Source organism: Coloeus monedula, assembly GCF_965178545.1.
Source record: "Coloeus monedula genome assembly, chromosome: Z".
NCBI lineage: Eukaryota > Metazoa > Chordata > Aves > Passeriformes > Corvidae > Coloeus > Coloeus monedula.
This window is the reverse complement of record NC_138822.1, coordinates 34,422,325-34,659,897: the sequence shown is the minus strand read 5'-3', so window position 1 is coordinate 34,659,897 and position 237,573 is coordinate 34,422,325. Positions and strand designations below refer to the sequence as shown.

General features: G+C 38.6%; 1 protein-coding gene across 1 annotated transcript; it reads left to right on the top strand.

Moving 5' to 3' along the window:
* Positions 1-92,366: 92,366 nt before the first annotated feature.
* Positions 92,367-213,399, top strand: GLIS3 (GLIS family zinc finger 3; the record flags this gene model as incomplete). Its single annotated transcript, XM_082300957.1, has 9 exons — positions 92,367-92,563; positions 96,908-98,024; positions 169,802-169,963; positions 171,342-171,452; positions 188,595-188,736; positions 197,769-197,916; positions 206,315-206,496; positions 211,874-212,056; positions 213,263-213,399. Exons 1-9 carry the CDS (start codon positions 92,433-92,435, stop codon positions 213,397-213,399), a joined length of 2,313 nt encoding a protein of 770 aa, XP_082157083.1. The 5' UTR covers positions 92,367-92,432.
* Between the last annotated feature and the right edge of the window lie 24,174 nt (positions 213,400-237,573).

The following is a 237,573-nucleotide window of genomic DNA, read 5'->3' as shown; positions in this document are numbered from 1 at the left end:
TCAAGAGCTGTCATCAATATCGAGTGTTAAAACCTGGGCCTAGCGGCATAAATTCATACAGAGACACCTAAAAAGTGTCATATTTTTCAGATGTGTAGAGCAACTGCAGTAATTTGTCTGCATCTGTTACCATCAGGAGAATTTAATTTAAAAAATAAGAGGAAAGCTAGTGGTGAAAGGAAGCAGATGAGTAAGTAACCTCTTAGTTTAATTAAGTCATAAAAGGTTTCAGACCACTTAAAAGGAAGGCTGGCATACTACCATGTTACAAGCCACAGCAAAGCAAAACAAAAATAATTAATGCAAATAAATGGTAAGAAATACCATGACTATGCCTAGACTTTGGTATGGAAATGTCACAAAGTGTGACTGGCACTAAAGAGATACACAAAGAAAAAGGCACACCACGCTTCAGGGTGGGCAAGGTCAGGCATACCTTGTGCAGAAGAGCTCTGACTCGGGATCCCATTGCCACAGAGTGTTGTTTTGTTTTTTTTTTCATTTCCTCTCACATACTTGTAGTCTCAGATGCTGCTTTCAGTAAGTCAAATGTCTGATCTGCCCTAGGAGGTGGTGAAGTGGTGCCTCTCTAGACAGCAGGAACAAAATTATTTGCAAGACATCTTCAGAATGTAGCCCTTCCTTTAATTATCTCTCTATTCACCTTCTCAGGTACTCCTTGTTACAACTTACTCTGCTTCTTTTTTGAGCTGTTTTGGTGAACTAGGGGAAATAATTCCAATTCACTGGCTTCCGAAGACTAGCTAAAATGAGGTTAGAGTTTACTTCTTTCTCTATGAAGTATTTCTCTTAATACTGAAGTATTAAGTATCCTTTTTTTTCACTTTAAGGATTTCATTGTACCTTCTTGGTAGATCTAGAATTACCTGCAGCACTCTTAGGAGAGAAAAATGCCATTCTGCAGGTATAAAACAATGTGATTGTAGCTGATATGTTTCTTCCTGGAGGTTGCAATACCTTAAAGGAGTTGCACAACCTTAGAAAAAACATGATACAATTATGCTTTACAACTTATGAAGGCTGGATACAGATCTCATTTTTGTGTCCTGAAACACCAAGAAAATATATCATAATATTGAAGACCTCTATATACCTTTTTTTTCTGTTACAGTACAATGTTACTGTTCTTTTCCGCTAGTGTTTTGTCCCTAAAAATACTTAGGAAGAAAAGCATGCCAAAGTTCTAGGCTTTTTTTCTTAATAATTAGTCTTTTGTTTTCCTAACTTCACCAAATGTAATTCCATGGCCATGACCTCAAAAGAAAAAAAAAACCAACAAACAAATAAACAAGAAGTTCATAACACAACACCTATAGAAAATTAAAGAAGTGTTCTAAAAAAAATATTTAGGTAAGTGAAATAGGAATGTTTTAAACATCCTGATGAGCAAGCTCTTTTTAATTTCATTTTCCTATTGTAAAATGATGGACATTGGCTTTGATCCTGGATGTAGAGTCAAGCTGGCAGTTTCTATACAGGGAGCTCTATATAAAAAACCCCAACATCATAAAAAGAGTATCCTAATAAAATGGAAAAGAAATGTAGCCCAAGCCCATGGATCACTCTTGAAATGCTGAAATTATTCTAAAACTTAATTCAGCTATAGAAAAGGACTAAAAGACATAATACTTTGAAAGACTACCTGTGTGTACACCTACTAAGCACAGCTACTGAGCAAACATAAATCTAAATTCTATTTAAAACATTTTTATCTTTGTCTGATTTTGAGATATCCTGGATTCATTATGAAATAAATGAATAGAACGTATTTGTGAAAAAATGTCGATACAATTTATCTGTAAAGATAATACAAACACATTCTTTAGCTATATTGATCAGTGTTACAGAGTTCTCAGAGAAGATCATGGTTAAGATTGTATGCATGAAAAAATGCTTTGATTTTTTGTGTTTGATTTTTTGTGTTAGGTTTTTTTTAATGTCCATTAAACATATGGACGCATCAGTCTTGAAAATGTGAACACTATCCTGGGAAACAATGGTATACATTGATCACGTTTGTTTTATTTTTCCTGAAGGCTAAAATAATTTGGATTACTTTGTTGTAGAATTAGGATCGTACATAAATACAAAAATAACTATTCTATTGACAAATTTTTGCCACATGATGACCTGATACTTACATAGCCATGTCTCAACAACAATTTCCAATCTGTAGAATTGTCTTAACCACATTTTAAGTGAATTACTTAAGACCAGGCTAGGAATATTTTCAACATTTTGAGGCATTTGAGTGTTTCAGTGCTGGGAGAGGCAGAGAACATGTACAGTACAGTGCAGTGCACAGTGTAGCAAGTGGAAGCTTGCCCTTTCCTACTTCTTAAAAAGATCTTCAATGATTCTAGTTAAAAGAGGAAAAATTAACTTCAGTTTTACCTATTTAGGTCTTTTTCTGCCTAGGTCAGCTTATTAATATCATTTGTATAAGCTTTGGTGACAGTTGATTTGATCCACAGAAAACTAATGAAGTGCTTTTTCCTCATAGTTTATCTTGAACATAGAAAAGAAACTGCATCACAGGGAATTAATGAAATTTTGAGTATTGTACTTTTAAAATGTTTTGATAAAACAACAGTATTTTAAAAAGATTTCAAAAAATGTGTGCTAATAATCTACATAAAATACAGGTAGAATAATTGAGGTTTTAAATTTTTTTTTTATTTGAGGCCAGTCCACCAGACAGAAACTTTGCAATAGTTTTTCAATAACATAAAGCCATGAGTACATACAAAGTTTGAAAACACAAACTAATCTGTTCCAGTCTAATATCTCTTGTCTTAATGAGAAAATAATCAAATAAAAATTGTAGGCTTTCTAAGTTCAGTGAAGTGACAAAGCATGTGGAAGAAAATGCACAAAGTTTGTCTTATTTCTGTAAATACTTTACTGTTACCAAGCACCCAAAATCGCAGAAGTTTTCCATATAGCCTGGAACATGTGCCTCCAGACATCTGACCTCAAAGTTTAACTTCCAAATGTGCTATATAAAGTAGCATATATGCTAAGAAAAAATATATGATGTGCAAAAAAATTCCTCCACTGAGCCAGACTTGACAAAAGCACTGATTGTCCTCAAGGGCAGAGCTGATGGGTGCTGATTTTATATCTGGGGCCATGATACTGGTTTAATAGCATTAATGTCTTTTCTTTCAGAGATGCTGTTTAATCCAGTGTAGATTTAAACTACCAGAATCCTCATTGGTATATTTAATTAATCCAACCCACTCTTATAACTTTAAAGTCATATCTAGCTCTATTCCAGTAGCTGGTTCTGAATGCACAGAGGGATCCATCTTAACTACTTAGAATTCCCAGAATATTGCCAGTAGATGCTTTATCTTCTGTTTGCACAGGTTTTTCTACAGTCTTACCAAAGACATCCTAAACCTTATCAAATCAGTCATTCCTCTCCATGTGTCCTTCAACTGAGCCTTTTTAGAATTGTTGAATTATGGGTTAAAATACATTAATTGTAGATAAAATGGTCTGGATTTGGTCTAAAATTAACAAAGAGAGGACATTTGGGGGAGGTTGTTTGTTTGGGTTTTGGTTTTTTTGTTTGTTTGTTTTGGGAGGGTGTCGGTGGCTGTTGGGGTTTTGTTTTGGTTTGTTTTTTTCTTAATGAAATGAAATCCTGTGCCAAATCAATGGGATTTTTATTTTTGTTGGAGTAAGTGGGACCACACCTGGGAGGAAGACAACAGATGCAGATGGGATTTTGTTTCCTAGCTTATAGCCCTCTAATGCTGCATAACATTTTTTTCTACCAAAACCCAGTTTTGTTCCACCTCAAGTAAATGTTGCTTTATCAGCCATTTTTCACTGTTGATATCAGAACTCATCTGTGTCAAATTAACATACAAAAATAATTATGAAAACATATCAGAAATCCTTGATAATAGTTTACCTTTTATGCATTTAAAACCTTGGATGTGGAACTCTACGTTCTAGATTTTTTTCTAAATCGTGTTCCTGGCCCCAGTAAAAATAATGCATATATTGTCACTTATTTTAATGAACCTTGGAAGATGTTGTGTCCTCATCCTACTTGGAGGAATTTCTATCAATGAGAAAGTATTTGATTATTTTTTTCTTGTTTTAAGTAGTGTAAATATTACATACTAGGATTGTACATTTTTCTGGCTGCAGATATTTTATGTTGTAAGAAGGTAGGCAAGCAGAGTGGGAAGGTGGCAGAAAATGTGTTTCACAAATTGAGATTTAACTGGTCGTTATGTACTACTCACAGAAGGCTGAAGGAAAGCCAAGCTCTGAAAATCATCACAGGCAGATACATTTTAAAAAAATTTTTTTCCAGAATTTCTCATTTGCTTGGAAAGTACAATGGCATGTCTGTGAAACGATCATTGTCCTGGGTTGCAGTGTATTCTATTACCATCCTCATGAGCTGTCGAAACCAGGTGGGGCAGTGTTTCCTTGCCTCCTCCCTCCAGACTATCTTTCTGTTAATGGCCCATCAATGCCCTGCACATGACTCAGGGATAACTCCCTCCAGACTGTCTTCTGCTTAATGGGCCCATCAACACATGGCCTCATGACTCATCATCCCATTGTGAGATGCTCCACCCAGAGGGAGGAACCAAGCATTCCATCCTGGATATAATCTGAGATTCTGAACACCAGAGACACCCTTCCACTGGATTTCCAGAGGACAGGAGCTACACAGCCACCACTGGACCTTCTGAGGAAGAGCAGACCCTTTTCTACAGGATCACCGCTTCAACAGAACCACATCCACCACTTCAGGAGGACTGCAGCCACCATCTTATCGGACTGTTACCACCACTCTGACTAAGAGGGAGTCAGGTTGTATCCTGACTCTGTCAGTTTAACCCAGTGTTTTCTGCCTTTATTTTTTTTAGATTTCCCTATTACATTGTTATTCTGACTTGGTGCCTCCCACTAGTTTGTTTTCAAACTAGTACAATCATGAGTCAGCAGCTGTATAAATCCAGGTGCATAGCGTGGTAATGATTTTAAAAATGGTTCTTCCTTTTCTTGAATATTCAACCAATTAGGAGTCCATGAAAAAAGCTAGACCAGTATGACTGCTAACAGTTTTCCTTCCTAATTACACAAAATGTCAAGGATAAGTATGAACAACATGTATTTCTTACAGCACCCTTCTTTAGCCTCAGATGAGAAGTTCTGATCGTAATAAAAAATGAATTAAATTTGCACAAAGACTAAAAATGTCTGAGTTTCTGCAAAACATTTAAAAATGTCTGTAAGAGAATATTAGCATAGCAGGGATGAGGTTTGTGTTGAAGGGTGATGTCTTCATGAGCAAAATTGTATTCAGTAACTAACCTTTAAATGCTCATAGAGAAGATAAATACATATACAATCCAGAGTGGAGGCTTACTTTTTTACTTCTGATTTCTGTAATAGCTTTCCACCTGCTGACTCAGAAATGGACACTGCTTAAGGCAAATGACTAAGAGGTATTTGAACTAGACCTGATATATATTTCCAAGATTTTTGAGCTGTGGATCAGGCATTATTGTTTCCAGATGTGACTTGATATTGGGTGTTGCACAGGAAGGAAAGAATTTAATATTGCTCTTTGACACACTAATGGCTACATGGCAATTCCACCTCAGAGCAAGAGTTACTTCACAGTAGCACCAGCATCTGACCTCTAGGACTATGTGAAAAGACTGGATCCTCACTGTACTGGCAATCATGTCTTATCATCTTGGAAAAATTAAGAGGTAAAACTATGTTAAACTAGTACCATTTTATTAGCATAATAGTAATAATTTGTTCTCCAAATGAAGATGATAGTATTTTCTTGCCATGTTGCAGTAATATTGTTTAACCTCCATTCTGCACAAAGTGCATATGTATTAATACAAGGTGGTGGTGAACAAAGCAAAAATTATACGATAACATTCTACTGCTGCTCCAGCAACTCCTCAGGATGCCTCATTATGTGATATATCATACAGGTAGCCACACTAATAAGTATGTAATTATAAAATTATTGATTCTTGCAGACAGTGGCTCTTTACCACTCTTCACAAATGACATAAATGAAACTGAAGGGCACTGTTCACCCACACGCCATTTGGAGATTTATTTTAATGAAGACATAATGAAGCAGAACGTTTTCTTGATAGAAGATAATGATAGCAAATGACAAATTTATTTTGGAACCTGAATGTCTTGGTAGCACATTGAAATGAATGAGTGGGTGAATACTAATTTAGAAGATGTTCAGCAAGTTCGAGGAAATATGTTAACTTAGATAGCCAAAGATCTGAAGAGTGAAGTTGAGAAAAGCATTCAGAATTACTGGCTATGCAATTCAAAAATGAGTTATAGGCATATGATCTGACCTTCTGGGCTATTTCAAGAGCTTGAAAATGCTCAGTCCCCTTGGCATCCTTTCTAAGCAGAACTAAACAATCATTGTATTCCCATTTTGTTCTCAGAAATTTTATCACAGGATTTGGAGCTTTAGCATGGTCTGTGTCTAAGCCTCAGCTTTTTTAGTTGCCTACACACACTAGAATAATATCAAATTTTGAACTAGGATTCTACTCCAAAAGAATGTGACAAAAAAGTTGAAAAATACAATGGTAACGCACTGTAAGTGCTTCCAGGAAAGAGCTCATCTTTTAAAATATTTTAAAATCTCATGATACCTAATATTTAGCCTTCTTTCCAGCACTTGAAAGGAGCCTACAAGAAAGATGGAGACAGATGTTTTACAAGAGCATGTAGTGACCGGACAAGGGGGAATGGCTTCAAACTTCAGGAGAGGAGATTTATATTAGACATTAGGGTTATTTACTATGAGGGTGGGTGGGGAGACACTGGCACAGGTTGTCTAGAGAAACTGTTGATGCCCGATCCCTTGAGGTGTTAAAGGCCAAGCTGAATGGAGATCTGAGCAACGCGGTCCACTGGAAGGTTTCCCTGTCCACGGCAGGGAAATTGGAATCAGATTATCTTTAAGCTCTCTGCCAAGCCAAATCATCCTATGATTCTAAATAAATTCTATGATTCTAAATCTAGTCTCTTCAACCATTCACCCTTGCCCTTTCCCACATGCTCTTGCAAAAAGTCCTTTTTTGTAGATCCCTTTTAGGTACTGTAAGGCTGCTAGAAGGTCTTCCTTGAGCCTTCTCTTTTCCAGGCTGGACAACTCCAACTGTCTCAGCCTGTCTTCATAAGAGAGGTGTTCCAGCCCTCTGGTCACCATTGTGGTGACTCACTCCAACATGTCCATGTCCTTCTTATGCTGGGGACCCCCAAGCTGGATCCAGTACTACAGGCTGAGTCTCACAAGAGTGGAATAGAGGGGCAGAATCATCTCCCTCAACCTGCTGATCACAATTCTTGTGATGCAGCCCAGGATATGGTTGGCCTTCTGGGCTGCAAGCTCACTCTGCTAGGTCATGTCAAGCTTCTTACCAAACAACAGCCCTTGTCCGCAGGGCAGCTCTCCATTCACTCATTACTCAGCCCCTATCCATGTTTGGGACTGACCCAACAGAGAGGTGGGCCCTTGTATCTGACCTTGTTGAACTTCCAGAGGTTTGCACAGGCCCACCTATCCAGCCTGTCCAGGTCCCTCTGGATGGCATCCCTGCCCTCCAGTGCATTGGCTGCACACAGACTGGTGTCACCAATAAACTTGCTGTGGGTGCTCCCCCTGTATGCGTCACTGACATGGATATTAAATAGTGCTGGTGCCCTGAGGAATGCTGTTCATCACTGGTCTCCACCTAGACATCAAGCTGTTCCCACAACTCTCTGAGTGCTACCATCCAGCCAAATCCACATAGTGTTCCACCCACCAAATTTGTGTCTCTCCAGTTTAGAGACAAGGATGCCATGTGGGACAGTGTCAAATGCTTTGCACAAGTCCAGGTAGATGATGTCAGTCGTTCCTCCCTCGTCCACCAATGCTATAACCCAGTCATAGAAAGCCTCCAAATTTGTCAGGCAAAATTTGTCCTTAGTAAAGCCATGTTGGCTGTCACCAATCACCTCCCTGTACCTCCATTCCAGGAGGATCTGCTACATGACCTTGCCAGGCACTGAGGTGAGACTGACTGGCCTTAGTTCCCTGGGTCTTCCTTATTTTCCTTTCTAAAAATGGAGATTATATTTCTGATTTACCAGTCAGTGGATTGCCACAACTCCTCAAATATGATGGATACCTTAGTCACTTCTCCCATCAATTTCCTCAGGGTCTGCAGCTGTATCTCATCAGGTTTACTTCAAGATAAACCTGACTCTTGGAGCTTTCATTCTGTGTATTCTTTCTCCTTTGAAACTACTTCTGAGAGAGACAGAATTTCTGCAAGAGCTGGGGAAGAAAAGCAGTCAAAGGATATATTAACCCAGGAAGAACAGGGTGAACATCAGTGGGTTGCCATATCTCAACAAATATAGATGAAGGGCTGGCTTACAAATTACAGCCCTCCCTGAACAGCAATGAAATGTATGCCAAAAATTTTAGCTGCAAGAAAAAAGCTGGTGTTTGAAAAATGCCCATGGCAATACTATTTTGAGACTTGAAGTTTGGCCTTTGGGCTTTGGTTCAAGCTTCACTGGAAGTCATAGACCAAATTTTCATGGTGGCAGGAAAGCCTCAAACAGCCAAGCATCTGTCTCAGTGCATTAACTGAAGAAAAAGCCTGCTCGGACCTAGGAGGGGAAATGAAAGCAGTGCAGTGCAGAGGAGCCAGGTGAATGCTCAGTCAGTGTGGTAAGTAAATCTCATACACAGCTGTTAGTATACAAGAGACTATATTTTAGTGCAAATTATGGAAGAAGTTTGTACAGTTATATGGTCATTGTTTCAGTATATCTTGTGAAGGATGTTGCTGACAGTTCATAGGACACATAGTGCTTACCATCATTTTTAGTGCCTTCTTTTCTACCTCTTAATTTAGTCCTATTTATGCCTTTCAGTGCTTCGGTTTATGCTGGTTTAAAACCCCACTGAAAAATTAAACCTGTTGCAGCTATCTCCCTTTCCCCCTGCCCCTTCTGATAATGGGGGAACCCTAGGAGAAATTATAATTGGAATCACAGTTAACTGAAAAAATTGCAATAATCACAACGATATTAATAACAAAGAGTGTACAAGAGGGAGAGAGAGGAGGAGAGAGTTTTACCCACAAAAGGGTATTCACCACCGAACATCCCCCTGGGCAGCAATCAGCACGATCTCTAAACACAGGTGAAATGGTTACCATCACCACATGGCACCCAGCAAAACAGAGGCAGCATGCCAGGAAGGTTCTCGTGGCTCAATCTCCCCCTCCCCAGCCCAGAAACAGTGGGAAACAGGAACAAAACAAAACCTGGGAAGCCAGTTTTTCCAAATAAGGAGTTGTGGTGCGGAGATGCTCGCTCTGGTGGTGGTAGCAGCACCGGTGCAGTCGCTCTCTCTCTCTCTCTCCCTCTCTCTCTCTCTCTCTTTCTGCTGCCACAGTGGCGGCAGTGGTGTGGGTGCAGGGGCTCTCTCTCCACAGCAGCAGTGGCATCAGCAGAGTGGCAGCCAGCAGCTCCAGGGCGGTGGCTCCGATGGCTACAACAGCTGTGATAGCTCTATCCTGGTGCCCAGTGGCAGTGCAGTCCTGACTCTGGTCCGGCACACACCCTTCTGTGCGCCCTGGCTAAAGATGGTGCCACTTCTGTTTCTGCCCGTAGTATTTTTCCTTTCGAGGCCATGCCCTTCCAGCAGTGACGTGGGTGGTATGGAATAGACCACACTGAAAGCTCCATCCCCTAGTCCCTGTACCCACGACACAGTTCTTAGGCCTTAGGGTGATCATGCTTACTTCTCACCAGGAGTGAATCTAGCACTGGTGAGGGAACTGTGCTGTAGATGCAGTAAGGATTTCTAGTTTATTAATTGCCATAGGCAAAGGAGAAGACTCAAGGCTTTACTTTAGGGCTTTAGTCTTCCTGGTAATTAGCTTCTTAGAAATCCTTTAGGTAGAGATCAGTAAACTGCATAGTAGGAAACAGAATTAAAAACATAAGAAATTGCCTTATAGTTTTTTTTAGGTTTAAAGGGGGTTTTTTAAACACAGTGTTGTTGTGGAAATGCTGCTGGGCTTGGAGCACCTGACTTTTCCAGCCTCAGAAAGTTGTAGTCACCAGCAGCAAGCAGGACTTCAACTTGTTCTTTTAGCAAATTTTATAATTAAGTTTCTGCGGGGCAGTTTAAGCACAATTTCACTGTTCTGATAGAAATGTCCTATTAGAACAAGCAAATAAATCCTTCTGAAAATAACCTTTGGAGAGACAAAATCTTCTGAGAAACGTCAGTAGAAACTCTTTGTCATTCAAAAGGACATAAAGTCCCTCCACGCATCAGGACTTAACTGCGGTACAGTAAATTTGCATAGTAAGGTTTTTGACTTATGAAATATAAAAGTATTCTAACTAAGTGAGCGGTTTATTTTGTCCCGTGCTAACAAAAGGACTATATGAAAATGACCCCGCACTGCTGGTCAGTATCAGACACCAGCAGAAGGCAACTCTTTCCCATGGCAGTAGCAGAAAGTATTCAAGAAGCAATCTGCACATAAATTCAGATGGATCAGAGCATGTGTGTGTATACATCCCCTTACTTGTGTACTCTTTTCACCTGCTAAAAAACAGAGAGGAGCTGGGGTCAAATGTGTAGCAGAATACTGTATTTCAAGCAAATACATTCAGTTGTAGGTTCACTTTAGAATTTCCAGAGATATCTCCAGCTCTCCAGGTTCTCTCTGTCTGGAGACCATGTAAAGATACAAATGTGGTGGTTCTCATGCAATCAACCAGCAGGAAGGAGTCAAACGTTCTTCGTCAAAGCAGGAGTCACATCACAGGAAATCACGTTGTATAATCTTCACAGTGTCAGCTGATATTGGGGTACTTCTTTTTGTCTAATGTTTCTGTAGGTTATTCCATTTGTGTCAACTGCAGTCAAAAGAAATCCTGATTACATTTAAATGCTGTTACTTTCAGATTGCGACGACATGTTTTCTTGAAAATAAAAGTACATTCTACGTTGAAAAGGAAAATTTAATGTCAGGGATAGTCTGTTGTAGCATTGATTTTCCTAGTCTTGAATTTCGTGAATGTAAAAGTCAACAGTAGTTAAAGTTACTGTGACACCATCCCAAGCCAGTGAATAATGTAAGATTTTTTTTTTTGGTATGCTTTGTATGTTGAAAATAATCATATAAAAGTTTCTTCCTTTGAAGTGAAAGAGTATGTGGATAATTTGGGGCTGCTAATCCTTTCTACTGGCTTCTTACATTGCCTTTACAGGATGGTAAGGAGATACATACAGGGAGATATTTGCCTGGTAAAATTATTTTCAGTGGTGAGTTGGTCACTTAGTGTTCAGATCTAATGGCATTACATGTCTTCATGAGTTGCAGAAAACAGCAAAGAATTCAACCTGGACAGCTCAAGGCACAAAATCTCAGAACATGGGATTTCTGAGTGTATGTGCTAGGAAATACAGAATCACAGAATCAACTAGGTTGGAAAAGACCTTTGAGATCATTGAATCCAACCTATGACCAAACACCACCTTGTCAACCACACCACGGCACTGAGTGCCACATCCAGTCTTTCCTTAAACACCTCCAGGGACAGTGACTCTCCCACATCCCCAGGCAGCTCATTCCAGTGCCCAATCACCCCTTCTGTGAAGAAATACCTCCTAACGTCCAACCTAAGCATCCCTTAGAGAAGCTTAAGATTATGTCCTCTTATACTGTTCATAGCTGCCTGGGAGAAAAGGCTGCCTCACACCTGGGTACAGTCTCCTTTCACCACTATGTGATGAGACACAATATGCTGAACAAAAGAAATCAGTTAAATTCTGAAGATTTGTATAGTGAAATTGCCCTAATTGGGCAGTTTGAAAGACCTCTTTTTCTAATGAAATATTTACTGAATGGAGTAAACAGTCACAATTCCCTTCCTCTTCCTCTTTCCCTTTCTTTTTTTTCCTATTTTTTATCAGTTTGAAAAAGAACAACAGAAAACTAAACCAACATATTAATTATCCTGTAGAAGCCATTTTTTGGCAACGTGGTTTGCAATTCACAGTTTGAAGTGTTATCCCAATTACCATTATATGTCACTTTAGCTATGAGTTTGATGCTGAAAGTTTGTTGTTTGAAGTTTTCCTGAATTCTACAAAATATATATCATATCATATCATGTCATATCAATGTATGTGCGTATTAGGCCACTTTTTTTTGTTGAAATTTAAATCTGGACAAAACCCCACTATAATAACAGCAAGAATAACCCTTAAATAGTTAGGTTTTTCTATGTTAATTTATTTCTTGTCATTTCCTTAAAATCACTTTGCTTGTAAAATTTATTTTGCTGAATTAACATAATCACAATAACTAGTAAAGTAACTTCAATGCTTTTGTGCAAACAGGAGATTTGTATAATTTTTTTAGGAGCTGTCATGTTAAAATAACGTGACTTCTTCTGATTGCTTACATTACCCCATATCATTTAATAGACTCCTTATTGCTGAACGGGACTCTAATAATTCATTTTCTTGGAATTGTAAGTAGTTGGAAAATAGGCGCTCAACTGGAAATAGTTAAAAATTCCTTGTGCTCTCAGCAGTAAGTAGATTGATTTGGTTTTTGTCATGCTATGTTTGCCTTTGAATTGCTCATCTTCAGCAGTTTAACTGAAAACTCAGATTCAGTATATCCAGATGGATGCTCCACACCACTTCACACTTTGAAAATGTTAGCCTGATAATTATGTCTTGACTTGTTTCTGAAAGCAGTAAGGATCATCTTTAATGCTCTACTTTCCTCATTTCATCCACCCATGCCTATCCACTGTGCTTTCATTTGTTGTTTTTCGTTGCATCTGTGGTAGTTTTTCAGCATGCTTTGCTTTGTGCACTGAGATCTGCAGGCTAAGTGTGATGTATTTGTCATACTCTCTCTTTGTGCCCAGTGGAAGTGTCCTTTTATCATCAAGCACTTGTTTCATCTCGCTGCACTGCAACAGAGCTTACATAAGCAATTATAATACTAATGCTGTTCTACAAAATAATTGCTGAGGCACTCATCTTTAAAAAGATATTTTCATCCAAATGTCTTAGAGACAAGGTAGTCCTACTCTTAATTTTGTCAACGACCCTATGAAGTCTCTGACTTCAGCAAGCTGGATCATGGTCTACTATTATTCTGATCTCGTTTTGTGCCTGAGTGAGACACTTAACTTTTCAAAGGTCTAGAAAACCTTCAGCGATACAGTGTAAAATTCTTTATTCAGGGAGACATGAGAAAGATCTCTGATATTCATCTATGTTATAAGCCATGTCTAAATTTACTTAAGGTGATAGTGGCATTTGGCAAGGTAGGAACATTACAGAGAAACTGAATTATGTAGGAGTTTATTTTCACAGAATGGTGCTTTCTTGCCCTTTTTATTAATTTTTGATCTGTGTTGTTTTGGAAAGAGAGAGAATCTGATGGTAAACTATCTCTGGGTTCAGTTCCAAAGTACTTGAAAACGGCATCTGATTTTGGTAGAAGGTCTGATGTCCTTTGTACGTGCTCCAGACTTGAAAAAGGAGGACAACTGAGAGGGAATTGTGTTGTGACTAATAAGTCAGTCATGCTAATCTTGTCAGATATATGAACTGTCAGCCTTCTTACAAGACCTTGGCAATCAGGCTGACATTAACTGTGAAGTCATTACTGTATCTGTAATCTCTATGTATTTCAACTGAGCTCATTGCACAATCTGTGTACCATCCATAAGAAACTTCCATATTTTCCATGTATGGGAATGTTCCCAGATTTCAGGAATAGGTCTCTTTGTAGAAATACACAGTCCACACCTAAGAGAAAAAAACACCCTCTTTGTCTCATTCAGGTTTTCCTTCCCACATTCCTCCACACAGTGAGTAAATACCAGGTTCAGTCCAAGCTAGCTATTTTCCAAGTAAGTCCAAGTTATCCTATACTGCCCTGAACCACATTTTTCCTTGAAACTCTGTTAGGGAAGAGTGATCCTGAAAGTGTACCCAGAGACCATGATCCATGTGCACAGAGTAAGGAAGGTAGGTTGTAATCAGGTATGCAGCCATTGCACTTCAAACTTCCATGGAATTCTAGATGATGTCCCTAAAAAAAGGGCTAATTTTTATGTACGTGCAATCACCATAAGTAAGAACAGCCTTGGAAAAACAGCAAAAAAGATTTTGTTGTTTTTTTCAGATTACTCACAAATTCCTTCTCACAATTTAGTAAAAAGACTCCACATGTACATTTTTATATCGATGTGTCTCTTTGTTAAGATGCAAATTGACAAGAAGAACAGGTATTACAACCTCCTGAGTACATTTTTACTGAATGGTTTTATTTGTTTGAAAAAAAACCCAAAGACTTTCTATTCATTACTTAGAGAAGTCAACAACACTCCAAACAAGGGTGAAAGAGTTATAATGAAAGGTAGGTTATGATTAACAGAGTTGTCTTTGATTAACGTGTATTATGTTTTCTCTTGGACATAATATACAGAACAACACTGACAGATTTTACAGCAGTGGACAACATTATTTTATGGAGATGGTGGGAAAGGAAAGGGGAGGGAACAATCACTAAAGAAGCTTTTGAGAGTTTTCCTCATGCATCCTCTTAATACAAATGGACTGTAATACATATAATTTTATGACTACGTCAAATGCTTGCTGTGGAGAGAAGGAACTGTTTCTTGAAAAGGCAGATTGCCATTGGCCTTCTTGGCCACCTGGGCACACCCTGGCTCATGTTCAGCTGCTGGCACCAGCACCCCCAGGTCCTTTTCCTGTGGGCAGCTTTGCAGCCACTCTGCCCCAGCCTGTGGCACTGCCTGGGGTTGTTGTGGCCCAAGGGCAGGACCCGGCACTGGACCTTGTACAACCCCACACCACTGGCCCTGGCCCATAATCCAGCCTGTCCAGATCCCTCTGCAGAGCCTTCCTACCCTCCAGGAGATCAGCACTCCCACTCAACTTGCCTGCAAATTGCCTGATGCAGCACTCAACCTCTTTGTCCAGGCTGTCAATAAAGAAATTAAACAGAACTGGCCTGTAGTGGTTTGGTCTAAAATACTCATTACTGTTTATCTTCTGTGAGATAAGAATTAGGAGAAATGCAAAGCAGGCACCAAACTTGAAAGAATATAAAGAAGTTTATTAACAGACCTAAAAGAGGGGAAAAAAAAATTATACCACCTTCAGAACTCTCCTCCTCCCCCACCTTCCTCCCGTCTCCCACTGACAATGTAAAAAGACAGCCCTTAAGATGTTCAGTCTGTTTACCACTTCCATAATAACCTTGTTCAGTCCATTTAGAAAGAGAAGTCTCTTCTTGCTCATGCTATGAAAACATTATCACAACGAGACAGCCGCCCGGGTTGGTTCTCTGCTCGCATGTGAATCCCTTCCCCCAACTTGCAGCTTTTCCCGCAACTGCTTTCGAGGGTCCACTCTTGAAGGTTTTTGGGGTACAATTTTAAGGTTGAGCCATTCAGAAACAAAAACAGAGGCCCTTTTCCCTCCCTGGGAGCAAAGGGTCTTCCTCATCTTCATTGTTAGGACTATCTCTGGGAGCATCTCTAGGAACTGAGGTTTTCTCCTTTCCCATTTGGAGCAGAAGTCCTCATCTGGTCCATCTCTCCCTGTCCAAACTTCTCATGAAATTACAGCTGCGTCAGCATCTGCCTATCTCAGTGCAGGTGCTTTTGCTTGCAAGTTGAACACTCCACCCCCCATATCTTCATGAAATTACAACGGGATACTCTGATATATCATAGCTTCACAACAGACCTTCAGCTTTAAGCATCTCCTTTCTCTCTTCCCTCAGGTTTTCAGCTCTTCACAGCAATAAAAGGGTTAATCTCACCTCAGCCTTGCAGCTGTGTGGCTTATTGCTGTTGGTCACCTGGCCTCTGTGGGACAGAGGTGCTGCTTTGCTGAAATCTTGGCTGCAGTGGAGGGGGGGGAGGTTCCGAGCCGCTCTGGCTGCCCACAGCCCTGCTGGGGGGGTCATCCTGGAGCCGTGGCCTGGCCCAGCCTGGCCCGAGCAGGGCCTGGCCGGGCCCGCTGGCCCCCACACGGGCCCCGCAGCCACCTGTCCCAGCTCCGGAAACGAGAGAGAGCTTGGGGGGGAGTTTGCCTATTCTTAAATGTGGATCACAGAGGTGTTCACAACTTTAAGTGGCTTAGAGAATTGTCCATATTCAAACAGGCCAGCTGATAGGTTCTGTCAGGTCCCAGAGGAAGCTGTAAGCACCCCTTAGCAAGGACATCCCTTCCGGGACTATGCTTGCTAACCTATGACATGGCCCCAGTACTGAGCCCTGGAGAATCCCACTTGTGACCAAACATCAACAGGATTTAACTTCATTCACCACCACTCACTGGGCCTGGCCATCCAGATGGTTTTTTACTCAGTGAAGAGTGACAGTAAAGTATAACTGCATAAAGCAAAAGAATAAGGTGTTTCAAAAGAAAGATACAGGAAGGACACAATAAATGTATTTCTGGGCACATACAACTGAAGGAACCAAAATATATAAACTCTTAATTAACTGTGAGTAAATTACAAGCAAGCTCCTTTTTTTCCCCCTGAATGCTGTGATCTAGTAAGGAATTCTTGTGCTATGGAAACAAAGTTACATTTGTACACTGTGTTTAACAAATAATTAGGATTCAGGCAGAAATCCCTGAACCCAAATCGTCTCATAGGACACCATTAAACAGCTAGTATCATAGAGTGGATACCTCACAAACAAGATGTGGCAAAACATGCTTATCCAGGCATGAATTCAGGCTCTGAGTACGTAAGGCAAAGGAATGACAATTGAAAGACCACTGTGTTGTGAAGTATATGGAAGGGTGGTTCTGGGATAAGGATCTTTTATTGCTACTTATGCTTTTAAGTAGGATTATAAAAGAAATATGTGTGCTTATCACTAACAAGAAAAGCCACAGTTTCTACAGATTCAGTTAGTTTACATATCTCTATCTTCAAATGTAGTAAATAGTGTACTTCTAAAATTGTCAATTATAGTTATGCCATGCAACCTGACAAGAGTCTTATTACAGTGGCTAAATCAAATTTAAAAGGCCAGTAACTTCCAGGATTAGTTTTCACTGGACTTTGATTCCGCATATATATTTTCCACATATATATTGTCACATACCTTTTAATTAAAATGGCACATGGTATTTTCTTACACAGGAATAGAGCACTGAGTGCACAGGAAAAAGCAGATCCAAAGAGGCACAGGGAATTATGTGATGCTATCTCTGAGCTTTCAGTCAAACATTCAGATAGGCATTGCAAGCACTCACCACTTCCAAACCAGCAGCCTCCTTTTGCTTTTTCTGAATTTGCAGTTGTAATTCATAAAAAGCAGAAAGAGTATCGTGGGAGCACTGGTGTGTGTTAAGAAAGGCTTTAATTTATTGGATGCATTTATTTCCTGTTCTTTTTGTTGGCCATCTTCTACATACTATGGAAGAGAGCATTACCTGTCTTTTGGAGTGGAAGAGGAACCTAAGAAGATGGACTGAAGCAGGGAAGGTTGCTTTTCCTACTGGAGTACTGGTCTAATCTGTGCCTACAGCTTGGTTAAGCTCTTCAGCAGTAGATGTGAGGATGAGAGAAACTCCTGCATCACCACTGTGTGTCATCAGGACTGGGAAACAGACTGACAGTTGTTTTTGTGACCTGTCCTCTCTTCTGATGGCCTTCTACCCACATGTTAACTTTCTACCCAATCTAAGGAGGACTTCAAAGTTTCTCATGGATACATTGCTAGAATTTTGAACTTCAGTAAAGGAATGTATTTCCTATCCCCGTTCTTATAAATAACAGAACACTTCCAATAAAATTTTGTCCACAAAATTAAGAGAAATTACCGGTCCTTGATAGGCAGCTGGCATATACAGTTTCAGCTTGGATGATTAAGTAAAACTAGAAAAGCTGGACAGGCCATCAAAATGGAAAAACACATGCTAATTTAGCAAGCGTACAAGTCCCCAGAATATAGTTTTAGCCACTGTTATTTAATATCTCTACAGCATAAAAAAAAATATATATATATTATGGAACAAGCTTGTAGCAAGAATGACCTCATTAGTTTAGATGTAAAATGCTTTAAGTACAAGGAGTAGCTGGTGAGAGCCATTTAAAGGAGCTGATGATCTGACAGAAAATAATATTGGAACAAATTTGCTTAAAAAAAGCTCAAACCAGATGTGCTGGACTTTACTAAGGTATTTTCTGAAGGTCAGAGGATGTACATTAATCTTTTTCCCTGGCACTGCAGTAGTCTCTGCTCAGTTCTCCATGCCAAGTACTCTTAATCTTGTAAGAAAACACTGTACCAGAGGTTCATGTGCATGGCTGACTTTGGCTCAGGCTGACATAAATTATTATTGCTTTTGCAACTATAGAGGTATTTCTTTGAGATAAACTTTTCTTATATTTATAGGCACCGATCAAAATTCCATGGACTGGAAAGCCAAAGAAAAGGTCAGTACTTGGCAAACTTCAGTCTATTTGTTTCTAAGCCACAGGTAGGTGTGTTGTGTGGAAGCAGTGGAGTGTACAGTTTCCTCTCTGTGTCCCTCAGCTGCCTTTGAATGGATCCCATAAGGTCAAGGCAGAACTGTGGCTCTTTTACTGTAGAAATATAGCTAGTACTCTCTCATGGATATTTGGCTGTTATCTGACATCTGTAATGTTTCGGGGTGGTGGGCAGGCTTATTCTGCACTGGAGCATTTAGAAGAACTCATTGCTTTACAACACGCTGCTTTGTCTGAAGGTTGTAATTTACTTTACATGCTGAGGGAAGTGCCCTAGCTGGATTTTCTGATCCCCTTAACCCAGGTGAATGATAACTTTGGAGTGGGAAGAGATTTGAATATTTTATTGTACATATGATTGCTTCAGTATGATGTTGAAGAGAAAACAGCAGGAAGGGCAAATATTGCACAGCCAAGTCATCTTACCTTTACTGTGAAACACCAGACCTGACTACGTATTCTTTGTCTGCCACCTTCTGTATTGTTTCTTGGGCTTTCTGTAACCACATTAAATGAATGAGGATTACTGGATGATTCTCTGCGTTTTAAATGTCTCTGTGCTTCAGGAGAAGGAAAAAAGAAACAAGGAGTAGCTGTGCTCAATGGAGAGTGACAAATATATTCTCCTACCTGTTGCTGGGTCAGGCGTTCTGAGAAGAAATTGAGTGCATAGACTGAGACAGTATTTTCAGTATGGAAACCATAAGTCTTGGAAAGGGAGTTTTCCACCAACGGCTCCTCTTTTCCACAGATACCGTTATCTTCCTCTTTACTGTTTCTCTAATGTATCACGTATCAAGTATTTTTAGCTGGATTTCCAGGAAAACCAGTTCAGAAATCCTATGCAGATTATTTTGATATTTCCACTAAATAAAATTCCATCATGGTGAATACAAGACCAGCAACAACTCTTTAATTTCTAATTCATTATGTTGAGTTGGTTACCTATATGAGAAGAAATGATGTTGCAAATATTTAAATCCCCAGTTAAATTATTTCAGAAGTTTTGAATTCCACATTGAAACAATGAAAAAAATTCTAGATAACAATATATTTACCCTTCCTCACTGCAGAAGATTGTGCAAAAATATTTGCTTAATAGTTTTAGATTTCTGAGGTGTGTATTCTGAGCAGAAGGAAATACATCCTGTGCTTAGATCATGTTGTAAACACCAGCATGGTCTGCAGTGGGACCAGACTTAGACCTCTGCATATATACCCAGTTTGAGGACACAAAATCTTTGGTGTTGACAAAACTGATGAAGTGATTCAGTGCTCAAGGTCCCTTAGTGTCGCTTGAACATAGTGAAGACAAAGCAAGGAGGAAAGATGTTTATTTTGGTAAAATCTTGGAAGACATTATTCAGTGATTTATTGAAAAAAACCTGAAAGGCAATGCAGTCATTGGTCACAATCAGCATGGATTCATGAGGGGAGAGTTCTGCTTAAAAAAAATTCCTTTTACAACAATGGTACCCACCTAGTTGAATAAGGGAAGCCAGTTAACATAATCTTTTTGGATTTCAGTAGAGATTTTAATGTTGCCTCTCGCAGGATCCTTCTGGACAAAATGTCCAGCACACAGCTGGATAAACACATCATGTGATGGGCGAGCAACTGGCTGATGGGCTGAGCACAAAGGGTTGCAGTGAATGAGGTGGCATCAGGCTGGTGACCTGTCACTGGTGGGGTTCCAGAAGGCTCCTCCTTAGGGCCAGTGCTCTTAAACATCTTCATTAATGACTTGGAGGAAGGACTGGAAGGGATATTATCTAGGTTTGCAGATGATATAAAAATGGGAGGAGCTGTTGACTCCCTTAAAGACAGGGATCCTGACAATTTAAAGGCTGGGCAATCACCAACTGGATGAAGTTGGGTTGAGCAACAAGAGCAAGTCTTGGATTCTGAACTTGGGAAAGAAAGTATGGATGGACTGGGGATTGAGATGCTGGAAAGCAATGCTGCAGAAAGAGACCTGGGGCTCCTAGTCTGTGGCAAGCTGAACATGAGTCAGCAGTGCCCTGCCAGCCAGGAGGGCTACCTGTGCCCTGGGGGGATCAGGCACAGCATCACCAGCCGGGCAAGGGAGGGGATTGTCCTGCTCTGCTCTGCTCTGGGGCAGCCTCACTGCCAGTGCTGGGGGCAGTTTTGAGTGCCACAATATATTACAGAATCACAGAATGGGTCAGGCTGGAAGGCACCACAGGAGGTCATCTGGTCCAGTCTCCCTGCTCAAGCTCTTGTGAGAGCCCCAACTGTAGTACTGTATCCAACTCTGGGGCCACAACATAAGAAGACATCAACCTGTTGGAGCAGGTCCACGGGAGGGTCACAAAGATGATCAGAGCACCTCTCCTCCTGTAAAGACAGGATTAAAGTGTGACTGTTCAGGCTGGAGCAGAGAAGTCTCCAGGGAGCCTTCTAGTACCTAAAGAGGGTCTACATAAATCTGAAAAGAGACTTTTTACAAGGGCATGTAATGATAGAGCAAGGGCTGATGGTGTTAAAATGGCAGAGAGAAGGTTTAGATTACATAATATTAAGAAATTCTTGACTGTGAGTGTGGTGAGGTTGCCCAGAGAAGCTGTGAATACCCTGTCCCTGAAAGTGTTGAAGACCAGCTTGGATGGGTCTCTGAGCAGCCTGGTCTAGTGAATGATGCCTGGCCACGGCAGGGATGGAACTCGATGATCTTTAATGCTGCTTACAACCCAAATCTGTCTATGATTCCATGATTCTGTGTCACAGATTTTTTTAAATAGGAATGTATTGCTCATTCTTAAGAAAAACAGAAGTATCCCAGCTTCTACCTCTGCTTTTCAGATCAGTATCAGACAATTTAGAACCATTTAGTTGCAGCACACTCAGATAGTTCCATTCCTTGAAAGTGTGTTAGACTTTTTTTTCTTCTGATTTTCTGCTTTTAAAGCCACAGAACAATTTACAACAATACAGTAATTTTCAAGTCCTTTTTTGTTTGTTTTTAAAGATTGTTCTGTTGATTTTGTCTGAAGTCAATGTCTAGTAGGCCTCTGTAAGTGAAAACATGCTTGAATCTGGAAATAGAGCTCTCTGGGTGTTTTCCTTTAGAATGCTTTAATTATCATTACATTTTCGACAAAGTGAGAGGAAGTGTCTGTGTTAATTTTGTGCGCAAAACTATTGATCAAGATATTGTAAATTTAAAAAGTAAGAAATTATCTTATTTCAAGTGGATATGACATTAGCATGAATGTCATTATTTTGATGCATTGTCTGAAGGGAATTGGAGTGCAGAGTCCTGACACCTACCATCACTTGAATGTGCCAAAGCCACCTCTGGATGACCTGTGCCTCCCACAGTGCAGCTTGGTCTGCTGCTCGTTCACAGGCCGAAGCAATGCCTCCCTGGCTCAGTGGCAGCTGCACTCTGCAGGATAGAACCCGGAGTCAAAGCAGACATCCCTGTCTATGGAGACAGCCTTTAGAACTGTAAGTGTCTGGGATGCAGGGCTGATCGCAAATACATGTCTCTACAGATCTACTGAAGAACATAAGTTACCTGTAGGTTTTGAATCACACTTTCAGCATTTTACTATGCAAAGAACTAGCTACTTAAAATTTTCATTTCAATTCTTGACAGAACCTAATTTCGATATTTTTAAAGAGGCAGAATTTTAATTTATAATGTTCAGAACAAATGTTTGTTTTACAGCGTCATCCCTTTTACTGCATACAGAAACACAGTAAATGTTCAAAAGCATACTTCCCTGCAGTCAAATTCTTATCTTTGCTATAGTCCTATTGTCCTGAGGATTGTGAGCATACATCTGAAACCAGAAACTGTGGGTCATGCTCACTGTATAATGGCAAATATGGAGTAGCAAACTGCATTGGTCAAATCATTTATGTGGCACATTCCAAATTCCCTGCACTCTCACAGCCTAGAAAGGTCTTAATTTACTCCAATGTGTTGAAAACAGATGCAACTTGAAACAAATTGGTCTAATTAAGTTAATATTAGAATGTATTTATTATTGTCAGGGCAGCAGAGCACGACAAATTCAACTACAACTACAGTGTAACAACTACAGAGTTAAATGGTTTCAAGAAGTTCACAGAACATGATAAAATAGGAAGAGACTCTGAGAAATTTAATCCACTTCCCTTTTCTAGTTACAGTTGCCATGGCTATTGGGATGTCTGTCTAACCTGTTGGTAAAAAGTCTCCAGTAACGCCAAGTGTGCCCTTACATGCAAATACCATAGCTATCCATTCATTTATTGAAGGTTATAACAGTATCGAAAGAGAAATCTGTTGCGGCCAATTATTCTGCCTTCAATGCACATTCTGATCTTGAACTCAGCCATGAGAGGACCTCCTAATGTACACAGATCATCTGTCATGAGAGAGACTTAGCAGGTCGCATGCCAATCTTCATGTTCCATTTTGGAGTGCATGGGAGGGCCAGTTACTGCTTTCTGCTGAAACTTCGTGCCTGATGTCTCTGTCCGAATTTGTATACACCTCTGGCTTTGTTCAGAGTGGTCTACTATTAGCTGAACATAGAAATTACTTCTACTTTTAGGACCTGTACTGCTGGGGTTTTTTTCTGATGTAGCCGAGAATCTGGGCTGCTAAGCTTCTGATTTTTTTCATATGGAGAATGAGTAAATTAAATAAATGTTTTTCTTTCAGCCTTCAAATGCAAGAACATTTAAAATTTTCATCATGTAGCAAAATTCCTTTTGACCTCCGTGAAGCAAGAACACCCATCTAATATGTATAATTAATGATTCTATGGTTAGATTTCCCTGCTGAACTTTTAAAGTACTTGTTTGTGATGGCTCTTGGGTCTCAAAAGGTACAAATTATTTTTATCTCTTACCGTGCATAAAAACTTGATTCTTGCACACATTGGTTTCTTCCCTGCTCAGCAGCTCTCATCTCATCAAGATTTTGTAAGGGATCACATATGTGGGAAAATAAATTCTCTGTTCCCAGGTGGTGTGGCCACCCACCCATATTCATTAGGGCTGTTGTTTTCCTTCTTGTTCTAAATGCATCATCATAGCGATCACCTCCCTGGTCATGGTTTCGTGATTAGTCTTGCTGTGTGTTGTTTCATTCCTTAGGTAGAAATAAATCCTCTCCTGCATCCATCTATCAGTGGTTGCTTTAAAACACAGGTATCACCATTCTGGATCAGAGCTGAGGTCCATTTAGGCTCATATCCTGTCTCTAGTAATGGTCAGTGGAAGCATCATGGAAATAAATTTGCCTCCCACTCCTGTGAACTCCCTCCTGCCCTTAAGCATGCAGTTGCTTTACCTTCCAGTCTCTTGTTTCTATTGTCTTGTTTTTAACTTGTCATCTTTTTTGGTTTTGGTAAAGGTCTTGGTTGGCTGCTTGGTTGACTGCTAGGTTTGCTTTTTTTTGTGTTTTTTTAAAATCCTAATTTGGTCTCATCCATAACAACGTATTTTGATAATGACCTGGCTTCTCAGTAGAAAAATCTGAAACTAGGGGAGTTTTGCATCAATATATGTTGTCTTTGAAAATTAATAAGGTAATTGCACTTGTGCCAGCAATGATCTGCTGGTGTTGAAGATAACAATATGAGAATACAGATAGAAGGAGACATGTTGAGGCAGTCTAAATAAGAATGTAATGTTTTGTCTAGCAGAGCTCATTTTTGAAAGTGCAATTTTAAAAGCATAGATATGCAATGTCTATGGTCACAGGGACTTTCTACGTGTACCAGAGCAGTGCAAGGACAAAGTTTTATTCTGACACACTAGGAAGTACTAATGCAAAGAATGGAAGAGAGAAAATCATGGAAGTAGGAACATCTTTTCTCCCTTTGCTTCTCATATGTTGCTGTTCATTCTTTCTATCTGCTTCTGATCAGATACTGTTTAGATGGTGAGCACTTCATTTTGCTCAACAATGAATGCAGGCTTTTATTTTATTCTGCACCAATTCTAATGGCAGATACAAGGCAGATGGATGTGGGAACTGAAGCCCTCCAACTACAACAAAAAAGCATACATCAACCAATGCAAGCAATCCTGTGCTGCCTGGTGTTGGGACAAAGGGGATCTGAGTTTACACTGCATTAATTTTCAGTTTTCTGTGCCGTTGTTGTTTACAGGATACTATTATAGGTCACCATTCATTAGCAATGGGCTGGAGGCTACTAAACAGTTATCAGATGACAAGTGGACTAGTTTTTGATCAAATCAGGTTAGAAAAGTTCATGTGTTTAATTTATTTGAAAGAGCTTCTGTGGAGCTCATCATCAGAACATTTTTGGTTTCCTAGAGGATGAGGCTTATCTGATCTTGCATTCTTGCCTGTGAATGTGTTTGTGTGTGCCTATGTGTCCGTTTGTTTCCCTCTCTTTTTGGGATGACTTTTGCACCTTGAAAATCGTTAGTTACATGCAAAGACAGTCTCAAGATACAAAATTTCTGCAAGTCACATTAGACAGAAAACATAAAAACCCTGCTGAGGAAACAATGTACAATACATATCCATAAGAAAGAGACTTAATTAGTTATTCAAATAATTGAATTTTTTTGGTTTTTAATGTATTCATTGCATCCTCTTATTTTCTTTGGTTTATGCTATTAAGAGGAGACTCCTTGGTATGTGGCATCACTCTAGTGGTTTACCTTTAGAGAAGGTAATTAGTATGATCCTAGAATTGGGTTGCTTTTTTTCTCCAAGCACCTTGAACATTTTCCTTGACTTTGGGATGATTTTTTCTTTTCACAGAATCACAAAATGTCCTGAGCTGGAAGATATCCACAAGGATCATCAAATCCAACTCCTGGCCTTGCACAGGACACCCCAAGAGTCACACCATGTGCCTGAGAGCATTGTCCAAACTTCTTGAATTCTGTCAGGCTGGTGCTGTGACCACTTCCCTGGGGAACCTGTTCCAGTGCCCAACCACCCTCTGGGTAAAAAACCTTTTCCTGATACTCAGCCTAAACCTCCCCTGACACAACTTCAGGCCATTCCCTTGGGTCCTGTAACCAGTCCTGTCACAGAGAAGAGATCAGTGCCTGCCCCTGCTCTTCCCCTCATGAGGAAGTTGAAACTGCAGTGAGGTCTCCCTTCAGTCTCCTCCATATTGAACAGAACAAGTTCAGCTACTCCTTGTGGCTTCCCCTCTTTTTTATTAAGTAACAATTATTTTGGCTGAAATTATCAACTCAAACCACTTAGACATTCAAAACCCCTTTTTCAGTATAAACATGCAGAACCCTAATTTATAGAAACTTATATTTTAAATGTTTTTCAGTAAAGTAAATAGAGTTCTGTGGGTAGTTTGCAAAAGTAATGGTCAGTAGAGTTCTGCTTCATCATATGTTGCCTCTGTCCTGCCTTGCAAAACAATTTTGTCTCATAAATTTTTCTTTTATGTATGGAGTGTTCATTATAATTCATGTTATTATAATTTAAATAAGATTAAATCATCAACATCTCTAAATCATATTGCAGACATGTAAAGAAATACACCTGTAGGTAAGGTCACTTAGAAATATTTTTTTCTAATTAGTTAATGGACAGGATTTTTCCTGTTGTGTGTATGTGAGGGGGAATGTCACTGGGTTTATCTAATGCCCTCACCTATATTTTATTTTTTTTCCTAGGAGTTGAGTTTACTCTCTGTGATTGGAAAGACTTTCTGCTGCTCAGAGGGGATGCTACCACCCAACACTGGCTCATACAGCTTCCACTGCTATAAAGGACAGATAACAATCATTTTCAACTAATGATACAGAATAGTACAACAAAATTAGTGATTTCTTTTGTGCTGTGAAACTAAGTCACACCTTGGGAATGAGTCTTCTGGTGGGATTTCTCTGAGTGAAGATATATATCATGCTCTCACTCATGGCCCAGAACCACAACCAGCCTTTTTGTGTTTTGTCCTGTTTGACCAGGCAGAGTTGGCAAACCAGGCTGGTCCATGGCACTGACCTTCAAAGCCCCATTTCAGGAAGATGGCTACACCACACCCTTCCACAAAGGGGTGAAATGCAGGGCAGAGAGGCAGGAAACAATACTGCTAGTTTCATGCAAAGCTGTTTAGGTGGGGATTTTCTTAAAGTACAGACTGAATAACTGGGCGTGATGCACAGAGTATAACTCCTGATGCAACTTCAGGAGAATTGTAAAGTGAAGGGGGGAAAACCTGTTTTTTCTGAGCTGGAAAGATGATGACCACATAACATCCCAATGCAATGACAGCAGAGGAATGGTTTGCTGTTAAGTGAGAGTTTGCACTGAGTATGTGCTGGGCTGTAAGGTGGTGGGTGATGAAGTAATAATGAAAGGTGATAAGACTGTATAAGGAAATAAAACAAATGAAGTGAAATGAATACTGTGAGAATACAAAAGAAAAGAATGTAATACCAGATAACAAAAATCAAATTAGCAGCCATTTACTAGATTTAGAATTCAATAAATTGGGTAAGCACTGTATTCCAGATTTGTTGTCAGTAGTTTAATGTTGAATTATTTAAACTTGAATTATTTTTTTCTTTTATCTAACAGTGATTACATACATGCTGTGAATTAAACCTAGGCTATTAAGAACATGCAAACATTGACTGTGTATGATAAATTTGTATCTTTTTCAGAATGGACCATTTTAAATATAGCAGTGTTAAGATGTAAGAGAGTCACGAGCCATAATTTTTAAAGCAATGATTAGATTTTTCTGAATATTTGGTGTAGGAACTGAAAACATTTTTCACTGATTAGAGTTGTTATGCTTCTTAATAAGGGCTTGCTGTCACAGTGACAAGTCTGCACTGCCATCACCAGTCAAATAATTTTATGCTCAGCCTTGTATTCAAACAGGCTCTTACGTGTTTGATTTGCACCAAGAGCAGAGGAAGTTAAGTGTGCCTTTGTGCAAAGAACAGTGCTCCCAGCATACTGTCCTTTAAAAAGACAGAGTTTGCTTTCACAACACAGGGCTGGCAAAGATCCTTTCTATGGTGGTTTAATGTGTCCATCCCTTCTTCTCTACTAGGACATCCTGCATACAGCCAGCAGTCTAGATGGAGAACTCCTCAAAAAAGAGTTGCTGGGAAACAGCCTGCGTCATCTTCTCTGAAAGGCCTGTCGGCACAAAAGCATTTTGAAGTTTCAGAAGTTAAGACTTCCCAGTCTACTAGCACAGTGCCCTTCAAATTCTTAAGGCTTCATATGGCAAGGACAACTTTTTAACAAAATGAGGTAGACACAGAAGGAGCAGACAAGTATAGCTGCACACCTGGAATGTTTACAGATTTGCAGATTTACTTTATTTAGACGCCTAGATGCTGAGATTCTGAGCATGTCCTTGTCATTTTAGCTATGTTCTCAGGATAGAGGTCCGTCCTTCTAAATAAGCAGATGAAACAACTGTTGGAAAACTGAATTGCAGAGATAATTCATCCCTGTCTTTACCATTCCCCTACTTCTAGATAGCTACTAGGGGACCCATTTTACTGGGTAATCAAAGCAGAAAAATTGTACAGTACTACAGCTAGACCTAAAGTGTCCTCTTGCCTGTCACCTCCAATGAAGTGGACCTGCAGAGAGAAAAAACTCAGATTTTAAAGCCAAACTAGCAAATACTGTGTGCAGAGCCTGGTCTGAAATGTTTGGATGCATTTGCCTCTTCCAGTGATGTAGACAAGAAGCATGTGAGGAATCCTGCCTAGTTCTTCCTAGTTTCTTCTGCAGCAGACAACAATCAAGCAGTATTACTATTTGAAGGCAAACTCCAATTTTGTATACACTTCCTACTGTCACAATTCATTGGAAAGTAGCCTTCCATTATAGTTTGGCGGTGCAAAGAGCAAATTAGGTGGTATTATATACAGTTCTCTTGAGATAGGTGTGAATGAAGAGGGTTTGTATGAAGCCCACATTTGCAATATTGTGTTAGTTTTGGCTAGTCTGCCTCCCCTGTGCTTGTTTCCAAACCAAATACAAAAATGGGAGGAGACATAATTGCTGAATAGTTCTGAAGGGCTTTCCCAGGCATGACTGTCATTTCTGGGAACAGAAAACAGCATGGGGTGCTGATTGTTCTGTCAAACTTTTGTATTAAAGCTAAGCATAGATCTGAAGACTTAGCAACTTTTTAACACTAGGATGTTTTGTGTGCTGTTCAGTGTGAAAAAATGCAGTTAATAATCCACAGAGTTCTGCTAAAACTAAAATTTATCTTTATGGGGGGCCACAAAGCCAGTGGTATATACTGTGATTTTAAATGGTGAGTAACTGTTCCTGCATTATAGCCACAACTCTCAGAATATCTACAAACGCAAATAGCTATATTAGAAAAATAAGAGAAAGGTAACTCTGTCAAGGTTTGCTTACTTGTTGAAGTGGCTCATTGTGGATTACTGCACATGGTGCACTGAAAAATGTACAACATATTTGCACATTGGGACACTTCCACACCCACATTCTTGGAGGAGTGCGTGGAATTTGAAAGGAGGCTGCAGCTAGGGGAAAAAAACCTAGGTAATTTTGTGCCTTCAGTCAGTGTAGATGGGGTCCTTTTTGTTGGTGTGGACATCCACAGCAAAGTGAAGCAGGACATATAGATACCTATATTCAGGGCATTTTTTGACTTCTGATTGCCTAAGATTTACCATCAAAACCCTTTTGATGGAGGATTCTGTTGTGTTTTCTGTATTACAGCACTGTGTTGCAGAACTGGTCCTGCATGTCACTCCAAAAGGACATGTGGGACCTGCCTTCAGTGAGAAAACAGAAGAACAACATGCTGCACTGTGTCACTAACACTGCTTTCAAATATTTGTATCAATATCTTTGAAGATATGTTTATTACTGATTGTAGTACAACCCTGTCTGGAACATGAGAGTTTACTAAATTATTTATCTTTGTGTTGATTAGCTCAAAACACGGCAACAGCAAAACACTTAGTCGTGTTCTGTACCCCAGAACTTTTTATTCATAATATTAATATTTCAACTTGCAAAAGACAACCCTCCAAATTACAGCACTGCCGTATTTTCTCATGTATTATTAAAAAATCACTAAGATTTAACTCTGCATATAATCAGTGTATGCTAGGAAGGAGTTAGAGTGGGTGACAAGTCTGTTTGGCTCAATGCATTTACTCATCACTGTTGGAAGCTGCGTTTGAGCAGCCTGGCATCAACAAAGCACCTGGTCTCAAACTTTCCGTTGCTGTTTTCCAGAAACAGCTGCCAGTTGACACCAACCTGAATTTAGTTATTTCCTGGTTTTTGAAGTCTTGATACTATGACCTAACACACTTTGGTTTTTGTAGCTCTATGTAATGTCACACCAGTACAAAACAGTGTCTGAAGGCTGGGGAAAAAAAAAAGCCAACTCTTGTTTAGACAGTTGTTTTTCAAAAAGGTTTGTTGTACAACTGGTCTTCTAAGTAGAATTTTATACAAGCTTGATGTATGTAAGAAAAAAATGTGCTTTCTCAAATTATTATAATAAAATGCTGTACTGCCACTTAATGGTGTACAGCCTCAAAGACTAGTACACTATCTGCATTTCACTTTTCCAGGGTCTTTTACAGAGTCTTTTTTTAACCTGAAATAAATGGGGTGTTGTGTCTTAAGTGAAAGTAGTGAGATGAAAGGTCAAATATGACCGCGGGAATTCCCTTGAGGAATATAGGGGGTATGTGAAACGCCTACTTCTGGTCTGCCTGCATTGTAGAGCTTATTGTCTCCCAGCAGCAAGCTTCTGCCTTTCCTGCCCATCTGATGGAAAGGAAGAGGAATAGCTTTGGTATAAGACACTGAGATGTACTACTATTACCTGGGGACCCTCAGACTCTATGGAAATTATCTGCAGTTTGCCTAGGGCTCACTTCTATAATTTTGTCCAGCAAAGGCACTTGCCTAGTCCCAGAGTTTGTTACAAAGCTGGAGCTCAACCTGTACCAAACCCATGTTGTGATTCCTCTGAAGGCCACACAACCCTTCTTACTCGCTGCAATGAAGTTGATGGTGACCTTTATGAGAATGAGCGCTTTTCATGGAGCACACAGTAAAAAGAAGTGAATAACAATCTTCATAAAGAAATTAGCATTTTAAGCTCCCCAGCGGCAGCAGTTTTATAATAAATTGCAGTGGCTGACTGGGTGCTGCCCAGAAGGTGGTGCAACAGTTTCCTGCCACAATGCACAGCTAAAGATGGAAAGGATAAACAGCCTCATTAGGAAAAACTGGTCACTGACTGAGAAATGTTTGCTGCAGGGATAACTGAGATATTTTCCAAGTACTTGCTTGTACACTTAACCCAGAATAAACACATGAAAAGATTGATCCAGTCTTGGTATTGCACCACCAGACTGGTGGTCTCAGGTCATTTTCCCAGAAGGGACTGTTTAGTCCAGCCTACATTTCTCTTCAGACAGGTGTATGCAGTACTGCACTGCTGAAGAGGGAGAGTGACAATGTTACTCGTCAGGGGAGATGGGGTGTTCATTTTTGTTTAATCTGGTTTTGATTATATGTGTCTCTTCCTGTTTCTCCTGTAATAATAGCTTGACATACCCTGAAAGTAGATCACAACAGCAGCACCTGAAACAGTGTGTGTAACGCAAATGTATAAAAGGGATTTTTGGCCCTTTTGTTCCTCCTTTTTTGCACATCATTTATTGCTGAGAAATCTAGTATTACATTTGGAAAGACAGGAAATACTCTAGACTGAACCTGTACAGTTTGCTACAAGTCCCTGGGTGTGGTAGAATCTGGTTTAGCCTTTTGGGACAGGGACACATCTTCAAATGAGCAGTTTTAAGATGCTGGTGCCAGATATCCACAGGCAGTATGAACACAGAAGTGTCTTAACGCCTTCACTTAGCATGGGACTGATGAAGAAACACTGTGACTTTTTTCTAGGACTATGGACAGAGAGGATGCTTTGAAAGAAACTGTGCTATGAGTTAAGAGAATTTGCGCTCCTTGTCTCAAGTATTTATTATAGAGCACATCTTTGAAGCAGAATTGGAGGTAGATATGAAATGGAGAGTACTGCTGCAGGTGACTTAGAAGTCCCCAGACTCAAACCCTGATTTCTCCCAGCTTGGGAAGTTGACTGGGAGAGGGGGAGAAGAAAGAGCCTTTACATTTGTACTGCTATGATGTCACAACAGGTGTTGAAGGCAGAAAATAAATCACATTCAAAAAGTACTTTTCACTCATTTCGTGACTCAATCATTCATACATGTGTTTCATGGTAGGCCTGGTGTCATGACTACACCCATTTTGGCTATGAAGCCTGCAACAGCCAGCCAGCCCAATGTCTGGGGCTGTTTTACAGTTGCTGGGATGGCTGTGGGTACCTTGTTTCTCCCACTGTCACATATCTTTTCTCCAGAAAACAAATGAAGGAGACACAGCAATCATGGCTATTGGGTGTCCTTTGGCACTGCTGCAAAGAACAGCTGGCACCACTAGTCTGCCTCCCTATTTGTGCTTCTTTCACATACTGAAATACAGGAGATTCCCTCTGGACATGAGGAAATACTTTTTTACTGTGAGGATGCTGGGCCCTCAGCTTACAGTTGTCCTCTGGCAGACCAGTGAGCAGACGCTTTTCTTCCAAGCATTTCTGACAGAGACTTGCATAGGAAATGATGTTTGCTCCAACATGGTCTCATTTCATTGTGTACTAGTTTGAAAACAAACTAGTGGGAGACACCAAGTCAGAATAACAATTTAATAGGGAAATAAAAGAAAAAAAAAATAAAGGCAGAAAACACTGGATTAAACTGACAGGGTCAGGATACAACCTGACTCCCTGCTAGGCAGGGTGGTGGTAGCAGTCTGGTAGAAGGGTGGCTGCAGTCCTCCTGAAGCAGTGATCCTGTAGAAAAGGGTCTGCTCTTCCTCAGAAGGTCCAGTGGTGGCTGTATAGCTCCTGTCCTCTGGAAATCCAGTGGAAAGGTTGTCTCTGGTGTTCAGAATCTCAGATTATATCCAGGATGGAATGCTTGGTTCCTCCCTCTGGGTGGAGCATCTCACAATGGGATGATGAGTCATGAGGCCATGTGTTGATGGGCCCATTAAGCAGAAGACAGTCTGGAGGGAGTCATCTCTGAGTCATGTGGCAGGGCATTGATGGGCCATTAACAGAAAGATAGTCTGGGGGAAGAAGGCAAGGAAACACTGCCCCACCTGGTTTCAACAGCTCATGAGGTTGGTAACAGAATACACTGCAACCCAGGACACCTTGCCAACAGAGGACAGTGGAATCACGGGGCAGTAGCCCACCAACCTGTTCCCCCTGACATGTGAAATAGGAAACTGGACTCCTGAACTTTACTATTCAATTGACAATTGCATTCAAAGGCAAATGAGGATAACAAGGTAGAAGCAGAGCAGAAGTGCCCAAGCTTTCTCTGCACCCACAGTGTGTCAGCTCTGGGATGTATAGTGAGCACCTTAGGAGCTTCCTGAGCCCCAGAAGTGTGAGACAGAAAGGGCCACATGGGTGCTCCAGCGCATCTCCCTCGTGCTGAAGCTCACATTCCACACATCCATAATCTGTATTACTTTTTCTTGCCAGTCATGTACTACATGTGGGATCTCCAGGTAGATATTAAGATTGCTGGTCTGTAGGCTCCTAATTTTTTCAGACACTGTATTTTTGATTCCTATTTCAGTGAAGCTTCTCTGGCTTTTGGCCTTTGATCATCTTCTGTAAGTGGTTCACGTAACTATAAAATTAGGACAAATATATCAAGGCTTAACCACTACATTTGAGGATCAACACAATCATATGATAACAACTAATTTTAAAATCATGTCACACAAATGGCAGGGCAGGGACATCCTCTCTTGGTGTCAGAAATGTGTGTGGTTGAAGCTCTGTTTGAGCTACAGTGTTCAAGTGTCTTTTGAGAACAGTTTTCATGGAAAAAAGTGCATAGCTCCATCAGAAAGTGCTTTGTAAAGTGCTTTTGAAAGAGAACAATGAGAATAAAAACCCTCTAGAGGGAGGAGTATGAAAAGACTGAGGTTTATTGAGAGAACTGTGACTGGATATGGTTAAAGTATGAAAGAAAAGGAGTTTAGAGTCAATGCAGAAAAGCAATATTTGCATTCCTGGCAGCTTTATTGGTTTTGCTTTGCGAAGATACTGGTAGAATAGGAATCCCCTCCCTTCAATCATATGATGAATCAGTGCTCTGGACAGGGTCCAGTTCCTTATCTATCTGGGTTCAAGTTACCCTACTTTCCCTATTTTTGTATGAAAACAATGATAAATGGAGATGTCTGTCACTAAAATGACATCGCTAAGATGGTGATTACACTTCTTAACTAACAACCCTGTAGCTGAAACAAATGGGTACAATTTTGAGCTAACATCTTGAGCTATCACAACCTTACATCTTCATTATGTCTTCTTTTTACTAACACAATGTAGATATAAAACAACAGCAGATTAGAGGGATAATGTATTAAACTGTGCTGATGCAAACTATTTAAAAGGCAAGATGTCAAGCAGTGTCTCCAAACATAGCACACATCATGTAAAAAAACCCCTAAAACAAATCACCATAATACTCTGAAGAAAACTAAAAAAAAAAGAGAAAGTCTTTCCAAGTACAAAATTATCCTGGAAATCCTCCTAACTTAGAATCTTGCACATAACCAATGTAAAAGAAATTAATTCACTGAAAAACCACACAACACACAATGTTCAGGAAAAATATTGGCTACTCAGAGAACATCTATCTCAATATTTCAGTATTTATCTTTGATCCCATACTTTAAAAAGTGTTAAAAATTTAAAATCAAACCAAAGAAACTGGTTTAGATGCAAGCAACAACTACAAACTAAATCCTTGTTTAAACCAATCTAAAAGATTGGTGTACTTGTATTATAAAATTATTTATAATAATATGGTTACTTGTATTATAAAAGTTACTTGTATTATAAAAATTCTTGCTTTAACTGGACAAATTTTTGCAACAGTGGTGATTTTTATAGGACGTGTATTTTGTAAATCAGCTTTGCAAACACTTCCTGAATAATAAGCCTCTGAAATATTTTTTGAACTTTCTTATATTTGACACTGGTGACATCTTGTGGTAATTTTAGTCAAGGTAAATAGCACCTGTTGCTTTTGCCATCCTTACTCTGCAGACTTGCTCACTGCTGAGTGATGGAGTCCTGCAATAGATAAAAGTGCAGTGTATAGCTTCAGGCTGAGGAGATACTAAATATTTTAATAAAATCAAACTAGCCTAAATTAAATGTCAAAAAGAAATCTCACTCTAGCCCCAGACAGGAGAAAACAAAATCCAACCAGTTATAACCGTAATTAGTCTGTACCAGAAAGTTAATGATTCCTTGTGGAAAAGACTAAACTCTTCTTGCTGAAAAGGGCTGGTTAATAAAGCAATGGGACAGATGGGGAAGTGTGTATGTAACTCTGAGATAAAGGGGACTGCAAATGTCACTGTCCTAAGTCTCCCCTCTTGTATGTCCTCTGACTACAACAATATTACATGGATGTTTTGTCATTCCCAAAGTTACAGTGAAAATCCACTATTAAATAAGAACTATCAGTATTAGCACAGTACAAAGAAAACAACTGATGAATCCTGTAAAAATCTGACAGTTTTATTTGCCCTTTTAAACCAAAATGCGTTATCCTGATCATTAACAAGGAAGAAACTGTTACCATATGGCAACTAGTAGGCCAAATTTTCAAGTGAAATAATTTTGTGGCTGCCTAGCATGGTCATAGTGACATGGATAGTTTTATCTGCCCCTGCAGGAAATATGGTTGAGGCTTTTATGTTGTTGTAATTTTCCCTGGAACTCTATATGTTTTTTTTTTAAGAGAGGGGTATGTTGCAGAGCTAGGAAAGGAAACAGGTAGTAAAGGTACAGCTCCCATGAATGCTGGCCAAGGATATCTGCCCCTGTGAACTGCTTTATATAAGGGCAAAAAAAGTGGTTTTGAGAAGGGTTTGTAAGAGTCCCACATATGTGTTACACTTAGAAATGAACTTTAATGCCAGTGACATCAATGTAGTCTTGGATTTCAGTTAGGTGCTGAAACCTTAATGATGAGGACATTGGAAATTCCCCTTCCAAGGCACAGCCCAAGCACCCACAGCAAAACCAATGCAAGTGATCAGTTTTGGTGGAAATCAGCAGTCTGCACTGGTACCAGGAGCATCACAACATTAAGGAAAGCAATGGTGCATCTAGGGCTGAAATTCTATTGCCGTAAGATGGCTATGATATATAGTAACAGTATGATGAAAAAGTACCTCACCCTACTCTGGGAATACCAGAAGGAGTAAGATACACATTTGCACAAGAGCTTTTAGATGATCACAAGAAAAAAAGTTAGAAAAAGCAGGGATTTCATGCCTTAGAGTTTGTGTGTAGAATACTAAATGTCTGAACTGCCCATGTTTTGAACAATCTGGTCTAGGTCTGATAGCAGGAGTAAATTACAAAATAAGGTCTCAGAGACTCATATCTAAAACTGCATTGAAGGCAATGGCAAAAACATCTGATAAGGATCATTAACTGCCTAATTCTGCTCTCTCATATTACACTTCAAACTGGCTAGAAAGATTTACCCTAGTTACTACTAGTATTTCACCACTTTAGAGACATTTTCAGCAGGAGCATTAGGCAACTTATCACTATGTAAGATCAAAATTTGAAAAAGAATTCGAAGTTATTTGTCATTTCTTTTAGTGAGATATACAAATGATAGGCTTTATGAAACACAGAATTATAGAATGACTGAGTTTGGAAGGCACCTCTGGAGATCCTGTGGTCTAACCCCCTGCTGCAGCAGAGCCACCTGGAGCTGGTTGCCCATGACTGTATCCAGATGACTTTTGCAGATCTCCAACGAGGGAGACTCAACAAACTGTATGGGCAACATGTGCCAGTGCCCAGTAACCCTCACAGAAAAAAGTGTTTCCTATTGTTCAGAGAGCACAGCCTGTGTTTCAGTCTGTGCCCATTGTCTCCGGTCCTGTCACTGAACCCCTCTGAAGAGAGTGTGGCTCTCTTTGTTGCACTCTCTTTGGGCATTTTATGTATGGATGAGTTCTTTTTCTTGGGCTGAACCCAACTCAGTCCTTTCTCACAAGAGACGTGGAAATACACACAGCTTTTTACTGGCTAGGCTAATAGTTCAATGCCTTAAAAAGCGTCGTGCAGCCTAGAGAGGTAGCACGGGCAATCCAGCATTCAGTAGCTCTAAAAGCGGCCAATAGGAGCTGCAAATCTAATACCACCAGCAGAAGCAAAGAGGGAGAAATATAGCTCTTAGCTTGCCTATTTCCCACAATTAGAAGCTTTCAAAAGAAACAGAAGCACACAGATGCTCGCAGAAAGAGTTGCAAAGCCAAAAGAGGGCGGGCCCCGCCTTGGTCCTCTCTTTTATTCGGAGAAGGGGAAAGGGGAGGACTGGGGGCGGACCCGGGGTGACCGGCCAATGAGACACTGCTAAAGAGTCTGAGTTACATTTGGCTTTGCCCATGCTTGGAACAAAGGAGTTCAGAGCACATAGCAGAGGCAAGTCCTGGCTTGTCTTGGGGAGGGGGAAGGGAAGCTTGGAACAGGCAGCAACAGAGACACTATCCAGTCTCTTCAACATCTACTGAAGATTATTGAGAATGGTCTCACAGTGGTATGGGCCAGTTAACTCAGCACTCGTATCCCAACAGGGCTCTGGTATGTTCAGATTGCTTAAGTGTTCCCTGACCTAATCCTCTTCCACCAAGCATGTATTTTCCTTTCTCCACATTTTTCATGTGTCTCTGGGTTTTCTGAAGGATGGGATTGCTAGTAAAGACTGAGGCAAAGAAGGCATACCTATATATGTATTCTATAACATTCTATACAGTGTTTTCCTTGTCATAGAATCATGGAACACAGAATGGTTTGAGTTGAAGGAGCCTTAAACATCATCTAGTTTCAACCCCCCCTGCCGTGGGGAGGGACACCTTCCACTAGATCAGATTGCTCAGATCCCCATCCAATCTGGCCTGGGACACTTCCAGGACATTCACAAATTCTCTGGGCAACGTGTTCCAGTGTCTCACCACGCCCACAATAAAGAATATTTCCTGATATCTAATCCAAACCTACTCTCAGCCATTCCCCCTTGTCTTGGCACTACATGCTCTTGTACGAAGTCTCTCTCCACATTTCCTGTAGGCTCCCTTATGGTACTGGAAGGCCACAGTTAGGTCACGCCAAAGCCTTCTCTTTTTCAGGCTGAATAAATCCAATTCTCTCAGTCTTTCCTCATAGGAGAGGTGCTCCAATCCCTCCAATATTCTGGGTGCCCCTCCTCTGGACTCAATCCAACAGTTCCATGTCCTTCCTGTGCTGGGACCCCAGAGCTGGATGCAGCACTGCAGGTGGGGTCTCAGCAGAGCAGAGCAGAGCAGAGGGGCAGAATCCCCTCCCTGGCCCTGCTGCCCACGCTGCTTTGGATGAAGCTCAGGACACGTTTGGCTTTCTGGGCTGTGAGTGCCCATGGCTGGGTCATGTCCAGCCTCTCACCCAGCAGCACCCCCAAATCCTTCTGGGCAGGGCTGCTCTGATCTGTTCATCCCCAGCCTGTGCTGATACTGGGAACTGCCCCGACCCAGGTGCAGCACCTTGCACATGGCCTTGTTAAAACACACGAGATCACCACAGACCCACTTCTCAAGCTTTTCCAGGTGCCTCTGGAAGGCTTTCTTCAGGTCTGATAACTGCACCACTCAGGTTGGTGTCATCTGCAAACTTGCTGAGAGTGCACTTGATCCCTCTGTTTAACTCTAATGAAGATATTAAATAACACTGGTCCCAGTGCAGACCCTTGAGCGACACCACTTGTCCCTGATGTCCATTGGGACTCTGAGCCATTGACCACTACCCTCTGGATGCCATCATCCAACCAATTTCTTATCCATCTAACAGTCCACCCATTGAATCCCTCTCTCCAATTTAAGAGAGAAGGATGTTGTAGGAGACCATGTCAAAGGCTTTACAGAAGTCCAGATAAATGACATCTGTAACCCTTCTCTTGCCCACTAATGCAGTCACCCCACTGTAGAAGGGCACTGAATTGGTCAGGCAGGACCTGCCCATGGTGCAGCTGTGCTGCCTGTCCCGAACCACCGCCCTGTCCTACGTGTGCCTTAGCACAGCTTCTGGGAGGATCTTCCAGTGATCTTCCCAGGCACAGAGGGAAGGCTGACAGATTGGTAGTTCTCAAGGTCCTCCCTTCTACTCTTTTAAAAGATGAGTATGATGTTTTCCTTTTTCCAGTCACCAGGGACTTCACCTGATTGCCATCAGTTTTCAAATATCATGGAGAGTGGCTTGGCAAGTACATCACGCAATTTTCTCAGGGTTCTGGGATGCACCTCATCTGGTCCTTTAGTCTTCTGTATGTACACGCAGGTTCTTTCCCTTTCACCAGCGGGACTGAGAACACTCTCTGGCCCAAAGAGCCCAAGTTTTCCCTAGCAGTATCATTTCCTTTCTCATGGAAGATCAGCAGGGATATTAGTCAATGAATCAGACAAGCTTCTGCAGTCCCTACACATTATCCCGGACAGAGAACCCTGGCAGGCAGCAAACCTCTCTAATTGATATGTCAGGTCAACAGATGATTGCTTCTGTCCCCTGCAGCAAAGAGTCACCCATTGCAATTAATCACTGTTTCCTCCTGGTGGAAATTGCACCGTTTAGGGTCAGGTGGACCAGATAGTTTGCTTGAAGGCGCATGAAGCTCCAACTCAGCTTTGAGGATACTGAACCTATAATGCAGCTGCAAGCCTTTAGCTAAGAGCCTTCCTCTTTGTACTTCCACCTGCTTCCAACTCTTCCATTCTCCAGAGGTTACGCATACCTTCACATTAGGGGTGAACACTGCCAGCTTCTTAGCTGCAGGTGGGGTTGGTGGCTTTTCAAGCTGTTGAGTCTCAGAGAACATCCTGTCTGTCTCCCTTTCTTCTTCCCTTATGCTGTGCAGCCTGATCACTTCCTCTGGCAACTCCTCACCTTTGCAGCAAAGATCCTCCAAGACGTTACAGCTCCTGCAACAAATTAAAACCAAACAACAGATTTCTTATGGAAGCATAACAAATGTCAAAGTAGCTGCTGAAGTATAAATGTGTCTTCAGGCTGAACATCCTACTGTTATCAAAGAACTGTTTCACTTGCCAGAAATATCTTTCCCATATTACATATCTCAAACTTCTGCCACTGCATGCTATCACTATTTGTCCATGCAAGGATCCTCCTTCAGACCACATCTAAGGTGTAGCTCAGTTTCTGTGTAAAGGTAACTTATCATCACCTCTAACACCTTCACACAAAGACAGCCTAGCCTTACAGCCATAAAGTCAGTGCAGGGCTTCCATACAAAATTGAAACTAACAAACAAACAAAAAACCCCACTACAAAAAACCCCCAGTTTAATGCAAGTTACAGAAAGTTTTATATTAAATTTTTGACAAGGTACAAAGATTTTCATGCAGATCTGCTATGAAAATGACCATTAAGTGTAAGTCTGTGTCTGGGAATGATGATGCTCAAGAAAAGTTATCAGCATCTAGAGAAGATTTTACTGTAGTCTCACAGGTAGCTTGAAGCACTTTCTGTGAAAACACTATTTTGAAACAACTACAGATATATGATATAAATATGATCAGGGCATAGATATGATACAGGAACAGGGTTCAGATACTTGCCAAAACAGGGCTTCTGGTTTTTTTCAGGGTTGTAAGCAATGACTCAGAAAGGAGGATGTGAAACAAATGTGAAAAACTGCTGCAGAATCAGGCGAATGGTTATTCCACAGAGGGAACTCTAAGTAAAGCATTGCCCAGTCTCATACCATGATAACTCTAAGCTCTTTGTGAAGTGTTCCCACCTGAAGGTTACTTGAATGCCAAAGGAAGAAAATGTAGTGCCTTCATATTTTTGTGTATGAGCTCTGGTAGAATAATATATTAGTGGATCAGTTGTTGCACTAATGGGAAAAACTATGCTCAGAGATCCAAACTATTTTCTCAATAAATTCTTGACCTGTTCTGTAACTTCACTGATAGGAGCACATTTTACTTTCAAGGAAGTAAAAGGGGCAGCTCTGAGAGGAATGGCTTGTAAGAATCAGTGGTGAAACAAACTGAAGGAATACTTGTGAAAATGACTGGATTTCTAAATTCCACTTCTTATAATTATTATATTAATATACTTTACAGATATTGAGGTTATGGCCCTGCACAAATAGCCTTTTTTCTCTGCATACATTTTTTCCAAATCATACTTCCAGCCTAATGAGAACACTTTATATTGAAATTGGTGTTCACATTTGAAGCTCCTAAAGTCTTCCTGATCTAGTCATGCCATACACGGCATACTGTGTGCCATACAGGGCATGTTGTTTTATGGCACATTGTCCTACCTCTATTTCACTCTTACCACATCCTGGTCATCCAGAGCTTGGCTGTTCCTGAGACATTTTTTCAAACACAACCTGGGACACCCTTCTCCACCGGTCAGCCCTTGTCTGTGAAGTCCTGACTAGTGAGAAACTATGAGGAGGCATGTGCTTGCGTTTTATTCAGATAAAAAGCCCTATTATTTGACTGGCCTAGAGGTCTCCATGTAGGTGAGCTACAGCTGTGTGAAGAGTTTATTGCCTGTTCAGCAGTGGTGCAGTTGGGTGCAGCATCTGCTTCCACTGGGAGAGTAGACAGGAATGTGCTTTGGCTAGGAACTGGACCTCTCTTGTCTTATATAGGAGCTGGAGAGGAACAAATGGCATGAAGCAACTATGTTCATGCAGCACAAGCCATGCAAACGGACTATGTTCAGTGAATGACATTGTGGGCTGCTGCTTTGATGGCTGATTAGGAGGTTGGAGTTGTACGGATGATACAAGTCTTTGAGTTGTGTCAGTCATGCCTAACTGGGCACAAAGGAAAACATGATAGGCTATGAAATCCAGGTTGTTGGATGTACTGTGCTACTGATTGTCTGTGGAGTTATTGAGACAGGGTTTGAGTCAAAAACAGATACATGGTCTTCTCTAACACGATTCAGGCACACAAGGTATAGGAAGTGTTTCTTTCTGGAGTGTTCCCTGTTCCTGGTTTGGTAAGAGGATGACTCAATATTCTATGGTAATAGAAATATATTTTGTGTAGCATGATGATGTGAACTTGTGAGATAAGTGCTGGTGCAAGAAAACACCTTTTTCTGTTCCCACTGATCTTCCAGGTGACTGCTTAAGTGCTTCTCGTTGATAGCACTCAAGGCAAAGACTGCGTTATTAACCTTAAGATTGTTGAGAGAGGCTGTAAATACATCCAGGCTCAGTCAGGCTCTTTATCTGTAAATAGAGAACATCCTTTCACCACCTGCATTGCCATTAATTGATGTGATCTCCACACAGAAAGCACTTAAATACACCTATGAACTGTGGTTTTTTTTCAGCACTGACATGACTTATCTTTCAAGATAAGTATTGTTTGAAGTAAAGACAAGTTTGAAATAGATGTCTCAGTTCAATACCAGTTTCTCAGTTCATTTTATCCTGATGGTATCTTAATGGAAATTGAGTGCTTGCTTATGGTAATTTCAGTTGGAAGAAATATACAACATTTTTCTCTTAGTCATCTATAGAGTTAGAATTTGTACTGCTGTCTGAAGTTTTTGCAATTTAAAATCATGAGCCACATGGTACTTGTCAGTGGAATACTTTTGTTCTGAGACTCTAGACTTAGGAGCCAAGTAGTTACTGCTCTTTGTTAGTTTGAGCTAAACAGCAGCAAATAAAAAATTCAGTGCTGAGTTCCTTGGCAGAGTCTTGTGCAGAAGATAATTCAAAGAATCACAAGTGGCTGAGCCTCATCAGCACCTCTGGAGATCACTCTGTCCATCATCACGGTCAATGACAGCAAGTTAATCACAGCCTTGAACAGGCAGACGGGTTCTAAAACCTCCCTGTAAATAACATTTTAATACTTCTAGTCTGAGCTTCTAGTCTGTGCACTTCTGAATAGAATTTGTCTCTACCTTCCCCGTATCCTCCCATGAGGAACTTGAAGGTCAGAGAAAGTGTAACTCCCTGATGAAAAAAACTGGCAGACATAACAACAGATGAGGGAGGAGAAGGCTGAGGTGCTCAATAGCTTTTTCCCCAGTCTTCACTGGCAATCTGTTCCCACACCTCTGGAGTGGATGGGGAGCAAAGTCCTCCCACTCTAAGAGAAGATCAGGTTTGGGACTACTTGAGAAACCTGGACACACATAAGTCTAAAGAACCTGATGAGATACATCCTAGAGGTGAGTGGAAAAGGAAACATGGTACCCATCCTTTAAAAGGGTAGAAATGAGGACCCTGAGGAGTCCTCTGCTCTGTGCCTGAGTAGAGCATAGGACAGATCTACCTAGAGAAGGTGCTATGGCACATGGAGGATTCAAGATAGCCAGCACAGCTTCACCAAGGGCAAGTCTTGCCTGACCAGCCAAGTGGCCTTCTATGATGGAGGCACCAGATCAGTGTGAAAGGAAGGGATAAAGATGATATTTATTTGGACTTCTGTAAAGCCTTTGTAACAGTTCCCCACAACATCCTTCTCTCTAAATTGGAGAGAGAGGGATTCGATGGGTGGGCTGTTCAGCGGACAAGGCTGCATGGCAGCATCCGGAGAGTAGTGGTCAACAGATCAATGTCTGGCTGGAAATCAGTGATAAACGGTGTCCCTCAGAAGTCCATGTTGGGACTGGTTCTGTTTACTATCTTCTTCTATGATACAGACAAAAGGATCAAGCACCCTCAGGAAGTTTGCAGATGACACCAACCTGAGTGGTGCAGTTGACACACCTGAAGGATGGGATGCCATCCAGAGGGACCTGGATAAGCTCAAGAAGTGGATCCATGGGAATCTCATGAGGTTTAACAAGACCAAGTACAACTTGGGCAACCGCATGTATCAGCACAGGCTGGGGATGAACAGATCAGAGCAGCCCTGCCCAGAAGGACTTGGGGGTGCTGGTGGGTGAGAGGCTGGACATGACCCAGCCATGGGCACTCACAGCCCAGAAAGCCAAACGTGTCCTGGGCTGCATCCAAAGCAGCGTGGGCAGCAGGGCCAGGGAGGGGATTCTGCCCCTCTGCTCTGCTCTGCTGTGGTGAGACCCCACCTGCAGTGCTGCATCCAGCTCTGGCGTCCCAGCACAGGAAGGACAAGGATTTGTTGGGGTGGTCCAGAGAAGGGCACAAAGATGATCTGGAGCCACATAGAGGCTGGAGCACCTCTCCTATGAGGAAAGAGTAAGGGTTGGGTCTCAGCTTGGTGAAAAGAAGACCTTGGGGTGACCTTATTTGCAGCCTTTCAATATTTAAGGGGGCTTATAAGGAAGATTAACACAGACTGTTTTTGGAGGGCCTGAAGCAATAGGGCAAAAGGTAGCACATTTAAAATAAAAGGGTAGATTCAGACTAGATGTAAAGAAAACATTTTTTACAATGAGGTGTTAAAACAATGGAACAGGTTGCCAGAGACCTTGTGCATGCCTCATCCCTGGAAACATTCAAGGTCAGATTGGATGGGGCTCTAAGCAACCTGATCTAGGCGAAAATGTCTCTGCTTATTGCTGGGGAGTTGGACTAGATGGCCTGAAAAGGTCCCTTCCAACACAAAATATTCTATCATTCTATGAAGTTGGAGAAGCAACAGATCTCCCCAAATCTCCTATCCCTTTTTCCAGGTTGACAGAAGGCTGGGGGGCTCTGCTGAACCTAACCCAATATACAAATCTCTTCCCTATTTTATTTGGGATCCAAAACTGGACCCAGCAATTCATAACCACCTCACAAGGGCTGATCATTAAAAGGGAAAGGATAACTTCCCTGGATCTGCTGTATCTGCCTTTACCAGTATAGCCAAGCATTTTGCTGGGTTTCTTTGCTGCAATACTGTTTCCCAGGTAACAGTTACAGAATAACTTAGGTTGGAAAAGATATTCAAGATCATCAAGCCCAAGCACTGATCAAATACCACCATGCCCACCAAACTACAGCACGAAGTGCCACATCTACTTGTTTTCTGAATGCTTCCAAGGATAGTGACTCCACCACTCACTGGGCAGCCTGTTCCAATGCTTAACCACTCTGCCAGTGAAAAAATTTTTCCTAATATCCAACCTGGACCTTCCTTGGCACAACTTGAGACCATTCCCCTTCTCCTATTGTTAACTGCCTGGAAGAAGAGACTGATCATCATTTCTCCACAACCTTTCAGGTAGCTGTTCAGAGTGAGTCTGTCTCCCCTGAGACTTTTTTCTCCTGTCTAAACAAGCCCAACTCCCTTAGCTGTTCCTCACAGGATGTACTCTGGAACCTACACAGCTCTGTTACCTTCTCTGGACATGCTCCAGCATCTCAAAGTCTTTCTTGGAGTAAAAGGCCCAGAACTGAACACAGAATTTGAGGTGTGGCCTCACCAGTGCCGAGTACAGGGGGACAATCCCTGCCCTGGTCCTGCTGGCCACACTGTTGCTGGTACAGGCCTGGATGCCATTGGCCTTCTTGGCCACCTGGGCACACCCTGGCTCATGTTCAGCTGCTGGCACCAGCACGCCCAGGTCCTTTTCCTGTGGGCAGCTTTGCAGCCACTCTGCCCCAGCCTGTGGCACTGCCTGGGGTTGTTGTGACCCAAGGGCAAGACCCGGCATTGGGCCTTGTAGAACCTCACACCACTGGCCCTGGCCCATCAATCCAGCCTGTCCAGATCCTTCTGCAGAGCCTTCCTACCCTCCAGCAGGTCAACACTCCCACCCATCTTGGTGTTATCTGCAAACTGGCTGATGGTGCACTCAATGCCCTCATCCAGGTCATCCATAAAGACATTAAACAGAACTGGCCCCTGTACTGAGCCCTGGGGAACACTGCTGGTGACCGGCCACCAGCTGGATGTAACTCCATCCACCACCACTCTCTGGGCCTGGCCATACAGACAGGTTTTTACCCTGTGAACAGTGTGTCTGTCTAAGCCATGAGCAGAGAGTTTCTCCAGGAGAATGTTGTGGGAAACAGTGTCAAAGGCTTTACTAAAGTTCAAGTAGAGATATCCACAGCCTTTTCCTCATCCTCTAAGGTTGTCACCTGGTCATAGAAGGGATCGGGTTGGTCAAGCAAGACGTGCATTTCACAAACTCTTGATGGCTAGGCCTGATCCCCTGGTTTTCCTGTAAATTGGTGATTAGTCCTAAGGCCTGTATAGGGTAGTAATGAAAAGTAATAATTTACTGCAGTTTTCCTGGATAAGTGAGTAGCGTGAAACTTGAGCTAGCAAAAGAGATTTTGCTTAACAACACATATTGGAATCGATTTTGCCTCTTTGATTCAGAAACTTGGGCTGGGATTGGAAGTCCGTGAAGCCGTAACTCAATGTTTTCACCTTTTGCTTTTTCCCCATTGACTTTTTCCTGAAGGAACAGGTAGATAATGTTGCTCTGTTAAAAGAGGCCAGAGATCAAAATGCTGCACAAACTGTCCCTGTCTTGCAGCAAAGTTACTCAAGAAATAATTCCAATAGTCACACTGAATTGAACATTCTGTAGTTGGTTGTTGTCTCTCCTTATGATAGGTGAGCCAGAGTCTGGTTACTGGGGGATCTCCGCATACCATAAACCTTGAAATCTAGCAAAATGGGTGGTTTCACAGAAATTACTTTTCAGAACTTAATCATATTGACATTCACAAATGGTACTAACATGTCTAAAGGCTATAGGGACTAGTGGGGAGGTCACTACCGCACCGCCACAGCAGAGCTGTCAGGCATTTTGGGTATCAGGGGCTGAAGACCCACAATTTCTTATCTTAGTATGAGTAGGCAGAAAATCTGCACCGTGATTATGTTGAAGCTGCAGCTGTGTCTGATATAACTATGGATTCACAAAAAGTGAGTCTGGATCATGAAGAGACCCTGTCTCAGGTCTGTCCTACAGAGGTCACTGCAAACCCACTTCTGAGACAACTGCAGTGCTGGTTTGCAGTATTATCATGCTAACACTGAATGCAGGCTGAAGTGTCTTTGTCTATGAACATATTTATTTACATCTCTCACCTGTTTGCACAGTGACAAATAAAAATGTCATGTATCCTTCACAGAGAGATTCAGTGTAACTTTGAGAGAAAGACATTAGTAAACATTGTGTTTTGACTTAATATCTCTGAGCCAGGAAAAGGAAAAAATTAGGACTCCAGCTCATTTTGTCTTTCAAAGATGGACACTGAACTCTAACTTAGAATAAAACTTGCAGTTCTTGGACTTCTGATTTTCTCCTACCTTAAGGAGATTTGCAATTTCACAGATGTCTGTGACATTGTTTCTATGAATTTTGGCGAAAGCTTTTTACGGTTTGTTAATATTGAAGAGAGGTGAAATAAAGCTTTTCAAATTAGAAAAAAGCTAATAGTACCTTTGAAAAACCAGTTTCAACACTTGGATTGAACCTCAGACTGCATTTAGGGAAAAGTTATCTTAGATGCTAACCCTCATTTAACGGCAATGTGATTATATTGAATAAAAGGTTTCTTTTTCTGGATGACTGTTCAAGTGTTTATCTACAGTGTCAGAATGCAAGTGGTGAAAGAAGACATATTGATTTTTTTCCCCTGACACTGTTTTAGGAACATGGTTTCCAAACCACTGAAATAAGCTTTAGGAAAAAAGCCCAGTTCATGCTTCTGCCTATATCCTACATTAGTATTTGCAAAGTTTATACTAAAGGAGAACATGCAGGCTCACAGCTGGTATAGGACCTCAAAGTGTTTTATTTAGACCTTGATTCATGAACTTAAGGAAGTTCCAGCTTTGGCTGCAGTGGGGCTCTGCAGCCAGTGCTTGGAGTGACTGTGTGTCCTGTGTTTTTCCATGGCATTAGAGCATCTGCACCTGGGATGGGGCAACCTTGGATGTGTGTACAGACTGGAAAGCAGTGCCACAGAAAGGGACCTGGGGCGGTCTTGGTTGATGACAAGTTGAACATGAGTCAGCAGTGCCTGGCTGCCAGGAGGGCCACTTGTGTCCTGGGGGCATCAGGCACAGCATCACCAGCCGGGCAAGGGAGGGGATTGTCCCGCTCTGCTCTGCTCTGGGGCGGCCTCACCTCCAGTGCTGGGGCAGTTTTGGGTGCCACAGGATAAGAAAGATATAAAGCTATTGGAGAGTGTCCAAAGGAGGGCCACGAGGATGGTGAAGGGTCTGGAGGGGAAGCCGTAGGAGGAGCAGCTGAGGGCACTTGGTCTGTTCAGCCTGGAGCAGAGGAGACTGAGGGGAGACCTCATAGCAGTCAACTTCCCCATGATGGGGAGAGGAGGCAATGGTTTTAAACTGAAAGAGAGTAGATTTTCTTGGATACAAGGATTAAACGTTTTACAATGAGGGTGGTGATACACTGGAACAGGTTGCTCAGGTAAGTTGTGGCTGTCCCATGACTGGAAGTGTCCAAGGTCAGGTTTCACACCCTGATCTAGTGAAGGATGCCCCTGTAGTGAGTCATCATTATCTTTAAATGTCCCGTCTAGCCATAACCATGGTATGATTCTATATTTTGTAGATAATAAACACCACAGAGGATTTTAAAGTTTGCTTTAGAGTATGTAAAAAGCCCTGTATGCATAGTGAAATGCAGAATATTGAAAAAGGATACTTGAATACAGACACTTCATAATAAGAAAAGGTGACTCAGGAGTCAGCCATGCTTGAATATATCCACTTTATGACTGTTACTTGAGTAAAGCTATCAGCATCCTTTGTTGCTAAAACAGTGAAGGAGTATAGTAAGAAACAGAATATTCTGAGAGTGAAACTGTGTTATAATAGCTGCTCTGTCTTGAGCTGAATAATCATAAAAACCTAAAAAAATCACCTAATGATCCTATTATGCCATGTAACAGAAATAATCATACAACTTGTGATTATAACAGGCAATTAAAGACAGAGGTGGCTGGGTTTTTTCCCCCTGCTATTTATATTACTGATTTATTAGTTTAGGCTGAAATGAAAAGATTCACCAAGGAATGTTAAGAGTTGGCCAACATCAAAAAACATCACCCAGAGCAGAAAGGACAGTAAAATTCTATTCTGTTAAGACCTGAGGTGCTTGTGGTCTTTCAAAGTACAGGTTTTGAGGAGCCCAGCAAGATCTGAGTAGAAAAATGTGATGTCAAGCTCTCAGTAAATAAGACTCGGTACCTCTTTCTCATGTTTGGGTGCCCTTTTCTTACTCTTCTCTCTTTCACAGTATATCAGGGCCAATAGGCCAGTCCTGGCAGGTCAAATATATTCCATGGAATGAGGCACTCCAAACAGTATAAATACACCTGCCACAGGAGAGAAGCTGACTGAAGAGGCAGTCTGCAGTTTACCCTCTCCCAGACACTGTAACATCAAAGCTGAGAAGCACCTCTGAATGTATTAATGGTGCAGCAATGAAAGTTAATTAGCATCTACTTTAGAGATCAGGTTTCATTTGTGCCAATACACAAAGGCATATGCTCTGAAAAATCATTAGCTTGGGGAAAGTCCTTCTGTCTATCCATGCTTTTGAGCCAGACAGCATTTCTTTTTGTATATTCCTTCTTTCCTAGTGTCTCTACCTTGTGAGATACCAAACCCCATGTCTGCAGTCCAGCTAATCACTTAAAACTTGTTTAATTTTAAGTTTTTTTTATCTTTCTCTATTGAAAACAAACCAATTCAAGTCTTTGAAATCTTTCCCTGTAATAGTAACATGCAGTGCCGTGAAAATTCCAGAAAAAAAAAAAAAGGGGTCAGTGCAACAAAAATGTTCATAAGTATTGACAGTCATTACTAGCAGGCAGTATTGTTGTATTTTAATGGGTATAGGCTTTCATTAGACATTGATATGATTACTTTTGATTGGATTGTTGAGTTTATATATGTGCATATGTGTGTACATATATCCTCTCTAGAGATATGGTATCTCTTGAAAAAATAGGTGATGCTAAAGTTCTTGGATGTCGACAAGAAAGAAAACAATGACACAATATTTTATAAAGGTTGTTTGTATTTAATTTTCCTGTTTCTCTGTGGTCAGGTTTTTCCACACTTTATGTACCCCCATGTTATGCATGGAGACATTTTATGCATGACAACATTTTATGTTGTCAGAGTTGTCAGGAAAAAAAAGAACCATATTAGCACATATGACACTTTGAATCTAACCCAGCAACAACAAGCAGTCTGAATTCAGCTGCACAAGAAATAATTGATAAGTATTGCTGGAAGTCAGGACTCAGTCTTCATTAGAGGTGTAATCAGGAAGCTAGAAAAGGAAAGGAAGGAGATCTCATTAAGTATTAGAGCACTTCTCTGGAAATCTTGGAAGATTTTTCTTCTACAGCTAAAGCTCACTGGATTTGCTTGTCTAATCCTTATATTGTAGAATTTTACTGACACTGTGATTTTTTTGAGTCAGCTCCATTTAAATCCATAAATGCCAGAGATTTTTGTGGAACTGTAAACCCCTTCATTTACAGAGCACAGAATTAAGTTGCTTTTAATTAAGAGATTTTAAAAGAGAGCTTTAAGTGTCCTTAAAAAATTAATTAAGAATATAAAAAAGTAATATTTTGGGAGGATCAGAATGTGTTTTTAGCAATGTGAAGGAAATAGATAGAAATGTACCTAAATTGCTTATGCTTATGGATAAGTATTGCCAAGCTGACAAAAATTAGTGAAGTGCATAGGCATACCATAGAGTAGAATTTTGAGTAGTATAACAATAAGTAAAATACAGCTTATTAATAAACTTAGGTGCACTTGTGGATTTTTGATCATTTCTGAGACACATTGTATCCCCAGAAAGAGTGGAACCTGTGACTTGGTTTTACTCTTTTCTGTTTAGGGTTCTTTAAACTAGAGCAGAGTAGTATAATAGGGAATTGGCAACAGTTGTAAGGGGTTTTTTGTGCAATGTAGACTCATGCAGCTTAGAATAACAAACTCCAATGATATTTAGTAAAGACTGTAGTATTACATAGATCATCATGGCTGTTTTCATACACTTTACAAATGGATAAAAAGGGAGAAGTTGTTAGCATTGCTTTACATAAATTCAAGGCAAGACTCAGGAGATGAGTTTCCAATCCGCTATTTCCCTGTAGTTCTTACAGAGCTAATTAAATGTGAAGATATGTTGATACAGTTATGTGAACTAGGCTGGGCATATGAGTGAGTACTGTTGTGAGAGCAAAGTCAGGTAAGTCAGTAATTTGACACTTGGCTAGCATATAGACGACTCTCTTATTTCTTACATATGTCTAAACACAAAATTTTGAGAGTACTGTGTGACCAGCCATATATCTGCACTTTGATTTAACTTCAGTAGAGGCTATAGGAGTCCTAATTCCAAGTAGAGAAACACTGTTTTAGGGAGCATATTCAACAATGCAGAAGCAGAAAACATAAGAAATAAATTCTAACAGTAAAATATATGATCCTAGGAAAAAGTTAGATTTCTATCAGAATGAATTGCATGTAAAATTGAACAAAAAAAGAGTAGCATCAAATTGTTTGCATGTTCTTTTTAAATTGCACATCTCCCCATAATGGAAATACACTAAAACAATGAAAAGAAGGGAGTGTGGATGATTTTCTTAAGGACATAGCAGAGAGTACAAAGTCAAGACACCTTTTACCTGGGCTTCATGGAGACGACTGTTGCCTCTTTCCAGGTAATGGGCTTCCCGTGGCAATACTATACATGCAGCACCATAACTTCATCCATGTGCCTCCCCCAGAACCCTTTCTTTGGGAAGAGGCACACTGGCTGCTGGAGATAGCCATGTTTGGGGTGAATTGTTCAATATCTGATTGATCAAGAACCTACTTTTTAGTGTGTTTTCCACCAGTATTTTCTGAACTATTAGTTTCTTTGGTAGAAGTCCAAAGGTACTATAAAGAAGAAAGCTAACTACACACATGACAGTATTTATTACAGGGTATGAAGTAAAATTTAACATTAAAAATCATTGTTGAGGTGAGTAGGCACAGAAACAAGAGTAGGAGAAAAATTGCAGTGGTATGTGCATACCACTGAAGTGATTAATAAAATGCTTACTCTCCCAAACAAGAAAATTGAGTTTCAACATTGTACTTATCTGCTGTTCAATCTAAAATTGCTGGGGCCTACAAAAGAAATCATTATTAGTATCAGAAGATCTTACTGTAGGACAAACAGCAGTTCCACTTTATCACAGCATTTTCTTCTAAGGTTTCTAAGTGGACTGTGGGAAATTTCCTTCTTTTTTTCTTACTTTGCCCTCAATTAGCATCCTACCTATAATGCTATTTCTAGCAATGCCATTCATCAGTGGATATTGGGAAATGGATGTCATGGTAGCCTGAAATCCCTTATAGTCTCTCAATGGAAATTAGACATGTTTGATTTAGAATACTTTGGTCCACATCAAACTCAATTTGACTTCAAATGCAGTTCAGGCATGAAGACAGAGGTTCCCAAGCAAATGTGGTCCCTCTGTTCTCTTCACCTAATTGTCAATGTACATGATATTCCCACTTTGTGACCTGAACCCGATTGTATGAAATATGTAGAAAAAGTGTCAGTTAAGTATTGGTATATGACTGTCCTAGCTAAACTCCACTGCTGATATTATGTCTTTTCACTGATTAATTTATGAGAGTTGGAAAACTTACTCTACTCATCAGTCTCAGTTCCAGCTTCTTCAGGTGCATTGTAGGAATGTAGAACTCCCTTGCAATTAACTTTCATCTAATAATTTTATTTTCTGATCCTAAAGGTACATGGTATCATCACATACTGTCATAGTGACTGCATTCTTCTGCAAAGGTTCTGCATGTGTGTTCATACCATACAAAACTAGACTACAATTTAAATAAACTAATCCTGTCTACCAGCACCAGCTTTGTCTGTATAAGAATGCTGGAGAATCAAACTCAATTTCTTTGGGGAGGTAAATAGAATGCATATATTTTTTTCATATTTATTCCACAGACAGATTTCTTTCTACCTGACCACTTACATGTAAGAGTGGGAATGGAACATGCTTTATACATCTCGTCAATTCACAATGAAGGGAGAGTTGGTGGAGCTGTAAGGAGAGGAACTGATTTGTTATAAGGGTATCTAGATGCTGTAAGGAGCTTTGGAGATCTTAGCAATATGGTCTTTATAGTGTTGGTTTCTTACAGTGTGGAGGAGAAATATATTATCCCATCCTCTGTGTAGCAAGTAAAACCCACTACAAAAGTAATATTTATGAATTGTGGATATGGAAATGGGAAACTGAATTACGCAGAAAAAAGCTTTGTGGCCCTGCTATGTCATGACAGTATCAGACAGCCCTCCTTGATCTCATGTGAGGAGCAGGTAAATGCAACCTGTGACCTGTGATTGGAAAGATGGAGAAAATGGATCAGACCCCAGAACTTACGCCCATAATCCCCTATTTTTTCTACTAAACAGAGGTATCAGCCCTGAGATGCTGGACCATGGATGATGGCAAACAGCCCCCTTGAAGAGCTCCCCCTTGCTAGGAAGTCAGTCTAAGCTAAGATGGGAGAGGTGCAAGACTTGCTTTTGCACCTAAACCAGGAAAAACCGGTTTGATGATATTTTAATATACTTGTGTCAGTAAAAGATTTCTATTATACACTATGTTATCTGAGATGGAATTCAGTGACTGTCTTTATTTTTTGTCATATCACTGTAACTACCAAAAAAATTGTTCTCATTTACACAGCAACTGTGAAAACAGAATAGATATGAAATGGAAAATCTGAGGTAAAATTATAGAATTAGACCAAGAGTGCTAGTTAGCAAGATTTTTTTTTTTACCTGTTGCCACTAAAAAGTTTTTTTTGAAAAAGCTACTGCATATCTGTTTGCATCTGAAAAGTGAATGTTCAAACTTGTGTTCAAATCAGTATGTCCGAGGCATCAAGAGACAAGACCTCCTAATTCAATTAGTGTTCTCTAACCAATTATCATTGTATTCTAGGTACTCTTGAGATTTTTTGTTTTCAAAGGTATCTTGTGCTCACATTAAACTGACTGCCCCAAGTTCGAAGGTGTTTGGGTCAAATATTTTTTTAGTTTTGCTACAGAAATGCAACAAAATTAATTTGTCTAACAGTCCTGCTACATAGTATCTTTTTCCTAAAACTCAGTTCTGCTGCTACCAGTACGCAGAAGAAAGAGATAAGAAAAACTAAAACCAGCTGTATCTTTGGGTCGTCACATTCCTTATTCTCTGTTCCCTCTGCTACAACGGTTTTCCTCTGGACCCTGAAAAAAATAATCTGAGTTTCTATAAATTATGCTTCAATGCCAAGAGAGTAATTTCCTCTCTCAAAAAGGCCTCCAAATATACCAGTAAACAGAATAAATAATCTCATCTTCATTCAATTTCTTTCTCCCCATTAAATGAGCCCTTTTCAGAATCTTTAGTCACTGACCATCTCCTGTCAGGGCTCGCTTATAAAGATGGTCTTTCCCTGGGACAAAGGAGACGAGGATTTATATGAGCATGTGTCTTTTCCTGCACATCTGGGAGTAAAACTCTAGGACAACAAACCCAATGGCATAATACAAGAATCAGGCTAGGAAGAGACTTTGCAAGGACTGGTGGATACTGTGTTATTCCAACAGGCCTTGGGAAAGAGAAAAAGAAGAGAAAGGGCACACTTTTTTCTTAAAAAAAAAAAAAAAAAATTGAAAAATGCTTCTGGTGTTTGACAGTTTGTAAACTGAAGGTTTAATTCAAAGGTTCACTGTACCCTCACATAGCATGTAACTATACATTTCCTTGAGCAGTAACTAAAAGATTTTACTGAACTAAGAAAATTTGAGACTGAAGTGACAAATATCAATTTTTACCCTCAGGTCTTGGATGGGTGGCAGAACGAGTTCACAGATTCAGATATATTTATTGAATTTTGGAATCCACTAGCTCCATTAGATACATGCTTTTAGATAGAAGGGATAAAATTTGCAATAGAGAAAATAAAAAGTAGTAGTTTTCTGAAGGCCTTTTCACAATTGGGATGTGTGCTTTTTGTGAGGAATGAGTACAGGTCCATATCGATGGGTATGAATATGCAATGGTGTATGACAGATATGAACATGCATTTGTGTTACCCACTAAGAAAACTGTGGATGCACTTACTTTTAATACACTTATTAGTCTCACCTGGCTTATTTTACATAAACTTTTCTTGCTGTTTCAGCACATCAAAAAATAAGAATTCTATTTAGTTTCTAATGTTAACTTTGTAAATATGAGGTGTTGATTGTCTTCCTTACTTCATGCTCAGGACTTCTCAGCAGGCTTTGCCCAAGACAACAAAACCTCTTATCCTGCGTGTAGGGGCTGCCTTTATTTAGTGTTTTAGGCCATGTGTTTCTCAAGCTGGTACATTGATAGGATCCATCACTTTTTTTCAGTTGAAAAACTGAGGCAATTTACTTCCCATACGTAGAAATAACTCGATAAAGCAAATAGATCTTTTTAACGGTGGTTAGATTTGGTTTCTGATGTTGTCAGGGTTTATTTAAAGCAATTTATTTTAAGCAAACTCACCATTTATTAGGTAGATTTGAATGACAATAAACCCTTTCATAGTATACGCCTTTTCTTGTTGTTTGTATTACTCATTTTCAGTGTGAGTCTTCCACTATCCTTACCATGGCTATCATGTCAGTTAGGGGATAATCCTTGAACTTTTTAGTGATGACTTTCAATTAAATTATAATTGCATAGAAAATTCTGGCATATAGCACCAGTAAAGAGACAGTAAACAAAAAACTCATTGAGCTTACAAGTAAATCCTCTGCTTTCATGTGGAAAAGACCCCTTCAGTTATCAGTTCTTTTAATATGATTTTTAAAGAGAGACACAGCTTACAAATATTTGTTTTAAATGTGCTATGAATAGTAAATTTATTTACAAGTATCTCAATCCCTAAGGGTCCATACACTTAGAAAAAAACCCAAAACACTGGAAAGCAACAAACCTTAAAAGTAAGACTGAAGCCTCAATATCTCTGCTATATTTTCCAGGTATGCAAAGAACACAATATTGACTTCTTACAAACTTCAGAGTCACATAAATTGGATGCAATATGAATGAATGACAAAGGACGTTTAGCTCAGAGGAGTTTGTTCAGCTAAGGATTAAGGCTGACCTTGAGGAGGCCGGTGATGTGGACACACCAAAACACACCCCCCCTCCTCAACTCTCCTCCAAACAGCTCTTGCAGCACAACAGGGATACAGGCTCCCCTTCTCCTTGGAAGAAGCAATCAGGACTACCACAGTGCCATTCTCATTCTTGGAGAACTGGGATTAAAAAAATTTTTAAAAGCTGGCCTGGCCATGCTTGGCATGAAAGGCCCACACCTGCTGCACTGTTCAATTGCCCATACATGCTAGTGGGCTCCCTTGCTGGGAAACTCCCCTGCTGATAGGGCGCCCTGCCATAAGGTCTGCATGCTTATGCTGGTAGAGTGATAGGGCAATTTTCTGCTCTCTGAGCCTGGCTTTTCAGCTGGTTCATTCTCCTCCAGCTTCAGCTCATTTACACCCTCAATTCCCCAATTACAGCAGAGGGGAATAAAACTGAATCAAACTGAAAGAACCAATGTGTTTCAATTGTTGGGCCATATCCTGCATGTGTAGGAGCCTTTTCCAGAGCAATGGGTGCTCTTCATGGCATTTACCTCTCGGCTGCAACTGTTTCTGTAAGAGCTGATCTTCAGCCTTGGGCCACAACATCCTTGTGCTTTTGCTCCGAGTGGATACTTCCAACTTTATCGCATTGCTAGTCCTATGGTATTTTGAAGTCAGATCTCCTTCTAATTGAGAAAGGCTCCTGCAGGCATGTTGCAGCTTTCTATGCCCGGCGGAAAAGTGCCACCAGGTATTAAGCCCCTTCATCCTCTTTCCCACTTCCAAGGTCCTGTTCCTCTGGTTTACCTACTACCTTGCCCTACCATTACATTTTCTGGTACGCCTCCCAGACAGGTCCCATCCAGGCCCTCTCACAGCCTCCGTGCAATCCCCCACGCATTCCCCATAAAGCCCGTGTGTACCCCCACACTATCCTCCAGGGAGCCTGCAACCTTTAGAGCTTCTAAACCTTCCTCCTTCAGAACTGGTGCAGCCCCGCACCTCCTCCCGGGGCACCCCTGCGTACACCCATCTCCTCCAGCGCCTATGCAGTCCCCCGCCAGCCTCCCCCTCGGCACCTTCCAGCCCCTACACGGCCACCCCACTAAGCCCCCCCTCCACCACCTGCGCGACCGCCGGGTTCCCGGGCCCCTACACAGCCGTGTCCCTCCGCACCCACGCGTCCCTCGGAGCAGGGGGCGCGGCGGGGCCGCTGCCGGCGGGACGCCGCTCCCCCCGCGTGGCGGAGCAGGCGCGGCTCGGCGGGGACAGCCCGGGCCGCGGGAAGGGTTAACGGCGGGGCGGCGGGCACATGACAGCGGGGCACGGGCGGCCGCGCTCGGCGGGAGCTGCGCTGCCGGCGGGGCAGGCGGGAGGTGAGTTTCCCGAGCCCCGCGGCGGCTCCGCGCCCCGCCGCGCCTGCCCGCGCCCGGGGGCGTGCGGCGCGGCCCAGCCCCTCCGCTGCCCCGCTCGCCGGAGCTGCCCCCAGCCCCGCGCCGCCAGCCCCGGCGGGGAGAGGGTGAATCGGCGGCTCGCGGCCTCCGTGTCAGCGCGGGGAGGGCGGAGGAGAGGGGAAAGCAAAACAAACGCTCTTGTGGTGCCGTCAGTTCGCGGTTACTCACCTCGCCGGCCGGTCCGCCGCCGAGATGGGGACGCAGCGCTGTCTGGAAGGACGGGACAGACACACGCCCGGGAGATTTGTCATCCCACTGGTGAATAACCGGAGATAGGTACCCGCGGAGGGAGGCTGCGGAGCGGCGCGGGCGGGAAGCCGGGAGCGGCCGGGGGTGCCGGCCGGAGTGATGTGCATCCCGCGGGGCTGCCGCGCGGAGGCTCGTGGCTCTGATGCCGGGCAGTGTCCCGCCCGGGGCTTCCTCTCATCCAGAGACTGTCCGCGGACGCAAGAGACCAGTCGTGTCGAGCTTGGTGAGGTGACAGCTCTGTTCATCTGCTAGCCTCTATGTTGCTAGCAACTCCAGCCTCTTAAACTTAAAAGATTCGCAATTCATGGCTTTTAGCTGTGCCCTCCTGTCTTACTCGCTTTTGGCCCCGGTTGAAGCTGCTCATGCTTTGGCTGCGGGGTCTGTGGGGTGAGCCGTAGTTGTGATAAGGGTGGCGGTAGCTGTCCCCCGGGCCATCAACCGGGCAGTGTATGGTACCCTCCTGCACTGCCCCACCACGAGTGGTGGTCATAGTGGGGGCACCAGGGCAGGGCAGGTGTCCAATGGCCCCATGTCTCTGCCTCCGCCTTGCCATCTGCTCACATGGGGATATTGTTGGTGGTTTCCTATGTGTTGCATGGACTGAAGATCTCACCATTGCTGACACTGCAGCATTAGGAATTGTGCCTGCACTTCTGGAAACTCCAAAGCCATTACAGGCAAAGTGAACAAGTGGCATTGAGAGTAAAAGGTGCACGAATCAGGGTTTGCAGGAACCTTTGTTTGCTAAGTAAGGATGCTGTGGCCACTGATGGCATGTCAGAAAGCCTGCCTCACACGCCGGTACTCAGTGCTGCCAATTTGTACTTTTTAAGTTCTTCAAGCATCTTGTCTGAAGTTTGTAGCTAGCCCTAATGAGAATAACTTTGCTCCTGGAAATCTCATGCTGTTCTTTTGGAGCAACAAAACAGGGAGTTAGCACAGCCCTGATACTTAAGGTCCTGATAGAGAAGAAGCTTAGGAGATCTTAATTAACATAATAAAATTGAGAAGGTTTCTCGGGCAGAATGGCAAAAACAGTAACTACACTAGGATATACATCATCCTGTCCAGTGATAATGGCTGCCCTTTTGATGGCAGTTGCAGCAGTATCAATGACTGTTCTGCTCTGTGTTTGTACAGTCCCTCGCACAAAGGCATTCCTTTCTGTGACTAATCTTCCTAGGAATTATAGTGATGCAAGTAATAAGTAATTAGTAGATTTCATTATACTAGCTCTGAGAAACTCAATCATGTTTGGGGGCTGGTTGCCTCAAGTGCTGTGGAAGATCTTCTTTAGCTATCATTTGCCTTGCTTGTTCATGCTGTATCAAGAGGGCATTCTGGTGATACTTGAGAATGCAAAACTTTCAGATTGTGTGACCTTTTCTAGTTTTCCTTGGCTGACGACCTGGGCCTTAGAAAAATGTGGTATTATCAGAGTACTGCAGTTTGGAATGAAGCCCCCTGTGGTAGTTCAAGAATACAGCTGTCAAGAAATGGATACAAATGACCAAAACAGTGGATGCTAATATGATGTATTTCTTATTCTCAGTAGTACATGAGTTCTGAGATGCTGGCAGATGTGGAGGGTGGGGAAGAAATTCTATATAAATTGAGACAAAAGCTTGTTTTTTAGCCTCAGTTTTGAAAGCACATTGTCTTCCTTTATTGCAATTGGGATTCTTAATGTACCTATTGTTCCAAGCCTAATTTCAAGCTCTCAGTTATTATTTCTTTCCTAGTTAAATCTCTATGTGATTTTCCTTTTCAAGGAGAATTTATTACTATGCTCTGGTCTGTGAACTAAAGCCAGATAACCGTACAAAAGCTGTAATACTTCCTATGCATGTGTGCTCTATTTAGAAGATGCATGGCAGCTCACACTTGTATTAGGGTGTGTCTTTCTCACAAGCAGTTGTGAGACACAAAAACCTCAGGAGTCAGTAAGGCTAAGGTGAAGCATCCCTACAGCTTTTGGTGCCTGTTTCTTCCCTCTCTCCATCACAGTCTGTCCACCCAGACTGGCTCATCAGGGGTGTGATGTCAATACTTCTGAGTATTTCACTATGGTGCCACTGAGAGGTAATGCTCCAAATACCATGGCCATGTGAAGATGGAAGGGCTGACAGGGGAGAATAGAGCTTTAAGGGTAGGCAGACCCTTTAGGTGGCCATGTGGTTGCTCAGCCCTGGTAGGCAGTAAATTTTTTCCTGGAATTGTGCCAAGGAAATTGTGGAGGGGGACATGGTGAGAGGCTTGGCTGTCCATCATCACGTTTGGGATAAGGGAAGGCACTCACAGTCTTGGAACACACAGTCCCAGAGGAGGGGGTTATGGTTTGTGTTTGCTTTCTGTGGTGTCTGGTAGCTGTTGTAGAGGTGAGATGTCTCCAGTGGAAGAATAGGAAGGAGGTATGGTTCAGTGCCTTGTCTTTCAGTCTTCTCCTTTGGGACAGTGCTTGCTACCCTACGTGCAAAGTGCCAGCATCTGATAAGTACTTTTGTGAAAGCATCTCCTGAGCTGGATTTACTACAATTCCTTAAACTGATCCCTGCAGTGGAGTAATTTAGCTTTTGTTAAAATTTAGAAGTATTTTACCTCTTCTTTTGTGGGTGAAGCAGTAAGCCAACTCCGATTACTTTTCAAAACTGCACTGTAAAAGTAGAGTATATAGCTTACTGTGCTACAGACATAGATTTGTGATTTTTTTTTTTTTTTTCTCTCTTTCTGAAGTATTCATGTTTGGATTTTCCAAGGCTTCAGTTCAGCTTGAATTTAAATTTTATTTTAATGAAATTGAATTTATGAATCATTGCTATGGATTTTGAGCACTTATGTTGTCATAATATTGTTGATGCAGAGTCATAGAGATTTGAGTAAGGTCAGCTTAGGAGAAAAGAGACATAAGGGTTCTTTTGACATCTGTGGGAGCACAAAAAGGCAACTACATTATCTTACTGATGGACAGAAATAGTGCATTAAAAGATAGAAAGTGCTTCTGTTCCTCTGGTAGAACAAAAGAATTTGTCCATACAGCGATTCAGTTTCAGGATATTATTATTTCTGGGGTTTGTTTGTTTGTTTTTGGGGGGATTTTTGTGTGTTTTAACTTGAAGCATTAAGCGTCAACCCTGCTGAGGACTGCAAAACTTATTTCTAAATAAGTAATTGGATTTGGTGCTGTATTCCCACAATTTCCAAAATCACTTTGATTAGAAATGTATGGGGTTTTTCTATTATGGGTAGCTATTTATGGATCTGATGCAAAAGTTAGTTAGATTTTTAGAACAGAATTCATGTCCAATTGGCATTTAGTTGGTTATGCATGCTTTAATGCACCTCTAGATAATCTGATGTTTTGGTCTGATTCAGTTTGGCCACTAATGTGAGAAGGTCCTGATTTCTTAATGGAAATTGATACTAAAATACCACAAAATAATAATTTTTAAGATGAGAGGGCTTACACTCTCCAAGGTGTTTAATATTTTAAAGAAAGAAAATACTCATTTGCATGTCAATGCAATGTTATACATTTTCATAAACAGAATCAGGAAGGAGACTAGAGGAAGAAAATGTAGAAGAATGACTTAACATGTTTCTACTCTCATAGAAAAGTTTGGTTTGTTTCTGCTTGCAGGTCAATTGGTTCAAAAAAGAGTTTGCTAACTTGAGGAAAGAAATTATGGGTCCAGAGGCCTTTCTTCAAGGGTAAAAACCACAGCAGAAGCTAATGAGAAAAGACGATAGTATAGAACACTGTCATTCCTTGTAAGATGTAATATTACTAGAGAAGAATAGCAAGGGACACCAGCATATTAACAACACAGGTTGTATATTGACCTCAGTTTATAGGGTTTGTAGGTCTGTGTAACCTGTGTAGAAAAATTCTGTTGATTAAACTAAAGGTGCTTTTGTTGAGTAAAGGTAATTCATTCATCATGTTAAAATCTTTTCTTGATTATATTTGTACTTTTCTAATGCAGTTAGAATTGCAGACAAGAATTATAGGGAAGAATGATTTTTATTTGTAGCCAGTTTATAGTGACATGGTATAAACCCTTGCCAGCAAAACATGCCTTTTTTTTTTTTTTTAGTATGTCCTTTTCTGAAGACCTAATCACCTGTGTTAAGGCAAAGGACTTTCTGCTTTTAAACGAAACTCTGAGAATTTAAAAACATTCAGCTCTCCCTGTCCTTGGTTGAATTGGAGAGAGTGATTTATGCTTCACCCAGGCATGAAAATAAGTAATACTGATTTTTATTGGTGTGCTTTACAATTTTTATTCCCACAACATAAAAATGTAACAATAAAAAATAGTATGTAGAATAAGTGTGGTTAAGGCATATCTCTCTTAGTTAGGAGTTTTATTCTTGCCTTTGAAGATATCGTGTTTAGGCCTTTCATTTTTAGTGAGTTTTAAATGGAAACTGTGTGTGAATAACTATGCATAGATGTCTTTGTAGACATTTAGATGACTTTCAGCCTAGAAGTGTGCTGTGAATGCAGTTTTGTGAAATAAACAGGGACGCTTTGTGCTTTTTGACAGTTCACAGATGGAGAAAATGGAGACTGCAGAATCATAGTAAGCAAAGGTGTAAGTATGAAGGTTTCATGAAGTCAGTCATGAATGTACTGGTTAAAATCTTACTGGCTTCAGTGTTGAAAATTTTGTGCTGAAGATAAAGTTACCATTCAGCATTTTGCTGCAACAAGACCATAACACTTCATTAAAACCTTAATGCCTATATGAATGAAAACCATGATTGAAGCCATACTTCAGTTTTGTTTCTATCAGCTTAATTTGTTTGTCTGAACAAGTTAATTAGGCACCAAGTCTATGATTGAACAAACTGCTTAAACATGTGCTTAATGTTAAACAGATGAACCTAGTGATGAAAATTGGGCCTGAGCTCTTCAGTTGAATTAGGGCTAAAGTTATACTCCATCTGTATGATATCTTAGCCCAGTGAGTTACACTGACAAGTGCAGCTTTTTTAAAAATCTTTTTTATATCAGGAAATGTTCAGATCTAGTAGATTCTGCCTTGGGGGGTAGGTTGTGGCTGAGATGATCTCTCAAACCCCTTACCAGTCTTGTCTTGTAAGATTAAATAATAGGAAAACATAAATGATGAAAAGTCAGAGTTCAAAAATTACTGGTATAATTGGAAAGATGTCCTTGAGGATTTACTACTATGTGATTACATTTCAATTACGGCATATCTATAGGCTTATAAGCATCTTGTTTTGAAGTGATTGCAGTTGTGTTTATGAATGCTTCTGTGCTGTGCTTTCTTCCAGTACTTCTCTGTGAAGTGCCACAGAGTTTGAAGAACCACAGAGTCTTTTCTGTGGTTTTCGTGTTTTCTCTTCATGTTGTTGTATGTATATCCTTTAGAATGTGTACTGCAATTTTTCCTGTTTTGTCAGTATCTGCATGGTGGCCCCCTACTGCATGTGCTTTTCAGCATAGACTGAGGAGATGGCAGAAAAAAGTGCAGTAGCTGAGTTCATTCTAATGACAACTCCCTATCAGAGGGTCCTTTCAATCCTGGCTGCCTTATTGTACTTGCTCAGCATTCACTTAATGTCATGGCTGATTTAGATACTGTGAAGGCAGTTGACCTTATTGAAACTTCAGCTTTTTGAAGAGTGGAGAATGGGAAAAAAGGTTTTCTTCGTGTTAGAGCTCAAGTCATTGCTTGGCTTTGTTTTTTCTTCCTGAGAGACCATATAGAGCTTGTACTTTGTTTCTTGTAACCAGTGAAGTCCCAAAGTCAGCAGTCATGTACAGTCGTCTTTCATCTATTACTAACTACAATATAATTTATTTCTATTTATGTATTTTTTTAAACAGGCATAATACACAGTAGATTTACTGACTTTGGATTGATATCAGTAATAGCTGTGGGTCTGTAAAAACACACTTTAATTACATTAACTTCTTAAAAAGGAATGGGAGGTCATACAGTATGAGCCATCAGATAGCAGGTATTCTTCATGGACCTAGGATCATCCATGGACAGCAGACCTCACCTATCAGAATTCATGCAGGAACACCCTGCCCATCTTCAAATAGCAGCACCCCAATACCAGTTACTGGAAACTTGTCTGCCAGCCTGCACTTGGAGGAGGGATAGCTCCTCAGAGAAGCGTCATTGATAGTCCTATTCACACCGTTGCCTGAAAGTCCAAGTAACTAGTGGTTACAAAACAGAGCCCTTTATTACAAGTCCCACAGTTTTTAAAGCTAAAACAGCAAGAATTTTCAAATACTTTTTCCCCATGCAGATGTGAAAGTAATATTCATTTTTCTACTGCCATCAGCAATAGTATTTTTTTTCCAATGGCACATATCTAGATGGTATTGGTTTAAGTAAATGGAAGCCAGTCGCTTCTTTACCACTCTTTTCCTACAAAGGAAGAGACACTGCAACAAGATGTCTTGATATTTTCCATGAAAGAAATTAATAATTTGATTATGCTCAGGGACTTTGTATTACACAGCAGTTGCTCAGAATCACTGAGTTGTCCTATGATTCTTTATAAACAGTGTATCTTTGCTTTGCTAACCTAACCTTTTGACTCAACAAATCCAGAGACTAATTTTATGTTCTATGGCACCATAATTTTGTCAGTGCTATCAGGAATACTCCTTGGATGCATGAACACACCTTTCCACTGGTGACTAACAGCTGCTTACTGATGAAAGCAGCAATAGTCATGCTTTTTTAAGGTGTCTAGGCTAGACATGCTGTGGAGTGCTTAGTCTTAACTATAGATTTGCAATTAATTTCTTGAAATCACTGTTTATGCTGTAGAAATTAATGATGCATAACTCTCACAAAATTTGGAGTCTGGTTCTCTGTAAGTGCTTGTGCATCAGATGAGAAAGTTCTTGACCGTTTGCTCTTGGGTCTTAAAAGTCAAAATGGAACATTTAAGTTTGCAATACTTCTTGACTCTGATCATGCTGGAGATGAAGATGTTCCTTTGGAGGAGTTTTTTATCATATTTTCAAAATTTAATGTACGTAGACATGAGAATTTAATGGACAGAAATGAATTAAATGGTTTAAGATTAAATAAGTTAAATAGAAAACGGCTTGGGTTACTATTCAAGTGAAAGTGGAGAAAAGGAGACAGATTTCCCATTTTATTCCAAGTGTGTTGCTTCTCTCCATTTGCTGTTTTTCTTTACTACTTCCCTTTGAAAATTTATGAAGTTCATCCCTCTTTCGCAAGGCTTGCAAACTTGAAACCAGTACCATTCCAGAGCTAGTTGAAAGTTAACTGCACGTTGAGTGCTCTGCTGAGTCAGACCAGTGGTAATGCATATACATATTCATTGCGTGACCTCTGAGATCACCGATCTGGTGCTCGAAGTGCTGGAGATGGTGGGTGTAACCCACAGCATATACAGCGAAAAGAGGTGTGGACTCTCCACATGATCGTTTTGGAGGAACTTTTCTATCTCTCTTTCTCTACAAGTAGAGCCTGATTCTTGCTGTCTTCAAAATTATACGTCTGAAAACTGAGAATCTGTACTGGGGTCTTTAAAATAGCCCTGCGTAATAGCTAATCCACCTACAGTATATGTGGCAGAGCAGCATGGGAAGGTGAAGAGAACATCAGCCAGTTTGGTGTCCCTGGTTTGTGGATTTTGAAATGGGATTTTTATCTGCTGTGCCTGATTGCTCTGTTCCTAGATGCTGTCATTTCTGCCTTTCCTTCTCAGCCTGATTAACTTGCTCATATGTAATATAGTCCACTCTTTTGTGGGATAGCAAGTAGAAAATTCAGCTGAAGGCTGGCATTAGGGAGGATTATGTATAAACCGTGTGATATTCCTAAAATACATGTGGACTTCAGATATCAGCACTGGTCTTCAACATCTCTCATCAACGCAGCTCTTTTGGCAGAAGTTTTGTTATGAAAAATAATACAATTTTTAAAAGCCAGCTTTTTACTGAATGTTCTATTAAGAAAGTAATTTATTTTAAGGTGTGTAAATTTCAAACAGTTCAAATTGGAATAGTAATCTAGTGTCGTGATGTCCAAAAGTTACATATTTGAGGATTTAGTACCAGCATATCTGCACTTTATGCACATCTGAATAGTAATTTTGTTTTCTAGAAAGTCTAGTAGCTGTTCTTACTGCTTCATTCCTATGTGCGGACAGTGGACTTGTGAGTGTGAGCTGGACCACATTCAGGCATACCTTGAGTGTTCTCATGTCTCACGTTGTAATAAAATCCCAACTCTTTCTGAAAACAGCACATACTTTCTGAAAGCATTAGTATGTTCAACACTTCTACTTGGTTCTCATACTCAGTCAATGAAAAGATGTTTTTGAAGTTCATTGAGAACTATTAAACATACCCCTTGCTGGTGTAGGTAGTTGCAGGAGGTAGCTCTGGGAATAATTAGGGAGCTCACTTTCTATTTTTCCCCCGGCATTATTGGTGAACACTATGGGAGGGAGGATCCTGCTGGAGGAGTTGGATCCTTGATCTGAACCACCGAGGTCATACTTAACATGCCTATGACTATTCATTCAAAGTTTAAGAGCACTAATACGATATATTGTAGTCTTAAAGCAGCCTGGATTTGGCTGATGGAGAATTTTTACTGTGAGCAAAATGCCCTGCTGACGTGCTGTTAGTCACATCGCTGCAGCTGCAGCACCTCCAGCCACTGCGCTCATAACCTGGTGGAGAGGTCCAACATGTACAGGGGGAGGGGAGAGGTAACCTGTCAGCCTGGTGTTTGGTCTTACTGAGCTGGTGTGTCTGGCAGGATTTTCAGTAACTGTGAGTGGCTCACAGTCATGAGTGCCTCAGCCATCTCCATACATCCCCCGTTCTCCCTGGAGCAGGTGACACTACATGTGGGGGGAATTCAAGTCAATTGAAACCAGTCTGGCCTTTTGTTCTACCTTGACTGGTCTACTGGAATCAGTGCAGTCAGCATGTGGGTGTGTGATGAGGACTGTGTAACAGTTGTGAAGACTTGACATAAATATACTTGAAATGGAACTTGAGGAAGCAAATCTGGACATCAGCCCCCCAGATGGGGCACTTCAATAAGAAACACAGAAACTTGTGCAGATAGTCATGGACCCCCTTTGTTGTCCTCTTCCAGGCACTGAAAAGACAGCTGTCATCTTCTATTTCTGAAGTTCCTGCAGTGTCGCCTGTTCATTGACGTGAAAGACAATTGTGTATTTTATTTTTTGTTTTCTTGCAAATGTGATTGTAATTTTTTTTCTGGTAAAATGAGTCAATTGGCTCATTTGTTTGCATGTAAGATGAGCTTGTTTTCTGTTAGAAATCATTAAGGCTCTTCCTTATCCTGGAAATAGGTGACAGACTTGGTATTTGATTTGATTTGATTTGATTTGATTTTCCCCCCAGAGACTATGGAAGAAGAAACAGCTCCAGTGCTGCTAAGCTGTGTGAGAACTGTGAACTTGGTCAGGGAGGATAATTTCTCTCCAGTTGCCAAAAAGAGCCTTATTTCACTTTTGAACAATAACCACGCAGGTCTGTGAGCAGTGTTATATGCTGCAGTGTTAATCAGTAAGCAGCTTGAGCCGCACTTGAAATCTCTTTAACATACTTATTTTGCTCTCTAGTACTTTTGTTTTTTATGTGTCAGTTGGCGGAGTCTGAAAAAAAAGACATTCATCAGTATTCTGTGCAGTTCCTTATGCAGAAAGCTTTACTCAAGACTCACTTTCTTTGTTCAGTTGTTTTCTATAATCAATAACCAGGCAGTTTTAAAGCCTGGTTATTGATGATGTTTAAGTATAACAAAGTAAGTGATAGTGATCTTAGTTTTATCCAGTGTGACACATTTTTCAGCTTTGCATGTCTTTTGGTGGCCTTGATATGCTTGAAAAAAAAAACACAGAATCCATCAAGGCAAGAAAATAATTACTTGCAGCTCTGGCAGCTGTTTGGAGAAATTCATTCTGAAGATAATAAGGATGGGCCTTGGTGGATTCTTTTCTCTTGTCTAGGACTTTCCCAAATGGCACAGCTGTGAACATGAGACTCCTTGAGCTTAAATCTGCAATTAGTTTTAGGGGCTGGATGACCAGCAGTCTTGGTTGGGCTTGAGCAGGTTCACTGTTGCTGTTGGTATGCCTCTCCTAGAACGTGCAAGAAGTTTACTTAACTTTTATTTAAAAGGTAGTGCATAGGTTCCTGTTGCAAGACACTCCTTTGAAGTGCTTATTTCAGGCTTATTTATTTTTTCCCGTATCTTTCGTATTTCAGGCATGGTTCAACTCCTGAACATAAATGATGTCTGGGCAACTCTTAAACAGAAATGACAGATGGAAGGCAACGATTTACATTGACTCTGTACTTTTACAATCTTTACCTTAGGATTCAGAATTACGTTTAAGAACAAAATGTTGAAGAAAATAAAAAAAGCTGGTGATGCCAAAATGCATGTTGGACTATGTGTTATAAAGGCCCAGGCAACTTAGAAAAATGCCCTGAAGAGTATTAGGCTTAATGCCAAAAAGGGGCTACTTTACACAAGAACTGTAAATCCACTCAAGAGTATTAGGCATATTGCCAACAGTTACCCATTCTGTGTTAAGAGTGTATTTTAACTTCTCTCATACCGAGTCATATACCCTTTACCCTCCACTTTGTGGACCCGGACAGTGAGATTTAAAATTAATGGCAGCCATCCAAAATGCAGTATAGTGAAGGTGTTGGTTTAAGTAAGGTTCATATTTCTTTAATTTTCCTAAACCAAATATTATTCTTTCTGACTGGGGCAAACCCAATGGAGAGGATGGGGTGTATTTATCAATAGCTTTATGATACCTGTTTTCACTATGATGACAGCTTGTGGTTTTCCTCCATTGTCACTGATGCTTATTTATGTCATCCTAAAATTGGCCAATGACTTTTGTATCCTCCAGGTTTGCAGAGAGGAAAATTTGATGCCTCAGGTCAAGCCATTAAAAACAAGAAAACAAAACCTGATCGAAGTGTTGTATTTTCACTCTACTCTGAGAATCATCAACTCTAGTTTATGATTTTTCAGTTTTGTTTTATCACCAGGAGATGGCACTAACAAAATCTGTTTTCATAAAGAGAGATGTATGTTTCAGCCACATTTTTATAGGGGAAATTTTAGTAAAAATCTGGTTGAAGTATGAAAGTTCCGGAAGTTTTGTACCTGAAAATTCTTGAAAATGGTATTGAGGCCATGTACTCCTCTGGGTGAATTAAGATTTCACTATTTTGGTATGAATATGGGTAAGTCACATAAATTTCCTGTGCCTCTGTTCTTTTTGTTGGCAGTTTTTTGAAACGTTATTTTTGCATTCATAAAGTGATTTGAGATCCCCACATAAAGCACAATTTATTGATGTCAAACACAAAATTAATTTTAGACCTGCACATGCACCTACAGAGAGGGAATAGGTTGTCTATGCCTTTTCATAGAGGAGCGGGCTACCAAAAAGCATAGAAGTGTGCAAATACTAAATTTTGCAGTTGGATTTGGCATTTTGGCATATTTTTATTGTGTTCTTCCAGAAGTATATTGCCTTTCCCAGCAATGCTGTAACATGATCTTCACCATGGTAATGCATTTCTTTATTTGGTTCCTGCTGCTGTAGACTTGTTAGATGGTGCTGAACAGGAAGCAAACCCACTGTTTGCTTTGGTTAACTGCTCTCTCATACCCCTCACCCACAGAAAGCAATGAGAAGAGAAGCTGCTCTTCTGACATCTATTCTGAACATAAAACGCAAAATGGTCTTTCATTTACTTTCAGGGTTCTTGCACAGCTGTAAATGCATGGAGTACTCCTGCAAGGAGCAGGGAGTTGAAGTTGATAATTCGTACGGGTCCATTCCAAGTTGAAACATGCTGTGATTCTATGATTCTACAAGTTGTCTGCAAATAAAACTGGGAATGGTCTGAAGAAATCAGGAATTGTCTGCACCAATGAGATCTTTTTCTTTTCTATTTTACTTACGCCTAGTCTTTCCAAAGCTGAATTTTGTAATTAGTGCCTTCTCAGAGTTCAGGGAAGCTGGGGCAAAAAATATGACTTTTTTAAAGGACCATGCTTCCATGTTTGAACTTTGGCTTTACTTGGACAATTAACCGTCTTAATATGTACCTGACCTGTTTCTAACTAAGTTATAAACAGCTTGCGCGTGCCCCTTTGTCTATGTTTCTGTTCCTCTTATACCTACCTTCCAGGTTAAATTTCATCTCAGGCCACTGAGGTGTTTGCAGGCATTTTACCTTATACTTCAACTAGCGGAGTGTATCTTTCGCTGCTAGTGGTAAAAGTGTACACCATTTTTTCAGCAGACTTGAGATACCAGCTCAATATGCATTGAGTGCAGTAGAAGGGGCACTAGGCAGGGAATACAGAGAGGAAGGTATGTGTTTAACTATCATATTTATGGGCCTAACTCAAATACTGCCATTTTGTACCAATGTTTGTCAAATTCTGCTTGTGATAAGCATGGCCTTCAGTGTTTTCATAGACATTGGTTCTAGAGAGATTTAGAATTATTTAGGTGTCAGAGGGCTACATGTGCTGCTGAAGCTGATTAACTGTTGAATTTTTTCAGAAGTTGGAAATCAGCTCTATAGTCTCCCCAGAATGTGGGGGACCAAAAGTTTCCCCAGAAAGGGATGTAAAGAAGACATCTCACATGAAATGTAGGAGGGCCTGAGGCAGGACTAGGGAATGCGCTTTTTCCTTCTGTGAGCCCTCTCCCTCAGTCTTGTGATACAGGGTACAGCTGAATACATAGGCCCTTGTGAAAAAAAAGAACCAAGCAAACAAACTGCATGTTCAGGCAATATTCTCCAGCTGCAGCTCTAAATACATGACATGGGACTTGAGATAAAAATCTCATTTCGTTGAGATTTCATGTAGTCAGTTCTACAGACACTATGTGTTTGATAAAATCAATAGTTTAAGTGGCTTTTCTTGGGCTTTTTAGAGAAGTCTATCCCTATTTAGTCTAACCATTTGACACATTAATAGTGTGGCTGTGTGGGGGTTTAGTTGCTGGCTGGAGTTAAACCAGGACACTTTGCTAGAGGTTTCAAATGTTAATGAGAGGAGAGCCTGTTTATAGTGGATTATTATGCATTAATAAGCAGGGACCACCACCTCCTCAAGTTTTTGTGTTTAACCCTGAGTCTCGCATTTTTTGCTGAGGACAGTACCAAGCTGAGAAGTCAGTAGAAGAGACGTGCCTTCCCCAGCTTTCATTATTACAAAAAAGCAGTTGCTGCATAATATTTCCCTTGCAAAATTTCTGGAAAGAATTTTGATATGACAGTCAGGTGTTCACATGATAGGCCCATAACGTCCAAGGAACATCTTCAGGGCACGAGTCTGCTGTTGGTGCTTGGCGCGGTTGAACTTCAGCCTGTGAGAAGTATTGGTGTCCTGGCTGACCCACGGTAGCTGTGTGAAATAGTGAGGAAGCTTCTGGCTTTCCCACTGCACTTGCCGCTTGCAAATATGTTCAAAAGCCTAAAAATTTAGTTCCCTGAAATGATAACAAGTCTGGCTCCAGCCAAATTCCTGTTGAAATCAGGGTGTACCCAGAAATTAATATTTGGGCTCTAGCAAGGGATTTCTTTGCACATTGGTGTGATTTATCTGCATTGTCAGAATTGTTCTGTGGCTTTGAGGGCAGCCTGGTAGGGTAAAATGTTATTTTCTTTCTGAAGGCATTCCTTCGTGTCCAGAAAAGGTTGCTTTGTCTGACTCTACCTTGGTTATTTTTTAATGAAATTAAGCCTTAAAATTTAGTAAATTTTATTGGAGATAAATAGGAAGCAGAAAATATGTTTAAACAATTGTGAGTGGATGCAGTACCTGGTAATCACATGCTTTTCCATTTTTACTTCCTTGCAATGTCTGCTCCTTTTTTTCCCCTCAAATCAAACAAACAAAAAGAAAATAAAAAAGAGAGAATGTGCTTGGCCACTGCTATCTGGTCTGTATCTCATCTGCAGGGAAATAAGATCCATCAGATTAAAATCTCTCTCCCACTAAAGAAGCTATATTTGGGTCTGCAGCAGAGCAGTGGGATAATGCTCTTTCCCTGAAGTTTCATGGAACTGCTACCATCTGCAGGAAAATCCAAGTCTTTCTGCTTTTACAAATTTTTTGGGTGATTCCTACCTTGTGTTTAGTAAAAATCCTTTACAGAATTGAGATTTGAAGAATTATTTACTAAAATATTTAACAGTAGATTAAAACTAGTATATTAAAAAGCACCAGTAGATTAAAATTTGCGATGTGGCTAAAAAACCACTATTAAGAGCTTGCAAATTGAAAATGGCAAATGCCAACTGGAAGTGGTAAGCTTCAAAGTCACTTTTACCCCAAAATATTCTCTCCTTTTCCTATTGATCAAAGATAATACTAAAAACGTAAATCATTAAATTTGGCAGATTTGCTTTCTGTGTCGTTGGTCCCTAAGTGGTTTAGCTCTACTGAATAGTACTTTTTTGATTTTGGAAATGGAATTTCCATGTGATGTCTGATCCAGTTCTTCAGCTGCAAGTGGAGGTAACAGCTGTTAATGCTGATGGACAATGCTGGTTGGCCTTTATAAAACAGATATGCCAAGCCTTATGTAAGTTCTCTAAATTAACCTGTTATAAAAAATAGGATAGCTAACATAACTAGAGAAGAGACTAGAGCTAGATGTTAACTAGAGCTAACATAAAAAAGAGTACAAGCAGTAAGAAGAGAAATCAAAATGTTTATTCATAAAGGCCCTATGGTCTTTATATATGGAGTCCTTGCTGGCAGCCAGTGCAGGGGTTTGGGTGCAGTGAGGCACAGTCCTTTCCAGTCCTTTGCAAAGTCTTTGTGCCTGTTCCCCTGAGATGTGACTTTCTGTCCATTCACAGCCGTGCTTCTGCTCCATTCTGGCACTGTGTTGTACCCTGTAGTCTCTCTAGCCCTGTCTCCCTCCACTAGCCCAGCAGCTGCCAAAAGCTGCCCAGCAGCTCCTCTCTTCTCCAGGGGTGACCTTGATGCTGCCCCTTCTAAAAAGAACATACTGCTCCATGCAATCAGGAACATACTGCTCGGGTCAAGCTGTCCCAGCTTCTTTGCATTTTCAGGATCTGTGTGATAGAAGACCTTGAAAGCATGTTGGGAATGTTTGTTTCTTTAAGAAAGAAGAAATATTATCATGTAATTTCCAAAAAAAGGTTCCAAAAAGATATTGAATTCCCCCTCAGAGAGGCAATATTTTGGCTGGATTATGTTTTATTAATATTATAATTTATTCCGGTTTTGTTGGTTATGAGCACCAAGAGTGATGATTTCATATGAACATATGAAATGGTACTGGTTTTTCTGTTAAGGTGGTATTTAGTACTGACTGGACTGAAGATGGATATACAGAAATGAAAAAGTTTTCTGTCTACTTTTCAGTATCCTCAAATCTTGGGGTTTTGATGAAAAATGTTTCTCTATATTTCACCTGAGTGTCTCTTTTGATTATTTTGCCTTTTTTTTTTTAATGTTACTTGAGTACTTTCAACTAGTGTTATATTCTGGCTTTTGCACTAAAAAAAGTTACCTTTACTTTACAGTTAAGCAATACAGTTAGTCTGTCTGTTTCTGAGATGAGTGAGATTTGGCCAGTGTAAAGGCCTTGGGGTTACCAAGAGTTTTACTATGAACGTTTTGGAAACATCCCAAGTAATGTTTTGAGCACCAAGTTTAAAGAAGGAAAAGGAAATCTCTAGATGTGGTTTAGTAATTTTTACGTAGAGAGTTAAAAAGAAAATAGATAATAAAATGGCACTTGGGAAAACCCAGAATAAATTCATAATTCATGCTTTATTCAAATACCAGTATATTATGACAGGCAGTCGTCATCATTGCTGACATGCCACTTTGGCAGGTAAATACAGTTCTTAATTGTATAACATACACTTTAACATGCTTGTTATTTCCTACTGAGCCATTTTTAATGGCTTATTTCAGAGATCAGTTGTAGCATATTTGACCTAGATCGAACTTGCATTTGTTGTATGCTACTCTTGGAACATTTGTTAATAAATCTGCAGCTGGCTGTCAAGTTCCAGCTAACCAAACTATAATTGGCCTGTCAATCAATATTTACAAATAAAAGTTGTTTGTAAAAAAACTACTGACCCAGCATTGATGTCAATTAATTAGTAAAATATATCTTCTAACACAATCAACTGTTTCCTGTGAGTGTTCTGATGCTTTTGGCACTAGAACATGGCTGCTTGGATATTTATTTGCATAAGCAAGTAGCTATAAAATTAGTTGACTTTCGAATAGGAGGAAATGCTTAAAAAATTTTTAGTAATATAAGAGAAATGCTGTTCATCTTGGGATCTCAAGACCTGATGGAAGATAAGTTGGTCACGGTGTGTCATGAGCACTGGGATTGTTAATGCTGCTCCCTGACTCTTTGTCCAGAGAGGTGCAAGGCTGGTGGGTGTCACCTGTTTAAACGATGCTGGGATTCTTGCTAGATTTGCTGCACCACCAGAAGTGGCTTTCTGTATTGACTTCTTACTGTGTATCTTTCCCATCTTGCACGTACTGTCTCAGCTACTTCCCTTTTTTGGTGTGAAATGTGGTTACACATCTTAGTTCCATGTGAAAAGTAATATATTTTTTAATGCATCATGTGTGTTCATAAGAGAACAGAGTATTTGTCTCTGAAATTACTGGGTTCATGTGATGGGAATATTGTTTCTGGCATCTGGATTGGTTGCATAGAATTGTTATTTAACTGCACTTGTTTTGCTGTCAAGATGGAAGAAGGAATAGGGAAGTCATAATGAATTTTTTTTGGTTCATTGAATGGATTTTAAAAATTAATGGATAGAGAAAAGAAATGAGGAAATTAATTTTATTTAGATTTATGTTTTCACAGCCATTCATTCATTTGTAATCACAAAATCTGGGCAGTATTCAAATCCCAGTAAAACTGTCAATTTTTGGTGAATCTATTACTCTTAACTTGAATGGGCATTGAAATAATTTGTTTCACAAAATGGCTTTGTGTAATTAATAGTTAAATTGCTAACTACATCTAGAAACTTGTATAAGACCAAATCTATTAATTAAAATTTTTTTTCCTATGTCTGCTTTGAATTCCTTTCTCACAAAAGAAAAATAATTTTCTTGCTAAATATGGAAACTGCTGAATGCTTTATAACTTTTATTGGCCTCATGACAGTCGTGTGCAGAAATTAGGCAGGGTTGATATCTCACTAGGATGTTAAACTTACTGGGTGTTTGAAATGTGCAGCAGCTTTGAGTCTGCCCAAGGAAATACTTGAGAAACAAATGAGTCAGACCACGTGTCTAGTTAGCTACTGGAAAACTATTCACCCATGCCTTTTCCACAGAGTCTTCTGTGTGATGATTACCAAAGGCCACTGGTCCCTATCAGTTGGGATGTGGGTAAGTGCTGGTGACCTCAGCATCACAATTCTGTCTCCTTTCCCTCTATGACTGCTCTGTCAACCAGCATTTCTAGAAACCAGCACGCTTGTGCAGCATGTGCCTTGGAGCTTCATCCTGTACCTCAGGTAACTCTGTCTTCTCATTTGTATCTTCCTGGCACTCTTACCTTCCTACAGCTCAGCTTCTTCCAGGTGTGTCAGCAGCAGTGATGGGAAAGGAAAACTAGCTACAAAGAGCAAGTACAGTGAGTTGTAATTTTGTGAGGTGGAGAAACTGAAACTTGTGGCTTGCATGAATTCTCTCTTCCACTTGTGTGGGAAAAAAACAACCCCCCCAAGTCCAGTGAAGAGTCTAATATGAAAAATAAATCTAAATAGATACTGATTTTAAATTTTGCCTTTGACAGATGTAAATATTATCTGATACAGGAAACAGATGCTGAAAAACTTTTGCCTCCTAAATACTACACTATATAAGGTTAAGGGCTAATGGAAGTAAAGGATCATCATGTGGACCTCAGGAGATGAAAACCCCGGTATACATAGGGCAACCAGGATTGGAGTTAGAAAGTGTAATTCAAATACATGTATAATTACTTACCAACATTACTCTTGATTCAAGTTTAGCTTGTGATTAGCTTCAGTTCTTCTGTGGGGTTTGTAAGTCTGTTTTTATAGCTTTGGTCTTAATATTCAAAAGACTTATTTAGACTTGTGGATTTTCTTATCACTGTGCACTAGCATTTTTAAGGAGAAAAATTTTTTTTCTTCTATTTTCTTTGAAAGACAAATGGCTGAAGCCTTCAAACCTAAAACGCAGTGTACACATCTTCCTCCTAGTATGAGGAAAAGGATCTTTCTTTGTGTGCATTCTGTAGAAGACTGTTGTGAACATCAATGACTATGGTACTAGAAAAAGTGTACTGAGGAGAAAATATGGCTATCCATGGGGCCTTGAGAGTGGGAAGGTAAGTCCCACTGCTCTCTCAGAGAGTTCTGAAAATACGATCTGGGAGGTTCTTTCTACACAGCTGTGTCTTCTGTTGGCCATGAAAACAGGCATTTTTACATTTTTGTTATCAGCTAATACTGCATAAATGTTCCCTGTCTCCATCAGTAGTTTCTTTTTTAATCTAGAGATTTTTAAAATTAACCTCTTCCATTGAGAGAGGTGGTAGCTCTGTGCAGGTGGAAAGACAATTTCTTTCAGATTGTAACAACTTCTTGCCAAAACGTGAAGTTGAAACTTTGAATGAAAGGTTGCTGGAGCAATTTATTTTTAGCATTTGTGGAGGAGTGATAGAAGTTTTATTAGAAAATGCTGGAGTTCTATAGAATCTAATAGAAAACTATGCTTATGCTGGCTGTTTCTGCAGAAGTGTTGAAGGTATAGAAGAAAATTTTATATTGATTCTGTCCGTTTTAACTGGTTTATTTATTGCATTTTCATTGAATCCTGTAGTATGGAATTCCGCAAAGAACAGATTTTTTGGAAATTAATATGGTAAAATAGTGTTAAAAGAAAGCCAACTGAGTTTGGATTACAAACTGCCAAAGATAAATCACTTACAGATTAATAGTATATTTGAAAGGCTATATAGGATCTTTTTGTCTAGCTGTCTTTTGTAAACTTTCCAAAAGCCTTGAATTGTTCTAGAAAAGGAAAAACAAACTGTTAAAGAAATAACAAAGCGTCTGATTTTCTGACTGCAAACATTTTTTAAAATGTTTTGAATTATTGAAAGAAAACACTGAGCGTCAATATTTTCAGTCATTTATACTTGGTTGTGAAGGGTGCAGTCTGAAGTTCAGGTGACTAGATTGAAATTAGTCAGTTGCTGCTGCTAATGCAGTGTAAGGTTTAAGGTTTGCTTCTAGAGTCTATTCTCATCCATTTTCCTGGTGAATATTCTAATTATTTTCTATTCTAAATATTCTAAGTATTTCTGCTTATTATCTATTTATATAGTAGTTTATGTACTTATCCTAAATTTACATGCTCATTATTAATGCAGCACAAATTCAAAATTCAAAAGATGCAGATGTCCTTTATTCCTACGTACGAGTGAATCAAGCAGAGTAGCTGTCTAACTTGTCACCAGAAAAATAGTGGCCACTGATTACTTCTCAGTGTTTGTGATAATACTCTCACCACCGAAGCAAAAAACCACATCGTCTGCCTTTTTTATATTGCATTAGGACATGATGCCTTGTTTTCCCCCTTATATGAAAAAAAACCCCAGCCTACTGCACAAGAAGGGAAATACCTGCATTGTGATCATGTCTGTTACCTATTGTGGAAAACTGCAATTTCTTTCCCTTAACTACAGTTTTGCTGCCTTCTTACTAGCAATTCCTGTTCAAGGTGCTCTGAGTTGTTGCTAATACTCTGCCAAAATCTATGACTGTTATCACACAAAAAATGTACAGCTGCAAATTACGGAAGTGTCTTAATAGCTGTGCACTGCCTGTGACCATACCTCTGCAGTACCTGTCACTTGCCTTCTGTATGTGTCTTTTTGTCTGAAATGGACCCAGTCTATGAATGCTGATAAACGTTTTCAACATGCTGCTGAGTCCTGTTCAAAATTTTACAACTTGATTCTTTGCATTAAGCCTGTAATTGAATGTGGAAGCTGAATTCCTGGCAATGGTGAGTAGTATAAACTCTAAATTGGTGCTTTTGACAGGCATGATGACTCAGTAAAGACTCAGGGTAGTACTTGTCATTTCCCCAAACAGATAGTGCATGTCAGAAGCACCTTTGGGCCGGTGGTCCTTTAACAGAGGCAGTGAAATCAAATAAGGTGGAGGGCCATAAAAAGTGTAACTTTCGCTTTCCAACTCTCTGACTGTGGTTTTGTTTCCAGTCTATCTTCATCCTTGCGCTCTAGTTATTTCCCCATCATTGCTAACTTCTATTTTTAGTCTTTTTGAAGCAGTGCTCAAATCCCCTCTCAGTGTCCAATTTCTTTATAGAGTGATGAAGAGCTACTGTGACAGCACTCGTGATAAGCAGCAATGTCCTAGTGTTAAAAATACACACTTTATATACAGCTACAGAAAGGCATACATACAGAGCAGATATAGCTGCAGTGTGAAATGTCTGCCATGTGAATGACTGAAGTCTTCTTGCACCAGAAGGTAATATGTTTTGTTGATGCGGATTTCTTTACTTTGACTTTTGGTAAAACCGATACTAATTGAAATTGTGTGTCAGAGCTGAAAGTGTGGGAAGGGATACCTGTGGGAGGAGGAGGGAGAACAAAGTGTATATGCCCCATGTTTACTTAAGCATAGTATAATTCTGCCAGCTGGACAAAGGGACTATGCTGCTAATTGCCCTGCTACAAGCCAAGTGGAACACCAAGGACCAAATCTGTGTAAATGAGATTCAGGTTACTTGAGAAGTTTTGAAAAGCTGTTCTTCCTGAAGGAGAGACCTGGGAAGTATCGCGCCTCAGAGTTCACAGGTTTTACTAGGCAGAAGCAGTTCTGATTTACTTTCTTTTCTTTACTCTTTCGTCACTATTGTCTGCCTTTTTCTAGACCAACACTGTAGGGTCAGCCTTGGGGTGTGCATTGTCTTGTTACTGGCCCCTAAGAGAAGAATAGCTGTGTTAGTCTGGTACTGCTTGTTTTCAAGCCTTCAGAAATGGTTACACTTTGTCTGATCCTGAGATGTTAATGTGGTGAATTAGAAGGTTTGCTGGCACTTTTTGAAAATCTCACTTTACATTTGCGGAAGTAGAGGTGGGGACTGAGTGTGGTGCAGGTGTAACGGGTAGCTGTAGGTTGGGAGCTGCACTGAACAAGTTCCCTGCTGTTGTAGACATCATGGTAACATCTAGTTGGATTCTTGCACTACAGAGGGTAGCTGAAACACCCTGATCTTGGTATTCTTATACTGCCAGCTGATAAACATGAGATCAGTGTCCTTGGTGTTGAGGTGGAGGGCAAGCAGGGTCTTCTCAGTACCCTTGCCAGTCTGTTGTGGTTTGACTGTGAAAAGAAAATGCACGAGTACATTTACAGACAGCTCTGTGGTTAAAAAATGTTGATGAATGTCAAGTCACTAATACCATTTGAGGCATGCAATGCCTTCTATCACTCATTTTATGTGTAATAAGTAACTCAGCAAAAACATCAAGGGAAAAAAACATGTAAAACTATGTATTTTTAGCAGAAGATATGTTTACAACTTAGGGTTTTAATGTGGGGAAAAATATATATAGTGTGATCTTTAACTTTTTTCCTCACAGTTGATTTTTATGAAAGTAAATTTGTCTTTTATTGGGTGGTATTGATTTATAAGTAGGTTTGGGAGTATTCAAGAATACAAGCAAAATACATTCCTATTCTTGACTAATAAAAATCCCCTTTCAAGAGCTCCAGCAATTCACTTACTTTTGTACAGTCATATAGCAAACATCAGGACATCGATTCTGTGCAAACAATAACAATGATATTTTTGGTGACCTTTATTTTGCATTTCTTTGTATATTCAGTTTTGGGGGTTCTGGTTCAAGAAAGGTTGTGAATTCCTTAGTCTCTGAGGAGATTTAAAAAGCTTTGTAGTATGTCAAACCAGAAAGGAATCCACATTGATTGGACTAAAAAAAAAAAGTGCTGCAAAACAAGAACAAATAGTAGTCGTGAGCAGTTTCTTTCCACATGATTGCTCTTGTGAATTCCTTCACCATATACTAACCTATAAGTTCATTAATGGTCAAACTGAATGATTTGAATAGTTCTTTACCCACAGATCTCTAAAATGAGTCTCTTAAATTAGATATTGGAATCTTTTGCAAGGGGTTTGAACATTGAACATAATGATAATAATCTCATTTTTTCCTTTGTGACTACCTAGCATGTTATAACTTGACCAAGATTTCTTTCTTTTAAAAAATTCATAGAGAAAGAAATTATTTTTAAAGACTTGTAAACTAGAAACCAGGGGCTAAGTTATGGTCCTAACAAAAATGCTTCTAATAAGCGACTTTATTGTTTCTTTAAAATAGAAATTTGGGTGTGGCTATTGAGATTTATATGTTTTAGTTGAAATGTATAGGTTTATTCTGATCACAGCTGTGATCCAGTCCCATAAATGAAGAATTTCCACACCTTTACTGATGTGAGATAGCCTATTCCCAAGGATTTACATCACTGCACATGGTCAGGTTGTTGGGTTGTTTATCCATTTGGCCAACCACATTGTACTTTTTCAAACTAATATCACAAAGAACACAGAATCACAGAATTTTTAGGCTTGGAAGGGATCTTGGGAGATAATTTAGTCCAATCCCCCTGACAAGGCAGGGTCACTCAAAGCAAGTTACATAGAAACATGTCCAGGTGAGTTTTGAACATCTCCGGAGTGGGAGACTCCACAACCTCGCTGGGCAGCCTGGTCTAGTGCTCAGCCACCCTCATGTTGAGATGGAACTTTTCGTGTTTTAGTTTATGGCCATTGCTTCTCATCCTGTCGTGTGCACCACTGAAAAGAGTCTGACACCATCCTCTTGGCACCTGCCTTTGAGATATTTATATGTATTGATGAGATCCCCTCTATCTTTTCTTCTCCAGACTAAACATAAGTGGGATGTTCCAGTCCCCCCATGGTCTTTGTTGCCCCTGCTGGACCCTCTTCTTGTCTCTCTTGTACTGACCAGCTCTGTGTCTCTCTTGTCCTGATGAGCACAGAACTGGGCACAGCACTCCAGATGTGGCCTCACTAAGGCTGAGTAGAGGGACAGGATCACCTCCCTGTGATGGCACCAACTGGCAATGCTCTTCCTAATGCACCCTAGGATACGGTTGGCCCTCCTGGCTGCAAGGGTACTGGTGGTTCATGGTCAGCTTGTGATTGTCACTCAGATATCCTGGTCCATCTCTGCAGAGCTGCTTCCCAGCAGGTTAGCCTCCAGCCTGTTACTGGTACTTGGGGTTATTCCTCCCCCGGTGCAGAACCCTACACTTGCCTTTGTTGAACTTGATTCTCTGTGCCCAGTTCTCAACCTATCATGGTCCCACGGGATGGCAGGACAGCCTTCAGGTGTATCAGCCATTTCCCTCGATTTTGTATCATCAGCAAACTTGCTGAGGGTGCCTTTGATCCCTTTGTCCATGTTGTTGATAAACAAGTTGAATAAGACTGGGAACAAGATTGCATAGTATGTTCTGTGAAGCACCCTTCTTTAGCCCATGGATAACCTTTGAAATACTGATGGCTTTTTCCTGTCCCTTAGCTGCAGCCTTTTGAAAGACAAGGTGGCTGTCTCCTTAAAAAATTTGTCATGACCATAACAGGATTAGAGGAGTAGAAAACGTGGAGGAGATCAAAATGTAGTCACAAAAACTTCAGACTTTACAGTTACCTGTTTATGAGTTGTTAATTTGGTGTGCAAGAGGCTGGGAGGGAACACAACCCAGACAGCTGACCCCAGCTGACCAAAGGGATGTTCCATATTGTATGATGTGCTCAGTCATGAAAGCTGAGGGAAAGGAGGAGGATGTAGGGGGCATTTCTGGTGATGGCATTCATCTTACTGAGCAACTGCTGCCTGGACTGAGGAAGTGGCTGGACACCTGCCTGCTGATGGAAAGTAGTGAATACATTTCTTATTTTGCTTTGCTTCTGCACGATGTTTTTGCCTTTTTTATTAAACTGTCCTTATCTTGACCCAGGAGCTTTTCCCATCTTTTCTTCTCCTGTGCTATCTGTGCTATAGTGGGTGCAGGGGGAGAGACCAGCTGGGTGGGCATCTGTCAGCCAGCAACTGACATCTGGGCACGCACTGAAAACTCTCTCAAAACCAGACTGCACACATACTTTTTCTTCACTCGGCCTGCCCATGCAGACTTGATTCTTGAATGTTGCTTGAGGAAGAGAAGCTAGTCATATAAAAGGTAAATTACTATAACAATTGTTTTGGTTATTGTCTTTTCTTCAATTATGAGGACTTTAAGTCTTTTCTGTTAGCCTGGTTTAGCCTTTTGGAAGTGGAATGGGCTTTGCTTTGCATTTTTAGCATGCAGTATACTTCAAACACGTTTTCTAACATAAAATTTCATGAACTGTAGAATAGAGTGTAGACTTCAGAGTTATTGGAATACAATGACATCTGACTGTAAGAGATTTATATCCCATTCACATTGACTTCAGGGAATTGCAGTCCCTGCATTGCAGGGAATCAAATCCTTACAATTTAATGAAAATCACAACAGAATAATAAAATAGTACACACTAAATTGTATGAAAAAATACATGAACACTTGCATATGACAGAAGTTTGAAAAATTACCATAGCAGCTCATAAAGCCAGGTTCTGTTTGTAAAAAATTACTTACATACTTGTGAATTTAACTTCACTGAAATTCACTGGGATGATGTCCTCAAAAATCACATGATCCATTTTGAATATTTTACCTATTTAGCACATTCTCTCTCTCAAACAAATGTAAAGATGGTTATCACTTGAATTTTTTAGAGGTATGGAGGAGAGATATGCTGTTGGGTTGACCAGCTTCTTAAAAAGATTTCAGTGTCCATCAAGACATTTGTGTGGGTTTCTACCCTTTAACAAAGGTGCTCAGCTCAGCAGAGCACGCAAACACTTGCCTTTTTTATGCCTTTGTCTGTGAGCACTTCTTTCCGCCGTTCAGATGGCCCTCACAGACACCATTGCATTGGGATACCACTGTGGTTTCCTGTGTCTTTACCTCAGACCTTAGTCAGTAGCCAACTTTGGCTGCCAAACCCTGCCAACACGGCAGCCTCCTCTTCGCAAAGTAATAGCTGTGGTTAAGACGTCATTCTCTGTAAATCAATTTTGGGAAGGATGACGGCTAAGGGCAGGAGCAGGACTGGTATTCAGGGACCTAAGCCATTCAATTGGCCTTAATCCTCCCTCTTATTAGCCTGGCTTTGTGGAAGGTAGATGGACTCACTTTAAAAAGATGAAACAAGCTTTCTTTTTGTTTTTTTTCTTTTTGGTAACAACAACAAAAGACCTGGGAAACTCCGATTAATTAGTATGCCTTGGGCTGATGAAAAGAATAACGAATAAAGAATAAAATTGAAAGAAAAATGTCTAAAGCTTTGAGAGGAGTGGAAGCATGTAGTGCCAATACAGATTTTAAATACTTCTGGCTGTTTGTATAATTTTCCCAGGGTTTGCCTCTCATTGACATGAAGAGCCAAGGTGGCAAGACAAGTAGAAAGTTTTGTTTGAACCACGAAGATGCTGATAGTGGCCTCCTCTAAAAGTCAGTTGGAGTAATAAGAACCACAGTCATTCTATTATTACTTATTGGCCATATATTTCATAGAATGGTTGCATGTGAAGATAGTAGTGAAAATTTCCAGTGAATTTGTGGTAATCATGCTGGTGGACTTGTAAGGACTAATTTCTCAGTCTAGAAAATGTTCTTCCAAATAGCTCTGATGTACTCCTATCTTCTGAATTGAGAAAATTCATACTATGCATAAGTAAGTAAACCTTTCTGGTAGGACAGATGATCTGGTAACCACATGAGTTTGTTTTATGAATTGCACTTGGCTTTTGGGTTCTACATACTTGTAACTATTAGTTTAATTGATTTTTATGCTTCCTTAAGGACATGATTTTCTGACTTTATGAATTAAGGACTTTTGGCAATATATTTACAGTTACCGAATCCAGGGTATGTTTGAGCTAGTTGTTTTGAAGGCGGAAAAGCAAAAGATCACTGTGGGAACTTTTTAAATGATGAAAATAACCTGTGTCAAAATAATTTTCTTTTCCTTGACAAAGTACTTTTGTTTCAGAAAAAAAAAAAAAAAATTTCCATTGTGTGTGGAAAGAAATGTGCATAATGGCTTGAGATAGTGCTACTGTAGCAATTCAGACTTTGCCGGTGTCTGATAGACATGCTTGAAATGTATATATTAGTTAACAAGATTATCACTTGAAAAGACAATTGTCTTTTTACAGAGAAGTTTTTCTGAGGTGATAAAATATACTGATATTTAATGAAGCATAAAAGTTTTAAATGAACCATGAAAGCAATAGTTAAACTAATTAACTGAGTATAAAGCCTCTTAGAATATGTATGTTATGTGGGCTGTATGCTTGTTATTTCTGCCTGGTTAAACTGACAACTGGAATAACATTCTTATCTTTTAGGAGGAGCAACCTTAAACAGTATCTTGTTTTTAGTGTGAGGAAAGAAAAAAATGTACTGCTCATAAACTCAGGGACAACACTGTTTGAAAAATTATGTCATAGTGTCCTTGAACAATTGACTTTATCTGGGAAACAAAAACATACTGAATGTGACTGCAAGTTATTTAGATTATTGCTTCCATACTGCAGTTTCTGAAGTTCTTTCCATGTTAACATTTGTCACCAGTTTTAAACGGATACAACTATTCAACAGGTTGGCATTTATCTTTTTTTTTTTTTTTCTGCTCCTGGTATGTTTTGGTCTCGTAAAGGAGGAAGGATGCTTTTCTGAGAAACAGCAGTCAAATACCTTTATAATATCTGTAAAGATTTAGAAAAGGAGCCTCACATGGGATTACAGTTTAACATTAAACAACACCTTTATTGCGTGCTTTTTTTGCTGAACTCATGCTATTGCTGCATCATGATGTCCAGCACAGTCTGTCAGTGATGTATTATGCGGCAAAGACTGAGACCTGCCCCATGCTGGAGGTAGAAAGCAGTCTTCTTGCTCGTCTCTCCTCTGCTCAGGACTCCTGCACAGATGGTGGCAGGTTTTACTTGGAGGATGTTGTCACAGAGCACTGGAGTTAAGGCAGCCTTAATCTGCCCCCTTACTCTTGGTGCTCTGCTGCATCCCCGTTTCTAAGTGGGTAAAGGAGACAGAAGATCTTCCCTTTGCCTGGGGCCTGGAGGAAGGGGTCTTGTTCTTCCCACCACTGCCCATGCAGGCAGGCTGACAGGAGAAGCATGTATAAGGTGTGCCACAAGGAAGATAGCAGTCCAGTGAACACAGCAAGAAATCAGAAACTATTATCTGAACAGAGGGTACATGGCTGTGCTGATTTGCTTTGACACGTGGAATGATAAGGTCTTTAGAGTAATGGATCTACATGTGCCCAGAGTTACAGATAGCAAAGCTCCGATGTGGTATGCTCAAAAACACTAAGAACATTCAGATAACAAGTTATCTGAGCATGTTTTAATTAAAACTGAGGAAAAAAAAATCAGGAATTAATGGAAAATATTCCAAGAATGTATTTCTAACATGAAGAAAAGCACAGATGTGCAGTGAAGGTTGAACAGTGCTAGAAGTTGTTGTGGCAGGTGAAGTGTTACATAGTACAGAGAATTAATTTTTCTAGAATGTTTTCTTACTGCCCCTCCATAGGTGGCTGCATTGCAATCAGATGGTATCAACAAAGAAGTATTCCAACAAAATTGCTGGAATCAATTCACTTATTTTGCAGATGACTGCAACACTGTTTAAACACTGGGCAAAGTGTTTCCCTATTGATTTCATTTGAGTTCTATAATTCATAATATAGGAGGAAGTTTTACCAATATTATTTTTTTATCTGCTTCCCAAGTAATGCCACATATAAGTGAAATTGTACTGTGTGCTCTCACGCACATGCTGATATATGTGTGTTTATTTAGGTCAGATTCAGGCAGTAACTGCTCAGTGGCACTGGAGCTGGAAAGTATTATCTCTAATTCCAATACAATTATCTTATGTTCTTTCAAATATCTGTAAAGTTACATTTTGACTGTAATAGTATTTTTCTCTCTGTCTGTATTGTAGTGGTATTTTAAGAAGCTGGACAGTACTGAAACTTAAAACATGAAACTTGTTGGGTTTTTTTCACCTGATATTATTCACCATTAGATTAATATATTGCACGGCTAGTGGAGTTTTTCTTGTTTTATCCCAGTTATTTGATTATGAGGCTTCCACAATGTATTAATATTTCAGAAATACAAACTAAATGGTCAGGCTAAGTTTTGTAAATAGAAACTGGTTAGTAATACTGTGGAGAAGTAATAGTGCAAACCAGAGGTGTAAAGCTGTAAGTTTTCTGCAATAGAAGAGCACATACCATATTATCCTAATAAGGACAAAAGCTGAAGTCATCTAATGTTACTGATAACAAATAGGGAGTTACCCATTGCAGCTAAAACACTTATATTTTAGTTCAGTTAAACATTAACTTGTGTGTGCACTAGTTAACTGATAACTTCTTATGTTTTATGCAAAATAAGAAAACAAAGTCGCTTTCAAAATAACTTTTTAATAAGTGATGGGTTTTCCTGATATAAATAAACTGGATTCAAAATTAGTAAGAGATATTACAGATGTCTGTAGATCTAACTGAAAATCTTTGTTTTACTGTCTCTATTCTTTCCTGGAAGTTTCCTGAACCTGACTCTTTTATAATATAGTCTTAGTTTAGTCATTACAAGACCACTGTTTTCATTTGTTTAAATTTAGTGGTTAAAGTGTTCCATAGAAGTAGGTGATCTCATTGCTGTCTGCTCTAAACCAGCTAAGTTAATCACCTGTGAGGTATTGTTTTTACTGGTCGGTTCTGGATAATTTTTTACCTTGGTTCCAGTTGAAGGGAGACATTGTTTTTCATTGTGCTTTGTCAGTCTCTTGTCTCACAGTAGAGTTGCAGCAAGTACATGCTTGATTACTTCATACAATGATTGCAAAGAACATTGGAAATTAATGCAAGTTAATTTATCAAGCACACTCTTATAGCGAAAAAACTGCCTTTACAAGATTCAAAGTATGAAGAATATTTAAAGTGCATACACAGTACTTTCTCTTAATACCATGCCATCATATAATTCTGTTTAGTGTATTTTCCTGAGACTGTTTTTATTGATTGTAAAGATTAAGTCTCTGTAAACAGTTAAGAACATGGGTATATACAACACTAGTCAGATTAATGGTCTAACTTGGTGTTCAAGGTGGACACTGCCAGAGGATTTGAAGAAAATTTGTCACTAAAAAGTCATTGCTACTTGTGTTAAGAAAACCGTAAGCTATGATCATAACCATGACGTTAAAAACTGAGCTTTTAGGATCTTAATTTCAAAATTTTCTAACTACAAATCCTTGATTTTTTTTTTGTTTGGTTTTTAAAGATAATAAATGCTAAGAATCGCTGTTTCACTATCATGTAGTATCTGTGTGGTGTAGTGCAGTTGAGAAACAACAATATTTTGTAAGACTTATAACACGAATGATAATTCAGCAACTTTTTGAGTGATAGTTTAATAATTTACCTGTACTCTGAAAAAGTCCAGCTTGAATGCCATAAAAAAAGCTCATACCTACTGTACTTGTGACTGAATTTTTGTGTAGTTCACCTAGAAACCTCAAGGTCTTCCAAAAAGATTTGGACTTCAGGGTATGATGCCAATTAGAAGAATCCCAGATTTCCAAATTGCAAAGATTTTGTCTGATCCTATGGTCATGAGAGTCAAATGACAATATTTCCCCTACACTGCCTTTTTTAATATATGTTTGTTCCCCTTTGAAGCTCCAGTTTAACACACTTAAAGAAAATTCAAAGGGGTCTGATATCCACTGCCCTGCAGCTACTGTCTCTGTCTACATAGTTGTGCAGTAGTGCCTCTTAGATGGCTGCAGAAACAATAGAAATCTAGCTGTTTAGTTTAAGGACAAAGGGACAAGGGCTAGCTCTCTAGTAGTCATTAATAATACAACTAAAATTGCTGCAGGGGAAGCTTGAAAACTTTGACAGGCTCAAGGTGAGAGGTACTGAGATACTACCATCAGAAAGCAAGTCTTCTATGCAAACATTTGAGTTTGTTCAGTTACCAGCTACTATGAAGCCCACCCCTTCAAAAAGGGTATCAACAACCCCGGCAGATATGGAGACACACAGAGAAAAAAATGTGTGTGGTAGCTGGGGGCTGCAACATCCAGAAGATTAAATGTGTTGTGAAAAAAGGCCAAATGTGTTTTCAAAAAGCCTTGGTGCCTTTAATCTATAAGAGGAATACATTCACAGAGTCTGCCTTAGTCCTTTGGTCTCTGTCCTCTTCAGTATTTATTGTCTAACAGTATGCTTTTTTTGCTTGTGCCCTTTTCTCCCCATTTTGGTGAATAGAGAGTCCACACGAACAAGACTGGAAGCCCAATAGAAGGGAAACATTGAAACCATCTACCAAATCTCTTAATGTGTACATTTTCTGTGTATGTGGACACAGAAAATCCCCTAGGGAAATTAACTTTTTCTCCTTTGTTGCAATTCTTTTATTTCTACCTGTTACTCTAGCAGTAACAATGGACAGGTTTTCAGATCACTTTAGTAGATTTGTTTCATAGTGATTAGTTCAGTTAACCACAAAATTGATTGATCAAAGAGATGTTTGAATTTGATCTGGTGTTATGCATTAGGTATGTATGTAGTGTGTTTCAGAACACCTAACAATTAAAACTGGTTTTGCTTTTATATGTTTTTGTTGACTGTGATTTATATATGGGAAACATAATTTACAATTTCAAAGGTTTGGTGAAGTAGTTTCATTTTTTAACCTGAGTTACTTGGCAGAATTAACAAGTTACTGCTCTTGACATGGAGAAGTAGACAAAGGAATTGGTTGGTTTTCAATCAATATCTGATGAAAGAAAATGGTTTTTAAATGAAACTAAGCTCGTATCATACTCTGCCTCCAAAAAGTAAGAGAATTATATAATTAAGAAAATCTTATCTAAAATTCTGTGTATCTAAAGTAGTTGTATTGTTCTGCATTCTTTGAATGTTCTTCAGAAGATTACAGTGAAATAATTTTGCATTTCAAGGTTGAGTGAAGCTTAGCTATTAACCAGCTACAGAAAATGAACAGGCAAAATAGGCAGGCTAATGAATGAGGAAGTGAATGGATTAAAATATTTCCATAAAATATTTTCACTGTTTTTACTTGTTAACTATTATTGTTATTTATTGATAAGGAGCAGCTTTGGTTTATGTGTTAATATGTTTATTTGGAATAAAGGACCTGCTCTATTCAGCTGTAACTCTTACTGTGAGCTACTGCGGGACTGATTCCACCTCCGCAGTTGTTGTTGCCTTTACTGGACTGTCTCCCGATTTATATCCTAGTATAAAAGAAAAGAAATTACTTCTCTTGCTTATTTAAAATATTAGCTTCACATATTTTTATTAGAATCTCCAGTGTCATTTAAAACCCACTGATATCCTCCACAGGGTTTCCCATTTATCTCAGCTGATGTGGATTCAAGGCACAAAGGATTTTCTCGTTGTCCTTTCACTGTCTTGAAATTTTCAGGCTTTGGGACAATGATACAGGAAACCTGGACTGAGGGCTCCTCTGGCACATTGGGTATATATGATGTCAAATGCTGATTTTGGACATAGTTATTCTGACAGTTCACATTTTTTCAGAGCTTCTGAACACACATTTGAGGCAGCTTGCCTTTTTGCCACAGGCTCATAACAGGTGAGATGTCCATGTTGCACCTGTTTAACTTTATGCTGGATCAGATGTGGTCTGTACTTTTGTAGTGGTCTTGAAGTCAGCATAAGCTTCTCATCTTGTGCTCAGACTTAGTTCAACGTATGTGGGATTGTATGCTGCTGCCTGATTCAGATCAAATTGATACTGTTCAGTGACCTGCAGGGCACAAACAAGGTATTAATGATGGTCTTTTGACACATTTACGCCTATATGAAGCAGCTGATGAAATTTTATGGCTTTGCTTCTCATAGCAGCAGTCTTTTACTTCGCAGTCTCTTTAAGTGGTGGGAGCTGATGATGTATTCTTCCGTGATAATCTCCCCTGCCTTCTTTTAAGTGGAAGAATTGTTATTTTTCCTTGTAACAGCAAATGTTTGTCAATGGTAAAAAGAACAAAACCTTTTGCTTCTGTTTCCACATCAGAGAAATGTTCAGGCAAATGTTCATGAGGACTAGAGTCTTGCATTACTTTTGTTTATTATTCCAGTAATACAGTCTCTCCAAAGTACTTAATTTCTCATGTTTTCCTTTCAGTGGCTAGCAGCCAGGCCATGTTTGGCCATCATCCTTACCATAACCCAACAAATGGTCTTACCTGCTGTTGGCATGCCTGAGGTACTTTTTATACAGAGAAAATATTAGCAGACCCTGTAATATTAGCAGACCCTTAGAAAAGGAAACCAGGATGCACTGAGGATGCAATTTTCTGTGTTTAACAGTACGCTCTTTTCTGGTTTTGCTGCTAGGATTTGCTTTTTTCTGACATATAAGTTCCAAGCAGCTCAGGTTTAACCATGAATAAATAGCAATTTCACTGTGTCATTGCAGATTGTTATTTGAGATGACCTATGGCCTTTCCCTAGTGGAAATCTGGCAAATGTGCAATCCTTGATTTCCTGATATGATAAAGTAGATACTATTGTTACTGCTGAAATTTGTTAAAAGTGGCTTTTAAGTGAAGGGTGTCATCCAGGAAAGGATCAGTATATATTTGGCACATTTTCTCAATGCTAAATAGTAGGTTTATGTCTTACCAAGATTTTTATATATATATATACACACACTCTGGAAGCATCACAACTGTATTTCAGTGTCAAACCCAGTTGGATTTCCTACATTGTTATAGCACGCTTCTCTTTTATATCATTTGGTGCAGAATGTCTTTGGTTCTACATACTAAAGACACTTTCCTGAAAAATAGCTAACTGAACATTTATGATACACACACACATATAGGCATATTATGTGTTTTTTATAGTGTGAATGGGGCTTGTAAATTTTTTATTTCACCCCATCCAGCTTTTTGCTAAGAGGAGCAGTGTTCATGTTATTATCAGAGGCAATTTACATTTTTTGCCTAATATTTGCTACTGGTTACAATTTAATTCTCTGTAACATTATGAAACCAACTGCTGAGTAGCACACTGATTCCGTTTTAGTGCATTGAAAATATGAATGTTCCTGCTTCACAGGAAAGAAATTAAAATGCCTTTCTTTTTCTTTTGATTTAATTAAACATCTGTAGTGGGAACAGACAGAAATCCTACAAGAGCTTAAATGCTTTGTTCTGGTGTCCACAGTGGAGTTGAGTGCAGAATAAGGAATTCTCTTTATATGTTTGTCCTTGGAACTATTTGATCTAGAGGGGATTGAAGGATTTGGGTTTTCCTGCTTTGACTGGGAGGGCCATAAATGCCTTAATGTACTTCTTCCTGCAGTCCACAACCCATCTGAAGAACCTGGAGAAAAACTTCTATGAGTTGTACAACCATGCCAAAAGTAGATTTAGTTTAGGAAAATAGTTTACATTGAAACACTTTTCACTGCTTGTCCTGATGTTGCTGTCCTGCTTTGTGGAGTATTCTGAACACAGGGAAGCAGCTAGAAATGCAAATTGTCTAATTATTAGTTTCCAGCTGTGATGAGATTTTGCTAGATGTCCAACAACTTCCATATTATGACCTGCATTTTAACTTTCTGCTCTAAATGTGTTTTGATGGAGGCAATCTTGTAAACCACCTCTTGTGACCTAACTCACAACACAAGGTACACTGGGCGTTTTGATGGTATGTCCCAATGGCCAGCTGCCTTTGGCACTACTGTGTATAGCCATCAGTTTGAGTCATGGCAGCAGTGATTAAGAGCAGACTGTGGCATTTAAAGAAAGTCCAGAATGCTTCTCAGTTTTGATTCAGCTCAGATTCTTCTACCTAGCCCTCAGAGGAATGCTGGGTTCCAAGCTGTAACTCTCTCCTGCTGGGGAAACTATGCAGCCAGCACTGCAGTCTGTGTGCATATTGGTGGTGTCCTTGCTTTTTGCATGGCTGGTGGTAGGAATGATGGAAGGGCTTGCAATGGCTTGGAGCTGTGGAGCTCGGGTTATGGCGGTGTTCTGGCAGCCGCCTTGGGTTCTCTCTTCCTGTCTTCTTCACAGAGAGCTGTCCCTCAGCTGAGGGCTGCTGTTTTACCTGGTGTTTTTTCTGATGTTTTTCCATCATGTCTGGTTGTTAGTTTATGTATGTCAGCACATGTTTTACACGTGCAGAATCTATTAATTCCCCTGTAGAATTATTGCTTTTTATGTTCTGCAAAGAAGTTTGCAAAATCCTTGTGTAGGTCCCCTGTTTTGCTCTCATCTTAGGATTCCCATTACTTTCTGGACTTTGCAAAGTGATGTGAGTTCTGTGCCTCATCACAGCTTCATGAGAGATAAATAGTAACCTGCTTTGTTTATTTTAGGAGGTCTTGGTTATGGATGCAAGCACAAGTCCATTGGAAAAGGCAGCGGCAACAATACAGTAGTCACCAGCAATCCCATGACAGTTCAACAGCTGGGACCTCTTTCACCTTTGGCAAATCAGCTTTCAGCAGCATGCAACCAGATCAGCCCTAGCTTACAGAGGTCTATGGATGCTTCCAGCCAGAGCGCTTCTCTGTCAGATACAAGGTGCTCAATTGCCTTTTTATCTTCAGTACTTTGAAAGGAGGGGGTTTAATTCTTCTGTGATTAAAATGTGACATTTCTGATTATTAAAATTAGAAAATCATTCTCTGTTATGCTACAGGAAGCTGAATTCCATGCAATTTAATTCAGATCAGCTATAATTATACTGTTTGGATCATTCAAATAATGGGTGAAATTCGGCCACACAAAATCTGTGGATGGTAGGACTTTTTTATTAGATAAATGCTGTTTTATAGTCATGAACTAGATTTTTGTACTAGGTATAGGAAATGTTACAGAGGATGAAAGTAGAAATAGTCCACATGTTACATCTACATAGTGCTAAGAGTGCCATGTTGGTGCCTGTCAAATAACTCTAAGGACAGACAAAAAAATGGAAGTGCTCTGCACATGTTTCTCTCTCCTCATCAAGTACTTTTGCTTTCAAATGGTTTGTTTACATAATAAAGTTGATCAGATCAATTGTCTCTGACAACGTGTTAATTTTCCTAGTTCTGTTGAGAAGCTAAAGAAAACTATGACCTCTTCCTGTGAATGTTGCCCTTTTGTATCACTACCCCACAGATAAATACTTATTAATTGATTTTAAATGCTTAAATAAGTTTTGAGATTATGAGTATTGTCAACAAACATGAGTTAGAGGAAAACAGGTTTTTGACAACCACCCTACAAATACATTAGGCACATCCCTGGATGTTAAGCATACAAGGAGAAAACATTCTAGTGTGTTATTTTGGAATCTACATTCCCCGTTGCCTACTGAGTTGAAATGTAGTTTCTGATTTATAAAAGACCACAAGAGTCTTTATTCTCAAAGCAGTTTACGTTTTGCTATGTTGCTTTATTACAAGCCAAGGAACATTCTTGAAATAATTAAAGTTTGTTTTGTACAGCTGGAAGAAAACCTTGCTTTACTCTTGGGATAATTTTTAACATTTCTGTCGCTTCAATTGAGAAGACTGCCTCCCCTGTGAAAATTTACAAAATTAATTATGCTTCCTATGTAAACATGTCAGCAAAAACCATTCAGTGCTAGGATGATGACAAATGACAAATCCAAAGACGTGCCTTTCAGATCGAATAAAACTGATGCTAGAAAAATATAATTATATAATTGTTATTTAAGTTTTAGGGGTGCCCGTATGGTTCCAAACACTGAATATGTGGTTGGATGTACTGTGTCAGTACTCAGTTATACAGTTTTTGTTTTATTTCAAAGAAACATTTACTAAGGGCAAACAGAAGCTGAAACTCTGGCAGAACCAAGGCTGTGGTGTCCCTAGAGTATCTTTTAATGATTTATCAATGAAGGTGTTATAGAATAAGTTTGTCTCACAAAGAGTGTCCGTTTCAGCAATCTTGACCTCAAATTATCTGTTTTGTAGGACAAAACAAGTTTAAACTCAGATTTTTAACTCACAGATTGTCAAAACAGTTTGGGGTTTTGTTTGTTTGTGGTTTTTTTTGGGGGGGGGTGTGGTTATTTGTTGTTGGGTTTTGAGCTTTTGTTTTAGTTTTTGATTACATTTCTTCAGCTGTAAACTGCTTTTGCCTAAATGAAATTGACTGATTTTTCCTGGGCAGAGTGCCTTCTCTGGATTTGATCTCTCAGCACTACGAACTGTGTTCTGGCAGCTCAATCCAAACCAGATTATTTGCTGAATTTACCAAAGCCAGAGGGAATTTTCTTGATTTTTACTGTTGGAAGAAAGAAAACAGTTGGCAAAATGAGAGTTTTGCTACAGATAGCATCATATTCTGGTGTATAGACCATGGGGGATAAAACCTTCCCCATCTTTTTTGAGTTTCTGCAGAACTTTCTTGGAGTATTCAGTTGTGTTGCTTGAAACCAGGTGTAATACTGCTATTTGCTTTGACAAAAAAGGACCTGGGAAAGAGCAAAGGGTTCTTAGCTAGTAAATGGAAGACCATGAAGAGAGAAAAAAACCCATAGTTTTCACTCTTCCTTGTTTATGTTTAAGATTCTGGATTATACTCTGACATTGTGGCCTCTGTACAAAGAGGGAGAATACAGTGTAATTGCAAGTAATCTCTTGTAAATGATAATAAAAGATCTGGTCCAAACTCAAGGTGGTTTAGCTTACAATAAAGCAGATGTGTCAGTTAATACCATCTGAGAGTCTGGCACTCTGATAGATCTGGTCCTTCATTTTCATATTAGGTGTATTTATTTTTCCCCACTAGAAAACTACTTACTTAGTCACAGTGTTGGCTGAAGTTTAAATAAATCTTCATTTCTTTGGGAGCTGGAATCTTTATTATTTTTGAATTTAGATGCTGAAGTGGGAACCAAGCTTCTTCAGAATATCTGGCTCTTACATATTGTACACTTGGAATTCTGGGCCAGCTTTTTATTTTTGTCCTATTATGAGACTTTTAAAAGACAGTTTTTCTTCAGATTCACTGATGGATATGTCCCTTTGTGTTAGGCATTAGTAGCTTTTTGTATGACACTGGTCCTACTATGCATCTGATTAAAATTCTTGTCAGTGCAAAAATAGACTTTTTATCGATGCACAATTTCTTTCTCTTTATTCATAAAAGAGAAAATAAAAATTTAAAGAAACAATCTAGCAAAACTCCCCCATCCTCTCCTTATATTTTCTAGGTATGAATATATACAGCATAACCTGGAGAAGTCAAACCTGGCTTACTTGTCTTGCTCTGTTGAAAACTGTGGATCTGTATTTGGGGTCACAGCATACTAGCATGATTTAATCGCTCTATAATGAACTGTGCTTTAACAAAGCCCATTGAAAACAGACCCAGCAGCCTAAATCAACTTTTTCACAAACAGTCATCCCTTTAGATCTAAATGGTATACAAGACTGACCTGACAGAGCAGTCTCATTTTTCTCGTTTCTCTCAATGCAAATGGTAGTCAGCATGCTAACTGTGCTTTTTGTCAGTGGTCTGTTCTGCAAGTGCCGTTTAAACCCTAGTGGAGTAACATAAGGTCCATGACAGTACCCTGCACTGACATAGGATCAGAACAGGATGTTTCTTATCCTGATACAGCAGATCAACGACGCGTTACAAAACAAGTATCTTGTGCAAAGGAGCATTTAACTGTCTCTCCCACTAGTCACCAGAGCAAGGCTTGCTGTTCTTTTAAGCTACATTTTCCCTGCTTGTGAGCTATCTTACAGATACAGCACCTGCAAACTACTTCCTCTCTCTCTCAGCTTGTGCCAAGCTTCCCCTCCTGTGTCCTTGATCAGTCATTGAAATTCTGTGCTTCTTCAAAACTGTGTTGTGAAAATAATAAACTCAAGAATTAATGCTCAAAACATAAGATGTAGAGGCTTCTGTGAGCTGGTCGAGTTTATCTAGCTGCATACCCGATTCTTCCTATTGTTAGAACGCCTTAAACATAGAAATTTATGTACTGATAGCACCACTAGCTGGCAGGAAATCCAAGTCTGCCTGGGCGTGAACTGGAAACAAAGAAATAAATCCACTTGACCTTTAGCCAGCATTTGTACCAGTGAATCAGGGCCCCTGATGTTCTTTTATTTCCTTTCAATACCTTCCTGTGGAAAACAATACTTTTAAGGGCCTATATGTTGGGGGTTTTTAAGCTACCCGAAGAATCTTTGCAGCATAAAGAAGTTTCATAATATCTCTGTCAAAAAATGAATGATAACAGCAAGATTATGCTTCTGTGAAGAATTTTTACTGCTGACTTGGAGGCAGATACATCTTCAAATCAAAGCTAAAAAACCCCTTCAACCAGTTCTCCTCCATTACTCATTTATTTTGTTTGTTTTGTAAAGTTAGATATTATCTATATTTATAAACTTAATATATAAAACTCCTTTAGGGAAGTATTTGTAATATTTGTATGCATTACAAGTGACAAAGTCATTCAGGTTGAATATTTATTCTCTATAAATCAGTTTTCTTCCTGTTCTTTTCAAGCAAAAACAATGGATGACTCAAATCAATGTGAGTTTCATATAAGGCAGGAACATAATGCCTTGGCTTCAGAAGTCCAAACCTATTTATACCACAATTGATGAGAAGAAGTGCGTTAATTTCTGCAGTGGTGTATGAAGAATCTTTACAGCAGCACTTCTTCAAAATCTTGAAGTTTTGAAGTTGGTTTCCTAAGTGACCTTTTTACATGTATATTGCCTTTGTGTAACTACTGGTACATGAACAGAGTGTGCTAAACTTGATTACCTAACATTAGGGAGACCTTTCCTCATACGTAGCCTTTCCTTAATTTCAAGTGTGTGTGTGGAGGTAAAAGAGCTACTTCTGAATTGTCTAACTGCTTACTTTACTGTGCCTTTATTTCAGGTCACTCTTGTCTTGTGAGTCTCTGGCCTCTACAACATTAAGCTTGCCAGAAGGTCACTCCCCTTTGAGTGTTCAACAAGAGTGGTCACACAGGTACAGGACACTTTCTTCTGTTCTTCCTGACCATGGTTTACAAAACGGCAGTGAGTTGGGGGACCTACTAAATTTTTTGCCTGAAACACCTGTGTCCGGTAACTCATTATCATCCTATTTACATGGCATGGAAAATAAGCATTCCCCTTACTCTAGTCTTTGCCAGTCCTCAGTCTGGTCTCAATCATCCCGGTCCAAAAAGAGAGCACTTTCTGTGTCTCCCCTCTCTGACGGCATTGGGATTGAGTTCAATACAATCATCCGTACATCCCCAACTTCTCTGGTGGCCTACATCAACAGCTCCAGGGTATCGCCGGCAAACATCTCCCCACAGCCTGAGGTCTATGGACATTTTTTGGGAGTGAGAGGAAGCTGTATACCCCAAAATTTCTCAGTTCCAGCAGCCCAGAAAGGCCTCCACATGGCGAATGGCAATGTCAGCTTTCCAGGGTATGCTGAAAACGGGGCTGGTGAGTATCAGCAGATGCAACAGCTGGAACAAGCCAGCTTGCAGATGGCTGCCACAAATAACATGGTGATCCAGCAGGGTGTGCCACCTTTGGACAGCCAGGCAGTGGACATCCTGAAAAATGAACAGCTGGATGACTTCTCAGGCCCTACTGCTGACATGCCTCTTCCACCCCTGCTGCTGCCACCAGCTACTCCACAAGGGCCACCCCCACCGTACCACGCTCACCAGCACCGGCAGCCGCACAGCCTGCCCAGCCATGTCCACCCGCAGCAGGTGCTGCCGTCTGCCCCGGGTACCCTGCTGGAGGAAGGTGGCGAGCTGGATGATTTCAATGGCAAGCATGGCTGCTGCTGGGTTGACTGCGGGAAGCTGTACAACCATCAAGAGGAGCTTGTGCGACACATAGAGAAGATCCACATAGACCAGAGGAAGGGAGAGGACTTCACCTGTTTCTGGGCAGGATGCCCTCGAAGGTTTAAGCCATTTAATGCCCGTTACAAACTGCTGATTCACATGAGAGTCCACTCAGGAGAGAAGCCGAACAAATGCACAGTAAGTCTGAGTTCTGTCTTTCTTACCAACTAAAGGACCTCTATTACTTAGGAAAATGTGGTGAAGTTGTAATTCTGCCTTTGGTTCTCCTATTTAATGGTGTGCTTTTTAAACTACTCTGTGAGAATGAAAGACTTCCATCTTCCCACCTACATAGAAAGGAAAGGTGTTCTTTATTTTGATATATGCCATCAGATAAGATTAGACAAAATGTTCTATTTTCTACATTTATAAACTTCTACTGTAGACTGCAACAAGTGATATAGTAAACCTTCATGAAGCAAAACTGAAGCACAATCAGTACTTAGGTACTTGCATGAAGGATACATGCAGGAAAAGTGCTGCAGAATAAATGTCACCATTTATCCTGAAATATTCTTGCATCATGTTACACCTTTTTGACTTTAGGAATTTTCAAGACCTTGCATAATGTTACCACAAGAAACAAGAGAAGAGCTGGACATTTTTAAGGCAGTTGTTTCTTCTACTACTAACAAAAAACAAACCCACTTACCTGTTTCCATGAATACATTAACAACAAATCCCATACTAATTTTTCTGTTCACAGATTCTAGCAGTGAGGATTCAACCCCCAAAGTTATGTTTTTCTTCCTATTTTTCTTAGGGTCACTGCAGGTCAAGCTAGCACATAGGTAGTCACATGGGTTAATAGTCTGGCTGTTAAGAATCAGTTTATGCTTAGTCCCCAGTGCACCATCTATTATCTCTGTAATTCAGATTTTTCAATTGCCTCACATATGGTCTGTATTTTGGACGACAATAAGCTTAACCTTACTAAGTGCTTATTTAGTGTCATCAGAAAGCAGTCTCATCAGGTTTGAGTTTTGAGTCCCCAGCATAAACGAACAAAATGATGAACATATAATTTCTAGGAATAAACACTGATTAAAAAATATACATTTACGTGCTGTGAAATATAAATTGGTGCTTGGAGTCTATATCAGTGTATGCCTTGTTGTACAATTTTTTAGCATGATGTAGATGTTTGCTTGTACAGTAAATAGAAAAGGTTTCTTTCTTTCACTTTTGTTTCTTCACAGGGCTAGTGTTCTTCAGGATAGAGTGCATATCTTTCCAGATTCCTCTCCTGAATTTAAAGGACCTGGTAGAGATTGTGTCATGACACTAGAAAGGTTTCTTTATCCTTCCCTTTTGTCACACCAGAGCCTTAACTCAGGCTCTCTGTTCCCTGAATATTGTTTTAAATTCCATAATATTATTTTTCTGCTCTCCAGATATATTGGGTCAGGGTTTACCATTAATTTTCATTCCTCCTTAAGGATTTCTCATCACCTTTATTGGAAGAGAGAGAATGAGGCAAAAAAAAGAGAATTATTATGAGTCAAGAAAGTGAGTTTTCAAGGGAGTATCACATATAATTAAAGATATGGAGGCAGACATCAGCGGATGAGTATGGACAAACAACAGGATGAAGAAAGACGTCAAGAACAATGGAAGAACACTGAAACAAAGACTAAATCCAAGTACCCAGGGTCTTTCTAATAGAAGAATTATGATGAAGGATCCTGTAATACTGGGGTAAACATTGAGTTTGTAACACTCTAAACTCCCTTCCCTCCTTGTTCAGAAAGGGTGTTTACAGTGACCTCCTGATTATAAAACCTCCTTGAGGAGTCCTTAGCTTTGAAGGAATCATCATTCACTGATGATAAAGAATGTGTAAGTGGATAAGGTATTTCATATGATAAAGTTTTTGAGATTACTAAACCAAAACTGAAGTGCATGCCAAATCCTGCTGTGTCACCAAAAAATAAGAGGTGTCTGTAGCAGCTTCTCAAAGAGTGATCTCTTTTTAAACATTGAATTGGGATTAATTTTACTGAGCTTAAGCAAGCATTGCTGGACAGCACCAGGAAGTTTGCATATCAGAAGCAGCACATACTTATCTTCCTTTCATGTTAAGAATTGTAATGAAATGTAGAAATACTGAGGGTGATATGATAATCCTCATAATGTGAGTGTAAATCTGGAACATAGGCCTGCTTTCTTGGGATGAGAAAACAGAAGTGACATTCTTTAGCATGGTTTGAGTGAAATAACTTGCTGCTTTATTTCTTTACCATTTCACAAATGGTGTGAATGTGGAAAAATGTATTTGGCTTTCTAATGTCCAGCAGCATGGTCTCTGGATATATTTAGAAAATTTACATTAGTCAAACATCATACCTTTTTCATCAAGCAGTGAAATTTGCAATCATATCCATGCCATGTATGGTTTTAAATAGAGATTTTAAGTGAGGAGAGAACATTTGGGAGAACATTTTGGGCAAGATGATAATGGAGAATGATTTCCTAATTAACAAAAAATTATGCAAAAGAAATCTGAAACTCTTCACCAATCTATGAATGTGTGCTTTTAAGTGCAAAATCAAACCAATCCATTTATAATCTTTATTTGTCCATCTAGGGTCTTTTTATAATTTATTTTCTGGTTCTAGGTGTAGCATGCCTCTTTCTCTAAAATTGTTATAAAGTAATAATCTCTATGTCCACTGCAGTTTGCAGACTAGTAAGAGGCAGTCCAGTACACCAAGCAGGAAGAGGGAAGGAAAAATGCCAAATACACATCTATTATATTAATGAACCAGATTTACTGTGAAGAATGTAGCAGAAGTAGTAAGTCATTGGGAGGAACTATCATAATGTAATCTATCAAGACAAGGATGTCTTGATAGATTACATTATCAAAGGCAGGCAGTTACACCAGTCCCCTTAGCACCATCACACACTACTCATAGTGTAAACACTGTGTGTGTTCGTGGTTCCTAACAGTTTGCATGAGACAATCTTCTCATTGAGCGTGAATTGCAGTGGGTGCTAGTCAATATACTTAGCACGTCAGTATGTTTTTTTGTCAGTGTTGCTTATCTCTGTACTGCTACGTATTGAAAGTGTATTATTATATACTGTGCTGTGTGTCCCAGTGGATTGCTGTGGTATGTCAGCGAGCTTTACATCAACGAGCTTTACAAGGTTTCAGTTATTTTTAAGGCGAAGGTTACTTCTAAGTTGTATTGTTGTAACAATAGTAGAGATAATGTGAAATCAGATACACAACTGCATAAGCTGAACTTTGCAACATAATTCTATTCTTCTCTATTATTATTCTGTGATGATGAAATAATAACATTCAGAAGAGACTTGCAGAACAGCTAGGACTGCAGTACTTGATATGCTTATGGTTAAAATCAGAACCATTCTTACAGTTAAAATCAGAGTCAAGTGACCTCAGCATTTGTTTTGCTGCATCTGAATTAGTATCTATTTATCTATGTAACAAAAATTTGGGGCAATAAGCTAAAGCTGCAAGCAATACTCTACTCTTTAGTTCCTGCTCGTTCTGGATGAGCTGTCTTCTCTGATTCTGGAAGATAAAAGTGTTGAAGGGTGATTAGTAATCGAGTATCAGCACATAAAAACATCTGACAATCAGGATAATCAGATCCAAACTTAAAGACAAGTGTTCTTAAGGTCAAAAACTCAGAATGCATTTGGTCCTTCCGTAGTGAGGTAACTAGGGCAAAGTGGAAAATAATTGCATACCAACCCTGATAGATTTATTCCATACTGTTGTTTTTCTGTGAATTGGGCTCTTTTTTTCCATCTTTAACTGAATTTGCTACTGAAGGTGCAGATTAGGTTTTAACACTTTGATTTCATTTACCTTCTCCATGTAATGAAAAATAATAGTGTTTTTTTGGATTCCTGTCTGTTTTAAGAAGACTGGTTTTTGTTCTAAACAACTACCAAAAAACCCCTTTAATTTTAAAAAGCATGAATTTTATGGAGTCCTGCATTTTCTTTTACCAAAGCAGGTGACTATGTTCGGCCTTGCTTTATTGAACGGAAATCTGTGAAGTTGAAGAGAACCTGCATTCAAGAAGTTGATTTGTTTGGAATAGCAATTCTTTAAATAGTTGTTAAAATGCATTGGGCTCCCTTACTGTTCATTAAACATCTTTCATGTTCTATTCCAATTTACATCACCTGGGAAGCATTCTTCTTTTCAGTGACCTGGTTTAGTGGTTTAAGCTATTAATGACCTACTAATACATATTTAGTGTCTGCTCCTAAACTTTATATAAAGTGGGTACAGCATGTTCAAATGTATCTATTAATCTATGCATTAGTTTGTACTTTGTAGGAATAAATCAAATAGGAAAAAATGTGAATGAAAATTCATATTGAAATGGAAGTAGTAAGTACAACAACGGTTGAGATATAATCTGTAATGCTTGCCAGCAGTTACTTCACAATGGCATTTGAGGCTTCCACAGATTTCATTTGGATTTGAAAAAGGCAGAATTCCCAGTAGCTGTTGAAACTTCACAGTAGCAATTGGCAGGTGCTGACCTGTTCTCTTTGTCTCTACCTGTGAGCTTATTTTCTACTCAGGTTCCCTTCTTTTATAATGAACATTTTTACTTTTTAAGTCCAGATGCAACAAGAGGTATTTAATTAGCCTTATTGTCCTTCTATGCAAGCATTAAGCTTAACATATTTATTCTGGTGTAAGCAGCAACATCATGTTGTTAGAGATGAATTCCAAGCTCACACTTAACAGTTTCATTCAGATGCACTAGGAATGCTTCCCCTTTTGAAACTGAAATCAGTCTTGTTTCTTTCTGTAAATTCTGAGCTATGCTTCAGCCCAGTGCCTTTTGTATTAGTATTGATAGTACTACATGACCACACTTTTTTTAGTGCAGCTGTTTGATGCGATATAAACCAATAAAATTGCTAGGATTCCTGTCAGATTCAAAGCAACATTCATTTAACATCTGCTAAATACCTGAAATTATCCCACAACTCATCAGTCTGCAAAGCATGTAAAATGGAAGGTATGTGAAAAAAACCCATGAAACTTAAAACACTTGTCTAATGCTTTTTTTCTTTCTTTTGAGACACAAGCAAGCTTCCTTGGGTGAGCATGAGTATTTAGATGGATGTGTGTATGTGTGTTATTTGAAGAATATGTCCTTGGAAAATGGTGTTCACATTGAAATTTTGATTAAAACCAGAAATGCATTCTGTAAAAATGATTGGGAGGTTTTTACCATCTTCAGGTTTTAGCATTGTATCTTCATATGGTGTCTTACATATGGCATGTGCAAATATTTTATTTACAGTACATGCCATTTTTCTGGATAGGAAAAGATTTTTATCACATCCTGTATTGCACTAAAGACTTGATAAAATAGAAACTATAAAATTTTTTTTTTTTTTTTTTGCTTCTATGCTCGCAGAAGACTTTTTCACTGTGCTAAAGTAGCATTTGAGCACTTTGTCTTAAACAATGTCACAAGAATGGTAATTCAATTGTTGAGTCAAGTTGCTGAAAATTAGAAAGAGCCAAATTTACAGTTGCCTGTTGCCAATTTTTTCACTAACTGAGTAAGCAAACTGAAACAGAAATACCATGGAAAAAGCAGAGATCTATGTTTAATTAGACTATGTCATGGTGTATGGATATAGAAAGTTGCATTTTAGTTTTCAGCTATAAAGCCAAGCCTTCCTAGCTCTCACAAGTTTGTGCAATATTAGTAATCTTCTGGTCATGATTATGATGTCTTAGCTGTTTAAAGAAAAAACAAATTATGAATTCTGGGTGTGCTTCCACGAACAGCTCAAGCTCACGTGGTCACATCTAGTCCAAACTAATGAATTTTGCCTCTCAGCAATGATACTACTGCTCTTTCAATACTATCCTTTCTGCATGAAATATATAGTGTCCATAGTTCAAAATGTACGGATAGGTGCTTTTTCTTTGGCTGCTGAAGATGCACAGCTTCCACTTGAGTACAGTGAGTACAAGAGGGCCTATGGTACCTGGGGTACTGACCCTCAATATCGGAACATCTCTTAATGCATTCAAAAAATGCAGAGCAAGCTCCTTTCTACATGCAGATGTAGAACTGATGATAGTGAAAAATGATAGACAGAGAGCCATATTTCAGGTTACAGAGTAAAACACCTATGAAACATCTAATTTTATTATTTTTCTTCTAATGGATAATTTGTTTTTAAGTATTTGAATAGCTTATTTTTGACTTAGATAATTGAAAAATTTAAAACAGAACTTTAACGAAATTTTGCAAACAGGCGTATTTTTAGTTTCACAGTCATCCAGAACATGAATGTGAATTATCCCAAAATAAAAGTGAACACTCCTAATTGTACAGATACTTATGTTTGTGTGGAAAGGTTCCTAACTTATTACCTCTTTGTGCTTGTGGATTGGCACAAAAATGATATTTTATTTTTATTTCCCAGCATCATAAATGTAATAAAATATATTTTAGATACTTTTCATTGCTATACCAAACTATAAATAAATGGTAAACTTAAAAAATGAAGCACTCTTAAATTTCTTCTATTTGAAGTAAGGAATCCTAAAACATCTGCTAAAATTTCACCTGCAAGAAATTTGGAGGGTATTCTGGTGTTGGGTATTTGGTCAGTTGGTTTTGTATTTGTGTTTTGGGCTTTTGTTTGTTTATTAAACTTAGGTTTTAAACTAGAAAATTACTTGAATTCAAATCTGAGAGGGTGGAGGTTATGGGGCTAATCTTACTGTTGATGGTTTGGAGATTATTTGTGTAAAGATTGGATTACTCTCCAAGTAATGAAATCTTTTTAGATAACTTCAGCTCTTTTCTGCTGATTTTACTATGCATTTTCAGTATCCCTGTTTGGTTGGTGACTGGACCTCTATCAGGAGCAGAGTCAGTACACTTTGAAACTTTCCGTTTAGTGATAGAAAAGGCTAACTGATGAGAAAACAGAAAATACAAGTTATGATACAGGTACAACAGAAACAGACCTTTCCCATAAAACAAGATTTTGTTTTAAAGAAAGAGGGAAGTAGAGGGAACTAGTTAATAGATTTTGCTATTCCGTTGCAATGTTACTCCTTCAGAAAGGAAATACAGTTTTAAGCAAAAGTAAACATGCTGTCGGCTTTATTCAGGTGATTGACACTGATTTCCTAAGGATTAGGGGTTTAATTAGTGTTTCTGGTGTTCTGTGGAAAACTTCCCAGACATCTAAGTCTTATGGTATATCTGTGAACATAGGCTTTCAAAATGAGTGTTGAGCATTAAGCTCTTAGAACAATCATTGGATTATTTGTACTGAGTAGTTAGGAAATGGAAAAATGCCACATTTTTTGCACTAAATATGTTTAGTGTTTTGCACTACGTATATTTAAATATGTTGAAAGCCAAATGCAAGTGTATGCTGAAGCATTTGTACATCCTGAGGTATTCTTTGGCATTTTTTTCAGTATTCAGATTTAGTATAAGATATTATTTCTGACTTAATGCTTAAAGGACTCAAGAGAAGGGACTGGTTCTGTTTTAAAAGGTAGGTTGCAAACCAATAGTTGTGTAGGCTTGAGTGAGATTCATCCAGGCAGAATCACACACAGTTCAGTGATTCCATTGATTTATGATATGTCTGGAATCACAGAACCATTTAGGTTGGAAAAAGCCTTTCAGATCACAAGAGTCCAACTGTTTACCCAGCACCTGGGAGAAGAGAACAACCCCCATTTCATTACAGCTTCCTTTTGCAAGTTGTAGAGAGCAGCAAGGTCTCTCCTGAGCCTCAAGCACAGTAATCCAAACACTGAGAAGACAAGATTCATCTTTATTCACTCTGATCCCTGAAGCTATTCTGTTTTATTGTCATTATAGTCCCAGTTAGCTGGGGTAGCATTTAGCAGATGCTAAAATCTTGTTTGCTTTTACAGATACATACTTGTAGGGTAGGTTTCCAAAGAACTTGGACTGGATAAGGATTAAGCATTGTTCAGAACATGATTGTAGTAGACTCTCCCTATAAGTGGTTGAAATAGGCACCTTGAACAAGGATATTGCCATATATAGCCAGTGTGTTGAGTGCTCTGTCACAGAAACACGGCTGCTGTTCATCTTGGGCTAACAGGGTTTGAATAACTGCTGAACCACCCTTTCTGAACAGGGTGCATGCAAACAGTGTGGTCTTTTTAGAGCTAGTCGCTGAGAAGGTGCAGTCTGTGTCTGTGTGGAGTGCTGGACTAATTAAGAAAAGGAAATTCAGAAAGAGGAGCTAGTGAGGATGCTGTGACTGCTGTGTCTAGAACTGCACATTTAACTGGTCTGTTAAATGCATCAGGGTTTGCTAAATGTTGCTATAGCCACCTGGTGATTGTTTTCTGATACCAATTTTATCCACTCAGAATGCTCATTTTTCATGTCAATTTAAGACTGTTTCAATTTAGGTTTGATATTTTCTCACCATTGTTTTTTTGAATATTTAGCAATTTTATTCCATTTGTACTTAGCTCTTGAGAATTAACTCTCATAGTTACAGAGTTCAAGATCACAAGTGAATCATTTTAGAGAAATGTCACTGTGGTAAGAAATTTTTTTTACGAGTTGTTTCTGCATGAAATGTTGAAATGTAACGTTACTCAGCTGTCCATGAAACAGTATGCTTGATACAGAGAATGGTTACAGATAATTTCCCGCTACCTCTTTTCTCCCTCTTTGAATGCTTTCTATTGGTCATCAACTGGCACAAGCTCAAGGAAAAGACCACAGCATGCCTTTACGGGTACTCTTGGTACAATTCTATAAATACGTTAGAACAAAATTAAATTTCTTTTGCTCTTTACTATATTCTGTACTGTTTAACATTTGCAGAACTGCCTCCAAGGTTAATCAGGTGTTAACATCAAGCAATGCCACTTTTCTTCAAGGCCTGTTGTACTGTCAATGGATGTCTTTTCCTAATAACATTCAGATTTCTGTTTTAAGAAGTGGCAGCTATGCAAACAAGCTTATCTGGGCCAACAATAAAAAATCATTGATTTTAATTAGGAGTTGTCGCATAACAGAAAAATACAAGGCTCCTTTTGTTCTATGAAAAGCCTACTTTGCCTGCTTGCAAAAATGCATGGATTTCTTTCCAGTGGCTTTACATAATTGGTATGACAAAGTTTCAGTCCTGTGATCTTAAAGTTTCCAAGTGATTCAGACATACTTGTCCAACTTTGTTTTAGGTATTTGATGCTAATCTGTTACAGAAGTTGGTAGATGGCATGAACATGAGGTCTGATTTGTTTGTTTAAAGGAGTGGGATAAGCATAAACTGAATTAGAGAATATTTATGTTGAGACTGCTGAAGTTATTGGGACCACATTTTCAAAAATGAGCCACTCTTGAGAAACAAGGTTGCTCAGCTTTGACTGTGTCACAAGGACTCTTGAGTTCTGAATGACTGGATAAATGTGGTCTGAATCCAATTATTAAATTAAAAAATTAACAATGTGAGCTGCTAAGTTGTGGCACTGATTTTACGTCTGCACCAGTGAAGCAGGTCCAGTATCACATATGTTGTCAAGGAGACATACAGATTGAGCAAATCAGTATGTTAATACTCATACTCAGTATACAATACTGTAGAAATCATTGTAATTGATAGCACAGCGACTGAATATATGCGCCATCTCTGCATTTAAACTCAGACTGTTAGTTAAATGAATCTTTGTGAAGCCTGCATTGGGGAACATGGCATTTCAGTGAGTCAGTGGAGAGTTTGGTTCTAAATTAAAAGCAAGCCATCTGAAGGACTGTTGACCTGATGAGAAGTTTCTCAAAAGTCTATCATGCAAATTTGTGAGAGCTGAGCTTTTCTCTGAAGGAAGAGGTTTCCTAGTTCTAGTTCTGATTGTTATAGTAGCTGAAGGGCCACTGAATGCAACACTAGCCTTGAATACTGAGTCGAATCATCACAGATCTTGAAAAATGGTAATGGCCTCTTGGGACACTCATGTCCCATCATTCAGCTATCTACAGTGAAAAGCTTTTAGACAATCTTTGTAAGGCTTAGAAGACAGCAGAAATAAACTCATCATAGCAGGTTCTGTTTACTAACTTCAGTTCTTATACTTTTGTCATTGTAAAAGAAGCTGGGTACTCTATTTTTTTCCATTAGGAAAGAAGAGATGGGTCACTGAATCAATCAGCATAGCTTTTGCAGCTGAATTAAGGTTAAAATGTTAACATTTTGCTATTTCATGCTGTATTTTGCTGGTGTGACAGACCCTGTTACCATCAGGCAAAAATAGTATCTGGTCAGCAAGGAAGTGGTACACCTGGCCACTCTTTGAACCTGAGGGAGACTGAGAAGACAAAGTGACCTGAATAAGGAGAATTCTAGCTTGCTTATATGGAGGTGTTCATCCAGCCCTTGAAGACTTACATGGCTGTGAAGTTCTGATACAATTTTATGTCAAGGATATTAGGAGTATCTAAAGAGGAACAAAAGATGGAAATGAACTGCTTTGGTAATGATAAGTAGCTATGAGAACTTGTTGCAGTAAAAACACAATCTTTATAAAGGAAAGAGAGTAAGACCAAATGATGCTCTATTTCTAGTCCCAGTAAATGACTAGTAGGTTATCCATCTCTCAGGCCTTACCTTGAGACAGTGTTTTTTTCTTCAGTAGTGTGTGTAATATAACTGAGAAGCATGAGGCCTTTAGTGGCTCAGAGAATGCAGAACAATGTTGCAGCAGGGTGAGGGAGCTGCATATTCCATTCAGAGGCAATGGGGGAGTCATGTCTCAGATGTATATATAGAGATCATGTCTAGGGGTGTAGGGAGGTTGAACATTTCTGCAAAAGACTCTGCTGGTGGCAGAGACTGAAAACATATGCTGTGGCATGTCCTCTTAGATAACCTGGTGCTTGCATGTGGTATTTCTTGCAGCTGGCTACTTGTTTCTCCATAGGATGCGATGGAAGGACAGGGTTGAGTAGTTTAACTGACATGTCACAAGGAAGAGGAGAAAATTAGGCTACCAGGCTTTACATCATGTGTGATGAAAACAAAACACAAATTTGAGGCATTTTTGTCTTCTGCGTACTTATAATTTACCCTTTTTTCTCCATTTTTAGCCTTTATATACAGGATTCAGTCACTTTTATTCTAGTTGCAAAGATTCTTCAGTCTTTGTGCAATTCTGTGTAGCGGAAGCAGGCCCCAACACTAATCATGGGTATGTGGTATTTGGATCTATTCTGGCATGTATCCAGCAAGCTCAGAGCTCAGGCAGAGTCAGCTCACTTCGGTCTGTTTAAGACCTATAGGGACAATGTTAGCAGTCCCGAGAGCCTCCCTCAGTGTACTGATGAGCCGTACAAACAGCGTCATCTCTAAAGCTGTGAAGGAAATCAAAACACAGTTATTTTGTTCTACCTCTAGAATGACTCTAGGGAAGATGCAAGATATATTCTGTTGATGTTTTAGAATCCAACTTATTGCTGTGAGTTTGGTAGCTACACCTTATGATGCTGTGTATTCCATCAGTTTTCATTTTTATTGAAAGGCTTTTTTAAAAAAAGCCCTGACAAAAACTAAACAAAACCAAACCCTATTTTTAAAAATCCCTTTGTGTGGGAAGAGGGGGCTGAATTAAATAGCTTGAACTCTTCAATTTTTGAGTGCTACTGGGGGTTCTTTGCATTAACTTATAGAGTATTTTGGCTTGCCTGGCCAGTAGACTTCCCAGAAACTGAACTGTGCAGGTTAAGTAACTTTACTTCTGAAGTTAAACGTGCAGGCAAAATGCAATTTCTCTAAATGAAATGGGGACCTATTTTACTAAGAGGTAGCCTTTTCTTCTAAAGTTGATTAAAATCTTTACAAAGAGAAGTGTTTTGACTTGGGTCACAGAAAAATAATTATCCATTCTATAAATTCACAGTAATTTAATTTTTCCCAAGGTCATGATCTTATAAAACATTGTGTCGTTGCTGTCACACCCTCTTCCCCAGTCACCACTTCAAAAATAGATGCAGAGGAAGAAAATAATTTAAATGTGTTATTTAAAGTTGCACAGGGAAATATTCAACCTGGATAGAAAAGACACATATATTTTGGGAAAGATAAAATAGTAAATGGAACATGTCTGTCCCTGTTAAGGAACAGGCACATTTATTTATTAATAATTTATCTTCTTTTATTATCTTCATCTATATCTGCCTGAAGGGTAAGATAAAATGCTCTGTTCTGGGGTTCTGTCTTCTGGTTCTGGTCATATCAGGTCTGCTAGCAGCTTTTGGTCATTCAAGCTTGTTGATGTGAAAATCTGAAGAACAATTTCTTAAGTTAGGAAAAGTATTATAGTTTTCTTCATTTGCTGATAGACTTATGTGCAAGGTTTTGTAGTCTGAGAAGATGGGCTAATCTACCGGTATGGGCATTCAGTTTCAAATTATTGTATTACCAGAGCTTTGCATGTTACTGGCCTTGTGCAAAGCCATGGTAAACAATAGTTTCTGAAAACTTAGTCTGTTACAGCTGCTGAGTTCAGACATGCATTTTAGTCCCCATTTGGAGTAGACTGGTTATATACATATAGTGCACAATAATTACTAAGTAGTAACTTGTGAAGTGTTAGTACCTTGTTGGCTTTCAAGTGTACCTATTGTCTGTGTAGGAGAAGAAACTGCCAGAATTTTGAAACATTCTGTGTAGGTTTCAGTAAGCCTGGACTTTAAAACACTTGTAGTTCACAGAATCAGAGAACGGGTCAAGTTGAAAGGAACCTCAGTGGGTCATCTGGTCCAACCTCCCTGCTCAAGCAGGGTCATCCCAGAGCATATGGCACAGGAGTTTGCCCAGACATTCTTGAATATCCCCCATGAGGGAGACTCCACAGTCTCTCCAGGCAATCTGTTCCAGTGCTCAGTCACTGCACAGAAACCAAGTTCTTCCTCATGTTCAGGTGGAACTTCCTGTACATCAGTTTCTACCCATTGCCTCTTGTCCTATTGCTCAGTACCACTCAGAAGAGCCTGGCTCCATCCTCTTGACACTCTCCCTTCAAATACATAAACACATTAATGAGAGATCTCCTGTCATTCATCTCTTCTCAAGGCTAAACAGACCCAGCTATCCCAGTCTTTCCTTGTAAGAGGTGGTCCAGTCCCTTAATTATCTTCATTCTCCTCCTATGGACCTGCTCCAGGACCTCCATGTCTCCCCTGTACTGCAGAGCCCAGAACTGGGCACAGCACTCCAGATGTGGCCTCCCCAGGTCTGAGTAGAGGGGCAGGATCACCTCCCTCAACCTCCTGGCAATGCTCTTCCTAATGCCCTCCAGGACACCATTGGCCTTCTTGTCCACAAGGACACACTGCTGGCTCATGGACAGCTTGTTGTCCACCAGGACACCTTCTACACAAAGCTGCTCCCCAGCAGATCAGCCCCCAGCCTGTTGCGGTGCCCAGGGTTATTCTTCCCCACATGCAGGACCCTGAATTTGCCTTTGTTGCATTTCAGAAGGTTCCTCTCTGTCTATCTCTCCACCCTGTCAAGGCCCTTCTGAAGGTCTGCACAGCCCTCTGGGGTATCGGCCACTCCTCCCAGCTTTGTGTCGTCAGTGAACTCACTGAGGAGGTATCTGCCCCTCCTTAACAGTCATTGATGACTAAGTTAAACAATACTGGACCAGTATTGAACTCTGGGGGCCACCACTAGAGACAGGCCTCTAACTAGACCCTGTGACAGTCACTATGACTCTCAGGGATCTGCTGTTCAGCCAGTTCTCAATCCACCTCACTGTCCACTCACCCAGTCCACAGTTCCTGAGTTTGTCTATGAGGATGTTGTGACAGACAGTGTTGAAATCTTTGCTAAAGTCAAGGTAGACAATATCCATTGTTCTTCCCTCATCCATCCATACACTTCTTTCATTGTAGAGGCAATCAGGTTGGTCATGCATGATTTACCTTTGCTTTGGAGACTGGAATGACATTTGCTTTCTTCCAGTCCTCAGGCACTGCTCCTGATTTCTACGACCTTTCAGAGAGATCATGAGCAGCCCAACATTGGTGTCTGCCAGCTCTCTCAGAGCTCATGCATGCATTCCATTAGGGCCCCTGGACCTGTGGATGTCAGCTTTACCTAGGTGTTTTCTAATCCAGTCCTCCTTAGCCAGGAGAAAGTTTCCCTTGCAAAATTCCTTACTGTGGTTTCCTGGGTCAGAGATTCTTAAGAGCTGGTCTTGTCAGCGAACACGGATGCAAAGAAGGTATGCATCATTTTTTGATCCATGTATGTGATTAGCTGCATATTTTGGTGAGAAAAATTTTGAAGCATATTATAATTGATAGAAAAAAAGCAATTGTTGAAAATTGGAAGTACTTTTTCTGAGTTAGTTGTGACCTGGAAACAATCAAATTTATACTTTGGTCCTTAGGGTGCAAAGAATGAATCTTATAATAAATTACGTGTTTGATCATGTATAAGAGCTTTGTGACTGATGTGAGAAATTAGAGGGAAGGGTAGGGAAGCAGCAAAGAGCTTGACCACTTTCCTTACATCAAAGATGCACCAGGGTGTTTATACTGTATTTTCTGTGGGGCATTGAGCACTTCACAGAGAAATACCTGTCCTACTGTCCTTGAAGCTGACCTCTTTGGAAAAATGTCATTATCACCTGGAACAACTTACTGGCTGTATTCAGGAGGTCAGGTGGATTTTATCATGCCATTGTTTCATTATTTTAGGAAGGTTAATGAGATGCATACTGATAAGCATGCAGGTGGGTTAGATGAACACGATGAACACGTAGCATACACCTACGTCCCAGGGGATCCATCCCAGGAAATGTGAAGTTTTTCCTCACTGGCTTTCCCTGAGTCCAGAGGTAGTTGCAAATTGTGTTCTCATGTAAAGAAGCTGTTTAAAATAAGTTTTGATTAGTTCTGCTTCATGTAGTGTATATAAATAGACATTTTGGTTTTTGAGAACTGCATTTTTCTGAAAGCCCAGATTTTGTTTGTTACGGATAGCTCTTCATAGAATATCTCTTGTGTAAAACATGCTGGCACCCTTTGCTGCCTGTTAGAGCAGCAAATTAAGTATCTCAGTCTTGGCTACTTGACAAGTGTATGATCTTCATGGTTTGTGGTAATAAAAATATTATAGCCTTAGTGTGGATGCCCTTTGGTTTAAGTGGAGATGTATCAGAACACCCACATCTTAGGGAGGATCACAAGTTTCTTTCTCATCTCTTATGAGGAATTACACCATCTGACATATGCATGGCAGAATATGAATTAGATTGTTAGAGGTATATTGCAAAGTAACACAAGTTTGGACCACTACAAATAGCTAAGTTGCAAGACTAATCCTTTCATAGATAAGATTTCTTTTGAGAAATTTGGGTGATTCAGAAATATTTGAACAGAAATCAATCAGAAGTACTTCTTACTCTGTAAGAATAGCTAAAGCTGACTCTGCTATGGCTTTAAACAAGGGTCTCATCTGGCTAAACTTGCATTGAAATTCCAACTGGTAGTGGGAGTTGTACATTTTAAATGAAGTCAGAATAACAAAACAGCATATGCTGTCCTGTCATTCGACTTTTTCTAATAAAAATGGCTGTTACTGCTTAACATATATATGGTTTCTATACTAGTTCTGGAGTATCTGCTTAACAGCTCTTCATTTTATTAAGATATATCTTCTGTTAATTGAACATCTGTCATCTACAATATAATAGCACTCTTAAACGTGGATGCTTTTAGCATTTCTGTAAAAAAGATCAAATGTTAACCTTCTTTTAAAATGCATTTTTAATTTAGTTGTAAGTAGAAGAAAATACCTCTGTTTCAAGGGCTGATAGCCTCTCAAAGAGAGATGAAAACTGATTTCTCACTTCAAGCAGGAGACCATCAATGGAAATGACAACAAAACGCATAAGCGGGTTTTCCTCACCTGCAGTGTAGAACAGTAACTACAAAACCTGGCTGACTCTGGAGTAGTATTGATTGCTGACTTTTTTAAAAGGCATGCCTGCATTGTATTTTGTCTGTTAAAAGAAACACTATTAAAGGCCTTAGTTTGCAGTCAATTAATCTCCTAGAGTAACTTGTTTGCCTGATTCTGTTGCCAGATGCGCTGTCCAGGTACAAGCCACTTTTTGTGGTGGCTAAAGAGACTTAGCTGATAAAGCAGTTTATTATGTTTCTCTGCTGTAAAGTACATTGATCTTGCTCATGGAAAATGTTAGTACTTTCTCCTTTGTTTGAACTGTACCTCTATTTTTTCAGTAATTGTTGTCTGTGACTTAGATCTCATTAGGATTATGCCAAGGTCACTGAATGGCATGTCAGCTTAATTACAGCGGCTTTCAAGCTGAACAGTTCTGACTCACAAATAGGAATTCACAGTTAGGTAAATGAACAATCCGAAGTCTCCAAGCTGCATGCCATGCAATGAGTAGCTCCTTGCTGTAAGGTGCTGAATGGAGACTGTGTTCCTTGGCTCCAGTGAACAGCAGCTAAGTTTAAAAAGCTCTTGACTTGAAATGGGACTGAGCACCCCAAGGGTGGGCTGTAAGTTGCAGATTTTAGCTGTCTTACTTTAAACAGGTTAAAAATGAACAGTTTGTTGTCCCTATGTTATCCCAGTTGGAAAGGTTTTTAGCAGCAGTTGTGTGAGACGTCTGGTACCCTAAAGGAAAGGCATCTGTTAACAACAGAGTGACTTGTCCATTGCAAACAGTGAACTATTAAACAGTTCTAAGCACTTCACAGGGGGAAAAAAAATAAGGCCCGTCAGGTTAAAAGTACAGTTCTTAAGAAAAGGCATAAAATTCCTGCACTCTTTTGCCCCAGAAATTTCCATGCGTTGAAAACCATGTTCTTATAATTATTTCAGGGTAAGTGTCACTGAGTATGTTTTTGCTCCAAAATCTTAGATCTTTCTGCAGCTGAATGATGCATAAGAATTCTGTTTGCAGTGAGATGCAACTCCCATTTTTAGTGATCTGTTTCTTTTTATGCTGTATGTTTTACCAAACTGACATCCACATATCTTTTAAATCAGACTGCATATGCTTCTAAAATATAATTGGCTTTATTTTGCACTTTAAAGGTCTTCACAGTGGTGCTTATCTACACAGACATCAATGCACCTAATAAAATATGTCAGAATACAGAAGAAAGCAGAATACAGCTAGAAACAGAATCTTCTTTCATGCATTCCCAAGTAGATACATCAAGAACATTTGTCATTGTACTTATAGTCAGTGTTTATTCAGATTAGATAGGGTTAACTCAGGTGTTTTTGAGTACAGGTGTGACAAAACAAAAGTGCATTTTTCCAGTTAAAAAAATAAAATAGTAGTGTACCCCTCATGTTGTCCCTAAAGTTCAAATAACTGAAGTGTCAGAGAAATTTCTGTTGACAATAGGTATGGTCAGTTCTAACGGCCAGACCTAGGCAATGATCAAGGGTAGAGCTGAGTGCCACAATCAGGTAAATAATGGTCCAGATCAAAGAGGTGAAGAAAGGTGCTCTTTCAAAAACTTTGTCAAGAGCATCTGGCATCCATTGGCTCAAAGCAGCAGTCAGAGGAACCTGGGCTAAAAATCTGGATTTGGGCTAGAGTGGAAGCCTAAGCAGTCCATGAGTAAATGGCTAAAAAGCAGTAGCTAGAACAGAACACTAAGGACTAGTGATTTTTATCTGATACAGAATACTGGTGCAGGGATGAGGACTGAGCAGACAGTGAGGATCTCTGCTGTTTCCTACGAGGAGTATCCTGGTTGTTCCAGGCTACTCTGTCAGCTTCACAGTCTTGCCTTTCATGTCCTGGAGTATTGATTTATGGAAGAACAGAAGTGGCCAGATGTATCTTGGTTATTTTATTTACGTTGAACTGTTCCTAAATCAACTGTTCCTGATCAAAAAAGAACCACTGACACGTGGCATTGTGTAATTGACTGCCTGCTTGGGACAGATAATGTGCTGACAGAGAAAAGAACTTCCTGAGAGGCTCTTAAGTTCCGTGCCAAAATACAGCTTCCACCTTGGCCTCAGTTACTCAGAATGAGAATCATGCTTTGCTGCAGTGGTTTCCCATCTCTTAAGTGATCAGTTAGGGGAGAGTGAAGGAGCCCTACAGGTCATGTGCCTTATTCCTTTTCAGAATGTTTGTGTACATGTTTGTGTATTCTGAGATGTATACAGTGTGTATACTGTAAGTACAATAGTGAACATAATACAAATACTGGACCATTTTAATGGAGGGAGAAGGATAAGATGTGTAGCCTCAGGGGTTTTTTAATGTTTAATTTGTTTAATTCATTCTCAGTAATTAAACTCCAAGGCTGACTACGGAATGGAAAAGAAGGTCACAAAATAGAAGTACTGAGTCCTATAATTTAAAATGCTCATGGCTGTTGACTCAGACTTTTAAAATACAGAATTTTTTCTAGTTAGTTTGAGATATGAGTTTTGAGCTTCCCTTATGAAACCAGCAACAAAATGAACCACTAACATGCAAATCATTACAGTCTCTTTTATCAAGATGGTATGGCTTGATTTAATTTTCTATGGAATTACATTGATAGATGAAAAGCCTCACAATTACTTCTATACAAATTAAGTAGCTAAACTCCTAGTTAGCACATCAGATATGAATGGTTATTACTGAGTATTTTTTGTTGTGGTTGACTGGGCAATTGACAGCAGCAATGTGGACATGTAGAATGATGATAGCTGACCCTAATCAGCTTGTATAGTTCATTGTGACCTGATGCTTCCTGGGACAGTGATCAAAGTTCTGTGAATCTTTCTAATGCAAAGAGTTTCTCATTATACTCCCCAGCACATTCTTTGAGAGGTTTTTCAGAAGATCTGGGATTTTTGTAATTAACCTGAAGCATGTAGAACAACCACCCAGCCTCAGGTGGTAAGCTGTTACTGTTTCATGGTGGTTTTTAGGAGACTAGTCACTGGTGTTCCATAGAGATACGGGAGATCTTCATTACTGTATGTAGTAATGATTGTAGTCTAGATTTTTAAAAATTATGTTCAAAACTTGGTATCTCAGGAGTATACTTCTGAGGACTCTGCTATGCAGAGGTATGTAAGAGGTGAGGAGAAGTACCCAGTATTCATTACTGTTTTCCTCCTCAGTGTTTATGACTCAGTGTTATGAAATATTAAGACAGGAACGAACATTGCTTAAGACAAAAATCTTGAGTTCTCTGAAATATTGTCATTACACCATTCTGTTGGACATGTTTGGCTCCATAATTTTCCATCTGCAAAAACAGAATAAACTCATTATGCAAGTGATGAGAAGAACAGGACATATAATTTTTCAGAATCTCTTCCAGATTTTTTAAGTACTTAGATTGGCTAAATACCAGGCAGCACCACATTATGATACTTTAAGGGTAAGTTCACTGTACACCTCACATCACTGCAAAACTTGGGTAAAAATAGATGAGTTTTAGCATACACCATCTTCTCTGTCATTCATAGAATTTTATATTCCAAGTGAATAGAATGTGGTCTCTCCTAGGAGACAGGGGAGGAAAATATTTTGAATAAAACTTCAAAGTTTTATTCATACCAGTAAAGAAATGACATTACAACTGCACTGCATACAAGGTAGTTGAGCTCTGCTGTCACAGCTGCTGCTTGGGGTCTGAAGGCAGCAGTCTTCCCAGTGGAAAGAAAGATTCAGAAAAGAGATCTGTGGTCCCCTGTAAGCTCAGGAAAGTCTTGCAAGTACAACTCCCTTGAATGAGCTATAAACAGTATAAAATTTACACCCAGGAGTCCTACTCTGTCTCTTTGATACTGCTTAACTCTCTGTGAGGGGTTTTATCCCCCATACTGTAGCAAGAGTCTTTTATCTGCAAAGACTTCTTTTGTGTACCTCACAATCAAAACAAGAACAAAAACCAAGATACGCTGCCTTGAAGGTAAGAGCTTGCTTGCGTGCTTGAAAGAGCTTGAACACTATGTTAATAGTGCCATCTGGTGACATTTTATGTAGCCCTATGCTATTTTTGAGACCATGCTATATTTAAACATGATTTTTTTAGCCTATATATATGGGAACATTTTCAGACATTTTAATGAAATAACCTGGACTAGATCCTTGAACAGCTTTTCCTCTTCAGTCTCATGAGCTGCTTTTGAGTCAGTTTTCTCAGCTTGAAGGCGGTTTTTTAGACGTGATGACAGGACAATGGGTCTGCAATGTTGCTTTGGCTGGGGATTCCCCACTGTAGGAGGGATCTTGGACAGTATCAATTGGCAACTGCTATTAAAACAAAAAAAAAGTGCAACCAAACAAAAAAGCTCCTTGTAACTATTTGCTACAGTATTCTTTTCTTCACTTCTACTGATATCTGGATTAGTGCTTCTCCTGGTTTTAAGCCAGCTGGAGATAAAACACCGCAGAACCACTCGCTCAGTCCTTCATCTCCTTCACCCCACCCCAGTGGAAAGGGAGGAGAATTGAAGCAAAACTTGTGTGTTAAGATAAGAACAGTTTAATAATTGAAAAGAAAGTAAAACACAGTAGTAATGCTAAATTATAATAATGATAATGAAAAGGGAAAAACAAGTGATGCACGATGAAATTGCTCATTCCCCACTCACTGCTGCCAGACACCCCTTCCTGAACCCAGATCAGCCTCTTCCAGGTAACTCCCCCCCAGTTTATATACTGGGCATGATGTTCTGTGGTGTGGAATATCCCTTTGGTCAGTTCCAGACACTTGTCCCAGCTGTGCTCCCTCACAGTTGCTTTTGCTTGCCTCCTCATTGGTGGAGCACAAGAAAAGGAAAAAAATTCATTGATTTAAGATAAACACAACTTAGGAAAAAACCAAAACATTAGTGTGATATCAACACCATTGTCATTCTGTACCCAAAACACAGCAATGTAACAGCTACTGAGAAGAAATCAGCTCTAACCCAGCTGATAGAGTGCTGGATCAGTTCTGTGAGGAGGAAGCCAGGGAACAGAAACTTTGGTGTCTGTTTGCTGTCTGTCATCAGCAGAGATGCACATGTAATCACAGATTCCCAAGACCATAAACAGCACTGGAGAATTTGCAGTGTGTGTGAAGACATGAAATTAAACCCAGATAAACTGAGAACCTGTGTGCTTTTAGCACATTTTTTTGCTAATACCTACTTTCTTCTAAAGGTCTTATTTAAACTGGCAACAGCATTAAGATTAATGTCTGCAATTGTACCACGAAGTGGGGAGAAAGGAGGAATGTCTGAACTCAGCAAACAGATGACTGTTGAGTCTTATTCCTTAATGACTAATTTTTTTTCCTAAAGGGATCAAGCTGAGTTACATTTCCAGAATGCTGAGTGTATAGTATGCTCTAATAGTCTAAAAATCCTCACTTTAACATCTCATCTGACAGCATAAGAGCATAACAATCTGAAAATATATACTCTTTATATTTCCCCAATATTTGAAATTATTTCTCTCCTTAAGTGCACAAGGAAGACTGTAAATCTTTACCATGCCTTGAACAGATCTGTTACTGTTAACATTCAGTGAAACCCGAAAAAGGTTCAGAAACAAGGATTTTTAGTGAGATCAAGAGTTCAGCTGATGTGCTGCTAACGTGCTGAGTTCTGAGTAAGTATGGTCTCTGTGACACAGGCATGATTCACGTGTGTGAAGCAATAGGGCAGACTCTCAAATGAGTAAACAAAATATTTTAAAGACCACAGGATAAAAGAGACATATCTCTTCTTTTGATGAGAGGGACTTTATTTTGAGATGCTGTTTGTCTGTCAAATAATTAGCCCAGTAATGGGGACTTTTATATTTTATGTGGTTAAACTTTGAACTACTAATTTATGAATGAATGAAGTATCCCTTATGGAAAGACATTTAATCTTGAAAACCTCAGGAAGGAGGAATCAGTAGTTACGCTAGCAACTCATTTGCATGATTAATTAAAATTAAATTTTTTAAATGTGCCCTTTTACTGATTTTTATTTGTACAGTTTCAGCTTTTAAGCATTAGATTAATGCTTTTCTGCTACTAAATCAACCAAATTAAGTAGTAAGCCTGGCGTCCTTTAAAGCAAGTAAATACTTACAAGAATTTAAGACCAAACAGTAAGTATTGCATTGTATTATTAGTCCTGTATGATGTAGCTATAGAAAAACACCTCTCATTCTTGGTCAAATAGAGATATACAATGAATTTACCTGAAGAAATTAAAATATCAAGCAGTTAGAAAGCTTCAATTAAATGAAATGTGTGGGCTACAGTCTGTAATTAAGAAGAGTGTTTCAGTTATTCAGGAGGGATAACAGTTTTCCATAATCTGTCACCATGGATATTAAGTCGGATTCTCTTTACTTACAATGGTATTCTCCTGAAAATATTGTAACATCTCTCTAAATATCTTCTTTTTAAGCATGATTTAACAATGTTTTATCATTAGCTGTTAGGTGAAGTTGAAATCTGGTAGTTTTAAAATGCTTTGACCTCTGAAACAATAAAATAATTTTAAAATGTTTATTATAGATTTTAAATGTTAAAGAAAAAGCTAGCTGATCCTGAGGTGGACTTGTAAAATGTGTCAAAGATACCACATTGTTTTTCTATTTGCTGTAAAGAGTTTTCTCATAAGAGATTTATACAGGATATGTAGCTTAGTGAGATTTGTCATAGGAATGACAAATAGGGTCAAAACTCTAATGTGATGTTCATTGTTCTTGTAGAAGGTTGATCTGCACCACGACAGGAGATGGGATCTTTCTGAAGGACAGGGTCTTTTTCAGCTTTGCCTTAGCATCCTGTAAGTGGTTTTTGGTTCCTGTACAGGCTGTACTCACAGCCTGCCCGTGAGTTGGCTGGATCAGCACGGAGCCTAATTAGCACTATGGTTTCTTGGTAATGTTCCCTGTATCAGTCCCCTTCTGTTTCTAAAGATGTTAGCTGTATCCATTGAGTATATATTGTAGTTCTCTACTTGTGTTCTCCTCCACTGCCATTTCACTTGCCAACTGCTTTATCTGTGGCTTCCGTGATAGTTGCATCCATAAGCACCACAAATGTATTTGACCCAGTAATGTGACTGATACTTACACATTTCAAACTCTTTCTGTACAACTGGTATCATGAAGCAGAATGTAGGTAAATTTTTCTGCCCCTTTTTATATCCTCTTGGACTGTGAAAGGAGAACTCACAGCCACCTTCTTTATGTACCATCAGCAAAGCAGGGGCATTTTCAGTGCTAACCTGCAACAATGGCAGAAGTAACATCAACAAATCCTGCTGTGGGAAAGTGAGCTCTGACACTTCCACATCTTTGTTCTGGCATATTTCCACTGTTGTAAGTCAATATTTAGTAGCAAATAAAGAATAAAAAGTATGCCATGAGGAGTTCTACCCTTTAAAAAGTAGAATTTATGCTTTAACTTCTAAAGTGAACTTGGAAATCAGGGGGGGAAATGTATATTTCCAGGATTATTTAGATTTATTTCCCCTTTGCTTTCTAATGTCAATACTGAATGCTTTCTGTAAACATTTAAGTCTTAGTATATGTTTGAAGAGGTAGAACAAAACTATGTTTGGTGCTTGAAAATGCTAGAGAGACATTAAAACTATGAGAAGACAGACATTAAAATTTATTTCATATTTAAGCAAGGAATTTCAAATAAAGGTCAAGTCAACTTGTGTAGTTAGCTTCTTTAATATTCAATACTGCAAGCAGAGGTACTGGCTGTTATGTACAGCTGCCTCATCTTCAAAAAAAACCAAAACAACTCAACCAAGCCAACCAACCAAGCAAAAAAACCCCAAAGCAAACCAAAACAAACACCACCACCCCCCCCTTCCCCCCCCCCCCAACCCCCCGAACAAAAACCAACCAACCAAACAGAAACCCAAACCCACCTAGAAAGGTACAGAGGAATGGGTAATATACAAGGGAGAAAATACTGTGAGTATTAAAAGTATTAAAAGAGTGGAGTCAGACCTTGAAAGAAGGTTACTTTCTTTTCCCAAAAGATCTTCCTTACCTACAAGGATTGTCTTTCTCATCCCTGGAAGTGTTCAGTGCTGGCTTGGATGGGGCTTTTAAGCAACCTGATGTAGTGGAATATGTCTATGCTCATGGAAGTGGGATGAACTAGATGATCTTCAAAGGTCCCTTCTAAATCAACCATTCTGTGATTTTATAAAAGAACATGATAATTTCCATTGATGAGTCTTATTAGCTGAAGCATTGCAAATTTTTTATCAAAAAACCTAGTTGTTCTTTTTGTCTGTTTGATTGTGTACTTATTACTCTTTTTCAACTTTCTATGTAATTAAACATACCAACATAGATATGCATCCTATTATTCTCTTCTATTCAGTTACTACATATATGTCCTGTATTTTGCTTTTTGTATCTTAGAGGGTGTCTTCTTTTTATCAATACCAGGGAGAAAAATATAACCTTTGCATAAGGGGAGGTTTCTGTTCCACTGTTGGCTTTTTGTGGGCCTTCTGCAATGAGTCAAAAAGATAGAAGCAGAAATAATTATGTGCTTGTTCGTGTGCAAATAGATAAGTAATTTTCCATGGTTCAGATTGAGAGAAGCAGCTCTACTCAGGACATTGAGGCATGTGAGTAAAGCATATAGTAAAGTGTTTGTTGCATCCATGGATAATCCTCTAAATAAATAGGACTTATATAGTAGAAATTGACTGTTTTCTTTGAAGATTAATTAACTATTTCTACTATAAATTTTAAAGATATTCACAAAAGACATTCTGAAAAATCAGAAAATACTAGTTATTCTGAAAATAGTTTCAGTGGCATGAATACAATAACCTTTTGAGTAGCAACATTTCTGCTTGAAAATTTTTGAGGATAAATTAATCACAATACAATAGCATGAGGATTTATGGTTTGACATGCTAGTGCCACTCTTAAAACCAAAAAACTGTAGTTGTCCCATCTGCATCAGCCAGTCCTGCCCCAACTCTGCAGCACTTTGATTTCCTGTGATTTCAGTCTAGGATGCATCTGGGGCACATTCTAATTTCTAAGACAGGAACCAGGGTTTCTCTCTTGGATAAGAGATCAGGATGCTGCAGAGTGCTGATCTTCCCTTGGCAAAGCCTATTGTCATGTTTTACCCTTTTTCTGGCATTGTAGGAAGGACAAGAAATGCCTATGGCTTGGTCTGCCCTGGGTTTTCAGTACCTAACTAAAACAAAAGAAGCATTTTTGAATCATTGGATCATTCCCTTGCCCCCTGGAAGTGGGGGTAATTTGAGATTAGTGAAGCTGAGTGCCAGAAATCAACAGTGACTCTGGGTAATATTGCATGATTTTCTGCATGGAAATACCTTTATTCTGGTAGTTCTAGGAGCAATCACTGTGTTAATGTGGCATCTAGTATACTGTGTAGCCCATCTAAACTTATTTTTTGTATGCCCCTGGCTTACAGTGAAGCATATCTCAACTGTTGTTAGTTCAGTTTTCCTACTTCCCACCTCATTCTTTGCTAGCTCAGACTAGGTGTGACGTGTAGTACTCTCCAGCAGCTAAAGAACCCAGCAGCAGGTCAGACTGCTTCCCCTGGCACATTTGTTGATAATATATCCTAGCAACATTCAGCTCTTAAATATGTTTTGGACTTCTTTTAATTGAGAATTTTATAACTCTCTACTGTATCTGAAAGAAATTTAGTCCTTTTCCTTGCTGAAAAGAGAAAAATAGAAGCAGAAGGAGTGGAAAAGGAAGAATGAACATGAATTAATAAAAAGATAAGTTTTTCTGAAGCTAACCGAACTTTCCCAACTTAAAGCCCTTGAGGAAACCAGTGTAGTCTTTGGATTGATCAGATGAAACGGTTTTACAATCACATCTCATAGAAATGAATAATGAATGTGCCAGAGAAGGAATGACCCTCATTCCTTCTAATGGAAGCTAGTTCAAGCATGAGAAGGCAGTAAAGTAAATATGATAAAATTCATCAGTGGTTGGAATATATCTACTATTGTGAAAAATAGTCTTTTAGAGTCTCTGTTTCTGATTTTCCATGATGGAATTTCTGTTTTCTCTAAGGATGGTTTGTTGGTTTTTTTTTAAAGAAATGGTTATTATGTTCCCTGAATGAGGACAAAGGTCCTGGTATTTCAAAACATAGTACCAGTTGTCAGGAAATACTTCTTAAGTTATTTCTGCCATTAAAGTAAATCTTTTTTGTTGAAGCTAAATGCCATATCTGGTTCTCAAGGTCCAAACTGATGATACTAAAACACACTGGTTAAGCATGGAATCCTAGAATGATTTGGGTTGGAAGGGACCTTAAAGACCATCTGGTTTCAAACCCTCTGCCATGGACAAGGAACTTCTAACTAGACCAGACTGCTCAGAGCCCCATCCAGCCTGATCTTAAACACTCCCAGGAATGGGGAATCCACAGCCTCTCTGGGCAACCCGTTCCAGTGCTTCACCACCCTCATTTACAGAATTTCTTCCCAGTATCTACTCTAAAACTACTCTCTTTCAATTTGACGTCATTGCCCCTTGTCCTGTCACTATGTGCCTTGTAAAAAGTCCCCACCCAGCTTTCCTGTAGGCTCCCTTTGAGTACTGGAAGGTGCTAAAAGGTCTCCTTAAAGCCTTCTCTTCTCCAGGCTAAACAGTTCCAGCTGTCTCGACCTGTCCTTACAGGAGAGGTGTTCCATACTTCTGTCAGCTTAGTTGCCTCTTCTGGACTCACTCCAACAGGTCAACATCTTTCTTGTGCTGAGGGCCCCAGAACTGGACACGGTACTCCAGGCAGGGTCTCACAAGAGCAGTAAAAGCATAACAGGAGAATGAACAGTTTATGGAGCAGAAAAGAATTTATTTGTGTGCGCAAAAGGGCGTTTCTTTCTGAGCAGAATATGCCTTTTGTTTTGTGAAAACTCAAGAGATGCCTTTTTCAAAAAAGATTTTTTAAAGTCTGTTCAATACAATGTTATTACTTTGATGAATGTACCCAAAGAAATTAATTCTGTTAGGATCTCATCACTTTTATGTTCCATCATTATTTCCTTTGTAAATAGATGCTTCATGTAAGACATGAGTAAATGGCTGGGCATCACACTTTTCGTCAGACATTATCTGTTCCATAACAACTTTTTCCAGTTCTCCTAACAGTTTATTTAGTTGTAAACCTTCATTGACTCATGTAATTAGAGGTTTCTGTGAGTGTTGACAAAAGTAATCTTTATTGCTTGGTAACAAGCTGTGTAACTCTCTTTTGAACTTCAAGAGAAACAATCACGGAAGGAATAATATTTACGGAATGTCAAAAATGGATGATACCATATTAATCACTTCAACAGAAAATACTCTTATGTATAATTAGATTATGAAACATCTCTTTATCAACATGATTTATTAAATCTCACTTTGAGTCTCACTTTCAGATTTGGGAAGCCAAGAATACTTCTAAAGGCTCTTCTCTAGTCCCACAGTCCTATAAGTAGAGTGATGTTCCAGCTGCTATTGTTTTTAGCCAGGGATCTGAGCACCAGTAGTTACAGGCTTCCACTTCCCCAGATTCCATAAAACGTGGTTAGTGTTGCTGGAAAGCAGGCTGGATTTAGCAAGAAGCCAGTTAGCTGTTGGGCTTAATTGTGTGGTAACCAGTCAGAGTGAGTGCTGTGCCTGCCAGGCTCCTGGTATATTAACATTGTGTATTTCCGTTTAAAGTGAAGCGGAACTTGTTCTGTTTTCAAGTGCACACAGGAATGTACAGCCTGTCAGCAGCAATGGAAAGTATAATCAAGTTTGTAAAATCAGTTCTGTGGCTTGTAAAAGTGCCTAAGTCCGATTTCTCTTTCATTTCCTCAGGAGTAAGTGAGGGATATCTTCACAAAAGTCTGTCTCAGCAGGACTGCTCAGATGTTATAAAAGTAACATTTGTCTATATGTCTTTGTGCTTGCCTGAAATATATTTGAAACCATGAATCACAAAGTAAACAGAGTATTTTTTTCTAATGTTCGCCGAATTCTGTGTTACCAGAGGTAGTACCAGAACTACTACCAGAAGGTAGTAGGCATTAAGGGACTATACATTTTTTTCCCTGTGTGATTTGAAAGTAATCCACAGGGCCTTCTACCATACTGATTTTTCTTACTAGTTTATTTAAGTTTCAGACACTGTCTCAAGTTCAAATATATTTGTAATGTATCAGGCAAATTTCAAATAAACTTAAAATATATCTATTAAAATATATTGTGAATAGCAACATCATGTGTAGAAACAATACTGATAGTTTTCCTAAGCTATGGAAATATGTACACTTTGGCCTTTCTCCAAAGCAACTAAAAAAAGTATAGTGAGTGATCTTGGAAGGTCCTTTTGGATCACTGTTAGCAGATGAATCTTTCCTAGAAACAGCCTGACTACGAGTATGTTTTCAAACCTGTTTATCATGTTTATTTGCCTGTGTAACTTTTTCTGTGCAGTTGTTAGCAAACAGAGCTCTTTTATTACAGAGATATGGATAAAAAGTGCCCATGAGGTTGTGGGATCTGTCATATAAGCTTTTGATAGTTGTTCTTGCCCTGATACCTGCACACCGTTGGTGGGATTTGACTCTCTTCAGGAAGCTGTCTAGGCTCTTCAGATTCTGTGCAGGGAGACACACAGGCAGACAAACATTTCTAAAGGGGCGATTCATCTGATCCTAAAACAGTCACTGGATGGGATATCTCAACTTATCTACAATGTCTCTGCTAACTTTTTCCAGAAAAAGATGGGTAGAGGAGATGCTGGCTGCCATAAATCATTAGCTTTTTGAGGTCACTTGTTGCTATAGTTTTCTGTGAGCATGATAAAAAGTAACTATTCACTGGACACTGCTCTTGCACTGTCCACACACTACTCAGACTCTTGTAATTTCTTGCTGCTGATGTTTCAGTCTTTTAGCAAAGGAACAGCTAAGGGGAAAAGAGTCCTTAACATGTGCTTTTTCTATTCTAGACCCTTGCTCTTCTAACAGAATTTCCATTCAAGATGGGATGAAAATAGTCAGGCATGGATTTTGTCTCCCATCTTTTCTTGGTCCTTGTTAGCTGATGGTGCGATTATTAAATTGCGGCTGCTGCCAGCTTTTAAAACTTGTTTCTTACTAATTGGAACATCAGATTTAGAGTGCTGGAAGTCTCAGAACAGCATTTATGCTTTTCTGAGGGCTGCCATCACTTGCAACAAGGGCTAATCTGGGGAAAGATGAGGCATAATGTGAGTCTTAACTGCTCATCATAAAGCTCATTCTTGGATTCTGACTCAGTCTGCAGAGGGGGTCACAAAGGGAACATGCAACCCGCACTGACCAGTTGGTTTGATACTTACTAGTGGCAACTGAATGGGGGCTTGCCTCCTTAAAAGGCATGAGCTCCTGCAGAACTGGGTAAACATGCAGCTTCTCAGAGTCAGGGCCTGATGGTCCATTTCCTTTCTAGTGTGGAAAAGGGACCAATAGCTGCAGTGAATCACAAGATACTTATTTTGGCTTGTTCTACAAGAACATTTCTGACTTAACGTGTATTTCCTGTCTTAGAAATGTGAAAGAAGAAAAAGTGAAGTAAAAATGTGAAAAGGAAGTGAGAGGAGATGAAATATTCATTTGAAAGGAAAATTAGCCTACAGTAATGAAGCTAAAAGTTAAAATGTTGAGATTGAAATCTTCAAATAAAGAAAATTAAGTTTTTTACCCAAGACAGATATTCTATAATAAAATAAATGCAGAAACCAAATAGGTTTTTTAGAACATTAACTAATTTAGAAAAAATATTAATTTATAAGTAATTTTCCTCTCTTGAAAAATTTCTGATAGGTTGGTTGTAAATTGCCTTTTTTCACATATAATTTAATTCTTTAATATATATGACTTTTGCGAGTGTGTATGGGGGGGGGGGGGGGGGGGTGGTTATAGGTTCCCAAAGGTTTAGTTTAGGATTTTTTCAGGGTCGTCTTTTATAAGTTGACTGTAACAGAGTTTTTAATTACTGTAATTTATTCAGATGTAAAAGGTTTGCTCTCTACATGTAAACACAGAAACCTCTGTTAAAAGCTATGTGCAAACTATTCTCTGCAAGTGCTGCATCCCTTCTAAATTGCGAGAGATGTTCATTAATTTGAACAACTTCTGTAGTCTTGTATCTTTGTATACTTTTTGTGTCTACTGACTTTTTAGCTCAGGTGAAAGGACATACAGGCATGGAAGAACACATCTGGAAGAAAATTTGTTGTAGAAATAGGAATTTTTACTTTAGGTAGAAACAGCTGGGTAGTTGCTTGTACTTGGGGAAACAGTGCAGTTAAACTATTCTTGTATTACTTTGTCTAAGCATATTTTAATCTTTTGCTGTTTGTCTATGCAAACTGGTCAGCATCTGAAAGTTTTGGGTTTTTGTATGCCTCTCACCATTTCTCTGTGTGGAAAGTATGTGCAGTTTAATTTATACATAACTTCTTCAATTTTAATATAAGAATAATTAATACCTCATTCACAGGACTGGGTTTATCTTTTGTCTGTCACTGTGTAATTCAATAACCAGAGAGTTAACTCCTAAGCCTGACTCCTGAAATGTCAAATTTAAGTACTGTAATGCAGGAAAAGGTAGGGTGGAAGGTGCTTCTCTTTTATGGATTGGAAATGCTGTGTAACCTTCCAGTGCAGCTACGAAGCATTTACTCAGAGGCACAGACCATTGTTAGAGGGCAGGTCTTCATTTGTTACAGAGACAGGGTCAGACCCAGAAGAAGAAACCCTGTGTCTGTGCTGGCACCACAGTCCTGAAATTCCTTAGTAAACTACTGGCTTTGGGCAAGTCCATAAGCATGCAATTTCTTGACCTTGAAGTCCCACGGGCACCTGCAGTTCTGGGTGACAATGTGTGCAAATATTTGGTGTTCACAGAGCTGAGTGACTCAGCACAGTTTTCATTCTTGATTCCCAGTCAGGTCATAAAATAGTTGTCCTTCTGTCTGTTCCTTGAGGACTCAACCAAGCTGGCATTTTTGGGAAATACCACTCATATTTGTGTATGAGTCTGATGGAAAATATGATGATAGTGGCTTCCTTTGGCTCACTTTTTTTCCCTGTGCCCTGCATGCAACACAAGAAGTCCAAAACTTAGCATTGTAATTGTTAAGGTATTTATGTCCCTGGTTGAATTTAATACTAAGTGACTTCCTCAATATTCAATAATATTTTGTTTGCAAGGCTAGGGTTGATAAGATTCTGACTTTTGACCTGTGCTTTCAATATCCAATTATGTTGTCTCAGACAGATTCAGCTAATGACTCTTTCTGTGAAGGAAAAACATGCTACAGGAGATCTTACTATTTTTAATTGATTAAATGCACTACTCTGTATGATTTACAGTCTTTATGGCAGATGGTCATATTATTGCAAGTAAAATGCGTGACAAATAGTAATCATTCAAAGATAGTATGATTTTTTTTATTGCCTAGGCTAATGTATTTCTCTCAGGCACACAAAGTTCTACTAAGAGAGTATGTGACTTTGAAACACTCAGAGAAAGATTTTTGAATGGCGCAGTATTTCCTGAAGAGTGAGAAAAAGCTCTTGTCTGTATCCTCCTCAGCACTCAAGACTAGATAACATGACTGTAAGAGCAAGCTTGTGTGTGCTTTTTCTTCAACAATAGAAATGTTGCTTGTTGAGAACTGTAGCTGCAGATGATCCATCAGAAAATTTCCCAAGCTTCATTGTTCACCCCAGAGACTTAATCAATCCTTCCAGTGTAAGTGTTTGTGTGGTGGCTGTGTTATGTGACCATCTGCCATCTGGTGATGAGATTGTAATGGCTTTGAACAAAGTTGTAGTCATCTAAAACCTCAAAGAATATGACAAATAACGAGTGGCAGTATTCTTCAGTGTTTCAACTTAGTAAGAAAAGAATGGTATAGAACAGCCTTGTGTGGGAGTTTTAAAGTATGCACAGAAGCACATAATTCTCAGGAAGGATGGTCCATGCTTAAATTGGGGGCTGCAGTATAAGGGAGGAGTGCTGCAAGCCCACATTATCATCTTCTGTCTGCATTTAGCTGTCTCTTTGAAGAATACATAAGCACAGATTTATTTAGGAAGGCTTAATTTGGTCATTCACCTTCCCTGTGTTTAATCCTTTGAGCACTGAAAAAACAAGCTGCAACAAGCAGTCTTTATTTAATATGTTTTGTATCAAGGGGTAAAATGACATGCTAATTAAAAGGTTTTTTTCCTGAATTTCAGGGTGAACAGTTACAGGTCTGGTAACAGGGAACTGGTTTCTGAGGATGTAACCTGTGAACAGAAGCACAGAAGCACAGGCCCATGCTTTTGTCTTAGCCATGTTCTGGCCAGTGTGATTGGAGAGAGGCTGTGCTGTCGCTCCAAGGGGCCAGGTGAGAGTAACAGATGAGAAGGAGGAAGGGAGTCCTTCCTAAGAAGACACAGGAAGGAGAAACTAGAGTGATTGTGTCTGGCAGCCTCCTGCTGTGCACAGGGGTGCCATAGCACAGGCTTGAGGTCAGTCCCTTTTAAGCCCAGTAGTGAGCACAGATGCTGGTGCACCCTTGGCTGAGCAAAATAGCGGTTTGCAGTTTGATGGCTGCACAGCTGTGCCCTTTAGGTTAAATGGGAGATTATCCTTGTTCCCTGTGAAAAACAGTATGATCCCAGACTTTTGTCCCAACTGCACCTTGAATTTTCCCATAATTCAAGGGGTGGCTGAAAGCAAGACCTAGATGGCCATAACTCTTGAACTGAGGCCTGTATTCAGCTGTTTATGGGGTAACAGTTTATTTTTGTATTCTGGTTAGCTTTACAAATACATTTAGTTTGACTTAATTTAGTATCTTATATATATCTTATATAAGATACTAAAGCAAAAAGTACAAACCAGTAATTTACTACCTACTTGCATGGAGCTGAACAGTAGATATTTGATGAGATGTTCATTAAAACTAAGATAAATGGACGAAGACTAGTTACAAAGTATGACTTATAGGATGATGTAGAAATCTAAATCTAACTCCAAACTTGTCTTGTCCTGGACCTGCAGTGCATTAATTTTATCTTTTGCACCTTCTCTAGGATTCTGGAAAATCACTCTGAGCTTTGTATTAGATCCATAGGTTCTAGAGGTTGAGTATTTCCTTATGTCTATCAAAAGTCTAACAAGTCTTTATGCTTCATGAGCTCTGTCCCACAAGTAAACAGAGAAATAAAATTTGCCGGTTCAGACTTAAGTTCCAGAATTGAAGAGAGGTGTTATGTAAGAGTGACACGCAGCATTGCTTTCCCTTTTTTATGTGAAATTTGTTTTCTCATCAGGACAGAACATTCTTAAGGTTTTTCTCAGAGGTTTTTGGTGGTGTTCTAGTGAATACTTACTTTTTCAGTCCCTGATTCTGATTTCTGTAGCACCTACTATTTTACCTGTTTTGCAATCCTAAGTGACCGCAATCTTGCCAAGCTTAGGGATCCTGACATTTGTTTTTCCTTAGGAGACTTTGCACACATGGAAAAAAATGCTGGGAGTCTGGGCACAACAAAGCCACGGCTTTAGGGCACTCCTCCTGGAAACTAGATTTGGGCAGGGAGATCTGGCTCAGGGTATGCTTCTCACATCCCTGTCTTCGCCAGATATAGTCAGTAGTTAAACTGGTGTTCCAGTCCACACCTCTGTCAGGGTACGGGCCTGTACTTAAGTCAGGAAGGGGGGCTGTCTGTCTGCTCTTTGATCCCTCCTGTTGACTTTCCAGACCAGAACTGTCTTCTTAGTCATGGTCTCTGCCAGACATAACCTACAGCAGCACAGTAGCTATGATTAGCGTGCTCACAATTTGTGGCTGAGGTGACAGAGCTTATACAGTTTAGCCAAAGTTTTTAGGTATGACATGGAAATGTAACTTAGAAGCCGAGAGTACATATTCCTTACACAAAAAAGATTATGTTTTTGCTGAACAGCTGCACCTAAAGCTTAGCTGAAACATTTGAAATTCAGTAAATTGAATTGTTTTTAAAGTTTAAAACATTTCTCTTAGTATTCTTATTTACATGTATAATAATTTCATAGATGATAGTTTTAAACTAAAAATAGGAAAATACTGCCTGAGGATATGGAAACAGTGTATATACAACTGGAAAAATAGGAGTTTCCATGTGCATATTTAGTCAGACCTGCTTATTCTTGTGAAAAATTTGTTTGGTTAGCCGTCCTTGCCTGATTGTTTTTTTCTGCAGTTGTCCTGACCAGCCTGATTGAAGCAGGAGATACAGCAGCAATGTTCAAAACATGTTCAGCATACAAGACTGAAACATGAAAAAGAGAACATCCTTTCTGAACTAGCCTTTTCTATTTTCCTATCAGTGGTTGTTTTAAACCAAAATGCACCTGACTATAGTTAGCCCGCATTTTAGAGTTTGCTTTGTGAAGAGGTCACCCATTTACCCACCCACACAGCAGAAATTTTGCCCAGCCTGTACTTGAAAGCTGTATTCAGGTTCCTGCTGGGAAGCATGGTTCAGAGAGGAGGCCGAGAGAGGCAGCGTCGTGCAGCCTCCCCGCCAAAGCCTGGGCAAGCTGTGCTGTTCTGGGGTGCCCTGGGGCTTCTCGTTGTTTTAGAGGATGCAGGTCTCATTTGAGATTTGATTTTTTTGGAAAAGGCAAAACTATCCAAGCAGCAGAAAATAGAAGTTGGGTGTTTTGAGTGTGTGATTCACTTCAGGGAAGCCAGTGCTGCTCTGTGTTGCTGGCAAGGCTGCTGAAGAGGGACATCAAGCCTGTAATCACAGGCTGAGGCAGCACAGGGGAGGCTGTGCCCCCTCCCATGACCCTGTCACCACATCCCCATGCCTGGGTGGTGGCTCTGGGAACTGCTGAGGTGTCCTTGGGGTGCAGCCAGGCTTCCCAGATGCTGCACAGGGTCAGTTACTGGGGCATATGGCACTTGCATGAAAACCTCCATCTTGCTGCATATCTGTTGTATCTGTCGATTATGTTAAAACCTGTGCATTCTAAGGGCACAATTTTTCAGGGCTGACTATGAGGTAACGCACTTTATTTTTATTTGTGGCTGTCTAACCTTACACCTTGCATAGTAATGTAAGGAACAGGGCAGTGTGCATGGCAGGGGTGTGTGTGCGTATATATATTAAGTTTCTCAAAATTATTGGCAGAAATGAGACACAGGTGAGACAAAGATACAGTGCAGATTTCAGCCAAATCCCTAAAAAGTGACAAATTGGTTTTTCTAAGCTTTATGAAGAACTTACAGAGTTTGGGTAACGCAAACTGGAAAATACTTAAGATAGGAAAAGCACAGTTAGCAAGCCTGCGTATGTGTAGTACTGTTTGTGGGATATCAATACTTTCCTTGAACTGCTCTAAACGCTTAGAGTTTATAGACATTGTAGCAAGTAGCCTGTGTGATATGCTGGATCTGATGCCTTTGCTAGGCATTATTGCCCATTCAAGATTTTTGAATTACAGCTCAATGACTGCTTCAGTCATGCTTTCTTTCTTTCTTTCTGTTTTTTTTTTTTTTTTTAATAAAATTCTTCCCAGCCCTATGATTTTCCTATACTAACTTTGTTAGCATTTGCTATAACCTCTTTTCTATGTATGCCTTTAGGTCTGGACTAATCTAATGAGGTCATCTTGAAGATCTGCAGCTCCCTGCAGTTGCTATTCTTTAATCTATGATCTGCTATGACTTCAATTTCCACTGTCATTTTTCTTTAACCTTTAAAAATTCCTGTATCTGAGCTTGAGCTCTCTTTGGAATTGACATTGGAGCAAGTAATTATTTAATTCTCTGCAAATTTACATCTTAACTTCTTGATCTTCAAATTACTGTTGTAATATATTTGAGGTTCTAATGTTTAATATATGGCCTTTTGATCTTTGAATACATAAAAATTGCAGTTTATTTGAATCTCACAGGTAGAGTTTTCCAGCTGTTATAGAGGAGATGAGTTGTCTCCTGAGCTAAGTGTACCCATGGATTATAGAGAATTGTGTTTAGGGGTGCTGAGTACGGACCCTTACTTCACTGAATCATGATGTACTGATTTCAGCTGTGAGCTGTTTGCCATAAAGGATAGGTGCTACTCAGCAGCAGTCCACTGCAGGTTCAATATCTCTTTACTTCTCATGGTGTATTATTGTAACATGTGTAAAGTACCTGGATCAAGCCTCCAATAGCACAATTTTAGCCACACTCATAATGCAGCCAGGAACAAAATATTACTGTATATGAGGACTGCAGGGTAGAAAATGAGACTTTAAATCTTGCAGTCAATTCTAAACAGTCTCAGTGCTGGACTTCACTTTTTTGAAGTGCTGCAGTCACTTTTCATTTTTTCAGGGCTTGCAGGTGGCAGCTGTGTTTGATCAGGGAGAACCAAGGCTAAGAAAGATGAAAAAATGGGGTTTTATACACTTTCAGATTGTATGCTTAGGTAAAATTTAAAAAAGAAAAAACCAACAAAATAAACAAAACCAAAAACCCCAAACCAAACCAACCAACCAACCAAAAAATCCCCAGAAATCCAAAACAACACAAAACCAACCCACAAACACAAGCCAAACAAAACGCCCCTATTCCTAAACTACTGAAGATTTAAAACTATGCATCATCCCATTCCCTTATGCTGAAACACAACAAGGGACATCCACTCCAGTCTCACATATCCTTGTAGTCATGTCAGAAGGAACAGACATGGACATATTTATACAGAAAAAATAGTTTGCCAATCAAATGCCATTTGGTTGTCTAAAGAAGGTTTTCTTTGTCTAAGGGAACTACTGCCCTGTCAGTCTTCACTCTGTGCCTGGGAAGATCATGGAACAGACCCTCCCAGAAGCTGTGCTAAGGCACAAGGAGGTGATTCAGGACAAGGCAGCACAGCTGCACCAAGGGCAGGTCCTCCCTGACCAATTCAGCGGCCTTCTGTGATGGACTGACTACATCAGTGGACAAGGAAAGGGCTACAGCTGTCATTTATCTGGACTTCTGTAAAGCCTTTGACATGGCCCCCCACAACATCCTTCTCCCTTAAAATGGAGAGAGAGGGATTTCATGGGTGGACTGTTAGATGGATAAGAAATTGGTTGGATGATGGCATCCAGAGGGTAGTGGTCAAAGGCACAGACTCCTGATGGATATCAGGGACAAGTGGTGTCCCTCAAGGGTCCATACTTGGACCAGAGGTATTTAATGTCTTCATTAATGACATAGAGGGATTGAGTGCACCCTCAGCAAATTTGCGGATGACACCAAGCTGAGTGGCGCAGTTGACATACCTGAAGGATGGGATGCCATCCAGAAGGACCTGGACAAGCTCATGAAGTGAATCTGTGGAAATTTCATGTGTTTTAACAAGGCCAAGTGCAAGATGCTGCACTTGGGTCAGGGCAGTCCCCAGTATCAGCACAGGCTGGGGATGAACAGATCAGAGCAGCCCTGCCCAGAAGGACTTGGGGGTGCTGGTGGGTGAGAGGCTGGACATGACCCAGCCATGGGCACTCACAGCCCAGAAAGCCAAACGTGTCCTGAGCTGCATCCAAAGCAGCGTGGGCAGCAGGGCCAGGGAGGGGATTCTGCCCCTCTGCTCTCCTCTGGTGAGACCCCACCTGCAGTGCTGCATCCAGCTCTGGGGTCCCAGCACAGGAAGGACATGGACCTGTTGGATTGAGTCCAGAGGAGGGGCACCCAGAATACTGGAGGGATTGGAGCACCTCTCCTATGAGGAAAGGCTGAAGGAGTTCAGACTGTTCACCCTGAAAAAGAGAAGGCTTTGGGGTGACCTAACTGTGGCCTTCCAGTACCATAAGGGAGCCTACAGGAAACGTGGAGACAGACTTTCTACAGTGGCATGTAGTGACAGGACAAGGATGAACAGTTCAAACTGAGAGTAAGTTTAATTAGATGTTAAGAAGAAATTCTTTACTGTGAGGGTGGTTAGGCACTGCAACTGGGTGCCCAGAGAAGCTGTAGATGCCCCATCCCTGGAAGTGTTCAAGGCCGGGTTGGATGGGGCTCTGAGCAACCGGATCCAGTGGAAGGTGGGGGATTGGAAGTAGATAATCTTTAATGTATGATCTTTAATGTCCCTACCAAAGCATCTGAGTTTTTAATTTTAAAAACTCTTTCTTAAAAACAAAAGAAAAATTCACTGAAAATGTATGGAGTCCTAAAACAGGCTAGTAATTGACACTGTATGGGTATGCTTTGACACTAAGTGAAAATAGAGAACTTGACTCATGTACTTGGTCAACTCTGGATTTAGTCAGACATTAGATGTTGAGGTAGGAAACATCCTTATGGCATGAATAATGTGCTAGCAGACTAGACAGACAAGGAGACAGTAGAGGTTATCACCAGAAATATGTAAATACAGTTGAGCTGAGATTTCAGGAAAATACAGTGAGTAGCTCTATGGATGATGCGTTGTTAGGCTGCGTGATTCAAGTGCTTCCTCCCTCCCCAAATTCCTTCATCGGTGAGTCAGTCTGTGTAAATAAGGACTACAGCCAGACAACTGAAGAAATAATTTGGATTCTTTCAACTGAGCAAAGATGTGTTCATGACATCATCCTTGTTCTCAAATATCTGCTCTATTATTAAAGGCTCAGCTTCATTCTAAAGAGCAATTGCTCGTGCTGGTTTTAGTTTATATCTGACCCCAGTATCCCTTATGAGAGGACACTTATGAGTGTATAGATGTTGTGATTGTTCTTTCTGAAAGCTTTTGGTGATTCAGAACTTGAGTAATCAAGATCAGAATACAAAGCTATCTTCTTTTTTTGGGGGTTTTTTTTTTTTGGTTGGTTGGTTTGATTTTGGTTTTGATTAAGAACTAAAATAAGGGACTGAAATTAGGCAGTAATAATGAACCATGTAGGAGCCTAATGACCTTGTCCGAGTAACAGATTTGTGAGGGAAAAAGAAAGAATACAGTAATGCTCCTCAAGCTGAATATCATTAAGTAATTTTGTTCTGCTGCAAATGAGACTTTCAGGACAGGGATTTTGTAGGTGGTAGTACTGTCTGTATAAAATGGGATACCATCCTTAACTTATTCTTGGTCTAGTGATAATCTCTTCAGTCAAACACTGCAGTTCAAGTAGACATGAACCATTTGAAAAGCCTCACTCCTAGAGTCCAGAAAGACCAGTGAATGATCAGCACAACCTAGACAATATGCAAGGGCTGTGTTAGCTTTAGCTAAGGAATGAAGTATTGAAGAAGAGTTCTTTATATAGAGCATATGAAGAACTATATAGGGCAGCTTTTCCAGGCCAACCCTGGCAGAAAAAATCTAATCCGCCACTCATTATAATGATAGAGAACTTGAACAGAGCCTGGAAGAAAATGCTTGTGAAATACACATTTCTGAAAACACTCCTTGTGGTGGAGAGAATGAGGCAAAGAATATGACTTTTTCACAGAGAGAAAAGAGATTGAAAGATCGCAGCTGCAAAGAACATTAAAATGTTGCAAGATCAAATCCTGGAGTTATCCATATGAATGGATATTTGGGATAACTCAGCAAGCAAAATCTAGCTGACAAAGTAAAAATGTCATCTGGGTTAGCTGGACTTATGGAAGCTAATCCTAAATGACTTGTTAATGTGACTGTGAGGATAAAGGTGTGATGAAATACTTAGTCAATGACCATTCTATCTTCCAAGAAACACAGAGTTTTTAAACCACAATTGGATAGCTTTATGAAAGATATGCCTGTTTCAGTTTATAATTTTCTGGTCTTGATACACGGGATAAAGATCTGTAGACTGCAGATAACCCAAGTTATCTTGAGATGTATGCAGCACAAATACAGGAAATCTGGTAAAAATAAAAAGTGAAATTTCTGATACATATATGAAGTAAACTTTCATGAATCTAACAGTAGACTAAACTTTTGATCCTTGCTCTCTCATCTTTTCTTTTTTTTTTGGTTTCCTGCTCTCTCCTCTTTGATAGAGGAAAAGCTTCACTATTGCAGTTTCTGTTCATAAAGAGAAACAGAGGGGAAACAGAGGGTCTGTCCTGAAGCACATCTGAAGTTCCTGTAGCTTGTGTGAAAATTGATTTGGGCTCCAGGAGGAGCCTAAATTATTACTTCTCTTAAGGGAAATGCAGCTATAATGCATTCGTTCAGATTGGTGGAGACAGCCTGTCCAATCAGTGCCCTTTATTCCAACCTTGCTATGTCATAGGCTGCTGTTTTTCCCACCAGGGGCAAGGGGCAGGTCCCAGGAGAGAGCTGGAGTTTAGGAAGGGCTGAAGAGGTGAGGCAGAGTAAGTAGATAAGAGGGGAAGCTGTAGTGATCACAGACACATGAAGTATTATCTGAGGTACTGAGAGACGGTGAGGGGGAAAAAGAATAAAACCTGGATGGAACAGCTTGGCAACTTACACTCTACTGTTCTGCGTGTATGGGCAATAAATTTTTTCTGCTGTGCTGTTCACTCCACAACCCATACTCCTGTGCTCAAACTGAACACTTGTCTTTAGCACAATAGCTATTCTAATGTCTCCTGCTTAAATTATTACAAGGCCTTGAAGAATTACTTCTTTTTCCCATGAAGTAATTTTCCTCAATTTTATGAGCTAAGTAAAATCTATGGATTGATGATAAAATTGTATAAAATTTTTATTCTAGCCTGAGATATGATCAAAGATATTTTAGCACTAACCTTAACTATGGAAATTAATTGCATTATTCACTTCAGTTTACATATTATGCTTCTAATTGAAATACTTTTTACTTTTAAGCACAGAGTTAAACATTTGTAAGTCTGGCAGTTGCAAACCAATTACACACTTGAACCAAAGACATTAGACCTCTCAATGTCATTCCATAAATATAATCTTTAGTTTTTCTCTTTCTTTATGATGAATAAAGTGTTGATTTCTGTGTTTGTTGAATGAATAAAATTCAGCTGAAGAATGCAGTTGCTGTTTTAAAATTTTATACACATTAAAGATATGAAACACAAGGGCACCCTCAGCATAGGAGTTGAAAGGAAAAGCTACATATTTCAGCTTTTGGCACTGAAGCAGGTTAGTGTTTGGACTAAAGTATTCTTAGCTTTAGATTGCTACTGGAAAGATTCTTGGGATGCTAATGGTGATGTGAATCCAAATCTGATGCTTACAGTACTTCCCACTTACACATATAATGTGCCATCAACAAAGTCCTTCCAGAAAAGAAATTCCTCAGTTGCTTGGAGAAAGTTTTTGGTTTTTTTCTTTAATTATTATTCTTTCCTGAATGGGTTTTATACCGTGAGTAGAAGGAGAGGCCCACCAAGGCAAATGCAAAGATTGTCTTTATTTTGTATAAATGGACACTGAAAAAGAAGAATGCAATTAACCTATTAGTGTGAAAGAACATGTCATCTTGCAAACATTTAAACATTTCACTGCAAGAACAAATGGAAAATTGAGATGCTTCTGGAAGTGGTCTGTAATAATTATGTTAGCCTTTTTTAAAATTTGCTAGTAAACATTCTTATTTTGTTATATATGCAGCTGTATCAAAATTCAGAGTAGTCTTACACATGCTGCTAGAGGCAGAACAAATTATGGGAAAGTGCATTTTGGAATGTCATGTTCTTTTCTGTAAGTAAATACAATAATTTTTCAACAAAACAAACGAATTAAAGTGTGCTATTCTGTAAAGTACTAATGAACTCACAGAGGGAAATTCAGAGTAACTTAAAAAAAACCCCAAATAAACCAAACCTGTTATATTGCAGTTGAAATAAAGATTAACTTTTTTACATGAGCCTAGTATTACTAATTTAGAAAGCAGGGTACTGAACAAAACAGAATTGTTTAAATGCTGATTCTTCATGGATACCAAATGGAAAGCTGTTCTCACACATGGTATTTTGAGAATGACTAAATGTGGACTCTGTTCTTATTCCAGGGCTGATTCTGCTAATCACAGTGTCCAAGTGTAGGATGTTTGTACCAAAGTTAGACCTGTATCACTGACTTTTTCCATCCATGAGGACAGTACTCCATTCATGTGGACTGTTTGCACCCTAAGCTGGGTTTATACTGATCCTCTTTTTCCACGAGTGCTTCATAAATATGCCAAAAACCAAAACCATAGTGTTTCTCTTTCACTCTGTCTCAGTTATAGTCAGAATTATATTAAAATGAAAATCCATTCATGATGTATCCTATCCTCCTAATGACCCAGGAAATACACTGGAAGCCTATGAAGCTTTTTTTACTGAGGATGACTGCAGAAGCTGGTTGTATTTGTCCTCTCCTGGAGTCTATGTATCCTGACCAAAGGGTAAAAATGCTCTTTTTTCCCCAAGAACTCAGTATTAACATATAACACTAACATATAACAATAACATGTATCTTTATATCAAGTTTATCCAAAACATCCTGAGAAGTTATTTTGAAGAATATACAGTGAGAACATTACTCTGATTTGATAAGGTCTGCATGACACATTACTTCCGGTATCTATTGTGTATTTTGGACAGCACGCTGTAAATAAACCTGTTGCTTTCATGTGCAGTATGTTAGAAAGAAAAGCTGCAACTTAGCAAGCTGCTTTTAAAAGTATGACAATCACAACAAGGAACGAGTGAATGTTTCATGGCAGGGGTGCCACTAAAAGAACTAATTTAGTCTGATGAGGAGCATGGGAGCTCTTTCTGAATAGTAATTTAAAGGATTATACAGAATCTGTGTAACAAGATGCTCACGAGCAGAGCATATAAAAGAATTCATCCTGTAACTCCTCAGGTATTTATTTAGAGAAGCTGTTCAGAGTTCTATTTCCATTCCAAGAAACAGCTCAGAGGAACATTGTTTAGTTGTAGTGCAAAGAAGAAAGAATTTTAAGGATTAAAATCTCATTTGTTCAGCTTTAAAATTACTTTAAAATCTAGACCTTAGTCAGATCCTTTTAGTCCTGGAAATCGCAATGTATTGTAACCGCTGGACTCTGCCTAGCAGGCTGCTGCTGCTGCCTGAGAGCTCAGCGAGGGTTTCCTGGGGCCATGCGAGCAGTCTCATCCCAGAGTCCATTTCAGACAGCCCCACGATCTGGCTCTGGCAGCCAGCAGTGTTACAAGGCAGTGGTGGTAAAGAAGGTAGAGAAGAGTCTCTCCTGAGCGTTTGAGATGGCTTTACTCACATCTTGCCCCCACGATGATCAGAGGTAGAGACACAAGGAGGTATGGGTGAGGGGTGGTTTTGTCAGGGGCCCAGGGGCGGTCCCTGGGAGCAAACAGGGAGAAACCGAGGGAGTGTCCAGGGCTAGGGCAGGGAACAAGGGGAACATGTGAAATAGGAAAAGCAATGGATTAACAGATCCCCACAGGAATGCTTACTTTCCTGAGAATCTAGTTTATGGATTTTAAAGTTGTGGCTATTCCTTACTCATACATATGATTCTGCTGATGGCATAAGAGCCTATATCAGTTTATAAAAACTTGAGGATAATTTATCCTTAATTGTAGTAGGTTTTGTTTTCAGTAGGTTTTGTGTGTTTAGGCTTCATAAATATGCCCAGAAATCTGACCAAGAAATTGGAAGTGGGATGTTTCTGTTTTCATGATTATTCTATCTTCTTAAATTCCTGTTTTTCTGATATTTAAAAGAATTGTGGATGTGTTCCCAAGTAGTACTGTTGAACACCAGATCCCACTCAAAAACTATAGGCAGCATATCCATTGGGTGTATCTGTGAAGTATTCAAGGTCTTGGATGTGAACACTTCCCTGGGCTTCAAACTTAGAAGTGTGATATCAGGGGGCTGCAGGGTCTTGAGGTAAGTATTCCCTAGGTTTTCCACCTCAGTGTTGACCACTGGGAGTAAACCACGGCTCAGACAGGGTTGTCTTTGCCTCAGTTTTGTCATCTAAACCCATCTCTGCAGTAGACATATGTCATCACTTGGGGACACAAAGCTGGGTAACAGCTTTTCTTCAAATTCAGTTTAGAAAACAATTTAAACAAATCTAGTTCAGAATGCCGTTGCTTGCAAATACTCAACCTGATAGAAGCATCTGCTGGAACCACTAAAAGATCCTTTTTCATAGAGCATTTTCCCTGGGTTTTGTCTGCCCTGCCCGTAAACCAAAAGCTTCCTCCATTCTTCCCATCTTTACCTACATTGTTTCTCCTTTACATTCTTTGATTTTATCTTTAGCTTGTCCCCACACTGAAGCTTTTCCATTAACTGAAAATCATAACATTGATATCTTTGCAACAGTGGTATTTTTTGTTAGGTATGCCGCCCCCTTTATTGTTTATCTTCTTTATGGCAAGTACTTGCAGGGGCAATTAGTTACTCTCCTCTTACAGCATGAAGTACAATGCCAACCCATGTTTTACTGAGCCAGTGGGCAGTATATGCAGAAACATGATGAACTTGCTGTACAGCAAGAACTTCTCTGAGCTAGGAAGCTGGCAAGAGTCCATGGGGTAATCATGTAGTACTTATTGAAATTCACTGTCACCACTGTGGTATTTAATTAGCTGAGTTGTTGGAAACCAGCTACAGGGAAGTGAGAATAACATTCTGAAAGAAAGCAAGCAAGAAAAAAGAGAACAAAAGAGCCAGACGGTCTGTACTGATTCAGACAGAAGATAGAGTCAGTAGTACTTTTTCCATGAGCCCATTTTCAATAGCCTTGATTATAGAACATGAATTAAGAAATATTTTTTACTGAACTGGTGGGGTTGGGGCACATACACACCACAGTCTTTTACAGAGCCCTTCTATTTATTCATATCAAGTACAAATTATGTTATGATTATGGGTCTAAATAATACTGTTATTCTATCCTGTTAAAGCAGTGACCCTCATTTTTCACTGAGAGCTGAGGTGAGAATTAAACTGCTATTAAATAAGATGTCCTCATTAATTTCCCTAAGCTTACATGCATAATATATGCCAGAAGTCAAAAATACATTGTTATGGAAGCATCTTACTATAAAATTTAAACATTTAGCAAGATTATGTTCTTTTATATAACTGGTAACTTGAAGAAAATTTGTGTTGTGATGTTGAATAGGCTAAACTGATTTCAGTTTAGCTTCATCCTAGATTCTTTGTATCCATGAAGGTCCTACAAGACCCTGAATACCCCACAAGACCCGCCTAATGGGTGAGGGAAAGGCTGTGGATGTTGTCTACTTCGACTTCAGCAAAGCCTTTGACACCATCTCCCATGGCATTCTCCTGGAAAACCAGGCAGCCCGTGCCTTGGACAAGGTGCGGTCTGAGATTAAAACTGGCTGGGTGGCTGGCCCGGGAGAGTGGTGGTGAATGTGCTGTATCCAGTTGGCAGCCAGTCAATAGCAGGGCTCCCCAGGGCTCAGTATTGTGGCCAGTTCTGTTTAATGTGTTTCGTGATGATCTGGATGGGGGTATTGAGAGTATCTGCAGTATGCTCACAGATGACAGTAAGTTGAATGGGATTTTTGATCTCCTGGAGGGCAGGAAGGCTCTGCAGAGGGATCTGGGCTGGCTGGATCATGGGCCAGGGCCACTGGTGTGAGGTTCAACAAAGCCCAGTGCTGGGTCCTGGTGGTCCACAACAACCCCAGGCAGTGCCACAGGCTGGGGCAGAGTGGCTGCAAAGCTGCCCACAGGAAAAGGACCTGGGGGTGCTGGTGCCAGCAGCTGAACATGAGCCAGGGTGTGCCCAGGTGGCCAAGAAGGCCAATGGCATCCTGGCCTGTGTCAGCAACAGTGTGGCCAGCAGGACCAGGGCAGGGATTGTCTCCCTGTACTCGGCACTGGTGAGGCCACACCTTGAATCCTGTGTTCAGTTCTGGGCCTTTTACTCCAAGAAAGACACTGAGGTGCTGGAGCAAGACCAGAGAAGGGCAGTGGAGCTGATGAAGGGTCTAGAGAGTTGCTCCTCAGAGAAATCTGTGACATCTTATGTATTCTCGAAATATTTCTTTTTCGCTTAAATACAACAGTGTACCTCTCAGCACATTTCTGTGTTCTATAGATTTCCTGGGTGTTTAGTTGTGTGAGTTCACATTCAGTAAATTTTACTCTTACTTGTATCTATTTCAAGTTACTTTGCTGGTTGTCACCTCAACTCTGAATTTTTTAGGTTTTAGTCCATGTTTTGTGAACTAACATTGTTTATAATTTTGAACTTTCAATTATTCACCTTTTGTTTACTTTTGACTAATGATAATTACCTAAGAACTTGCATTTTCAACTCTGATTTTCTGTGTGTGTTTCTTGTTCAGATACTGTGCCCAAGACACAGGAGAACTTCATTGTGAGAGTAATTTTGATAATTTGAAAGATGTCAGCTGTTAGTATGCATTTACCAAGATTTCTGTGTCCTTGGATTTTACAGGGTTTGAATGAAACTCAGCAGTAGGCCATGATTTCTGAGAAAGGAACGAAAATTTCTCTGGGCAGTGAAACAGTGAAATAACTGAACATAGTGCTCACAGCAAAGAGCAGGGTTATTATCAAGGCTGTTCTTTTTTGTTACTCTCCAAAAGCTGAACTGTTCACAAAAGCATTCTTTACTGCCAGTACCCAGACAGCCGCATCACAATATTGAACCAGATTGAAGCAGACAGAGGTGAGTCAAAGGTATCCTGATGTTGTGCACAATTTTTCCCTGCCAAAGGTGTGGTAGTTCTGGTAAGCTGTTTCAACTCCTGATTTCTGTTGCTGCAAAAAAGAAGTCTAAAAGTCCACAGAAAGCTGTGGGGCTTTTTTGTTTCCTAGGTCTGCTTCCACAAGTGCTGCAAACTTTCTTGAGATGTATGCACAATGTGTGAAGTTTTCAGCAATGGCAAGCATTTCCACTTATGTAGAAAATACAATGCATACAGATAAGGATGATGCTTATTCCTAAAAAAAATATTGTTCACATGGCTGCAAGCACCCTGTCTAGCCTTGGAGGAGGCTTCTTACCTCCATGGTCAGCTTTTTCTGCAACAGGTGGGAGAATGGTGATGTTTTCAGCCTCCTTCCATTCTGGTTCATTATCATGGTTTTCCTCTTTATCAGCTCATGAGTTCGTTGTCCCCTCTTATTCTTGGGCATCTGTCTGCACTTTGTCCTTTGAAGACTGAGAGGGTTCAGCTCAGTTTCTTCTGTCATGAGAAATGAGATGGTGAGGTAATTAAAAAAATTCCAAACACTCCAAGAATTAAATGTAAAATAAAAAATTTTAAAACTTTCTGTATGAAGTAAGATAAAACAATTTAAAATATGTTTTAGTAGCAAAAAATACATTTTTTGAATTGTTACTTTCACCATAGTCAAGATTAAAAATAACATTTATTGCATCTTTACCAAAAAATTAAACACATTCATGCTTTTCTTGAAATCAGCCCAAAGGATTTTTTAAATCAAGATTAAAATTTACAGGTTTTGGTTCAGGCTGAACCAGTGGCCCTGGAAATAAGCATATAATGGGTTTTGACAGTGTCTTTGTATTGGTTTTAAGAGCAGTTTCCTTAGTCTTTGCTTTACTTTTCCAAAAAATACACCAACACTCTCCACAGCTGGGAATTTTGGTAGTAATTGATCACCACTTGGAGAAAAAAGGCAACCAAGTATATTTAAATAAACCAGGTGAAATCCTATGATAGGCTATTCCAGCATGGGAGGGAGGGGGAGGGGGGGAGAAGAAATAAAATGTTGCCTCCAAAATAGTTTGAAAAGAGGAATACATTCTGTGTCAGTATAAACCTGTTACTGTCCACATTTTGTGGGATTTTCAAGACAAAACTGGAGAAGCAACCTTTTTCTGTGCTGGGTGTTGCACTTGGTGCTGCTGCATTGAGTCTAAAAGGAGAGTGGGACATTGCAAGGTCTGCTCGACTCTGGCTGGCTGTACCTGTCACTCTAAGTATTGGCCATAAATTATTGTACCCATATTTCATGTCTAAATAACTTACTTCACATGGAGTATTTTGCAGCAACTAACAGGAATGCCATTTGCTGTTTTTTTCCAGCAGTGCCGCATAACCGTAATGAGAGATTTCACAGTTCGTTTTTAAAGAAATTGTGCTTTTCTGGAAACCGCCCAGCCAAATCAGGCTGAAAAGTGAGAGAGATTTTACAAAACTCATCCATCTGTTAATGATCTGAGTATGCACAGCTGTAGGCCTTGGAAGAAGCTGTTTTCAGAAACAAGCTCTGTGCATCTATAGGGGATCATAAAGATAGTGGTGGACAAGAAAAACTTGAGAGTATTATTTGGAGGGACAAGACTACATGTCTGCCATCAGCAGCACTAACTTGTTGAGTTTTAGCCCAGTTTTGTCTGCAAAGTGCTGTATCTTTTCCCATTTAGAATCATCTTTAAGGTAGTGACTTTAATAGTTGAAATATAGCTGATCAAGTGTGCATAATCCTTTCCTGTTAGTGGGACCTTGCTTCAATTAAATACCCCATTGCTTTCTCATTAGAGGGAGAAAACAGTGATTTGTAATCCAGCTCTGTGGTCTAGATAGCTGTAATTAGAAAATTCTTATGAGTCTTTGTTCTCTTGTTTGTAACACAGTGTAATTTGAGGAAAATAAGACATGTAAGTTATTATAACCCTGTTTTTGAAAAGTTAATGTAGCTTGTTTTAGTCATGATTTTCCAGTTGTCTTTTGCCATTGAAAAGACTGGACAAATATACACTTAATTTTTCAAGTAAAGAGACTGCAATTAATTTACTCTCGGCAAGGTGAAATTGTTTCAGTAAATTAGATTATTTGGTTATTTATGCCCTTGGGCTTTATTATGTCAGACATATTAAATTCTCATAAACTGAGATTCCAAGAACTTATTCACCTGCAGTCTGCACTCCAGCTTTCCATATATGAAAAAAAAAGTCTGGTTTCTTGAAGTCTTATAAAAATCTTGTCCTAAATTCTCTGTGAATTGTTTTAGATTTTGTTTTCCATCACAGGTAGATAAAATACATGCCAGGAAGTGCAAACTCTGATTGAAATTTATTTGTTTGTCTTTCTCCACTTCTTCCAAAGGATCCTCCTTTGGGATCTTGCTTAATTGTTTTTTTTCTGCTCTTTAGTGCCAGAGCATTGGTTGTGTTTAATATTTTACTGGAGGACAAAATTATGAATGTTTTCAAGTTACCTTAACAGCATTCTCTTTGCATTTAAAGTAGAAGAAAATCAAAATAAAAGTTGGCTTGCTGGCTGTTAAAGAAAGCAAGAGAGGGAAATGCTGATTATCAAACATGAAAACCTGTGGTAAAAGCATTGAATTTCAACATGGAGTGGGAGTTTGATGAATCTTAATCATGTTGATCACCAAAACAATTTTAAAATTAAAGTGGAAATTAATACAATTAAAGTTGAAAATAGTAATGAGATGTAGATACTGTGAGACACAACTGGAAACCCAGTTCATATTAGTACAGTAATTTCTATTTACACAGGTTAGAAGTGTATTAGTCTACCTCCTTCACTGGAAGGGAGGGGTACTGGAACAGCAGAGATCAGTGGGCACTGTGGCTGTTGGACTGAACATGGAGACTGGGGTTGAATCCTAATCCTACAGGAGCAACAGGCAGTGCTCCTGCGCTGTGGCCTGGATATTGAAATTGTCACTTCTTCTGCTGCTGGAGGAATTATGTTGTGAAACTGGGATGTCCAGTAAGAAGAAATATTCAAAGAACTCCTAAATTGGACTTCATCACTCTTGTTTTTGCTCAACTTTAAATGCTGAAGACCTGCTTTTCAAAACTCTATCATGCATGTGTCATTTGTCAAGAGCTCAAGATTTACAGCTGGCAGGTACCAACTGATTTGTCTGCATACACTACCTGTATAACTCATGGTGGAGTATTTTTTTTTTTAATATCAAAGCACAGGACACAACCAAGTCAAAAATTTAACTGAGATTTGACACAAAACATTGTTAAGTCATGCAAACTAGCATGCAGGTGAACTATCACTGCTTAACCAGCAGAAACAACACAAAACCCTAGAACTGTCACTGTCTGTGACTAGGTAGACTAGGAGGTCTAGAGAAGAGGATCCTTGTAAACATTTCACTGCATTGCTCATGCCAGAGTCCAGTTTTGAGTGAGTTGGAATTTCTCTGCTGACTTTTTTAAAAATTATTTTTGAGAAATTCTACTTTGTATTTGGATGAGTGAAAACGTAACATATTTACACTGAAATCTGAGGAGGAATCTTAGAGTTTCCCTGGAAGGAAAATTTACAGATTTCTCATCCTCCCTCACTTTTGCTCCTTTTCTTTGTTATCATCTGTAGAAAGATACCTGACATTCTAAGATGCCTGTGTATGAAGCCATAAATTCACACCCACCAAAAAGTTGATGAAGAGCTCTTCTGACCTTGTCATTTGCTTCAGAAGGCTCCATGGAGGTTTTTATGAGCAGACAAATTATTGTAAAACATGTGACTCCAAGGTACTGAGGAACAAATTTGTATTCCTTTGTAATACGAGTATTAACAATTAGAAAAAATGAATACCACTGAAAAAAAATACAGACTACTCAGGCACAACCATAAAAACTGTGTTTTGTGGACAGTGTAATGACACAATACAAAGCTTCTCCCAGTAGCTGGTTTCTGCTGGCATTTATTCTTCCTGTGTTTTGCTGGCTTTGAAAGTTGCATAATTGAATAAGTTTTCCCTAGTCATGTGCATATTTATTAAGGCTTCTTGCTTAAATACTAATAATAGAAACTAACCTACTTGACTTTTTGGATGAAGGAGCACTGCAACATCATCACTTCCATCAGAAGTGTTGGTGGAGCAATTAGGAAACCATTTGGCAGCACCAAGCAGTTAAAGTTGGAGTCAGCTTTGGCTGGCACCAATACAGATCAGCTACCTTATCTTGCTGACTTGCTCCATATATATCAATCAAGTGAGAACAATGTTAAAATTACTGTGTTAAATTAACTAGCAAAGTATATTTTTGATTCAAAGTTCTGGGCAGTTGGTTTCATAGTCATAGAATGCTTTGTGTTGGAAGGGATCTTGACGACCATCTAGTTTCAGTCCCCCTGCCATAAACAGGAACATCTTTCACTGGACCAGGTTGCTCAAAACTGTATCCAACCTGGCCTTGAACATTGCCAGGGAAAGTGCAAACACACCTTCTCTGGACAACCCTGTTCCAGTGTCTCACCACCCTCACAGCAAAGTATTTCTCCTAATACCTAATCTAAACCTACCCTAGCCATTCCCGCTTGTCCTACCACAACATGCCCTGGAGTTGTAAACAGCATCTCTTTAATGACAAATTTTTCACCAAGATCTTTAATCATTTTCCAATGCAGGTAACTACTAAATTATTGATAATCTGAAAAATGCAGGTTTAGTTATATATAATATAGCTAAATATAGAATGACTTGTAAGTGCATCTCTTTTTTCATATTCATAGAACAGCTCATTCCTATAGCACATTTCAGTCTCAGATGTATTTTGTAATAACGAATATTAGATAATTTTCCTTAGGTTTGATTCTTGATGTTGCTGCACTTATGTACATATTTATATGTAATTAAAATGGATGCAAAATGCCACTTCTTCTACAGGTACTTTTAAATCTTATTCATATTAGTTTCTCACTTCTGAAATTCTCAGCATAAAAGAGACCAGTAGTGTCTCACAACTCTTAACTTATGTTCACATACTGATACTAATGTTTTTCCTTGAGCCCTTTACTCTAAATCTTTTTTGTATTCTGGTTGGGTACACAAGCTGTGTTTTATTACTTAAAATTATTCATGTTCTTGTATGAACAGCACAAATATTTAGGAATACACTAAAGTGTGTTTTCCCTGGAGAGTAATGCATGTCAGTTTGAAATCAGTTATTTATAAAACTGTGCTAAAATATGTAGATTTGCAGAATGCTCAGACTGAATAGAGATGTGTTTTAAACTTGACTAGAAACAATACTTGGAAACCTAACTCCCAGTCTTTACATGTAGCTGTACTGTGCTGTCTTTCACAACTTCACAGTTTTAGTCAGCTTCTGTCTATTCTAAGGTTTATAAAGCATGATTTCTGATAGAAACCAGATCCATATAGCAGTTAAGGGGATAGTTTTGTTGGAGTCTCTAACTTTTACACTGAAAAATGTGCTTTATTCCCATGAATAGAAATAGTGTTTCTACACTGCAGAAGTTAGGTATAGCGACCAGAACTTGAATTTTAACCTGATAAATCTAGTTCTGGGATGAATGACTGGTCTGAAGAGCTACTATCAAAATGCAGTTTTTCATTGCTGCTGTACTTTTCTCAGTGTACCTTCAGGAGTCAAGGGTCACAGACTTCTGGTTGAAATTGTAACAGTGATCTGAACAATGCTAATTCCTTCTTGTTGGTTCCTGGAACAGTTACGTGTTCTAGGCACATTAAGGGAATTATGAGAAGATGACAGAGGATTATTGATATGTGAATGGCTTATTGTGTACTTTTGCATGGTACCATCTCTTCCTTTTCTTTCTGACACCTATGGTTGTTCCCTGACACCTGTTGGTGACATGAGGTACACTGCACTTAGTATGGTAAGAATCTGCATTTGGTGGGTATACTTCTTTGTTTTTCAGAGAATAAAAACTATATCTAATGGGTTTATTTTCCTATTCCTTTTGGTGGAAATCCTTAAAAAAAAAAAAAAAAAAAAAAAGAAGCCGCTTTCCAACTTAAGGAGCTGCTTTCACAACTTAGAACCTTTGTGGAACTGGTCATATGCATTTAGCTGTTATTTTTGCCTTGAACTTTTACTGCTTCAGGCTGCTAGTGGAAAACCATAAAAAATTCTAAATTAAACTTTCCTGATGTAAACTAGGAATACTAGGTTTGCATATTTACTTGGCCCATTCAACACTTTGACCCTGTAAAATTTTGATGTACAACATGAGAGCAAGAGTTCATCTGGCTTTGTGTGAATGCTAACCATTAAGGTAAATAAAAGGAAAAAACAATTTTTTCCCCTTTCTCTGCATATACTAACTCTTAACATCAATGCTGTTCCATGAAATAAAAACATCAAGAAATAATGTAATTTGTTTTCCATGAGGAGTACCTCACTCTAGAAGTGATCAGCAGTTAGGATATATGAAGAGTGTCACATTTCTTTCCCTAGTTTTATTTTCCCTCCCCCCTATTCAGATTGATTCACCCCTGCCTGATTTTAACAATAAAACATGCCAATCAAGGAATGTACATATTTTAAAAACTTCCATCTGTGATGCTTGGCAAGTTGCAATATTTGTCATTTCCCCAACTCTTCATACCACAATGACCATTGTCTTTTTTTTTTTTGCCAGTGGATGTAATAGTCCTTTTGTACAACCCTATCCCAAATATAAATTAAAAATAAGCTCAAAATAATTATGTGGCTTTTTTAAGTATAACTTTTTGGTTGTGGCTACTCTTTATGTCTGGGGGGAACAAATAAAGAAGGCTAGGAACAACTTAAGATTCACATCTAATCTTGGCTTCAGATACAGGGCTTTGTTAATGTTGAATTTGCTTTCTTGCTGAAAGGAGAAAAAAAAGGTCTTCTTGTCACCAGAGATTAAATGCTGAATGACATCATTAGAACTCAACAAAATCCTGGGATCCTATGCAGCTCTACTCTTTTTTTTTTTCTTCTTTGTCCCTTTTCCTCCTCTTCTTTTGTTTTCCTTTCTTAAATGGGAACAGCGATGTTCAAAGTCATTACATTGCTGATGAACCATTAAGTCACTGAGCCTTGTTTAAATAAGTGTATTTCACATAGACGTACAATCCAACAACAGTCATTGTCTCTTAAGACTGGATTCTGTTTGCTGAGCTTCATTGCATACGCCTACTTTCATTAAAAAGATATCTTCCCAAAGGCTTAGAAAAATAACTGTTTTACAAAAAGTATGGAGAAGAGGTGACAGAATTTGAAGGCTTCTAGGGGGAAAACTGAACACATCTTGCTGTTACTGTATTTACAGAACTTTTCTTGTACTATAGGGTAGCATACAGGTGAAGGTCCTGACACTGCAAAGATTTATTTATGGGATGAGCTTGTGGCAGTACAAGTCATCTCAACTGAACCAAGAAGGAGCTCTTATGGTATTGGGGATAAAGGCCCTTTGTGAACTGGTGCCTTGAATATTTAGGAATGTGCTGAGAGAAAATGTTCCTCTGAAACTTCTCATTTATTTCTCTTCTCCTGTCAAATGCCCTAAAGCAACTGAGGGCATGGTGCTAATTCCAAGTTACCTTGTTAAACTCAATATAATCACAAGAGTGAAGGAGAGGGTTATGAATTATTTGCCACCAAAATAAAGCGATATGGATAATTAGAAGGGATTAACTCCATTCATTATAAGGCTCTTACATCTTGTACTTTCAGTGAAGCAAATTCTAGGTATATGCAGATGGTTTTATGACAAATTTTACCCCACTGTAGTAAATGTGGTCTGATATTAAGCACTTAGTGGCTAGTATTACATCAGATAAGGAATCTGCCACTGGCCTGATTCAGATGTCACTTGGGTGGCCAAGGATATAGAAAGGATTATCCAGTAATGATCTGCTGGATTCGGCTCAAAGTGCGTTACTGCCAGCTGCTGTTTCTTATCAACTTTCCAAAAATATGGTCTGAGTCAGCTGGTAACTTCATTCACAGAGTTTTGTTTCAGACTAAGTGACTTGCATCATCTTCTTAACTAGAAAGAAAGCAACCCAGTGATTCAGTATCATCCATGTAGGTCATACACTGCCTTCAAGTGTTCTTTCCCTTTAGCTGTTTGAGGCTTTGTTTACTTATTGTACAGAATGATTAGTGATGTTGTTTGTGACCTCATGTAATTTAGTTGGTACTGTTTCCACCTCTCCTGGTGTCAGAAGGGCATGCTGTGGCATATGGTCAGGATGCTTGGTGGGCTCTGATCAGTCATTTGCTTTCTTGTAATGCAAAGGCCTCTTTAGTTTGACACTTGTGCTGCTGTCAGAGGCAATGAGGGTCAGCAGTTGTGGTGACAAATTAGTTTTGACAAGCTTAATGACCCCAATGAAGAAAAGTCTGCAGCCTTGATAGCAACTGCAGAATAATTGGTTAGCTCAGCCAAACAAGAAACATGTTCAAATCCCAGATCCTCTCTGGGGCCAATTACACCGTTCAACAAAAGAGGTGGAAGGTTGCCATTAGCTTCTAATGTGATACAAAAGCATCAGAGGGCTGTGTTTCAATCAATTCAGTTTGCTTTGGTGGGATATCAGGAAACTGAAGGAAACAACAGCCTTTCAAACAGTTTTCATGCTATACATTGTAGAAATCAAAGAGAAATCTTCGTAAGAGCCTTTAGACTTTTATGGACAATACTGTCTTGCAATGTTTCAGGTAAGTATGTGTATATATATGTATGTTGATGTAGCTAAATGCAAAAGACTTATTCAGACTTTCCCTGGGTCTTCAGACTGTAGGACAAAGCAACCGAAGTGAAGTAATAAAGTAATGTAAGTAACAAAGTAACAGCTGGCATGCAGTTAATGGAAAGTGTGAAGTGTTTGATCTATACATATCTTTTTCTAAAGAGAATACAACCATTATAGGGAGGTAGCCTCAATATCAGCATCTCATAGTGTGTGTTGTTTTTGTAATTAAAGTGTATGCTGTTAATAAGCATCAAAATGCAGATCAGATCTGCAGCCGTCATATAAGTAAACACTAATTCAGGAAAAAAAAAAAAATCCATATTGCCCTCTTCTTACCAGCAATATCATCATAACCAACCCTCTTCTTCATTGCTGGGCTCTAGTTCTCCCCGTGAGTAACAATGTTGAAAGTAAATTAATTAAACCTTCACTTTTTCTGCAAATGGTCAATTTTCTAGGGGCCATACAAGTTGCCAGTGCAGTACACCCTCTTTGAGTTACTTCCAAGGTCTGAAACTCAATTGATCTTCAAAGATAAACCATTCTGGTTTTAATGCTTTATTAGTATATAAGATAGAAAGGGAAGAACAGAATAGAGACATCAGAGGTGTTTTTCACAGTACTGCTGGTGTGACTGGAGTCAGTAAGCGCTTAGTCCAGCATGATCCGTCCTGAGCCTGCCCATTCACTTCAGTTTCTTGACTCTTCCAGAACTCTAAAACCATGCTAGTTTTCCCCTCACTCATCATTCCCTTCTTCCCACACACTCTACTTGTGTGGTTGTTACCTGAAAATAATCTAGCCTCTCTATTAATGAAGGTATTAATTACAAATGCCTATCAGATTCATTAATCCACTTAATATTTTTGTAATATAGATACCAGAATTTTTTACCCTGCCTTTGGACATCTGTCTAGCAGATGGTAACTTTTTCCATAGCAGTATAAACATAAAGTTATTTTGAAACAGAAACTCCAAATAGGTGAAGCACTTCTGCCGTGTTTTCAACTGATTTTGTGGCATACATCAACATGCACTTTTAGCATTGCACTTGATTAGGAAATGAGCATAATCTGGGCTCAGAGTTAGTCTTCTCTTTCCATGTAAACTTCTGCTGCTATTCATTCTCCATTAGTGCTTGTGTTGTGCTTTTATCTGTATTTTTATCATCTGGCTTTGTGTTAACGGTACAAACAATTAAAATAGAAAATAAAGTTTGTATTGTCAATTAAGAAAAACCAAGAACAATGACTTTGTCCAACAGTGCAAAAATAGCTCAGATATCTGTTGTAGCTTCTCTAAGACAGGCTTTCACAGTGGGAAAAGATTAATTTCAAAGACTACTGAATGCTGTAATGATTCACAGAGAATGAGGTAAATGTTAAGTTGCCCTGGGGAAATATATACTAAGAAGAATGCAATGTCCACCAAAGAGAGGAGAAAAAAAAAAATCCTTAACTTCACAAGCATAGTTATTTACTGAGTCATCCTTTTATTTTCCTTTGATGAAATGAAAGCTTTTTTATCCTTGCTCTCAGAAAATTGCACAGCTCATGCCCTGTGCCTTTGAATCTGCAGGTATTTGGGTTTTTTGTTCTCTTTGGCTGTACTGACAAGCAATAAAAATTAGGCACAGTCACTAACCTGCTATTATCTAATATGTCCTCTAGGTATTCCACAACCAGTTGTGGTGCCAGATATACCACTTAAATAAATTAAGTCTGGTAACTCACTCATTGAACACATCACTTGAGAAAGGGTGTATGTATTTATCTTAGTAATATGCCATGGGTACTGATCTTATTTTTCTGCCTGTCCCTATTTTGTGCATCTCATTTTTCTGCCTGGCCCTGTGTGTTTTAGACTAGCTTCTCTCATCCTAGCTTTGGATTTATTCCCAAAGTGTTTTGCTTCTGTAGAGTCTGTAAACCCATCAAGGCTTCCCTAGAAAATGATCTATTTAATAATAGGAACAAAATCATTACAGGAGAGGAACAAAATCATTACATTTATCAAGGCTTGTTATTATTCCGCTGACACCCTACATTTATTACTGTATTTACTCTTTCTTGCCCTTGTTCTCTAATGATCACCTAAGCTTTATCATAACTGAAACCTCAGTTGCATGGTGAGAACCACTTCTGTGTAAGGTGTATAAGAGGCTCGTCTCCTTATAAGTGAGGGGAAGAAATGCATTCCTAGATACATTGGATGATGATCATAGCAGAGAACCTGATTTAATCCTAAATTAGACAGGAATTCTTTTTGTGAGTCACTGCCATGCTACTTTTCTCAGGAGCCCCAGGGAAAGAAAAAGGTTAAAAGGTTCAACACAGATTTAAGATATGCGTGATGTGAAATACCAACATGCTTGCATTACTAGTTAGGAGGTCTTTAGTGTTTTAAAGGTTGGTTGTTTGATGTAATATTGTATGAATGATTTAACTTTATTCAAAGATGGAAAATAAAAAAATATTCAACACCACAGTGTCTTTATTAGCTTATTCCTCAACTTTTCCTGTATTAAATTTTTCATTGTTGAGAAGCTCGCCCGAGGGAACTGTTTTGCATTTATCCCTCACAGTCCCTTCACTGCAGGCCTTTTGTTACAAGGTTTTTGTTTGCATAAGGCAGCATCTCAGTAGACGGGACAAAATCCTGTGTTGCGTGTGTGACTTAAACGAGTGCAGGGATCCACATAGGTTTTACACTACCTTTTCTTCTGTTTTGTGAAACTTGAACCTTTTTGTATCATCTGTATGGCAGAAGAAATAACGACCCTGTAGTGAGTCAGAAAATACTGGCATTGGCATTTTCCTGAGCCAGGAGCTCATGGCTGCTGAGCTCTTTAGAAAAAAACATATTGTGCCCTAACCACAGTTTTACAAGCAGCAAGTGTGTGCCAGCAGCTCTGCAGGGCACAGTCCAGCTCCAAGCCTTGCCTGGTCCTTCTGATTGGGTTCTGTGTGCTCAGCCTTGCTTTGAACCCTGGGTCCCGTCCCTGGTAACCAGACACATCTGTCAGTTTAGATAAGGCCCTGCCTCCTTCCAAACCAAGGTCTAACCCAAATATTTGTGCTCCCAGATTGCACATCACATTGTTATCTCAGGCATCAGCCTTAACTCACTGGGGGCAGTCTGAGTGAAGTGACTGCCGTTTGTCCTGACTGCAGCCGTGGCCCAGCCAAGGCTCATGGTCCTACTCCAGCCAGGCCTTGCCTGCAATACATCCCCGACTGCCTTCATACTGTGATTTCTGCTGACACCATATGTGTTCTTCTATCTGGTGTGAGGCATGTCTGCAAGAGGCAAGATGTTCTGGTGCATGTAAATTGAATTGCAGGTGATGCAGTGTGTACTTGAGTTGTTGGAACCAAGGGATGACCTTAACTGGCATTAAATGGGGTGTCAGAAGGCTAAATCCTAGCCATTACCTGGAGTTCATGCTGCTTCCTTACTATGTTTTTTTCTGGTGTTGAGAGGGAGGAGGGAGAGGACGAACAGCAGCTTTGTTTGCTTTCCTGTTGGATGTACATACTGATTCTTTGCACTTGCACTGCACCAAAAGGAGGGAAATAACTTCTAAGGGTTTCTCTTTTCTTTTTTGGGCTGTTTTTACTGTCATGGGATCTCAGCAAAAATCTTTCTCAATTTGACAAGGCACGTACAGGCAAGAGGATTTGCTATCCTGAAAGGAAGATGGTGCCTATATCTACTTTTAGCATTCCTTTTGACTTCTATCTTTTTCGTCAAATTATCTTTGTTTTAATTTTAAATTCAAAGCACAATATTTAGATTTTAGTAAATGCTACTGCAAAGAAACAGTAACCAACACTTCTACCTTTCCAGTCTTTAGCCGCTTCCATTGGTTTTCTTATCTCCAACTCACACCCATCAGTCAGATCTGTAGATTATTTTGAAAATTATTTTGCTTAAGAAGCCACATGACACTGAAGAACTGCATTTCCAGTACATGAAGTCTTGTCACCATCTTCTCACAGTGATGGCTTGTTTGCTTCACATGGCCTTCTGTCTTGCCCTATTGAATCTGGAGAGCTTGCTCACCAGGTGGGTTTCTGTAAGATCTCCTTGCTCTCTTTTTAATCCACAGGCTTATAACATGTGGGAGTATTGTCTTAGTCATCATGAATTTTGAGATTTAGTTGCAGATAGTCAAAAGCATATCTTCCACTGAACAAATTCAATGAAGCAAGAAAGCTTCTTTCTGCCTTTATTCTTATTACACTTCCCAGCAGGGCAGAAGATTAAATAATGCATACCCCAGATTCGAAAAGAATTTCTAATTTATGTTCTTTCTCCATAAAATACAGGGCTTAATCCTTTTCTTAAAGCTTTTTTTCTTTCTTTCTTTATTTCTTTCTTGCCTGTTTTTTTTTGATTTTTGGGTTTTATTTTTAACTAATTAAACAAACAGGCTCTAATTGAAAAAAAGCTGAGAGTGTTAAGCAGTCAAGAATAGAAAACAGTTACTGGGCTGGGAAGTGCATTTTGAATGTTGCTTGTGGTTTACTTGTGGGGTAAGAAATAAACCTCCTTGGCTGTTTGCTATTGTGATGGACTCCCACTGATTAAAATGCAAGCGCTTTTGCCTTGTTTTCCACAACTGTTCTTTTTTGCAATCTGTCTCCATCAAATTGTGAAGTGAGTGTTCTGTGTTTTGCCACGAAAAGACAGCTGTGTAAGTAGCTCGGCTCAGAACAGGAGAAAGTGGGGATTTTAAATGCTGAATTGTATTATTGATTTCCCTTTAACGGGACAAAGAGAGAATAAGTGAGGCTACATTGCTAAACAGCTCAAATACATTTCACTCTAATCTTTTGGTTGCTTCTTTTAAATTACCTATTACAAATCAGAGTGCAGAAGCAAGTTCCTGGTATTATTTTTAGACTAATTCAGCAGAATCCTGCTGTTCATGCCCTAAAATGTGCTGCAGAGCTGCAGTTCAGCCAGCAACATTATGAGTTGAGGCATTGTAATTATCTTGGCTTATGACCTAAGGATTAGGAAACTACTTGTAATTCTACATTTCTAACATATTCCAAATTCTCAAGTGAAAGTGGGGCATATTGAAGTAATGCAGAATTGGGACCTGGTTATTATGACAGAACGGTTATAGTATGGACTGGCAGTAATGCAGCCATGCTAAGGTTGTTTAAGAATTCACCTTTGCCCCATTTTAATTTGCTTAAGTTTTTGCTGAATAGTAGATTTTGGGGAATTTTCTGGTCCAGATTTTTTCAGTAGCCATAGATACTAATCTGAATACTTTTCAAATAAAGCACCAATGATTTAAAAGTAATTGAGTTGTTTTAAGAAGTTCTGGAATTCAGAAAATAAACATTAAGATATTAATTTTCTTTAATTTCTAGTTACTTAGCTTTGGGGTCTGTGGGGTGGCTTTTAGGTATTACAGAGCATATTTTGATTAAATATGCTTCAGACTGTTCAAGTGAGTGTGTTACAATTGTAACCCCAAATTAGCCACTTCAAGTATTAGAAAATGTTGAATATTTACTGCTGTATATAGTCTTGAATGTAACTTCTGTATGCTTTACTTGCATCCACATAGTTAAAAGTATCACAAGGTAGTATACTCTTGTTTACTTCTTACATACAATTATCAGGATTAAATTTCTCATGAATATCAGTGAGATGGCATTATCATGGTAGAGAGTATTATGAAACAGAGGTAGGAAAAAAATCTGTACGCATCATATCTATTTTCCAAAAAGATGGAAATCTGAAGTTAGTAATATAGTTAGAGAATAGCCAAGTAATTTTTATAGCTATGTATAGAAGTATACTAGGCGGCCATAACTATAGAGATGCACATGTATTTTAAGAAAAAAGCTACTAAAAAGCAGTGCAAAATTTTTTTTGAAATAAAACCTATAAAGTTTTGGTCACCACTCCACATTTGTTATAAATCATTATTACTGGCAGAGATTCTGCCAGAGTGTAACAGAAACAGTCTTTTCTCCATTATGAACTGAGTGGAACATGAATACACCCCATGGATTGAATAGCCTGACTTATTAATTCCATAAGAAACATTCTAGAAACATTACCTCTCTGAGGGAAAAGAGTCAAATCAATTCTGTCATATGAAATTTGCAAAAAATTCTGTCCCCTGATGAGGTTGTTGTTCCATAATGGAGAATGAGGTTGTTGTTGCATAATGGAGAATATCAGACTTTTTGGTCCTTGAAATCAAACAGTATGTTTCTGTGTATCCCTATGAAAGAGCATACTTTGAAAAAGGTACTTCTCAAACCATTACATACTGGCGCAGTTTAATCTTGCTATTTTCAAGGTATTCTACTTATATGTGTAAAAATTGTGTTTATGTTAGAGGTTACATATGATTGAGCCAATTTGGCAGAAGAAAATAGTGCAACAGGTATGTAAATATTGTATTAAAATTAAGAGAATTGCCTTTTCAGTATATTGGTTCGTGCATTTTCCAAGTGCAACTTGAACTTCTAAATTCAAGTCCAGGTTTGACCAAGCATAATACTGTCCACTAATGATGCCTCTTTTGGTATGCATTGTGCTTTTTGTCTCAGGCACTTCAAGCTGAACACTGCCTAATGTAAACAAGTAACCCATTAAATTATGCCTTACACTTTTGCTTTAATAAAACTACTTTAACTGGGCCCTTTAAGTAACATCAGTGTCAGTCTGTCAAATTCGGAGCCAGTCAAACTTTTTTTTTTCCAGGATAACCTAAGTACATCATTTCTTTGGACACAAAGTTAGTATTTGTAGAAATGTACTGTATCTTGGCATGTTTGCATTTGAGTACAAATGCTGCACACGGGAACTATCAAATGGATCTCTTACTGCCCATTTTGCTCTTGACAGTTGTCTAACAGCTTTTTTAATTAAAAAAACCCAAAATAAACAAAAAAAAAAACCCAACAAAAAAACTCTAAGAAAATTGAGGTTTGACTTTTTAAATAAGAAATGGAGTTTACCAAGAGATCCTGTGCCAGATAGCAGCTGGCCTTGTGTACATTTGCTGGGAATAAAAAGAACCTCATATCCAGATTTGTAAAACACCATGCTGAAAGTTTTACAGTATCAACTGTGAGCTATGCACCATAAGTAAGAGTTTACTGAGAACTCTTTAGTGCTTTCCTGTCTGTAATATCCTTGTATCTGTGAAAAATGGCAATCAGGTGTTAATATTTTCAAATAACTGTAAGAATAAATACTTTGTTAGTGTTTGTAGAGCAGCATGCATGTTTCTTCCACTTTTTCAGTCCCAATTTCCATGTTTTTAAATAGGATAGGACAGGATGGAATGGAATACTCTTATTTCTATGATAGAAATAGATATTTGTACAAAGTTACTATTTATAGAAAATAGAATGAATCATGAATGATAATGTTGACACAGAGTATGGTGAGGAAGTTTCTTTTGCAGCTCAGCTATGGGTTCAGAGCTTTCCTGGTTATTTATTCTGTTTTTACCTAGTGTAATAGAGATCAGATTTTAGACCTTTGTGAAATTCAGAAAGAGCAAAATCTAAAACAACAGAATCTTCCCAGTGAGAATGTGATTTACACTATATCATTTCCATATTTGAAAGCCTATTACCTCAATTTATAGTGCACGTCTGGCACGAAATCCTGTAGAAAACAGAACTACATAAGTGAGATGTAGTTACATGTTTTCATTTTTTTGAAGATGGTATTCCTGCATGTATTTTTTTAAATACCTGCAAGGAAACAACTGGTTTTTTACTTGACAAAAGGTTGTTTAATTCTTGCATGTCTACAAGAAGGAAAACGTATTCAAATGCATAGGACTTCTCTGGGGCTTACAATGATAGTAGCTGCCTTAACAGTGAACAATTTCTAGGAGAAAAAAGCTGCATGATTACAGATTATGGCCTCAGTTACATGAGGATCAAAGACAACCTTTTAGAAAAGCCAAAGAGGAAGAGAAAGGAGTAAAATCAGAAGAAAAAAAGAATTTGCAAGCACCATCTTCCAAAAGGAAGCAAAGAAAGAATTCCCAAAATGTTCATTTTCCCCCTAATAGTTTCCATACCATATGGTTTTTGAATCAGTAGCAGCTGATGTATTCAGTAATAGTTCCTTTTGAAGGGAGTTGTCATAATATTTACCTTCTCTACAGCAACAGAAATAGCTTGTGAGGCTGAAATGGCCATGCTCACTAAGACTAATGAAAACAAGAGACATTTCCATGGTGAATGAATCTCTTGACATCATTATTTCAGGGACGAGTAACATTCATTGCACTGTGCTTAGTTTCAACTGAGATATTTGTGTCCTTAGGCATGGTGCTACCTAGAAAATAAGGTTACATTGTGCTGCAGATCTCTAGAACATGAAAAGTATGAAGAATTCTGGAGATCTGATATGAAAAGGGAAAAAAAGAGCATGCTACATTTTTCAAAAACACAGGAATAAAAGCCATCTGTAAAGAGAATTTTCACAATGAAATACTGTGGTAGGTGGGGACAGTTAAGTCTTCTATTTTTACTGCGATTACATGCCATCCTTAGTCCACTGTCTTATCAGAACTGACATCAGAATACTGGCCTCCATGGAAAGGATATTAAAAATAAATCTTACTGAGACACTCAAGTAATCTGTCTATATATAGGAATGGTCAAGTGTGTACAGTGTGACCAAAAAAGTGACAATTATTCAAAGAGAATGCAAGAAACTAGCCTCTCATGTGCATCTGTCTGAAAAAGTAGCCTGATTCAGTTTCCCATGTGAACTGATGTGTAGATTTTTGGTCTGTATTAATATACCCCTTTTCCATTGATTTCATTGCCTGTATAGCAGCATGTATCTCTTCTTACTTAAAAATACCCAAAGAGATGGATGTATCGGAAAACTGAAATCAGGTTAGGATATAGTCCATTAATCTTGTTCAATCCCTACATGCAAACAAAAAAAGCATTATGTGCTGCTTAATCAAATGCTCTTAAAATGTGAACCTTATAGCTATAAGCACTGAGTAGTCCTATTAAGTCTTACATCTGACTAATAATATGAACTTTACTCTCTATCTATTGAGTATAATAAGCCTTTTAACATAAACTAGGAAGTACAAAGAGGCTAAATAATAATTTACTTTAGATTTTGCCGTGGTCTGTAATTATCTTTTGTTTGCATTTACATTTATGCATGCTGGATCATAAAATTTTAAGGAATCTACCAGAAAAACACAAAGTGAGGATATTGCAGTGAAGGGAACCTTCTTTTTTTTAAGAGGAAAGCAAAAGAGGCTAATTACCTCTGGGCCAGTTTGTCATTGAAAAACTGGGCAAACAAGTATCTGCTATAATCTGTGTAACACATATAAACAATCTGTCATTATTTACTGGAACAATAAATTCCCATTGTATAATTTCATAAGCCTAACTATAAAAGCAAAAATAAATGCCAGCCATTGCACAGTTTTGAGGAAAATATATGGCCTTATATAAGCTCAGTGCATTCACCAAAGCATTCAGCCACCACATTAGAAAATATGTTCTGTTCAGATAGGCACTAAAGTAAAGTGCTGCTCTGAATGCTACATTTTCCCCCATTTAAACACTTCAAGGGTTAAAAGCACAGCACTTACTTTGCACTAGATGAACCTGGGCCTTTAAATCTCAGCTGTGACTGCAGCCTCCTTGTCAGTGAGCACCTGATGTCAGCAGTTTGAATGATGTCTGACACTAATTATGTGTCATTCACAAGATTGCCAGGCTGGAGAGTCTGGGGGTATAAAAAGCTATTTAAAAGGTTTTCATATGAGGTCTTACTCTCAATTTTTTGAAAACACTTACTTCTTTTGCAGAGAAGCACCCTGGTAATACTGTTGAGGAAGGAAAATGGTTAAAAGACTATTAATTAGTGTTTGAAAGCCATAAAAGAAGCAGCTTTTACTTCTGTTTGTGTGGTAAATACAAAGCTGTGGAGAGATACCTTGTCCTTGTCATACCACCTGCCTAGGTGCTGACACAGAAGAACCTACCTGGTCAGCATTTCAAAGCATTCAAAATTAATTGACAGATGGACAGTGTTAAATAATTAATGTTCCTTTTATCTGCTAATAAATCTTAGAAAATGCTGCATGGCTATTCAATAATTCAAAGATTTGGTTTGGGACCTTATGTATACTTTACCCTAGATTTATTTTTTCCTATTCTTAGGGATATCGTTTGTTCCATTTTCACATACATATTAATGAATTACAGCATTTTCTAAGGTCTAGGAATGCTTTATGTTTTTATTCAGATATATTCCTTCAAAGTTAAAGATTTAAAACTTTTACTTGTCATACTTATGGTCAGTTTATGAATATTATGAAAGTAGGCAAGTCAAGCAGCTTGTCAAGCGAATCTCCAACAGTAATTCGCTGTTGTAAATGGATGTGGAACAATACATTACATGAGTTGGTACAGTGCTCTGGGGGGGCGGGTATCCTTCTCTTCTTCCAAGTAACAGGTGTTAGGATGGAAGGAAATAACTTCCAAGTTGTGCCAGGGAAGGATTGGTTTGGATATTAGCAAAAAATTCTTCACTGAAAGAGTTGTCAAGCACTGGGAGAAGCTGCTTACGTAAGTGGCAGAATCACCATCCCTGGAGGCATTAAAAAGACCTGTAGATGTGGTGCTTGGTGACATGGTTTAGTGGTGGACTTGGCAGTGCTGGGGTAATGGTTGGAGTCAGTGATCTGAAGGGTCTTTTCCAATCTAAAATGATTTTAAGTTTTTTGTATTAAATTCCATTTGAAGAGTACATAGCAGATGAAGAGTGCTTCACTTGTTCTCATAATAGTGGTCCTAAGTAGTTAAACTTCATACATTTAACAGGGACTAGAAGAGCTACAAATACCAAGAGTATCCCACTGACAGAGATGATCTCATTAGTTTTGCTGGATTATTGAATTATGAAAAATTGCCAAATGCAAAGAAATGTAAGCAGGAAGGAAGACATATAGCTTATGATTACAATATGAGAAATTATGCCTAGAAAAAAGTCTGAGTGGGAATTTAGTAGTACCAACTGTAATCAAAACCCTCAGTAAAATGCTATGACTTAAACAAGGTTAGGATGATCCTGAAATAAGTGAAAAAGGGAGTTTGATTCATATTACCTGAATACCTAACATTGATAAGACTACCACTGAAATACTGATCATGTATTTTGTATCCCAGGTGAATACAGAAGTAGTCAGAAGGGGACCAAATTACATTGTGCGAGGAGTTTTTAGTACATGTGTCTATGTGGTCCTGTGCAATCAGTCATAGATTAATGTGGGTTTGCCAAGCATTGGCTGGCAAAAAAAAGAGCCAGGTCTGATTTGAACTGTATATCTGTGAAACCACTGGTTGTCTTACCTGTGTGGATGCAACGGGGAAAGCCCAGTCCCGCAGTTGTGATGCCATGTATCCTTGGACCACTCTGGCATCCACTGTGCTTAATGAAGAAAAGGCATGGAAGGTAGAGATGTTGGTTATTTTCTTATGGTTTTTTATGGAAAGTATTTTTGCTAGGGTAAAGCTTCTTATCTTGTTGACCTTTTAAAATCAGTGAGGAATTTCTCCCCTCTGATACGTATCTTAGCTTCTGGGTGCACCTTTTTCTTCTCGTTTTGCATCATCAGAGGTTCCCCATGAATGAATAGGTTACTAAGCCAAACAAGCTGGTATTTTGAAACTCTGGGTATGCATTTGAACCACCTGGTTAATATGTCCTCTGTGTGTGCTTAGGGTTGGGTTGATTTCCCCCAAGTCAGATTGGCAGAGATTTGAAGAGTTCTTCACCTTTCCATCAAGCACATGCCATATCTAACTTTCTGAGGTCATTTGGATGCAGCTCATGTGTCTCCCTATATCAGAGCCTTTTGAGGGGCTCTCAGTCTGTTTCTTGCCTGAGACATGTATTCAGTTTTATTGAAGAATGAATGTATTCTGTCAGTAAAATATCTAGGTTTGTTATTGAGATTTTGTGTGGACAATAGCTAGCTCTTGTACACAGAAAGTCAGCTGCTTCAATTTAATGGTTATTGGCAGGCTAATGTTTAGCAAAGTCAAATTTAAAAAGGAAAACCACACCTCTCCCAGTAAACTTAGAGATAGGCCAGATGAGGAACATGTAATGAAACGTATTTGTTATAATATCACATAAATATTTCCTCACACATGGCAATGGAGAAGGGAAATGCTTATCCTTCACACTTCAAAAAATAAAAGATGATCCTTTGCCACATACAGTGATGCTTAAAAATATTTGTGGATCACTGTATAATTGGTTCAGATGAAAAAAGATACCAAAAGCCCAAACTTGAAGATAGTAACAGTGTGTTGTATACTCAATTGAACATTTCTGTAAAATCAAATACTGTTCAGGTGTCAGTATTTCTAAAAGTATTTAATTTCATTTTGGGGGGATTTGGAATCAATGTCAAAGTAAGTCTGAGAAAGCATTGTATATAGTGAAAAAGCAAATAATTTTGATATGTATAAATAATTTGGGAGAAGGTTAAATGACTTGATAACGGAAAATACCTAGAATCAAAAGTTACCTTTTACATTGCTTATAATGTTAATATAGCAGAAAAATGACAAAAGAAAAAAATGACACTGGGTGCAAAAGCAAAACAAATTCAGACAGGAAAATGTGAATATATTTAATACCAGATTATATTAGATAGGGGATAAAGAAGAAGTTGGGCTGACTGACTTTTAAAATGAAGACTACATACTTTTCAGTGAATGGGCAGAGCTCAAACAGATGTCTGCCAGAACAAGTTCTTCAGTCCTTGCTATACTGGTGATCAACTGAGATAATCAGAACAGTTCCTTTTGCAGAGAAAACTGACTAATTTCTTAGTCACTTGGCCACTGATTATCTGCTACTGATACTGAAGTATTCACACAGATATTACCATGCTGTTCTATTGTTTAAGAGTCTAAATGTATTTTATGGTGAAGGTGGCTGTTGAATTCCAGTCAGGGCTCAGAAATGCATGGTGCATCCAGCAGGGCTTTGGATGTTGAACAGTTTATTTTATATAACCTATGAGATTATATTGTCATTTTACAGGAGGGTTGCTGGTATACTGAACATCATTGCTGCATAAGCAAGGATGAACAGTGCATTCATGAGAACATTAATATTTTAAAGTCAAAACACTGCTTTTTCTTTCTGTTGACGTGCTTTACCTTTCCCTATAAATATATTGTTTCTTGCTTTTCATAACTGGCCTTATAAAAGGAGAAAGTAAACATGAATGTGTTTTAAAAATAACTTTGGGAAGTACAGAGGGGAAATTTTCTGTATGAGCTACTTAGTGGTTTCAATTTGCATGCAGTAGTAAAAATAAAAGCTCAGTAATGTGATTTCTGTATTGCAGTTTAGGAAAACATTGCACAATTAATTCCACATAATACTTGCAAAAAACCCTGTTTAATCAGGCATATGTTTAGGGCTGTTAAACAGATTCAGAATGCTAAATGTATGCCATATACTTAAAGTGACTACAACAGTTAATATCTTAGAAAACTTGAGTTCCATTTCAAAATGCAGCTATCAACTCCCTGACTTTTTCCCCTCAGAAGTAATCCTGTCTTGTCTGCAATACTTCCACTGAAATCTGTTTATGAGGATAGAATGTATGCTGTGTTGTTGAAAAGAGCATCTTTTCATTCCTTTTATCTTAAGAATCAGAGATTTCCAAGGCTTCAAGAAATTTGATTTATAGAGGAAACTTTCATTAACTGTTGAGTAAAGATGGTCTTTTTAATAATACAGGCTTGTAGACTCTGTTTTGCTAGAATGACCTTTTCATCAATACACAACTATATATTGCCTTGTGAATATACCAGACAGTAATTTAAGGCTGTGGCAGGAAGAGAGAACTATCTTTTCTTCCAATTTATACTCAGCAATGCAGAAGTCTTCAGAAATAACAATTCTTAAATTTTTATGTTTACACTCCCCAGTTCTGCTTACTTAAGCATTTTTGCCCATTTAAAATTAATAGTAATTTTACAACCATAAAAAAAATCATTTACATGTTTAAGTTCATTTGCATGCTTGAAGATTCAAAGTTTAATAACCTGCAAAATAAACAAAACAGAGTCATGCTTCTACAGCTTGTTCATTGATCTGAGTTTTACCCTATAAAATCAATGGCTTCTTGATGTACTACAATTATACTTATGTACAGCATAGTCATAGTCATTAGGTTTTTCTTTTATGAAGTTGTTACAAAAGAATAACTTGTTTGTATAAGATGGGCTAATCAGTAGACTTCTTTCTAATTTTAACATAGGTGCTCTTGAATTATTTTGCTTTTTGAAGGTCATTTTTTTGAAAGCTTAAAACTGAAAGAGTACATTTATATTAGATGTTAGGAAGAAATTCATTATTGTGAGGGTGGTGAGGCACAGGAACAGGTTGGCCAGAGAAGTTGTAGATCCCTCATCCCTGGAAGTGTTCGAGCCAAGGCTGGATGGGGCACTGAGCAACTTGTTCTAGCGGTTGTCCCTACCATAGCAGGGGGGTTGGAACAAAATGACCTTCCAACCCAAACCATTCTATAATTCTATCAATTTTGTGATTAATTTATTGTATCAGTTTTTAGCTTCCATGTTTTTATGCTTTCTCCACTCTTTACTTTTTCCTAGAGAAATGTGATATTTTTATCAAGACACTTGTAAGGTGTATTGGTGTATTTTATTTTTTTTTTTTCTGTAATATTTTCTAAAAATATATCCTTAAGAGTATAAGTATTTTTACACTTGCAACAATGTTTTGTATGCATGCTAAAGGTCTGTAAACATAAAGGCAACGCTATTTATACAAGCATAAATTAATGTTCAGTGGTCAATCTGGATAATCTGAAATCAAAGGGGATCATCTGAAAAGCACTGGTCCACTTTGTATAAAGGGATGGAATAGAAATAAAAAGTTTCCTGGATTGAGACATTTTCTGAAATGAATATGTGGGAAAGATAAATCCCAGTTATGGTATAGCGGGGTGGTTCATCCTCTTTATCAAACTTTAGTTTCTTAATCTTAATTTTAATATTGATGGTTTATAGGTAATGTGATTTATACTTTATTCTTTGAACTTGTAATTCTTTTTTGCAGTAATCCAAAAGACAGATGGTCTTAATTTTAAGTGATACAAATTTTGTATATTTTTTCTCTTTTTTTGAGGATGTTACTGATTTATAAGAAAGGCATGCCAATTATGATCAGAATTATGTCAGTTTTCCTATCTGTGCTTTTGTAAACATATTGCTGCATAATATATAATAAAATTTAGTTGTGTTATTCTGACACTGGTGAAAAATGGCCTGTTTCTTCTCAAGTGAATAAAATTAACAGGTAATTAATAGGTAGCAAAATGATGGAAATTTTTGTGTTAGCTTTAGAAATATTTGATATCTCCGCTACAGAATTATTACTTTTGCAAGTATGCAAGAACTGCAAACTAGCATATTATGCATCAGAAGCTTTAGATAGTGGCTTTGCATAGTGGGATATGCAGCAGCTGAAACTAATGAGATTAATTGATCCTGATTGATAGAATTTTAAAAAGCCTGCCCTTCTGATAGTCATAAATATTTAAGTCTAATTGAAATCAAGTGCATATAAAAATGCTGGTGTCAAATAGAATGGACCTTTTACTTTCCCTTAGGTTACAGTATACTATGAGAAAATGATGATGAAAATCTTGTTTTCTGTTCCTATAAACATAGATTTCTCCACAGATGCAGTACTTGATTAAGTATAGAATTACTGTGCCACATGGTTATTGGTTTCCCATAGGAATTACATCCTATTTTGACAGGCTTACAGTATTTTTAGTGCTTCATACATTTACTCATGGTAGAAAGGTAAAAATATATTTCAGAAGTCATTTTACTTTTTACATCACCATTAGCCAGGCAGAGCAGACTGATACTTCCCTGCATGCCTTTGCTATTGCTCCGTAGGTTGGGCTGGTACTAAGAGATGCCTCAGTTAGGGTCAGTTGCTATTATCCAAAGAAGCCTGGAGCTGATATAGGGATGGTTAACAGAGGTCTCGGGAACCTCACAGTGAGTGTTTTGCTCTTGGCATGCTACAGGGAGGAGAATCAGCTGGTGCTGTGTTAACCAGACAGGTGCTGCATTCTCACCTGGTTGGTCCCTTTGGGTCTCAGTGTGCCATCTGCAAAATCTAGGACATGCTCTCCTAATTCAGCCACGTGCAGGGAGGATAGGTACATTTTTACACTCTAAATAGTTTGAACCCTGCAGCAACACCCAAGCCAGGCCCTGCGGAGCTACCCAGCCATAGCAGGCTGGAGGTCTCTGCATGCCCTTTTACTCTCCTGTTCGGCGTTTGCTGTTGCAGTTTAAGGTCTGTGCTTTCCTTTCAAATAATTTCTCTCTCTTTTCTAGTTTGAGGGTTGCAAGAAAGCCTTTTCCAGACTAGAAAATCTCAAGATTCACTTAAGGAGCCATACGGGTGAAAAGCCGTACCTTTGCCAGCACCCTGGCTGCCAGAAAGCTTTCAGCAACTCCAGTGACCGCGCCAAGCACCAGAGGACACACCTGGACACTGTAAGGACACAGCAGTCCCATTGCAGTCCCCTGTACAATAGACCATCTGATCCTTTCCTCCAGCTTGGTGACAGCAGGTAGCCCATAAGAGATAGGTCTGATGAGGCTGTTGAAGCTGCTTCAAAAGTGACCCAGTAATCTAAGCATGCAAGAAGATGGACCAAACTAGTTGATGAGAAGACCACAGTTCCATGGTCTTTGCTGCAGGTAGAGGCAGTAGCTTTCTCCCACTTAGTTGATATTTAGGGAAACTGAAGCCATCTGCGATAATAAGTCCTTTTCTTTGACTAAAACTTAAGGCTAGGACATGTACCAGAAAGTCAAGAGAGGTAGAATAATTTTGTTAATCTAAAAATTTTCATGCTAACAGATTGTTGCTTTAAATTTGAGTCACAGCTGAGATTTGTTTGAAAAACTGTTTCAGAACAAAAGATCATGTTTTCACAGAGATAGTTTCCAAAGGGCAGGAGTTCAGAAATACAATTAAAACAATGCCATTTGAGTTAAATGGATGTTTAAAAAATAAATTATCGATTTTGAATAGCTGATACTATAGCTGGCAAGTTAATTATTTGTGCAAGGTGTTTTCAGAAATGCTTTGTGAAACATAAGTGGATAGATTGCAAAATAGCTAATTTCAGGAAACAGTTTGACCTAATGTTCATTTAATACTTTGTATTGTGAACCTACAAATCTTCAGGGAAGACAGACAGATTAGAACACTCAAGATGAGGTATTTATATGAGTTAGATTTATTGGGCTTTCCTTTAAGAAAACTATAAAGATATGACAAGGTATTTTTCTAAAATGAAGTATTATTAGAAAATGTGAGCTGAAGCAGTTGGTTGGTACTTCACATTAAAATGCCTTTTTTTTTTTTTATGTTATACTTTTGAAACTTCAATATTCAATACTTGGTTTGGTTTTTGCTTGCCTTCTTTGTAATATAGTAAACTAACACTTATTCTTGTTCTCTTTTCCTGAAGCAGATCCTTCTATAATCCTAAACAGTCTTTCTGGGCCTTTACTGCAGTTTCTTTACCTGATTCACTAAAGACTGTAATTTCTGATTAAGTCAAAGATTGCTCTGAGGGTGGAAGAATTGTAAGTATATCCAGCAATATTCATTGTACTGATTAGAAAAAAAAGGTAACAATGAAAGGTGCTGTAATGAAAGCTTTCCTTTTGTTTGTCTTCCTTAAAAGCTTTACTTCATCCTTTCCCCCTCTAACAAATTGCCAGCACTCTGCTTGTAATAATGTACATTTTTGTTCTGTACTAGTGTGGTTTGCAGCATCCCAAGGCTCAAAAAGGATTCTCCTGAGTTAAAATAATTTGTGATAAAACAGCATCTTTATCCTTTTTCTTTTTGATTTAGAAACCTTATGCATGTCAGATTCCAGGATGTACTAAGCGGTACACAGATCCAAGTTCCCTGAGAAAGCATGTGAAAGCCCATTCTTCCAAAGATCAACAAGTCAGGAAAAAGGTAATTTTTCTACTGTCTTGACTGGTGTAAAGCTTATGAGAAGAAATCAGTGTTATAGTATTAGATGTTTCAATGCATCTTCAAGTACTTGGGTTGATTTCAGACTATGAATTAGAAAAACCAGCAAATTATATTTAGATGTGGTTCATATATAGATAATTTCAATTTTGGCTTAATGAGGCTACCTGATTTAAAGATTTATGTTTTTTGATGTGATTGTTAATCACTAAGTGTACATAACAAGGCAAATAAAAATAATTTTTGCCAACAGAAGTGCTTGGTTTCAAATTCTGCCACTTGGTAAATACACAATATTACAAAATACTGGCCAGTCTCAGATGGAAGGATGAGGGCAGTATGTGAGATTAAGCTCTGAATTTTATTTCCATATTCCAGATACTTCCAACACGAAGATATTTCACAATGCTGATTCCCTGTGGATATCAAGTCCACGAGTCATCAACTGTTTATATGTATAAGTGCATCTCTAAAGAGCTGAGTTGTGACCTAAGGGAATGATTTTTTTTGGGAGGGAGCGTTTTTCATCATAGCTCGTATTAATCACTGGCACTATTTCATTAGATTATTTAGATTATTGAGTTTGAAAGTCTAAGCTTTCATTTTAAAGGAAACTGGTTCTGATAAAATGGAAACATGCATGAAGGGAGGGACAGATAAACCTTTGAGATGTCAACCCCATGTAGAACAAGTTATAGTTTCGAAGTTTTAAGATTAAATGCACAGCCATTCACAGAAAGTAGCAAGAAAATCACTTGTGCAGCACTGGAAGCATTGAGTGGCAGTATTTAAAGCTGCAGTATAAAAACTGGAAGAGTAAGTTTTTATTCAGTGGTTTGTTGAAGCAGGACATGGCAGTAGGAACTGACCTGCAGTGTTCATGAGGGATTTCCATTAAACTTATGTGTGTCCACTCCTGTATCAGAGATGAAGTAAATAAGCATTCATTTTCACCTTAGTAAGTAGTTCTTTGGCTCCCTTGTTCCTATGAATGCTGCCCAGAGGCAGGACTGACAAATGAGGTCTGTGAGCCTTGTCCTGCCTGTCCCAGAAGTGCAAGTTGGCCATCCAGACACCATCTCCTACAAGCATGGTCAGCGCATTGCGTTCTGAGAAGTTGTGTGATGTCTCAATTAAAATTGGCATAATGGACCTTAATATAGTAATTAAAGTTCTGCTGTAGAGTTACTGTCATTGAAGGTGAAATAACATGTTACTGCTTCTGTTGCTTTCTCATGTTGCACTACTATGTCAGATTTTCCTTCTTGCATTTCAATCACTATTTGATTTTGCTCATTTTTAATTTCCTCTTTGTGCCAAACAGTTTAAACTTGGCCCTTTTTACTCCTCACTTCACTCTCTCTGAGCACACTCTAGACTTAAAATTATCCATTTTTTTCATCCCTCTTTGATAAGGATTTATTTATGCTCACTGGTCACTTGGGATATATTAATATATATAAGGAGAAATATGCCAAACTTCTACAAAAACAAAAGAAATATTGTGGCTTCTATCAAGCCAGATACTTAAAACACAGATAAAGTTTGCATAATGTTTACAAGGTACAACATAGTTTGTTGCTGGACCTTTGAGAAGTTATAATTACTAACTAATATTATGCTTTGGTATTTGAAATATTTTCTGACAGTAATAATAACAAAAAATAAGAACAAAACCCCTTTTATTGAAGAATTAAGGTTATTTATGGATTTAATTAAAAGTGAAAATTGGCTTAATGTCAAAAAAGTAATTACGAAAATGTTAATTCATCAAAAATAACCATAAAAATTCCAAGGTGATAAAGACACAGTGGACTAATAACTTCCAGCCGTAGGGATCTATTCTGTTACAGAGAATGAAACCCTTTGCTGTCACACCCCGTTAGTCATGGATTCCTTTAATATATTGTGCCTGACTGGTTTTAATCCTCCTTTTCACCTCCCCCTGCATACCAAGTGACATTGTTGTGGCGTCTTAGGTTGCTGGCTCTCCAAGACTGTACCTGCAAATGTGTCTTTGATGTTGCACAGACTTAAATAGCAAGATGAAGTGTATTCATAGGAGTAGAATCAGCTACTTGCTGTGCTGATGTTTACATTGAGTCTTCACCCCGGATTCTGTAGATGTTTCTTCAAAGTATTTGACTCTTTCCTTGGATCTCTAAGATGGGGCCAGATTATGCAATGGGATATAGGTAAATTTCCATCTCTCAATTATTTTAAGCAACTTCTGTTGATATAGGTCTATGACTTACCATGTAAGGCAAAAATGCCTTTCCTGCAAATCCATAATGCAGTCACTGTTCCCCTTCCGTAGTTATTCACTAAATACATTTAACTGGGAATCTCTCCAGGTAATGAGATGAAATCCTGTATACAAGAAGATTCCAGCACAAATGCATTTAATGAAAGCAATTTAATGGATAGTACAATAAAATTTCATTTACTCTTCAAAGGAAAGCAGAGCCATGAGAGAGTAAAGATAGTCATGCCTGCTTTCATCATCTTTGTGTAATTTGAAAAATTCTTGATAAAAATGAGGGCAAACATGTACACAAAGACCATGTAAATATCTGTGAACAGATGCTGAAAATCTTTAGTAAAATATTTTAGGTACAAGTCTGTAATTTTAAATTATTTTGGTGGAATAAAAAAGCAGTGTTTATTATCTTATTTTAAAAAAGAAAAATTGCTGACTCTGCCAGGATTTCATCTTCCCATTGGGAAGATAGATGGAGCTTCTTCTAAGCCAGGAAGTCAGTGAAAGAGAACTAGACAGTACCCAAAATGAGAGATTATAGTGATGCTGAGAGGAATGTTAATGTACAACATGCCCCTCAACTACAATTACTTTTGAAATGTATTATCTTTTTAATCTTGTTCTCATTTCAGCTTTGACAGGAAAACTTAAAAGATTTTTTCTGTAAGTTGGCTAGACAAGTAAGCTTATTTTCAGTTGGCTACACTTTTTTGATTTCAGTAAAGCACAAATGTCTTTCATCTGTGAACTGATGGTACTGTATTCAAAATCAAGAATCCGTAGCTCTTTTAGTTCATAATTCTTTTTATTAAAGTTGAAAATGAAAATGAAATTGTGGAACATAGTGATACCGCAGTCAGCCAGATAGAAACATTCTAACATGGTTTTGGGTATTAGAGAGCAGGGATTCCTTACTGCAGCATGCTGGTCACTCAGGGGATCCTGTCTCCAATCGAATCCAAGCATCAGGTAAACAGAGTCTTTATCATACAAAAATAATCACATGTTCATTAGCTATTGACCCTTACTTGGTGTATATGTTTTACTTTCTTTTACATGGTCTCACCCCTTATCAGATATCCTTATAGGTTCCTTGGGGTTTGTCTTCAATGTCCCTTGTCATTTTTAGGTGGCTGTTCCCTGACCCCCACTTTTGAGTAAGTGCAATATCATTGTTTTGCATAACTTCTGCTTTGTCAGCCTTGCTGAGCTGGCATCCTGCTTGTGTTTTGCATGGCTTCTGTTTGCCTAAGTTACATCCTTTATCTATTTCTCCAAGGCTGTGCTGTTCTGTTCTACTGTTCTTGATAAGAGTAAAATGTCGTTCTGTTCCATTCATATCATTCTACTCATTATCATGTCCATATCATATCATTAACACAATCCAGATCCTGTGCTATTAGAACACATAACCACAGGAATGGGTCAGGTTGGAAGGGGTCACAGTGGGTCATCTGGTTCAGCCTCCCTGTTCTGGGTCATCCCAGGGCACACAGCACAGGACTGCATCAGACGGTTCTTGAACATCCCCAGTGAGGGAGACTCCACAGCCTCTCTGGTCAATCTGTTCCAGTGCCTGGTCACCCACACAGTAAAGAAGTTCTTGCTCATGTTCAGGTGGAATTTCCTGTGTGTCAGTTTCTGCCCATTGCCTCTTGTCCTGTTGCCTGGCACCACTGAATAGAGCCTGGTCCATTCTCTGACACCCTCCTTTCAGACACTTACAGGTATTGATGGGGTCCCCTGTGTCATCTCTTCTCAAGGTGAACAGGCCCAACTCTCAGCATTCTTTGTAAGAGAGACCCAGTTTGAAACTTGTATAGAAGGTCAATACCACCATTATGCTCTTCATGAAGATCCATTTGTTGTGTCACCTAGCACTCAGCCTTGTATAAGTATGAGATCATTGTCTTTTCCATGTAAGTATACCATGAAAAGTAATTTGCTATTTCTGTAGCAGTCATGCTGAAGAAATCTGTATTTGTGAATCTAAAGAAAATATTTAATTCACTTTCAAATAATGCAGTGCAGTTCCCACTGTGAACAGAATGGAATGGACTCTCCACTGGCTTTGTGTAGATGTTGTCATGAATATCTGCAATGTGCATTGCCTTTCTTAAAGGTTTTCTCTTTTAAAAAAGTGCATTTTCAAATAGATGAGAGACAATTTAAAAAGGACAAAAGATTGCTCTAATTTTGTGCAGCTGTTTGGCAAAGACAAGATCAGTTCAGTAACATTGACCTTATCATTGGAACAATGCAGTGGCTATGCTTTTAGATAGTTTTAATTTTATCCATACCAGTGAATAGCTGTTGTCATATATAATAGTTCTTTAAGCCAATGTGTCCTACCAAACAAACCCAAACCCCACGAAGATTTGAAAGATTGTTTCTAGTTAATTAAAAGAAAGTGAAATAGATGAAGATAGCTCCATCTTTGTGAAAAAAAGGAAGAGAAAATTTGAACAGTTGACATAAACAAGATCAGCTAAAGGGAATGCAAAAGTCCAAGTCTGGACTTTGAATTGGAGGATGATTTATACCAAATAATTTCCTCTTTCATCTCACCAGCCTTTGATTCCTTGGCAGTTCTAACAGTGACCAGATCACATCTTTGTTCTTTTCATTTAAATTATTTATAGGTCAGATATATTATTTAGACAAGCTTTGAGATATTGAATGCTTACCTGACAATTGCCTCTAAAAGCTGTCTGTTCTGTAAACCTGCACCATCTTAGATCATTCAAATGGGTCTTGAGGAGCCCATACAAGGATTCAGCTGATCAGATAGGTTAACACCTCAGCAGATGCATCAGTGACACTCCTAGGTTACTATTTAGTCTTAGCTTAACACAGGAATTATGTTTATTCTTCTGGTTTTTTTCTGAGACAAAAATGTTTGTACTGTCTCTGCCAAAAATCAAATATCATAGAGGCATAGCTTTAGAAAAGGCAGCCCAAAGGATATTTCTAAAAATTATCTAGACATTATGGAGATTTTTTTTAATTGTAGTTTATATGGTGCATGCACCAAATCACTAAGGAATGGAGGGAGTGATGAGACCAATAGAGATAAGGGGTATGTGCATGGCTTCTAGATTGATTTATTTCCGTCCTATAATTTTCCTTTTTCACACAGATTGGTCAGCTGTAAAATGATGGCTGAACAGTCACTTTTGGGAAGTTAGCAAAATGTTATCCCAATGACAATGGATGCTTCTATCATTTCTTCCTGTGACATCTGACTGGAAGGAGGTTTTTTCAGCTTTTATTTTGCTGTGCAGGAATAAAGGACAGAAGGCAATCAGAATTTCTCTGATCTTGCTGCTATTAATGCATGATCCCTTCCCCATTGCATTTATTGCTCTTCCAAAACTGATCAGCTAACAATGGTAGGTTTTCATAATGCTTTTCCTGATCATGATGAGAAAAATGGTGATAGACTGCACTGCTGAGATGAAGCAAGCAGTATGACACCTCAGCCATATCCACTCTTACTTCAGACTGTAGTAGAGGCTAGTAGTAGAGCAGACAGTCCACACTAGGTGTGGAGCACATTGAAAACGATGGGATAAGGCTATAAATTGTCTGGCCAAAGCAATTACTGGCATTGCCTTGCAGAGTGGCCTTTGCTGAACTTGATGAGGATTCCCGACTGAACTGAGGGGGCTTTACAGAAGCAACCTTGCTTATAAAGTTCCTGCAGGTATTCCTCTTCTCCCACTGTGCAATCCCCATTTTAGCAAAAAGGAGATACAAAATCCTCACCTTTAGAGGCAGATCTTAATAACTGAATTCTTCTGAAGCCTTGTGTTTTTAAATTCATTTTCTAACAGTTCACCTTTTCTCTCTTAGAGCCCTGTAATCTATAAGGTATATAGAATATATAATGATTTGGCTTGGAAGGAGCCTTAAAGAAGACCTAATTTCAATGCCCGTGCCAGGGGTAGGGACCCCTCCCTCTAGACCAGGTTGCTCAAAGCCCCATCCAGCCTTGAACACTTCCAGGGATGGGGCATCCACAACTTCTCTGGGCAGCCTGTTCTAGTGTTTCACCACCCTCACAGTAAAGAATTTCTTCCTGACATTTAATTTAAACCTACTCTCTTTCAGTTTTAAGCCAGTCACCCTTGTCCTGTCAATACAGTTCCTGAAAAAGGGTCCCTCTCCAGCTTCCCTGCAGGCCTCCTTCAGATACTGGAAGGTTGCTGTGAGGCCTCCATGCAACCTTCTCTTCTGCAGGCTGAACAGTCCCAACTTCCTCAGTCTGTTCTTGTAGGAGAGGTGCTCCAGTCCTCTGACGAACTTTGTGGCCTCCTCTGGACTCAATCCAATACACATCCTTCCTGTGCTGGGACCCCAGAGCTGGATGCAGCACTGCAGGTGGGGTCTCACCACAGCAGAGCAGAGCAGAGGGGCAGAATCCCCTCCCTGGCCCTGCTGCCCACGGGGCTTTGGATGCAGCCCAGGACACGTTTGGCTTTCTGGGCTGTGAGTGCACATTACCAGCTCATGTGGAGTTTTTTGTCAATCATCGCCTCCAAGTCCTTTCCCCCAGGGATGATTTCAAACACTTCTCAGCCCAACCTGAAGTTATGATATATAAACCTTTCCACCTTACAATGAAAACAAGAAATACGAAAAAACCCTATTGCTTAAAGTCATAATATTCACCTATTGAACAAAATTTCTCTGGAACTAAGGCATACAGGTGTTTTCAAAAGGTGAACATGGAAATTTCTATAAAGTTTTGAGAGATTGTCTGGATGTCTATTTTGTGGGTTATGTCAACAAATATATTATTCCCTCAGCAAAATAATACAGACCTCTTGCTGCAGCTTTACACTTCTTGACCGTTCATTTTTTAATTGCTTTACAGTACAGTAGAAACAGGCTTTTTATTGTGACTACATATTGATTTTATCACACAACTGATGAAGCTACCAGTTTGTTTAAAGATTCTAGAAAAACCAAAGTTTTATACCTGCCTTTAGATTTTTTGAATAACATGAGAAGAAAATAGTGTCTGGGGATTTTTTAAGCTGGTATCTTTTATGTATTAATTGCATGATGGGTTTCCACTTTTTCCTTTCATTTCCTTTCTTTTTCAGTATTTGAACTAAGCTTTCTTTGCAACTCAAGAAACACAGTGCTTGTTGCGTTTCTTACATGAAAGAAATTAATTTTTTTTTCCAGCTCAGAAGGTTCAACTGATGAGAAAGGAGGGAGCCAAGGAGGGTTAGAGCATTACACCATTGGTGTTTCAGAAGGTCATTCAGGCACTAAGCTAATTACCAGTGACAGTCTCCATTATGTGACTATATTAATCTGGAGGAACTGCTCTGTTTGAGAATACCTTCCACATGGGGAGCGAACATACTACCATATGAGATAAGCTGCTTCTGCATCTTTCAGTTTTTGCTTGACCTTATCCAGACTTGGTTCAGATTTCACTGTTTAAATTGCAAAAGGGAGAGAATTGTTTGAAAGAGAAGCCAATCTATTTTCTTGCTTTGAGAGTAGTTGAAAATAAGGATATTTTCCCTCATTTGTTCTCTATGGAATCCACTTTAAAAATGTCACCGATGCAAAAAGAAGTGCATTCAGGGGCGAGGGGTCAGTGAGCAGTGCCCATGGCAACTAAGAAACTATTCTGCAGAAGAAAATGCAGTAAAGAGTAAGTGTTTTAATCCTCAACTTTAATCCCTGTACTTCCTGTCTTCAGAATGAAATATAAATCAGACACCATGGCGTTCAGCAATTTTTCGTGAAAGGGAAGTTTGCAAAAACGGATTAGGAATGGGCAGCAGTGTTTAAGGAATTTAATCATACAATTTGTTGGAAAACTTTTGAGACTAGGAATGATGAGTTCTTTTGAGTGTTGCCAGTGAGAAACAGGAAAGCAGACTCTGAAAGCAGTGTAGCTCTGGTGTGGCTGACTGCCCTGTCCCTGCGCCAGCTGCTGCAGCAGCAGTGATGTGTGCTGTGGTGGGATGCACATGCCTCTCATGGAAGCTCCATTGTGGGGGTTATGCTTTGCCAGCACTACATTTAGAACTTTGCTCACCTGGGAGAAGGAAAAGTTGAAACCCCCCCAGTGATTTTCATAGTATTCTGACTGCTGTGGCAATTTTTATAACCAGAAGATTGTTGATTCATTTTACTTACTCGTTAACATTGTTATTCCATATGATGATTCCTTCCTGCACTTGGTTTCTGTCCTGAGCTTGTACTCTGGCAGTGTGATGTGCTGAAAAATGTGCAAGAAAGAAAGAACAAGTGCTGTCACCCTCGTTATATTTACACCCATGGCAAAAAAAAAAGTCCAGATTGTCTCAAAATTCTGTAAACAGCTGTCAGTGCATGCTCATAGCATATCATGTTTTTGGGTCCAGTTTTGATATCAAACAATACCCTTTTCTCTATTTCTTTGTCTTCACTTCTGTGCCACAGCATATGCATGAACATGGTCTTGATAGAGAAGGAGTCTTTCTTTCAATGGCCTGGTTGAGAGAATCTGTGGGTGGACTTGGCAGTGGTAGGTGTATACTTGGACTTGGTGACCATACTGGTGTTTTTCAACCTAAATTATTCTATGTTTTTATAATTCTGTGATTCTCTTTAGCCTGTCACTCTTCAGCCTGGGCTTTAAATGCACTGTCCAGTTCATTATGCCCCTTAAGCATCACCAGGGTCTGAGCAAGCAAGTTATAAACTGTGCACAGGATGCCAAAGAGGTTGCAATTCAGCACCCTGACACCAGCACAAATACCCTTCAAGTCTTTAGTACTGTCCTCAATGAATGTTCCTGTTCCAGACTGAGACATCCTCTGCAATTTCACATTGTTGGATATGGGTGTGGGCAGCTGCATTGGCAAGTACTGATTTTGGAGTCCTCAGTAGTGCTCCTGAAGCAGTGATATACTGGCCTCACTGGCAGTGCCCATTTGAGGAGGACCTTCATCTGCCCATTTCTCTCCTCCCTGTGATGCAGAACTCTGCCCTTTCTCTGGCACAGCTGCTTATGAGACTGCTCTGTAAGCTGAATTATGGCTTTAAGAACAACAGAAACCCCAACCTGACACAGTAATGCTCAACAGTAAATCAGAGGCAGTAGAAACTTGGAAAGTCAGCAGTGCCAGCCTAGCCAACACTTCACATTATCATCTCACCTGATAAGGACAGTAGAGCAGAACAGCATTTTACTCTGATAAGGAGAGTAGAACAGAACAGCACAGCCTTGGAGAAATAGATGAAGGATGCAGTTCAGGCAAACAGAAGCCATGCAAAACACAAGCAGGATGCAAGCTCAGCTCTGCTGACAAAGCAGAAGTTATGCAAAACAACAATATTGCACTTACTCAAAAGCAGGGATCAAGCCACATAAAAAGGACATGGGACATTGAAAACCACCAAAGAACCTATAAGGAGTTCTAATCAGGGGTGCAACTATGTCAACTAAAGTAATATAAACAGCTAGTAAGGGGGGATAGCTAATGAATGTGTGATCAGTGTGTATGATAAACACTGTTCACCCAATGCTCAGGACGCGCAATTGGAGGAAGGATCCCCTGAGTGACCAGCACGCTGCACTAAAGAATGCCTGCTCTCTAATACTCAAAACTGTGTTAGAAAGTTCCTATCTGGCTGATGTCAGTATCATGCCATGTAGCACACTAAATGGACAACTCACAGACAGTGAATGAAAATGTACAGGGATTTCCAGAGGAATCTTTACAAAAGTAAAAATCATATGCATGAAGGCTAATCCTTTTGATCTCATGACAGTTGAATGGTAGAGTTTTTTCAGTTCTAGTCCTAGGCTCTAATCAAGATATTATTTTGAACAGAGTATTTCCATGTATGACCTGGTACATGCATGCACTTAGGTTCTGGTGGAGATAAATACAAAATCAAATATTTGAAGTGCAGGCCAATGTTATATAAAGGATGGTGCAGTTCAAAAAAAAAAGAAAAAAAATATGAGAACCTTTCTTTCTGTATACTAACAATGGCTGACATTATCTACAGATTTTCATGGCAATTTTTGGTAATTTGTGAGGGGGAGAAAAATATGTTTGTGTTAAATGAAGCACCTGGTGGATAAGTATATGTTTATTTTACACCATTTTCCTCTCATGAAGTGAAAATTTGCCAAACAGATATATTTTTGGAAAGGGAAAGCAAAAAATTCTGCAGTACAAGTGTTTTCTTTGTCAGGCTGCACTTACTTGGAAAAACTGATGCTTAGCAATATCATATAATAGCTATATCCCCAAATCCCTCTGGCATGAAACAGTAGGTTTTTTCCTGCTTTTTGAATATGAACAGGTCAGCTATTAGACTGATGTTCACACAACAATCAGCTACAAGCCTCTTGGAACTGCCTGAAAAAGAGGATGAAATAGAAAGGGTCATAGGTATAATTTATATAACATTTCAGATTTGATACAATCTGATATGGGACCTGTCAGAGAAGTAATAAGTGTGTGTGTGTGCAAACATCTGTATGGGTGCTTTTTAGTTGTGTGAAGCAAAATAATAATCAATTTTCAGCAGAACTGTGGCTTTTTTGTTTATTTTAGAAAAAGGCCACTGCACTCTCTCAAACTGTACTTCCCTTCTTTAAACTAAGATTCTCAGTTGGATTTTGTTATTCAAAGTTTCCTTTCAGATCTGGCCCAGCTGCAATTTTTCCCCTTAAAGTGGTGTTCTTGGTGGTCTGTATCATTTTAGTAATGATATAATCCAAAATATTCCTCAAATTAGAATAATACCAATCAAAAGAAAATTCTCTTTTCTATATATAATAAGAGTAGAATTAATTTTAGTGTTGTCAGTCTTAATTCAACCATGTTTTCCTCTTGTAGTATTGCTTTAAAATCAGAATTTCTTCTCAACTTGAAATTTGCCAAAGTTATCTAATTGTGTAGGTTCCAAGTCCTTTTGATTCTCAATGCAAGATGCTTTTTAGTATGTTTTCCTGATTTATGCTAGAACATTAAGATGGAAACCATTTTTGTATTGAACTGAAATGTTCAATATAGCAAAACTTTGAGAGTAACAAAAGTAACTATTTCCTGCATAAAACCTAACATTATTACTGTGCAGACAGGCTAGTTTAACTTGATTTTTATTGTTTTTCTGGCCAAGGGTTTAATTGAAATAGAATGTAAAAGCAGGGAAAAGTAGCACACTCACACACACACAAGCACGCACACATATGTGAAAGCTGTGGTAGACAATTAGCAGAACATTTCTTTCTAGAAGTCCTGCACAGATGACTCACTGAAAAAAAAGGTACAGAGGGATCCCTTCTGTCTGCATTGCTTCTTTGCCCCAAGAAGTCTGAAGCCTCCGGAAGCAAGAATTAGGACAATTTTTATTGATTCTGTGTCATTTTCTGTTGAGAGAAAGGTTTCGTACTGTGCAAGAAAGCAGTGGACCTTGAAGCTGATCTTTCTGAGTTAAAGGGTGAACTGTATCTAGCAAGCAAAACTGTAATATGAGTAAATACTGTCTTACAGCATCACTTCACAGTGAACTTGTAATTTTCTAGAGGGGACATCTATGTACTCGCAATGTCATGATACTAACAAGACATAATTTTACTCTAACTGTACGAGTAAATTTTAAATTCTGGCTACTCCTTCAGAAAAGCTAGTATAATATGTGGCTCTGTGTAGACAGGTTGTGCTTCACTCTCCCAATGCCAGCTTAAATTACAGACAATAAAAATGAGTAAAAACTACTGACTTCGTATATGACAAATATTTCTTAGTAAGCTTAATTCAAAGACCATGTGAATAGCAGAAATTCCTCCTTGTCTTTATACGCAAAACAAAACCACATCTATAGAGCTATCACAGTTAGTGTAAAACAATTCCTGTCAATGAAACATAGCAGTATTTAGGGGTTTTTTGCTGGTTTTAGACATGGCAGACACATATCTAACTTGCATAAAATAAATAGACTATCACTAATGTCTCACATATGTAAATACTCTACTAGGTACACAGCATGCATATATAATCCATTAAGCACATGTTTATGTAAGCAAGATTTAAAATACTATGATTTGATGAGATAACTGGCATGTTTGAATGACGGAAGGAGTTCTGGACTTTGGTGAAGAATTAATCAAGTTAATCTGAATACGTATAGGCAGGTTTTGAAGTTAGTGAACAATTTTGTGTGGCTTAGGATTTCTCAAACTATACTGCTTCTTTTCTTATGAAGTGTATTCATAAACACAACTATTGTAAGTTTTCCTTGATGGTGTCTGACTTCTGTTATACAGCAGCAATGCTGAAGAAACTAGCCAGGTGGTATAAAAACATGCAGATCTCAGATAAAACACACACTGGTGAGAGAAACATGAAAAAAAGGATCTTTTCTTGTAAGGAGACATTTTCTCCAGAATTATGTCACTCATGAAATCAACAGCATGCCTCTGCTTTTGAACTCAAGTGTAATGAAATTGAAAACTGAGGAATAAGAATCTTACTCCCTTCTAATTACTTCTGCTTGTTTCATTTAATCTTGGGTAATTATTTATTCATATGCAAAATGTACAGGAGTAGAATTTCCATCCATTGTTCTGAAAGGCGATAAACATTAGCTGATTGTCACAGAAGTAAAACAGTTGTAAATCATGACTGACAGATTGTTTTGTATATTAGAAAAAACTGCCACATTGTGATAATGGAAATGGTTCTGTTTTTCCAAATATGAAACTTCACAAGTATTACCATAAAATTGAGTTAATAAAGTCAAAAACTATTATTTGGAACAAATATCAAATACAGAAAAGTTTTAAGTGAGCAGAGCAATTGATTGTTAATTTGAACTTTGGTCAGCCATAAATTTAGTTTATATTACAGCACACAGAAAATGGCTGTGCTCAGCATGGTAGAATTGTCAGTTATTGATTTCACCATTCAGTGAGGTAACTTCATAACCATACATTTCTTAAAAACAGATTGCCAAGTTTTCAGTCCCAGCATGATTGTACTGGTGCTCAGCTGAGTGATCATGAGAGAAGCAAGATGATCATGGGGTAGTGACACATTTCAGTCACAGTGCTGGGAGATCTGTGCTGGGATAGGATTCATGTAGATGTCAAAGAGCGTCAACTTTCTTTTGCAGTTGAATGATAAGGCTACAGTCCAGGCTGGAAAAGAAAAGTGGTATTGTTAAAACGGAGCAAGAAATAGACAGCAGCAGTTATATCTGGTCAATTATTATTTCTCCTTTATGGCTTTTTTAACTGAAGATAAAATCCTAGGGTTGCAGAGAATGGTTCATGGTTTTTGCTTGGTTTTAAGATCAACTGTCTTTTCATTGTCTGTTCTGTGGTTCCTGACATACTAAAGAAAAGTCATAGCTCTGATTTCCCTGCATTTGTCAAAATGCAAGTTGGTTTCAGTGAAAACTTTAAATTACAAGTTTTTGTGAAATATGTAAAAATACTTGACTGAGATAGAGTGGGGTTTTACTCTCAATGCCTTTACAGGAAAAAGAAATGCCTTGATCAACAGTATTTGAACCAGCATCTGTGTTTTGCCCTCTATTTTGTTCCAAAAATGCCACAGTTTGTGCCTCCTTATGGAGAAAAGATCTGGGAAAACACTGGAAGGAAGATGAGCTTTAAATGGCAGAGGAAGGAGGACCAATAACCAAAGAAATTGTTGCTACTGCCTCTGTCAAGAGAAAACAGTAATGGTTGGAAATGGAGTTTTCCAGTAGTGTGTAGTTTGGGCAGCAGCTGTCATTTAATGGCTGGGTCTGCTACAGGAAATTTACCCATTTCTGGTCCTGCTGTTCAAGGAGTAGGGTAGGGAAGGCTCCTCTAGTCCTTGCTCTCCTCTTTTCAGTGGTACCACAGTAATTACTCTTAAAAGAGCAAATCACATGCATACCCTGCAGCAGGGAATGATAAAATTTTTCCCAGCATCTGTTATCTGGGGAGAGTTAATATGGAAGGCCTGTGCTAGTATTTTCAGTGGCAATTTGAATTAGCAGTGTGCATCTGCTGTTGCACAAGTCAGTGGAATACCCACCTCTTGCTCAGGATATTTCATCATATGTACATTAAACACATATCTTGTCATTCTAAAATTACACATTATATACATATAATAATGCATATTGTAATACATACATTTGCATGTATGTATGCATATGTAAGTTTACAACATATCTATTTCTAGCCCTTGTGGTTGTAAATCCTAATCGACAACAGCCAATGCATGAAATAAGAACTACCCTCAGAAATCACATCACAGCTGTCTCACAGTGTTTCTTGCTCTGTTTTGTTTTTTTGTTGATGGTCCTAGGTTTTCTTCATTTTTATAAGCATTGAAAAGCCAGAAAATTTATGCCAGCACAGATTGTCAGGATAGGTTTGTTCTAAATAGCAAAGGATTTATGAATGCAAGATTCCTGAACAGTGCAAAATAGAAAAATCTGTAAAATAGATGGTTGCCTATTTTATTTTACAAGATTTATTTAATTCTTGTAACTAATGCATAAATACTTAGCTCTCCATTTCTTGTTTTTCTCACCATTTTATCCATGAGTGCCATCTGATACAGAAAATTGGTCCATTTCTTAAAAAGAAACACACAGTCAACTTTACACAGGCAACTTCTGTGATTGTGTATTCTGTGTGATAGAATCCTGATTCTTCTATAGAAGTCAGATTTTTCATATTATATACACTTTAGATTCCATAGAAATTTAAATTCACATAATGCTTAATAATAATGTAACTGTAAGAATTTGAATGAGGATATATTTGACATTTAATTTCACAAGCACTTAGTTTCATGAAAAAGCCGTGTTACTAGTGATAGCAGCAAACCTAGCACAATTACTGGGTAATAGCAGACAATGACGTGTGCCAAACTGGAAGAAACATTTGTACTTATAACAGATTGTAAATATGGATAACAAAACCATCTGTCAGGGTATTTCTCCCCTTCTCCCTTTTCCCTATCCATTCTCTCTCTCCCTACAATTCTAGAATAACAAACATACCCCGGAGAAGTAGTGTACCTTGGGGCTTAGTAATGACTGTCTAAGTTTTTAAGAGAAGGAATCACCTGCAGCATGCACAGTGTGTGCATAGGTGTCACAGGCTATGTAGCATCTCCAGCTACAGGGTCAGGTGCTTATGATGTGTAAGACCAACTCTCCACTCAGTTGCCATGGTTTTACGCCAGTGCATATTATCGATAGTAATTTGAATGTTTATCAGCATTTTCTGGCACAAGGATCATCTTGTGGCTAAGGTTCTTTTTATGGTTGCATCTCAAATAATTTCCTCTTACTCTTCTTTCTTCATTTGTCCCATCCCTGGGGAGTTCTAGGCCAGGGTGGATGGGGCTCTGAGCAGCCTGATCTAGTAGAAGGTGTCTCTGCCTGTGGCAGGGGTGTTGGAACTTGGTTCCTTCAAATTCAAACCATTCTGTGACTCATTTCTGAGTATAGGATGTGCAGAAATTAGTTTTGTTGTTCCTCTTCCTCCCCTTAAGAGTTTTTTAGAGGTTATGTTCTAGTTAACTGTTACCTGCTCACCCCCCATGGCACCAAACAAGAGAGGAGAAGGCTCAGCTGCCTCTGTGAGATTTGCTTCTTGGGAAAGTACAGCACATCCAAGTGCACTAGGTCAGGGTTCTTTCTATGATGCTGCATGAACCTGGATGATAGGACAGGATATTTATGGGCATCTCAGCCACTGCAGTAGCCCACGTGCTTGTAAACACAGACCTTCCTTTTTCAGGCTTTTAAATGAATACACCAAAATGGCTTTAAGGAACAGACAAATTTTTGTTATATATAACATTAACATCAGGCAGCAAATCAGGATAGGCATCAGTCCCAGCAGCCTGCAGCAGCATCCATAACCTGCCCTAAACCTCAGGGTGCAGTTTGGCATTACAACTGTGTCATCCTTGTTAGGGTACTGCAGCAGACTTTATCCCTTTTCCTTATTTTGGTGTTGGGATTTTTTTTTAATTGTATTTTTTTACTGTATTTTATTGCAGCCTCACATTGAGACTCTCCATCCAGTTTCATCCAAAGGAAAACTCTTGTTATGAATTTGTTTATTAATTGTTTGTAGAGAGAATTTTCTGGTGATCAGCCAGATTAACAGACTTGCTGTTGATGGACCAGGTACAGGCAGGTGGCCATGCATGCAGCTAGGATTACTGGCAGTTACAGAGCACTCACAGTTCTGCTGTAATGTGAAGCAGATGTAGTCCTAGACAGTTTAAGAATGGGGTCTCAAGACAACTTTGGTCCGTAGGAAGTGGTCCCATTTCCGTTGTGACTTGCCTGTATATTACCACTCCTGGCTGCTTGTTCCCAGTCCCTCCTTTTCAGTGTTACGGGCACCTTTGCTCTTCTGGTCCTGCAGTGGGGCAGCTCAGGACACTAAAACAGCATGAAAATATCATTATAGTACCCCTCTGCTGACATAAGCAATGTCAGACATCTGATAAATCTCCAAGCCCATTAACTAGGACGCTCTTCTCTTTTGCAGTGTGTGACAAGAGAGCAAAGCAAAGTCCATCTGTCCAGGATCCTACCTGTACAAGTAGTCCTTTTCCTCAGCACAATCTTGTTAAGCATCTGGAAGTGTTTTATTCCCCTGATTCAAAAAATGCCTGCTGGAATGAAAGGATGGTATTAATCAGGATTTAAAAGAGAAGATTTCTGATTGTGCTCCATTTTTTCTCTAACCTCAACGTTTCTTCATTATAATTTTTCACTGTCGTAAGGATTTCCCCTTACTTTCCCTTTCTTTTGTCCACCTTTTGTTATAATTTCCTCTTTTTTTCTCTCTTGTTTTTCAGTTGCGATCAAGCTCGGAGCTTGGCCAGGACATCCTGAATGACTGCCTTGCAATCCAGCCCCTCCAGCCAGCCCTGTCACCACATGATGCTGTAGATAATACCATGGGACATTCCCCAGGGCCTGCTTGTGATATTTACCCAGGTATAGAATAAGACAGATAAAAACTGCTGTATTATTGCTTGCTTAATATTAGGAATAATTTTGCAGAGTAGAATGTACTCTTAAATCCATATCTATCTCATAAGAAGGCTAGAATATGAAAAGTAATATAAAAAAAGATTTTAAGCATGTTTTTATAAGTTTTTTGGACAAATCATACATATCCATGAAAAGACCTAATGCAACATAGAGGGATGTTTTTGCTCTATAGGCATTTGATTCTGCTACCAATTCACTTCTACCATTCCTTGTAGACATCTTGAACACATTAAGCTTCATTTAAAATCACACTGTTTTTCCTCTGCCTTATTTGTGGATCACATATCAGTTTTTCAATTGATCTACATTAAGGAACTGAAATGCTTCATTATGTGCTCACATATTTTGACTATAAATATACAATAAACACATTGATACTATAAATGTAATAATCGTATTGTTTCAGTTAAATATCTGAGATTTTCCTACTAAAATACCTTTGTCATACCTGCCTACAATTGTACAATTGTTGTTCGCATTTCAAATAAATTTGAAACAATTGGTAAGTTATGAATGATAATAAATCTCAAAGCTCAAGAGGGAGATGGGTAGGATATTCACAATGGGCAGGATGTTAACATTTTTAATGCAGTATTTTAATAGTTGTGAGGACATCTGTTTTTAACTTTCAGGCAGAACGCATTACATCTTTTATCACTTCAACTTTTAAGTGAGAACCAGATGTAGGAAGTGAATGAATTGGCTTCATTGATGTTATCTGCAGTAATGAAAATTACATTATATGAAGTAGCCACTTCAATAAGTGGTTTTATTTTACTGAGAGGCTTGTAGAGCTATCAATTCTATTTCATATGTTTGTCAAGGCTGAGTTGTACAATAGTTGGTGATGATGTAGGTTTATATGACAAAAATCAGGACATTTAAAGCTGTGACTGATTGTATTCTAGTTTATTAAGTAGTTGCTATTACTTGTATGCTGTTAACTTTTAAATGCCTTAGTCTGAATACAGAGTGAGTGTGACATTTGCTATGTGAAAGAAAAGGGAAATTTCATATCTTAGAGATATGATTTTGGCCAGAGGACCTCTAGGAACATGTTGCTGGTTATAGTTGCTTATTTTACATTGTTCATTGAGAGGGAGTTGGATAGGGAGGAATGTTGGGATTTTAAAAAAATTATTTAATGGTTTTACCAAGTGTAACATGCAAAACTGAGAGATAATAGACTCAGCTTTTCACTTTTTTTCAAGTTCCTAGACAGAATGGAAGCTGGGATGGGACAGTGTGCCAGATGAGCTGTGATCAGATTTTCAGAAACTGAGGATATTCTCACAGGAGATTTCCACAGCAATTTTTTAAGCACTCCTCTCTAGCTTCCAGGCTGTGATTAAGTGTCCAGGTCTGTCTGCTGGGTCAGTCAAACACAGGCTGACAGTGGCTTGAACAAGGACTGCTGCCCAGGACAAGCTGGGTAAAGCTGTTGCTTCCAGCCGGCCCTTAGCTGGCAATTGTCTGCAGTCATGATGTCTCACAGACAGCTTCTGAGACTGAGACATTACTTTCTGTAGTCTCATTCATGCCTTGTCTTTGCAGCACTGCTAACTATGAACATTCTTTGGTATAATAATTTATTTTGGTAGTTTCTTTCCTGGCATTGCTTCCTGTTGTATGACATTTTTTTATGGTAAATTGATTTTTATGGTAATTAATCAACGTACTCTTATCAGCATTAATTTCTGTGTAAGGAATAATCTGTTTTCTCTTACATGTGTTCCCAGCTGTCTATAACTTGGCAAATTTCTTGTAGTTTTATTCACTTGTGTTGTTTCATACCAGTTAACTGAGGGTACTACGTCAGGTATAGATCAATCCGTGTCACTCCATTTTGACAACCATCAAACCCATCTGAAATTAATTGTTTCATTAACTACTCACAGGGCTGCTACAGAATAATATACTATGTGAATACATTCCCTCCAACAGGCAGGGAATTATTTTACTGAAAGGGCAACATGAAAATTATTCATGTCCCACAGACAGAAAAGTAAAATACACAAAAGCATAAGTGTCCTGCCTCAGAGAAGCTGCCCTACAAAATTCTCTGGAAACAATTTTTTTTTTTTATAAATATAGTTAACAGCTCGGAGACTTCTGAAAAATTAAATAAATTATTTTTACTGGGTACTGTTTGAGACAGCATATTAGCTGAAATATCTCTGTGCTACTTTTAAAGTAGAAGGCAAAGTAGATCTTCATTCTTCCAGTGATGTCAAATCAAACTTTTCCTACTTGAAAGTGACTTGGCTTATGTTGATGCACATTTCAAGCAAAGATAGGTTTTATTTCCTGTAGAAGAAATCTACAGAATAAATGTTTGAAAGCAAAGTATTAGAAATAAGTAAGAAATGTCAAAAGTATATGTTTAGATGCAAAATTCCATTTTCATTTACATAGTGGAACACCTGTAGTAACCACTGTACAGTTTCTCAGTACTGTTAAAATACAGAATCTATAAACACAGACACATTTAAACGAAATACAACAATCTTTTTTATTATTTATCTATTACTTGAAGTTAGATCTCCAAAAATGTTTTTTCTTATCTTGTAGTCTTTATGACTTCATAGAAGAAATCCAAACTGAGTATAATCTTACTAATACAGTGAAGGAGCATGACAGATCGTTTGCTTAAAAATGACACAAAATTACACTTACGGGTCTAAAGCAAGTGGACAGACTAAGGGCTAAGCATTGTGATAGCATCTAGGTTTTAATTTTGAACAGTACCTAGGCTTTTGGGTTTATTCAGTTCACACAATGAAGATGTGAGTGATGCATTCATAATAAGAACATGGGGATTATGTTTTTTCTACTGTGAAATAGTATGAACTTACTTTGTACAGAGCAATCTAGAGTCACTAGAACTGGAAGAATCATAAATAATGCAGCAGGAAAAAACCCCATCTTTTTACTGTGCTGATTGGATAAAACTTGACCATTTCATATTTAACCATAAGCCAGAATGTGTAATTCATTTATAAGCAGTTACTGAATATCACACTCAGCTCTGCTCCAGAGCAAGGAGAAGATCTTTCTAAAGCTTGTCAACTGCATGATTTTCTTTGTAAGTTGAAATTTTAAAATTGTATCAGTAAAGTTACAGAACTTCTTTGAATTCTAAGTATTTTTAAAATAATGTCTTATGCTGTATTGTGAAACTTCAACCTAACTACTTCTATGTGTATGACTGGCTGTGCTTTGCTTAAGTAACACCTTTCTTTGGTTTTTTTTCCCCACTGAAATAGTACCAAGCTGGGTGCTCCAAAAAATCCAATCCCCCAGGAGTTTGTATCTAAGGTAATGTTAAGAAAGTAGGTAGGTACAACAGGCAGGTAGAGGATAAGGACACATTCAGGAATAATGAAAGAATTTTATTAAAGCAATTGTCCTAGTGAGTAAAACTCCCTAAGAGATGTCTGAGAAAAAAGCAGTCTGTATTTTTCAAAAAAAGTGGTCTTTTTTTTTTTTTAAAAAAAGTAGTTTGTTAAGGGTGACAGCCTTGGAAAATAGTTGCAGCTCATTCCTGTAAGAAAAATAGAAGAATGAGAAGGAAAAACTGACACATGAATGGCCCTTGCTGTGAAAAACAGAATTGTATTTGCTGCATAGGGAATGGATGCAAAAGGAGCAGTAATGTAGGACTACCAATAACGAAGAGGATGTCTGTTGTCACCTTTCGGGCTGAATTTAAGTATTGCATACATATCTAGAACTCCTGCTAAATGTGCTGTAGTCCCGGGTAGGACCATACATGCATTCCAGGGGGCAAAATGTGTTAATAACACTATCTTAGTTTAAGGAGGATAGTTTACTTCCCCTCAGACTTGCCCTTTTATTTACCAGTTTTACGAGTTTATAATTTCTATTTTGAGACAACTTAATGGTTTTCCAAAAATTGATGTAATGTTTGGGTTCACTTTTTTAGGAGCATTTACCTATGGATTGCTACAACATTGTAGGCAATACGGCCACCTGCACCATTTATAGTTCCATTCATTGTGATGAGACTGAACTTCAGAAACTGCAATCCACTAAAAGAGAAGAAAGTGGAAGGCAGGGATATGATCTAAAGATGCCATTTCAGGAATGGCTTAAAATACTAGTCTAGACCCTGCTTTATTGCTTCAGTACTTTAATGTTTTCCAGTATCTCTGATCTGCTTGCAAAATACCTGAAAAGAGATAGAGAGACCATCAGTGCAGATGGTCCATGTGACAGACCAGCTTTGGAGACAGATTTGTTTTCTTTAAAATGCAATTTTGCCTTCTACTGTACTTCTTAATGCATGATGGCTTCTTGAGTTTCATGCACTCTGGAGACTTCAGATTTACAGATGAGCTGAGGATAAAGGTAAAACACAATAGGGTTTTCACTTGCTGGGCTTACCATGTACAACTCAACACAGCATATAGCCACATATACCTGGCTACAAAATCCTGTAGGGAAGTGTGAGCTTCCTAGGGGAAGTGAAAGAGGAGAATATATACAAGTGATGCTCCCAACTGCAAAAAGCATTTCATTATTTTCCTTCTGTGCAACAGTGTATCAGTTATTGTCAAGCACCTCATAAATATTCCTTGCAGAAATAGAAGGCTATATTTAATAATTAAAAAACCACAACCTTGCAACTGTATGTATGTATGTAACTAACTGACCTACAAAATTAAACCTTCACTCTATTACTCCACATGGTAAGAACTCTCAGCCCTACTCCAAACTCATACTGTCAATAATCAGACAAGTATTTTGGTGGCAGAAATTGTTTTTAAGAGGGCTGATTTGGGGGCAATAAGTCCAAGTTGCTCTCCAATTAGAGCATTGTTGGTAATTTGCAAAGGAGAGGGTGTGATTCTTATGCATTTAAATAGGTTCCATGAAATTACAGGTTTCTGACTCGTTTGAAAAATAGCTTTTTTTAGGCCTTAGATTCTGAACATTTTAAATGCTGCTTTTTGGCTTTTTTTTTTTTTTTTTTTTTTAAAGAAACCTTATTCAGAATCATCTTCTTCTCTTGCAACCACCTAATTTATTCCTATGCATTGTGAGGATACATGTGAATTTAACTTCTCATAGAGAATTGTTTTCAGAAATATTCTCATGGAAAATTCTTACGTGCTGATAAATGGATATGAGATGAGACTCCAGAAAAGAAAACATGACTCCTTCTCCTCTTTGGCTGAAATTTTGTGCCTGTCCCCCAATCTGAGGTTCGCAGTCAGGACTAATTAGCTGCATCCATCTTGTAAATAATGTCATAGCTTGTACTTTTTAAGGGATGCAGAGGAACACCATTCACAATTCCTTGGTTTTTATTAGATTGAAGGTTTTTTTGGTTTTTTATTTTTCAGAATATCTGAATCTGTTTAAAACTTCTTTAAAGGTGTTAGTTTATTTTGTATTGAGAGAGAAAAAAACCTTCTTTGTAGAAACCTTTTTGTTAAGTAATCATAGAATGATAGAATCATAGAATGGTTTGTATTGGAAGAATTCTTAAGGATCATCTGCTTCCAACTCCCCTGCCATGAGCAGGGACACCTTCCACTGGACCAGGTTGCTAAGGGCCCCATCCAGCCTAGCCTTGAACACTTCCAGGGATGGGGCATCCACAACTTCTCTGGGCAACCTGTTCCAATGCCTCACCACCCTCACAGTAAAGAATTTCTTCCTAACATCTAATCTAAACCTCTTTTTTTTTTTCTTTAAAACCCACTTAAAACTAATGCTTAATTCTACATCTTTGTGTGTGGACATACATGGAGTGCTATATTGCATGCTGGTTGTCATGAACATTTGTTCAGTTTCATGCCCCTTGAATCAGGTATTTAAGGGGATCAGGACTGAAAAGACATTACCTTGTGAAGATATTTACTACCAACACTTTGATCAAGTAAATCACATGTAACAGCCAACCCACTAGGAAAGCTTGCCAAACACAGAGCTCCCAAGAATAAGTGGTCAAGTTTTCTAGCAGTTTCTAAAATAGTGTCCAAAGTTTTCTATTAGTCTTTGCCAGTGAAGTAACCTGTCACTGAATATTTTTTGACTGCCATACATCTGTACACTGCTAATGCCTGACAATGTTGCCCTTCAGGTATTATTTACAACATTCAGGTAGTAGGTTGGACCAGTGCTGTGTCTACCCTGGAAAGTTTTAGTAGTTGCATTTTTGCCAGGCAGAAGCTGCTAGTATTGTGATTTCATGTCACTGGGTGCCCATGGAGGTGCCTTTATTAACACAGTACCTTGAAAGAAGCTTCACTGACGAAAGTTGTGTTGCACTGCCAGTAGATGTTCCCTGGTCTCCCACATTGTCATTCGTAGTGCTGCATTTGGAGACTTCATTACAAAGCATAACAGGAGCCCAGATGCACTCTTCTGGCATGCTGTGAGCATTTAACACACCCTGAGTAAAGGAATACATTTTTGCAGCTAATACATATGCACTTTTATCCTTAAATATCCTAGCTGGTCCTCTAGTCCCTGTCATAGTTAGCTCTTACTTTACATTGTGTATGGTCTCTTCATCAGAAACAGAAAAATAAAGTACTGTTGGGAAACCTAGCCAGAATGTTGTCAGTGGCTGCCTGTGCTTGGCTACAGATAACCTTTTCCCAGAGACAGAATCCCCAGGTCTTAGCCAGTGCTGTGGGAACCTGTGCTACCACAGCCTGAACCAGCTAGAAAATGTGCAAGCATGATTTAGAAAATACTTGCCTGGAATACTAATCATGGTTGTGGCAGACAACAGCTATGTCAGGAAGAATAACTCGTGCTACCTTGTGCTGAAGACCCATCATAATCCAGCCTTTTTACTCCTGATCCTGAAGAGGTTAATTTTAAATGCAAAGATCACAGTACTGGTAAACTAAGCCATTGTATGTTTTTACATAGTTTTATTAGTTTTTGTCATGGTAAAATGCAAGTTACCCTATTTTGCCAAGGAATAATTTAAATAGTCTCTTTTTATTTAGACAATCGGGGTTTTCCTTTGCAGTGATTTATTAAATAGTCTCTCTGCTTTTTCTGTCAGAATGTGTTGTTGATTTTTTTCCAGTATTTTGTTCTGTGCTGCATGTAAGATAAAATAAGAATTTCAAAAGTTCATTCCTTTGGTTTTTCCTTCTGCACTTGTCTTGATGCTACCCTGAGAGACAGATGTGGAAAAAATAACTTTTGAAGTGCATAAGCAGAGTGGAAAAAACCCGTTCCCTTGTCTTAGTAGGGAAATGCCCTCAGCCCTTTCTTTGTGAGTTACTCTGCTACCTTAAGTGATGCCTCATCTTTCTGTGGGATCTGCCTCCTCTGTTCCTCTTTAAGGTTCGGGATGTCTTCTACTGTCAGATGCCTGTTGTCACTTGGGTTATGATTAGGAGGCTCTGGTCCATACACAAATTAGCAAACAGCAGAGCCTGGAACCAAGTTCAGCCTCCACTCCTCCAGCTTTGACCACCAGTGTCAACTTCCCCTAAACTTTGACATTACCTCTACAGCATCTATATTGGATGTTTTTACTCACAAAGTGGTTTCCTGTCTGTCATCTTGCACTATCATTTCCACCAGCCGAAACATGTCCAGGACTGCTCATTAATGAGGCTACAGCATAATTAGACTCCTGAGCCTTTTCTTCAATCTGCTTTACCTTAGTGAATATCCAGTGTGTCACAAAGGTGGACTTGTAAGGATTAATAGAGTCTTTCCAGAAATAAGATGAGGAGTTGGGAGATGAGATGAGTTTTCACCTTTTTGATCTTCTGTAGCAACAGTCACACCTGTGAATGAGAAAATGATGACCTGTGAAATCATTTTCTTGAAGACTGATCTGTGGTGAAGCTACCTCTAATGCAGTCTTTCTTCTGCTAGGATTGCCGCATCCATGCACATGTTTTAGCCTAGAAAGATGTTTTACTGGTGACAGTGCCCCCTGGGGAACTGGTTTAAATTCTAGGATTTGATATATCAAGAAACTCAAATCATTAGCTCCAACATATTCACTAGCATAATGTAATTTTTATAGGTAGAATTCTATTCTGTAAACTAGGCCTGAACAACACTTTTTTTAAAAGAGACTGGAAGATATGCCAGACAAACAGGAGGCATCATTTTTATCTTTTAGACAGCCTATCTAACTCATCTAATTCTCTGGGTTCATAACATATTAAAGAGCATGTATTTGTCTGCCAATCAACATCAACATAAGCTACCTGACACAGAGGTCAGTAGAAATAGGTGGGAAACTGGATTTTCAGAGATACAAACATTTTAATTTGTCTGATTTAAACTTTTTTTTTTTTAAAAAAAAGGGTTACAAGAAAACAAGATTACAGGATTTGGAATCAGCTAAATAGGACATTTGGACAAAGTCCTGTATTGCTTTTTGTTTAGTCATCTGGAACCTTTCCTTATTGGAAAGAATGCATGAGAAAACTCTGAGAAAATTATTAAGCTGTTAAAGATGATTTGAAATTTTTGTATGTATTACTGAGGAATCTGGGCCAATGATAGCAATGTTCTTCAAGAAATTTGTGATTTTTACAGCTGAGGCAAAAATGTAGAAAGCATTCTTTCTGTTCACTAGTTCTAAAAATACGTATCTTAGGAAGTATTTGACACCTCTTCTACAATAGAAATGTATGGAAGATTTTCAGCCTTATTCAGACAAAAAATTCCAAGACAAGGAGTATGGCTGTGATCATTCATGCCTGGTTTTACAGAAGTGTCATTTGGAAGCAGCAAAGAATACTTACTTATTTTCATGTGGGTTTTCTTTTTCCCTTTGTATGGAAAACAACACTTCAGAAACCCCTTCATTTTCTTAGTTGCTAAGAGTTGGCAGTACAGCTTGACAGGTGGGGCTGCATGGTAGTGTTTGGTCAGTTACCAATATTGTTGTTGTTTGGTCAGTTATCAGTGTTGTTTCCTGCCTGATGAGCATTACTTCTCTCTTTTACTTTCAGCAGCTGTGATCCCCAGCACACAGATAAATCGAAGTGGAACAGTGTCCTTGTCCCACCCTGGCAGCCACTCCTCCCCAGGACATAACATACAGGGTAGTCCTCTGCATCCTCCCCAGGTACCTCTTCTCGCAGCTGTGGACTCAGAGAGGTAAGGCCCTGTGTTTCCCAGCTTGAGCCTGAGGCAGGACTGCCTTCAGAGCTGCCAGGATGGGGGGAAATACAATTGTTGGTGTTCAGAAAGGCACTGGTGGCAGCACTGGCCAAGCAACTGCTCTGGGTAGGGGTTTATCAGGGGAAGGAGAGGTAAAAGGGACAACATTATTGCAGCCTGGGCAGGAGACTTTCCATTTGTCTCCATTTCAGAGACTTCCTCCAGTCCCTTCTTGATCCCCACAAATGGCCCAAGCGAGGAAAGTGGTACTAGCCGGCACACTCAACTTCAGATGACCACAGCCATCCCTTACAGAATGGGGGCCCTGAGATTCATGTTTTTGTTTACTTGTGAGAGAAGAGTCATACTCTGTCAGTATTCTCTCAACACCAAATATTTCTGCAGGAACATGCCTTTTTTTTTTTTTTTTTTTTTTTTTTAAATTGCCATTTTATTAAGACCAATAGATAATAAGCAAATTTTTATTTCACTAGTTTTAGTTTGATTTCTAGCCAGGATTTATTTTATGACAGTTATGTATATTTTATTATATGCTGGTTAAGTATTGTAAATTCTATGATTTTAGATATTTCAGTGACATAAAAACCGATTGCTTAGACATGTCTTGATTTTCATCTTTAGACATTCCCTAAATTATATTCAGCAATCTTTCCAATGACTTAGGTAGTGTATGGTACTACAGATGTGCAAATCTATAGCTCATTGAACCCCGTGTCTACCAAATCACAAGTCTGAAGAGGCCTAAATTAATAGGTTTCTAGTGGAAAAGTCAAGAAGTCATTACACAAAATACTAAACTCTTACTATATGCTCATGGATACTTACACATGATTTTGTAAAATTCTTTTTCAGTGCTCTCTAAATGATAAATTGCTGTGTTTCACTAAAGTGTTTCAAAGTATTTCATTTCCTTGAGTGACAGATATGGCAGTAATTTGAAGACTACAAAATCTCCAATTATAAACTTGCAAACAACATTCACTAGATTTCAATTACTGTTAAATGAGCATAATTTCTTTGGATGAAAGCAATATTCACTCTGCCTTTTATCAGGAAGATAGAAGAACATGATGTCTCAGGAAATTAACAACAGGTGAAAGTACAATTTTATTTAAGACTTCACATGTGAATTCAGCCAGTTCTGGAGCCACTGGAAGTTGCTGAGCTTTTTGTACATCAGTCTGAGATGGAGCTGACTGCCTCATGATCACTGGAGCTCACTTACTTGTTCAGTCCTTCCTCCCCACTCCTGCCCTCATGATCCTGGTCTTTTCCCTTGTGCTGGCTCTGGCCCTCTGTGCACTCCCTCTGGGACTGTCCATGCTCTCTTGCCTGACACAGAGGCTTTTCTGTCCCTGTACAGCTTTCTCTACGTGCAGTGTTCTATCTAACATCCATAGCCAGCAATTGCCAGAGCATGAGGTGACAGGCAGGGATACATTAATAGTTGTTACAGGTATAAATGTCATTATAAAAGACAATGATCTTCTTATTAGCCCATTTCTGAGGTCCTACTGCTGTAGAACCATAGCAGATGTGCTTAGAGTGAGACTTAATTCAATTCATGGAAGGCATTTCAGATGTCCAGATAATAGAGTACTCTACAGAATAATAAAAAGCTAACATGGTATACTCCTTTCTCATGTGTTAAGTGTATACACTCTCTCTAAAAAGGCTTTAAGTGCTAATTCACATACATGGAGCTGCTTTGGATTAAAAAAAAAAGTTTCAGTGTCTTCATTTAGGTAGTGTGATAAATGGCAATTTAAATTCAGAAAAGGAAAAGCAGTATTGGTTTCACTACTACACATAGGGTAAAAATTAAGGGAAATTTTTAGAAGAAGAACTAAGGCAGAATCTAATACAGTACACTCGCCATGGGGCCCTGTGAGGAGGCTGTTATGTCACTTCATGGGTGTGATGATAGCTGTGAAAATGTGAACTGAACAAACCTTCAGTAGAGAAAGTGGCAGAGATAGTGTCTTTGAAAGATGTGAGTTATCCTGTTTATTCCAGCGTCATTGTTGAGAGGACTGCAGGATTTAAGGGTGCAAGTAGAGGATTTGTTTCCCCCCCCACCCCCCCATGCTAGTAAGGGTTGGACTAGATGACTTTTGAAGGTCCCTTCCAACCAAAACTATTCTATGGTTCTGTGGTTCTGTGGTTCTGTGCTGTGTGGTTCCTCACACACTGTGCATGCCTGGGGTCATTTCAGAGCTAGGACGGGCTGACCACCACTTGCTCCAGCAGAAGTCTGCGTTTGTTGGACCAAAGCTGATCCAAACTGGCCTGGCTGCTTTGATGACCCTGGGGGCCAAACCTGTGCCACTTTTTGGACAGCAGACTCAGGTTTATGAGAGACAGAAACAGAAGGAAATAAGCACTTTCTCTACATCTCCAGATACCATGGGATAGAGAAATAATGGGAGGATTTCTTCTGTGTCTTTCTCCTTTAGGTCGTGTGAGGGAAAGTGTGGACTCGATTAAGCCTCATTAATGTGAGAAACTGAGCCAAACACAGAACACATCTTACACTGCATTCATTATGTGTACAAAACTCTGTGAACACATAGTGCAAGTCAGTTAGAGAATTTGGATCTAAGAAACAACTTCATTTATCAAAGGAGAGAACATAAATAATAAAAGTGCAGATCTACATTTTGTTTGTGCCAGCTCTTTGATACTAACTTTGAGTGCTCCACTAATATGAAATACGGCAGCTATTCAATGAAGGTACCAAATGTGTACCTGAAAGCATATCTATAAAAGGGAATACGTACTTCACTTCTTTTTCATGCACTTCTGTAATACAAGAAGGCATGAGCATACAAATAAGCTGAAATAACAATCTAATTAAAACTCAGATCAAAAATTATGGGTTTATATGGCATAGTTAACATATGCAGCTCAGTGGCCCAAAATTGATGGTGCTAAATTCTTGAAATTAATATCTTTAAATTCTTTATTTAATGAATTATCCAAATATACATCTTGCTTTTGAGCAAGAACTAGCTTGTTAATGTGAGACCAGAACAAAATTTTTCATGGACTTGGTGTTCCAGGGGTTTTTTTTACCCTCCTGTGAACCAGAGCTAGCAGTATGTCCCTGAAGCATGATGCATCCCTGCTTCACAGGAATTTCTAGAGACTGTGTATAGCTGACAAGAAGAACTTAGAGCCAAACTGTTCAGTTTAGCAGCATCATTATGCTATAATAAGTTCTGCAACAGTGCTTCTTTTTGCTTGAGTGTGTGGTTATATTCCCTTTAAGATTTCACTGTAAAACAATGAGTAGCTTCAAGCCAGACTTCGAGAAGCAAAAGCCTCTGAGTAGTTGTAACCAAGAAGCCAAGACACCCAACCCTCACAAGTTATAAATCCCTCTGTATGTAGCATACAAAGGGCTGCCTCAAAGAAGGTCTTTAGTTTACAGTGTGGTTTTGAAATAGGTACATTAACTTCTATCCAGGCATGGGACACTTCAGAGGATTGACTGCTAATCATGTGGTCTTTTTAGTGAGCAAACAACACATATAAATGACAAATGCTTGAGTTGGAGGTGTCAGTCATGCTAACCCTGAACCTGAGCTACAGAGTTGCAGAATGACAGAATAGTTTCGGCTGGAAAAGACCCTTAAGATCATCAAGTCCAACTGTTAATCTAATAGTGCCAAGGCCGCCACTAAGCCATGTACCCAAGCGCCTCATCTACACGTCTTTTAAATATCTTCAGGGATGGTGACTCCACCACTTCCCTGGGTAGTCTGGTCCCATGCCTGCCCACCCCTTCTGTGAAGAAATTTTTCCTATTATTCAATTTAACCTTTTTCTGGCACAACTTGAGGACGTCCTATTGCTTGTTACTTGGGAGTAGAGACTGAATCCCTCCTAGCTACAACCTCCTTTCAGAGCAAACCTAGCAAAGTTTGGAATTTTTCTCACACTTCTTCTTTTTTTTTCCAAAGGCATTGTTTTCCTCTTCTACACATTTGCAAGAAACTTAATTCTCTAATACAATATAGGCACAGAAAATGCTGAGAGATTTTATAAAAAGTTACATAGTCTGCTTCCAGGGAGTCTGTATATTGAGGTGCCTACTCACAGCTTTCTTCCTTAAATTCCACTTTAAATTCCACTTTAAATTTTCCTTTCATCTTCTCATCAAAGAGAAGATGAGGTGCGGGTCAGAGGGCCCATTCTTTCTTCCTTCATCCCTTCTTTTGGCTAGATTTTGGTTTTGTTGCCCAAAATATTTCTGTTATTGCAAGAAGATTGCATTCCCTTAAAACAAAACAAAACAAAACTTGCAGCAGAGAAATCATTGGAGAGGTAAAAAATTAGTCTTTTGTTATTTTGGTCAAATGAATATATTTGTAACTTTGGGGAAAACATAGGATTTTTTGAAATTTGTTCTTGGCAAAAGATGTGCTTTCCTTAAATGTGTTTTTAAAGCGTGATTATTTGATTGTCACTGATAGCTAGCCAGACTAACTTACAGTGCAATATGCTGGGCTTCAGAACGCTGTGTTACAACAGAACGTTTCCCTCACTGACAGGGGATTGAGGATCTGTAAAGTCACTGGCGCACAGCATAAAGCGTGGAGCTACCCAAAATGTGAGTTCACAGAAAAATGACACAACAGAGAATGTGTCATCATCCCAGATGTTGTGGCTTTGCCTAGAAATAGAAAGGCATTCAAGAAGGAATGATTGTAGATTGTTCCTCATTTATCATTGTCAGAAAGTGCAGCACTGTACAGGACACTGTTGGAGACAGCAACCTGTTACAGGGAGCTTGTAGTTCAGTCCTTTGTCCAGCCAAACCTTCAGCTCAGCAAGCTGAAAGCCTGATCACCTTGCCGTGTGAACTGCATAACATCTCTCTATGTTCCCAAACTATTGCATCCCAGTAAAAAGGACTCAGAAAGCAACAACCCAATAAATTGTGTTTACAAGTTGTTCAAAGAAAACTGTGGCTTCAGAAGAAAAAAAAAGACCAAAGTTCTCAGCTTTAATGTTCAATTTCCACTTCAGAAATGTATCTATAGCAACCATAAGGATTCATTTTGTTTAAATGGTGACATAGGCTTTAATTTACAGTGCAAAGTTGAGAAAAAAGACTAAGAATGAAGATGGAACTACATGCAACATAGTTACATAGTTCCTGTCTCAAATATTTAATTTTAGTAGCATTTAGTGCCATAGCGTTACATGGATTAATGGTAGGTAAATTATGTCTTTTATATGCAGGTACAGTTCCCTTTCTTTCAATATATTTTTAAAACATACTTGGTTGCAGTGAAATGAATTGAGGAGTTGCAAAGCACTTGGGATTCTAGGTGAAGAAACATCTTATGTATGTCCTTGCTACAGAGACTAAGAGTTTGTTTCCCCACTGCACCCAGAACTTATTTGTAGGTGGACAACCATGATAAAATAAACTAAATTAATGGTTATTAGTACTATATAAATGCACTATTTATACTGCATATTATTACTCTTAGATTTCCTCTTCCCTTCCTTTTCCACATATTGCTTAGGTTGTGCATGTAGTTGTAGTGAATGTTGACTGGGCCAGCTCCAGTAAAGAAATGCTAGAGTAAAATCTCTTTTTCCATGTAGTCATGACCAGTCCTGGTCATTAACAAACCCACTTTGTATGTGGCATTTTAACTAATCTCATCAAAACAGGTACGCTTTGGTAACTTTGTCATCTATTTTGCTTACTACCAAATCTAATCATTTCCCAGCAGGACATTTTTTCACAGCTACTGTTGGAAGAGAAAGTAGTTTCTTAATGGCTCCAGAAACATTCCTGCTCAGATTTTACACCCATCAGGCATAGAAAAGGGCAACTTTCTGCAAATCTGGCTAGTTCCTGATTGAATTGACACCTGGGCTTGACCACAGCTCTTGATTGCAGTTTCCAAGTGGTCACAAGCTGGTCCCAAGTGTTTCAAGAATAAGATTATATTAGCTGTTCTCCCAGGAATATAATGAGATTTGTTCAGAGACAAATCTAGGCTGGGGCAAGGACAAGTTTCTCTTTCATTGAGCAGAAGGAAAGAAAAAGTAGATAACTACAGTCATGGATATGGGTGAGCAAGGGTTTCATAAACTGATTTATAAATCATCATAAAGACCACTTATATCTACTATAAAGGAGTCCTGTTTGGCTGCACAATATAGTGCATTATTACTCAGGGGAAGTTGTTTAGATGGTAAATCAAATGTAAAATCTATACAACTCTGCTTTCCACCTTGAGTTTTGAAAAGGATTTTTTCCCTGTTAGTAGCTACTGGTTAAGATAATTTTTCAGCAATTAATTTTCACAAATTAATCGTAAAAACACAAAGGATGATATCTCATGATTTTTAAAATAATGACAGTATTTAAAGGCTGTCTGTGCATGGCTCTCAATCTCTGGCACAAGATAACAGTCTATGTGATTCCTGTACAAAAAACTAACTCCAGTTATTGCTCAGAAGACATATTAACCAGGTAGTTATAGCACTTTTTTAAAATCTCTGATATTTTTATCACAATATAACTACTGATTTCTCTTTCTAAAAAAATTTGTTCTCTAGTGTTATTGTGAAATACATGAATGCTTTCTTCTCTTCCACCCTGGTATGTCTTTCAGTCTACTCTGCATCAGTAATCTGGAAAAATGAAATATTTGACACATTGAAGACTCAATGGCTCAGTAGTGACATCTTTATTTCCTCCATCCATATAGCATTTCTGAAGTAATATATGTTTATGAATTTAATATCACATCAGCACCAGGACCAATCCAAACCCTACCTAATATGCTTAAAAATGTGCTTCTCACAGAAAACTAAATAGGCAGTACATCATCCAGAGTTCATCTTGACACTTGCTGCACTCCAAATGTAGATTATGGTCACCAGCAATGTAGTAAAAACCTTTCAAATTAAGTCAAAACCACACAGGTAACGTGTGGCACGTACAGATTCTTAGCTGCAGCATAAAAGATCTCAAATGACTTGGATTTAAATACAGTTATAACCTGCATGATGACCCTGCCCAGAGGTGTTCCGTAGAGCTACTACTGCAGTTGCACCTTCTGTTGTATTCAGGGTGTGATAAAAACTTCATTACACTTCTTCAGTAAAAACATGCTTTTTATTAGGTTAAAAAAAAAGTCATCTAGTATATTGAGGTCCAGTCTCAAGACAACAGGGACCAGATCCACACTTTAGAGCACCGTTAGACTGTGTTAACAGCAGGCACTGATCCCTCCTAGCAGCAGCCACTGAGCACACACAGAGAAGGGTATTCCTTCTCAGCAGACTTGCAGCTTGTTTTTAGTGGTGGAGACATAGGCTGATCTGCAACAGGAATACCACATCACTTTCCGCTCCTCCTCTTGCAAAAATATCATGGTTCTTTTTTGGTGTTTGAGAATGGTTCCAGCTCTCCTCTCATTGATGAAAAAGTAGCCAAGAGCCATTCCTGAGCTTTCGGTAATTAACCAGATCCCATCAGTCTAGTGGGCAGTTTGGGGGACAAACAGGAGCTCTTACAACCTTAGCTGTCTGTCCACAAAAAAGATCACATGACCTATCTGTAATGTACTTTGAAGTATGCAGTTTTAAGGAAATACAGAAAAAAAAAGTAAAAAATCCCATAAAACTACATGTAAAATCTTCAAAAGTAGTGTGTATCCTTGTAGTGCCAGTAGTGACAGAGCTGTGCAAAACATACCACTGAGATGATGAACCTCTGTGGCAGCTGCACCACCAGGCTTGTTCTCAAGCATTCTCTCCTCTGCCAGGCTTGTAAGTTTATACTTTGAGTCCAGATTAATATTTTGATGTGGTCAGATTCTGGAAGCAATTTAACACTTGCCCTTACCTGCATTATATTGACATCAGATTGTTTATTTTCAAATAGCTCTGTGTAACATGCAAAGATTTATAAACCCTGAAACCTGGACCTGAACCTAATATCTAACCCCTCAGTGACCAATGACCTGAACTGACCCCTTACTGTCAGTGACGAACAGCTATTTATTGATAGATAAAGCTGATACAAAGCCTTACAATGAACAGCTGGCAGTGCCTCCAGAATCAGGTATCTCCTCCAATTAAGACTTAGACACACCCACAGAAGGAATGGGTTAAAAGCAGTTTTCCATGATAAGGGGCAAATCAGCCTGCTAATTTCCCTGTTGTCAAACCTAATGATAGTCACCATTTAAAAATGTGTTATCTCTGTTTGGGCTGCACACTGCTGTTTTGGAAGTCTGTATCTATGCAAATAACTAACGTGATCTAAATAAAGTTAAAACAATCTTTAGCTCCTATTTATTAGAGATTTTACTGTTTTGTGGCTTTGAACTTTTAGGTTTGTTGCTCCAGCTCCTTCTCCTCATCACATTAGCCCCCAGAGAATGTCCATTCAACACCCCCTGATGCAGAGACAGACTCCACAACCTCCTCAGCTTCCACAGCCTGCAGGAATGCCTCTGAAGACATACCAGCCTGCAGAAAGCCCTTCTTTTCAGCCAAATGCCCTTCACATCCAGGGTAAGAAGGAAGAATCTTCATCACTGGTGTTAGTTGTTTGTTGCTATTGCTTGTCTTCAAACTAAGTGCTTCAGGGACTGGCACTGATATTTTTAAGGCACTTTTCCATTTGAAAGACCCTGGGAAGTAGCCTCCAGAACTCTGCCTTCAGACTTCCTTAAAATTCTTTACCTTAGCTAGTTATTATTCATCCCGGTATGGAGTTACAGGTTTCTCTTCAGACTGATTTTCAGTGCTGTTCTTGAAACAGAATGGCAAAAAAATTTATGATGTCTTTTAATTTTCTAATGTTACACTCCTAATCCCTTCTGATGTAGCACGTAAGTGTTAACCAGGTTTTCAAGAGGTAGGGTATTTTTCTCCCTTGTGCTCATGGGGAGATGGAGAACTCTTCTGTAAGCATGGAAGACTCTTGCAGCTGTGTTCCCATTTGTACAGTGTAATCAGCTTCTACAAGACCTCTCTCTTCAATCCAGTGTATTTCTTCTGTAGCCAAGAAGAAAATTAACAGCTTGTGGGTTGTTTTGTTTGTTTGTTTTTCTAGCTGGTATGGAGACTGAATGCTAATTACCTTAACATTTCAGGAGTGTGTTGACAGCAATATTGCTGTTTCCTCTCAACTGTTTAAATATATGGTTTGTCATATTTATAGACACAAGGTACATAGCAGACTGGACTTCTTTTTAAAGGTCTTAGGATTCTGCTTATTGATCAGGCTTCCTGAGAATTATCATTGTAGATATCATAGGAAACACCTTGGGAAAAGCAAGGCTTCTTTCCTTTTCTTCCACTGATGAAAGCAGTCTCTCTAGGCAAAGAGAGGAAACGGGCATCTCCCTGAGTTCATAAATGTGAAGGAGAGCAAGGAAAGTGCCAATCCTGTTACATTCTTCATATCATGCTAGACCACACAGGAGCAGGATCTGAGACTGATGGTTTTCTTCCAGAAAGTAGTAATTCCTTACAGCACTGATTAGTACTAGAAGAACATGAAATTTACCAATGGATGTAAGCAGTTTTTATTGGTTTTCTATATTCTCTGATAGAAGTTTCACTAATAATGTATGGCCAATGGAGTACAGGGTGAAATTTATTAATATACAGTTCACTGTCATATGACATAGTCAAAAAGATGGCAGAACAGGTCCAGTAAATTCCTAGTGCAGGGCATGAAGGGATCAGGTTAGCCCTTCTGTTTCCACAGTACAAAACATTTTACTCTGTTCCATATTTTGCTGAACATTTGGAAAGAACTCATCTTCTGGAAAGGCAAGAACTCATCTTCTGGATGGAAAGGCATTGAGACATTAAGGTCTGTCTTCCTTCCTGGAACAAAAATTGTCTTTCAGTTATACAAATCGCTTTAACACCTTCTTCTTCTCATGGTCGTAAGAGTTTTAGGAATCTTAGAAGCTGGGATCACAACCACTTGCTTCAAAGTAGAACACTTTCTAAAGAATCCTGCCTCCCAGGGGCTCACAAATCACCCTGGATTAACTGTCCTCCACACAGGACTTGCACTGGGCTGTGCAGCAACTTTCATGTCTCCTTGGGCATCTTCTGTTTAGGGCAGGCCACAACAATGCCACCACATTCCCATCTCCTTCTCCTACGGTCCACAGAGGATTTAAAAGGACAGAAGATGTGGGTCATCATTCTTTATAAGAAGAAGACCCAGTAGAGACTGTCATTTGAGTGAATGCCGTATTCGAATTGAAGCCCTACTACACATCCAAATTTAAGATGCAGTTTAATACTATCTTCTGAGATCAAAAAATGGCTGACTTCAAGAGCTTGGACCTTAAACCCGTACCATACTTAGTCCCACGTTAGCATTACTGTGTCTGCCTCACTCTTGTAGGAAAGCCTGTGTTGAAATAGACACTGCTGACAGGAATTACATGCACATAGATAACTCAAAGTTCAAATTCTAAAGATCTTGGCACTTAAAACCCGTATGAAGACAATGTAGACTGAACTTTAATTTTTTTTTTTTTTTTTTTTTTTTAGTATTTAAAGATATAATACAGTGCAATTCAATACCCACAATGTGGGCATTAAATGTTTTTTCAAAGATCATGTAACCTATTGTCACTGTACAAGGTATTTTGTCAGAATGTACTCCCTCCACCTTAAGCACAGCTGTCTCATCCTGTATGCTACACTGGAAGTGTTGTCCTGTGTGCCTTAAAGGCTTACCTAAACTTTCTCTCTCAACAGCAGATGTTTCAAGAGTTCATGTTTTCCCAGTAGCAATACAAAGATTGCCGTCTTCCTTTGTCACACCATCACAATGCAGAAAAACACCATGGAGTTATCTCCAGACTATACTACTTTGTATAAAAGAAAGGGCTGTGGGAGGTTCTGTTAATTTCTATCTCCTGCAGTTCATAACCTGCCTTTTAAAGGTTTAAAGTGCTGTAACTATAACCACCCCAGCTCATTCTGCTACCAGACAGTGGTGACAATTTACCTCTGTATGTCGTCTTAAAGTTGTCAGTTCCATTTAAATTGGCTCTATCAAGGAAGAAAGAGTTTCATTGCCCAAAAGCTTTTTGAAGAAAACTAGTTCTAAACAGACTCAGTTTCTGAAAGCCTGAGCATCCTAAAAGATCATAGTGATCTTGGAGTACTATCCTTTAGAGAGAAATGATGTATGAGATCCAAGACTGACAGCCTTCTTGTATCTCATAGTTACTTTTACTGTGAAACATCTTTTTCTTGGAACAACATTGTCTACAGTTCAAGTTTCATTATTTGTTCTGAGTGATTTTCAACTACACAGTAATGTCAGAGAGAGCTTTCTATTGCCTCAGTTAATATTACATAATCGACTAAATATTCCCTTTTCTTGCTCTTGTGAAATTCACCACATCCTTTGCTGCTTGGAATGTTTGGCAGTGATGATGTTAGACACCTCACTGAGCTGTAGAAGTGAAGCTCATCTTTTCCTTTTATTAGATTGTAGTATCTTTTATTGGATTATCATTCAGCAAATCTGAAACTACCCTGACCTGGAGACTGGAATGACAACTTCCCCGCTAGATGCTGTTGTAAATCAACATGTGTTTGTAGACAGAAGACAGTACAAGTGCTGGCAGTCTGCAAAAATTGGCCCAGCACCTGCATTGTACTGGTGATTCTTTTCAACCATGAAAAACTACTCTCAGGAGAGGTGTCTGAAGACACAGGCATCTACAGTACACAGGCAGCTGCAAGAATAAGGTACTGCTTGCTCTGAGACAAGCCAGAAAAGATGTGCAAGGTATGAAAGAAAAGAACAGCAACAGAAGTTCCCTCTTCACAGTGAGAAAATTTATTGTGCTTGTAGTATAAAGCAAAACTTTTTTGGGCATTGGCATAGCTGACTTGCTTTTGTATGTGTCTGATACTGTGAACATTTTTGCACTAGAAATCTGGTTGTCCTTTAAAATTGTGTCTGTAGCTCTGGTCACATGTGTTTGTGAGTTAGCTGATGACTAGAGTTGTCTGAGTAATGAAAGAAATGTAAAAAATCATCCAAAGTATTCATTTAAAAAAAAAAGAAAAATTGTCATTTATTTAAAATAATTGTTAGCTGATATGAATTGGTTATATTATGCCGCTATACAGACAGCTCTACTAGTAACAGCTATCTTTAAATTATGAAAAATAAGATCTTAATAAACAGAAACACTTATTCTTTTCACATTTGCAAATCAGTCTCTTAGGATAGTATGGGACTTAGATCTTTCTCTTACTTTTTCTTTTCCTTTTGTTCTTCACAGTCAGATGGCACCACATGATTACTTGGTGTTTGTGTAATTTGCCTAATGGACAAGCAGAAATATACCACAAAGAAACACTATCTTGAAGGATTTCAGACTGAAGACAGCTGGAATTTTTCCATGCCATAGCAGCAAAGGCTACTCACGCATGGCATATATTTCTAAATGGCAATTATAATGATTTTCTTGAGAAAATACTCTCTATTTCTTGTGACAGGCAGAGAGATGACTGAGTAGGAAATAGATATCCGTCAGAAACTTCCCACCCTATGGAAATTATAATTGTGGTAGTCATTCATAACATATCTATAATGAAATCTTTGTCCACAACAGTTCAGTAGGATAAGGATGCTATTACAAATGTACCTGGACCACAACTGCACATGTGAATTTGAGTTGAGCTGTTGGCCATGGCTTTTTTAGATGCTCAGCATCTCTCAGGACAAGGCTCCTTATGTGATTAAAAACAAGAACTTCTTGCTTTTAGAAGCAATTTTTACAGCTTACAGCTGTTTTATCATATTCAAAAATATTTCACTTTCCTAAGGAAGTAATGCTGTCATGTCATCAAAGTAGCTGTTTGTTCTTTGCCTTGACATCATGAATCTTGGCTGTAGTGTACTGATTCAAAGAAACACAACTGATGTAGCCTTGTGCATGTGTGTATTTTAAACAGTTTAATCAGAGTTGCAGCTGAAACGTTCAGTTGCTGGAACTTTATTAGCTGCGTGAAAACACAGAAAACTGATGCTACAGTTAGTTCCCTAACAGATACCTCAAGTATGGTCAGGATCTACTGCCTGTATTGGATATGGTTTCATGTTATCCTACATTCAGCTCTATTGCAGATTATCTTGGCCATGGCACGTGTGAACAAAGACACCAAGTTAGGAGATTTTGCTGTGTGATGTTGAGCTCCAGTTCTAAGACCTCTACACCTTGGCTTGATGCACTGCAGATACACACAAGACATTTAGAATAGTGCTAAATAACTGAGGGGAAGAGAAGTACATATGCTTATTTCTTGTTACAGCTCTCTATTTTAAAAGATGGGTAACTTACACTGAATTGTGCAAAGGACTTGTATCTAGGAAAGTTACATTACTTTTCTGTGCTCTTTTTCCATCATAAAAAATTTTTGCTCAGCATCTCTATGCATGACCATGCTATCAGCCAGCTGTCTTGGCATTAGTGATAGACCTGTGGATTTTATTCAGACTTTACTTGGGTAATCTTATTTTATTTTGAATTTAGCATTTTCTTAGATTTTTCAGGCAGATGCACAGTGTGACTCCGAAGAGTACCAGTTCAAACAAAGGATTACACAGTAGAGGGAGGAATTTCCTGAAAACTTTCAGGTTCTAGCCAGTCAGGGCCTGTCACAGGTCATGGTGGAATCAGGACGTCCATGTAGCAGATTGTGTTTGAAATTAGTAGCAACATGAGGAAGTTATAGGGAGTATCATATCAATACTGCTTTATTTGTTTAAAATTATTGAAGACCTGGTGGTAGGGCAGTTGAAGTTTTTATCATTCTCATGGCCATGGTTGTACATACTATCCTTTGTATCTCTGTCCAGTTCTTACTTATGGCCTTCTTCTCATTCTAGGTTTTTATGGGCAGCTTCAGACTTTCTGCCCTCCACATTATGCTGACACTCAGAAGAACATACAAGACAGTGTTTCTTGCAGTATGGTTCCTCCTGCTGAAGACTGCTTAGCTCCCACATCAGTGGGCCAGGCAGGGCTGGGCATTTTCCATCGAAGTTTTTCAGGTCATTCTGGTATCAAAGGTAAATAACAGCTGGTGATTCCGTGGATAACTGTGTACGGTTTGTGAACTTTGGCAGATGTTCTTGAGCTGTGTATTTGGGTGGGACATGTCATGACAGATTTGACTCTTCACAAAGAGGAGATAGCTTTCAGACCTTCATGCAGAGGTTGGTGTTGGGAGGCAGGCAGTCACCACAGGTGACAGTAACAACTGGCCTGTGTGCAGTCTTCACACTGGTGAAGGCTTCTTAAGGTTCTAGCCTGTGGGGCTCAGACAATCTCTGGCTCATGTATTTGCTTTGAAATGCAGTCCATTGAGCCCTGTGATGTTTGTGCAGCCACTCCACTCCACTGCACATATTGTGGCAGGGACCTGAGATGATTCAAACCACTGGTTTTGCTTTGTGCATGTTTGGTTTCTATCAGTCTTGAATTTCATTTTTTCACGTTTCCATGACAAAAACTGCAAACTCATCTGTGTGCACTTAACTTAGTCTGTGCCTAGATGAACAGTACTGAAGGGGCTTGTATGCTGCTCTGGAAGGGTGAAAGTTATCTCTGTGCAAAGGATCAGCACAAGACAGTGAGCCTAATCTTAGGGCACAAGTAATGCGCAGGTCTTTTACTGTCCTTCCACACAGGATGAATCCACTTATTGTGCTTTGAAGTCCCTTTTATGTCTTGCTCCTTCAGTAGTGTGTTGCAAAGCCAGTGCACCTGTTATTTCAAAGAGGCATCTCACAGTATGTAAACGTGTTATCCAAAAGATGGGAGTGTGTCCGAAAACAGTTACTCTTTGTGCTTACTACTGCCACTTCTAAAAGGTAGTAATTTCTGTGCCAGGGTCTATTTTACAACAAATACATTCTACAATATTTTGTTGTCTTCCATCCTGTGTTCAATATGATGAAATTTGTTAAAGAATCATGAGGTTTGTTTTTAAAATTATCACAATTTTAACACCCATTAAATGGGGAGGTGTTAGTTGCAATGAAATCTGGTCTGCTTCAGACTTGATTCTGACAGAACTGAAAATTCCTCCCTTGGTAAGCAGTAAGTTACGTAATTAATTTCATACATATGTTGGCTTATTTATTTTATTTTTGTATTTAATTTAAAACCATTTCCAGTTTTATGGAGAAGTATTAGGACATACTTCATTATATAGTTATCCTACTTGTTAACTGGGGTTTTTTTGTTTTGTTTTATTTTGTTTTTTTTCCTAGTGTATGACTTTCCAGCAGGGTCTGTAGGTATCTTTGGTGATTCAGCTTGCAGCATGCCAGAGGACAGCAGTTTCCTACAAGTAAATGCAGTGGATCGTTGTTCCAGCCAGCTTTCTTCTGTATACACTGAAGGCTAAAGTAATGTATCTAGTTACAAGAACTTGATTCTGTTTCATCTTGCCCTTCTGGTATTTCCCTACAAATTTTTTTCTCTCCATGGAACTGCCATGTATGTATGGGGATATGACTAGATATACATACATAATGGAGAGGAAAATAGCAATTACCAAGCATTCTTCATTTAATCAAGCAGACAACTGAGAAAAGAGACTGTTTGGAGAAAGCAAGCTTTGCCAAAACCTTAGCAATTGTTTCTTTTCTTCTCATCTGTGGTACAGCAACTATACTTTTTTATTATTTCGTCTTTTTAATTTCTCAAAGGGAATTCAGAGGCCAAATAAGAAAACTGGTTGTTGGCTGTAATCCTTTCAAGCTGAATAGGTGTACTTACAGAAGAACAACTTTAGAAAATTCCTTTTTCAAAAAAGAAAAATAAGTAAAACCAGAGTATACTACAAACATTTCAAAGGCATACAGCTTTTGTACAATCTGTTTGCATGTGACAGTTCCAAAGTTAACCACACAGCAGTATCCAAAAGGGAGAGAAATTAGACATACATGTTGGCAGTACCTGTTGGAGGCATTGGTGTGGCTTCTTTTTGGATCAAAGGTCGTTGGTGCCAGATGTTTTACAGGCCTCAGGTTAGGTGTCCTTTCCTTCCCTCTGTATTTTAACCCATTCAATATGGCTATTACTGTTTTGCCAATATTCATCTGACCCAATGCTATAAGCATGAATAAGAAAGGTTAAATACACAAGAAGTTATGTAGATTTTGTCTCTATTTAGCACACCTGCCAGATAAGAATAAATGCATTTTAACTTTCAGTTGCTTTTTAATTAGATTGTAGAGCATTGTTGCTGTATGTGCTATAGCATTCTGCAGGAAGGTTTAAAATATTTTGTAGGAAAGATTCTTCCTTAAATTCCACACTTTTTTTTTTAAAAGCTATCTGTACTGATACAATAAATTTTGGTTGTCCTAACATTTTTCCATAACACATTTTCAGAAAGAAGAACTACTCTTAAGTGTACTATGTTTCCTCTGGTTACTTAGAGAGGTAAAACTGGACTGGTTTGGTGGTTTTGATTTTTCTGCTAAATGTCAGGCTCAAGGTCCTCAAATTTAGTCCAGGATGCAAGCAAATGAGGTTGTCCTTCATGAAACATACAAGGTTATGAGTTAAAACCAGTATTCTGCAGTGGAAATGTCATCACGTGATCCTGTATACCTTGAGAACAACTCTTACATTAGTAAGACTCAGCTTTTAGGTTTTAATTCCTATTCATCCATTTTGTGGACTTCTTACTGTGTAGTGTGCATCTTAATATTCTCATGACCTGATAGAGTAAGGACAGAAATTTGAAGTTCATTCTTGCAGGCTAGACTATAACTATGCTTCTGAGATCACTCTTCTAAAAAGATAAACTTTAAAAAAAATGTTTACACAAGCTTTTTTTTTTCCCCTGGCAAACTTTTGAGAGTTGTTCAGTCCAATTTGGCTCAAATTCATAATTTAATCTGCCCTTATGTGGAATAGATGAATTTGTGAACACTGGCAATCTTTCAAGGTTTGCATTCATGAGGCATATTCTCACATGCAGTCACGTGCTTAAATATTTAATGGAGACATTTTCATCCGATACATAGACTATATGGATAAACCATGCACATAAATGAAGTACAATGAGAAGTAATGTGACTAAAATACAACTAATTCTGTGCTAAGTTCTTCCCCCTTTTATTCTGCTTCTCACATCACAAGTGCATGTGTCCTTCTGCTCCAGCTTGCACTGAGAGGTCTAGATGTTACCGTATGTGATTTGCATTGGGTTAAATGACACCAGGCATCCCTCACATGTGCAATCAGAAAGACAGTCCTTTTGCATTAACGTGCATTGACTGCAAGTTTTACCTTTTAATAAAGTTTTATTTTGTGCTATCTTAAAGCCCATTCTGTGGTCACTGCACAAGTGTAACTTGGTTCAGTAGGAATAATTAGTCACACTGAACACTCCAGTTTCAAATGTGTGGAATTGTGTTTTGTTCCACCAAAGTCAGCAAGGCCAGGATCAGACTATGTGTGGACATATGCATGTACATACGCACGCACCTATACACTTTTTTATATAGAAATCCTTCAAAATTCTTTTAACCACATGATTGTCCAGAATTTGTCCACTGCTGTTTACAAAATTGAAATATTGTTGCTGTCTTCAGAGTTGTACCACCTTGACTTTTAAACCTTTTGAAATATTTTTTTCTAGTATCTGAAAGTTATTCCATAGAGTTGGGGGATTATACATTCTGAAACATGCTGACCAAAGGGAAAATGGGAGTACTGAATTCAAAAAGGGCATTTTTAATTTGGGGGTTCATCACTTACATTTAAAAAGGAAAGTTTTGCAAGTCATTAACTAATTCTTTCACATAAATATAATATATATATATTTACAGCTTTCTATGAGCCTTAATCCTAAAAAGAAGGACCTAGAGTACAGTCAAATCAAGCATATGCATGTAGGCTACCAGTCTGTAAAAAGGCATGCCTTTGTTTACTTCTCATTCAGAGACAAAAAGGATTCTTCACTATTACTTCATTATTCTCTTTGGAGTTGGACTGACTTCGAGGCATAAATTTAATCACTGAGGGCAATTGCATAAAAAGCCCCATTGTATCTCATATGTATTGGATATTTAAATAGGGAATTCTGCTTGTCACAATGAAAAATGGTGCTTGAGAAAATACAGTTTTGTGGGTTATCTGTGTAACCAAGTTATTTGCAAATACTTGTGCCTCAGTGATTTTTGTGTTGTTATTCTACTTGCTGTATTTTTAACTTTCTAAAGGGATTCATATATAAGAGATTAAGTTATTTTAGACTGTGGACATTAAACAATATTCAAAAGAAATTATTTACAATGATTCTTTTATACAATTCATCTGTTTCCCAACTCAGTTGTCTACTTATATCTGCATTAGAAATGGTTCTACACTGGAGTTTAAAATACAGTTTCAAAGTGCATGTGTACAAGTGGAAGTGTATGAGGGTGCACGTGTGTATCTGGATCTCCCTTTCTATGTATGTGTACACAAAACCATATAGGCATTGTGGCTTTCTACTACCAGATGCTGAAGCGTTGCAGTGCTGAGGCCATCTGTCACACTGTATTTTGTTTTCAGCTTTTCTTGAAAAGGTGTGAATGAGTATAAAGATTACATTTTAACTGTTTATTCCCTGTTTTCCCTGTGTAATTTTATAGCAGATTTTTTAAAACAGCACTTTTTTATTGTTTGTATGAAATCTTGTTCTTGGTTTGGGGCTATATATATATATATATACATATATATATATATATATATATATTTTTTTTTTTTTTCCTTGAAGCAGGTAAAGCAAAAGACCACAATTTAAAATTAGCTGAGTGAGTTTTTATTTAAGAAAAAGAAATCCTTTTGTTCTGTACAGAAAGCAGCATCTGTACAGAAAGCAGCATCTTGTGTAATATTTTTTACACAAAGCACTTTGGTGAGGAGAGAAAGTGGGATTATGTTTTTCCTAAATCTTACAGATTAATCTACATATTTATACATGCTTACATATATACATATGATCTTAATTTGCCATACTGTATATCTGGCTGATATATCTTGCTCTAAAGAAATGTCTGTTGCATGTCATGAAAAAAAAAATTAAAAAGAATTAGTTACATCTTTTGCTCTACTAGTATGTGTAATTTTGTGATTTGTTACAGTTGTTTTTCATACAATCATAAGTTATTTTTGTCCTGTTTCATAACATTCTATTTTATGTAAAAGGCAAAAATGAAAGGTGTATTTGCATGGTACAAAATAAAACTGGAAAATTATAACTCCATTACGTTACCTGTAGAACATATTATTGTCAGATGCTGTTAAACTGCTCCAGCTCTTGTCCTTCACCATAAAACTACTTGTATTTTTATGGATTCGTATAATTAGAAACAGAAATAGGAAAAAAACCCCTCAGAGATTTCTCAAACCCACTTGGCTCAGAGTTTTAAGTCTGGATTTAATTATTATTATTATGGTGAAGCTAGAGATTTGTAGAGATAAATGAATGCTGCGGTGTGTGTTTACACCCTGGGTGGAGACATAAATAAAAGAAGATTATTTAATTACATTTTTGTGATGTGATAATTTTTAATTTTTATGGGTTTCTTTGGTCATGTGATTTGACAGTACAACATATCAAGGCATTTTGCTTTTTTGTCTGGTTATTGTTTCTAACATACTCAAGCAATTAAGCTATTTCAGAGCACTTAATGTAAGGAAGAGAGCATTTTTTTAAACTCGCATTAGTCAAAATGAAAACAAAAGATAGAGGCAGAAGTTGATGCATGCTCACATCCAAAACACATCCTAAGAATCCAACAGGAGATACCACACCCACGTATTGGACTAGAAATCAAAGGACACAATACAATCTAATAAAATAACTAAGTGCAGAAAAATCCTGCTGCAGGGTTGCAAAGAGACCTTTGGAAATAATGGTCCTAGCTGATCTTACTATGAAATTATTAACATGGTTGGCTCTGTGTCAGCCATGAGCAGAAAAAAACTACTAAGCCTACAGTCACTGACACTTATATATATGATCTTGTAGAGTTTTGCTAAAAATAAACTTTGCCCGGTGCAATCTTATTTACACTGCATTTTAATTTAATGTAGGAAACTGGCTCCATGGTTTAGGAAATATTGTTAGTGAATTCTATAAGCTTCCATGAAGAACTGAGAGTTGCTGAATACAAGTGTTTCAAAATTCAATTTTCTTTTTTAACAAAGAGCTTTTAAAATGAGAAGTATGAAAGAAGTATTCAAGTTCCATATGCAGTGGAGAGTAACATGGCTCAAAATACCTCAAAGCCATGTGCCTTTTCCTGTGTGCTTGAGCTGGACCAGTGTTACATGATGTCCTGCAAACTATCCTACAGCAAAATAGTCAAGTGTAAAGAAATAGTAAAGAAATTATGTGACAAATATATTCCTCCAAAGAACATAATTTCTGAATGAAAGTTGTCTAAACTTTTTATTTGATAAAGTGTTGGTGTTCAGGGTTTTCAGAACAAAATCCCATTTTGAAACATCAGAAATTCTCCCAAGATGAAAATTTGGGGAGTGGGAGAGATAGTGTTAATTCATTGCTTGTATGTACTTATAGCTATGAATTCTCCCATGCAGCTGTGCCAAAGCCCACTGTATTTGTGAATTTATACCAGCTCTGCCCTAATGGAAAACACTTCAATAAAGCTTTATGTGCACCAATCTCCTTCAATAAGAGGGGAAAAAAGGAACATAATTCTTCCACTCTGAGTATGTATCTACTTGTATTTACTGCATCTAATTACACAATACCTTATATTTGAAGATAAGAGTGAAAACATATATATGACAACAAAACTGACCATTTTCCTAGACCATGATCCTCAGTAAAATTCTTGCCATGATCCTCAAGAAAATGCTTCACATTCAAACTTGCTGTTTCCTACCTCGGATCACTTTATAACTCCAAGTAACATCACAAGTGTTTTGAATTCCCTGATTTTCAGACTCTTTCTGTTACCCACTGTTACTCCTTGAGAAGCAGTTTTAATAATTTTGTCCCATAATGGACAGTCTTAAAGTGGACAACTTGTGCATAACTGTGTATACTCACTTACTGTAATAAACTACAAGAAACAGAATGGTAAAATTAATCTTACAGAATGAAAAATGTTAGCTCTTTTAGGGTTGCTATGTCTCCTTCCAATATGTTAATTTATATTCTCCTTTACCTTCCCTGAAACTATAATGTTCTCATTTAAAAGTTAAGTATGAAAAATCATTCTACCACATCTTCCCATGCCATTTATAGATTTACAACCAAAGTAAATTTACCCAGTAGTCAGTATCATTAATGATTCACAAACGAGATGGGTTAGTTCAGTGAACTGTAACAAAGAGCACCTTTCTATGTGTCTAGTTAAACGTTCCAACATGCCTTTGTTATAACTAAAAAATGCAAACGTTATGCATGGTTGCAGCTAGGTACACAGGATAAAACATTACAAATATATCTAGGCAGATAGAAGAAAATATAACAATTTCCTCAATATTATACTTTTTTCCCTTTTGATCAAAAATGTATCAGTGGGCAAACTCCAAGTTTGGCTGCATGTAAATCATCTAGCTTCAGCTACTCCAGGAATGGACAGAGTGAGGTTGATTAAGCTCATGAAAGGGTGAGCTGGCCTTATTCCCTGAAAATTCTGGCTAAAATCTGTTGGAAAAATAAAAACCAAAGTGGCTCTGCAACTGTGGCTGCCGTATTTACAATCCTAATAACTAGACTGGCAGCACTGTGATTTCACCCACCACTTTGCATAGCGCACAGTTGTAATAAGCTGTAGTTATCTTTGACTGGAGGAAGAGGAAGGATACTTTATTTTAATGGAAGTTAAATTAGTAGTATATGAGGGAAGTTCCTAGAGAAAAAAATAAAGCAGTAATACTGGGCCGGCTTATCCATTGAAGAAGGAGGAGTAGTGTTACATGGCACCATTATTGCACTAAACTTTTATTCATGATCAATTTGACTTTTATGCAATGAGGAGTTAAAACAATTCTTATAAGAAATTGGAAGTTTTTACCCTGGAAGTTTAAAATCAGTGAAGGCTGCATTCCTATCATACTTTTTTTTTTTTTTCCAACCCTTCTGTAAAAGCTAAAAAATACTTGGCAAAATTTTCTAGTTCCAATGTCAATTTTCTCTTTTGTGGCTTTGTTAAGACAGTCCAAAAAAGCATTGAATACAGTAGCAGCTTTGTCATCTAGATATGTACAGAAGGGAAACTGTATTAAAATTATTAAACTAATTTTAGGAAACCTGCTAAAATAGAACCTGCACAAAGCAGAACTGTGGAGATTTACTCAATCAGAAGTACTCAAACCAAAGCTGAACTAACATTTACAAAAAGGTGACTTCACCCAGCTAACAGAAATGCTGCTTAAAGGTTGAACTGGAAAGAATGGCACTCATATCCACTGTGGTACTCTTGTTGCTACATTTTTTCCCTACTTGCAGCTGTGTGTTTCAGGTACTCAGGAGCCTATTTCACTGTTAGGTACAGAGTTTGTGCTGGCAGTTGGGCTTTTTATCTTGGTGGGCCTTTTTCATAGAAACTGCATGCTATACCACTGCTGAGCAAACCTACTTTGAGTAAAGGTGGGGCAAGTTTGTATTTAGCTGAAAGGGACTTATAGTAGCTTCATTGCATTTACTTTAAACTTTCTTCTTTGATCTTTAACCCTAACACGACAGTCAAATGAGGCTATGCTTAATGGCTCAAAGGACAAAAAGAATTGATCATGCCAATCCCATTGTCCTTCATTTTACTTTCACATCACTATGTGACTTCTAATAGGACATTTACCTTACAGGAACAAGCAGAAGCCAGAATGCTTGTCTGATCAGTTTTTCATGCCTTATGAATGAAGTTGTTACTTTCACTGTATGAATTACGACCTTTCACAAGTCATCACACACAATGAAGGCTGTTAGCAGATAAACAAGGACGTTAGGGGAAGTGATAGCTTAAAGACATCTTCATGCTGCTTTAGACAAAGGGATCACCACTGCTGAGCCTGGTAACGCAAACTGGAGCACTCTGATGGCAAAAGGTTCACTGAAGCAACTGGAGACCAGTGTGGCCCACACCTGATCGCAGCCTGCACCTATTCCAAATATGCTTTCTGCAAAGATCAGTAGTTTTGGTGACTCTCTGCTGCCTGAGAATCCCACCATGGGAAGGACCTTCAGAAAGCTGGCCAGCTGCATTTTACACTGGACTTGGGAGGAGCATGGTTATTGAACAACATGAAAGGCACTGGATGTAGTTCTGGCTGCCTGTACTAGAGAAAAACTGGAGCAGAAACCTAGTATTGCAGGGTTCCCAATTAATGCAACATATTGCATCAAATTAATACAGTCTAGTATTTCTTCTCATTACTTCTGTGTCTTTCTGTTTAGTGGCTTTAGCATATTTTTTTGCTAAAATCAGTACTAAGAAGGGAGAGGGAAAAAGTCTGTTTTCCCATGTGTTGTTTTCTTTTCTATGATATCTTTTCTCTTTTGTTGTTGTTTTTTTTCTTGAAAGTCTTCCTGACAAATCACACAAAACGTTTAAGTCATTTTGGGGCTTCACAGATGGGAATGAGGGTAAATTTACCCCTTTCTCTTTGCAGAAAAAGGTAAGTAGGAAAACTGATGTTGTATGTCTTGCTTGAGAATCATACAGAAGTCTAAATTTGAACTGAAGTTTGTATTCAAAAGCAAAAATAAGTCAGAGATAAGTTCAGGAAACACATTACTGAAGGAAATGTGATATGTGAAGGAAAAAATAAAAACAGTACAACATAGTACAATATACCTCTATATATGTACAGAGACAGAGAAAGGACATACAGGAGCTGACAAAAGCTTTTTCTTCTCAAAGGTCTCAAGGTTGTTTCCTAAAAGAGGAGGAGAATGCATCATTAACCTAAATTTGGGGTTGTAGTTGCCAGTAGCATTTATAAGACTATCAATTACATATTTTCAGTCTAGGTAAAGCCATTGCAAGCATCATCAGAAACAGAAATCAGTAGTTACTGGAAGACATAGGTTGCTTATAACCTGGAAAACCTCACAATCATGGGGTTTTGCCTTCCAATTTTGTCTTACCTTGATTTTATGTGCACTGCACTTGAGAGTCTTACTCCAATTCCATGTAAACCCTTGAGCAGATTCTCAATGGCGCTTTGCTATATGTACCTATTAGCAGCTACTTGCCATGTTCACAAGTACTATCATTTTGGCATGGCAGAGTTGTACATCCAGTCTTCCCTGACATAACCAGCTGCCTAAACTATATAACAGAGGAGAATTTTGCATTCACTGGTTCCTGTTCGTTCTTTCATTCGTCTGTTTTTTGTCTTGCATTTTTTGAGAGAGAACTGATACCAGTTATGCAGTCTTCCTTGGTATTTCTGTTGCACTTACTGAATACCCTGAGACTCATTTGTAAGACGAGTGTGCCTACATGGGAAGTACAGAAAATCTCACCCCAAAGTCAGGAAGAACCTCTGTGATCTTCTCATCCAGTTTTTTGTTGAAGTGGGAGATAATAGAAAAGTCTATAAAAGAGTGACACAGAAATGTTAACTTTAATTCAGGCCCCATTTGAACTGAAGTGAACAAGGAGTGATTCTCCTACAGTCTGTAGTGTGAAAGCCTGTAATGAACATGAATACCAAATCAAGCCTAGTGAGTGCCACACTAAAAACTCATCTAAATTTCAGACACTTGGGGTTTGGTGAAGAGGAGAGAAAAAGTGAGTAATCTACTTCTTTTCCCTCTCAAAGCTGCTACTTGCTAAACTATGTGTGGGTCTGCAAAATGTTGGAATTAATCTCATGGCCTTACCTCATCCCACAGGCATTTAACAAAGACAGTATTCTTAAATGCTGAGTTTCAAATAATTATCAGAACTGAGTGAGACAAAAAGGGGACAAAGAGCACCTGACATGATGGCATGTTAATAATTTACTGAGACGTCTAGGATAACATATGCTTTCAGTACAACAACATTTCATGCACTCCAGAAATAGGCCCACTCTTCTCAGCAAAGGAGATGGAGCACTTGATGAAAAATGGCAGCTAACAAGTGTGTCACCTGTTTGTGCATCATTTAACCTGTGTAAGTGTGTAAAGGCTTGTTGCTGCAAGAACATACAGGCAAGAATTGAGAGGTTCTTTGCTTCTCTGAGTCTCCTTACAGCCTCCAGTTAATTAATCCTGGAAAATATACGTGGAAATTTCAAACATGCGTCTTTGCACATAACAAAATCTAATGGGGTGCAAGGGCACTCCAGAAACAACATGGTGAAAAAGGCTGCCAGACCACACTTCTCCAAGGGGTCACATTCTTAATGAATTCTTTGAATAATGTAATTGTGATAGGCCCCTAAAATATATGCATGGCGTATCTTGAAAAAAAATTGAAAAGCAGAATCAAGCTATGCCCCAGACCAAATTCAGCAAAGATAACACCCCACCACCCCTGCCCCCCAGCCTCTCCTTTCCGAGTGTGCATTTTCTAAGTGAGGATACATTGGAAAGATGCATTGCCCAGATTATCTCCTGGACTTGCTGTCTTTCTACAAGGTCATCACCATCAAGCATATCTGAAAGTAACAAAGCCATTTTCAGTGCTGGTCATGGTACTACAAGGTTAGCAGCTGAGGAAAACTCAGGGATGTGGGTGAGCATAACTTCTTTTCAGCAAAGGTAAGTAAGTTCTGTTATGGAATAACATGTTGAGACAATAAGACCTGCTATCTAAAATGCAGGAGTTGAGTGAAACAACCTTGAGGCTTTATCCCTTTTCTCTCCCTCTGTCTGCAGCAAGAGGAAAGTGCTGATAAAAATAACAGCAGGTTCTGCCCAGGCTCTGCATTTGCTGAGAGATCTAGGCCCCACACCTGCCTGTTCCCTTGGGATCATGGGTATCTAGAATATTCTTGAGGATGTCAGGGAAAATGCCTTTTTGAGCTCAAGGGATTCTTTGTTGTGTAAAACAACTTAGAAGCATGCACAACAAAGAACAAAAGCTGGTACTGGCCACTGAGTTATTTCAATACCAAAAAGCAAAACGTGAAATTAGCAAGACTCATGTTTCATGCAGCAGATCAACTGCAAGCATGTGTTTCTTCCACTATTCAGGGGATTTTTAAATTTACATAAAACCAAGAAAAATTAAGTGCACAAAACAAAATCAACAAAACAGAGGATAAGGTTTCTGTTTCAAAGCAACAGCCCTGGTAACACATGTGGCAGTTGCACAAGACAAGTGAAAATAAACAAATTGTTTAAAAAATCCAATCTTAATGCCAACTCAAATAACCTTGCTGAGTCATAGAATTCTAAGAAACTGTGCCCTCACTCCTGCAACTGTTGATGTACCTCATTCAGTTGGTATGTGATATTTCTAAATTTGTTGATTGTCTCAGTCGTCAGTCCTACTGCTTGACAATGCTAATTTTGTTTGCTTCCTTTCTTTATGTTTGATAGTTCTAGTTTTGAGCTAAGCTACTCTGATTTTGAAGCAGTATCACTCTGTTTCCATGGAATTAATTTTATGCTTACATTGGGAAGACACAGAATGCTTATGTTTAGCAGAAATATGCTGTGTGCTTTACACATATTTGAAAGGTTGCGCTGATAAAAATATTTGGGAAATTAATATGGTGCCTATTTGTACTGATAGACTGAAAGAGCAGTTTTCTGTACAAGGGAAAGTACAGTCAAACTTCAGGAGATATCTTAAAATGAGCTCACAGGATTTTTTTCCTTTATGTAGGAAGCTGTTACTGATCAGATATGTACTTGTGTAATGATGGCACTTATAATTCCGCAGCAGTTTCTCTGAAGTTCCTGGAACTAGCTTGACATAAATCAGTATTGGCAGAGTCAAAATCAGGCATTCAGCCTTAGAAAGTGACTGTGCTGGGAAGTGTGTACCGATCCATTCCCTTGGAGCCCTGACTGTAAGGAACTCAAAAGAACACTCTACTGTAAAAATATTTAGATGAATTTTGGTTTTTAAGACAGCTGATAGCAGTTACATTTTGCTCTGAGGATCTTCTCTATGATGTTCACGGTGGCAAGACAGGCTATAAAGAAACTACAAACTATTTGCAAGCAGATGCAGAGAAATTTGTCATCAATGTCACATTCTTTACTTTTCCAAAGCAAATCTGCCACAGATGTGGCAGCATAAGGTGACCTAAAAGTGAATCAAGTGAGAAATTTATTGCTTAGCAGTCTTTAAAAGTGAGCTGGAGTGTGGATAAAATGGTCTCATTTCCACAGTCAAACTACAGTGAAGTCTGGACTGATGTGATTATGTCTTCTTAAATTCAGCTGAGACAATTTATTCTCATAAGCAAAGACATTCCTTGATGGTCCCTTTTTTGTGTTTGGTTTGTTGGTTTTTTAAACTAGATCCTTAGATAGAAATCCCTTACCTTATATTTCTTCTCACATGGTACACAATGGAAAATACCTTCTGAAGTAAGCACCAGAAGAAAGCTTCATGACTCATACACTCCATGGTTAACCATTAATCTCATGTTTGTGATCACTGTATGATAACAATGCCATGTCTAAGTAATTCTCTTAGTAGTGCTGAGAGAAACTATTTGCACTGCATACCTTTCATCTTTGTCTACCATCCATTAACTGTAAACTGTCAACTAAAGTATCTCAAAATGCAAAAGTCAAATCTGATGAGTTCTGATTGTGCCAAAATCTCTGTAAGAGTGATTTAAAGAGAGCCATAGATGCTGATGAAAATTTGAGTCATGCATCTTGAAGCAGTATTTACTGATTTTTCTAAGAGCTGTTAAGATTTTGTTCCGTATTCTTGTACAGTTTGTACTGTAAAGTAATGCAAACTGGCTGTATGTGTTTGTAGGATGGCTGCAATCGGAAGAGAATGCAAAGATAGAAATCTCCAATATGACAATTGATGAGTAAATTATATTTTTTATCTTGAAGTTTATGTCTGTTTTGAGTCAGAATCAACTGTACTAAATCTGGCTCCAGATTTCAGTTTCTCATTATGCATTCTGACTCCACTCAGAAACTTCTAAGGATTTATGGATTTTTATTTTATCCTATTCTCTCAAAACAATAATGCCTATTATTTTTCTTCCCTGTAGTAGTTTTTGAACAGTTATAACTATTTATGAGCACATTTTTGCAAACGTTGACCAAGAATATTTCATATATTTTTCTCAACCATGAAGGATATCATTAAAATTGTAATGAGAAAAAATTAATTTTTCACTGGCAAAATCCTCACAGAAACTTCTGAGGTACTTTACTACCATTTGTCTATAAACATAACTTAAGCTGATGAAGCCCCAAGACTACATCCTGCCCTAAACTCAGTCTAGTTTAACCGCAATTGCTTTTCACGAATGCTAGTTTCTGTCTACTCATTTCCTATACTATCTACAATGCTTTAATGTGCAGTAATTTAAAACACTTGAGTGTAATTGTATCAGTTCTCTATTTTCCACAAGTGATTCTTCCTGATTTTGTTTTGGTGCAAAAGCCAAATCTTAACTCCTTCCCATATTTAAAAATTCCAACAAAAGAACAAAACTGTTGAAATCACAGACAATTTGTGTAATAATGGATGTTCAAATTAAACTTTCATATTTTAATCTTTCACTCTTCTCTCAAACCTTTTAATACCTGCTCTTTGCAATTTGTTATTATACCAGACTACTCAATTTCCTTGTGGGAAGAGGACAATATTTTTATTTGGGAAAGAAGAGAAAGAGATTTTAAAAGCAACAAACTTCCTCATTTTTGAGGAAACATCACAAATGAAAAATAAAAAGAGGTATGATTAATGCTAAGATTTAAAATTCCTAAATAACTTAGTACTGGAATACATCTAAGTATGAAATAAAATTTTCTCCCGTCTTTGATATGCAGAATCTTTTACCTGATGCCAGAAGGTTATAGTACATCAATGATTAATCAAGGGGCCCTTTACTGATCCACATACTGCCGTTTTGTGGTGGTGGTTGACTTTATATGAAGAAAAACACAAGAAAGAAATAAAATTTCAACTTTTATGTAAGATGTATTTATTGATAGTTTTTTCAAAGGGTTTTCCTGGTATGATTTTATGTCTTGCACACCCTGTGGTCTGATCTACAGTGAGGATGCCAAAATACAGCAGTGCATGTCACAATTTAATGTGTGAAGCACTTCAGACACAATACAAATTGCCTGAAAACTGTGGAGGCTGAAGGTGCTTCTACCTTTTGGTGTAAGTGGAAAACGTCTAGTTTTTTCCTTTAAAAAAATAAAACAAACCATCAGCTCATATGGCACAAAAGAAGGCAGGATAGATCCAGTGCAATCTGAAATGGATGTCCAAGTGGGGACTTTTCTAGTTGGGTAAGCTAAAAGCAAGCAGTGGTGGCAGAAAACACAGGTACAAACTTCTGCATGGAGATGCAAACAATGTCACTAGCACACTCTGATAAAAATGCCAAGACTTGGAGGGGGGGGCAGGTTATGTGAATTATAGCTCTGGATGGTATGATGCTCCTTCCCCTTCCATGAAATAAAACTGGGTGACAGTTTTCAGACAAAGAAGCAGCATCCTCCCACTGAAAAACTTTAAGCTTGACTCCTGGTTGTGAGTAATCCAGATAGAAAGTGTTCATCTTTAATTTCATTGTCCAGAAGTTCATCATATTTTTTTTCCATTGTTTCAACTGTATAAATTTTAATTTTTTCCTAACTTTTCTTTTCTCTTCTCTTTGTTTGCTGAATAAAACGTTTCCAGGAGGCATATTTGTGTATTGGAGACCAGTGAATCGTATTCCTAGTGTTGGAGACATTACAGAAAGTTTTGGCTGTGAAGTTGTAAAATCTTGCTCAGCAAGTTTTTAATGGACAAGCTTGTGCTATTCACCGCAACAGGGAAGTGTGGAAAGACCTGCAAAAAAGCAACAAACAGATTTTTCAAGTAATAGTAAATGCTCAATGTAAAAAAACCCCAACCAACCAAACCAAACCAAACCAACCCAACCAAAAAAAAACCCCCAAATCACAAAACCAAAAACCCCAACAACAACAAACCAAAACCACAAAACCCAAAGCACCCTGTGATCCTTTTGTAAAAGAATTTAAATATGCAGAGCAAACCAGTGCAGTATTTCCAGTCACAAGGAAGAAAAATTAGAAAGTTAAGATCTGGGGAAGCTGAAGGGGAAGCTCAAGATCAAGATTAGGGAAGTGAAAGCTTTTGACAAGAAGAACAGGAAAATCACTCAATTCTAGTAAGTGTAGTGCCACGAAAACTTTTTAAGGCTGAGTAATGGAAGTGGCTGTGGTGAAGTGCAGGCTAGACTTTTGACCTAGAACACCTTCAATTCAGCAATAACAGCATTCAACAGCAAAAGTCTCTCACCATAGATACTTGGGTTTGAAGAAAGCATTTGAGAGCCTTTATCAAATTTCTGAATTTTTTCATATCCCTGGAATATCTTGGAATATTACTACATACTGTCAAAACCAATTAAAAATGTCAAGGCTTTACATACAGGTACAGCAAGGACTTTTAAAGGAACCGCAATCAGCTTCAATGCAGCATTTGGTACAAAAATTCCAGTCTCTCACTTCTCAGTTTTTACATTTGATTTGTAATGAAAAATTTGCTGAGACAGAGTTTGGTGTAGTAACAAACAACAAATTAGGAAAGACATTTTGAGTTCCCTGATTAATAGAGTTTTAAAATGCAAACTCCAACAGCTATTAAACAAGTAACAAAGCACTCTGAAGTTCTGCAAACAGCAGAACAAATAATGGTTTATTAAAATAAAAGCAAATCCAGTGGAAACTCTAGGAGATTCTAATTCAAGTGCCACTTAAAAGCAAAGAAACATAATTACCATACCTAACAGTAAACTATCAGTCAAAGAAGTCGTTTGGGAGGAAAAACCAGCACAAGTTGGAAATGTACCAACTGCAATGATTACCTTAAATTACAACTTTATGAATAAGCTACTGATCTTCAATTCTAAGTGCATTACTGCCTAGAACCTAACTCAAGAAACAGATAGGTGTCTAAATGCTTTTGATAGAAAATACCTCAGAAAATTGCTTCTAAACATATTTTGAAACCTTTTGATTTGTCAGAGTTCAACACCTTATTTTAAAAGTAATCTGGAAAAGATGGTAAGGATATATAATTCATGTGAAAATATGCTGCTGCATGTTTGCCAGGTTATTAGTGTCAGCTGATAGAATTTCAGTAGTGTATAGCATTTAATGACGGCAACTATATGGCACTTCAAGTAAAGGTCACGCAGAAAATAGATAGCAAAATTCAAAGTTGGAGCACTAAAAATCTTCTCAGCCTTCCTCTCTCTTTAAAATCTAAGAAGAAATTTTCAAGCCAAAGTTATAGATTTTTAATGGGGAAAATGAACAGATTTCACAAGTATTTCAAAGGATGTTACAATTTTTTCTACAAATAACACAGGAGGAAACAAAGCCAAAACGAAACAAAACCAAGATGATTTTCTTGTAAGAGTCAGCAAAAATTGTGAATGGGAATTAGTACAACGACTGTTCACTGTTTTTTGCTATCACACTTCCTAGTGCTATTGCTTGCATCTGATAATTAATTTTATCTGGTTTGTCCTCCTATAAATTTCAAATTTAACTTTTCCTCATATAATCCATCCATTTACAGGGATAATAGCCTATAAATTAATTACTTTTAAAAAGTAAACTTACTCTTTTGCTTAACCTGGTTGCCACACTTGTCCAAAGAAACCCCGTCACATATTTTTTCTACACATTTGCATAGAATTCCAGCAATTAATTTAGAGACTGTTTTTATGCTGTGTCCTTACACTTATGTTGTTTCCCCCAGGTTAAAAACAAAATGAAACCATCCAAAACAGCCCCCCCCCCCCAATCAAAACAACAACAATAACAAAAAACCAGAAAAACACACTTCTATGAAAAGTTAAGCTGAATAATTTAAAGCCATTTTTAATGGTAGTCAAGGACAATAGCAGTCTTAAAATCAATATAAAATTTGCTGTCTAAATGGAGCTTCAACTAAGAAAGTTGTAACAACTTTATGAAACTGAAAAAATAAGCAAAAGCACATAAACAATAGCATTATTCTTTCTGCAGAGCAGTTTCAATTGTTGTATTGTGCTTCTGCAAGGCATGGGAAGGTATGGTGTAACAGTTGTTTAATCAGGAGGAGTCATAGAATCATAGCAAGTATTATTGACTGTTACTATCATAATTTTCTTCTCACTTTTCTTCCTGTCTCCAGCACAGAAACATTTTTTACTCTGGGGAGTGCACAGGGAATTACATACTAGTACACATATTTATGAGAGGACATAAATGTTACTCAACTTGTAAGAAGTCTTCCAAATAGATTGAAGAAAGAAGTGAATACTGAATCAATTATATCTATTCCAAAGATGGCAAAGGATGGTAAAGTGCATTCTCATACTTCAAATTGTCAACTTCAGCATTATTGCACTCTATTTTAATGGAGTCTGCAACATATCCCATTGCTGCAATTTCATAGGTAACACTGATAGCAAACCAGTGTGCTACTTTTTACTCTTTTACAGTTTCATAAATGAAAGACAAGTAAAGATAAACTGCTGTCTGTGAGGAAACAAAACACCCCACAGCAACAAAAAAGCAAGCACACACTCCTACTCCTACCTCCACAGCTAAAACCCAGATTACCTGTGTGTTTGTAAATTAGGAACGTTTCGTCAATGTCTATACTTATGTTAATGATGTGTTGCCTTGACTTGTTGCCTCCCTCCTTGGACAGTGCTATGATTAAGCAGAAAGATAATCACCACCCCTGTGGATCTAGTGGTGTCCTGTTGGTCCTCTTCTTCTTGTCTTCTTAGTAGTGGGGTTGTCCCACAAAACATAGAGTTCAATGGGCTCATACATGTTCAGGTATATATGGGAACACCCAAGCATATTCCCTGTGAATATATATTTGGGCTTCAGTGGTCACAGCTTTTATACACTTTGCCACAGCAGGCAAAACCCTTTGGTGATCTTAACAGTGATTAAGACAATTATGAGGCGCAGATAGAAATCAAATTTGTTTTTCCAAGTTATTTATCTCAAAGATGGTTCCAAAGAGTAATATGATGTTCTGTCTTTGCTAAGAGAAATTTATTTCTAGTAGTTGCCATTCTTCACTAAATTGAACATAAAAACAGGTGAGAAGGGAATAGTTAATTGAAAATGACTGTCAAGAAAATTGTGCAACTAGGCTCAGAGAAAGAGTATCATCCATTATATTTCTGATTCTGAGAATGTTTTTCCACAGCCTGTATGCGGAAGAAGTTAGTTTAAGCTTTCTTAGGTTCAACAGAAGGAGTCAGCACAGCCCAAGTTGGACAGACATATCTGTTAAACAATGAAATACAGCTTTGGTTTCGCTCAAGACTGACACTACGGTAAATTTGGTGAGTCTAATGCTACAGCCTGGCATGTGTGCGTATCTGCTCCTTATCTGTAGAAGTTCTTAGAGTATAAAATGAGACAGGCAAAGATCTGAGATGAGTGCAGATGCACCAACAGCTCATGGCCTTCTGCCTATCCCAACTGCCACAAGTGAAAGTTGCAAAAAAAGTGAATCGATTATTTTTTCTAGGTGAGCTGAGCAGGGCCTGCTTACAAAAAGTTAACTATCAGAGGCTTCAGATATCTATTTGCTATCCTTTTCCCTCAAGAGGAAGAATTGCTTGACAAGTGTATAAGGAATATTGACACCACTTGAACATTTTTCTCAGTGTTGCCATGTAACAATCCTGAGATCTGTGAGATAAAACCAGGTAAAAAAATGCTGGCAAAACATTTTTTCCTGGGTGTGGTTTTGGCAGAGTTCACTAGTCTTCTCTCGTGTTACTGTTGAAAACACTTAAGCTTATAAAGATGCAATTGTCTGTCAACAGCATCAAAGAAGGTGACCACAAACTCTAGACAATTAAAGGCATTAAATGTACCTTAATTAGTGCTTTCCTGTTTGGGAGCAAAAGACTGTATTACTACCATATATATAGTTGCCGTGTATACATACATATAGAAATATGCGTATATATGTATGTATATATAAAGCCTAAGAGGGAAATTCAGCGTGGGTAAAGGTCAGAGCAGACAGGGAAAACTGGAAATTCTTAGGGTGCCCTTACACACACTGAATGTATTTCATTACATGCTACTCAGTCACCAAGACTGTATTTGCTGAACACTTTCTTGCTTATACCTCTGATGACACACATTTTATACTAAAACAAATTAAATTATAATCAGGCAATCTGTAATTTTTAATTTAAATTATCTTTCATTGTCCTTCCAACAAAGGGATTATATGTCGGAAAATTTCATTGAAATTCATCTCAAAAAAGAAGTATATCAGTGTTGGCAATTCACTCACTGCTGTTTTCTCCTTCAGCTTCCTTATTCCTGGCCTAGACTATTAAATAGATGCTTTTCAGAAAAAAAGCAGTTAATATTAATTGTACAGACCTACAAATCCCTTATTGAGTTAAGAATGGTTAATTAGCTGATCTAAATCAATACTGCTGCATTAATCTCAGACAAAATATGTACATTTTCTGTCTGGTTACCTTCAGCCCATTATGACCACCATGATGATAAATGAGATATGTATTCCTGGTAAAACAGAGTATATCAGAGAATGTAATCTTTTTGAGATTTTAAAAAAGGTCATAAAGCAACTTACAGAACATACAGAATATATAGAAAGTGTGCTAAGAAAGAATATTTTTGTTGGTTTTTTCCCATATTTTAAGTATTCCCTTAGACATGACTCTCTTACTGTTTCAATAACTTCTTTTTGCCTATCAAGCTTCTTATCATAAAAGTATGTGAAGATTTTAGCCATATATGTAGACAAAAGTATATATAAAGACCCAGATAAGGACATAAAAAACCTGAAGTGGAAAACATTTATATAGTAATTGTCATGAAAGTGTTACAAATGACAGCACAGAAGTGCAAAAAAGATGAACAAAAAAATCTCTCTCAAGGCAATGGTGTGGCTGTTAGATGTCTCTTTCCTAGGGAAATTTTCTGGGAGTAAAGGCAACAGTATGTTTTACTTTTATAACTTAGCTATCTCAAAATGTTTTTGTCAGTCAAGTCTCCCCTAAGCATTTTTGAATGCCTTTGGTCAGTTTTAGACAAATATGACACAGGTATCAATGATAACAGCTCTTGCAGATGCACATAAAATAAAGCAAAGAAGAGAAAATTGATTAGTGCTCCAGTGACTCACTGACAGGATGCAGGGTGAATGCAGTTGGCCTTTAGAAACTGAAAACATACAGAGAAAATTTCTCATTATAGGACAAATTTTAGTATGAGTGCATCTATTCCAAGATACAGAATAACCCAAACACGAAACAGAAACCATAGGAAATAGTGATTTACTGCTCATAGAGCTGGATGTTTTACAAGTGTGGCTAATGTCTTGGGTGGAAGGTACACTTCACAGAGAACTTAGAGGTTCTCTGAAAAGAGACAAATCCATGTGTCACAGGTCTGGTATTTAGTCTAATGGAAGTGAGGTGATCACTAAATACACCTACCACAGCAAACAATAATGAAGTTTAGAGAAGACAGTAGGTTACCATGAACTTTTAGGCATGACAGAGTAATGCCAGAACATTTATTACTGTCTGAATGCTGGTCTGTCGGAATTGTTTATCTATGCAACATTCTAATACACATGCTTTAATTACCTGACTATCTCAGCCTCTTAGAAATAATTTTCTGTGCAACAAAATCTTGGGTTAGGGAACTGCCGTTATTCACTAGCAGAAACAGTAATAAGAGCACCTCAGACTCAGTCTGAGCACCTGAAGCTGCTGGTTTTGCTGTTGCCACCCAGAACTTAGCTCTCACTGATTCTGTTGTCAGCTCTCACTGATTCTGTTGTCAGGCTTGGATTAGGAAGTAGATCCTAAAGTGCCGGGTAAAGTGAGTTAAACTGTTTCCAGTTTATGTCCAAAAGTCTCTGAAGCTGATGGAGAACATACTTGATCTGATAATTCAGCATCAACAAGTTTGGTTCAGGACAATAAGTACTTCTGTAGTGTTTTAGTGACAAAAGCCTACAGATAACATGAGTCATACTGACGTTACATTGCATTATCTCCAGCAGTACACGTTTCACCCAGTGCTGGAAAAGTAGTTACTAGAAGTGTTTCGTTAGACAAATGTGTATCTGCTTTCTTCCTTGTTGCTGCTTGTGAGACATTATAATGCTGCCAGACCTGAAAAGTGATTTGTCTGCTGTCAAAACAGTCCAGAATTCAGAGCAAGACCAAATTTGTACCTAATGCAAGTTTTGCCACTTTATCCTGTATTTGCTTTTGCAATTATTTGCGAGGGACAAGAACGGTTATGTTATTTTATGTTATGCATTTTCTAAAATAATGCTGCATAAAAAAGAATCTTGAACTAAACTGTATGCCAAAGCAAACACTGTGGTCTTAGATATTTGAAATAAGTCTTCAGAATGCATTCTATAGTTACAACAGACTGAGCAATAGAGCTGTAAGAGGGTACATGAACATTTCCAAATGCAAAATCCTGAAGAAAGCTGTGAAATGTCATCAGTTCACCTCAGTAGACAAAGAAAATCCAGACCTTTGATGACCCCTGGTGAATAAACTAAGCACTGCATTTAAATTATAAGTCAAGATGTACTTGGAAGAACAGTTCAGTGCTCACTGTCATCAAAAAACCAAAGAAAAGCGATATGAAAAGGACATTCTTTTATGACATGCCAAAGAAAACAGCTCTTCTGCAGCCGGGCTAGCAGCAGACCTGAAAGATGTACAAGACAGCGTAATACCTTAAACAGGTTTAATCTAATGAATGATATTCCTGCATCCATTTAAAAAAAAAAAAAAAAAAAGGGTCAAACTATCAGATGAAAATTATTTTACTGTACAAATGCTGTATTTCTTTTATGACCTAGAGAAGAGGAATCTTTAAATGGTACAGCAATCACAAGGAGAATCCAGACACTTTCTGCACTGTCTGACATTGCTTAGGGCACTGAGAAGGTTCCTACCATTCCTTTCCACAACAGCTCTTTCTGCAAACACTCTGTGCTAAGCCTGTGTTAAGTTCTTCCTTTTGGAGTCAGTATTAATGATGGGATGTCCTTTATCAAACAAACTCAGTGACTCTGCACTCCTCTGGAGAATAGTTAAGGGAGATGTAGAGTTATAGAATCATATCTCTTTTTCTTTAAATACACTGATTCCTACAATGACTAAGATAACATACAATATAAACTCCTCTTTAAAAGGACAGCATGATGTAGGCCATTGCCTCACAACAGCCATAGAAAACATTTGGAATTTTTTACACTATGTCTGAAACATTAAATTAATTTTTTAATATTGTTTTAAAGAAAGAAGCTGAAATTTGTTAATTAATTGCATACAACTGTTTTTTCATCATGGAAATGCACATAAAGTAGAAAGTGTCTAACCCAGATGCATCCATAAAAGTTAAGTCTGTTTTATAGCTAAGATAAATAATTTATTACAGGTAAGCAACATATGTACAATACAGACCAGCTGTAGACATTTCTCCACCATTCCTGGTCTTTTGGCAGTGAAATCTAGTACATGTGTGGGAGACACAAGGTAACTGCAAACTTAGAGCTGAAGCGAAGGACATTTTTACAACCCAATGAAAGGGGAAGCACTAAATCACTGAGTTTAGACATACTTCCATTTACCAATTATAAAATTTATCAATAACATTCAAACTATGAAATGGACTGAAGAATTTCTTAGTGTGGTGTAACATTTTTGCAGGCAATTCTGAGTTTCACACACGGTTTAAATTCCCCATCTCTCTCTTCTCCATCATCTTAGACTTCAGTCTAACATAGCCAGACAAATTTATTTCTCACCAGGAATTTCAGAAATGTTACAGAAAACAAAGTATTTCTTGGAAAATCATGGGATTAATCAATTTGTTTAGAAAAGCAGGATCTGGGTAAGTTGAAGGGTCACTTGCAGCTCTAAGAGATGCTGCAAAAAGCCTGTTTTCTCTTACCCAGCAGCTCTTTTCAGGAGAAGGAATGCAGGCAGAGCTGCGAAAGTGACCATCCCTGAAATGGCAGGACAAAAGCATATTCTCTTCTAACTCTGCTGAACCACAGAAAGGAGTGTCAGGACAATGAGTTTCCCACCTTTTTAGAAAGTTAGACTTGCCTTGCACACTTCTTCTAGGTGTTCACCAATTAAAGGAGGGAAGCTCTAGAGAACACAAAAATCTTGCATTTCTTCAAAACTTATTAAAATACAGCATTTTGGCCTCTATTCTAGACAAAAATGTTTTCAGATTCAGAAAACCATGGCATCAAAAATTAACACTGAATCCAGCTACAAATATAAAAGAAACGTTTCTCTATCAGGCTAATCTGCCACCTTTGATTAACCATCATGCGTCCTTCAGCTGTGAGGGACTATTCGAAGACAGCCTGTCATACTATATTTATATCTTGGACTGTCACTTGACATTTTAGATTATAGTACGTGATCCAACACTATGTGTCAAAGTGTTACAAGAAAACCCTGCCACTATTCTGATGAACAAATCAATAACAAAATATGGGTGATGAAGAAACCTCTTGTCACAATTTTTCAGCCTGAACCAGTACATTATGTAACTGAAAGCACTGACCTAATAGCTAGCTGTGGTACTAACATAATGAAAGGGGAAAATAAGGACCTCAGGAAAGTAACATTTCAGTCAAAACACAAAACTGTGTTATTATCTGGTCAGTGGTTTAGGATACAGATACACCACAGAGAATATGCAATCTGCATAATTAATTTACATTGTTAGGTATTGGGTCACCTGAGGAATCCCATGAAATCCATGAAAATACAGATCTTTGCAGTTTTTCTCTACCAGTAGGAAAAATGTAACATGCTTCCAGATACAGACATAGGAAAAAACAGAGGGATCCAACCAGTTCTCATTCCTGTCCTCATCAAAATATTTCACCACGTTTACACTAGATAAGCATTGCAGCCCAATGCCATGAAATAAGACCTTGAAGACTGGGTAATCCTTGACAATAAACACATATGTTTAGATTTGTATCTGTATTATGTCCACACATAAAACTTTTCTTCAGGCACCAAGTACACTGTGATCTGACTTTTATACAGACTGTTTGCTATACAAACCAAAAGCCATGTTGAGTTTCTCTGAGAAACTACTTGATGCTTCTAGCAAGAGGATTTAATATAATCATTTTGCTTGCTAAGGCAGCCATTACCCTGAATAGATGCTAGGCCTCTCTTACAGCTAGAAAGAGGTTTTTTATTGTAACTTGACAGTAGGTTCATTGAATTAAATGTGTCTAAGATACAAGCTATTTGTATTACTTCATATGACTTGTGTAAATCAGTTTTAGTTTTTTTCTTTGTAGCCTACTGTGAAAAGAATAATAGCATTCCCTGAATTTCT